Consider the following 288,358-nt stretch of genomic DNA (forward strand, 5'->3'; position numbering starts at 1 on the left):
ACCTCGATTGTACGCGTTTATTTTTCGTGATTTGCGTTCCTTTATCTATACATTCCGATTGTTTGTTGTCTGTGTGTATCGTTTGCTGCTGTAACTTTCTGGCCCGCCCCCTGCTGGACATCTGTGGGGAGGAAAAGAGCTTAATAGCTCATCGGATTTCTTCAAGGAAAAAATAAAATATTACAATTTGGATTCCGAACTTGTGACCACCCGCTCCGTTCTCCCCTCCTCCTCCTCCCTCGGGGCCCACGCGACTCTTGACGTTTGTAAGCTCTGAACAACTCGGTGGCTATGAGATGTTAACTACCTCGCCTGGTATGCAGGAGGTCGTGGGTTCGATCCCGACGCTGACGCCCGCTGCATATTTCCAGTTTTCGTGTCTCTCTCTCTCTCTCATCATCATCACGGTGGCTATGAGATGTTAACTACCTCGCCTGGTATACAGGAGGACGTGGGTTCGATCCCGACGTTGATGCCTGCTGTATATTTCGAGTTTGCGTCTCTCTCTCTCATCATCATCACGGTGGCTAGGAGATGTTAACTACCTCGCCTGGTATGCAGGAGGTCGTGGGTTCGATCCCGACGCTGACGCCCGCTGCATATTTCCAGTTTTCGTGTCTCTCTCTCTCTCATCATCATCACGGTGGCTAGGAGATGTTAACTACCTCGCCTGGTATACAGGAGGTCGTGGGTTCGATCCCGACGCTGACGCCTTCTGCTGTATATTTGGAGTTTGCGTGTCTGTCTCTCTCTCTATCATCATCATCATCACGGTGGCTAGGAGATGTTAACTACCTCGCCAGGTATGCAGAAGGTTGTGGGTTTCCATCTCGACCCTGACACCCGCTGTATATTTCGAGTTTGCGTGTCTCTCTCTCTCATCATCATCACGTGGCTAGGAGATGTTAACTACCTCGCCTGGTATACAGAAGGTCGTGGGTTTCCATCCCGACCCTGACACCCGCTGTATATTTCGAGTTTGCGTGTCTCTCTCTCTCATCATCATCACGTGGCTAGGAGATGTTAACTACCTCGCCTGGTATACAGAAGGTCGTGGGTTTCCATCTCGACCCTGACGCCTGCTGTATATTTCGAGTTTGCGTGTCTCTCTCTCTCATCATCATCACGTGGCTAGGAGATGTTAACTACCTCGCCTGGTATACAGAAGGTCGTGGGTTTCCATCCCGACCCTGACACCCGCTGTATATTTCGAGTTTGCGTGTCTCTCTCTCTCATCATCATCACGTGGCTAGGAGATGTTAACTACCTCGCCTGGTATACAGAAGGTCGTGGGTTTCCATCTCGACCCTGACGCCTGCTGTATATTTCGAGTTTGCGTGTCTCTCTCTCTCATCATCATCACGTGGCTAGGAGATGTTAACTACCTCGCCTGGTATACAGAAGGTCGTGGGTTTCCATCCCGACCCTGACACCCGCTGTATATTTCGAGTTTGCGTGTCTCTCTCTCTCTCATCATCATCACGTGGTTAGGAGATGTTAACTACCTCGCCTGGTATACAGAAGGTCGTGGGTTTCCATCTCGACCCTGACGCCTGCTGTATATTTCGAGTTTGCGTGTCTCTCTCTCTCATCATCATCACGTGGCTAGGAGATGTTAACTACCTCGCCTGGTATACAGAAGGTCGTGGGTTTCCATCCCGACCCTGACACCCGCTGTATATTTCGAGTTTGCGTGTCTCTCTCTCTCATCATCATCACGTGGCTAGGAGATGTTAACTACCTCGCCTGGTATACAGAAGGTCGTGGGTTTCCATCCCGACCCTGACACCCGCTGTATATTTCGAGTTTGCGTGTCTCTCTCTCTCTCATCATCATCACGTGGTTAGGAGATGTTAACTACCTCGCCTGGTATACAGAAGGTCGTGGGTTTCCATCTCGACCCTGACGCCTGCTGTATATTTCGAGTTTGCGTGTCTCTCTCTCTCATCATCATCACGTGGCTAGGAGATGTTAACTACCTCGCCTGGTATACAGAAGGTCGTGGGTTTCCATCCCGACCCTGACACCCGCTGTATATTTCGAGTTTGCGTGTCTCTCTCTCTCATCATCATCACGTGGCTAGGAGATGTTAACTACCTCGCCTGGTATACAGAAGGTCGTGGGTTTCCATCTCGACCCTGACACCCGCTGTATATTTCGAGTTTGCGTGTCTCTCTCTCTCTCATCATCATCACGTGGTTAGGAGATGTTAACTACCTCGCCTGGTATACAGAAGGTCGTGGGTTTCCATCTCGACCCTGACACCCGCTGTATATTTCGAGTTTGCGTGTCTCTCTCTCTCTCAACATCATCACGTGGTTAGGAGATGTTAACTACCTCGCCTGGTATACAGAAGGTCGTGGGTTTCCATCCCGACCCTGACGCCCGCTGTATATTTCGAGTTTGCGTGTCTCTCTCTCTCCCCCCGTAGTCGCGTCGATTTTTCTCCGGGCAACTTCCGAGTTGTGTGAGTGACAAAGCGTGCGGCAAAGGTCGAGGCGGTGGCGGTGGCTTCGGTTGAATTGTGCAGAGGTCAAACCGCGATGCTATAATTCACCATCATCGTTCACTCGCTCCCTCGTCGTCGCTCGTTTAGCGATGCTGCTCCATCTATCGTCGACCCTCCAAAAACATTTGAAACGCCTCGATGCCTCTCACGTTAATTGTCAAGCGCTAATCCTATCCGATTGACTGGCTCCTCTGTGCGGGGGGGGGGGCGGTGGAATGATCAATCTCCTCCATCCCGTTATTCGTCAGATGCTCACGATTCAGGTTCAATATTGAATCCGGGCACCAATTGTTTGTTTTATAACGCCGACTGCCGTGTATGGTCGCGCAAACCACCCCCCCCACCCCCCTCCCAGTGTCCGCAGAAGTTGAGCGAACTCATTAGGCAGCAGCAAGGTTTGGCCAGAATGACAAACGTCTTCGACTGCCGCGCTCACATCGCGAGTTCCCCACTACGGCTCCAGTATCAATCACGGGATCAATCGGATCACTCCCAGCCCCCCCTCACTTCTCCCTCCGCCCAGTGGCCGCACATCCACGCTGTGTTTGGCCACCCCATGGTCCAAACGCCCTCCCTTCGAGACCCCTTAAAATGAGTATTTTATTATATTATTATGTTTAATTTTTATTATTTTATTATTTCCCTTCTACGTGACTTTACCGAAAGAACCAATAAGATGAATCCCTGCAGTCACGAAAGCTTTAAATCGAAATTTAATGAGTATTTTATTGATATTTAGGCTAACAGAGAAAACACACTGAACGCTTTTATTTCATTTTTTTTGTATTATTATAATGTAGGACCCTATTTAACGAGCTTGACGTTTTGCAACTGCCGGTTGGAAAGTTTTATGATTCCCTAATGCAATTTGAACTTATAGACCTTGTTTTTGTTATTTAAGGGGTGCCACAGTGGAGTGATGTTATCTTCTTCGCCTGATTTGCAGGAGATCGTGAGTTCTATCCCGACCCTGACGCCTGCTGTATGTTTGGAGTTTGCGTGTCTCTCTCTCCCCGTGGTCGCGTGGATTTTTTCTCTCCGGGTCCTCCGGTTTTTCCCTCCACATTTAAAATCATTTCCCTGCAATGGATTTCGCACTTGACAAGCCACTTCGTTGAGCTATAATTTGTGGCCAGGTCGCTTCTTCAAAATCAGCTAATAGCTCGGTGAGCTTTACCTGTTGTGATTTTGTTGTCAAATAGTTTCCTTTTATTTGCATATTTTTGACAGCGATTCATTTATGGCCGACTCCTCCCACCCCGGACACTCCCTGTTCCAGCTTCTCCCCTCCGGCAAGAAGTCTGCGGTCCATCAGGACCAAAACCTCACGCCACAAACACAGTTTCTTCCCATCCGCTACTGGCCTCTTCAACAAGGCCAGGGGCTCAAACTGACTTTGACACTCAAACTGACTTTAACACAATATCTGCACAATGACACCCTGCCATATTTGCACTATGTTACCCTATTTGCATTTTTGTAATTTTATATTGCACATTATAGCTATTGTATATTTTAATATTTTAAAATTCAATTATTACATACTTTAGCTCCTTAGTATTAGTTAGACTTTGTACCTTTAGTATAGTGAGACTTGTACACCACTTATTTAAGATTTATGATTCCTATATGTTGAATTATGCACCTTCCTGCCAGAGTAAATTCCTTGTCTGTGCGAACTTTCATGGCGAATAAAACCCTTTCTGATTCTGATTTCGATTTAATTTTCATATACTGTGCACTCCTATCGTTTTTTTTCTGCATTGTTTGTCATTGCGACGTTCTAACCTTTCCCTACTGGACATCTGTGAAAAAAGGGAGCTTTGCAGCTCATCGGATTTCTCCAGCACATTAGCGCGCTCCACCGTGGGGGGCTCTTACCGCGTCACCGTGCCCCCCGCCCCCGTCCCCAGGCAGCACGGGGAGAAGAGAGAAAAACCCGGAGCTCTGTCAAGAATTTCCAGAAAGATTCGCAGAATGGCTTTTGTCCAGGCAACAGGGGCTTGTTCCACAGGCCGTAATTGTTTGCAGACGTTAAGCATTTCCTACCCCCCCCCCGCCCCACCTCTTCGCCAATGTGATTTTTTTTGATATTTTTTAAACATCGTTCCACGTAGATTTGTATAACAGGATTGTTGCTGACTTATGTTTTTGCTGTTACCGCCGCCGCTGCTGCTCCCGCTGTTGTTGTGTACACGGAGCAGCCTTACATGGCTGTACATCCAGCACATGCGAGGGGTGCCTTGGGTTTGTTTAGGTCGCTCGGTGCAGAGCTGTTTGCAGCTATTAGCCTGGCATGTGCAGACTTTAAGATACATCATCCCAGGCTAACGTGAACAACATGTGCGCTTGCACGGCTGACTGCGACTGTGGCACTGCGGTGGTGGTGTGGTGGTGTGTGTGGTGGTGTGTGTGGTGGTGTGTGTGGTGGTGTGTGTGGTGGTGTGTGTGGTGGTGTGTGTGGTGGTGTGTGTGGTGGTGTGTGTGGTGGTGTGTGTGGTGGTGTGTGTGGTGGTGTGTGTGGTGGTGTGTGTGGTGGTGTGTGTGGTGGTGTGTGTGGTGGTGTGTGTGGTGGTGTGTGTGGTGGTGTGTGTGGTGGTGTGTGTGGTGGTGTGTGTGGTGGTGTGTGTGGTGGTGTGTGTGGTGGTGTGTGTGGTGGTGTGTGTGGTGGTGTGTGTGGTGGTGTGTGTGGTGGTGTGTGTGGTGGTGTGTGTGGTGGTGTGTGTGGTGTGTGTGGCGGCGGTGGCGGCGGTGGCGGCGGTGGCGGCGGTGGCGGCGGTGGCGGCGGCGGTGGTGACGGTTAGCGCGCTGCGCTACGAACTTGGCGACTCGGGTTCGATTCCCGCTCACGGCAAAAACCAGTGACGATTATTTGAACAGGGTCTGGGCTTCCCCTAGGTCGACTCAGCCTCAAATGAGTACCTGGTGCGGTGGGTAAATATCGCCACCGGGGAGACAAAGGCGGCCGGGCGTTATCTCCGCCGCCCCTCCTATGAAGGTTTCCCGGTTTGTGTGAGAAGCAGCGATTGTTGGGACTTCACTAATGTTGTGCTCACTCTTATTTTTATTGTTGTTCGCGTGCCTCTTGTTGTGGTGCATCTGTGAAAAAGGAGCTTCATGGATCATCGGATTTGTCCAGGATAAATATTGTGATTCTGAGTTGCGAGTGATTTCCGAACCAGTTCTGTTCAAATCAGCTGCTATAAATATGATTTGGCCCTTTTCTATAATTAGTGGACATCGTTGTCGGATGCAGTTAGCATAAACGACGCTCTATAAAAACAGCTGATGCGGTGTGCCGACATCGGTACTGTGTGCAGGATAAAGGCGGCCTTGTACGGCATCCCGCGCGCCGCGCCAGCCTTAATAGGTGCTCACAAACATAAACTTCCCCCGGTCAGCCCCCATGTCTTCGTGGCCACTCAGGAGAACGTAATTCCGTCAAGCGAATGGTAAACATCGTTCACGAGGTCTGCTCCCCGAGGTCTCCTCCCGAGGTAACTCCCTGCACAATGCTGTCTTCTCGTTAATGAGCCGCGTTTTGTTGAACCAAATCAACCCTAAATTAAGGCATTCAATCAAAGTGCGGGCACGGATAGGGCCAACTCGGAAAACAAGCGGGCGCGCACCGGTTAACAGCAACAACAATAAGTAATCTTCTTGGTTCTTTCGGTCAAGTCACGTAGAAGGGAAGTAATAAAATAATAAAAATAAAACATAATAAAATAATTCTCACGACGTTTTCGGCCACAACGCCAGAGGACGGCTGCTTGCGTTGTGGCCGAAACGTCGTGAGAATTATTTTATTATGTTTTATTTTTATCATTTTATTATTTCCCTTCTACGTGACTTTACCGAAAGAACCAAGAAGATGAATCCCTGCAGTCACGAAAGCTTTAAATCGAAAAATTGCCGCGGCAATTTGCTGCGATTTCGTGGCGCGTGTTCACCGCGTGGCATGAAGCAGAAACGGCGCCGGATAGGTTTAAGAGAGATATATATTTTATTGTAGGTGATCATAAAGGAAGGGGGTTAGATCACAAACGCACGGTGAACAATGATGGGTGATGAGCAAACGCGGGAGACGAAAACGCATTTGTGATGTTTCGGTGGAGAAATAACGCCTCTTGTGCTGGGAGAGGAAATGTCAGATTGCTTTCGTCAAGGCCTCATCTCTTAGGACTCGTTCACGTCCAGTTCGCATTGAGACGTTTAGGCTAGAGTAAATAAAAGCTTAACTTGTGAGCGAGGGAGCGAGGGAGTGAGCGCGTGGCTCTCCAGACAGAGACACTTCGAGCCGGTATCGCAGCTATCTCGGGTTTGAATCTGGGTTTCAGTCACTGCCTGGCATTCAAATGGGTTCTCAAGGGGTAGCGAGTCGATGGACTCAGCCTGATCACCCATGGCTTCCCCACAACAAAACTGGATCGTATTGTTTCACTTAATTCAGCATATCCCAACTCTGCCAATGTGTTTTAATTGGTTTCAGATGTGACACTCGCTTAGCAGAGTATAACACGGGTAATACCCCGAGGGTGACTAAAGCAGACTGTCAAAGTGATGTCTGAAGTAGCTCTGTAACGTCGCCTTCCACACCCCGTGGTGCACTGCTCACTGCGGGAGCTCAGAGTCGAAATCCCCTCGTCTCACGACAACAGAGATGAAAAACAAGCAACCGTTTTGTCGCACAGCCGACTTTGAAAAGTTCCAGTGGGGGGTTTCCCTGCCAGCTGCCTCTTCGATATAAACATTAATTCGGTGCTTATTAAATGTCTCACCATCTCAAATGTCTTACACCACAGCTCAATCACTCCAATGCCAAACTGGCCTGCAGCCAGGCATTCGTCTGCAAGCAGGGGGTGGGGAGGGCAACGATTGCTATGTGTAATCCCAATTGAGAAGTTTGCCGGAAATCTTTCAGATTTTGCCAAATGTGGACCATGACGCCAGCAACACAATGGCCTGCTCATTTTTAATGACGTCACGGGATCTTTAACGTCCACCGCGAAGCAGACGGTGCATATTTTATGGGCCAATACGTTGGCAGTATTGACCGGGACGGCCTTTCCTACTGTGAACCGCAAACCTCGGCAACAAGCGGCAAACACGCTGGAATGACTCTTTGGTTATTTTGGTAAAGTGACGTAAACAGATAAAATCATAAATGAAATACTAGCATACGACGTTTCGATTGCAACACAAGCACGCATCATCAGGTATAAATGAAATAGAAACACAAATCTAGTATACTTAGAAATGTAATGTAATACAACAGAGAGAGTCGGATAACATAACAGTCAACACCCTACGTGGTTGATTACGTTCTTCCTGAGAATGCTAAATTTGAGAGAGAGACAAACACAGAACCAGAGACATATAGACAGACATATAAGTAGAGACAGATATCACAGAGATTTGTTTTATCTCTCTCTCAAATTTAGCATTCTCAGGAAGAACGTAATCAACCAGGTAGGGTGTTGACTGTTATGTTATCCGACTCTCTGTTGTATTACATTACATTTCTAAGTATACTAGATTTGTATTTCTATTTCATTTATACCTGATGACGATTGCTTGTGTTGCAATCGAAACGTCGTATGCTAGTATTTAATTTATTATTTTATCTTTATACGTGACTTTACCGAAAGAACCAAAGAGTAATTCCTGCAGTCACGAAAGCTCCAAACTAAGTGTGAGGAATGATGTCACAGGAGGCTGCTGCTCCCATTGGTTCGGTGGCGAGATGTTAACTACCTCGCCTGGTATACAGGAGTACGTGGGTTCGAGCCCGAAACCCTGACCTTTGTATATTTTGAGTCTGCGCGTTCTATCTCCCCCGTCGTCGCGTGGATTTTTCCTCCGGGTCCTCCGGCTTTTCCCTCCACATTTGGAAACACGCCTTTAGAGTATTTGGCTGCTAGAAATGTCCACGTGGCAAGCCACTTTGTTGAGCTATCATTTGTGGCCAGGTCGCTTCTGAAAAAGAACGATGTAGCTCAGTGGGCCTTATCTGGTAAAACAAAAACACATGTTTAAAGTTTAGTTTATGATCTGCACCCTCGCTCTGGTCCCGACTCTTCCTATCCCAGTGCAAAAATGAGACGCAATTTCAATAGCGGATTTTTTTCCCCCCCAACACGATGAGACAACGTCACAGCAACTTGAAAATGGGACACTTATACCGAGTATTGGTAGAAAACATTTAAGTTACTCAGCACACGAGATACATCTGCCAAGTCACACCTGAGCAGTGATGAAACTACAATTGTTTGTTGTTGTTGTTATCTCTGCAGGCAAGCATGTCAACATACTGTATCGGTAACACACGTTTGAAATCAAGCGCATCCCAACAGAAGTCACGGGCGGTACGAAAATTGCTCGGGGGGGCTCCCCCCCTCTCTCTTCTTCGATTCGAACTTTAAAGCGCCACCCGTCGTTTTCCATTTCCCAAAAGGGCACGTGCGTAATCTGCCACGTGATTGCCACGCTTGACATGAATATGATTTATTGGCGGTGCATTGTGGGGGGTGCTTTGATTTTGGGTTGGGGGGGGGGGGCGCGGGGGGTGGGGGGGGGGCTCGCAAGCTGTTCAGGCATCTGTCGTGAAAACACGCAGACCCAGCCAAGTGGCAGGGGACACCAAGTAACATGCAGCCGGTGTCACGCAAACTACACTGAAATACAAATAACCCTTGTTTTTCACACGGTTAACATATTTGTTTTTTTTTATCAAGTTCAAATCATCCACAAACAAGCACTCCTCAACTCACGCGGCGTATATATATATGTTTTAAAGATTATAAGGATTTGTATTAATAATATATCGTCTGGATTATTTTCTCTAGCAATGTAGTAAAGTAAAAAAGAAACATGACCCATTACTGCTGGTTGTACCGTAAAGTGCGTAGTCATATAGCATTTCGATTAAAACATGCTTCATTCATAGAGTTTATTAACCAACTAGCAATAAACTAACAAGAGTAGATAACGCTATTCAACTAGCAGCTTTTTTGACGTTGTAACAACGTACCTACTACCTCTTAAAATGTAAATACGAGCTAGGTACCGAAGTGATAGCATGCATCCGAGCCAGTGGTTGCAAATTGTTTCGGGATAAATGGTACGCGGTTGATTCGTGGGACAGGAGAGGGATCTTGGGATGATTCGTTTTTGTTTTTTACACCTTTGAGAGAAATGAGCCCCCTTTTGTACAACTGCCAATTCAGATAAGACTCACAAATATTAAAGTTTGCAATGATATTGTGCATGTTGTTGTTCCTGCACGCAAGAGCTGGCAACAAAAAAAAGATATTCTCTGATATGGTAACATCGCATCAAGGCATAAACATATTTTCAAAGTCTCCCTCTGCCCTTCGGACTCCACCGACTACAGCAAACCAGCACCTCCTATGGAGTTCATCAAACAACCGACTCATTGTACCCAGAACCAGGAATGTTTTTTGCTGAGCGACGTTTCTCCGTAGCTGCACCGTTCATCTGGAACTCTCTCTCTCTGTCTCTCTCCCACTGCACATTCACAGCGGCATCCAAGCTCCACCATCCACCTCTAAGCAGCAGCTCAAGGCTCTCACCTGGTCTAGGCTCTCACCTGGTTCAGGCCCTCACCTGGTTCAGACTCTCACCTAGTTCAGGCTCTCACCTGGTTCAGCCTCTCACCTGGTTCAGGCTCTCACCTGGTTCAGGCTCTCACCTGGTTCAGGCTATCACCTGGTTCAGTCTCTCACCTGGTTCAGTCTCTCACCTGGTTCAGACTCCCACCTGGTCCAGGCTCTCACCAGGTTCAGGCTCTCACCTGGTTCAGGCTCTCACCAGGTTCAGGCTCTCACCTGGTTCAGGCACTCACCTGGTTCAGGCTCTCACCTGGTTCAGTCTCTCACCTGGTTCAGTCTCTCACCTGGTTCAGCCTCTCACCTGGTCCAGACTCTCACCAGGTTCAGGCTCTCACCTGGTTCAGACTCTCACCTGGTTCAGGCTCTCACCAGGTTCAGGCTCTCACCTGGTTCAGGCTCTCACCTGGTTCAGACTCTCACCTGGTCCAGACTCTCACCAGGTTCAGGCTCTCACCTGGTTCAGACTCTCACCTGGTTCAGGCTCTCACCTGGTTCAGCCTCTCACCTGGTTCAGACCCTCACCTGCTTCAGGCTCTCACCTGGTTCAGGCTCTCACCTGGTTCAGGCTCTCACCTGGTTCAGACTCTCACCTGGTTCAGTCTCTCACCTGGTTCAGACTCTCACCTGGTTCAGGCTCTCACCTGGTTCAGTCTCTCACCTGGTTCAGACTCTCACCTGGTTCAGGCTCTCACCTGGTTCAGTCTCTCACCTGGTTCAGCCTCTCACCTGGTTCAGTCTCTCACCTGGTTCAGACTCTCACCTGGTTACAAGTTGCGTACGAGGGATATTGAGCTCTGGCTACGCGCCTCCGAGCTCTCAATAGAATATTGCGCCCAATTCGTGAAATATTTGCACGTTATGAATTGCCTTTTTTATTATTACTCGTACATTTTACAAAACAGAATTCTTCAAACTTGAAGTAAAATTCACTTAGTACAGCGAGGGGCATAATAAACAACATCGCTGCGGACAAATTGGCCCGCTGGGGGCATGTGGGGGGGAAGGGGGGCTCTCCGCTGAATATATCGCTCTTGAAGCACAAAATATCTTGGCAGACACGTAACATAGATCTCAATGCGGTAACTCTTTGGCATTTACCAGCGCGTGTGTCCCCCGCGTGCTTGGACCTCCCAATGAAAAGCGATGCTCCCGCATGCACCTGCCTGTGTTTGCATTGAACGCCGAGTAAGCCAGCAGTGGGGTGCTTTGCCGCGGGGATATGGCTCAGCGACACCTTGCTGTACATCCATGCCGTCTAGTTAACGAGCTCAGAGCCCATAGGGAGTCTCACCTCCGGGGGGGGGGGGGAGTTGCAGCTACACAGGAATACGCTCCGGTATTTTATTTTCTTATCTTGCAGGTGACGCGTCTGAATGGAGCTGTCATTCTCGCGCGGACGTTATCCGACCGGCACGGGGAGATGAAAGCTGGGCGCGGTGTTAAATCTGACTCGGGGGTAAGCGAGGCGACCACTGAGCTACCCGGCCAACAATTAACAATTTAGAAACGTGCGTTTCAAGCATTTGGCTGCTAGAAATGTCCACGTGATAAGCCACTTCGCCGGGCTAGCATTTGTGATAGCCAGATCCGTTCTGAGCTATACAGCTCAGTGGGCCTTACCTGGTAAAATACAAGTTTTTGCGTCGTTTAACAGTTTCAATAATTCAAAGAATAAGAACAATAAGTGAAAACATTACGAGCCAAATGACCGCGACTAAATAAAATATACTCTTACTGTCAGTATTCGCGAGCAGCAGACGCGCAAGTGCGTAACAAATAAATAATACACACATACTGGTCGGTGTTAAGTTAGCATCTCAGTTACTCAATGGCCTTCTGTGTTAAGCCAGGCGGTGGCGGCTACGCACGCATGTCACCCGGAGACGTGAAGGGTTGGTGTGGATCGCACACACGTTGCGATGCTCCCTTCCCACAGGCCTCGGGACCACATTAATCCTGGCTTGCCAGGAGAAGGCGGTACAGCAAAATGGGGACGGAATATCATCTGTCGCTTCTGTATGGGATAGAGCGTTGTCCCCTCGCATTCACGGGCTTTCACCATGAAAGCATTTTGATATATAGAGGATGGCCGAGCTTGGGTAATTGTTGGTAGTGCCGGCTCACCATCTGGCTGCCGCCTTTAAGCTTTGCTTCTGGTTCCTCGGAGATCGTGAGATGCAATTTGCGTTAACGACGGCACTATACAAAACTAAACATCATTTTTAAATTATGATTAATTCATAGTTATTCCAGTGTGTGTTTCAAGATTGTCTCAGAACGATACACTGACGTTAACACTTAACCACGCTTCGCGTTAACAGCTGTGGGCTCACAACATCCCGTGCAAAAGAAAAAAAGTCCTTGCCCATTATAACCTCGTGGGCGTAAGCTGTACGAATAGAGTATAAACGAGTTTGAAACCGATGCTAGTTTGAAGTCCCCCCATGACAATTGCACGTTCGTAATTGGTTTGTTTTGGGTCGGACCGTGCAGGTACGATGTCAAATAGAGCTATGCATCCATCAGAGCCAAACAAATGAAGTTGTCACGTGGGCAAACGTGCCAGTCGATTTCACATATCGCCAACATTTTCTTGCTCTGCGATGTTAACCGCTTACAAAATCAACTTTGGTTAATGTTTGAACTTATTTATCCGCACCGAGCCACATGACATTTTTTTCAGGAGGGTCCTGCTCAAACATTGGGTTTCCTTATTTTAAAGATGGGGGCCAACACTCGCCCCGTACAGATGGAACCGCGCGGCGATTAGTCCGCCTGCTGTACCGCCTTCCGGAGAGAGCCAGGACACGTGATCCAGCGACCCTCATTCATTGGCACATCTGTCCAAGTGACAACTTGGTTTGTGTGACTCTGTTCGGTTTTGGGAGGGATGCAGCTGGAATTGACATGACACATAGGAGATCTAACCCAAAAGACACCAGTTATGAATCATAATACAGTAAAACCTTGCATTGCGAGTAACTTGGTATGCGAGTGTTTTGCAAGACGAGCAAAAATTTTAAGTAAATATTAATTCGATAAACGAGCTAGGTCTTGCAATACGAGTAGCACGTGTATACGCTTTGTTTGCCGAGCGTCATGTGATCATAACTGATATACGAGTGCTTTGATATACGGGTGCTTTGGATTATAAACACGTTTCCGGAACGAGTTATGCTCGCAATCCAAGGTTTTACTGTATTGGTCGTGAAAGTCTCCATATGAAATTCATTGTATGTTCATTTTGTAAATATATAGGATATTACAAAAACATCTTATTTCTACTGGCAGTTGTGTTGCATGTGTTATTTCCTGAATCTCTTGAGTTGCATTATTATCTTTTAAGTGCCGCGCCGTTCTGTGGACAATTATAATATTACCGTATTCTCCAGATTATAAAATGCTCCGGAACATCAGACGCACCTCAAACTTGTGCCCGGTCTAAAGAGAGTTACACAAATCCGGTTACGCAGAAGCACACGCACAGCTACCAGATTTACAAGACACAACCCCCAAACTGTTGCTTTAAAATCCAGGTAAAAAAAAAAGTTTGCGTCTTATAATCCAGAAAATACGGTATTACCAGATTTTTTGTTACACGCATATATATGTAACAAACAGTGCGTGAGCACAAATAACATTTCAATTGGTCGCTGTTTTCCGAGTCCTCGAACCACAGAGGCGCAACTACGAACATGCGACACGCGACAGTAGACCATGAGGCCGGAGCAGATGCCTCACCGAACGGCACCACACGAGGTGGCCCCCACTCTCATGCTTGCGATGTGTTTATGCGGCCAACAGACCGTGAACGACGCGATATCCGTTTGCAATGAGCGGGGTTGTCGTACAGTTCGCTCGTAGTAGTAGCCGTATAAATAAATCGGTACGAACTAAAGTTTTTCCGCGTCGGGTACCGATTTCTGCACCTGGCCCTCGGCACTGGCCACATTAATCCAACTCCGATCCGGTTTGCATAGGGAAAACCGCGAGGGCACGTTCACACTGACCACACCGGCCCACGGTCCATCAGGTCCCAATCGAAGTCGAGCTTCTCAAACCATCAACACCAACGCACCGGCTGTGCGGGGCTGATTTTGGTCAGATTTTAGTTGAGACAGTTACAAGCATTTCCGAGCGTTCGTTAGTGCAGCGGTCGTCAACCGATGGATTTTACCCCGCCACCACCACATCACCACCACGAAAACCACCACCCCACCTGCTCTCCCCAGGTAGGCAGCAGCATGGATATCGTGCAGGAGAAATATTGGAATGTGCACCAGGGAACGTCAGCGCGACGTTACGGCGACCGAACACGCCGACACGCAGGGTGAAACAAATACCTTACGAACACAAAGCACACCGGTACACGGCACGAAACAAATACCTTACGAACACACTGATACACGGCATGAAACACATGCCTTACCAACACCGCGTTCACTAGAGGCGTGGACATGTAATCTCTCCGCGTATTGGGGCCTTGGCAGTGCCGATTTGCACTGCAGGGAATTAAATGTTTAGCTTCGATTAACATTTGATTTACGTTTGCATATATTTCCGATCCATTCCTCGTTTGAGAGGTGTTTTTTTTTTGGTTGCTTCACTTAATTGCTGCCCTTTGCTTTTGCCATTTTGGTCACGATCCAGGTCACCCTGGCAAATGAGACTCTACCCTGGTCCCTTGAGTTCTCACCTGGTTCAACAAAATCATCTTGAAACTTGGGGTATGGGGAGGGGGGTCGTCGGGGGGTGGCGGGGTAGTGACGGAGGCTGGGGGGCGCAGGGACCGATGGCCATGGCTTTGGGGACCACTGCCACACACCACCGCAGGTTGATGACACTGGTCAACACACTTTTTCTGGCATAAGGTATTCCAACGGTTTAAATGTAATTTTGGGGTGCCGATTCCAAATCTGGCATCAGTTTTTGTCTATCACATCAGGTTTTTGAGATATCGAATATTGCATTTTCAATAAAAAACTGCAGAAGAAAAATATTAAATAAATGTGCATATCTACATTAAATTATATTAAAAACACACTATCCTAAAAATACAGCACCATATTTTAACACTAAAGCAGTCACTGACTCGCAACAACTTGCAATCATAAGTGACAGAGTTAATTTCTGGTAAAATCAATGAAAATGGGGTATGCCGATAGCATAAAAATGAGATGTGATAGAGCAAATCTGAGATCAGATTTGGGATCAGCACCCTGAAATTAGTCTAACACAGCTGCAAAAGTCCAGGCCAGAAACATTTTTTTTTGTTGACCAGTGTAATTAATCACTGCGTTCATGTGACTGTGAAATCTTACGTAAGAATTCCCGCCAGACATATGCGGTGGTGCCACACCGATGTCAAGAATGCACTCCAAACACCCCAACTTCACGATGGAGCCCCTTGCACTTAAGCAGTAGCGAAATGCGCTCTAATTATTTAATTATAAATCTAAAGACACACATGGCTCCTATTAGCTGTCAGACTCCCACTCAACTGGGCTTGCATACTCTCACGGGTTCAGCTCCGGTTCACTCTTCGTGTCACGCAGATCAATGTGGCTATGTCAGAAACTCAGTGCATTACCGGCGATTGATGCCGCCGTAGATATTATTTGTTCATCGTTAATGGGGCCCATCCCACAGAGAGCGCAAATGGACCACTTGAAATTGCTTCAATCTCCACTCGTGTCGAGACAACATTTGAACTCTTGACGGAGTAAACAGCCAACACTGACGCAAGGGGGATAAACATAGCGGTGATGTAGACGGCAGCGATCGCAACGCTAGCGAGCGCGTGTACATTGACAACATACATATGGCGTTGATATTGCTGTTCAATGTATTTGTATTCATGTCACGCTTATGTTGTACGTGTGTATGTTGAACTTCTCTCGCACCGTACGTAGTCAACCGTGCCAGTGGTAATGTTTGTTTTTCATGCCGCTGAGAGTAATGGCAGCGTGACGGTAACTGTTGTTTGTGGGTTGTTGTTATTTTTCCGTCATGCAATTTTGTGCATTTTTGACTGACAATTCCTCAATGCAATTTGTTTGCCGAGGCAAATCTCAATGAGTCTCAAGGCCCTTCATTCCGTTGGCCAGAACCAGAGGTCGCAACCGGGTACCCGATACCCGTACCCTACCCGATACCCGGCTACCCGTACCCGGCCAGGTACGGGTACGGGTACCCGTTTGCGACCCTGGTGCGGCCGGGTACGGGTACGGGTAGGCCGCGAGTCACTAGTGAGTAACCGTTTGTCACTCATTTCCCAACATCTTGTCTCTTCTCACAATTCAAGTTCCTAGAATCAACCCACCCGCGCCTGCAACATGGCTTCATCCCAGAGGTCGCAATCGGGTACCCGTACCCTGCCCGATACCCGGCCGGTTACGGGTAGCCGGGTATCGGGCAGGGTACGGGTACGGCTACCCGTTTGCGACCCTGGTGCGGCCGGGTACGGGTAAGGAATCAAAACCCGTTTGCGACCTCTGGCCACAACACATCGACGTAGTTCTGGCCAACGGGAGAAAGCCCGCTCCACACGAGGGGGGGATAACGCTCGGACGGACCAGTTCACGAACCCGCTCTCTCTGTCCTGCCACCTACTGACCACCTTGCAGCCCAGTGGGTTGTGGAGTTCCATGTCCCTGTGTGTGACCCACCATGCCTCGCCTCCAGAGTGCTACATCACAGGGGTGCGCCATGGTGCCAGTGCATATACCCAGCATTTTATTGACACGCTTGCGTGCTGAAGGTTAGCCAATATTGCACCGACGCTGATGGTAACGATGATCGGGCAGCCAAGTGATGATTATAAAGTTAATAGCAACGGGTGGCATGATGGAATTACGTCCATGGGAACTTTCACGTAGTATATTATGATGATGATGATTGTAAACATTACATTGGTACAACCAAGATGACGGTTTCGGAATGGTTCTGTTGAGAGCGTGCGGTTGACGATAGGATAAGTAGATTTGATATGTGTAACGGTGCATCGATTCATATCGATTCCTAAGCTGACGACACATGCAAATGGCGCGCTTAAGTATCAGTGCTTATATATTCATACGTCTTATGTAATGGGTTCATGGAACCCTGCAGCCACAAGCGGCTGCTACATTCACTGCAATGTTAAAGTACAATTTGTTTATTAATGTGATTTTTTGTTTTGTTTATTGCAGCCCTTAATCGCCCGGTGTGGGGGGGGGGATAGGTTGTTGGTTACACCTCTAACCGATAGCTCGGCGTCGGTGATTAACTCAGTTAATTCTAGATTTGAAGCTTTCGTGACTGCAAGGATTCATACTCTTAGGTCTTTCGGTAAAGTCACGTAGGTAAAAAATAAATAATGACTTGAGACAGTAAATTTAGCTGTGACAGTCCCACCTGATGACGGAGACTTGTGTTGCCTCCGAAACGTCGTGATTTATTATTTTATTTCTATTATTTTTTCAATTATATTGTTTATTATAAATTTTTGACCTACGTGACTTTACCGAAAAACCTAAGCGTATAACTCAGTTAAGTTGAAAGCTTAGTGTCGGTGACAAGCGTGGCTAGCGTGACAGCCTTGTGTCAACGATAGACATCGTTGTGTTATGTTGCTAGCATTGTGTCAGTGGCAGGCATGGCTACGTTGGCGATATTGTGTCGATTCACCATGTTATTGTTATTACCGAGTCTCAAGACCCTTTTGTAGGAGGGTCCTGCCAAGTTTTCCGCAGCACGGGGCAATGTTGCCACGTGTAATCCCAATGAAGTAGTTTGCGCTTAACGATTTCAGCATTGGGGAATGTTTAACCAGTACCAGTTACGTTCTGTGTGTGTGTGTGTTGAGCTAAGGGAGGAGGAAACCGGAAAACCCGAAGGAAAACCCATGCAGAACAGGGGGGAGAACATACGTAGAAACTCCACATACGTAGAAACTCCACATACGTAGAAACTCCACATACGTAGAAACTCCACATACGTAGAAACTCCACATACGTAGAAACTCCTCATATGTAGAAACTCCACATATGTAGAAACTCCACATACGTAGAAACTCCACATACGTAGAAACTCCACATACGTAGAAACTCCACATACGTAGAAACTCCTCATATGTAGAAACTCCACATATGTAGAAACTCCACATATGTAGAAACTCCACATACGTAGAAACTCCACATATGTAGAAACTCCACATACGTAGAAACTCCACATACGTAGAAACTCCACATACGTAGAAACTCCACATACATAGAAACTCCACATACGTAGAAACTCCACATATGTAGAAACTCCTAGTACGTAGACACTCCACACGGAAAGGCGACCGAGTCGAAAATCGAACCCGGTGCCCGCCTCGCCGCGACGGCACGAGCGTTACCGCCACGCCCCCCCACGCGCCGCGTTGATTGTATTTTGTTGCCGACGTGCATAGCTATGCCGATTATACCGTTGCGTCGATGCTAGGCTCGATGACGCGACTACCGCCGCCGCCGTCGCCGCCGCCCGCACCTTCCGCCGCTACAGCAGCGGCAGGTGCAGCTGCTTCTCCAGGGAGCCGCGCGCCACACCGAGCACGGCGCGCGCGAACTGCTGGTACAGCCGGTCCATGTAGCTGGTGGCGCGCGGCACCAGCCCCTCGAGGAACGCCAGGTGGCCGCCCCTCGCCGTCACCAGCAGGGCCACGTACGGGTTGGCGCGCACGCTCTCCAGCGGGAACGCTGCGTGCCAGACACACGACGGACACACGACGGACACATGACGGACACACGACGGACACACGACGGACACACGACGGACACACGACGGTGTTCGCGTTGGTACGATTGGCACGTTCAACGGATGGGGGAGGGGAGGGGGGGAGAGTTTCCCCTGCCAAGCGTGCAGAGAACTCAAACTAAACTATAAACTCTTTTTATTTTTTTTACTGTATAGCTCTTTTTCAGAAGTAACCTGGCCACGAATGATAACTCAACGAAGTGGCTCATCGCGTGGAAATTTATAGCAGCCAAATAGTATAAACGTATGTTTTAAATCTTCTTGGTTCTTTCGGTAAAGTCACGTAGAAGGGAAATAATTCAGACGCTGTCTTTCCGACAGACCTGTTCTTCACCTGAGGACGGCTGCTTGCGTTGTGGCCGAAACGTCGTGAGAATTATTTGATTATGTTGTATCATTATTTTATTATTTCCCTTCTACGTGACTTTACCGAAAGAACCAAGAAGATGAATCCCTGCAGTCACGAAAGCTTTAAATCGTACGTTTTAAAATTAAATTATTGTTGGCTGGGTGGCTTAGTGGTTGTGCCGCTTGCCTCCGAGTCAGATTTAACACCGTCCCGTGTTTCTGAACGTGGAGGGAAAAACCGAAGGACCCGATGAAAAATCCACACAACCACGGGGAGAGCACGCAAACTTCAAATATCGAGGCGTCGGTGTCAGTAAGGAACCCACGACCGCCTGCATACCAGGCGAGGTAGTTCACATCTCGCCACCGTGGCACCCAATCTTCCCAAGCGGCAGCATGGGCAAGTCCTGAAATGTCTAACTTCTTAAAATAGGGCCCGAGATGAATTACAAAGTAACAGTCAATGTATATTCTCTCGTACATATCAATTAAATGCTAGTTTTTGGAGTAGAAGAGAGGGTGGGGAGTGGTTTTCGCTAAAGCCCTCCCTCCGATTCCTCCCCCCACTGACCCCCTCGCTTACAGAACTTGCTCCAATGAACGTGTGTAGGCTACACGGGGGATCCTTTTGTCTTTTTTATCCTGAGCCGTTTTCACCCTTGCCTAGGGTTGTCTGTGTACGTTTGCTGTTCACGACCGGAGTGAGGACGCCATCTGGCGCCGGACTCGGTGTGCAGCGTGCTGGCTGCACCATGCCCCCCACGATTCCAGATCTCACACCGGGCAGACAGACAGCCCATGAACCAACACCGGAATCAACATTGGGGCAACGTCAACCAACAATACCCCAACGTTGCAAGTCTACCGGGATACAACGGTACCCTTTAAGCTGCCACGGATAACTTGCTGCCATGTATTTTTGTGATCGACGAATAGAATTCGACCCTTGGCGGTACCCATAAGGCAATTTGTGGCAAGTGGAGGGGGCGGATGCGTGAAAAATCCGTAAAACGCAACAAACCCCGTCGCAAAGCCAGCAGCGGCAGGTCCCACGGGAGCCCCTTTTAGCTGCGGTCAAATGATTTAAAGTGAATTGATGCGAAGAGCATAAATAATTCAATTAACTGCAATGGCTGCACTCTGTGTGTGTTGGGATTGTAAAAAAAAAAACTAAAATAGCCCTCGGGTTGGCATTCTTTCAGCAGGTTTTTCTTTTGCTGATTGTTGGCAAGGGGCAATGTTGGTTTTTGTGATCGTTCATTCTGCGTTTGAAGTGATGAAGTACTGAGAATTTATATGGAGGGGGGTGTGGGGAGGAAGAGTGGAGGGGGGGGGGAGATGTTTTCAGAAAGAGATGCAGAACAAAGACGTTTTATTTTGGGTGATATTTAACAATGGTGTGAATATATCTTTTATAAACCCGCATCAACCGCAAGATGTCATAAACGCGCCGAGTGCCTCCCAATTCCGTGGTCTATTCAGACTCACCTGCCCATAAAATCTCAAATAAAATTTAAAAAAATTAACCCGTAAAAACAAAGTTTTTCACTATAAATCCTTTATATACGTGGCGGCTAGAGTCCTCTCGTCCTCTGGCTTGAGATGGCTGCCACCTATGGGTCAGATGATTGTCTGCCAGCATTAAGCAATTGGTAATTAAATATTCAAAAAAAATTCCATAAACAGTGTAAAATTTAGGAATTTTTTTTTCCACGAAAATAAATTGTCACGCACAACGAGTCTGTGTGCAAAATGTCAGCTCGATTTGATCACGGGAAGTGGGTTAAAAAACGACCGAAAGATTTGCACGGTCGTAAGCGCGCAAGCAAGCATGCAAGCATGCAAGCAAGCAAGCAAGCGAACTTAATATAAAGGATTTAAAAATGTTGATTACTTGGTTATTTTATTTACTACTTAACTTTCTCATGCTGCTCGTTGCGTCCCGGTTGCACTTTACTTCGCGTCCCGGTTGCAATTTACTTTGCTCGGTCGTAAAGTGCTCTGATGGCTACATTATTGAGAGCGATATTGGCACGTAAAATAAAGAATGATTGATTGAACACAACGATGTACAACGAACGAGCCGCATCCTCAAGGTTCATTCCAGAGCCCCGTGATTTATCGCCTGTCCACATACCCATGATAACTTACGCAATGCCAGAAAAGCCTTTATCGTAGAGGCATTAAACGGAACTGTTTGCTTTTTATATATTTCTTTTCAGTTGCAATTAAGAACTGGTTAGTTTAACACGTCGTAGGCTTTCATCCATAACACAGGTTTTTTTTTTTGGGGTTAGATCGCGTAAATATATAAATGCGTCGTTAAACCCGCCATCACCCGATGTGTTAAAATGATTAATGGGCCAAAAACACATTGATATATAAAGGACCACAGAGCTTGGGGTGCCAGCTCACCGCGTGGCGACTGCCTTCCCATCTGCCTGCGGTCCCTCGCACCTCTTGAGTCGTTCCCTCTCCACGACAGCGAGCGAATGCCGTGCGACGGCGCTTCACTACAAGCTGTTACAATAATACTACACAGGGTACGCAACTCCCAGGGGCTAGGGGTCCTACTCTGAGTCCGGGTCCCTGCCGGCTAGCTCCGGTCTCTCTCTCTCTCGTGTCGGATCGTGGACTCTGCCGACTCCACCGAGCGGAGAGAGAAGCACCTCTACGGCTACCACCGGCTTCTCCCCAGACTCACCACTCGATCCCTCTCTCTACCCCTGGTTCCCTCTTCACCCTGCTTACTCTACCCGTTCCCACAGTGACCCCGCTTTCGTCACGGGGTCTCCCTTAAGTACCCTAGGAGACGTGACGTCATCGCACTGAACGGCACACCTGACGTCACGTCCCCATTTTACTCTACACAATTTTGATTTAAAGCTTTCGTGACTGCAGGGATTCATCTTCTTGGTTCTTTCGGTAAAGTCACGTATAAGGGAAATAATAAAATAATGGAAATATTAGTTTATTATTTCCCTTCTACGTGAATAAAATAATAAAAATATTATTTTATTATTTCCCTTCTACGTGACTTTACCGAAAGAACCAAGAAGTTGCGACAATTTTCATGGTTCTTTCGGTAAAGTCACGTAGAAGGGAAGTAATAAAATAATAAAAATAAAACATAATAAAATAATTCTCACGACGTTTTGGCCACAACGCAAGCAGCCGTCCATCAGGTGAAGAACAGGTCTGTCGATTATCATTACTACCACTACAGGTGTGTGCCACCACTGTCACCGGTTGATCACGACGGTGACGACGGCGGCGGTGCAACGAAGTTGACGGCGCGAGCACCGCTGTGAACATTACCGCTGGCCGGAGACAGGGGGTCGTCGGCGGCGTTGAGGCACAGCACGGGCACGCGCACGGCGGGCAGCTTGTGGCAGGGGCTCGCGTCGTGGTAGTAGCTGCGCACCGAGCTGTAGCCGAACATGATGGAGATGAGCCGCTCGTCGTACTCCCACAGCGAGCGAGACTGCACGCGAGAAGGACACGCGGCACCGTGAGACGGCAGGGGTTGTGCAATATAATCACTACGGCGTACATTTCAACACAAGAACAAGACCCATTTCATTTAATTATTATGTTTTATTTTTATTATTTTATTACTTCCCTTCTACGTGACTTTACCGAACGAACCAAGAAGATATAAAACTATTGAACTAAATTATTTTTTATTTCACCAGGTAAGGCCCAAAAAGCCATATAGATATTTTTTCAGATAGCTTAACGAAGTGGCTTATCATTCTTGATTTGAAGCTTTCGTGACTGCAGGAATCCATACTCTTTGGTTCTTTCGGTAAAGTCACGTAGGTAGGAAAATCATAATAGATCACAACGTTTCGATCGCCACACAAGCAGCCGTCTTCAGGTGGGAGTTATAAACAGGCTCCTGAAACAAGTCCTTATATATAGAGCCGAGAGGGGGGGAGGTTGCCGCATCGGGCGAGAGGGTGTGGGGTGGAGCTTAATAGCAGCCAAATACTCTAAATGCATGCTTCTAAACGTGGAGGGAAAAAACTAAGGACCCGATGAAAAATCCACGCGACCATGGGGAGAACATGCAAACTCCAAATGTACAAGCGTCAGGGTCGAGATCGAACCCACGATGTCCTGTATACCAGGCGAGGTAGTTAACATCTCGCCACCGCACAAAATCTCAAACCTGTAAACGATGGCCAATCACAACAGAAACATTGATGCCGGCTGGAAAAACAAATAAATTTAACAGCACACACAGGTGCTCATTGTAGACACAACAGCTTCAGACCACCAGACTAATTATCCAGACCAATTATCCAGACCAATTATCCAGACCAATTATCCAGAATAATTATCGTTGCCCTAGGAAAGTGTTAATGTGGTTTCCAAAATCTAAAGCTAAAGTCCTTTTCCATGTATGGGCTCCCAGAGGCATGTGGTGGCAGCAAACGTTGATGACTGTACTGTAACTGATGAGTCCTAGTGAGGACGAAACCCGTCTACAGTTGCGTCTTTGTTTCGCCGCTGCCCGTTGGGATAGCCGCGTTATCTCAGCTCTTTCAGTCGCTGGTTCTAACCGACCAAATGGCCACGCATTCAGGTCTCGGTAAGGCTGCAAGCTTCCGAACAGGCAATGCTGCAAACCTGCGTGTGTTGGTGAATCTATTTGCTCGCTAATTTTTCTGTTAACGGTCGGGTTTTCTTGACATTGACACAACCCCGACACAGTACCAAACAACACGTCACCCAACATTACGCAATGCAACCCCCACCATTACACGACAACGCATCATCATACGATGAAGTGCAAACACACCGTGTAACGAGGTGCAAATGTAGCCCAATGCGGTGCTATGCAACACATTGCACAAATGTGTTGCGCAATGTCAACCCCTTATCAGTGCCCTACCTTATTAAAGGCCAAGTCAGACCTTATTGGTCACCCCATGCCATTATAAATCTCAATGTTCACCCTACAGAGAAGTCCCATCACAAGGGAGAAACGCTAACAAATTGACAACAAAAAATTAACCCGTAAAAACAAAGTTTTTCACTATAAATCCTTTATATGCGTGGCATCGGTTTTATTTTATTATTCATTTCTGTTTTTCTTGAGTAAGAGTTTCATTTTTATCACATTGGTATTTTAAATTAAATATGAAAAAACATTTTTCCTAAAAAGTGGAAAATTTTGGATTTTTTTTTTTCACGAAAATAAATTGTCACGCACAACGAGTCTGTGTGCAAAATGTCAGCTCGATTGGAACACGTGAAGTGGGTTAAAAAACGACCAAAAGATTTGCACGGTCGTAAGCGCGCAGGCAAGCAAGCAAGTGAACTTAATACAAAGGATTTAAAAATAGCTTTTACTCAATTTCCCTGCACCAAGAATGGGTGCAACCCATCGCCGCACAACACGGCGGGTTTGCAACGCTCCGTGCGACGCAACGGAACGCGGCGCACGGCGATCGCACGGTGCCACTGCTTAACAGCAGAGCGATGCGCTCTGGACCGGGAGGCGCGGGAGAACGGATAGCGAAAGCAGCGCCGCCGTGTTAGTGGTCGGCTGTGGGAGGTCGGGGGGAGGTGGGATGTGGATGACGGGACCCCGAGCGAGAGTCGGGACGTCCGCACCTTCATGATGTGCTCCACGTCGTACCTCTTCTTCAGGACCTCACGGTGCCTGCGCGCAACGGCGAGGAAGACAGCGTTACGTTGATGGCGAGCGGAGGGTTAGACCTGGCGGGGGGGCGGGAGAGGGGGGGGCTTCGGCAGGAGGCGATGCTTGGCGGAGCGATGGGGCGCCGTGTCAGGATCAGAATCTTTTTTAGTACTGGAGGAATCTGATGAGCTACGTAGCTCTTTTCCGCAGATGTCCAGTAGAGGGGGGGGGATGGTCAGTTTCAACAACAAATAAAAACAGCGACACAAAGTGCAAAGTATAGGAAAGGTAAGCAGGTCACTAGTGGTGGGGGTGGTTGGTGGTTGGTAGGGGGGTGGTTGGTGTGGGGGGTAACCGGTGGTGGTGGTTGGTGGTGGGGGTGGTTGGTGATGGTGGTTGGTGCTGGGCATGGTCGGGGGTGGTTGGTGGTGGTGGTAGTTGGTGGTTGGTGGTTGGTGGTGGTCGGTGGTGGTGGTAGTTGTTGGTGGTGCTGGTGGTTGGTGGTGGTAGTTGGTGGTAGTGGTGGTAGTGGTTGGTGGTTGGTGGGGGATGGTTGGTGGTGGGGGTGGTCGGTGGTGGTGGTCGGTGGTGGTGTTAGTTAGTGGTTGGTGGTTGGTGATTGGTGGTGTGATGGGCGGGCACCTGTGCACTGCGCCGGTGAGCAGGTGCGTGAGCACGCGGTTGAAGAGCACGCTGTTGAGCGGCGTCTCGAGCGACGCGGTCGACGTGAAGGCGTCCCACGGCACGGAGACGGTGAGCGCCGCCTCCACGCCCGCGCGCCGCCCCATCGCCGCCAGGTAGTTCAGCAGCATCATCCTGGGGTCGGGGGTCAGGGGTCACGGTTGCGAGTCCAAAGGTAGGGAGGAAAGAGGACGGTCAAAATTTAGAAAAACATCGGAGAGAAATGTAATTCATTGGCAGGAGATAGTGGCGTCTGTAATAAAGGTTTTCTTTGGGTTAGATCGCATAAAAATGTAAGCGATCTAAATATTTACGACATCTAACCCAGAAAAAAACCCTCCATTATGGATATTGGTCGTGCAAAGCCTCAATGGTGGCAGTCTTGCAAAGGATTCTCGAATCTTTCAGAGTAATAATAATGTTTAGTTTTATATGGCATCGCCGCTCATGGAATTAGAATCATACAATCGCTGAGGAACCACAGACAACCTGCGTGCCGGCAACAACATCGATTGCCCACGTTTTGCAGTCCTCTATATATTAAGATGTCTTCAGCCAATTGATGAGTGCTCATACATGTGGGAGGAAACCGGAGCACTCGGGAGAAAACTCGCGCATGCGAGGGGGCAACACTCTATCCCCGTACAGTTGGAACAGATTATATTATTTCACACTTTGCTGTATACCGCCTTCTCCTGACGAGTAGGGGTATGGCACCTTAATGCCCATGGGAATAGAGATTCGCTGCATTTGTGCAATGACCCACCCACCCTCGCTGCGTCCACTGGGCTGGATTACATGCCACGTGCGTAACCTCCACTGCCTGGTTTGCTGTGCAGAGTTTTGGACACTGCCCCTGCGAATGTGTGCGTCTGAAATTATATTGCGATGGCCCTTATAGGAAGGCGATAACTGGGGAAGGCCAATAACACGGTGCTACCTCGTGCGTCATTCCACTTTCAATAGATTCCTTGCAGGCCGCGCGTAATGATCACGTTCAAACGATACGCTGGTGTTACATTTAGGCTAATTGGGGCAAACAAAACTGGACAAACCGTAAACAACTTCACGGTGAAAAACACTGAAAAAACGGGTGGTGCTGGCCATCCACCCCCTCGTGTACCATGCTGGCCTTCATAGGTGCTCGCTCACAGCACTTGCCCCAACGGTCTGTTTAGGCTCTCCGCCTAAACAGACGCTCTCATTTACACCATTGGAACCTCATTTGCCAGTAAAACATATGATAATTGTTTTTTTACCCTTCTATCTGGCAACAAAACTGACACCTTTTTTTACAAGGAGTCATGTTTGCATAGACCACAATACCTGCAGCCATAATGCAAACCAAAAACATAACTCTGATAATATATGCATTGTCCTTGAAGTTGATTGGTCCACACCCGAGACAGCTTTCCTTCGAGCCTAGAAAAAAAAGGTGTCAGTTTTGTTGCCAGATAGAAGGGTAAAAAAACAATTATCATATGTTTTACTGGCAAATGAGAATCCAATGGTGTAAATGCTTACCCCGAGCTCTCATACTCTGATGGTACATTGTCTTTGAGTTGTGCGCCTTTTGGCGTCATCTGGTCCAACACCATGTGAGACTAGGCTCTAAGGAAAGCTGTCTCGGGTGTGGATCAATCAACTTCAAGGACAGTGCATATATTATCAGAGTTATGTTTTTTGTTTGCATTATGGCTGCAGGTATTGTGGTCTATGCAAACATGACTCCTTGTAAAAAAAAGGTGTCAGTTTTGTTGCCAGATAGAAGGGTAAAAAAACAATTATCAGATGCCCTCATCTCCAAATCTGTGCGTCGCTGCGTCGCGGCGAGCCCTACCCTCCCATGGACATGCCGACGGCGAGCAGGGCGCTGTCCGGGTACAGGGCGCGGATGTGCAACACCACCAGCTCCAGGTCTTCGGTGTTGGCGGCGCTGTACATGCGCGGCGTCTGCGGGAGGCCACACGGAAGCCACGCGTTTAATGCCAGGTTATACCGTCGCTTCCTTCCTTCTGCCAGATCCCGTCGGCTGTTTGTACGTGTGGTTGGCACCTCCATGCGATCAGTGTGTGGATTTCAAACGGAGGTTTTCGTTGCCCATGCAATCATCCACGTCTGTTGTTGTTGGGTAAGGACACGTGGTGGTTTTTATGACAAAATCCTTGTCATTAACTCTCCACCACCTAAATTTATTTTTTTATTTATTTCTACCAGGTAAGGCCCACTGAGCGTGAGCTACATAGCTCCTTTTCAGCAGCAACCTGGCCACAAATGATTGCGCAACCAAGTGGCTTATCGCGTGGAAATTTATAGCAGCCAAATACTCTAAACGCACCTGTCACGTTTATAAAGATACTAGCTGTACTACCCGGCTTCGCCCGGGACTTGGATTCACCACACCCGGCCGCCTTTGTCTCCCCAGTGGCGATGTTCACACACCACACCAGTTACTCGTTTGAGGCTGAGTCGACCTAGGGGAGGCCCAGGACCGGTTCAAATAATCGTCACCGGTGGTGGCCGTGAGCGGGAATTGAACTCGGGTAGCCGGGTTCGTAGCGCGGCGTGGCGCTAACCGCTACACTACAATGCGTTACGCTTCCACATGCGCGGGTCACATGACAGATTTGACGTCACAGCTCACTTGCCGTGCAAAAAATATATGCATTATTGAGCTCCCCCCCCCCCAAAAAGGTGTACTTTTATAATGTTTGCATGGTGTACAGTCTGGAAAGTACCCACATGGCAAATTTCAAGTTTGTTGCATCTCTGGAAGTACGCCAAACATTTTGAACAGACACACATAATCACAACTTTGACTTTTATATATACGGAGATTATTTATACGTGGCTAAGATACTGATCACATAATTCTGACAGATAAAGCTCGTCCTCAATGGCTTAAGACTTTTCACGACTAAATTAAAACACGAACATGGGACCTTTCACGCAAACTGCTTTGAGCTTCAGCGGGTGGTGGTTGATATGTGCCTGGCATGTGGCTATTATCTGCGAGGTCTGCTCCTAGGAGTATTCACCATCTGGCTCAAAGTCTTCCTCTTGGCTGTTGAATTTCCAGAAGCCCCTGGTCTTTCAGTAGATGTGCAGCAATCACAATAAATAATGCCCTTTATAAATTTCCACGAAAGTTTCACTAAAGTCTCAAGGTACTTGTTCAGGAAGGACTTGCGCTACACTGATTGGCCAATTCCAGTAGCGAGTGGCATGTGGAAGATGCTGGGAATTTCACGGGAATATCGGGCAGACAACGTTGACTTGTTCTAACAAAGCAGGACTTAGAAGCGCCATTAAAAATTGCCGCCTCGGTAACCTACCCTCCGTGCAACCTGCTCAAGCGGTGACTCGCTCATCGTGACCTCCTTGTTCCGCTAAACTTTCTCTACAACATTAATTGCCATTCTAAACTTTCCGGTTGCTTACCCCATCTTGTCATGCAGTTCCTAACGTCGCCTGCATATACCGATGTTCAAAGGCTAATCGTGTCTTTTGAACCTTTGTTGAGACATATTTCAGTCTTGGGGTGCAGAGTATTTTCATATAAGTGCCAAAGCCATTTTTTGTTGTTTTACAGTGACAAAGTCACCCAACATGCCCCCCCCACCCCCAATTTTGTCTGACCTCAGAAGCTAAGCTGTTAGTACGTGGATGGTTGACCACCAGGACCCGTAAGCAGAGGTCGCAAACGGGTTTTGATTCCTTACCCGTACCCGGCCGCACCAGGGTCGCAACTGGGTACCCGAAACCCGTACCCTACCCGATACCCGGCTACCCGTACCCGGCCGGGTATCGGGTAGGGTACGGGTATGAGTACCCAATTGCGACCTCTGGGATGAAGCCATGTTGCAGGCGCGGGTGGGTTGATTCTAGGAACTTGAATTGTGAGAAGAGACAAGACGTTGGGAAATGAGTGACAAACGGTAACTCACCAGTGACTCACGGCCTACCCGTACCCGTACCCGGCCGCACCAGGTTCGCAAACGGGTACCGGTACCCGTACCCGGCCGGGTACGGGTAGCCGGGTATCAGGTAGGGTACGGGTTTCGGGTAGGGTACGGGTATCGGGTACCCGGTTGCGACCTCTGCTCGTAAGGGGTCGTGGTGCTGCGAGGCAGCCAGGAGATGGCAGTGCTGAGTGCCACCCCCTCGTAAGCGTGGTGGCTTTTCTGTCGGCTGCTCCGATTCCCATCGATAAGCGGGAGCCCCTCCTGAACCTGGCAGTAATGTCAGGCACTCACCAGTAATTCCTCCTCACCGCAGCCGCGGTAGTTGAACACCGCACACCTGCACGCGGTGGTGGGGGGGGAGAAAGGGGCAACGCAAGGTCAACTGTGCACTTGGGCACAAGCGTTCGCCGCTGGCGGAATGAGAGGTGATCGTAGCAGTTGGCACGGCTCGGAACGGAGTTGTTAAAGAAACAGCCGGTTGCGATTCATGCCTCTTGACTTCCAAGGCTAAAGGGGAATAATTCACGTGAAGGGAAATTATTGCGTTGGAATTGATTCAAGGCCACGTAGTGATGAGCGCGTGTGCGAGTGTGTGTGTGTTATGGGGAGCGGTAGTGCGCTGCGCTATGAACCCCGAGACACGGGTTCGATTCCCGCTCACGGCCAACACCAGTGACGATTATCTGAACCGGTCCTGGGCCTCCCCTAGGTCGACTCAGCCTGAAATGAGTACCTGGTGCAGTGTGTAAACATCGCCACTGGGGAGACAAAGGCGGTCGGGCGTGGTGCTGGCCACCCACCCCCTCGTGTACCGTTCCGGCCTTCATAGGTGCTTGCTAACAGCACTTGCCCCTACAGTATGTTAAGGCTATACGGGGGATCTTTATCTTTGTCTTTGTGTGTGTGTGTGTGCGCGCACGTCTGTACGTATGCAGGAGGGATGGCGTTGAGCACCTGGTGCGGTGTGTAAACATCACCACTGGGGAGACAAAGGGGGCCGGGCGTGGTGCTGGCCACCTTTCCCCCTTCACGTGACGTGCGAGCCTTCATAGATGCTCGCTAACAGCACCCGCCCCAACAGTCTGTTAAGGCTACGCGCAGGGATCTTTGTCTTTGGGATGGCGTTGTGGTTTGTGCACGCACTGCACTGGGAACCTCGTGACCTGGGTTCAATTCGAGACCGTGGATAACAGGGGTTGTAACCACACTTCCATTGAAATCGATAATCGCGATCGCAAGCGGGGGCAGAAGAGCGCGAGCATGCAGTCTCCGGCCTATTCTCACCGGTATCCCAGATCGGCGGTCTGCTGCACGAGATGCAGCACGTAGTTCTCGCGGCTGTTGCTGGTCAGGCCCGGCAGCAGCAGCACCGTGGGCCGGGACAGCTCGCCTCCCGCCGGCTGCCACCGCTGCCGCCGCTCGCCGCCGTCGTCGCCTTCGCCGTCACCGTCCTCGTCGACAAGCCACTCGAGGGAGAGCTGCCCTCCGTCGGGCGTCGCCAGCACCTCCCTGCGGGCACAGCGCCGACGCACGTTGACGGAGCCTGCACGTCGCTCAAGCTCTACCCCCCCCCCCACCCCCACACCAGAGATCGCAAACGCGTTTTGATTCTTAACCCGTACCCGTACCCGGCCGCACCAGGGTTGCAAACGGGTACCCGTACCCAACCCGTACCCGGCCGGGTATCGGGTAGGGTACGGGTATCGGGTACCCGATTGCGACCTCTGGGATGAAGCCATGTTGCCGGCGCGGGTGGGTTGATTCTAGGAACTTGAATTGTGAGAAGAGACAAGACGTTGGGAAATGAGTGACAAACAGTGACTCACCAGTGACTCACGGCCTACCCGTACCCATACCTGGCCGCACCAGGGTCGCAAAGGGGGACCCGTAAGGGTACGGGTACCCGTTTGCGACCCTGGTGCGGCCGAGTACGAGTACGGGTAGGCCGTGAGTCACTGGTGAGTAACAGTTGGAGGAGATGGCTGCAGCCGAGAGGATGACCAGCGTATTAAATCGGGTCCGTGCTCACTTCGGCTTGCACGTCAATCGATCCGAAAGTGTCAAATGTTGAGCCGACGTTTGAGTAGAGGCAGGGGACCCAGTAGCACTGATGGCAGGCGAATCTCAAATATGGTGGCAGCAGCAGCAGAGGACGAGCGAACTCACAATTAGCGGAGGTTGACAGAGGGTTTTGAGAGGCTTTTATGGAGGTGCTGGTGGCTATGGTAGTGGTGTTAATAATTGTCAAATCATATAAAACACCGCCTCCCTATCAATCATATCATCACCGTCCCTCCCCCCCCCCGCCTTACGATGAAAACTCGTCAGGATCCATTTACACCATTGGAACCTCATTTGCCAGTAAAAAATATGATAATTGTTTTTTTACCCTTTCATCTGGCAACAAAACTGACACATTTCTTTCCAATGGTGTAAATGCTTACCCAGAGCTCTCATACTCTGATGGTGCATTGTCTTTCAGTTGTGCGCCTTTTGGCGTCATCTGGTCCAACACCATGTAAGACTAGGCTCTAAGGAAAGCTGTCTCGGGTGTGGACCAATCAATTTCAAGGACAGTGCATACATTATCAGAGTTGTGTTTTTTGTTTGCATTATGACTGCAGGTATTGTGGTCTATGCAAACATGACTTCTTGTAAAAAAAAAGGTGTCAGTTTTGTTTGCCAGATGAAAGGGTAAAAAAACAATTATCGTCAGGATCCTTTGACAGAAAAACAAACTGGCGACGTTTCGGCCGGCCAGTGGCCTGTCTTCACATTTCCTCCAGACTCTCCCGGGTAAACACATTCTTGCGGAGGGAGCTGGTAGGAACGTTGGGTTGCTCGGTCAATGGCCAGGGTCAACGGCGGCGTGGTGTATTCCGCAAATATGGCCGACTGTGAGGGCGGGCACAAGCTGGCGTGAGTAGGTTAAACGTTGAGTTTTATAAGGGCACCACGGGGTGACCAGCTGCTCCCCACCCAGCCCCACCTCTCCCATTTTTGGCTGCACGACGGACGGACGGACGGACACAATAATCCCCGTGTGGGCTGGTGTAACCAGGAGGTTCCTACCAGTCACAAGCGTATATCAGTAGTAGTAGTAGTGCTAATGACAACAATACTAACGGTCAATGAGTACCGCATGCATGGGTGCATGTGCGCGTACGTACGTGCGGTAGCAGATGGGCGGGCGGGACTTGAGCAGGAAGCGCAACACGCTCTGGATGCGTCCGCTGCAGCACCACGCGGTGGGCAGGAAGGGCTCGCTTACAACCGGGCAGTGCGCCTCCAGGAACGCACGGAAACCAACGGAGGCCTCCAGCACCGGTTTCTGCACACACAAAGATAAAGATCCCCCGTATAGCCTTAACAGACTCTAGGGGCAAGTGCTGTTAGCGAGCACCTATGAAGACCAGAACAGTACACGAGAGGGTGGGTGGCCAGCGCCACGCCCGACCGCCTTTGTCTCCCCAGTGGCGATGTTTACACACCGCACCAGGTACTCATTTCAGGCTGAGTCGACCTAGGGGAGGCCCAGGACCGGTTCAGATAATCGTCACTGGTGTTGGCCGTGAGCGGGAATCGAACCCGGGTCGCCAGGTTCATAGCGCAGCGCGCTAACCGCTACACTACCGCACACACACACACACACCACCACCAAAGCCTGAACAGACCGTTGCTGTAAGCGAGTGGGACCTACGTAAGCCGTCTTTGTCTCCCCAGTGGCGATGTTTACACACCGCACCAGGTACTCATTTGAGGCCGAGTCGACCTAAGGGGGGCCCAGAACCGGTTCAGATAATCTTCACTGGTGGTTCTAGATTTGAAGCTTTCGTGACTGCAAGGATTCATACTCTTAGGTTGTTTCGGTAAAGTCACGTAGGTAAAAAAATAATAAAATCAAAATTAATAAAAGTTATTTTTATTATTACTTTTATTAATTTCACTAGTGGTGGCTGTGAGCGGTAATCGAACTCGGGTTACCGGGTTTGTAGCGCAGCGCACTAACCGCGACACTACCACTCCCCACACACACTACATCGCCATCGCAGCCATCATTACATCAACCCATTTCTTTAGAATTGCTTTTTGTGTTTAGTTTATTGTCCTTCCACCGCACCTCCGATTAGCACGGTTGGCTGCGTTGGCTGCGAAAGATGTTCAATGTACACACATCAAGTTCAAGTTCATTTATTAGGTATAGCCCTGTGAGCCATTCGGCTCTTGAATCGGGTGCAACCGCAACAAACAAAAAACAAAAACATGAACAAAAAACATCTTAAAGTGAATATGTGACTAAGTGCAAACAGAAAATCCAAGAAAAGACAGCAAAATATTGCAGAAAAAAATCACCGTACACCAACGCTGTGCGCACAAATCCCAGTGGGATGCAAGTCATCATCTTCACCACCGCACGAATGATCATCACCGCCGCCCAACATCATTCTGGACCTATTCGGGTTGTGCTGTGGCACACCATTACCCCCACCGCCCCCCCCCCCCCTAAGCCACACAGGCAACTTTGCACGCCATCAATAACGAGTTCCATAATTACACACACACACCATTGGTCAATAGCCATTAAATAGCAGGCCAATTACAGGCTGGGTAACCGCTAACAATAATATTTAGTTTTATACGGCGTCGTTCATGCGAATTGCATCTCACGGTCACGAGGAACCACAGACCGTCGGAGCTTTCCGGGGAGGGGAGGGTGGTGGTTTTGGCCACGGCTCACTGCTTGGCTGCCTTCTCCGCTCGTCTGTGGTTCATCCTCGCGCCTCTGACTCGTTCTCTCTCTTCGAGAGCGAGTGAATGCCGTGTGGCGCGTTGCAAGTTGAAATGATGATGATTATTATTGTGAAGGCGGAACAGGTGATGAGCTGGCACAAACATTTTCCTAAACTCCCTGGAGTCCTCTATCTATTAAGATGTTTTCATCCGATTGAGTGTTGTACACAAGTAGGAAAACCGCAGCACTCTGGGAAAACCCACTCGTGCGAGGGAGCAACACTCTATCCCATACGCAAGGGACAGACGATACGAGTCTGAACTTTCCTATACAATGTCCATGGGAAAGGAGTTTCGCGAGATTTGTGCGGTGCCTCCACAGTGCTGGATTACAGGCAGCCACGTGCAAAGCCACCACCGCCGCACTACGACGATAAACCAATCGTAGGATTACTGGCGTAGCAATCCTGCCTCATAAGCTGGCAGAGAAAATTAAAGCGTGAGGTACTCACTGGAGGCATTCGGCTACCTCACAGTTCTTCGCTGCTCATGAGTGAAGCTCCTAGCAGAGATAAAGATCCCCCTGTGTGGCATTAACAGACTGTAGGCGCAAGTGCTGTTAGCGAGTAGCAGCACCTATAAAGGCCAGTACGGCATGCGTGGGGGTGGGGAGGGCCAGCACCATGCCCGGCCGCCTTTGTCTCCCCAGTGGCTATGTTTACACATCGATCTAGCGTAGGTCCAGGACCGGTTCGGATAATCCTCACTGGTTTTGGAAGCCGTGAGTGGGAATCTGAGTCGGGTAGCCGGGTTTGTAGCGCAGCGCGCTAACCGCTAAGCTACCGCTCCCAAAAATCATCATCCCACCCCCACACCACCCCCCCCCCCCTAATCGAGCCTTTTGAATCTGCCTCCATCACAATCTCCTCGCGTCCCACGTTCCCCACAAACAAGCCACTGCCCTTGTTCTGAAAGCCTCAACCAAACACGGGCTCCATTCATCCAACGCCCCCCGCCACTTACCCCCTAAACCACCCCCACCACGCACACCCCCAGCTTTATTCGCCAGTTGACTCGCCACCCCCTCCGTCCTGACTGGGGGGGGCAGGCAGTGCAAGAGGCAGGCTGCGTGGAGACCACCCCGGGCGCTCACCACGTCCCGTGCGCATCGCTCCTCGTGGCTCGTGAAGCAGCGCGCTCGCGTAAATGCGCGACAGTCGGCTTGGCCGCGATGAGATTGTGCCCCTTAAGCGATTTGCAGCCAAATGGATTTACAATTACGCTTTGAAAGTGCTTAACGCGTACGTGTGTACAGCACAACGGCGTGGCCCGCGTTGCGTGCGTGGCCCAAACGCGCTACGAAACCCAGCAGAGATGCGAGTTCGATCCCCGCTCACGTCCCATAACAGTGGAGGATAGTTTGAACCGGTTCCGGCCCTCCCCGAGGTCGACGCAACCTCAAATGAGTACCCGGGTGCGTGGCGTAAACATCAGAACTGGGGAGGCAAAGGCGGCCGGGCATGGTGTTGACCACATGCGTGTGCCGTCTTGGCCTCTATAGGAAAATCTGTGGAGGGAGCTGAAGGTTCGAGTTGCCAAACGTCAGCCTCGAAACCTTAATGACTTGGAGAAGATCTGCAAAGAGGAGTGGGACAAAATCCCTCCTGAGATGTGTGCAAACCTGGTGGCCAACTACAAGAAACGTCTGACCTCTGTGATTGCCAACAAGGGTTTTGCCACCAAGTACTAAGTCATGTTTTGCAGAGGGGTCAAATACTTATTTCCCTCATTAAAATGCAAATCAATTTATAACATTTTTGACATGCGTTTTTCTGGATTTGTTTGTTGTTATTCTGTCTCTCACTGTTCAAATAAAACTACCATTAAAATTATAGACTGATCATTTCTTTGTCAGTGGATCAAATACTTTTTTCCCTCACTGTATACTGTACAAACAATACATCAGTGTCTAGAAGTCACCACGTACAGATGGCGGTGCACAGGGTTCTGCTCCATTATCAGTCCCTCACGTTTGGAATGCATTCAAAAATTCTAGATTTGAAGCTTTCGTGACTGCAAGGATTCATGCTTTTAGTTCTTTCGGTAAAGTCACGTAGGTAAAAAAAGAATGAAATTAAAATGAATAATATTGTTTTATTTGTATTAATTGTAATTTCATTTTTGTTTTACCTACGTGACTTTATCGAAAGAACTAAGAGTATGCATTCAAAAATGTTACAAATACTGATAATTCATTGCAACCCCAGTAAGTACTGTATCTGACATCACCCACTAGCAAACCTCACCTACCAAGACCATTCAAGACTCTCTCGATAAACCGCGATGTATCCTGAAGAAGACCCATGGAGCCAAAACATATTTTGTCTCGATGACACATATTAAAAACCTGTAATTATTCTAAGTGTGCCTGCGCTTTATCTGGGCGCGGCGGTACGCACCTCCTTTGGAGGCTGCTGTGAGGCGACCAGGAGAAGGCAGTACAGCAAGTGGGTTGTGGGCTCAATCTGTACCGATGTTTGCGCGTGTGTTTTCTCCGGGGTGCTGCACGTCAGCTTCCCTCCCACCACACGTGAATGACGCTCGATCAGTGGAACTCAGCAAACATCCCAACGCACGGACCCCGTGGAAAACGGCGAGACCCACGGCGGTCCTACTACGAATGGAATACTGGGATATTGGTGGAGGTCTATCGTTGCCAACAGCTGTACAGCAACACCAAGAGGTAATGGGATTGATTCCACCAGCCCCTTGCAATCTGGTGCCTTGGGGGCAAACCAGAGGTCGCAAACGGGTTTTGATTCCTTACCCGTACCCGGCCGCACCAAGGTCGCAAATGGGTACCCGTACCCGGCTGGGTACGGGTACCCGTTCCCTACCCGTACCCTACCCGAAATGAGTGACGAACGGTTACTCACCAGTGACTCACGGCCTACCCGTACCCAGCCGCACCAGGGTCGCAAACGGCTACCCGTACCCGGCCGGGTACGGGTAGCCGGGTATCGGGTAGGGTTACGGGTATCGGGTACCCAGTTGCGACCTCTGGGGCAAACTGGCAAGTAGGCATGCCTATGATCCGACGATGCTTGTTTATCGTACGATAGAAGACACACGGTAATCGTATCGTCTGTTTATTTATGATTATTATCGATGCTCATTTTATTTTGCTCAAAAACCTATTATCATATTTTGGTACTGGCAAAGGAGGTCCCATGATGTTTGCTCAGGTATTTTATTATCCCGACCAAAAATATGTATGAAATAACAAATTACATGAAATACAGTTGCCACTAAAAGGCTACAAGAGAACGTCTCTTATCCACGGAGTTGTGCGGGATCGATATTTTGAATCCCATTATCCGCGGGGTTACCCACAATTTTACTCCACTTAGCTGCAGGAAAAAATTACAGATAATCGTGGGTAATTTGAAGAATAGGGCTCCAGATGATAGGATTTTTTTGTGTGGACCATACAGCTTCCGTGGATAGTAGAATTTCTGGGTAATAGGTTTGCGTATAAGAAAAGTTGTCCTCTATAAATCATAAAATTAGTGTTTTTTCAGAATGGCTTTTGGAGTGATTGATGCCATCGTAAGTAGAACAAATCATCATAATCGTAGCTTTACGAATATTTGAAGTATGTATGTGCAGCGGGCAGCGGTGTGCATTATAAGCGTTAAAGATTGTCATGATTAGAAGGGCTTATGGCAGGCTTATGCTGAGTGAGCCACAGTTAAAGGACATCTTTGTAATCTGCATTCCTGCGTGAATACAATATAAATGTGAAGTCGGGCTAGCAATGATTCACATCTTCTTGGTTCTTTCGGTAAAGTCACGTAGAATGGAAATAATAAAATAATAAAAATACAACATAATAAAATAATAAGGTATTTCTTATGCTTTTTTAACTTATTTTATTATTTCCATTCTACATGACTTTACCGAAGGAACCAAGAAGATGAATCCCTGCAGTCACGAAAGCTTTAAATCGAATTATTCACAATTACGGTAGTTACTTTTGGTTTACAGTCCAGTTTACTGAAACACCAAATCAACTGGCATAATTGCCCACGTGATAACTTGATTGGCTCTGTCAGGTGGTGGAGGGTTTAGCTGAAAATGCACATTACACCCACGCGATCTAAGCCAAAAGTAACTAAAGGTAAAAATACAATTCCCAATGTACTGCGAAACTAATATCTCAATAATCGTCAAATCTCGATTTAAAGCTTTCGTGACTGCAGGGATTCATCTTCTTGGTTCTTTCGGTAAAGTCACGTAGAAGGGAAGTAATAAAATAATAAAAACAAAACGTAATAAAATAATATAATTCTCACGACGTTTCGGCTGCTTGCGTTGTGGCCGAAACGTCGTGATAATTATATTATTTTATTACGTTTTGTTTTTATTATTTTATTACTTCCCTTCTACGTGACTTTACCGAAAGAACCAAGAAGACGAATCGTCAAATCGTGCTGTTTTATATCCCTTCATAGTGAAACATTGCCAACATCCTCTCGCAAAGCATCTCCGATGTCCACGGTTGGCTAAAATACAGTGAGAAATAGGATCAACATACATACTTCATGCATCTCAAGCCTTTAATTCACCCTCCTATTAACCTCCCTTCCTATTCTTTCAGAATCAATCCACGGGCCTTGCTACTATCTGCGCTTACCGGCAGATAGGAAGAGCAAAAGCAGGAAATCGGGGGTCATCATCAATGAAAATAATGGAAATTCTCTCACAACCTCCAAATGGATGGGATTCGTTTGGCAATTCCAAAGATCGCCACGAGATGGCAGGATAATCCTTAGCATAGGGGGTGGGGGGCATCAAGATCAAGATGTCATCGCGGCCAAAACTGGCAATGTCACCACCACACCTCATTGCCAACACGTTCTACCCCCCTCCCAGCCACATCCCGCAGTCGCTGCACACTTGAGACACGGGAACTCCAAGATCTGCGCTGACAGTCTCGCACCATCTGCTCTTCTGTCTTCCCCTTGGTCGCCGGGGTCATGCAGACCACACCGATGATGGCCACGTGGGAATCGCCCGTAGGAAATGCGTGATTCGAGTGGGATCTTTAATTTAGACTGGAGGCATGCGATGAGTTACGAAGCTCTTTTTCACAGATGTCCACAAATGTCCGGTAGAGTATGGATCGTCCACTCTAGATTCGAATGTAACTCTGCACAATTTGTCCAGGGATGGTTTGAGCAAATCAGACTTATAAACGGTACGAGGAAAGTCACCTTGCTAGCATCACTACTGTGTAGCATTTTTGACGATTATCTTGCTTGACCAATGTTGCAAATTCCAGATGACGATGGCGGGGACAGTCTCTCCATAGAGATGACTGATTTAAGCCAGGAGTAGAAATTCCACATTATAATGGCAGAGTCTCTGGCTCAACACTGACATGTAAACAATGTGCACATACAGTACATTGCTGACATTGGCTTTGACCTCTGCTATGTACCTTTCCCGTTAATGCAGAAGGCTCATTTGATGTAAATGACAAATACAAACATACTTGAGCATGCATATATTGGACGCTGGACGATGCGGCTGCATTATTTCATGAAGATCGTTGAAAAAAAACAGAAGTGCAATAAATTACCCATCATGGAACCCAGGTGTTAGGACACTTTCGCAATGAATAATTCATTAAATGTATGAACTGCAGGTCATACAACAGCATGTACTCTAAGCAATTGTGCAATACATTCCATAAAGTGACACGGGTTGTCATCAAAACTGTTAATAGTTCAGCCCTTGCATTGTAACTCTATGTACAATATGTGAATTAAAAGAAAGAATACATATATTTAAGAATACGGTATATATGGATGTAGCCTTGGGTCTGTAGTGGCAATTCCACACGACTATGGCATGGACAGTCCTCTTTAAAGATGGCCTTGAGCCAGGAGTGGAAATTCCACATTACAATGGCGAGGAGTCTCTTCCTTAAGAGGGGAGTCTTTTCCTTTTCCAATAGTGGGCACTGTCCACCCTCACCTCTAAACGATCTCTAAAACTAAACTCAACTATTTTTTTTTACCAGGTAAGGCCCACTGCGCTTTTCGCTTTTTTTTCTTCCAGAAGCGACCTGGCCACCAATGATAGCTCAACGAAGAAGCCAAATACTCTAAGCGCATGTTTCCAAATGTGGAGGGAAAACCCGGAGGACCCGGGGAACAATCCACGTGACCACGAGGAGAGAGACATACACACTCCAAATATACAGGCGTCAGGGTCGGGATCAAACCCACGACCTCCTGAATACCAGAAAAGGAAGATAACATCTCCCTCACCGCACTAGGTCATCCCCAGCCTCCCCCCACCATAAGACTGTCAATGTGGGCTGAGAAGTGACCAGTACAGATAAGTGATTATTAAATCCATCTGTGTGAATTTTTTTAGTGTTTATTCTCTTGTGTGTGGAGTTTCTCTGGATATTATTCCGGTTTTCTTCCGTATGTAAAACACTCTTCAAGGAAATTGCCCAAACATCTTGCTACAATGTAGCAGGATCCTCCTTGAAAGGAATCTTGAGACTCAAGATAACCTTCCCTGGGAAAAGCGCATTATAATTATTCTTAATATAATATTACACGTACTGTATTCTACTCTGTTCACTATAGCTCAGTATTATACAGCAATATGCGGTAGGGTCTGTCACAAGGACAGACTGTCCCTGCATATTGTAATGTGGAATTTCCACTCCTGGCCCGAGGCAATCTCTACAGAGAAACTGTCCCTTGCCATTGTAACGTGGTTTTTACACTACTCGGGTGGCGATACTACACAACTTGTCAACAACACCGCCTTAATAGGTGCCGTGTTTGATCACCAACCCCCTCAAATCACAGGCAGCTATTCGGGGGTGGCTGGCTGGTGTTGAGCCACTCATGTAAACTCAGCTCAAATAGGCCGCTAAGACCAATGATGCGATCACACCTCGCTACAGTTTCCTTCCTACCTTCTGCCAGAATCTTGCAGCAGTAGCAAGGTCGACACCTGGACCTCACGATCCAGTGGTTCAATCTTGACTTAAAGCTTTCGTGACTGCAGGAATTCATATTCTTTGGGTCTTTCGGCAAAGTCACGGAGAACAAAACATTTTTACAAAAAACTACGACGTTTCGATCGCAACACAAGCAATCGTCATCAGAAGATGACGTTAATTTTTTGCTCTATGTGACTTTACCGAAAGACCCAAACAATATCCAGTGGTTCGCTCTTAGTTTCTCATCTTTACTCATGGAGCGGTACACTGGTGGTGTAAATATGCGCCCATCCCCTTTACATCATATTAGCTGGTGGCCCTATCGCGTGACCTTGTTTAAAATATGGGGGGGGAGGGGGCAAACAAAGACTCAGGAGTGGGGGGGGGGACAAAACAATCAACGTGACACCAACTTTACACAATCGCACAACACTGAATGTAATTTCGATGTGATCTGATTTTTTTAAAAATCTTTCGTGCATTCTGCTCTATCAGTGAAAAATAACCTTCATAGCTCATCGGATTCCTGCAGTACGAATACAGATTCTGCTCTTAGCCATCACCCCGTGTGTGCAGTGCGTACAAGGAGGACTGCGGTGCCCAGTCCTTAAATGTGCTCAATAATGTACGTTTCGACTTCGCAACGGTACAATATAATAATTTAGCGGGCACCCACGATACAATCACAGGCATTTACTGTTGTCCGAGGATATCCGTAGTGACCCATTAACGTTGGCACGCGATCACGAACGTTGACCCAACGCTCCATGTTTACTGTGAGATGCTGATGTTCTTACCTTGGCAACAGAGGCCAGGTAGTATCCGGTGTACGCAGCCAGGAGACCCATGACGATGATTAGTGGTGCCGACATAATTCCTGCCCTCCTTCCCTCCGTCTGTCGATGTCCGGCGCCGACGATGATCTTCTGTCGACTTCTGCCCTGCAGTCCTCGTCTGTGCGTGCCAGTGCGGACACAAAATACGCGTGCCACTTAGAATTTGCGTGCGTGCGTGCGAGAGAGAAACATGCAGCGTGGCTTACGCTACAGCGCACCGCAATACCAAGCCGACAATATTCCTTCCTGGTGGGCAGAGAAATTTACCCGAGCTTGCGGCCAACAGGAAATAATAACGCACAGAATAAATTATACGATTTACTGTTACTATTCCTTAGCAGCATCAGCAGCATCAGCGGCGGCGGCGGTGGATAGCATTACGGCACTTAATGCGGATTAATGATTAGCATTAACCAATAGCCTGACGGGCGCACAATGGCATAGCGACGATTCGGACTGCGCATTGCCCCTCTCTGCCTGGCTCGCGTGCTCGTGGCACCACATGAAGGCATGGATCGGGCAGCTGTAGACGCGCACAAGCCCAGGGGAGGGAGTGGTGCTTGAGAGGGACGCAGTGAGGGGCAGTCGGGGTGGGGGAGGCGAGGGATGTTAGAGGGATGGGATGTTAGAGGGAGGGATGGGATGGGTCGTTGCAGGGAGGGACATAGGAGGGAGGGAGGGATGAATTTGATGTTGCAGGGCGGGAGGGACGTTGAAAGAGGAGGAGGAGGAGGTTCTTGTCGAAGGAAGGGGTGTACAGTATGTTGAGCGAGGGATGTATGCAGAGGGATGGATGTTGGGAGGGAGAGATCGAGAGGATGAATGGGGAGGGCTGGGCAATGCGCATGGAGCGGCTTACGTGACGGGTCCTCGATGCAAGGGAGGGTGGCTGGGTCTGTAAGCGCATTGTCGTGCGTGCCGTGCTGAGTGGAGGGTCTTTGTGTCGTGTGTGCAGGGAGCGGTGGCGCAGCGGTTAGCACAGCCCTCCGTTGCAAATGCCAGTGACGACTATCTGGACCGGTCCTAGGCCTCCTCTAGATCGACTCAGCCTCAAATGAGCGACGTGGAAATATCGTTACTGGGGAGACAAAGGCGGCCAAGCGTGGTTTTGTCCGCACCCACCCACGCATGTGTCGTGATAGCCGTCAAAGGTGGTACTTGTTCACGGTACTTGCCCCTACAGCCCGTTAGAGGCTACACGAGGGAGCTTTGTCTTTGTGCAGTGGTTGCCGCCTTACTGCGTTACACCCGTGTGTGTGTGTATGCGCTACGATACAATGCGCATTTGTGTTGTGCATACTGTGTGAGGATATGCAAGGGTATGCGTGTCAATGTGCTCCATGAGTGATATCCGAGGTGCGTTGGGTGCGTATTGTTTTAAGCGTATACACGCAGCAGTATCAATATCAGTGTTGTGTAAAATTGTTCAGGGCTTAATTTGTCCGGAAAAAAAGATGTAATTTTTTTTTTTACAAAAATATTTTAAAAATAGTATTTCCCAGCCTGACTTCGGTACGCATTAGCGTGTTCTCCGGATTGCAAGAACCTCCAGAAAGAAATATAGCACCCACACTTATTCCGGATGCACAAGCGCAATTAACAAAAAAAATACATCAGCTCATTCGTCAAAAATAATAATAGTGGACGTAAAAGAAATATAAAACAGGCGACGTTTCGGGCAATGTCCCTTCGTCAAAGCACATAAATCCGGTCACAACGGCTCCACACCTGGTCACACACACGGGATTACATTACAAGACTCATCTTCACAACTTATAATCCGAAGAATAAATTATTATGTTTGGATATCACCACTCTGGATAGTCTAGAAGGACCCTGTACTCATCTTCTTGGTTCTTTCGGTAAAGGTGGAGAACAGGTCTGTCGAGAATACAGACCTGTTCTCCACCTGAGGACGGCTGCTTGCGTTGTGGCCGAAACGTCGTGAGAATTATTTTATTGTCTTCTCGACAGACCTGTTCTCCACCTGAGGACGGCTGCTTGCGTTGTGGCCGAAACGTCGTGAGAATGATTTAATTATGTTTTATTTTATTATTTCCATTCTACGTGACTTTACCGACCGAAAGAACCAAGAAGATTAATCCCTGCAGTCACGAAAGCTTTAAATCGAAATTTGACCCTGTACACGTTCACTGCAATATTGACGTTGTGTTATATTACTGCTGTGCTCACGCACCACGGATATCTCCCTTGTAAAATAGCCGGGACATCATCCGAGTAACACATCTAAATACAACTTTAAATTCTAGATTTGAAGCTTTCAGGACTGCAAGGATTCATACTCTTAGGTTTTTTCGGTAAAGTCACGTAGGTAAAAATAAATAATACAAATAATATAAATAAAATAATTATTTATATTATTATTAATAATAAAAATAATAGAAATAAAATAATTATTTCTATTATTTTCATTTATGGACGGCCCCCCATCCCGACAGTTGCTAATCCGCGGAATTAAGTTACAAACACATTCCTGCGGAGGGAGCTGGTAGGAACGTTGGGTTGCTCGGTCAATGGCCAGGGTCAACGGCAGCGTGGTGTATTCCGCAAATATGCCCGACTGTGAGGGCGGGCACAAGCCGGCGTGAGTAGGTTAAACGTTGAGTTTTATAAGGGCACCACGGGGTGACCAGCCCCTCCCCACCCAGCCCCACCCCTCCCACCCAGCCCCACCCTCCCCACCCAGCCCCTCCCCACCCTCCCCACCCAGCCCCACCCCTCCCACCCCCACTCAGCCCCACCCTCCCCACCCAGTGCCACCCCACCCACCCCCCACCCAGCCCCTCCCCACCCAACCCCGCCCAACCCACCCCCCACCCAGCCCCTCCCCACCCAGCCCCACCCCACCCTCCCCTCCCCACCCAGCCCCTCCCCACACAGCCCCACCCCAGCCCCTCCCCACCCTCCCCTCCCCACCCAGCCCCACCCTCCCCACCCAGCCCCTCCCTGCACGACGGACACAATAATCCCCTGTGGGCTGGTGTAACCAGGAGGTTCCTACCAGTACAATGTTAATGACTTGCCAAGGCGCGGACGTGATATGAATGTGATGGTGTAGCGCCACCCCTGGTAAGAGCCCGGTGACATTTTTTGCCAGGGCTCTCTTTAAACGGCCCGTGACAATTTCCTGTGCGGCTTTCGTTTTTGGACACGCGAAGGGACTGTTGCCGAACACAACAACAAGAAGAACAACATCATCTCTGGCGCCCGTGAGTAACGAATACACCGCTACACACGTGTGTACGTGTGTGTGTGTACACACGTGTGTGTCTCTGTGTCTCTCTGTGTGTCTCTTTCTCTGTGTCTCTGTGTGTCTCTCTCTCTGTGTGTGTCTCTCTCTCTGTGTCTCTGTGTGTGTCTCTCTCTCTCTGTGTGTCTCTCTCTCTCTGTGTCTCTCTCTCTCTGTGTCTCTCTCTCTCTCTGTGTCTCTCTGTGTGTCTCTCTGTGTGTCTGTCTCTGTGTCTCTCTCTGTGTCTCTCTGTGTGTGTCTCTCTCTGTATCTCTACACACAGTGGTGGCGAGGGAGCGGTGGCGCAGTGGTTAACGCACTCAACGCTGCGTTAAACCAACGGGGGGGGGGACTTTGACTCGCGTTGCATTTCCGGTCCCACGCGTCAATGGGCGAGTGATGTCCGAACCGGTCAGAACGCGGCCGCCCTGTAGGTCGAATCAGCCTTAAATTAGTACCGAATGCGATCCGATCTGGCACCGGCGAGGGAGGGGGTGGGGCCTGCGGGCCTCTTTGCAGGGCCCTCTCCGGCTCCCCTTGGATCAACTCGGCCTTAAACGAGTACTGCACTGTACAGCACTGTACTCGCTGCCTTGCTGCGAGCATCAGCGCTGGGAAGACAAAGGCGGCCAGGGGGCAGCGTTATTGGTTTGGTCATGTTTGTTTGTTGTAGTACAGAGTTAGACTGATGGCATTAATCTAAGTTGTCTTGTGGTTGTTGTTGTTGTTTGACTTGCACACAGCGTTTGTGTACGGTGTTTTTTTCTGCAATATTTTGCTGTCTTTTCTTGGATTTTCTGTTTGCACTTAGTCACATATTCACTTTAAGATGTTTTTTGTTCATGTTTTTGTTTGTTGCGGTTGCACCCGATTCAAGAGCCGAATGGCTCACAGGGCTCTACCTAATAAATGAGCTTGAACTTGAACCGGTATCATAACAACAAGAACCATGCTCAGTCCACCGCTGCATTAAAGCCTCTCCCACGCCGTGTCACTGTGTGATTCAAGTGGCGTGGCACTCATGCACACGAGCCGACTGCATCGCTCCGTCTCCCGGGTGCACGTGCTTAGTTAGCATTGACCTTGTGTGTGTTGTGTGTGTGGTCATCTCACGCACTCTCAAATTGCGGGCAAATAGAATGAAACAACCAAACTTGTGCCCCGTTACTAACCAGTACGCATCTGGTCACCTCAAGTTCATTTCAAGTTCATTTATTTATAGCCCTGTGAGCCATTCGGCTCTTGAATCGGGTGCAACCGCAACAAACAAAAAACATGAACAAGAAAACATCTTAAAGTGAATATGTGACTAAGTGCAAACAGAAAATCCAAGAAAAAACAGCAAAATATTGCAGAAAAAACACCGTACACCAACGCTGTGTGCAAAAATCCCAGTGGGATGCAAGTCAAACAACAACAACCACAAGACAACTTAGATTAAGGCCATCAGTCTAACTCCGTACTACAAGAGCTGAATGGCTCACAGGGCTATACCTAATAAATGAACTTGAACTTGAACAACAAACAAACATGGCCATACCAAAAAACTTTTCGAAATCACCAAAATTAAGCCATAAAAGCAATGTAACAGTGATCATAGATAGGAACGTTGACCGAATTTTCACAATAAACGACATTAACAACATGTACCACAAAAACCCTGCAGCCATAGATAGGCCTCGGAAAGGTAAGGTAAAAGTTAAAAGGTAAAAACAACGAGCCTACCTTTACCTTACCACAATACAATCACTCTACCCTACCTTTTACCCGTTAGCAGGTAAGGTTAAAGGTAATAGGTAAAAAGCAACGAGTCTACCTTTACCCTACCATTTACCCTTACCCCATACAAATTACCCGATTACGTGGTAATTACTAGGGAACTACACATGAACAAGGTTTATAACGGTAAATGCTATAAGGTAGAGCACTTTAATCATATAGAATACTCTCGATGATTTCAATTTTACACACTTGTTGTCGTTGTCATCGTTGTATCCTCAAATCTTGTAACTAAAATTTTACCCACTTCCTAATGTGGTATCGACTGCAAACTTGGTATACTTATGTCATACTGATGACAACACTATATGCTATCATTAAAAAGATATTTATTTTTAAACATTCTTTTGTAAATGTTATGTTTCGGCTTGGGTCTAATTGTCCACGCTCAACTGACGTTGGCTGTAAATCACCACGCTCACTTACGCTGTGGCAAGCTTCAGGGCCACTTCCTGGAGTCGTGGAGTTCTGCCATTACGAGTACATTTAATAAAAGCGTGTTTTTAATAAAGTTTGTTTTAATATTACTTATTAAATGGAGGCCACGGACTGCGCCACAGAGCTTCTAGCGGTAAACAAGGCACCGTGTTTACCGGGTAATACTTCGCGCTACCTTTACCCTACCGGGTAATTCTTCCGAGCTACCTTTACCCTGTACCCTTTACCTTACCCCTTGGCATGTCGACACCTTTACCTTTACCCTTTTACCCGGTAAAAAGGGTAAATTACCTTACCTTGCCGAGGCCTAGCCATAGGTGGCTGCACACACGCACCTACTGCAATATAAGACGCATTTACTGCAATATAAGACGCACCTACTGCAATATAAGACCCCCCCCCCCCCGCTCCACACTTTTACTTTAAAACACGGGGTGGTCATTGCGTCTTATAATCTGGGGAATACGACAACGCACACTTCGGCCATGGAGCAGCATAGATTTCATACGCGGTGGTCGAGAAATCCGTATACCTTTTAACATGTACGAGTTCAACTCATGATGTTAAGACTTGGGTCTAGGAACTTCTCGCCCGCCCACCCACCTCTGCACAACACAATTGAATGTGTGCGTGTGTTTGTGTTTCGTCAGTGTGGCTGGCTGGTTGCCTGCTTCGCCTGCCCTCCTTGCCCAGGTGTACACCCACTGCTGCTGCTGCTGCTACTGCCTCGATCTGCTGGAGATGTCTGCAGAGGGATCCCACCATGGGGACAGTGACGGGAAGAAGGAGGACGCAGCCGAGACGAGGAGAGACACAGAGCCCACGTGTTTGTTCTGCAAGATCGCCAATGGACAGCAGGAAGATTGCGAGCTCGTGTACCAGGTGTGTGTTGGTTGTACGTTAGGTGTGGTGTGCCACGGTGGCGAGATGTTCATCTGCCTCGCCTGGTGTGCAGGAGGTCCGATGGTTCGATCCCCGACCCTGACGCCTGTATATTTGGAGTGTGTGCGTCTCTCTCCTCATGGTCACGTGGATTTTTCTCCAGGTCCTCCGGCTTTTTCCCTCCACATTTAGAAACATTCGCTTAGAGTATTTGGCTTCTCCGTTGAGCTATCATTGGTGGCCAGGTCGCTTCTGAAAAAGCTATATAGCTCAGTGGCCCTTGCCTGGTAAAATAAACATTATTTAAAGTTTAGTTTAAGCAAGCGGTGGTGAGCGTACTGCGCTACGAACCCGGCGACCCGTCTTCAACTCCTACTCGCGGCCAACATCGGTGACGAATGTCTGAACTGGACTTAGGGCCCCCAATACTAGGTCGACTCAACCTTAAATGAGTACCTAGTGCAATGTGTAAACATCGGCACTGGCGAGACAAAGGTGGCCAGCTGGGTTGCGGTGTTGACCAACCACGCTCCGTTGTGCCATACCGGCCTTAGCCGGTGCTTGCTAAGAGCACTCGCTCTTGTGGCCTATTGGACTACACAACGGGGAGAGAGGGGCACAGTGTTTAGTGCTCTGCGCTGTGAACCCAGTCACCTGAGTAAAATTTCTAACCCCGACTAACATCAGTTAGCAAGTGATACGTGACACGGACTGACCAGCATGGTGAGGTTACGCAACCCTCGTAATGAACATGATGTGGAGAGGCCTTCATTGAGCAGTGGATTGTTACATAACTGAAGCATGTATTGTGATGACCCCCAAAGGGGGGTCATTAAAATCGAATATATCCCACAATCTGTGGGCTAAGTGCAACTAGGTGGATGAACGCAAGTCGGGCCTAGGAGAGTGCACACTGTCGCATCGTGGGAGGAAGGATGGTAAACGGGCAGGAGTGTGTTTTTTTTCCCATTAGCAACGGGGATAGCAAAGTGCATGACCAAATGTGCACAAGTGGATGAGCACATTATTTTAGCCAGACAACGATTTAGACGTTGCAATGTGTCAGGAGTGGAAGCATACGAATCCACCGAGACATCCGAGGAGGATATCAAAGAGCAGTTTAACAATAGTTGACAGGCCGTTTTGGGCATGATGCCCAAAACGTGATGTTCTCCTACGACTAGGGTACTATGAAGCCCATGTAAGTGCCCACTATGATGAGTGGTACGCGTACCATGTCATTCGGAACGTCTGCTCTACGCCAGTGTTCTTCATTGCCAGGCGGCCCTTGGTGGCCTTTAGTGCGGTCGCTGACATGCGACCCCCGACAATACACACGTGAAAGCAGGTGGTGAGGCGGTCCTCACACTGACGTCTTATCGGCGAAAGTGAACCTCCCACCTTTTGAAAATAATTGAAGAACACTGCTCTACGCAAACCAAGTTGCCATCGTGGCTCAGAGTAAACGCACTGCTGTGACAAACATCAGCAAATGGTTGCCCTCGGATCTTGCGAGCGTGTCCATGGCCTTAATGGAGCCCCGTGCGTCATTTCAGGATGAGCATCTATCGTCCTTCCGAGACATCCACCCCGGGGCGCCGCACCACTACCTGGTGGTTCCGCGCGACCACGTGGGGAACTGCAAGTCTCTACGGAGGCGCCACGTGGCGCTGGGTGAGTTCGCCGGCTGCGAAAGTGGCAGTTGGTTGGAGGCGGATCTAGAAACTCAAGCTTTTTTTTTTTAAATAGGGCCCTATGTTAATAAACAAAACTGTTATGGGTCATAATTTATTTTTGTTGGGTCAGACGACGCGAGTACAGTGCCAATGTGTGTCGTACTCCCTCCTCCACACGACGCAGTCGAATCAATAATGTTGTCACGTGAAGAAATGTGCCAATTTGTATTGCTTCAGCACACTGGTATGTCGAAGAGAGGTCCAAGTCATTTAACAATTTGACGAAAAATTTCGCTGGTAGTTAAAACCGACATTGTAGGGCGGTTGTCAGAATTGAACTCCTGTCGTGAAAATTGCCCTGCAATGCTGGGCTTTAAATCGGTAGCATGACACAAGCACACCCACACAGATGAGCAGGAAGTAATACCCGAGATGAATGTATCCACATACATTACACATACATTGCGTTAGATTACAATAAAGTATGTTAGATATTTTAACATGAAGGCACATGTAATTACGTGACGATTAAGGTTAGAATGATCGTAAGGATTCTGTGATGTTATCATGTTGTCTTAGTTATAATGGATGTAAATACAGTCGTGTTGCATACTTTATTGTAGTAAAATGCAATGTTTTTTAATTTGTGTGAAGTTATTTAGCAGGTATTAAATCCTGATACTACCTTCTCACTTGTGTGGGTGTGCCGACGATGCCACGCCACTAATTTGAGGCCTAGGAGTGTGGGACATTTTAACCACAGGAATTCAAGTGTGGCAATCGCCTGGTGATGCTGGTTGTAATCACCAGTGGAACGTCGCTAACTCAAATTGCAAATGCTGTGGGTTTACTCTCCAGTACACGGGTGTGCTGTGTCCGCTAGAGGTGGGCTCAACGACACGTTGATATTTACGCGATCTAACGCAAAAAAATTCATACCTGTTAAAATTGTATCTGTTTTCTCTGGTTAATATCAATACGGTACAATACCAATTGTTGGGGTCTCAAGGGGGTGGCGATTGCCTCCATCCCCCACTGGATCCTCCACCGGGGTTGTTTGCGTGGGGTAGGGATGTGGGCCTCACGCCAATTGGCATAGACATAGCCGGAGTACTTGTGACACTGGCTGCCTTCCACCTACGATCGTGTTCCCCCACCACTGCAGGTACTAACGTCCACGGGCCAGATAAGGCATTTTTCTATGTCTACCGGGAGCAGCAAAAACTGTAGTTACACTGGTTCACGTGGCTGACAAAATCGATGAGATAACATGTCAGTGATTCTGTGAATTTGTGTGCGATTTTGGGGGGGGGGGGGGGGGTGGCAGGGTGATTAGCGCACTGCACTGTGATCTATGAGTTCGAATCTCGGCCACCGCTCACTACGTGATTGACACTACGGCTGAACTCGGGTGTTTTAAATGGCAAGTAACATGTCGAATAAGGATTGAGGCTTGATTACGTTTTATGCTCGCTGTGATTAGAAACTGCTTCAATCTGTACATGTTTTTGCCTGCGATAAATCACCTGCAATGCACCTGATCTCTACATCTCTCAAGCCAAGCACGGTTGAGCCTGGACAGTGCTTGTTTGGGCAATATTCCTGCATGGCAAGTGCTGTAGGCTGCAGCAGGGCTAAGATGTGGACATTCGAGAGAAGTTGCAGCAAAATACATTGTTGTACCATACTTCTATGCACTCGCATCTGTGTTTCTCTGCATTCACAAACCCGCGGTGAGCAGCGCGGTGAAGCATAGTCAAAATACCCCCATTATCCACGGCATGGGATTCTACATAGCCAATCATCGTTCCCGACTGGCACACCAATGGCCATTTGCAGGCCAGCTACTGAGCCTCCTTGTGCCCGCGGGGAGAGCGGCCGCTGGGGGGGGGGGGTACCCTTCGAATGTTTCAGATGAGCTGTGAGATAAAACGGCACTCTGAAACGCCGCCCCCTGCCCCCCTCCGTGGATGTGTGTTCTTGTAAGGCAAATGTTCTGCCGCCATGGCTGACAGTGTCTCGCGCGTCTGACTTCCCGTTGCCAGTGAACGAGATGGTTCGTGTTGGAAAAGAGGTCCTTCAGCGACAGGGCGTGAGCGACCTCTCTGACATCAGGCAAGCGTGACGTGGCTTCCCGCTCTTGCGATCCAACACCGCAAACGTGATGCTGAGAACTGTGTTTGCTATGAAGAAAGGCCATTGCTCGAAATGTCACCCATTATGTATATTTTTTTTGTTCTATTTAGGGCCACAACATTATCGACGAATGTGTTGAGTTTTTGTTTTGTTATTTGTGCCGGTCGTGCACCACTGCCAACGCAGCAGCATCACCAAATAATATCTCTGACAGATTCGATTGCAGGAAAAGAATTAAGTGTTTCCTTTGTTATCCTTCGAACGTTGTTCATGAATAGAGTGTGGCGATAATCGGCGGCCCGCACAGTCAGAAATCCAACCCTAAGTGTTCCACCGCAGTTCCTACGGATTGGGTTTCCTCTCCAAAGGTTGTACGTGTCGTCTCATCAGAAGCGGACCCATAGTTGCCCTTCTCCAGAACAGGGAGACACAAATCCTCTGTGCACCAGTGCCGGATTAAGCTAGTGCGGGGCCTGTATGACATGTTATAAAGGGGCCCCAAATAAAAAAAACACAAATATTAAAACACAATTTTTTTACTTACATAGTAAAGTCATTGTATTTTTTCATTCGCTATTCAGCCACATAATACGACAAATCGCTAACCTTAAACACCCAGTCGTTCATAAAAGTTGAAAGCAGTATAGTACTTCAGTAATAGAGCAAGTGCAGAATCACTGAACCGGAATTGATAGCTTGAAAGCATTTAGCACGGGGCCTTGAAAGTACGGGGCCTATAGCATATGTAGCTACTTTTGCTACTCGGATAATCCGGCACTGCTGTGCACAGTATATACATCTGTATAGGCTGAGGCCACCAACTCGCTTTAATCATTATAATGACATCTATGGGGCTGTAGCATAAGCTATTACCAGGGCACCTGGAGTGGCTTGCAATCTTGATATCTTATTATCAAGGGTGAGATGATGACTGTGCGTTAAAAAAATACACTCATTCAGGTGACAAAATTAAGAAATATGTTATTGACAGAAGAAAATCCCCTAGGGGAGACATTAGAGCCAGGAGCGGACCCACACGGAGTGTGTCCCATGCTGCTGTTGTTACTCATGTTTTTGCTGTGGGGGACGACACACATGAGCGGACGTGTGTGCGTGCAAGGCAGGCTGGGATTCCACTGGCCGCCCTTCTCTTCCGTGACTCATCTGCACCTCCACGTGCTCGCACCGGCCAGCCAAATAGGCTTCTTGCGGCTCGCCTACAGGCTCAACACCTGGTGGTTTGTCACGGTGCGTCCGAGAGCTACCAAGTAGGGACCGAATCCAGATCAGAGGTCGCAAACAGGTTTTGATTCCTTACCCGTACCCGGCCGCACCAGGGTCGCAAACGGGTACCCGTACCCGTACCCGGCCGTACCCGTACCCTACCCGTACCCGGCCGGGTACGGGTAGGGTACGGGTATTAGGTACCTGATTGCGACCTCTGGGATGAAGCCATGTTGCAGGCGCGGGTGGGTTGATTCTAGGAACTTGAATTGTGAGAAGAGACAAGACGTTGGGAAATGAGTGACAAACAGTTACTCACCAGTGACTCACGGCCTACCCGTATCCGTACCCGGCTGCACCAGGGTCGCAAACGGGTACCCGTACCCGTACCTGGCCGGGTACGGGTAGCCGGGTATCGGGTAGGGTACGGGTGTCGGGTACCCTGGTCCCAGAGGTTGAGTTACTTTTGACAAGGGTATCATTAAAAAAGGAATTTCAAGTTAGAGGAGTAAGTGGCAGGTGACCGGGTGCCAGGGTGGCATTACAGGACCGTGAGGCATTGTAACGGGATGGGGAGGCCTTCAATCATCAGTGGGTACATAGTGATTCGAGGACGATAATGATAAAAGGTGTTGCACATGCATAAAGTTGCCACAATGGCCCACTCCTATGCTCATTAGACGGTGGCTGTAGGCGGCGCGTGGTTCAACTGGCCGACATGGAATAACGTTCCATGGCTGAATAAACACGATGACTTAGGCATGGGAACGTAAGGGGGAAGGGAGGACGGCTTCCACCCTCAACTCTTAAACCAAAGGAATTGCAATTGCTGAGCCCTCTCAAAAGCTTTCATGGGCCACCTTGGCTCCAAGTTATTCCCACGTGTCTGGGAACAACTGCTTTTTGTTCCAATATTGCGCTGAATGCAGCGGCTACCATGTGGCTCCTGGGGGCCGCTTGAACCCATTACGGGCAACACATACAGATAGTAAGTCAGTTCTTACTTGCGTGATTTTGATGCATAGATCGTCAGCTTAATGATTTATTTTAACCCATGGTTCTCCTTTTTTGTATAGAGGATCAGCTAAATAGTTGCCACTTTATTGATCATAGAAAGGCATAGGTTGTTTATGTAACCTTTATGTTACTCTTTAGTCTTTGTAACACAAGTTTACGTGTTCCTATATTCATGGGAAGCTGTGGGGTAACGATTCGCACACTGGACTCCAAGAGTTCGCCATTTCGTAGGGCATGTTTCTCAAATCCCACCCAGGCCACCGTCTCTGTCCATGGGGCAGTATAAATGGGCACACACCAGAGTTCGTCAATCGGCAGGTTTCGTGTGTGGTGGGGTAAAGTGTGGGGACTCCCACATCTTGCGTCGAAGACGTCGGGCCATCATGGAAGAGTCGGTCAAATACCGTCTTAGAGGCGCTCTCGTGAGTTACGTCTATTAGAGGACCCCCTCCATCAGTGAGTGGTGTGAGCACACAATTGCAGGGCTGCACCTATGGGCAGTTTTTTTTTAAATACTGGTAGGAACCTCCTGGTTACACCAGCCCACAGGGGATTATTGTGTCCGTCCGTCCGTTGTGCATCCAAAAATAGGAGGGGTGGGGCTGGGTGGAGAGGGGAGGGTGGGGAGGGGCTGGGTGGGGAGGGTGGGGCTGGGTGGGGAGGGGCTGGTCACCCCGTGGTGCCCTTATAAAACTCAACGTTTAACCTACTCACGCCGGCTTGTGCCTGCCCTCACAGTCGGCCATATTTGCGGAATGCATCACGCCGCCGTTGACCCTGGCCATTGACCGAGCAACCCAACGTTCCTACCAGCTCCCTCCGCAGGAATGTGTTTTAAAAAGCATCTTCAGACACTTGTGAACAAAGAGAGTGTCAATTTTAAAATACATATGGCTCTACGCACTTCACTGACCTCGCTGCGCGTGTGTATTCCTCAGTGTGATCAGTTGATCAAGATACTCGAAGCCTTTCCAGAGGAGTCGGCAGAGGAAGGAAGCAAGGCCCACTGAGCTCATCACTTGTGTACAATCCACGCGCGGTGATTACATACATTTAAAGCTAATTCGCTTGGATATATGGAGCTTGTTTCCACACTGCTGCTGGCTGAAGGACATGTGCTGATCATTAATTATTGCTGCTCTTTGGTGAATTCCCATTGTTTTCTGTCGATTGTAAACTCTCGCATTAAATGTAATATCGGCGATGTGCCTACCCAAGCGTTTGTCATTCCCAGGTGTTTAACAGAATTGAGGAAGTGGTTGCATGATATATATACATATTTAATTTATTATTTTCTCTTTATACGTGACTTTACCGAAAGAACCAAAGAGTAATTCCTGCAGTCACGAAAGCACCAAATTAAGTGTATACACAGGCGTCCCTCGCATTACGCGCGGCACGCATTCCTGAAAAACGGCGCATAATTCGAATCACGCTGTATGAAGCCTATTTCCCCAAAGACATGCATGTTATACAGGGGGGTACGGTACCGATTACAAAAGCGATTATCATTTCATTATTATAAGCCCTGGATTTACAAAATATGTATAAGTGTAATACTTAATAACTATATTAACATTACAAAGTTACTTAATACGGAGTTTAATAACAAATAATTAAGAGTAAATATATTAGTACTCAGAAAGATTACCCTTCTTGAATGCTTCCGTGGGCTGCTTGCAGCAGCAACACGCATGCAAAGGCAGATCTAAGATGTTACTCCCAGCCCGTGACGCTGGGTGCTGCCATAGCTGCTATAATTTTTATCATTTCAAATGTAGTTTAAAAAAAAACTTTACAATGTTTTAGTTTTTTTCCCTTCAACGTGTAACTGTGAAACGCATAGCGTAAGTGTGACGTATGTCCCTAGAATATGAATGAATTGTGTAACAGCGAATTCACACTTTGGGGGGGCGGGGGAGCGTTACGTAAGATGCCTTCACTGTATATGGAATGGATTTTGCACATATCTGGTGTTGTAAACTCTACATGCAATCGTGGAATTATGGTATGTAGTGTCGCTAGGCACGAGTAATCCTAAACACGCTTCGGGCTCCAAGCAGCTCACGGGGGCTGGGATTCCTTAAAAAATAGGGTTTAACTATTATCAGCTTTTATTCAAATCCTAATCAACCTAAACATCGACATAACATAAAACTCTCATTGAGTCTGCATCTCTCTACTGTCATCTAACTCCACTTTTATATCTTGTCGACAACCCTCATTTCACTGCATCTGTCTCATCTGTATTTAGCATCATCTTTCCTGTCATCTCTGTAGTTTATGAATCAAAAGGGGAGTTGGGGCGGCAGGGTCAAACATATTTTTGCTTAGGGCCCCCCCCAAATGTGCATCACCGCTGGTACCGCTGGTCATGGTGCAAAACTTCAGGCCGGTGGGTCCCAATATTTCTCGACCCGTGCGGACCGGCCGATGTTGGGAACCACTGCTCTAAGCTATGCCTGAAACAAAGTGATGTCTAATTCACGTTGACACTATTTCCCTTAATAACAAAGGTGCGAACTCGATACAGCAGGAGCGTCTCATCCGCAAAAGAGTGGAATCAAGTGCAGCAGATTCACATCTTGTTGAAGCGGACACAGCACATTGTTGGCGATGCAACAACACCAACCGCCATTCGCCACTAAGTGGCGGTGACGTCACCACGACGCTTGTGCCAGGCCAAGTGCACCTTGAGGCCACGTGAAGTGTCGAACGCCCGCTGGCAGGAGGTCACGGGGCAGACCCAGGTGCCACGGGGCAGACCCAGGTGCCACGGGTCGACTGAACGAGATGACCGAGATGACTGAGATGATGCACACACACACACAGGTGAATCTGTACCACCACGCGGCGGCTGCCCCCCACGCATATTAAGTACAGTCCGTATCCTTGGCCGGATTATTCGGGCTGTGGATTAACATTGGCCAATCCGCATCCATCGGTGGTTTCATTAATAGCTGCTCTTCCTCACTCAGTCGTCGTGGGTCAGTCACTCAGTGCCTACATGATCGGAAAGTAAACTAGTGAAATAAATATTCTTGGTTCTTTCGGTAAAGTCACGTAGAAGGGAAATAAAAAAATAACAAAAATATAAAAAAAATTCACGACGTTTCGACTGCAACACAAGCAATCATCATCAGGTGTGAAATCCACAGCAAGAAAATTTCCACAGCAAGAACATTTTCTTGCTGTGGATTTCACACCTGATGATGATTGCTTGTGTTGCAGTCGAAACGTGATAATTTTTATTGTTTTATATTTGTATTTTATTATTTCCCTTCTACGTGACTTTACTGAAAAAACCAAGAATATGAATCTCTGCAGTCACGAAAGCTTTAAATTAAAATTTGCTGAAATAAAGTTATATTTTTGCAAATGTCAATATGTTCAGGAGCTAAGAAAGAGTTGATGGATTTTCTGCTATCACCCCCCCCCCCCCCCATTTTATCCAGGCCCTTCCCTCTTCACCCCATTACTCTGGATGAACGAAAGTTGACTAATTTCACAATTTAATTAGTGTTGATTATAACCCAGTGCTGGAAATGCCACGTTCTTATGACAGGGCCCCGATAGGTCATGCTCTATTAACCGGGCAACCTGAACGACTAACATCGGTAGAGAGTAGTATCTGGAACAAGTTCAAGTTCATTGATTAGGTATAGCCCTGTGAGCCATTCGGCTCTTGAATCGGGTGCAACCGCAACAAACAAAAAAAATCTTAAAGTGAATATGTGACTAAGTGCAAACAGAAAATCCAAGAAAAGACAGCAAAATATTGCAGAAAAAAAACCCCGTACACCAGTCCTGGGCACACACACACACCACTCCCCCCCCGACCACCACTTAACCAACCAGGGTGGTGAAGTATGGTCAAACAACTCTCCTGGCTGACCAGGCGTGGCCGGGGAGGTCGTCATCCAGCAGTCGAATGACAAAACGAGCTGTCGACCTCTCGCACAATACACAAAGTAAGGGCTCTTGTTACATAGGAAACGCGTTGGTGTCACTGGCAACGCACACACAAAGGTAAAGATCCCCCGTGTAGCCTTAGCATACTGTCGGGGCAAGTGCTGTTAGCGATGACCTATGAAGGCCGGCACGGCACAGGAGAGGGGGGGGGTAGCCAGCAACCACGCCCGGCCGCCTTTGTCTCCCCGGCGGCGATGTTCACGCACCGCCTACCGGGTACTCATTTTTAGGCTGAGTCGACCTAGGGGAGGCCCAGAACCCATACATTCCCCCCCACACACACACCAACACTGACTGTTGGAGCGAGCTCGTTCAAGGGAACGCCTATTACATTTATATTAGTTTTTTTCGGTAAAGTCACGTAGGTAAAAAATTTAAATTAATGAAAGTAAAATAAAATAAAAATCACGACGTTTCGGAGGCAACACAAGCTTCCGTCTTCAGGTGGAACCGTCACAGCACGCTTGCTGTATCAAGTAAATGAGAAATTCGTGCTGTGACGGTTCCACCTGAAGACGGAAGCTTGTGTTGCCTCCGAAACGTCGTGATTTTTATTTTATTTTTATTTTATTTGTATTTTATTTTACTTTTATTAATTTAAAAATTTTACCTACGTGACTTTACCGAAACAACCTAAGAATATGAATCCTTGCAGTCACGAAAGCCTCAAATCTAGAATTAACGCCTATTAAAGTTGAGCAGAAAAAGCAGTAGAGTTGACAAAGTTTCCCAAACCACAGCTCCTCCACTAGAATCTTCAAAGAACACACAGGCAGATTGACAACCATACATACAACAACGATCCCCCGTGTAGCCTATAGGGGCAAGTGCTGTTAGCGAGCACCTATGGAGGCCAGAACGATACACGAGGGGGTGGGTGGCCAGCACCACGCCCGACCGCCTTTGTCTCCCTAGTGACGATGTTTACACATCGCACCAGGAACTCATTTGAGGCTGAGTCGACCTAGGGGAGGCCCGGTCACCCGGGTCACCACCGCTTCACCCACAGAGACACACAGAGACACCCACAGAGACACGCAGAGACACCCACAGAGACACTCACAGAGACACACACAGAGACACAGAGAGACACAGAGACACCCAGAGAGACACACACAGAGACACCCACAGAGACACGCAGAGGCAACAACAACAACCGCCATTCGCCACTAAGTGGCGGTGACGTCACCACGACGCTTGTGCCAGGCCATGTGCACCTTGAGGCCACGTGAAACGCAGAGACACCCACAGAGACACACACAGAGACTCACACAGAGACACCCACCCCGTGTATGTCGCTTGTAAAATGGACTTGTGTAGGTGACAAGTGCTGTTAGCGAGTAGCACCTATGAAGGCCGTGGCACGGCACACGAGGGGGTGGGTGGCCAAGCACCACGCCTGACCGCCTTTGTCTCCCCGGGTTACTCGTTTGAGGCCGAGTCGACCTAGGGGAGAGGCCCAGGGACAGGTTCCGTGAGCGGGAATCGAACCCCGGGGGACCTGCCGGGTTCGTCGTCGTCGTCGTCGTTCACTATCGCTCCCCATAGACGCACGAAACACGTGGACATTCACACACACACACGCTAGGAACACGTGTGTACACGCACATGTGTAGACTCACACACACACGCAAGGAACACGTGTATACACGCACATGTGTAGACTCACTCACACACACGCAAGGAACACGTGTGTACACGCACATGTGTAGACTCACACACACACACGCAAGGAACACGTGTGTACACGCACATGTGTAGACTCACACACACACAAAGCCAATGACAGTCAGTTCACGCACCTACCTCTCTCTGGGGGGGTGGGCAGTGAGTTGGGTGTTGGACTGACAGACACGCAGCGGCCGTGAGGAAGTCGCCTTTTGAAGAAGTAAAACGTCGGCGGTGTTTCGTCAACGTCCGGAGGATGGGGGGTGGGGAACAGCTGAGCGAGACCAATGCTAAGGGGGAGAGAACCTGAACTCCACCACTCAATGCAAGGGGGGGGGGGGAGAGAACCTGAACTCCCCCACTCAATGCAAGGGGGGAGAACCTGAACTCCCCCACTCAATGCAAGGGGGGAGAGAACCTGAACTCCACCACTCGATGCAAGGGGGGGAGGGAACCTGAACTCCACCACTCAATGCAAAGGGGAAGAGAACCTGAACTCCACCACTCAATGCAAGGGGGGAGGGGAGAGAGAACCTGAACTCACCACTCAATGCAAGGGGGGAGGGGAGAGAGAACCTGAACTCACCACTCAATGCAAGGGGGGGGGGAGAAAACCTGAACTCACCACTCAATGCAAGGGGGGGGAGAGAACCTGAACTCCCCCACTCAATGCAAGGGGGGGGGGAGAACCTGAACTCACCACTAAATGCAAGGGGGGGGGAGAGAACCTGAACTCACCACTCAATGCAAGGGGGGGGGGGAGAACCTGAACTCACCACTCAATGCAAGGGGGGGGGGGAGAGAACCTGAACTCACCACTCAATGCAAGGGGGGGGGGAGAACCTGAACTCACCACTCAATGCAAGGGGGGGGGGGAGAGAACCTGAACTCCACCACTCAATGCAAGGGGGGGGGGAGAACCTGAACTCACCACTCAATGCAAGGGGGGGGGAGAACCTGAACTCACCACTCAATGCAAGGGGGGGGGGGAGAACCTGAACTCACCACTCAATGCAAGGGGGGGGGGGGGAGAGGACCTGAACTCACCACTCAATGCACTTGGGCGTCTACGTTGCACAATGCACGTTGGTTGTGGAGGGGGGTGTGGGGTGACCAGCTCGCGAGCGGTGGTGCAGCGGTTGGCGCCACGCGCTCCTAACCAGCGCCGCCAGAGTTCCACTTCATCTCGAACCGGTCCCGGGGGGGGGGGGCTATTCTCCTCGCCCCCCTAGGTCGACTCAGCCTCAAATGAGTAATTATCCGGTGCGGGTGGTGTGTAGTCAACATCGCCACTAGAGGGGAGGGGGGGCACTTGCCCCATCGGTCTGTGAAGGCTACACGGGGGATCTTTGTCTTTGTGGAGGAGGGTGGGGGGCAATGGGAAATCCCAACCACGTGACGGGCCGCGTCACGTGCAGCGCGAGCGCCTCGTCACGTGACGCGCTCCCCTGCACCAAGCCCCTGTGTCACGTGACCCGCGGTTCGATTTCTAATTTCACCGCCTCGTGAAATATTGACGATCGATTTTAAGCAAAGACCGAGCGTTTGAAAGAAAGGCAACGTGTTTATTGCCGTAGCGTAGAGATCGCGAGACAAATCGACACGCCGCTGCAGGTTTGTCGGGGTGCGGGTTTTGGACGCCCGGGCCTCTAGAGCTCGGCCAGGGAGAGGTGAAGGTGAGCCGGCAGGCTTCGCTAGGCGAGGTCGAGGCTTCGGCCTACAGGCCTCCTCCGGATCTCGGGGAGGAGGGAGTCGAGGGCGACCATGGTGGACTTCCTCGCCGAGAATAACCTGTGCGGGCAGGCAATCCTACGGGTTGTGTCTCGCGGGAACGCCATCATCGCCGAGCTGCTGAGGCTCGCCGAGTTCGTGCCGCCCGTGTTCCGCCTGCGCGAACGGGCCGAGGTCGCCAAGTACGGGGAGCTCGTCAGCGACTTCTCCTACTTCAAGGTGCGGGTGGCGTGCAGGGGTTTCGGGATTACGGCTCGCCTGGGTCCGGTGTCTAACTCGTTAACCCACACGCCTGGGTCCGGTGTCTAACTCGTTATCCCACACGCCTGGGTCCGGTGTCTAACTCGTTACCCCACACGCCTGGGTCCGGTGTCTAACTCGTTATCCCACACGCCTGGGTCCGGTGTCTAACTCGTTACCCAGCTCACCTGGGTCCGGTGTTGAACTCGTTATCTCACACGCCTGGGTCAGGAGTTTAACTCGTTACCCACACACCTGGGTCCGGTGTTGAACTTGTTACCCAGCTCACCTGGGTCCGGAGTTTAACTCGTTACCCCACACGCCTGGGTCCGGAGTTTAACTCGTTACCCCACACGCCTGGGTCCGGAGTTTAACCACTCACTCATTAGGACGGCTGGAACTTGTGTTTAATCAACACACCTTAACCTGGAGTTTATTCAGGCTGCAGGACCACAAATGGTAATGGTGTGTAACCAGCACAACTGCCTTTGGTGTTCATAATGTACACCTGGCTTTGGTGTTTAACCAGTCATACATTCGCACACATAGTCTCCGGTTTTTCCCTCCACATTTAGAATCAACATGCGTTTGGAGTATTTGGCTGCTATAAATCTCCACGTGATAAGCCACTTCGTTGACCCATCATTTGTGATAGCCAGGTCGCTTATGAAAAATAGCTATTATAGCTCCGTGGGCCTTGTCTGATAAATAAAAAAAACTTTCTTTTTTTGAGTTTGTTTTTTAGTTTAAATGTTAGACTTGAGTTTGAGCACACTCCTGTTATATATTGGTACCCCTGGGCATCCTCTCATGAATGTCAGCACAGTGGTACAAGTGTTTTTTGTCATCTGTCAAATGTGGCACACTGGGTCTGGTCGCACACGTAACACAGTGGCACACTTATTTTACTCACATTTGTTACCCAGTGGCCAACGTAAAACAAATCTCACTTTTTGCATTCATTGACATGTTTATCTCGTTATGTCATTTACTGCCCCATCCGTGATGTGATTTACTATCAATCGCTTTGTTCCTCATACCACAGACCAGCGAGCTGTTGGATAGCCGAATAGATGCCAAACCTGAGCTGCAAGACCTGGACGAGGAGATACGAGAGAATTACATCGAAATCCTCACACGCTTCTACTTGGCCTTTGAGAGTGTGCACAAGTACATTGTGGATCTCAACAGGTACTCGCATTACGATGGCATGACCTAGTTAGCGGTAGCGCGTTCGTTGCTTGTTGCAGAGGTTTTTTGTATGAATTCAGCAGCAGCCCTGAATGACGCTGCGGGTGTATGTATGTTGAACCTATTTCGCACCGTATGGAGCCAACTGCTAATCGGGGGTAGGACAAGAAGAATAATTAACCTGTTGAATCATCAAAATACAGGTGGTCTACTTGACAGTGGACGTTAAAGATCCCGTGGTGTCAAAGTCCAAGTTTATTGAATTAGAAAGTTTTCCTGCAAATTACTCGGTTGAAATATATACATGTGTCCATCGATTTTAAGAACGTTCGGTTTATGAAATGTAGCATTTACGCAATTGCAAATTATTGGCACTTTTCGATTAATTAAATCGAATTTCCACGTGAGCGAAATTTCACACAGCACGCGCCATGAGATCAAATAAGAAGCACCCAGGAGGCTACGCCATCGGTCCGTGACGGTGTCACGGTATCCCAACATTGAATCAGTAATGCCTCTACAATACCTTACCAGTTATTTCGTCAAGCAGATCTTTTGGTGAGTTCACTGAAAAGCTTAATTATTTTGGTAAAAAAAAAATTCAATCGTTTAATATTAACTTTATTTACTATTATTTTTGTATTGTGAAAAGTGCTATCGGTGTATATGTGTGTTAGGAGTACAGTTGGAATGACTGTCCAAAAACATCCCTACGTTTTTGCATTAAATTAATGGGAAGAGCCATTACGATTTACGAAATTTCGTTTACGCATGTTTTTTTGAAGAATGCATTCCTTTCATAAATTGAGGGATACCTGTATGGTATGTATTACAATCATTGCCCCCTTCTGTGAAAACGTAGCAGAGTCATGAGACTCGGTGAGGTTTTCCTGGATAATAATTACCCATCATTTTTACACCACAACCAATAATATTGTGACCTTTAACCATTAGAGCACCGGCTCCAGGCCTTGTTTTCATCACAGTCCAGGTTTCCAGATCCACCAATCTTTTACCAAGCAAATTCAGCTGTGTACTGATGCCAACTTTATTGAGGGCGATATTAGCATGTAAAAAAAAGGTCGATTGATTGATTGAAATGTCTGTGTTTCATCAAAAATGTATCACGAACGAACATGTGAAAGTTTGCCGTTGGTGCTAATTTTACATTCCAGATACCTGGAGGATTTATCTGAAGGGGTGTACATTCAGCAAACCCTGGAGAGTGTTCTTCTCAATGAGGATGGAAAGCAACTCATGGTTTGTGTGTTTTACATCAGCATGCATGGCTTTTAGTACTCTGTTATCAGCTTGCCTTCCATGTTATGCACCTGACAGTACAATTGTGCAATGTAGTCACATGTGTAAATGATTCCACTGGTCACTAAAACTCCGTGATCCTAACTTCTATAGTTTACTGTTTTAGGCTCATGAACAATCAATTGTTCATCGATGATAATTGTTTTGTTACCCTTTTATCTGACAACAAAACTGACACCTTTTTTACAAGGAGTCATGTTTGCATTGACCACAATACCTGCGGTCGGAATGCAAACAAAAACACAACTCTGATAATGTATGCACTGTCCTTGAAATTGATTGGTCCACACCCGAGACAGCTTTTCTTAGAGCCTAGTCTCACATGGTGTTGGACCAGATGACGCCAAAAGGCGCATAATAGTTCATGGATCTGCAATATGTGGTCCCAACTTAAATGCACCGGGCTGCCTTGTATCACTGTGTTCCCTCCTAGTTAATCGGGCACAAAACAAGTACAGATAATAACATGCACAGACAGGGGAATGTTTCCTGCTATTAAAATAAAATTGCTATTTTCTGCAAAGCAGGGTTTAGAATCCTCCATTGTTTTGGCCTGAAACTCATTTCAACAGCATATGCTTAAGCAGGCAGCGCCTGTCTTTGTGTGTGGTCGGCAGTGTGAGGCACTCTACTTGTACGGAGTGATGTTGCTGGTGATTGATCAGCGGATCGAGGGTGAGGTACGGGAAAGAATGCTCGTCTCCTACTACAGATACAGGTAAATGCAGTAAAGCACACATGTCTCATATTGCATCTGCTCTTTTTATTACAGTTTTCTCTCAATTTAATTGCTTGGGGGCGGGGGATAAAAGCAAAATGCCGATTATCATTATTATACTCTATGTAACACAACTTTTGTTTCTGGGTAGTAAGTGTTATTTCGTTATTGCTTATGCTTAAAAAGTATAGAAAATGGCTATTTTCCGACCAGGATAGTGATAATTTGAAATGTACCTATTTTTAAGGGCGAATTTGTGTCTTTTCATTCACATAAAGTTAGAAAAAACAATATAATAATCAAAATTAACATGTATTTATACTAAAGTAATACAAAAATGACTACAAAAGATTTAAAAGTTATTTGTTTTTCTAGATGTATGATTATACTTTAAATCACTGTCACGAATCAGCCCCCAAATGTAGTCTCCCATCATGTTCTCGTTATACTATCCTTGGTAGCGCCGTTCAAAGTCCAGTATATCCTGGTGGAAGCGCTCGCCTTGCTCCTCCGAGTATGCTCCCATGTTCTCCTTGAATTTCTCAAGATGAGCATCTAGGATAGGGACTTTGAGGGACATCCTACAGCTCATTGTGCCATAGTTCTTCACCAGAGTCTCAACCAGCTCCACATAGTTTTCGACCTTGTGATTGCCCAGGAAGCCATGAACCACTGCGACAAAGCTGTTCCAAGCCGCTTTCTCCTTACTACTGAGCTTCTTGGGGAAATCATTGCACTCCAAAATGTTCTTTATCTGTGGTCCGTCGAAGACACCGGCTTTGACCTTTGCCTCAGACAGCTTAGGGAAGAAGTCTTGAAGGTACTGGAAGGCTGCCGACTCCTTATCTACAGCTCTGACAAATTGTTTCATAAGGCCCAATTTGATGTGCAGTGGTGACATCAGCACCTTCCGGGGGTCCACCAGTGGCTCCCACTTGACGTTGCTCCTCCTGACAGAGAACTCGGTCCACTGTGGCCAGTCCCACCTGTGGTAGTGCGCCTTGGTGTCCCTGCTGTCCCAAAGGCAAAGATAGCAGGGAAACTTGGTAAAACCGCCTTGGAGACCCATCAAGAATGCCACCATTTTGAAGTCTCCGATGACCTCCCAGCCATACTCCTCATACTTCAAGGCGTCCAACAAGGTCATGATGCTGTTGTAATTTTCTTTGAGGTGCACCGAGTGAGCCAGCGGAAAAGACAGGTACTTGTTACTATTATGGAGCAGCACGGCTTTGAGGTTCCTGGATGAGCTGTGAATGAAGAGGCGCCACTCATTCTGGTTACAGGAGATTCCGATTGCCTCGAACAGACTGGTCACATTGTGGCAGAAGCAGAGCACATCTTGATGGGTGAAGAAGCTGCAAAAATATTGGTGACGCTTCCTCCGATCTGCGACTTGCACACTTTCATCCAACAAGTTCCACTGCTTGAGCCTAGATGTCAAAAGCTCAGCATTGGACTTGGTGAGACCAAGATCTCTGATCAAGTTATTGAGGTCTTCTTTTTGGTTGGGGTAGTATGGGTTTCTCTTCGCAGCTCCACCTCTAAAATTGTCATCTGGGTCTACGACGTCTTCCTCGCTCTCTGACTTGCTGCTCTCTTCTAAAGACGGCCGCTCTCTCTCCGGAGTAGTGGGTGCGGGGAGCTCATGGCAGTGTGGCACCGGGGCGATGGATGAAGGAAGGTCCGGATACGTGATAGCAGGTGCCTTCTTGCCAGTCAGACGTTTTGAAGGGTCCACCATGCAGAAGTAGCAGTTGCCCGAGTGGTCAGTGGTTTCTTGCCAAATTTTTGGGATAACAAACTTCGTGGCTCTCTTTTCCCCTCTGTACCATCCTACACAAATACATTTATTTCACCCATGACTAATGTGTAAGAGATTTTTGCAACTTTTTTACATGTGATATATTTGAAGATTGATATATTTTTTCAATAACATTTTAAAATTAAAAACTTTTGCAATTTTAAAATTTTTACTTTTGAGGCTTTAAGCAATTAGGAAATAACACTTACTACCCAGGAACAAAAAAAAATTGTTACACAGTATTATATATTCATTGTGTTTTTTTACACCAAGGGGTTGCTCACGTCAGCCATTTGGGGCTATGAGTTCAGGAGTGACTTGCATAAACCGGCATGCATGAAAGGAAAACATTTAATTATTTATTCATGGGTCAATTTTTATTTAGAACAAATATGCTAGAACACAAATGTTTTCGGTTATATATGGTGTCACAAGGTCTCATGTTCGCTTTCCAGTAGACATTGCCTCATTGTAATGCCCTGTAGAATTGAAGCGTGTAATAATTCAACCCCCAGCATGTTGATGAATTGGCAGCATTCAGAGGGGGCGTGATTCAATAGTCCGTGTTATTGCACTTGTGGTTCATTCAGAATGTGCAGTGGCTGCAAGTTTGCCACAAACACACCGATTACATACAATTCCATATTCATCGTAAATATTTGTTTCTCACATGTGCGATATGTATCTTGAGCTGAAGTGTTTTTAATAATTGATTGCATGGTTACATGCCTTGCAGAAATTGTAAGGTGAGGATTCAAATTGTCAGAGATGCACATATTAAATTGTCCAACCACCCAACACACTCCAGTTTTCATTCAGTGTTGTTGGTTGTCTTGGAAACTTTTTGTAATTCTGAGTTAATGTCTGCAAATGGTCTGCCAATATGACATGCTAATGGTACAAACAAAAAGGGCCCATAGATGTAACTGATCAACCCATGCTTGCATTGCCTTTTTTTACACGCTTTTATTGAACTCACTTTGTCTGTTGTATCCTCAAAAAAGAAATCTTGTAACTCAATTTTTACACACTTCCCAGTGTGCTATCGACTGCAAACTTGGTATAGCTATGTCATACTGATGACAACACGATATTCTATCATACAAAATCCAAAACATATTTTAAAACTTTTTACACGCTTTTATTTAACATACCGTATGTGTCGTCGTATCCAAAAATCTTGTAACTCAATTTTAACCGTATTCCCAATGTCGTATCGACTGCAAACTTGGTATAGGTATGTCATACTGATGACAATACTATATTCTATCATTGAAAATGAAAAAAAAACATTTTAAACAATCTTTTTTACGGCTCTAATTGTCCACGCTCAACTCACGTTGGCTGTAAATCACCACGTGGTCCCTGACGTCACGGCAAGCCTCGGGGAGCCACTCCCAGGGGCGGGGGGTGTGGAAGGAGGGGAGGGGCGATGGGGGAAGGGGGCAGGGGGAAGGGCAGCTCGGACAGTACATTTCAATAAAGCGTGTTTTTTAAAAAACGTATTTTTTGATATTTTATTACTGTTCGCCTTTTGGCGTTCTCTGCTTTAACACTGGTGAGACTAGGCCATAAAGAAGGTTGTCTCTGGTGTAGGCCAATCAGTTTCAAAGACAATGCCATATATTATCAGAGCATGTTGGTTTGCATGTTTTTCCACAAGCACGTGTGGTCAATGCAGACTTGATGCCTTGCAATAGGAATCTGTTTGGTGTTTGAATATCTTAACTGTTTTATTGTCTGAAAGGGGTAAAGCCTATTCTTATTTTTTAAACATTTTGATACTGGCAAAAAAGGTCCCACAAATGAAACTGTCATAACGAGACTATTTGTGAAGTGTTGTGTTCAATTGTGCTCCGCGACTTGTATTACTCATACCCGTGCGAGGCACTATATATTTCAAGTCGTAAACTATTGCAAACCTGAGACTGCAAAGGAGGCGGCTTCGCTGCTGCCGAGCCATTGATCGCCGAGTCGTGCGTCGTTCACGACTCTAGCGGCGCTCGCTCCTCGGCCGACTCGAACATCGACGACGTCTGCAAGCTGCTGCGCAGCACGGGGTTTTCGTCGGCGCCCGGCTCGCGCCGCCCGGTCGGGTACCCCGAGAGCTACTTCCAGCGCGTGCCCGTGAGCGAGACGTTCATCAGCATGCTCATTGGACGCCTGCGCTCCGACGACATCTACAACCAGGCACGATCTGCACGCCCCACCCCCTTCGCCCACCCCCCCCCCGGGCTAAACCAGCCACATGATGCTGCCACCTGATCCATCGTCAGCGGCAATGTTTAATTCGCTGCCGGATGAAGGCCTCCCCGAACCGTCACCGCCCCTCGTGATCCTTCGATGTAATAATCCATCGAGTACCTGCATACAATGTGATTTCATCGCTCCATTTCCTCATCTGATGTCCTCTCGGATGTGTTCCATTCCTTGGCTGCCACTCCATTATTATTTTTCTTGACAGTTGTCCATCACCTCCGCTAGCAAAGTGTTCTGCCAGATCCACTATTTTAAATTAATGGTTTAAATTATGTTCATGAACCTGCATATGTTATCTCATCCATGTTTTCTTCTTTCCGCCTCGCAGTGTAGAAGTATAATAACACGCTTTCGTGGCTGGAACCGAGCGAGCAAAGTTCACTGCTGCAGTACTGATGTCTCTAATAGGCATGCAATGATGTATCCAAAACCCCCAATAATTGGATGAATGTTGCAATGTTGATCATTAATCCACTCGTGCCCGGCGTTTACCGGACCTCGCACCGCTGCGCGCAGGTGTCGGCGTATCCCTTGCCAGAGCACCGGAGCACAGCGCTTGCCACGCAGGCCGCCATGCTCTATGTGCTGCTGTACCTGCAGCCCTCGACGCTGCACACGCAACAGGCCAAGATGCGCGAGATCGTCGACAAGTACTTCCCTGACAACTGGGTGAGCACGGGGCAACACACGAGCATGAACGTGTAATAAGAGCCTATGTCAGATTCACGTGGTGATCGGCTTTGCCGGTCCCGCTTTACAGCCAATGGGGGGAGAGCCTGGGAGCATGGCCCCGGCGTGATCACGGGATGTCAGTTAGGTGATTGGTTTCGTTGGTCTTGGCCTCAGCCAATGGGAAGACAAGTCGGGGGCGTGGTCCCGGGAGTTGATGGGGGATCTGGAACATTCGGCGCAGGCTATTGAGGATTGGCTGGAGTGTACCACGTGACCCAGGCATTAAATAAGGGGAGAGAGGAGAGACACGGGGTCAGACACAGAACTAAGAGAGGGAGAGGCCACGCGCGAGTGGGGCTCCGGGTGCCACGTGGTGGTGGGTCTCTGGTGACTGTCTGCCCGCTTCCCGTTGCCTGCCAGCAACGGGGAGTGTTTGTGAACTGCAAAGGAAGTGAAATAAAAGGACCGATTCTACAAGCCGTCTCCAGCGTGTTATTGTAATGCGGGCGAAAGCGACCTTCCGGATGTGACGTCACGAGGAGGCGGAGCCAGGTGACGTGGGTGAAAGGTAGGGGGTCCTTAAGCGGGTAAACCGGAAGGAGAAGGCAGTCGGGGTGTGAATGGAAAGGTGTGGGGCCACGCGGGCGTACGAGCCGAGGGGGCACCGTCAGAAGCGGGAGCCAACCCTGGGAACAGTAGGGAGCTACTGGGAGGTGTAAAGCTGCAGATAGAGATAGGCAGTAAGGCTGTGTGTGAGAGGCAGCGGGGTGGCTGCCAAGAGTCGCAGGAGCGACGAGAAGGCGAGACAGCACGAGGCTGTCAGAGCTGCAGCAGGAACAGCCAAGGGAGCTGTGTGAGAGTACAGCAGCGGAGCTGCTGTGGGGCTGCAAGAGCGACAAGAACAGCAGCGGGGCTGCTGATGTGGACTGGAGTGACATCGGAACCAGCACAGAGAGAATAAGAGAGACAGCCGTGTGGGAACGCAGTACGGACCGAATAAAGGACACTGAGCCAGAGATCGTGGTCAAGTCTTTTATTACACTGGGGTCAGAAGTGAAACGGCATGTCTAAGCAAGTAAGGAAGAAAATTCCCCCGGCGCCAGCATCGGCTTCTTCGTCCGACGACGACGAATTCCCTCCGACCACGGATTCTGCTGGGGTGGTGGAGGAGAGCCCTGCTGAGGCGAGCACGGGGACGGGCGTGGAAGATGTCGGCGCGATGGCGGGTCCGTCAACAACATCGGACGCTGACCAAAGATGGCAACAGGTGGCAGAACAACTGGAAACACTCAAGGACGTCCTGGCGCATCTATGTCACCTCGTTACGCCAAGGACGACGATGGAACGAGAAGGTGCTCCACGGGCCGCCACGTTGCCTGCCCTGCCGCCGCCATTGGCCACGCGGCAAGAAGACGCCATCTTGCGCGCTCCGCGGCGCCAAACCGCCATCTTGGCCACGCCGCGGGCCGACGCCATTTTGAATTTGCCTCCAGAACAACCATCATTGGAAGACGGCGTAAAGAGGAGTCGGAGTCGCCACCTTACTACAGTTAAGGAATTCTCTATCGGGGGCGATTGGAGCGCTTTCGCCTGCCGATTTTTGGCGGCGGTTCGTTCAGCAAGACGGACCGATGCGGAGGCCTTGGAAGTGTTGCCGACTCTACTGGACGACGAATCTGTTCGATTTTTCCGTTCCATAACGGCCGATAAGAAGAAGACTTTATGTGGAGTTTTTGAGGAAATGGCCGACGCCTATGAGCCACCTGACGACGCGCATCGGCGATTCGCTCAACGACAACGAGCACCCGAAGAATCGCCCGTGGCGTTCAGGGGTGCGGTGTTGGAGCTGGCCATGGCAGCATATCCTGACACGCCACAGGATCTGCTCGAGCCTCTCATATTGGGAAAAATGCTGGAGCTGTCTCGGGATCTGGGGATCCCCATGCCTGTGTGTGGGCATGAGAAGCTCACGTCCCGAGCGGCAGCAAAGTGTCTGGATGCGCAGTTTAATCTCCGTCGCTGGAAGCAAGTGGCGGCATGGACGGGTGGGCCCGTCAAGGAAGGAGGCGCGATGGGGTGGGACCCCACAAGGGCGATCTATGTGCCGGATGAGCGGGGTCCACAGGAGCTGACGGCTGCCTCCTCTCCATGGTCGGGACGCGGAAGGCCGGGGCCGCACGCTACGCCATCGGGACGGGGCCGCCGGGATGCAAGACCTGCGCTTCGGCACAACGAGGCCGATTGCTTCCGCTGCGGCCGTAGGGGCCATTACGCCAAAGATTGCTGGGCCCGCTTCCCGGGTCCGCCGCAGCAGGAGCCCACAACACCGGACAAGCCGACCAAGGAACCTCCGAAACAGGCTTGTCGGCACGCACCAGACACTCGGCAAGGCTTTACACCTCACCCACCACCTTTGTTGCGCGATCCTATTGTTGTCGTTAAAGAAAGGCCATCGACGGGGCCTTGTCATTCAGTTACGCAGTGGCGCAAATTGGCACGGAGAGTTGTCGCGGCCGCTACGGGTTCGTCCACTGTACCGGGGTCCATACAAGGTGTGGACGTGCGCATTTTGGTCGACTCGGGAGCGTCTGCGACTATTATATCGGATGTCATTTTCCATCTGTTGGGCATTCCGCCGGGGGCTGTGCGTCCGGTTTATGGGTCTTGCGTCGCTGCGAACGGGGGTAGTATGGGTATCGTGGGCCAGGTGGATGCTAAGATATCTATAGGGGATGTGTCGGCTTCGGGCGTTGTGTTAATATCGAGATCTTTGGCGGTTCCTTGCTTACTAGGCACGGATTTTTTGGCTAAGATGCCCATTTTGATTAAAATCAATGAGAATTGTATTGAATTGCCGGGGGGCCGTCGAATCTCGTTTCTGCCGTCGCCCTGGGGGCGACCTGCTTCGGCCGTACAGGTGCAGGCGCTGTCCGTCGCATCTGTGGACATCCCACCTGGTTCACAGATGCTTATACCCTTGCGGTATCGGAAGCCCCTGCCCAATCGGCTAGGAGCATTAGGGGTCTTGTTGTCACCATCCGCCACGATAACAACGGGATTGGCGTTAGTTGGGGCACAGACCATCGTCCGGCCGGATCAATTACCGGTTTTACAGGTGCTTAATGCGGGGGTGGAAAACATCCGTGTTCCGGCCGGTACGGTTGTGGCACATGCCACTACGGCGTTTGCGACGCACGATTGTCCACATCGCCGGGGAGTGGTCGCTGGTGTTTCCGAGCCAAGGGGTTCGGATAATCGTTGGATCGCTACCTTATGTGACGAAAATTCTTCCCTGTCCGTGGGGCAACGTGATGCGCTGCGTAAATTGTTGCTGACGTATTCGGATGTGTTCAGCTCCGACGATTTGGATTTGGGACGCACATCGTTGCTTTCCCATCACATTGAGACGGGCGACGCTGCCCCTATTCGGTTAAATTCGCATCGGATGAGTCCAGCGGAGCGAGAACACGTTCGGGGGGCGGTGGAAGACATGTTGGCTGCGGACATTATATCGCCATCTAACAGCCCATGGGGCGCTCCTGTGGTCTTGGTTAAGAAAAAGGATGGCAACTTGCGATTTTGTGTCGATTTCCGGAAATTGAATAAGATATCGGTGGCAGATGCGTACCCCCTGCCGCGTATGGACGACTCCCTTGACGCATTGTCGGGGGCTAAGTTCTTTTCCACACTGGACCTCTCTTCGGGATTTTGGCAGCTTCCCCTTGACGAGTCCTCACGGGAGAAAACCGCATTCCGTACGCCGCAGGGGTTATTTCAATTCAACTGCCTCCCGATGGGATTGAATGCGGCCCCTGCTACATTTCAAAGATTGATGGAGCTCGTTTTGACGGGGTTGCAGTGGGAGACGTGTCTTATATATTTGGACGATATTATTGTGTTCAGCCGCACATTTGAGGAACATTTAACGCGGCTGGAGACAGTGTTCACGAGGATGCGCTCTGCCAATTTGAAATTCAAACCAAAGAAATGCCACCTACTGCAACGGTCCGTCCGTTATTTGGGGCACATTGTGAGTGCAGAAGGGGTGTCCACGGATCCGGAAAAGACGGCGTGTGTCCGGGATTGGCCGACTCCGGCCTCTGTGGGGGATGTTCGGCGGTTTTTGGGATTTGCCTCGTATTACCGAAGATTTGTGCCGGGGTTTGCGACGATTGCGAGGCCCTTGCATCTCCTTACGGGTAAAGGACGGAAATTTGTTTGGGGAGAGCCGGAAGAGGCGGCCTTTCGGAGTCTGCGTGATCTATTGGCTACGGCCCCGACATTGGATTATCCCGATTTTGATCGCCCTTTCATTCTTGATACGGACGCGAGTGACACAGGTATTGGGGCGGTATTATCACAGTCTAAAGGGGGCGTAGAGCGCGTCGTGGCGTATGGTAGCCGAGTCTTGTCGCCTGCGGAAACACGCTACTGTGTCACTCGTAGAGAACTTTTGGCGGTTGTTTTTTTCCTACGGCAATTTCGACCGTACCTTTACGGTCGTTCTTTTATTGTGCGTACGGATCATGCGGCCTTGCAATATGCACTTAAAATGGACCAGCCATCGGGACAGTGGGCACGTTGGTTGGACACGCTGCAGGAATTTTCCTTCCAAATTCAACATCGGAAGGGAGTGCGCCATGCGAACGCTGACGCACTTTCCAGATTACCAGGGCGCTCCCCTTGTAAATGTGCGTCGGGGACGCATAGGTGTTCGCCGATTCTGAACCCCCCTCAGCCGCTTTCGTTGGCCGTCGGGAAGTCGGATACTCCGATGGAACCGGGACCGACTGATGGGGTTTTGAATCTGCCGCGGTCTGTCTGGATTCGGGAACAGATGATGGACGAGTCGTTGTTGTCCATGCGGAAGCGGTCTATGAGGGACAATGGGAGTCCGAGTTCGGCTGTGGGGCCGCGAACCGCTCTCCGAGATGGTCTGCTTATGTGGCAAGAAAGGTTCCAGGAAAGCTGGCGTGTGGTGGTACCAACGTCCTTGCGATTTGAGTTGATTAGAACTCTCCATTGTGACACACTATTGCATTTAGGGGTGCAGAAGACCTTGTTGACGTTACAACGTCATTATTTTTGGCACGGCATGGCGACAGATGTCGTAGGGCACGTGCGCGCGTGCCCTGAATGCGCCCGGCGTAAGCCGCCTAAACATCCTTACGTGCCGCCTCTCCAGTCGATTCAGGTGTCTCGAGTCAATGAATTGGTGGCACTGGACATATTGGGACCCTTCCCACCATCGGCGAGGGGAAATAAATATTTGCTGGTAGGGGTTGAGTATCTCTCCCGTTGGCCGATGGCCTGGCCGTTGCCCGATCAGTCGGCCGCGGCCATCACCGACGCCTTTTTGTTTGGGTACATTATGGACAAGGGGGCGCCGGAGAGACTCCTCACGGACCAGGGCCGAAATTTCTCTTCTAAATTATTGGCTGAAGTGTGCGCAGGCCTTGGGACTAAGAAGATACGGACATCTCCATACCATCCGCAGACGGATGGTATGGTTGAGCGGCTGAACAGGACATTGTCTGCCATGCTTTGCCATACTGTGAGTGAACAGCAATCGGATTGGGATCTGCACATCCCCGGAGTGCTTTCGGCGTACAGGATGACGCCCCATGCGGCTACAGGGTATTCGCCGTTTTACCTTATGTATGGTCGGGAAAACGTGCCTCCGGTGGATGTGCAATTGGGTACTGGGGTGAAGGGACCTCGTAAACCACTCCCTGAATACATTCAGGACACGGTTCGCCGGGTTACGGAGGCGCGGGAAAACGCCCGCGTGGCTACGGCCAAAGCCCAGGCCCGGAACGAGCGGTATGCTCGGCGGTCTGAGGGGGAGTGCCCCTGGAAGGTGGGAGACCTGGCCTGGCTCCATTGCCCGCAGGTGCGGCCGGGGACCTCTCCTAAATTGCACAAACCTTGGCATGGTCCTGTGCGCCTCATTGAGGTTCCCAATCCACAGTCGGCGCGCGTTCAGTTTGGTTCTCGCCGTTGGTTTGTTCATACGGCGCGGTTGAAACCATATGTTGCTCCCCTACGTGATGCGTCATCTCCCAATGTTGCCTTGCCGGGGTCTGTTGCTGCTGACTCTGACTCTTCCCCGCCTGCGTCCATTGATCTTGCTAGAGCGCCTGTCGTACCTGTTCCAGACAGGCCGACCGTGACACCGCGGGGGAGGAGTGGGCCTGTTCGGAGGGCGCCTGCCAGGGCTGCGAGACTTTCAAGCCCGGCGACCCTTCCGACCCCGCTGCAGGCGCATTCGCGGAATACGACCAAGACTGATTCGTCAGGGACACGAGATGTCGGTGGACTTCCAATCGCAGCAGGGGAATTACCCCCTGTCATTTCTCGTGTTCCATCGCGTCCCCGTTCTACAAGTGGGCCGCCGACCGTCCGGGACGGGCCGGCGACCCGCACTCGTTCCAAATCGCTTACGTTTCGTTGATTGTATGTTGTTATTGTTCTTGTTCTTGCAGTCGTATTTATCGCATGCTTTCGTACGTTCGTCGATGTTACTTGTGTGTTGTTCTTGTTGTTATATTGCATGCTTAGTGTCCTTTAAGGGGGAAGGTCGGTTCACCGCATTACGCTTTGGTGTTGTTCAGCCGAGGTCGGCTGGGTTTTTTCTATGGGGGAGGGTGGTGTAATGCGGGCGAAAGCGACCTTCCGGATGTGACGTCACGAGGAGGCGGAGCCAGGTGACGTGGGTGAAAGGTAGGGGGTCCTTAAGCGGGTAAACCGGAAGGAGAAGGCAGTCGGGGTGTGAATGGAAAGGTGTGGGGCCACGCGGGCGTACGAGCCGAGGGGGCACCGTCAGAAGCGGGAGCCAACCCTGGGAACAGTAGGGAGCTACTGGGAGGTGTAAAGCTGCAGATAGAGATAGGCAGTAAGGCTGTGTGTGAGAGGCAGCGGGGTGGCTGCCAAGAGTCGCAGGAGCGACGAGAAGGCGAGACAGCACGAGGCTGTCAGAGCTGCAGCAGGAACAGCCAAGGGAGCTGTGTGAGAGTACAGCAGCGGAGCTGCTGTGGGGCTGCAAGAGCGACAAGAACAGCAGCGGGGCTGCTGATGTGGACTGGAGTGACATCGGAACCAGCACAGAGAGAATAAGAGAGACAGCCGTGTGGGAACGCAGTACGGACCGAATAAAGGACACTGAGCCAGAGATCGTGGTCAAGTCTTTTATTACATTATTATAAACGTAACCAACGCTGGAAATTCAGATACGCGCGCTTGTGCTCGCTTGGTCGATAAGTTTGTTTAGGTTATATGAGTGCACGGAAATGTGTGTAATAGTCAATTAAGTCGATTACTTGACAGAAGATTTTAGTCGGCTTTTTTTTTGTGTGAATCATTACCCGAGCCAACCTAAAAATGGTGGCTGCCCCCAAAATTCTACCTCTCGAAGGCAGGAAACCCCCTGCAAGCCACCCCCACTGTGTAGCCAGGTGCGTTCCTTTCAGCCTTATTGGGATGGCCACATTATTACTCTCTTCAAATTTGTGGCTTAAAAATACAGCTACACATTTAGCTCTTGCACTGGTGGTCTGGATAAGGCTGAGAGCATTGTACATGCAATGTGATGGTCACACCACATGCATGCAAGGCATGATGTGAGGTTGTGTGTTCCTGCTGTTTGTGAGTCCACCTTTCTGTGTTATTAAGATATGCAGGAGCATTTGCCCGCTTCCTGTTTATTTGCACACGTTTCTTTGATAATTCTCCAAAGCGGATGCTCCTTTATTTGACAGTCTTGCCAGCTTGTTTGTTTGGAAAGTAGCGAGTCACACTCCTGTCCTCCGCAGGTGATCAGCGTGTACATGGGCATGACTGTGAACCTCATGGAGGCCTGGGAGCCATACAAAGCAGCCAAGACTGCACTCAACAACACCCTGGAGCCGGGCAACATTCGCGAGCAGGTGTGTGCCTGGCCTCACCCACAGCCACTCCACTGTCGGTAATCAGTCGCGTGCGCTGTCCACTTGGTCATGCTTTATCGTTCAGCCGTGATGATTTGCACGCAACACTATCGTACGGGTAGTGCAGATAACAGGGATATGATACTGCTGTGTAATTTAGTTACACGCAACACTATCGTACGGGCTGTGCAGATAACAGGGATATGATACTGCTGTGATACTGCTGTGTAATTTAGTTACACGCAACACTATCGTACGGGTAGTGCAGATAACAGGGATATGATACTGCTGTGATACTGCTGTGTAATTTAGTTACACGCAACACTATCGTACGGGTAGTGCAGATAACAGGGATATGATACTGCTATGATACTGCTGTGTAATTTAGTTACACGCAACACTATCGTACGGGTAGTGCAGATAACAGGGATATGATACTGCTATGATACTGCTGTGTAATTTAGTTACACGTGAGTGTAATTGTAACCTCTGATTAGCATGGTTGGCTGTGTACGGTGCAAAAGAAATTCAACATGCATACATAACCTGCATTATTTGATTCAAATAGATGCTTACGCTCACGATACAGCCTGGCCCAAAAGTCAGTTTCCCGGGATAGAGACCCATGCGTTCAATTGTGCATGCAAGCATTGAGAAACAATACAAAACACGATGGCAAAATGTTTAAACAAACGAATCAAATCGATTCCAAATTGCGAAAATTGAATCACAGCGTGGGGGTAATATTACATGCTCGATATATATACACGAGTATATACACACACCCACGAGATTGCATTTAACCAGTACTACCTGTCAGTATCTAACGTGTTAATTCTCGTGTTGTGCCTGACCTCTCTTTCTCACTTATCTCTCTCCATCTCCTCTTCCTCCCCACCTCCTGATGTTGTGGAGTGACTCATGCAGCCAGCTATGGCTGCAGGGTTTTGGTAGTACATGTTGTTTATGCCATTTATTGTGAAAATTCCGTCACAGTTCCTATGATTGCTTTTTCATTGCTTTCATGGCTTTATTTTGGTGATTTCGAAAAGTGTATTGGTTTAGCCATGTTTGTTTGTTGTAGTACAGAGTTAGACTGATGGCCTTAATCTAAGTTGTCTTGTGGTTGTTGTTGTTTGACTTGCATCCCACTGGGATTTTTGCACACAGCGTTGGTGTACGGTGTTTTTTTCTGCAATATTTTGCTGTCTTTTCTTGGATTTTCTGTTTGCACTTAGTCACATATTCACTTTAAGATGTTTTTTGTTCATGTTTTTGTTTTTTGTTTGTTGCGGTTGCACCCGATTCAAGAGCCGAATAGCTCACAGGGCTATACCTAATAAATGAACTTGAACTTGATTGAATGAACTTGAACCTCACACACTCCCGACGTTCCCACCTGCACACCCTGGTCTGGCCACCCCCTCCCTCCCTGCCCCCCCATCTACCACCACTGCCCCCCCCCCCACTCACACCAGGCGTGCCGCCACGCTCGCAAGCTGGAGGGTGTGATGAAGGAGGTGAGGCAGTACCTGACGGAGGGCGTGCTCACGCAGGAGTTCGTCCTCGACTCCATCCCCAAGCTGCTGCACTGCCTGCGCGACTGCAACGTCAGCCTGCGCTGGGCCATGCTGCACGTCGCAGAGTCAGGTCGGAGAGTCGCGATCTTTCGTTTAGGCTGGAGGTGGAATCCGATGAGCCACGAAGCTCTTGTTCACACGTGGCACCCACCGTCGAGAAGCGTGCTCACGCGTCGTCGATTCGAAGGCAGAAGGCCGGTCGCCAGAAATGTCAACACGGTTTTTTTTCATTTTGATTGAACACTCATTTATTTAGAAATGTTTTTTGTGTTTAGGTTGTTGTCCTTCCCCCGCCACCTACGATTATCTTATTATGTTTTATTTTTATTATTTCCCTTCTACATGACTTTACCGAAAGAACCAAGAATATTCAACATACATATGGTGATGAAAAAATAATTGTTGCTATGCTTATTAACCTGTGCATCGTTGCAAAACTTTTTTGAAGTAACCTTACCATCACCCATTAAAACTGACTTGCCGGCAGCTGCAATTGTTTTAATTAATGAGAACCCACTTAATAAAAACACTGGTTCTTTCGGTAAAGTCAGGTAGTTAGAAATAAAATAAAATAAATCACGACATTTCGATCGCAACACAAGCGAAACGTCGTGATTTGTTTTATTTTATTTTATTTCTACCTAGGTGACTTTACCGAAAGAACCAAAGAGTATGGATTCCTGCAGTCACGAAAGCTTCAAACCACTTAATTATGTTACAATTTTGTTCACTTCATTTAATGAATGCATTAATTATTTGTAACTGATTGTCTATGTTATCATAAGGTACGAATTGAGAATTGGTACAGTGGTACATTTAAAAGGGTTGATTAAATAATTGCACGGTGCATTATTCTATTGAAATTATGCTTTGAGCCTGTTGCACAAAGTTCATGATACATCTGACAGTGTAAGTTGCTGCTATCTGGAAGTGTTGTGTTCCTTAAAAGACTTCGATAAGCGCAGTTGCTATCTGGTTTGAAAATTTTTTTAGTAAATGTTGTGGTTTCACTCTTCAACACACCGGTGGGATGAAGCAGTGAACGATTTGTCTTTTGTCAACGTGACACTTTTTTTGCTGATTGGCCGTGTCGGGTGGTGGAGGGTTACGACACATTTATAAATAACGCGATCTAACCTAAAAACGTTGATTATGAATAATATTGATCGCGAAAGCCTACACGTGTTAAACTGGTTTGAAAAAGTTTTACTTCTGCTAAAACTACAAAAACACGGAACCATTTAATGCCTCAAAATAAACACTTGTGGTCTCGCCCAAAAGCAAACTGAAAATAACATAATCTACAAATAAGAGTATTTATAAGTCACTTTCATGGCATACGAGCAGCAGACCATGCTTTCCCACCTGATGATGGACGCTTGTGTTGTGCCCGAAACGTCGTGATTTATTTTATTTTCTACCTACACGACTTTACCTTAAGAACCAAAGAGTATGGATTCCTGCAGTCACGAAGGCTTGAAATCAAAATAAAAACTTAGTTCCGGATTTTTTTTTACACATTTAACCAGTAATGCTTTAATCTAATGTTACTGAAGGTAGAGAGAGGTGCAAGCATGCAACTGATTGCTCACACCACTGCTGCTGGTGGAAATGCCGCCACTAGAGGGCACTATACAGAACCCCTCTAATCTTGATTTGATGCTTTCGTGACTGGTTCTTTCGGTAAAGTCACGTGGGTAGAAAATTTAATCAATCACGACGTTTCGGGCACAACACAAGCGTCCGTCATCATGTGGGAAAGCATGGTCTGCTGCTGAGGCAGACTGTTTTAAAAGGTTTGAAATGGGTGTAGCCCAAGGGTCATAAAGAAGTGGCCAGGGCTAGTGATGTTAATGTGAGAAATTAGCGTGTACCTGTAAGATAGAAGATCGGCCTCCTAAACGAGGGCACGGAAGTGGCTGTCTACTAGAAGGCATTTGGCCTATTCTTCCATGCTAGTCAGACATCTTGCAGTAGGTGAGATGAGCAATTCTAGATTTGAAGCTTTCGTGACTGCAAGGATTCATATTCTTAGGTTTTTCGGTAAAGTCGCGTAGGTAAAAAAAAAAAATAAATGCTTAATTTAAAAACTGCTGATGGCACCCTGTTATTTTTGACCCTTACATCCTCACCTTTTGTTGTCTCCTGTGTAGCTTACGACTCCAGCAATAAGAGGTCCCGGCAGGTGCGAGAGCAGGTGATGGCTGACTGCAAGTACCGACCGGACACCATGTTCCAGCTGCTGCTCAACACTGCTCAGCTGGAGTTTCAGCTCAAGGAGGTGCTGGCCGCCCAGACAATAAACATCCGCAAGCTATTATCAATTTGTCTTTGCGCACAGCGTCACGTGACCGTCGGATGTGATGATGCCGATCGTGTGCAGGTCTCTGACATGCTCAGTTGCACTGTACTGCCAGAGTCCACACCTCCGTTTAGCACGGTTGGCTACGTACGGTGCGACAGCAGTTCAATATATGTACACAGTCCCACACTGATTCATGATGGCAGTAAATTACATGATTCCTATAGCACAATTGAAAATAACAAAAAAATGGTGAACGTAAAAAAACCAAGTAATTAATGAGGTTACAATTGTGTTGTAACTGTGCTGTAAGCTGCGTGGTCACCATGCGCTACTGTGGTTTGTATGGTGTGGCGGTGGTGGCGGTTGCCCCAGATGTTCCGGCTGATGCTGGCGGAGAAACAGCTTAAGTGGGAGAGCTTCCGGAGCGAGGCAGCGGAGAGGATGATCGAGATGGCCGAGGTGTTCTCCGGCACCAAGCCTCTCACGCGCGTCGAGAAGAACGGTATCTCGTTCGTTGCCTCCACCGCCGCCAGTCGCTATCCAGGGTCTGACGGGTGTGGTCCTTCCTTCCATTTGAGCTCCCTTTTAGCTTGAAAAGTTGTTCTATTTATTGTAATGTTTATTTTTTCCCTCTGCCTTTCTTATTAACCTTTGCCCTCCAGGCCTCAATTTCTAGTCATTCCTAAGCGGTGACAACTCACGAATCCCAAAAATCGCTCCTGCAATCCACGAACAAAATACAAACAAATATACATCAAGTTTATTTTATCACCAAAACATTCATGAACATTAGCCCAAATGGTATGTTCATGTTTGGCTGAAGAACTTGAAGGTTATTTCATTTTAATGGTGAAGCAGATTTGTGACGTTATGGTGAATAACCCAAAATCTAACGACGTTACATACTATAAATGTGACAGTAATTTTTTTACTCAATCGCAAAATCTGAAAATCGGACCAAGCTACGAAATTTAGAATGATTCAAAAAGATTATTCTGAGTTGATCTGAAAGTGCGATGTCACAGGAAATGACATCACCTCTATTACCTCGCTTTCATGCTTTTCCCACCAAGAGTGGTGTCACATGGCATCAGGTGATATCACTTTTATTAGCACAAAGACATAATAAATCATTACATACTATGAATGACCCCCAACGTAGAGAATCCAGAAAAAAACTAATCCGAAAGTCCAAATCAGACAATTTATTAACTGAAACACATTAATATCAGATCGTTGTTTTTTTACAAACCAAACACACAACTGCTTTACGTGGAATAATTACCTACTTCTCTTGTCGCCTGCCCCTCTTCTCTCTCCTGCATCCTGAACTATCGCTTCAGAAAACCTCCAGGCGTGGTTCCGGGAGATGGCCAAGCAGATCTCGTCGCTGGGATCGGAGGATGCCACTGCGGCAGGGCGCAAGACTGTGCAGCTGATTCAGGCGCTGGAGGAGGTCCAGGTGTTCCACCAGCTGGACACCAACATGCAGGTCACTGGCACAGCCTGACCTCCACTGCCAGTTTAGTCGTTGTCATGTGCACTGATGCCTACTTTGTTGAGGGTGATATTGGCGTGTGAAATGAAGACCGATTGATTGATGGAATGGTTGTCCCCTTGCACCAGAGGTCGCAGACGGGTTTTGATTCCTTACCCGTACCCGTACCCGGCCGCACCAGGGTCGCAAACGGGTACCCGTACCCGGCCGTACCCGTACCCTACCCGTACCCGGCCGGGTACGGGTAGGGTACGGGTATCGGGTGCCTGATTGCGACCTCTGGGATGAAGCCATGTTGCAGGCGTGGGTGGGTTGATTCTAGGAACTTGAATTGTGAGGAGAGACAAGACGTTGGGAAATGAGTGGCAAACAGTTACTCACCAGTGACTCACGGCCTACCCGTACCCGGCCGCACCAGGGTCGCAAACGGGTACGGGTATCTGGTACCTGATTGCGACCTCTGGGATGAAGCCATGTTGCAGGCGCGGGTGGGTTGATTCTCGGAACTTGAATTGTGAGAAGAGACAAGACGTTGGGAAATGAGTGACAAACAGTTACTCATCAGTGACTCACGGTCTACCCGTACCCATATCCGGCCGCACCAGGGTCACAAACGGGTACCCGTACCCGGCCGGGTACGCGTAGCCGGCTATCGGGTAAGGTACGGGTATCGGGTACCCGATTGCGACCTCTGGTTGAGGGTGAAATTGGCGCGTGAGATGAAGACCGATTGATTGATTGAATGGTTATCCCCTTGCTCGTAAAATTACCGCTGCGGTGGAGATGGGGCAATGCGATCATAGTGGCCAGGGTATGTGGCAGGGTAGCATTGCAGTGGTAACACTTGTGCCTCGTAGCAAGAAGGGTCTGGGTTAATTCCCTAACTGGGGTGCCATTCTGTCTGGTGTTTGTAGGTTCTTCTCCCTCTGTGCTGGATGGGTTTTCTCTGGATTCCTCCCATCGCCAAAAATACCATGCAATGTTAACTGGTATTGGCCGAAACATTGCAGTGCTGAAAATTACATACACATTACTCATTTGGGATGGTAGATGATGATGACGATGGTGACAGAGCATTATGATGCATAAGCATCAGGAAGCATGGTTATTGTGCTGCACAGTGACAAAGCAAAGCATTGATTGAAGAGCACTCAGAAATAGCAGCCTCGACCGGGCTAAAAATACACCGAAGACAAGATATAATCTACAAGGATATGATTGTTCAGAAATGTGAGGAATCTAACCATGTGACCACAAGCGGCCAATCATGAGCCTGCTTCAGTTCGACGATTGAAGTCTGGATTCCAAACCCATTGATTCTTGAATTAAAAGGTTTTCACGATGAAAGTGTGGTTAAGAAATCAGAATGGAGTAAAGCACTATGCAGCAGGAAAAACATGGATTGTATTTCAATATATATGTTTTATGGGTCTGGCTTATAAAGAATGTCCCTTACATATACAGTGGAACCTCGGTATACAACCGCTTTGGAATAAGTCGAATTTGGTATACGTCGTGTTTTTTCGAGAAAAACTTTTTTTGGATACGACGTCTTGCTTGGGATACGACGCGTTTGCTAGAACTTGTATGGGTCGGGATGACTCACCGCGTACAGTACCCGCGTATGCCCCGTTCACGACTGAAACAAAGCTAGAGGGGCGGGGTGGCTTGGGGGAGAGGGGCGGGGTGGCGTGGGGGACGTGGGGGAGAGGGGCGGGGTGGCGTGGGGGAGAAGGGCGGGGGACGTGGGGGAGAGGGGCGGGGGGCGTGGGGCAGAGGTCGCAATCGGGTACCCGATACCCGTACCCTACCCGATATCCGGCTACCCGTACCCGACCCGTTGGCGACCCTGGTGCGGCCGGGTACGGGTAGGCCGTGAGTCACTGGCGAGTCACCGTTTGTCACTCATTTCCCAACGTCTTGTCTCTTCTCACAATTCAAGTTCCTAGAATCAACTCACCCGCGCCTGCAACATGGCTTCATCCCAGAGGTCGCAATTGGGTACCCGATACCCGTACCCTACCCGATACCCGTACCCGGCCGGGTATCGGGTACGGGCACCCGTTTGCGACCCTAGTGCGGCCGGGTACGGGTAAGGAATCAAAACCCGTTTGCGACCTCTGGCGTGGGGGAGAGGGGCGGGGGACGTGGGGGGGGAGGGGCATGGGGGGCTGCCCCCATGGAGGGTGGAGCCCCGGGTCGAGGCGAGCGCGACGTGGGGGGTTGAGGCACGCCACGTGACCAGCGCAGCTGGCAGCAGCGTGGTCACGTGGCTTCTGTATGCATTTTAGAAATTAGTGTCTAAATTATTTTATACAACCTCATTAATGTATAATATGCCGTATAAAATATCATTTGTTTTCCTCTGGAACGGATTATTTCCTTTCCCTTTATTTCTTATGGGAAAAATTCGTTTGGTATCTACGTCATTTTCGGTATAAGTCCTACCTTCTGGAACGAATTAACGACGTATACCGAGGTTCCACTGTATGACATTAAAATAGCACTTTCATGAGATTAGCTTGCATGAATTACAAAAGGCCACGATTGTATTTTTTTTGTGAGGCTCAAATGTTGGTGACACTTCAGTGACTCCTTTGGCTGCATTTTTTTTACCATCCGACAACAAATGTTTAAATTTTTAAAGTAATTATGATAATTGCGTACCAAGCAAAGTCTTACCGAGTCTCATGACTCTTTCAAGAGGGTTCTACATTGGGGTATAAGATCATTAGCATTAATGCATGATTTGCTGATGGGGGTTTACCAGGGTACCCAGAGAACACCCGCATGTATGAGGCAATAACACTCAGTACTGCCATCCACAATTCGTCACCAAATTCTGCAATACGGGCTATATTCAGGCATCCCATCCAAGTGTTTAACAAGCCGTAACTCTGCTTATCTTCTGAGATTGCGAGGATTTGAGTCGGTGTGGTTTTCGGAAATTGTGTGTGTCACATATCTCTTCAACAAGAGTTTTTCGCTACACGTTGGCCTTTGCCAAAGTTGGTAAACACTCCCGACGCTTTTTGTAGGTGTGCCAATTCCTGGCGGACACGCGTCGCTTCCTGCACCAGATGATTCGCACCATCAACATCAAGGAGGAGGTGCTTATCAGCATGCAGATCATCGGCGACCTCTCCTATGCCTGGGAAATCATTGACAGGTGCTCCATGGGGCACGCTGGCTCATTCGCCCACTCACCCATCTGCTTGCCATGGCCACCGCTGTCACCAGCCGCCCGGTCTACGCTCAGATGTCCACCGCAGTGTGGCCATCATCGATCCTTGATTTAAAATGCAGTGCTGTTAAATTTTGAATGAAGATCCTGACTTCGTTAATTGTTGATTGGAATTTGACCCTGGTTAATTATTAATTAAAAACCCTGCTAGCGCCCGTGTGCTTCTGGATATTTTTTTGTTTGTTTTCCCAACTCGCACAAAACGGTGCTCTCATTTAAAATGGGAAGATTGCTTTTGTGTTCAGTTATCTTTGGGCTTCTCGGTGTCGGTCACTCCGGCCAGTGAATGTTCAGCTCGCTGGTGCCTTCCATGCTGATTCTGACATGCCCATGGTTTTAAATTTTTCAAAGAGCTTCATTAGAACAATTTGTTTTAGATCTTATTAGTCAAGTAAATTAAATATTTGTTGACATGCATTTGACATCTTTCTGGCACAAACCTGCTACTCAAAGAGCCATCACAAATCATCCATGACTTAAAATTGACCAAAAATGCCACAATGAGGGGAAAAAATATTTATATTTACATACTATCTAGAGTTGTTTAAAATATAAAAAATGAAAGCAGGCTGTAGCTGTGAATTAATTGTTGTATGCCAGTGTAAAGAGATTTGCTGTTGAATTGTGACTTGAATGTAGCGATGGGGTTGAGTGTGTGGATTGCTTCGGGGAAGTTGTTCCAGAGGTGTGGTGCTGCAAATGCGAAAGATCTGTCCACCTCCATGGTTTTTATTACTGAGCCATCTTATGTTGCATCCAATCCCTTTGTGTGAGTGTGCAGCAAATTTGCACTCCAAAAACAAATGGATGCAACCTCTTAGACACTTGCCAAGACTGTACGAGCTGTCTAACGCTTTGTATTGTTGCAATAGTTAATAAAAAAAAAAACTCTATTATTGGAATTTATTTTCTATATTATTTTCAGCTTTCTCACATAACACTGATTGAAAGCTTTTGAATATGTTCTTAATCTCTTTGGGAACAGTCCACGCTTGACATCCAAAGAGTGGTAAATGTAACATCTCAGCGTCCTTTCAATGAAAGCTGCTTTTCAAAATCTCTACCTTATTCCGAATGTAATCTCTGTGTGTCCCCCACGGATGTGTTCTGCTGTAGCTACACTCGCATTATGCAGGAGGGCATCAAGAAGGACCCCTTTATGGTCACGAGGCTTCGAGCCACCTTCCTCAAGGTACTCACACACGCAGAGACCCATGCTGCTCCAAACACGAGGACACTGGCACGGCCTATAGCGGCAGCACTTTCCCCACTTGTTGCGGAGCTCTGCGCTTTACAGTATATTTTAAAGATCCCCAGACGGCTATCACATGACGGCCAGTGTTCAAGTATTTTTATTTTGCCAAACTCGAAAAAACTAACCGCAAATTTCGATTTAAAGCTTTCGTGACTGCAGGGATTCATCTTCTTGGTTCTTTCGGTAAAGTCACGTAGAAGGGAAATAATAAAATAATAAAAATAAAACATAATAAAATAATTCTCACGACGTTTCGGCCACAACGCAAGCAGCCGTCCTCAGGTGAAGACAGCGTCTGAAAAGTTCCGACAGACCTGTTCTTCACCTGAGGACGGCTGCTTGCGTTGTGGCCGAAACGTCGTGAGAATAATTTTATTATGTTTTATTATTATTATTTTATTATTTCCCGTCTACGTGACTTTACCGAAAGAACCAAGAAAAACTAACCGCAAATTGCTCAATTGGGATTATACAGAGCATTAATTCTAGATTTGAAGCTTTCGTGACTGCAATGATTCATATTCTTAGGTTTTTTCGGTAAAGTCACATAGGTAAAAACATTAAAAAGTAAAATAAAATAAAAATAAAAATAAAATAAAAAAAATCACGACGTTTCGGAGGCAACACAAGCTTCCGTCTTCTGGTGGTACCGTCACAGCCACGACAGCTGTATCAAGTATCACGTTGCCATACATAGCAGGCGTGACCAAAAAGATCTCCAAAATTCTAAACAAACATAAGATCCAAGTCCGATTCAGTACAGTGCATAAAATCCGTGATTTGATTCCATCTGTGAAGGATGTCGTTCCTGACTTACAGTATCCTGGAGTCTACAAATTGAGTTGCATTTGTGGTGATTGCTACATTGGAGAAACGAAACGTCATGTTTCTGATCGTGTCCGCGAGCACAAGTCAGATCTGAAACACGGCAGAACTGATTCTTCGGCCGTTGCCGATCATTGCCGATCATTGCTACAACTCGGTGGGCTCTCATGAAATTGTATTTTCCGAGACCAAGGTTCTCTACAAACCTCCTGGCTACCATCAAAGGTTTGTACACGAAGCCATACAAATATACAAACACAGACATAATTTCAACCGTGATGACGGTTACAAACTGAGTAATCATTGGAAAGATGTGATTAACCATGCAAAAAAGATTTAACTACACTTATTTGCCAATCTTATTTGACAGACAACCATTACTGTTTAACCATGTTTAGTGGTGGTCTTCTTGTTACAGGTTGAGTCACAAACCGCACCTCTCCATAACAAAGGCTCAGCCTTTGTTCTCAGCCTTTGTTATGCAGTCTATTCTTAGTCTCAAGCCTCACCTTACCATATTAATAATAAGTATGCGGCCCTTGCCCCACCACCTTCTCCAACCATTATATAAACGCAGTGGTAACTCCTGCAATCTCTCATTTACTTGATACAGCTGTCGTGGCTGTGACGGTACCACCTGAAGACGGAAGCTTGTGTTGCCTCCGAAACGTCGTGATTTTTATTTTTATTTTATTTTACTTTTTTATGTTTTTACCTACGTGACTTTACCGAAAAAACCTAAGAATATTATACAGAGCAATCATCGCCCCCTACTGGCAGACTAATACCTCAGGTCACTCTTGCAAATTAGACTCATCCTCGTCCCTTAAGTTCTTACCTGCTTAAACAAAGTAAACTAGGAGCATTATTATATTACCGTCTTTCTGCCATTAATGGTGTCAAGGTGATTACCATGATAAACAGTTTTAAATACAGGGACAAGTAATACAGTGGATATGACCATGGTGATTGTGATGTTTTGTTATGTGTTTATGCTAATTATTCTAAACACATCAACCAAAAAGTCACGTGGTTATTATGATTCCATTAAAATACAGTAGACTCAAGATATTGGTCACAGTATTGATCGTGTGAATTTAATTGGTGACGGGCTTGTGAAGACACCATTATGTTTGCACGACTTTTGCTGCTATTTCCATAGCTTGTCGAGAATGAAATTGCTGTTATAGTGAACTTATGCCTAAAATGTGATTGGTTTATCAAAATAATAAAGGAGTTTTTACTTGTCATTCGGAGCAAAGTAAGAACAGATCCATTCAGTCTGAACTTATTCCCCCAATCCTGGTGTGTAGAGAAATGAAGTCCACCCCTTGTTATACATTACTGCTGTCCACATTCTGCCCTGCCCTTCATTGCCATTCCCCCTTCGTTGCCCATGCCCATTTTCCCTGCCAGCTGGCATCTGCACTGGACCTGCCCCTGCTGAGGATCAACCAGGCCAACAGCCCAGACCTCATGAGTGTGTCCCAGTACTACTCGGGCGAGCTTGTCTCCTACGTTCGCAAGGTGCGTCCACGTTCAGCGTTAAGTTGATGCTGATGTCTTAAGCTGGGATGTTTCTGAGTTTTTTTGTCTTTTTGCCTGGACCTATATCAATTGTGCTATCAATGTAATATCATGAGACGAAATTTTCATTTTTTGCAGCTATTGCAGCCCAGTACCAACCCCCGTGTGTTAGAGAATAGCTCGCAAAATCATATTCTCACCAAGCTGCTTGTGAAGTCCCCTATAGTCCATAATTTAGCAAGTGTCCTTACCTGTCACCTGCTGCAGAGAAGTACAACTGAAATGTAGCCAAATAAAAAAAAAATTACATATTTTTTTCTAAAATAATTTTAGATATTTTGTTTTCATCATGCAGTCACTGGAGACCATCAACTAACTATGCTCGAGTACTTCATTTAATTCCTGGTGAACCTCCCAGATTCGAACCCCCATCCTTAACATCCCACTCGACACTTCACGAATCCAATTGTATTGCATCGAGTAAAATTATTGCAATGTTACGCGATTTGTCTTTTATAAATATCTACAGTACATTTAAACACTGACTACAATAGATGAATGCATAACGCTGCTCGTCCGAGCATTCGACACGGCTAAAACGGGGCATCCTTATCCATGTGTGTGTGTGTGGCTCTTCCAGGCGATAAGCACACTGTACTTGTATGCTCCTGTTTATTTTTATTCTACGTGCTTATTTGCAGGAACAGTCGTGTGGTGGTTTACGCGCTACGCTAGTTTTCTTATTTACGTTTTTTATAAGGTGCAGCAGAACCAACAAAGGGCTTCAGAGCTCTATGAAGCTTGCGACCTGAGTTCGATTGCTGCTCGTGCCCAGAATCAGAACGTGTAATTATCCTGGAGGAAGCTCAGATGTCCAGTAGGGGCAGGTCAGAACGTTACTACAAACAATACACAAACAAGATAGCGGTACAAAGTAGAGGAAATGTAAACAAATCACTTAAAAACATACAAATACAACTAAGCATTTGTTTCTATCTTACCAGGTTGAGCCCATTGAGCTATTCGCTTTTTTTAGAAGCGACCTGACCACAAATTATTATCTGAATCCACCCGTCTTGGTCTTTTCCTAGATGGATTTGGCCTTAAATGAGCACATGATGCAGTGTGTAAATATCGTCACAGGGGAGCAGAGGTCGCAAACGGGTTTTGATTCCTTACCCGTACCCGTACCCGGCCGCACCAGGGTCACAAATGGGTACCCGTACCCGTACCCGGCCGTACCCGTACCCTACCCATACCCGGCCGGGTACGGGTAGGGTACGGATAGGGTACGGGTATCGGGTACCTGATTGCAACCTCTGGGATGAAGCCATGTTGCAGGCGCGGGTGGGTTGATTCTAGGAACTTGAATTGTGAGAAGAGACAAGACGTTGGGAAATGAGTGACAAACAGTTACTCACCAGTGACTCACGGTCTACCCGTACCCGTACCCGGCCGCACCAGGGTTGCAAACGGGTACCCGTACCCGTACCCGGCCGGGTACGGGTAGCCGGTTATCGGGTAGGGTACGGGTATCGGGTACCCGGTTGCGACCTCTGCAGGGGAGACAAAAGTGAGCCGGGCGTGGGTCTGGTCACACCGCCCTCTTGTGGGACAGGCCACTCTCTTTCCCCAACAGCTTGTCTTGCTATCCGGGGGGGGGAACTTTGTGCGTCCCTACAGGTGTTGCAGATAATCCCGGAGACAATGTTTGGCCTCCTGGCTCAGGTGATCCAGCTGCAGACGCACAACATTTTGGAGGTTCCGACGCGTCTCGACAAGGACAAACTGCGCGAGTGCGCACAGCTGGAGGCGCGGTACCAGGTGCGCACGCCCCATGCGTCCGGAGGAATTGCATTCATGGCCCTTGAATCGTGACAGATTATCTTATGATGCTGCGTTGGCAGTGGTGCACAAACAACATTTTTAACACGCGCATCGATAACGCTGTGGCCCTGAATGGAAAAGTATATAACAGGCGATGTTTTGGAAAATGGCCCTTCACACCACAGCAATGTTTCGTGATGGTTCATCAGATCACAGGGGTTGGGTGAATAATTGCCTGCTAGCTCAACAATCGGAGACAACTGTGCTGCTAGATGATTTGAGAAAAAGAAAGACCACAGTTTAATAAATCTATATTCTTGGTTCTTTCGGTAAAGTCACGTAGAAGGGAAATAATGACGGCTGCTTGCGTTGTGGCCGAAACGTCCTGAGGATGGCTGCTTGCATTGTGGCCGAAACGTCGTGAGAATTTTATCTTATTATGTTTTATTTTTATTTTTTTATTATTTCCCTTCTACGTGACTTTACCGAAAGTACCAAGAATATGAATCCATGCAGTCACGAAAGCTTTAAATCGAAATTCTATCAAATCTATCACATATTTCTTACGGTAGTGCGTTTTCCGCTTGTTGCAGAGGTACGCGGGGCGTGAACCACGTCCGGCCATATTAATACTGCGGGGTGCATTAACCATAAACACTGCCGTCTGCTTGACAGTAGACATTAAAGATCCTATGACGTTTTTTTTAATGAATAGGGCCATGTGTGCTGGCCCCATGATCCAAATTTGCCACGTTTCAAATATAACCTACAGATAACTAAACCACTTGGCAGCATCGGAAACCCCCTTACTGTGCAATCTGTAGACTATAATCCGACGTGGAACACACTGCCATTTGTGATGGCCTGGTGCTCTAAGAATGGCACGAATTTCGATTTAAAGCTTTCGTGACTGCAGGGATTCATCTTCTTGGTTCTTTCGGTAAAGTCACGTAGAATTAAAATAATAAAATAATAAAAATAAAACATAATAAAATAATTCTCACGACGTTTCGGCCACAACGCAAGCAGCCGCCCTCAGGTGGAGAACAGAACCAAGAAGATGAATGGCACGAATACCAAAAGTATTCAAGATTTGATTCATTACATTACATCAGAGTAGGACATGAGAGCTGTTGACTTGGCCTCGTTGCTCACCCTCCTCCCACTCTCCACCTTGATTGTACTCCCGCTCCCCCCGCCAAACTTGAGATGCAGTTGCATTTATATGCTAAACAAGTTACCACTCGATTTAAAGCTTTCGTGACTGCAGGGATTCATCTTCTTAGTTCTTTCGGTAAAGTCACGTAGAAGGGAAGTAATAAAATAATAAAAATAAAACATAATAGTGAGAATTGTTTTATTATGTTTTATTTTTATTATTTTATTACTTCCCTTCTACGTGACTTTACCGAAAGAACCAAGAACAAGTTACCACTGTGAAGGGTCAGTGTACTTCCAAGGCAATTAGCAGCCTCAAAGAATAGGATTTGACACTGGGGTTATACTGGTAGGAACCACCTGGTTCTACCAGCCCACGGGAGATTATTGTGTCCATCCGTCGTGCATCCAAAAATGGGAGGGGTGGAGAGGGGAGGGTGGGGAGGGGCTGGGTGGGGAGGGTGGGGAGGGGCTGGGTGGGGAGGGGAGGGTGGAGAAGGGCTGGGTGGGGGGTGGGAGGGGTGGGGATGGGTGGGGAGGGGCTAGTAACCCCATGGTGCCCTTATAAAACTCAACGTTTAACCTACTCACGCCTGTTTGTGCCCGCCCTCACAGTTGGGCATATTTGCGGAATACACCACGCCGCCGTTGACCCTGGCCATTGACCGAGCAACCCAACGTTCCTACCAGCTCCCTCCGCAGGAATGTGTTTGGTATCAACACGATTTAGCGTACAATGAACAGTCTGCTTCCTCATGCCGTCCGTCCAGGTGGCCAAGTCGACTCATGCCATTTCCGTGTTCACCGAAGGCATGTTGATGATGAAAACCACATTGGTGGGCATCATAAAGGTAACTCCAGCCGTGTGGCTTCATGCAAGGATAACACTTGTTCCTCGCTAGAACTGTTTTCCACTATATAACATGACATTTGCTCGTAAGAGGTTCAACTCTGCGTGTTATTTTGTCGCACTAGATTATGTTTGATGCTTCTGACGTTTAATTAAGCGCGTGCTTCTAAGATGTGCGTTTGCATGTTTCTCTGTACATGTTTTTTTTTGACAAAGTGGAGGCTATCTTAATGTACTGACTTGCCAGCTTGATGCTAATTGGATCCAGATATTATTTAATTTGCGCTATCCAACATAAAATAACAAAATAACTCGACACAATTGTCAATAACGCTGTCGTAAAAGAAAAAACTGAATATTATAGGTGACATGTCATGCAGTGGCCCTTAGCACATCAAACCAAGATCTGTTTGGGAAATGTATAAAGATTATGATTCGGATGAAATGTAATTATGGCCCTTCACGCGGGAAAGTCTAATTGAGTCTCAAGACCATGTCAGGAGAGACCTGCATTAAACAAATCACAAAAAGTACCTTGGGCATGCGACTATTAGTGACAACTTGGAGAAATTGTTCATGCAAGAAGTAATTGAAAGGAAATGAGCTCGTGGCTGCCCTGAAACCAGAAGGCTGGATGATTGAGTAAAGAAGCTTACTGGGGAAAAAAAACCCTTGGAGCATTGAATAAGGAATGTATAGACCCGTGAGAACTGGAGACAATCTGCCAGAGGAATCAATGACGGTTGATACCGAATTCCAAACAATGAATTATCCTGCACTATGATGTTTATCCAAGCCGTGAGTGTTTGGCATGTGGGGGGAAACTGGAGTACTTGGATAAAACCCACGCATTTGAGCAATAGTATGCACAGACAGATAAAATACACAGATAGATATGTTGTTAATTTAATAACTTGTGGACTGAACCCGTTGCTGCGCTGCCAACGCCTGGCCAACTCACAGTTCCACACCATCCAACTTTAAAGTGAACATCTTTCGATGAACAATTGAGCCATTCCCCCAATAGGTATCCCTAGCAAGCAAACATCACAAACAATTAACTAATTTTTATTTTACCAGGTAAGGTCCATTGAGCCATATAGCTCTTTTTCAGAAGCGATACGGCTACAAATTGTAGCTCAACGAAGTGGCTGTTCACGTGGAAAATTATATCAGCCAAATACTCGTAAACGCATATTTATGAATTTGGAGAGAAAAACCGGAGGACCCGGAGAAAAATCCACACGACCATGGGGAGAACATGTAAACTACAAATATACAGGCGTCAGGGTCGGGATCGAACCCATGACCTCCTGTATGCCAGGCAAGGTAGTTAACATCTTGCCATCAACACATGGTATGTGCAGGTGGTGATCGCCCTCCCAAGTTCTAACCAGGCTTAGCACGACAAAGCTTTGGAGATCTGACGACGTCACGCAGATTCTAGACATCAATTTGTCATTGGCGTCCTTTTCACCGAGTGCCGTTTGCCCGGCTGTGCCTCGCACACCAGGTGGATCCCAAGCAGCTGCTGGAGGACGGTATCAGGAAGGAGATGGTGAAGCAGGTGGCGGCCGCACTGCACACGGGCCTCACGTTCAACCCCAAGGCCAAGGTGCGTCAATCCGGAACCTCCTGCCAAACGCGTCGTCGGTCGGGGTTATGTTCACAGATTATAGGTTTGCTCGTCTGGCTAAGGCCAGACACTATTTTCCGTGCAGAAATGTGGTGAGCTCTGGTAAGCTGCGGACATTGTGCCCAGTGTGTTATTTGCAAATAATAAAAATGGCTCCCAAATGCTGGTGGGGTGGTGACGTGGCCCAGCGATGTTGCAGAGGATCACAGTTCGAATCCAGCGGCCGCCCTGATTAATACTGCAGGTGTAATAACCACTGATTCTACGGGCCATCTGCTTTACATTGGATGTTATGATCCCCTGACCTCATTCCCAAGAGTAGGCCATTGTGTGCCAACTCACGATGGCCTACATCATGGTCCAAGGTGGCCAAATTCGAAAATAACCCTGCAAATTATTCAATTGTGGTTCTATATATAACAATCTTCACGCCTTACTGGTAGACTAATGTCTGTTTGTAAGCCAGATGCTGAGTCTCTCCTTGTGCCCACAGGGACAGCTGCCATTGGGGGTGCCCTTTCAAATGTTTAAGATGAGATGTAGAACGCTCTGAGACACTTCGAGGGCGCTATATCAAAAACATCTCCATTGATTGGATTAGCCGCTAATGCTGTTGAGTAATGATAATAATGTGCTTCTCTCTAATGGTCTGTGCTGTTTTGTGTTTCCGTTACCTCTGTCTTCCGTTGGCTCTGTCCATGGCTTTCTCTCACTCTGACCGACTCCCCGCATTGATCTGTTTGCCCCCTGCCTCCACCAGTCGAGCGAGCTGATGCCCAAACTGCACGACTTGGCCGCCCGCATGGATGGCTTTCGCCGCTCGTTCGAGTACATCCAGGATTACGTGAGCGTGTACGGCCTCAAGATCTGGCAGGAGGAGGTGTCGCGCATCATCAACTACAACGTGGAGCAGGAGTGCAACAGCTTCCTGCGCACCAAGGTCAGGGTTTTAAACGTTGGGAACGTTTACCCGAGGCAGCTCGATCGACTCGCAATCGAGAGGGCGTGAGTTGAATTCCGTGTCGGGATCGTGGAATGACCCGGCTCGAGTGATCGCGAGTACATTTTTTATTTACCAGGTCAGGCCCACTGAACTATATATTGCTCTTTTTCAGAAGCGACCTGGCCACAAATGATAGCTGTATTGCAGCCAAATTAAACGCATGTTTCTAAATGTAGAGGGGAAAAACCGGAGGACCCGGAGAAAAATCCACACGATCACGGGGAGAACATGCAAACTCTAAATATACAGGTGTTGAGGTTGGGATTGAACACACGACCTCCTGCATACCAGGCGAGGAAGTCAACATCTCGCCACTAATCCGGCGTTAATAGTGTGGAACTGCGAAGTGACCAGGATATAGCAGAGTAGCAGTGGGTTCATTCCACAGACGTCTGAGTGAATTGTACATGTGTCTGTGCTGCAGGTGCAGGATTGGCAGAGCATCTACCAGTCGACTCACATCCCCATCCCCAAGTTCCAGCCCACGGACGAATCGGCCACCTTCATCGGACGCCTGTGCCGTGAAATCCTTCGCATCACAGACCCCAAGCAAGTGTCGCACGGGAAAATTGCGCAAGCCTAGTGCACATGATGCACAGCACGACTTCTTTTACATAGCAGAAATACAAAGGTTGTTCTTTTTACCGATATTTTTTGAGCGTTTTATTATGCCCAGGAAAGCCTCGCTGAGTGTCGTAGTTTTTGAAGTAATTTCCAGTTGATTTTTAAAATTTGGCTAATTTGGACAATGACGCCGGCACACAAATGGTCCACTCTTGCGAATTGCGTCACGGGATCTGTAGCGTCCACTGTGAAGCAGGCGGCGTGTGTTTTCTTGTTCGACAATACTCTTGCAGCAATAACCAGGGCGGCCACTGCTTTCGAACCGTCAACCTCTGCAAGCGGCGAATGCGTTACCGCTTGGCCATGTCACCACCCAAGGTGTCTGGACGTTACAGAGAAGAATGGGCAAGGCGATGTATAACAAGTGTGAACAATACAAGCTTAATGGCTGGCTTGCATTGAATCATTACTCCGGAATTGTGACAATTCATTGAATTTCAGCAGAGGGAGAAATCAGTCCGTGTCATCGTGTTCAGTATTGTTTAGAGGATTGGCCTGATGTCATATTCCTGTGACTGTCCACTCCCAAACAGAACGACGTCCTACGTGGATCAGTTGAGCATCTGGTACGACGGTCGCACAAAGCAAGAGCTCACAAACAGCCGCCTCTTCTCCGAGGTCCAGAAGAGCCTGGGAACCTTCGGCCTCAATGGGCTCGATCGTCTGCTGAGCTTTATGATCGTTCGGGAGCTGCAGGTGATGTCAGATATTTCACTCTCACGCTTTTGTGGGGGTGGTGCCTTTTAGCGCCGCATCGCTACAGTTGAACAGCAGCGCATCACATGATTAATTCTAAGTTTAAGAATCAAAAGCCAGGTTGAAAAGATATAGATGTTAGAAGTTTTCGAAAGATCTTTTAAAGTTTCTCGGCACTCAGTTTGCTGAGAAGTGAGTTCCAATCCTTAAGCCCAACATACGAGAAGTCGTGCTACCCAAACTTCTTTTTTTACATGCGGGACGTCCTAGTCCAGGGGTCGGCAACCAAAATAACAAGAAGAGCCATTTCTTTCCAATTCGGTACAAAATTCAGTATTTCAAGAGCCGCAATGCATCTGAGTACATACTGTACATACTTACATATCGTCAAGAAGCAGCCCGTAAAGAGCCGCATGCGGCTCCGGAGCCGTAGGTTGCCGACCCCTGTCCTAGTCAGAGCTGTCTGCAGAGCGAAGATAAGGTCATGTACATTCACAGGCAGAGTAGCCATGTCGGAAGCTGTTGTCCTTTTGTCGCAATGGTTGAATGATGAGTAGTTTGCACTCTTCACTCTCACTTCACGATGGACAAACACAGTTGTGTACTCTGTGGTATCTGCTTTATGTCAGTTGCTTTGGAATTCGAGACAGGAAGTCAGGTGTTGGTCAGTGAATCTGTTCTCTTCGTTAACATATGTTGCCCGTTTCTGGTCAGGTCACGCCCTCGCAAGAAAATAAACTTGCATTTTAAAAGGTTTTTTGTTTATTCCGATGTTCGGTGTACTGCTCAGCCTTTTACTACGTTGTGGTTCTGGAGTTACAATCAGAATGAAGAAAAAACTATATTTTAATAAATGAAGAGAGTTAATACATGTATGTCCCACACCAGCTGTTCGTGGTGGGGAGATGGGGGGGGGAGCTTCACCAACATTGATAAAGGGCTGTAATTTATTATTTAAGTATTATAAAAATCTTTTTTATAAAGCGTGCATGCAAATTGCATTTCCTAATGCGCATCACACACAGGTGCAGTTATCTTCTTTAAATCGAAAGGTGCATTTATATTAAGACGTTTTCAGCCAATTACTGAATGTTTATTTTTGTTATTCTACTGGCTACAGTTTCATCAAATTCAAATACCATTTGAGGTCTGTTGGTCAATTGACTGAAATCTTTAAACTTAACAGTTTAAAGAGCATGAGGCTATTGATTTGCTTGGCACAGTGGCTTGCTGGCTTGAACTCAGGGTCTCAGAAATTCGAGACTGCTCACATGGATATGATTCACTGTGGCACCTGCTGGCTACACGCCTGAATCCCGACGAAGCCAGGTGTGTTCTCACAGTTGGCTATGTGCGGTGCGAAAGATGTTCAAAATACATGCATATAAACCAGGATAATGTATTTTATCCAACTGGAAACGTTGTTCCTGTGGCCAGACCATCGAGAGGGGAGGAGAGTGAAGGATATATTATATACGGACAAAATGGGAAAGGGAAGAGAGAAGATAAAGAATGGGAATTAATAGGAAAAATCTAGGAAAGGAACAGAAAATTGGACCCAAAAGGTGTCAGTTTTGTTGCCAGAAAAAAGGGTAAAAACCTATTATTATATTTTGCTACTGGCAAAGGAGGCCTCATGATGGACCCAAAGAGTCAGGAAAGATGATGAATGGGAGGAGAAGGCTACATCAGGGTCTTGACGCCACATGGAGTGGCGTCTGTTTTCACAGGGGGCAACGGGAAGAGGGGAGGGATTCAGAGTGGGGGTGGCCACACACAAGGTTTGAGCCGAGTGCCATACTGTACCCCAAGCCACCATCTGACGTTGTGTGCCACGTCGCAACGTACCGTGCCACCCTTTGCTAGCCCGCCCCGTGGTTATCCTGCGGCGCCGCCCCGTGCCACAGCGCGACGTGCTATGACCTGCCGCGTTGTACCAAGCTGGGTTTTGACGTGGCCGCTGCCTTCATTGCAGAATGCGGTCGAGTATCTGCAGAAGAATGTGCTGAAGGACAAGATGCTCATGGACTCGTTTACTGCGTTCATGAAGACTGCCAACCCCATCAAGGGCATACTTGGTGAGCGTCTACATCAAAACAAACCCTCTCATTCGTAGAGTTTCAAGTTTATTTTCTTTAACCTGGGGGGTGGGGGGGGAGAACTCAAGAGACCGGGATAAGTCTCATGTTCAAGAGTGATGACCTCGGTCAACAAATGAGTATATTCAATAAATTGCTTGAATTGGAGGGGATCCATTTGCAGATAAGCAACATCCATAAAATTTTTTAAATGTCACCAAAAAATAAATAGCCTTATTTTGTAGATGCACACTTTAAATATGGGCCCCAGGCTGCCCAGACATGAGTTTGAAACCTGGTTCATGAGATAGAACAGCATTTTAAGGGCCTGTCAGATGTACCATTTCGTCACTTGAGTGTTGTCACCATACTCTTAGTTCTTTCGGTCACGTAGGTAAAAAATGTAATTAAAATGAATAAAATAATAAAATCACTACGTTTCGGAGGCAACACAAGTCTCCGTCATCAGGTGGGGCCGTCACAGCCAGATTTGCTGCATCAAGTGACCATAATGACATCGCCGCTGTGCATTGTATCACAGTGTCCGTGCAGCGATGTCACTAGAGTGTTGAGAACAGTCTTTTAAAATCACACCCGGACCGATTACCGCTCCACGAATCACACAACCTCCACATAACACACCACACCCTCTCACAGCCTCGCTTCCCTCCCCTACAACACTCCTCAAAGCATCGCCTCTCCACTACGTCTCTTACATTTATAACGTTCACCGAATGTGTGGGACCCTAACTCGCTGGGTGAGGTTACTCCATGTGTTGTTCCCCCACCCAACTCCGTCTGAACGTACCCTGTACCTTCTCCTGGTTTGTTTTTTCCCCCTTTCAATAAAATAATTCTGGAAGGAAAAAAATAAATATCACACGAGGGCAACACAACTATAACATCTCCACGTCTTTCATGATTAGCATGGTTGTCTTCGTACGGTGCGAACAAAGTTCAACATACGATTTGGTTCTATCTCATTAACCCCCCTCTCTTACCTATATAGCCTCTTGTTACAGCAGCAATTTTGCCCACTTCAGCAATTGTTTCTTGCTGTGGCTGTCCCACCTGATGATGATTGCTTGTGTTGCGCCCGAAACGTCGTGATTTTATTAATTTTATTTTATACCTACGTGACTTTACCGAAAGAACCAAAGAGTATGAATCCTTGCAGTCACGAAAACGTCAAATCTAAAGTTCAACATACATATACAATGCATACATTACAAGGACGCACTCATTACGCACAGAGCGGCTTGCCAGAAATTGACCACAATACTTTGCTGATCTCATCAACGAGCATGAACCATCATGCAAACTCCAGTCATCCTCACACCGGCTTTTTGGCTAACCATTTAACAAAGACGGTCACTGCATCACACACTTTCTCAGATGCGCTTCTGCGGCCGTCTGGAAAGCTTTTCCTTCTGATATTAGGAAGCCACTGGAGCTAGGCGCTTTTAAATCTAGATTTCAAACGAATTTCTTTAACTGCTTTTTGAGTTTAATTTGTTGTCCTTTCCCCTGCACCTCCGATTAACAAGGTTTGCTCCATACGGTGCGAAAGAAGTTCAACATACAAATGCGATTTAGACACTTCACATTTTCCCCAGTGATGTTGTGTTGTGTGACAGAGTATAGAATTTGGTTGTGCACATAACACCAATTGCTGGCTTTTGCGGTGTTCTGTCTGTCTCCGTCGCCTGCAGCCAACGCAAGCAAAGTGTATTCATCCGCCACATCAAAGTCACAGAAAATCTGGCCTGGCTACATGGACATCATCCTCAAGGTGGCGTGTGGTTCTTTCTCTGCTGCTTACCCATTCATTGCATGAGCACAGAAGCTTGCCAAAATAAGTCCTTGAGGCTTAATTAGGCGTTGCTGGTCAAACAAAGACATCATTAGGATGATGACATAAAAGCAACTGTTAAGTTGAAACATTCCTGCTTGTATATGCTAATAATTAACTTTCAATATGAAATTGAGAAAATAACATAACAGTATTATGGGACCTCCTTTGTCAGTATCAAAATATGAGAATAGGTTTTCCTCTTTTTTTCTGGCAACAAACAGGTGTTAAGATGTTAAAACACCAAACTGAAACCTTTTACAAGGAATCATGTCTACATTAACCACAATACTTGTGGTCAGAATGCAAAAAAAAACATACTCTGATAGTATGATGCGTTGTCTTTGAAACTGATTGGTCCACACCAGAGACAGCTTTTCTTTCGAGGCGTACGCCTTTTCGCCTTTTGGCGTCCTCTGGTCTAACACCGTTTGAGACTAGGTTAAAAAGAAAGCTGTCTCTGGTGTGGACCAATCAGTTTCAAAGACAATGCATGTTCTATCAGAGTGTTTTTTTTTGCATTCTGACCACAAGCATTGTGGTTAATGCAGACATGATCCCTTGTAAAAGGTTTCAGTTTGGTGTTTTAACATCTTAACACCTGCTTTGCTGCCAGAAAAAATGGGAAAACCTATTCTCAACATAACAGCAGCTATCCTGGATGTAAAATGTATTGCAAGGATTATGACAAATTTTTATTAGCTGCTATTGCTTCTTAGAAATTACACAAAGTGTTTAGTTATGACACCTCGGCAATACCGTTTATAGGAAAACTGATGAGGGCAGTCTGATCTTGCCCCCTTAATATCAGGGTACCAATTGGTACTGATTTAAGAGGTCACATCTTGCTAATACAACTCGCTGAAGTCATAAATTGCCCAAGTTTTTGTAAATGATGCTTAAATGATTAAACATGATTAGGCAAATAAACAATCCCACACAATTAAGTTCCTGATTTCATTACCTCTTCCAAGATGTCTGGCCCAGCTTTGAAGAGTCAGCCAAAATGCCCTCCACTAGAGGGGCTTTCAAGACCTCTCTCTATTGGAGGTCCTTCTGCCAGCAGTGGCATGATTGAGCAGTTTGCAGGGCTGTATCTTGACCTACTTGGCTAACAATAATTGTCTTGGGCATCAAAGTTTTTGTCCGTTGGTAGATGGACCTGGAGAGAGTGGAACTTGGCGCCGAGGCCTGGCAATAGGGTGAGAATGGTTTGGGGATGGAGCTGAAGTTAAAACGACCAAGTCGTGCCCACTAGTGGCAAACGCTGACATCGCCTTGTTTTTAAAGTTGTGCTTTTTTTGCGCAGGTTGGGCAGCTTCAGCTGCTAAGGCGACAGATGGCTCATGAGCTCAGCTACTCCTGCAAACTCGACTCCAAGACTTTATTTGGAGCTCTTATGACACTTAACAAGTTAGTTTCCTTTTACGCTTAGTTTGAAAACTTATTTCTTTGGAATATTTTTGTGTGTGTGTGTGTGTGGTTTGTTGTCCTTCCTCTGCACCTCCCATTATCATGATTGGCTACGTACGGTGTTAAAGAAGTTCAACATACACACAAGTTGACTGCCGGTCGGTTCTCTGCTGTCACCCCCTCGGCGTGGAACTCTATCGCTGTGCACATCTGCAATATCAAATGCACTCTGCATCAGTGTGTCTCTCTCCCTGTCTCCCCTAATTTTTTTTGTCGTTTTTAAGCTCAGGCTCCATGCCACTCATTGACATGCTAATTTCTCTAACCCCCACCTTTCTCTCCGCCCCCCCTCTCTCTATTTAAGGCCTCGACACAGAGGCGTGGTTTCTCTGTGTGCCTATGTATGTGTCTCTCTATGTATCTCTGTGATATCTCTCTGGTTATATGTCTGTCTATATGTCTCCGGTTCTGTGTTTTATCTCTCTCTCAAATTTAGCATTTTCAGGAAGAACGTAATCAACCAGGTAGGGTGTTGACTGTTATGTTAGCCGACTCTCTGTGTTGTATTACATTACATTTCTAAGTATACTAGGTTTGTTTTCTATTTCATTTATACCTGATGATTGCTTGTGTTGCAATCGAAACGTCGTATGCTAGTATTTAATTTATTATTTTCTCTTTATACGTGGCTTTACCGAAAGAACCAAAGAGTAATTCCTGCAGTCACGAAAGCTCCAAACATCTAAAGGCCTATCTGTTTGGTCAGGCTTTCGCGCAGCCCTGAGCTTGGCTCCGCGCCTTGGAGTTGTCGACTTGTCTACAAAATCTGGCACGTTATAAATACATTTATTTTTATTAATCTTCCACCGCGGGCTCTGCTGCTAGGGCCCTGCTGGCAGACGTGCAGGCCCACTACGCCGAGCCGAGCCGCCCGTACCCACGAGAGGACAACCCTCTGCTCTTCGAGCTCACCTCTTACCTGGAGGCGGCGGGGATAAACAACCCTCTGAACAAGGTAAGCGTGCGCAGGGCCGCTCAAGGTAGGCCTTAGCCATTCAGCGATGCATCGATTCTAAACTAAAACTTATCATCTAATTTTTGTTTACCAGGTAAGGCCCCCACTGGGCTCTATATAGCCCTTTAACAGAAGCGACCTGGCCACAAGTGATCACTCAACGAAGTGGCTTATCGTGTGGAAATTTATAGCGGCCAAATACTCTAAACGCATGTTGATTCTAAATGTGGAGAGAAAAACCGAGGATCCAGAGAGCATGGGGAGAACAAGCAAACTCCAAATGTACAGGCGTCAGTCAGGATTGAACCGACGACCTCCTGCATACCAAGCGAGGTAGTTAACATCTTACCACCTTGGCCATTTGTCGATTGATAAGCGCTCTCGCGCTCGAAGAATGTGCGATGAGTCATGCACGTGAGAAACGGTTGTGCTCACACATTTGTGAAAATGGGTGCAAATGTTTAATTTAGGTGAGCTTCGCCAACACAACTGTGTAAGCGGGACGAATTCATTTGAAACGGGACATTTTTTAAAATTCATTTTAAATGGTCAAAATGAGACGTAATCTATTCTTCAGTCACTTCACGAACCTGGGTCGTGATGTTTGAATCTTTCATGAAGGTGAATAATCGTTAAATGTCCAGTAAACCCAAAACGCGTTTGTTTGCTTCTCCGGACAGGTCTGGGTAAAGATGGGGGGAGCACAATGAGAAAGCTGATGCAATGTTCCCTATGTTTGTATAATAATATTTGTTCAAACTGTTTTATATAGATAAATTATAGTTTTGCAATGATATGTCATGAAAGGTTCTGTATGCATCTTTAGTTTGTAGTTATTCCATAGGTCAATTATCCATCTGAATCTTCTCCATAAAAGTTTTTTTTGCACGCTTTCTTTTAACTCACTGTTGTCGTTTTAACCCACTTCCCAATGTGGTATCGACTGCAAACTCGGTATACTTATGTCATACTGATGACAATACTATATTATATAATAAAAATAAAAATAAATATTTTTAAACGTTCTTTTTTATATGTTATGTTTCGGCTTGGTTCTAATTGTCCACGGTCAACTGACGTTGGCTGTAATTGGCCACGGACCCTTACATTATGGCAAGCTTCGGGGCCACTTCCTGGAGTCGTGGAGTTCTGCCATTACTAGTATATTTTTAAAAAAGCGTGTTTTTTTAAATATAACTTATTGGGCTTAGATCGCGTTGATATAAATGTGTCATTAAAGACGCCACCACCCGACAGCCAATTAGTAAGGTTTGTCACGCCAACACACCGGTGTGTTGGAGAGTAAACTCAAAACGCTTACAATCCGAGGACAACATATTTCGCCGGTAATTACAACCAGACTCATCAGGCGACAGCCAGAATTGCGATATAACCCAAAAAAAATATTGTTTGCGAAAGCCTTCATTTTCATCTAGATCTTGTACTCCTCAACAAATGACCGTCAACACATTTGAACGTGTTCATTTATCGAGACCAGTTCCTTGTGAGAGCTTTGTTTTACTCATTTTCCACCCCTCCCCCCTCTTGTGGTGCAGATTTACATCACAACCAAGCGGCTGCCGCATTTCCCACTCATTAACTTCCTGTGCGTCATTGCGCATCTACCCAAGCTACAGTACAGCAAGGCAGTGGGTGGGTTTCTCTCTTGTGCGCACACGTTTTTTGTGCCATGCATTGTTTCATTTCCCCCCCCCTTTCTTCTCCGCTGAAAAAACCACCCTATTAAATAACTTATTGGAGCGAATCCACTCATAACATGAAAATAAAATGCCCGAAAGTAATTGTTTGGTCACAAACCGTAAAGGAACAAATCGCTATCGAGAGCCAATGTGCTTTTTAAATGTTGGCCAATTTTAGCCGAAAGCTTCAGTTCACGTGGATTTATGCTATATTAGACAATGGAAATGCATATTCTGTTGTTAGAAAGAAAGGCAGTTAATTTACTATTGACAGACCGAACCGTAACCAATTTTATAGGTGATTGATGACATGTGGGGCAACTGAGAATATTAATACTATGCAAGTTTAACGAACACAAGCTTCTGTTATCACTATGGGTGTAGTTAAACTATTAAACTAAAATGTCTTTTTTATTTTATAAGGTAAGGCCCACTGAACTATTATTAGCTCGTTTTCAGAAGCGGCCTGGCCTCAAATTATAGCTTAGCGAAGTGGCTTATGTGGAAATATATAGCAGCCAAATACTCTAAATGCATGTTGATTCTAAAATGTGGAGAGAAAAACCCCAGGGCCTGGAGAAAAATACACGTGATCACGAGGAGAACATGCAAACTCCAAATATACAGGCGCCAGGGTCGGAATCGAACCCACGACCTTCTGCATACCAGGCGAGGGAGTTAACATCTCGCTACCGTGGCGCTCATTGCTGTAATAATACTACGCGCTATCAGCTTCACACTTATTGTCGTGATTACAGTTTTTTTATGTCTAGGAGAGTCATAGGACTTATTTTCAGGAGGGTGCTGCATTGTTTTTTTTTAGATTTTTCAGCCAACTGATGATGAGTGTTTATACGAGCGGGAGAAAACCGGAGCACCCGGATAAAATGTAATCGTGTGAGAGGGCAACACTATCCCCATACAGATGGAAACAGATGGCGATTAGTCCACCAGCTGTTTTGTATTCTGCTGGCAAGGCAGAGTATGGCACCTTCGCGACACCCACTGGACAGGAGTTTCACAACATTTATGTGATCCATCAACCCTGGGGCATGCGCCACCACTGCCCCGCTACATAGGCAGGACCAAGTGAAAATCCAACAATGCTTGTTCTCCCTGACCCTCAACACCAACGTCTGCTGTATATAGGCATGGTGAGCAGGCGGGCGGGTGATGGGCTGGACTGGCCACCCATGGTGGTGGGGCTGCTCACATTGCTCAAGCAGTTCCACTCGCGCAACACCGAGCAGTTCCTGGCACTGCTGGGCCAGTTAGTGCGCTCCTTACTGGAGCAGTGCACGACCAGGTAATGATAACGGCGATAATAATAATGATGACCCCCTAATTAATCCAGCACACTGCACAGGCTGCACGCACGGTTTACGCCTGGTCACACGTGTTCATGCACATTCATCTCTCTCTTGCTCGCACACCACGTACAGCACACTCGAGCGCGCGCCAGGGGTCACGGGCAGCTTTACAAGCAGTATCTGTCCACACGTATACCTGCGCTGTAGAAAACCTGATGTTAGAATAGCTCTTAAATACCTGGGTTATAGCCAGATAAGAGCATGGTCCATGTACCTGAATTACTGGCAGGTAAGAGTATAGTTTGCTGTCTTAAGATTCATAATAATTCACTTGCAGATTTTTGCCAAACCATTGCCGCTTGAAGGCACCTGGCACCTCTGGTTGTTTTGTCATTCGCCATTAAAATAGTTGGTGAAAGTTTGTTAAAAGTGTTAGCTGCGGCTAGGATTTAATGAGCAACATCTTTAATGGTACGGATGCTGCTGTGGTGTAATAGTTGGCACGCCGTATTTGCAATCCTGAGTTCACCAAGCAGTATAATTTGGTGTACCCACGCGTGGTGAGGTAAAGTGTGGGTACTTCTCACCTCTTCCAATACATTATTTCGCCGGTGTTGAAGAGTAGGCCATACGCCCTATAGAGGGGCTATCTAGAGCTACCACTTGTGAGGTCCTTCCAGCAGTAACGTGGTCAAGAAATTGTCGGGCTGCACCTTTGTAGCACGGCTGGCTACGTATGGCGTGTAAGAAGTTCAACATACAACTATGAATTGTATCTATATTTTTCTCATTGTCTAGAATGTCCTATTTTTATGTTGAGTATTAATGTGATGGTGCTTTGAGTAGTAGATTTGTGCCAGAAAGGTGCCACATTTGTCCAAAAAAAACATTGACTTGACTTTTATCTTCTAATCGGTGTGAATTGTTTTTCGCAGCCAAAAATCTCCAGAGATGCCTTCGGATGTGGTTGGAACCCTCGTGTTCCTAGAAGATTTTGTGCACTACACACAGCTCACGAGACAGGTGTGTGCTTGGGAAATGCGTTTGCACTGCACCCATCCTTACACAAACCATCATCCCGGATCCTTGAGCTATCAGATTATGGGCACTTGCTCTAAGCTTGTCAATTATTTTTCTAATCAAAAGCACAATGCTTTTTGTGATCCATTCCCACCGTATGTGCTGGGGCTTCACAACACAATAATGTGGTTTCAGGAACCAAAGCTTCCAGGAATCAATGAGGAACCCTTAAAATCCCAATGGCCCATAAGAAAGGCAGGCTGGGGATTAGCATTTGCAAATTACAGATTGGAATTTCGTGAAAGACTGCCCGCTGTGCCCGAAAACAGTGGTCTACGCATCACAGCAGTTGCACATGGAACTTGAGGCAAGGTTTTGAATTAAACAGATTGTGTGTTAATTGAGAATAGTGGCGATGTTTGTTCCTTGTTTTGCAGGTGATCGAAGCCCACGTCCCGAGCTACATCCTGGATGAGTTCAGGCATGTTGCCCAGTAGCGGTCGTGCCACTCAAGCGAGACGTTATGCCAAGATGTCACGTATACATGACGGCGGATTATTTGGCGAGCAGTCAAAACGTACGGTCTTCATTACCTGTGCTGTTATCAAGACGGCTGATTGAATTTACGTCTTTGGAAATATGTTTTTGTTTATATTTTTGATTGGGCGTGTCACTCATGCGTACGTGTCATTGTGGGAACTTGGACGTGGGCATGATCCAGAGTGATGACCTCTATTAAGAGTTTTTGCCACTTGCGTACACTAATGTATTTTGTCTTGCTATTTCTGGTCAAGACCAGATACATATGAAGTTATATGTGTCTTAGATAACTGTGTACCTCATGCACAAAATAATTTGGGGGAGGACTCGCACTGTATTTCAATTGTGCGGGGTGTCTTCTTTGGTACCAAATCTTCAAATCGATAGGTGAAGCCCTGTATTTATGAAGTAGAACCAATTGGAATTCATCAAAACAATTTCTACAATGCGAGAGGGTGTATCATAATGTATGTTATCTGTCAGTCACACGATGCTAGAATTCACATTTTTGTAAATTGAGTTATAATTCGATTTACAATTTTGTGTGGGGTGGAAGGAACACTGAGTGTAAATGAGAACAGGGCAAACAGCACTTGCATGAAATGCCACAGTGCCACTAAGCACAGCTTGACACACCCAATTTATCTTCAATTTTGCTGCACATATTAAACCATGGATAAAATGTACAGGGGTGTTGCCCATCTAGTGAGTAACTGTGCATTGATTGGCCAAAAATAGCATCTGATGTCACCTTTGATGTCGATTACATAGAGACTGGAACAGCAGACCCGTGGCTGATGAGACGTCTGGTTAAGAATAGCCGCCCCACCCCTGGGTGGCAAGAGTTCAAATAAATAATCCGGCACCGACTGAGATCCTGAGTTGAATTTGGGTCTGCCGTTCACGTTTAAACAAGGTTCTCAAGTTGATTGAGATAATGCTTTCAGCCCAGTCACTAATCTTCCATTATGGCATGGGGTTGTCTGCTTGGATTTTCTCTCTCCATGTTACCCTCTGTATCCATCTCCTCCCGCCCTGCTCCAGAACCTTCTGCCTTGACACTTTCCTCCGTTTGTCTTTGCGCATAATTTCTCAGTTGCTTCCACCTCTGTATTTTTTCATATTGTTCTGTTATACTTCGCCTCCATCTGGCATTAATGTTTCCTTTCTCCTTGAATATATCTCATCTTCAGACCTGTTGAAATTCTCTCCATTTAGTTGTCAGATTTTAAAATTTCGATTTAAAGCTTTCGTGACTGCAGGGATTCATCTTCTTGGTTCTTTTGGTAAAGTCACGTAGAAGGGAAATAATAAAATAAAAACAATTAAACATTATAAAATACAATTGTATTTTATAATAATAAAATAATAAAAATAAAACATAATAAAATACAATTGTATAAAATAATAAAACATAATAAAATACAATTGTATTTTATTATGTTTTATTTTTTTATTTCCCTTCTACGTGACTTTACCGAAAGAACCAAGAAGATGTCAGATTTTTATTTTCTTTTTCCTTTCTGAATTTCATTTTCATCTATTACAGAGGAGGTAGTATAATTTACGGGATCTCAGCATTAGTTCTGTAACCTTTGCTTCTGCCGGGCATTCTCTAAAATGGGTGGGGATGCACTGCCTGGGAGTATTCCAAATGGATTACTATAATGACATGAAACTCAAAGCATAATTGATACTTGTATATCTTTATTGATATTAAAAAAGAATAGCCCCACCCACAGTTCAAGGAACTGGCAGCTGAAATGATGCAGCAAGTGAGGTCATGTGTATGAGTGTCCAGTTGGTCATGATGGTGCGTCAGTACAAATTGTCTCACATTACAATACAGTTGAATGACTTCACTGTAACGACCCACTCCACGCTGAGCGGCCGCAAATAATTTATAATCGAATTATCCTAATGGTAAATACGAATTACTGTCAGCATGTATTTAAACTAGGTGGGATATGAATTGTGAACATATACATGACAAACATAAAGTGAACATTGCCCGATAACGCACCGAAAGCAGCTTGCCATCGTAACCAGCCTCTCGCACCATTTATAATTTCAACTAAAGTCCCCTTTTACGTCCACATCTACACTGTGCTGACACTGACTCTTCAAATCCAGCTTTTACTCGGGTAGAAAATCTTTGAAGCGTTAATTGCCTTAAGGAGGTTTATCCAAGAGCTGACAAGTCACTCATTTACATTGGACTTTCTGTTTCATCAGCTTAAGGGTTGTGGCAGATGTCACTGATACCACAAGCACTGCTCCTATTGTCTGTTTGGAGCAATATTTTCACTTTTAATTTTTTTCTGTTGAGCAATTGTCTGTAAATACAGTATATTACAAGTTAATTTTATTACTAATTTCCTGTTGATTATTGCCTGAATACTTTTGTGAATTAGATGTCATCTTAAAAATAATCAGATACGTATGTTGTCCATGAAAGCTAATGCTTTTAACATATTTGATGAGTAGTATATAATTTCGAAGTTTTATATGTCTAAGCCTACACACAAAATAAAATTACATCTTTTCAAGTAAATGCAGTCCGTTCAATATAATTGATATTCCAAAAGTTGGTCTCAAAAATAACAATCAGCCACTGCCACTAAGTACGGTACAATAATTTCATTTGCATAGAAGAATTCAGTCTCAAGATTATTTTCAGGAAGATCCTGCAACGAGATGTTTGTAAGTGTCATGTGGGAGGAATCTCATATAAGAGGATTACACTCAAAAGATTTGAACAGATAGATTCAATCCACTAAGTGGACCAAATCTGTGGACAATACCCATTTCTGTACTACCATCTGACACCGCAGCGCTTGCAGACCCAGGCCTACCACACCTGGTATGCGCTGATCATCGGCCAACAAAATTATTAATCCAGCTCAACCTTTCATAGGTTTGAAGATCCGACACGATTAGGTGCATTCAAGGCAATTAGCTCGGAGACAATCTTGCTCTATTGAAGCGTTACGGGACTTGAATAGTCGGATATTTGGAACAATTCGATGTTAGTGTTTTGAATTCACCAGTGTTGAGTAATGTGACGGTGAAGTTGTAGTAGGAAAAGAAAAGTCAAGCACTGTGATGTGCTATTGGCTTGTGCCACGTGTTTGGAATGATTTCCAACGTTTTGGACATCATGCCTAGGTTGAAAGATGCAAATATCTTACCTCAATTATGCTGCCCGTGATGAATAAGGTCGCAATTATTCGCAAGACTCCAGGTCCAAATTTGCCAAGAAGATATAGTCCAAAATTACTGGTATTAAGACATCTTGCAAAGCGGTTCTCAGCAAATAACCAGACATGTATTTCGTTTGTCTGTCCCTCCGCATTCATATAAAAATTACATTTTTAGACTTTCCGTTATCTATTCTTGGATTGAGCATTGGAAATTGTTAACATCCCTGTCAACCCCTTATGAGTGCCTGCATTATTACAGACCAATTCAGACCTCAATGTTCATCCTAAAAAGTCCCATCACAAGGGGGATACACACATATAGTCATATACTCACCACTAGTACACTAACCACGACATACCTGTCAACCCATTATCAGTACCTACCTTATTACAGACCAATTCAGACCTTGGTCACCCCGTGCCCCTTATCATTCTCAAAGTTCATCTTACGAAGTCCCATCGCAAGGGAGAAACAAATATACAAACATTTATGGACACCTTTTTTTCACGTGGCAAACCTAATTGCCCGTGGGTTATCCCAGACTGGTCGTAGGATAACCGGCGACGTTTCAATAGCCCTTGTTCATGGCATTAAGGGCCATTGCCCGAAACGTTGTCTGTTTCTCCTTTGATAAGCTTTATATACGTAACGTGTTAAGTTGTCTTGTTGAGATTTTGGCAGTGAAGCAACGTGGCAATGTATGCAATGGTTTTCACTTTCATTTGGAATACTCTGCATTGAAGAGCCACGGCTACTTATTCGCATGGTAACCGCATACATGTCAACCCCTTATCAGGGGCAACTTATTACAGCCCGATTCAGACCTTATTGGTAACCCCGTGCCCTTATAAATCTCAAAGTTCATCCTACAAAGCCCCATCACAAGGAAGAAACGGCTGTACGCCGTATGGACCTGAAAACTCAATATCCCTGTACAAGAATACTGGGTAAACCGTGATGGGTTGACACGCAATGTAACTGTGTACTGGTTTTAATGTTTTATTTGGGGTATCATCAGTCTGCAACAGTCGCCACCAGAGCCGGTTAATTGCCATTTCCAAGCCTAGTGCAGTCGTTCAAAGGTCAGCCAGCGATTCCCAAATCCAGTGTTGACGACGTCATCACGTCAAGTAAAAGTTCGCGGATTCTCATCACGCAAAGGACGCGGTGACGTCATCACGCACTCTTAAGCGATGTCGTCACCGCAATAACCGCCGCTCGACAGGAACTCCAAACCAAACCCGTGCGCGGTGACGTCACCCCGCCAGATTCCACTCCGCCGATTGACGTCGGCGCCCGACGCGAGACGCCCGCGCCAACGTGTTGACGTCACGCCGACCAGATCGCCTTTCTATTGGACACCCGATCCCATCCCGCCGCGCGTGACGTCACCGCGTAAGGTCTGTGCCGGTGACGTCACGCCCTAACGGCTCGAGCGCGCGGCCGCGGCGCCAAATCACCCGGCCATTCCGGCTGCCCCTCAACGACGTCACCGCGCAACCGGTACGCGGTGACGTCATCGAACCAAAACAGCCAATCGGGACATCGTCGCTACGCGGTTACGTCATCACGCACGCCGACGTGATTACGTCACGTCGCGCGAACGCGTTCCCCCTCCCCCCCCACCACCATCACGACGAGCGGCGGCGTTTCCCGGGGTCGGAGAAGCGGACTCGCTTCCCCATTTTATCCGTCCGCTCGCGGGCCACGCCGTGAGGAGGGAAAGGCGGCAAAGTCGGGGAGAGGATTTTCCTCAGGGGGCTGTGCGTGCGCGCCCGCCCGTGACTGTCGAGCAAAACGCTAGGGCAGCGGGAGAACGAGCACGACGGCCGACCCCAGCTCACCCCCGCGTCCTCCCCGCGAAGGCGTCATGTATCAAGAGCCCGAAGGTTCGATTCGCTTGGCCCTTACATCGCCTATAATGCTACGTCGGTTGTTCGCGTTACGAACGTGTTTGTGATGAGAGCGATTGTAGGTTTGTGAGGGGAAGTTGTTGTGTTTGTCGTTGTGCGCGGTGCGCTGGGCCCGGTTTCCTCGACTAGACTTTAACCGGGTCTCGCTTAATTTAATTGTCTCCTTATTTTTATATAAAAAGATATACGTATGTATATTGACGTGGTGAATAACAAAACTAAATAAAGCCGCCAAAGGTGGTGGATTAATCACCGTGGCCGGTTAAAGTACACGGAGATTCGCTCCCGTAGCGTGAGGAGGAGACTTAGCGGGGAAAGCCTGCGCTAGGCCCTCACTGCCTGGCACGGCCATCGCGGTCACAATGTTAAATAATCTTAAATGGGTTTTAATTTCATCTTTATGGCTGCTAATACCCCGTTCTTGTGTACTGCTCGACTAATAAACACGTTCTCGTTGTAATCTGATACACCGCCACCAGTTTTTATTGTTGTGGCTTGTGGCCCCCCCACTCCTCGTGTGCTCATGATGCTCGTAATTGTTCCTTGGTGTCCTTTATTTAACGAGGTCAGAGCCCTTCGAGATCATTATCATTCTTTTTAAACTCGCTCTTTCCTCAACAATTCTTAAAATTGAAATGATTAAACGTCCGCACGGTTAGCATCCGCGATTTAGCGTGTACACAGTTTCGGAGATTTTTGGGATAATATTGTGTATGTTGATTTACAGTCTTGGATTCTTTGAATTTGGTATGTGCCCATGTGATGGGATAAACATTATTTTCTTTCTTGCAAGCATAATTCTTTGATCATACACGTGTCCTGATAAGATATATTGGTACAATGTAATTTGTTAAATGTTAGCCCACAGTGATGCAGTTTTGGTTCACAGTTCAAATACATGCGGAGGTGTTTTCCTTTTACCATACAGCTTGTAGTAGTTTCTATATTTTGCTTTAGACCGGTCAGCTGGCATTCCGAGAGTTAAATAACTTAAGATGCAGTGCGTAATGCCACCAGCAACATGTATCCTCAAAATATGTTAATTGGCAGTTATAAAATACATGCTGGGTCCCTCGTGTTTTTGTTTACCTATTTACAAATAATGAACACTAATTCTTATATATATAATTATATATTTTAGGATGCCACCGAAAATAAGTTAAATTACCTGCTTATGGATCTCCCTTGCTGTTCTCCTTGTACTGCCAACTTATCCTTTACCGTATACGCTGCTGTGATGGACATTTGAGTAGGTAGGTTGCGTTAAACATCGGTGTCGCCGAAAACTCCTACAATAGATCGTGACTGACGGTAATTGATGTGGCATTCTTGAAAATGCGAATGCAGGACTGGTACTCGGTGGACAGGTATAGGTAAAGATCGGCTTCTGTTCTGCCAGGATTCAAATGAACTTGACTTGAGCGGCCAATATGGTTCTTTAAGAAGCAAATGAGCTCCACGGTGGTTCCAAGACTTTGTGTGAAGCACATTATGAGGCTTTCACAAGGCAAACAACAGGATTTGCCCCCTCTGCCAATGAAGCTATTTGGTTGTGAACTAAAATAGATAGTCTCTACAGCACATCTCTCAAGCAGTTCTTTGTGAGTACAGGTTTGTCAAAGGCTGGTTTAAGCCTTGCTAAGGCCAGCGAATGCTTCCTGTGGCGTCTGATTTAGAGATAACAGGTATTTTAGGAATGCATTGCCCCAGTTTTAATTTACTCAAAGAATCCACTTCTCTATTGTGTTGGAAAACGAAATGGGAACTTTGCGACTGTAATTTAAGTGAAAAAATGTCCACTCCATTTACATGACACGTGCAAATATATGCTAATACGATTTTCCTTCATCATTTTGGAAAATTCAGATACAGTACTGCCAGTGGGGGAACTAAATATTTCATGGTTCTCAGAGCAAAGTAGTTTGTTTTACTTAAGTCTGCATTGAAAAGTATTCCACGTGTGGTCTTTGTGGTTTTAACCAGTGAGGTTGTTGGTGTCCGGAAGGGATTATGTACCTTCACAAGTTGTTGCTAATATTCAGGACAAGACTTTAATTGCACTATCTATGTATTGGTTTCCATGTCCACAATCAACGTGACAGCTTAAGTGACTTGGATGATTAACTCTAAAGGCTTAATGCATCGCATTTCATTATTTTGATACATTTCAAAATAACCTAATGTGACATTTACTTTTGTAAACAAAGTAAATTTACATTTGTAGTTGTGTAGTTACATTATTTCCTGGGGGTTTCTTCCACTCAAGATCAAACACTGTTTAAAGAGTAATCAGTTTCAGTAATGTATTGATAGTTTAAAGACGGATCCTTTAAGTGGAAGATTGTTGGGGAGGGGGTCACGTGATAACGTTTTAAATCACAAGATGACACACATTTTCAATAGTTGCTGTAGATGCTCAGACATGAGCAGCAATTTGCATCCTTGGGCAAAAAATAAACTTAAGAATTATTCTTTGGCAGATGTTTAGAAGCCCTTTTGAAAATTGATATTCTTGTTTGTGGCTACCTGCCGTGGAAACACGAGGGTTGGGATGTCATCAGAAACCCCGTTTAGCATATGTTGTCAAATACATTTAAGTTACTTTCTAAGAGTATGCTCTTTAGAAATAATTGGTAAGTCAATAAATGCAATTTGCACAATGTTATGTAACAGGGATCTTCGAGGTTGGTGTGTATTTTTTAGCCAACGATGAATTTCAACGGGGAGTATTCATTCAACACAAGTCGTTATGTGGGCAGTGTAACATCTATGGATGCCTACAGTTGGCATGATACGGCAGATATTAGACGTGGGCGCACAGGTAAGAATAGGAATTGACCAATGTTGCGTGATGAGTTATGTAACAAGCACTTGTGTAAATCCTAGATATTTTATGGATGGTGAGGAAGTAATAAAAATGGCACGAAGGAAGTGAGATAACAAAAAAGCCACCCTTGGTCAATCCACTGCTGAATGAAGTCTTCATGGGGGGTCAAGGAAATTGTTCTCGTCATATTTCACCACATTGGACAGTATGGTTTGGTCTAGACTGTCCGAAAGACTGCTTCAGATATCATCACTCTTATTAGCCATGTTGTAGTGCACAAATTATTGCACCACCTCACCCCCAAGGCCTGATAATGATGAAGTTAGAATTACATGAAATTTACAACCCTTTGTCGATCCACTGTTGGTTGACCGCTTCCCTATGCCAAATTAGTAATTGGGGTTGATTGACCATGCTTCACCCTGCTGGTCAGTGCAGGTTGGTGATGTTAACTGTGGCCAGGAATCAAATTCGGGTTTCCGAGTTCATAGTGCATTCAGATCAACATCGTGCCACTACACCAGCACGTATATGCTGTAAGTACGCTTAAAGCTGCATGTCATATTCTAAAACCATGTATTGTGTATGGTTATTGATCATATTGGCTAACAAAAGTGTGAGGAGGTAAGCTTCCTATTTGGTACCCTCAGATATGAAAGAGTCGCGTGATAATTAGTATTTATTTTATTGACTTGACTCTTGATGCTTTCTGCATGGAATGAAAGTTATGTCAGTGCTTTTTGAGAAAAAAATCTTGAGTGGTTTTTAAGTTCACCTATTGTCAGGCCTTTAAGCTCAAATTGGGCAGATATGTATCCCCTTATTTAGGATCCATATCTGGTGTTTACAGTTGCCTGTATTGCGTCCATTATAATCTCAAAGGTGACTCACACGAACTGGCTTCATCGGTTGACCTACATTCACAGTTGGTTTTGAAGCTAAATAAAGGAACCGTAAATTTCCCACACATGGCGATTTTGCAGAGTGGTTCTTGTTTTTTTTACGCTGACCTTTAAATGATAAATAACAACAACTTAAAGAGGAAAAGTTATTTTGAATTTATCCTTTTAGGCTAAGGTAAATCTCTCCCTCACATGGAAAAAAACCCAACCCTTGTAGTTATCATGATTGATGGATTGCTTATCACAATGGTTGCCAATCGTTTGAATTGGTGTTTCGTTGCTGAGCTTTTTTGGAAAGTAACATGCATGTTAGGTGTCATTTTCACTGTCTGAAACTAGTCTGCTAGCCCTAACTATAACCCTTATTGAATGTTGTGGACACTGTAGTTCTATGTAAGGCCTTCAAGTGGACTCAGCGATTTGTCTGACCACGAAGACTTAGTTTTACTCTGAGGGAGAGTACAATTGACTAACATTTTCGTACATGCATGTTTGAATTTGTGAGCACGAAAAAATAATTGTCTATCCCCTCGTTATTCACGAACTTGCTATCCGTGATTTTGGCTATCCGCGAATCGCATGTGTAACGACTGCAGAGAGAGGAAAACTGATGAGATGAAGTTATGAGAGAGAAATGTGAGAAAGTGATGAGATATTATGATGCTATGCATCATAATAATTTAAGGTAAGTTCATTTATAAACTATTCGTTAATACTTTCATATTTGTTTTTATTGGAGCCAATATTTTTTGTGCTATGATAATTATCATGCATTTAATATCTTATTAACGTATTTATTTAAAGTAATATTATCTGCGAAATTTGCTATATACGAGTGTTTCGGGAACGTAGCCCTCACGAATAACCAGGGAATACTATAATGAAACGTTGCTGGATTATTAAAAATAAAGCTTTTTGGGTGGGCTGAATGACAGCTTTTATGTTTTTAATAAACCTACCCTGCAGCTAGCTGTTGGCATACATGTACAATGAAATTAATAAACATAATATCAGAGACAGCATTCGCACTGTAATTAGAGCAGGTGCTTGAAATCTCAATTGACCACTCTGTCGAGAAACAGTCAACCATTTAAAAGGCCATTATTGAGCTTTCTTTACATTCTGATGCAGGACCTATAAAAAATCTCCCATTTGCAAAAGTCTTATTTCAACGATGCTTAATGATTACACACTGCCAACAAGTGTTGATAACAAATCAACACAGCGCAGGAAAGCAAAGGTGCCTTATATTGCAATCAGAAAATAGGGTAAAGCACGACAGTAGCTCCTGCTTGCCCTGGAAAGCAGCCATCCCAGAGTCCCCGGATGCAATTTTTTTTTGGCATGACATCGACCGTGGCAGGCAATGGTTGACACGTCTGATTACATCGGCACATACCCAACGTGCCTGTAGTACACTCTGCTGTTTATAGATGCCCTCTTACAACCCAGCACTGGCTTGCAGATTGTTCTCAACATTTGGCTGGGAAAAACCACTTGGCTGTCTGTGAAAAGGGGGGGGGGGCTTTGTGTAGCATTGTGTTTATCATATTAGTTTATGTGCCATCCATGGCGGAGCCGTGCAGCCTTGCGCGGACGCATCCATAGAGCGCCAACACGAAGGGTTCTAAGGACCACAATGCATGGTGAAGAAAGCGGCGCCTAACAAAAGACAAACGCGCCGGGCACAATCCGCGATTTTACGGTTAGGTTTTTTCGCGTGCATTTCGTCCATCGGCCCATCGATGTTTATGTTTTGTGTGTGTGTTTGCGGAGGGCATCTCAAGAGACCTCATCCTTAAATTATCCCCCTCGTAAATTATCCCATGTGCCGTAGAACCCACGCGACAAACGTTTAGGCGCGAAGCATTCCTTCGCCTTAATTTGGATTTGGCTGGATACACTGATGTGAGGCACCTCTGGAAAGCTGTACATTGCTTGAGATTTTTGCGTTCATATTTGTATTTTGTGTGACCCTTGCTTTCAGTGTATTTATTGCGTGGTATGTTTTACGAGTCGGGCAGTATATAATGGTCTGGCTGGCGTGTGCTACTCAAATGTATTTCCCATTTATTTGTTTGGTTTTTGTGTCGGCGGCAAGGAGACATTTGTGGTCAGCTTTGTTTATGAAGGGTAATGAAATCGTTCAATGTTTGCTTAATAATAAGCTTACAACGACGTATAGATTTAAAATGTGTTATTGCACTCATGATACATTGATCCAATAATGCATGCAAGAATCGATTCTTTTTTATTTGAATATGGCAAAGGTAATGGCTTCACATGGCCCCTGCAGCCAGGGAAAGTGCTACATTTCCTATATTAGTAAAAAAAATATTTAATCAAATCATGAGGAAGAACATGTGTTTCAGTTCCACTAAATATATCATTTTAAATCGGTGATACAAATACATCTAAATTGGTGTTATATTTACCCACTTTCTCACTGGTTTGCAGAATGTTCCATCTTTGTCAATGTGCATTGTTTGTAAATTTTTATTATTGATGTAAATGTGCTAACTGCTGTTATTGCGTGCTACCAGCAGCCCCGGCGATGCCACCCACAACGCCACCGGTGTTTCAGGCCCCCCTGAGGCCGGGCTTTGGCACTGTGGGCAAGCCCATCCAACTCAGGGCCAACTACTTCGAGGTGGACATCCCGAAGATGGACCTGCTCCACTACGACATCGATATCAAGCCTGAGAAGTGTCCACGCAGGGTCAACCGGTGAGCGTCACCCACCAGTGCAGTGACTCGCAAGGGGAAATTATGAGTTGTTCTTCGATAAAGTCTGCAGGGCAGACACTATCTCACCTTAAACCACTTACGGTACTAGGTCAATCGATCAGCTGTGGGGAAAGGTCCCTGTTTAATAAGGAGCGGTTAAGGGTGGTAAACTAAACATTGTTTAACGTTCATAAAAATACAATGCGATCTTTGTAGATGTTGCTGCACCTCTCCTCAGGTGTTTAAATTTTCACGTGAAAATGAAATTTTTATATTGGTCCTTTGGCATCCATGCTGATTACTAGGAAATAATGTCACGTCTTTTGTTAAATCATAAAATCAAGACGTGCATGCTGCTTTCCAGGAATGAGTAATTGTTTTTCTGAGAATTGTGGCAGTCAATTTTTAGTTCACATGTGCTGTGCTCAAATATTTTTACGTTAGATTATGCTGGAAGCAGCCAAATAATCTTAACGTAAATTGCATGGGAAAATCATAAAATGAAGTGGTGCTTTGCTTTATCATGCTGCTGGGTAGTTGGGAGAGGATTTCTAATTTAATTGTGAAGCACTGCTTTAATTTTAAATAAGTGCTATTTTTATGTAGCTGCTGCACTATTATACATGCAGTTCCGTGTCACTGCTCGCTTTCAGGCAGCTTGTTTGACGTGCTGGTCAAAGAATTCCTATGTGGAATTCGCATTGTATGTGCTTAGTTGCAATAATGAATTATGTACAGTTCTTTATCAATCTACTTGTCGATTAAGGTATCCCCGTGGGTTGTTTTGATCATACTTTTGTAGTGTCAGTGATTCGGAGACGAGGTTTGTAGGAGGCACCTTTATTAACAACACATTCACGGTCTCGTCTACACACCCTCTACCGCCGCTTAGCCGAGCCTGTACACAACACTAGCCGTCTAACACTGACGGTGCTGACTGAGACGGCCAGCAACTATCCTGCAGCGCAATATCTAGCGAAGACGGCAGCGATGACGAGACGAGTCTAAACTCAGAACCGGCAGCCTCGAGCTCCCGATCTCGGCTCCTTTTATCTTACCAGCGCGGCCTGGCCCCGCCCAGGCCGTGCCCTGGCCGCGCCTCCCTTCTCGAACCCACGAGCAGGTTCCAGGGGCCTCCATGACCCTTTCCCTAGTTCCTCCGCCCTGCCCACACCCGCTCACCTGCGTGTGTACTGTCCGTCCACCACAGTTGCCGCTGCTGTCCACCAGCCGGCACTATTACACGACATTCGTCATGTTAGTCTGCATATTGGTCAAGGGAAGGCCCAAGACCGGTTCAAATAACAATCATCACCAGGTTTCTAAATCTCAGGTCGCCTGGCTTTTGGAGCACTGGCTGACTACAGCAATGTCCACCTCCACTGCACTCTGATTTGTGACTTTTAGCAATGTTTTTGGGGGATTTTTTTTTATCTACAACAATGGTCTTCTGTAGGGTGCTCGACACCGTATTTATATTAACAGGCATGTAAATGATTACAAATGTTTAAGTCTAACACAAACCACCTGAATTTGATTGCAATGCCGAGCAGCAGGATTGTTTAGACAGTGCCAATTCAATGACCATAGATATAATATCGCATATATTGAGTTCCTCACTTGATTACCAAAGGCCATGGAGGGTTCTTTGATGTGTTCATATCAACAAAGGTGACATGACAACACACCATTTAAGTTTATTCTCTATTTGAAGCACTCGCTGATTGAACTGCGAGTGTTGTGATTGACATTAATTCACTGGAGCACAGCTGAGTGTGCTCAGATGGAGCCCCCCTCCCCTATACCAGTGATCCTTATCCAAGGATCACTGGTATAGAGCCCATTCAACATTGGCAAGTGCCTTTTCCTTTTAGAGGTATATTATGAATGTTAAAGATCCTGCAGTACTCTTCACTAATGAGAGCGCGCTGCTGGGATAATGAGCAGGAGTCATTATTTGTCTTTTAATTTTGAACGGACATTTAAATCGATGGAAAGCAAGAAAATATCTAAACATTTCACGGTTGTAAACATTTTTACTACTGCGTTTTGTTGTAGTCATTCTGGAGTTTAATGTATTTGTTGTGAACCGTATTGTTTGAGTTGCATTATGGAGTGGAAGAATTTCGTAACAGGCAGTCAACGGTCATTATTCATGTGGGAGTGTTGAGGGCATGTTGACTGTGTGTCTTGTGCTCTAGGAATAGTAAACTATTCCGAGGCAAACAGCTGGTAGCACTTGAAATGCCAGCAATAGTTATATTATTGAAATGGGCATTTTTTTCCCCCTTTTTTTTCTTAGAAAGAAGGTCTGGTACTGCGTATAGCCTGGAAAAACAAGAGCTGCTACCAAGTACCGTTGGAAATAGAGTCACGTGTATTTCGAGGGATATATGTGCGAGTTGTGAGTGCTGGCGTGCTTCATGTATGCACCTTCCTAGCTGCTTAGCCTCCCATTTACTTGGATTCCTCTCCTGGCATGCCTGTGGTTTTGGCAGTTGGCAATATGTACCAGTTGCAGGTTTCCCATAGGCCCTCTGAAAATGCACACCCGGTTACTGTGTCTCAATAGCAGTGGTTGGGAGGGGAGTTGGCTGAACACGGTGCTTGCTTCATGACAGCATCTAGTGCCGTGCAGAGCTTTCATCACTCATAGCCCTTTGTCAGTCCATTGCTGGATCAGGGCCTTCCCACACTGTTGGTTACGGAGGTTGCCCGTGCTTTACACTGGCCAGTGCAGATTGGTGAAGGGCGGGATGGGAGTGCCCAAGAGAGGTTCAGATGCACACCACTGCACTCGCCACCATCGTTAGCCGTGGCCCAGAAATTAGATTGCATGTCACCATGTTCATTCTGCAATTTGCAAACCGCTGCCCACCACGGGTATCATTTTATGCCGCTGGGTATAATAGAACATCGGCTCATATTTCATGAATTACCCTCAACGTTGCTTTAACAGTACGGTTGAACAGTTTTTGTTTGGTGGAGTTTCAAATTTTCACCACTTTGTCTATATAAAAAATAAAACCCCATTATGTGGAACCATCTGAAGCCCAGTCGCCAATATCCACAACACTGTCTGAAAACCACGTAGGGAATCAGGGCGAACGCCACCGTCTTTTGACCGGTCCTTGCGCAGCGGTGTGATGAGCATCGTGCTTGCCATGTTCACCTGCAGGGAGGTGGTGGAGCACATGGTGCAGCACTTCAAACACAAGATATTCGGCGATCGGAAGCCCGTGTTTGATGGAAGGAAGAACCTCTACACGGTCACGCCCTTGCCAATTGGAAGAGACCGGGTAAGCGATTTCCATCCACACATTTGCATGAGCACCATTCCGCATGTGATGACTAATCATATTCATCCTTCAGAATTCAATGCCACATTCATAAAAATGCACTGAACCTTACGTGCAAGAATCAATGTAAATCTATATTCAGAAGTTGCGTTTGTCTCCCAGAGTCCAGGGCATGTAGAGTCTTTAGGATATCGCAACGCAGATTAGTAGTCTTTTCATGTTTTTTGTTCCATGGTTACATTGTGTATGTATATATAGATTGCATGCACAAGCACCCACGTTGTATACCAAGTAAGGGATGAATGCATGAAACGCTATACATAATGCCATTTATACCTGAAAGCCTTTAATGAGTCTTAAGACTTTCAGGAGTGTCCTGCATTGGGGAGTTTGGTTGATTTTTTTGAGGAGTGTTTTATATACAATGTTACGTAATGATTCTTAATGTTCATTGTTCGAGGCCAGGCTAAGACGCAGAATTTTTCGGGTTTGGTGGTACATTTCAATGCTTGCAGACAGTTTTGAGAGGGACATCGCCACAAGGAACCACCTTGTTATGCAAGTAGAATAATGTGGTAATGTTTAATTATGGCTGATGGGTTGAACGAAACTGCATTGCGAAGCATCACAAATAAGATGTAAATATGAGAATCAGTTCGCTAATCAAATATTTACACCAGCTCGTGACATTTCATCAACTAGCTTTGAGGGGTGTAATTGTAGTGGGAGCACTGTCGACAGCAATGATTCTGATGGATGATGATGATGGTCAATGCAGGTGGAGCTGGAGGTAACGTTGCCTGGGGAGGGCAAGGAGCGCGTCTTCAAGGTGACCATCAAATGGATGGCCAACGTGAGCCTGCAGCTGCTGCATGAGGCTCTGAGCGGCCGTCTTGCACAGATCCCATACGAGTCCATCCAGGGCCTGGACGTGGTCATGAGGCATCTTCCTTCCATGCGGTGAGAAGTCATGTGAGGTGTAGATTTACCGCGCGAGTTTTGTGAGTAGGCCAAACTACATTGCCTCATTGTAATACATTTGAAGAAAAAAATATAGAGCCTTAATTTTGGCATGAATAACCTATTAACAGGAATTTCAAACCATTTTTTGAGGATTCTAGATTTGAAGTTTTTCGTGACTGCAAGGATCCATACTCTTTGTTTTTTTCGGTCAAGTCACGTAGGTAGAAAAATAAAATTAATTAAAATGAAAACAAATAATTTAATAATAATAATAATAAACAAAGTACTTTTTTAAGGATCCACATGGTTTCCCAGTTATGTATTGTAGCAAATAACTTTTACCACTGGGTATCACGCAATGGTCAAATACAGTTTAATACATTAAGTTGATTATAGTGATAATAACCTACCATGTGTGAAAAGGAACCCTGGTTCATGTCTAAAATAAGAAGTAAGTTCTTGACAAATTTTGCGGCATTTTAACTAATTTTGTGTTAATATTTTGTGAACAATCTACAATAATGATAATCCGTTTTCTTTATGAAAGATTTTCAGGAATCAGTGTCCATGGTGAGGACCTCACTGTTGCAAATCTGAAGGTTACGAATCATTCCGTTACATATTTTTAAAATAAAACTATTCATGACTAAAATTACATATACGTATGTATGTTGAACTTTTATCGCAACGTTCACTTCACATATAAAGTTAAATACAAGGGCAGCGAGATAGAGAGAGAGGTGTTGAGGTTTCACGAATGAGCAGTGGAATGAGCGCGTCCTGTGACGTGGAGCGTGGTGGAGAGCGAGCGAGCGACTGGCCCCGCCCCCATTTGTCGCGTTGCAGCATTCCTTGCGACCGAGCGCGACATGTCCGTGAACCGCTCGGATGCCTGTGGTCGGCACCGGCAAGGCGAGAGGCATGCAAGCAATGGCGCCAAAACCTAATAAAACCACAGCGAGCGTACATGTCAACATTTACACTTGACGCTTCTCAGAATGTTGAAGCCATACTTAAAAAAAAGTATTCTAACCGTTCGATTGATGAAGGTTGTGAACAGTAGCGATTAAGTGAAATTTCATGTAGAAGTTTAGTGAATTGAAAGTATTTCATGCATATTCTTAGGTTTTTTTTCGGTAAAATCACGTAGGTAAAAAATGTAAATTAATAAAAGTAAAATAAAAATCACGACGTTTCGGAGGCAACACAAGCCTCCGTCTTCAGGTGGAACCGTCACAGCACGATAGCTGTATCAAGTAAGAGAAATTCCAAGAAAACAGTCCTTGTATGGTTGAGGGTGGGAGGAGCCAAGGTAGGCCCTGGATATTAATATTTCATGCAGTTGGTCAAACCAGTGTGAAAAATATTTGTTGTATGCGTATACCTCATCCCCTTTAACTGACTTGTTAATGTTGAATGAGTGAAGTCTTTCTTTTATTAAAATCTATTAAATGAGCACAGCAAAATATATAATTTCTTGCCAAATGTAGAACCATCACAAGCCAGCCATGTCTCAGAGCACAGTAAACATTTTAGCCGTTCACTTTACAATGTTTCGTTTGTATTAATGGTAACGCACGGTTAATATTTTATTTAAAATGGTTGGTATGTCCATTCACTGGCTAAAATTGTAGTGCCCAGTGCTACATGTGCAGTTAACATCCATCTTTGATCATGTTTGACTTGTATATAGTTTGCATAATTGGCCACACCCTGAACCATACAAGCTGATAATTATTTCAAATTCAAGCACTTTTCTGCACAGACAAATTTGGCATTTAGCTTTAAACTCAAAAGCAGTATGATCTTGGACATATGTGATAGCCAAAAATAAGAACAAAACAATAACCACTACAATCTTGATTTGAAACTTTTGTGACTGCAGGAATCCATACTCTTTGGTTCTTTCGGGAAAGTCACTTTGATAGAAAATTAATAGATCACGACGTTTCGATCGCAAGACAAACAACCGTCATCAGGTGAGACAAACACAGCAGGAGAACTGCTGCCGCAGTGACTTTACTGAAAGAACCAAAGAGTGATAACCACTACAATTAATTTACAAGCCGAACAATTTTATTACTTGGACGACAATGAAAATGTTAACAGGTTTTTCCATGTTACGTCATTTATTGATGGCAGAACCAAGTATTTATGATTAAAAAATATATATTACAACGACATTATCATCTTCTTTTTGTCATGAAGTCATTGTCTACTTACTTTGTTTTTCCCTTATGTAAGTTATTTATGGATTGGCCCTAACTAAATGAAAGTCCTATCGACAGAGACCCTGAATCGTACATTTCCCCGTGTTATCACCGCATGGGCTCACTCACAATTGTTGCATTCGCCAGCCTCTAGACTCTCAACCCCCCCTCACCGTTAAATAGTCCTCACGGGAATGCTGCTGTGGAACCCACTCCCAGAGGTAGTACATCACCAAGAGAGACCTCGCCCACAGAGGTAGTGCTGAATACTAAGACTGGATTATCATTGGGGCAGGCAGTAGGGGGAGGACTCCCGACACATCTGCTGGGTAGATGAAGACCAGGCTTGGCATAAAAGCTTGCTTGAGCTGTGGGCCATCCACCTGGTGCCTCTGGGATATTTAGAGCAGGCACAAAGGGAAGAGAGTAAGGAGGGTCCACTGACAAAGTCATGGCCATGGTTATGACAACGAGAGACGCTGCCTCGGGCACCCAAATTTGATGTGGGAGAGAGGGAGCGTCTTCAGTGGCTCAAAGAACAGTTCAACGCATTCCTGAATCAAGTCCAGGAATCCCCCTACTTGTGGCATACAAGGCTGACTTGGATGACGGTGGTCACATTTATAATACACTCCTGCCCTTGCACACTGGCATCAGCAGAGGCATCTTGGGAGGGCAGTTCTATCGCTCGTCATGAAGTGAAGCTGTATCTTGCCTCTCCTCAGGTGAGAGCTGTGAGAAGGCTCGCTTGTTGAATTGGTGGAGGTGGCATTGACAGTGCTGTGGAAAAGTGTTGTTTATATAAATAAATAAACGGATTTCCCACGTTTTACTGTCACCCTCGCATTCTTTCCTCCTCCCCTATAGAGATTGGATTGATAATATCTTAGCTGTGGTGTTTGCAAGAATCTACTTGTTGGAGGCGGGAACTGCAAGGGCTATTCCTGGCTAACCCAGATCCTGTTGGTGAGGGTTAAGGCAGTTCCGGATGGTATCATCCTCTGCACGTAATGGTTTGGTGGGATTCTGGAGTTTGAGGACTGCACTGATCATGGACACACTGGACTCGCATGGTATATTCCACCATGAGGCTGCACTCCAGTTGAGGTGCCTCATATGGATAATTCGTTTTTGCGAGGTCTGGCTGGTAATGCATCCAAATAATGTTATTGTTAAACTGGCAAGGATGGTGTTAACTTCGTGTTTAGATAATTTATACAAGCTAACATGTATTATAAAATCCTGACCTTTGACCAAATGTCTTTTTACTCGACTATTCACTTAAAAAAAAAAGTTTACATTTGCACAAACCAAGACTGCTCACTTGTGTTAGAAGACAGATAATTGCACACACCTATATTGGGATAATTATGGGCACAGTCAGCGCTGGAGCGGGGAAGCAGAGAGCCGCGAGCATGTACCCCTACCAGAGCCTACGCAGATCGTTAAAGGTCCCATTACGCCGTTGTTGTAAGCATGCACCCATCTGTTGTCTTGCAGGTACACGCCCGTGGGCCGCTCATTCTTCACACCTCCGGAGGGCTACAGTCAGCCCCTGGGTGGTGGACGCGAGGTCTGGTTCGGCTTCCACCAATCTGTGCGGCCCTGCATGTGGAAGATGATGCTCAACATCGATGGTGCGTGATGCTGCCCAGGAGAATATTTTTTGTCCTACTTTAGCACTTGTCGTTTGGTAAACAGATGCGATTAGCCCCCGTTCACCCATCTCCATGATTAGCCTTTTGTCTCAATTTATTAGCTTAAGCCATTTCTTGTAATCTCTTTCCAACGGGCATTTTCAGCACTTCCGATTAGCACGGTTGGCTCCGTGCGGCGCGAAAGAAGTTTAGTATACGTAAGTTTTCCGCGTGCCTCTCGTACCCGGTGCTTCGAGCGTCTTATGTGTTCTCTGCCATCTGCGGTGCCTGCAGTGTCGGCCACGGCGTTCTACAAGGCACAGCCGGTGATCGAGTTCATGTGCGAGGTGCTGGACCTACGCACTGTGGAGGAGCAGCCACGACCGCTCAGCGATTCGCAGCGTGTCAAGTTCACCAAGGAAATTAAAGGTCTGCTGGCGAATAATCCTGAATAACATCGACCACAGCAAATAGTGCTCACATTTTGAAAAAATGAGAATAGGTTTTACCCCTTTCTGGCAATAAAATTTTTATTTTTATTATTTTATTACTTCCCTTCTACATGACTTTACCGAAAGAACCAAGAAGATGAATCCCTGCAGTCACGAAAGCTTTAAATCGAAATAAAACAGATGTTAAGATGTTCAAACACCAAATAGAAACCTTTTCCAAGGAATTATACTTTGATACTGGCAAAAAGGTCCCATTTAGTGCTCACATTGTTGTCAGTTTGCCATGTATATGGAGGCGATGTCAGCAGCTAATTACTGATGTGATCCCAAAGAAGGGTGGTGAAAAGTAGTATTTTTGTGTGTCTCAAGGAGTAAGTTTTCAATAAGTGCACATTGCACTTACATGATTTGTGGATCAGAAAGATGGCCACTGACAAATACAATGGAACAAAACTTTAAAAGTGCACTAAGAAGCTTGTGGGTGGTGCATCGGTTAATTTACACGGAGATTCAGAAAGCGCAGTTACAGGGACGATTGAACGAACACACATCAGACAAAATTGACCTTTAAAACATAAGATGGCTTGGGCAAGACACTGCTGGAAGGACAAGGCTGGTTTCGGAATGGAATGTGAATCAGAAAAGGTGCTCCACTTGAATGATAACCACAGAAAGGGAAGAATTATATCAGACCATGAGCGGGAGTGAGCTGGAATGTGGCATCGCAGGATCATGAAGGGACAGCAATGGGGCAGACGATGGCTAATGTTGATGGTGATGTACAGTACATACGTAATTGAAGAAACAAACATGTATGCTGTACATTGTTTCTAAAGCATACAACAACCTTGTGCCATTTGTCTTATAACCAGAGCCTTGTGTAGATATTTGCAACACAAATGAGATAAGCTTATCGTTAGCCTAACAGGAAACTGTGGCAAACTGAACGTAAGAGGATGTAAACTAAACGGGTGGATTTTAGAGTGTGGCCTCATAAGAGGTCCTGAGCTTTACTTGCAAGGCTCGCAACGCTTTGTGTAAATGTGTTTTTATCTGTCGACATTGTCACATTTTTTCGGCGGTGTTAGCATTGAGGCTTTAGCTTCTTAAATATGTGCATGTCAAACTCTATATGCCAAAAATCCCCACTAAAGTGTAAAACATGTTCTTGAAATTATTACAGCATATTTAATGCATTCCTACTCTTGGATAGTTTGTCTCCAATGTACATGATGCTTTATAGCAAAACAGATCTTTGTTCTAAGTATAAAGTATGGTCCCACAAAGGAGGACTTATTTTTAAACACTGCAGATTTTCACAGACAACACGATGGTTAACTTAAATAATGTTATAGATTTTAAGTTTTCGTGACTGCAAGGATCCATAGTCTTTAGTTCTTATGGTAAAGTCACGTAGGTGAAAATACAAAAATAATAATAAAAATAAAGAATAATAGTCTTTATTTTTATTCTTATTTAAAAAAAATAATCTTATCAAATAATTTATTTTCAAGCAGTGTCTCGCCAAAGGCAAATTGCGAAACGTTAAATTTTATTTTTAAAAATCTCATTAGAGCCTGGGGGTAACACTTTACAAAGGTTTGTCTGCCTTTAATGCGCACAACACTGCCAGAGGCCACTAAGTAACATTGTTTATGGACCATGTTTTTAACCCCACGTGTATTGAAAGTAAGATAGGGTCACATTCGCCAGCGAGCGTTAATATTTTTACGTATTATTTACTTATGTCTTTATATGTTCCGCATCATTAATTTAAAACTGTTTTTGAAAGTGTTGTATTAACAATAGAGGCTTTTGAAAAAGCAATGATAGGTGATTTAACATGATAGCTTGAGAGTTCATGCTTGGCATTTTCATACTGAAAAATGTTCCGTCCGTGGGAATTCCCCTTGCAAATGCGTTCAAGTCTGCCCTGCTAATTGAGACCACGCATGGCCAAACGGATGCTTTTGAGGACTATCGTAAGTACATCTGTGCGCGTGCACGCTTGTGCTCATGGCTGCGTGTTTTATTGCAGGGCTGAAAGTGGAGATAACCCACTGTGGGCAGATGAAGAGGAAATACCGCGTGTGCAACGTTACCCGAAGGCCTGCCGCACAACAGACGTAAGTGATGGAGCCCTCCAGCCCACCACTGCACAGTGCCCGAGTTGGGCTCCTGCAGCAGGTGGAGCGGTACATTCGTTGTTTTCTGTTTTGTGTTGAATACGTACGTACGTACGCTCGCGTGTTGAACTTCTTTCGTTACCGTACGAAGCCATCCGTGCTCATCGGAGGTGCGGGGGAAGGACAACACAATAAACACGAGAAGCAGTTCTGAAGAAATAAGTTTTCAATAACAAAAAATAGTTTTCAGCTTAGAAAATTTGTTTCAGTGCAGGCAAGACAAGTTAAACAAGACCACTAACAAATATGTAAGCATTTAAACATAATATTTGAGTTCGTATGAAAAGTCTGGACCTTGAGTGGGGCATGGTAGGTGTTTGTTATGTTAACACCGTCATTGAGAAGTGCAGTTCTAAGTTCACAATTGATATGAGTATCACTTTAGCACTCAATTGCCAAGCTATCATACATTTTAAACCCACGTGTGTATTTGCGGCGCACGCACGTGTGGGGAAACTGAGTGGCCTGAGTGTCGAAACACGTGCGAAAGTGATTAATTTCATTTTCCAGTGTTATGCCTTTTTCATAAGCACAAGATTCAATTAGCAAATTAAAAAGTATTCTGACATTCTGCAATTACTTTTAAGACTAAGGTGAGTTATGAGTGGGCTAGTTTAAGTGTTATGATTGTGGTTTGCTTTTGAAAGGGGTGTCAATGCATTGTAAGACTTTCATATTATGCTGTTTTGTCTTCATTAAGTTATGGTGATGAAGTTGTGACAAGACTGGTGGTGTAATGGCAACCAAAGGATATAAATTGTATTTGAGAAGACAGTGACTTGAGAGATGGAGCGATGAAATCGATTGATGTGCAGGCTTGAGATACCTTTTAGCATCACAAGACCACGAAGGATTACGACGACATGGTGGTGCTTTCGTCCCCATCAGTGGATAGACCGTGGCTCACCATGATGTCGATTTTGCTGCTCTCTCGACGTGCCCTCTGCAGGTTCCCTCTGCAGCTGGAGAGCGGGCAGACGGTAGAGTGCACGGTAGCACAGTACTTCAGGGACAAGTACAAGCTTCACCTGAAGTACGCGCACCTACCCTGCCTCCAGGTGGGGCAGGAAGAGAAGCACACCTACCTGCCGCTTGAGGTGAGCAAACTGAACACTGGAGAGGGGTGAAGGACTTGGTGGTGCCGTCCATGTTAGCAGAGCAGCAAGGAGCAGTGGTTTTTTAATTCGCTCCGTGCAATAAATGACATGCAGAGGTGGTTGGAAATTTACATGGCTTATGTCGTGCAGCCATGAGAGATTCGGCTGTCAGCGATTGAGCCGTTCAGTTGCTTTGAGAGTTGTTTAATTGGATATATGCAGCTTTCAAATGTATATTTTGAGCGGTGCGAAGTTACATGCTCCATGGTTTGGAGTTTGTCGTCAGTCATATACAAGAAGGGAGTGTGTGATTTTCCACTTGTGCAATATGTATCCTTATTGCTGTTTGGGATGGATCATGATTTGTGCCACCTGCCTTTTATTAAAATGCTAGAAAAAATTTACATTTGGAAGGCACTGACCACTTTGTGTGAGTACACGTGACTTAATGTGAGCTATATTCGAATGTGCATCCGTGCGAATCCTTTGAAAACATGCATTTAAATGGTCCTTAGAGTGGTGGAACACATGTTCGTGAATTGGTCTTTTTTTAATGGGCCTTGAGCCGGCCCGCCCACGTTTGCACTTAGCCGTGTCACTGCCACATGAATAGATGTGCTCTGTCACATGCTCAAAAAGCTATGTGGGTTACCATAAAACCACGTAATTTTTGTTTTACTTTCAAATGTTTGCAGTTTTACCTGAAGAATGCATCTAAATTAATATTCAATTTACTAGGGACGAACAAAATTAATTGACGGCATATGCGCACTCAGCAATTCATTGACTTCAGAATTAAAATTGTGATGGGAAATAATACACAGGTAATTGTTCAAGCAGGTGCGATTGCAGTCATGATTACTCTTTTGTATTATAATTCCAGTATTATTGTTTCAGTTGCGTTCTATTGCGATGCTAATTATTATTGCAGTGAACTAACTCGTTACTCTAGTTAATACATTTTATAAGTGAAACTAGTCAGTAATTGTAAAATTGGATATTTATAATCTTACAGTCCTTCCAATAATTATAATTGAGGAAAAACGTTAAACTGTGGGTCGCCAAAAGTCACCTTAGTCACACAACGCATCGAATTTAGGATTCTTCATATTTAGTGTAGATGCCAAAAGCTACCAACAGCCAAATTAAATCTGCATATTGCATATCTGAAGAGCAGCAGGATAGATGTACCTAGGCCATCCCACAAGACTGCTTTGTTATTTGGATATACCCAGCACTGAGGATAAAAATAACAAGATGCCTCTGACTAAGAACAGCTGCACCAGTGCTAACTAGAGGGCAGGCTTAATACACTCATTGAATAAATGATGGGGGGAGGGAACTCACTGGTGGCCTTGCTGTATTTGCTACCCATCAGGTGGCTTTGTCATTCTGCCTTTGATGGTTTCGGTTTTCAGTGTGACCGTCACTCCCATCACAGGCGTTCAGTTGGTAACAGATGAAATGACTGTGCCGAAATTCCTGCCTCGTTGTAGGTTTGCAATATTGTGGCCGGACAGCGCTGTATAAAGAAACTTACAGACAACCAGACATCCACAATGATCAAAGCCACAGCACGCTCAGCTCCGGACCGGCAGGAAGAAATCAGTCGTTTGGTAAGAAACTGAGGGCTTGTGTATATCAGCTAATGCTGATCGTTTTTCTCTTCCGATCGGGACCTCTTTGTGAATGTGCTATGTGTAGTCCCATGCGGCATTGCCTTGCCTAACCATGTTTAGCTTTCAGTTCCCCCGAGTAATGAGACTTGTCTCAATGGGTTCTCATCTTATTATCTAACGATGTAAAAATGAACTGAACCACAAAGTTGGAACCTAAGCAATTTAATGTTGATAATATTTTATAGTAATTGTATATTTCCAATGCGTTAGATGATGCATTACTTTAGAGTGCCATATTAATTGTTAAAGTTTTCAGATTTTATGAAATTTTCTGTGCCATCTTACCAGGACCCCCCCCCCCCCTTGGAAATGAGATGTGCATGTCAAGGTTTTAACCTGTTTAAATAAAACACATTGTAATTGCTAATTCTCTAAGCCAAGTTGTCCTTTCCCACGCAGACACTCTGTTCCTTCCGTCCGCTTTACAATGAGCATCCCCCTACTTTGTGTCCCTGTACTGCGGCGGGCGTGACGTCTTTATTTCGTGCGTTTTTTTATTTCGCCCCCTCGCTCAGATGAAGAGCGCGAGCTTCAACTCGGACCCGTACGTGCGCGAGTTTGGCATCATGGTGAAGGACGATATGGCGGACGTGCAAGGCAGAGTGCTGAACCCGCCCATGCTGCAGTACGGCGGCAGGGTGAGTACCAGCTCCGCACACGCCCAGGTAACTAGCTGCCGCCAGCTGCAATCCACCGCACGTCGCCACTTTGCATTTGTTTGTCATTATTACTGTATGATTTGACATGCGCTTGCCCATTGTCTGCCATGTTTTTTGTTGGAGCTTAACTAACCGTGGGGTTGGTAGATTTTACCGTGGTGGTTTTCACACTTGCCGTGCTAGAATAATCACCCCTGCTTTTTTTGTGCCAGCTCGTCCGATGCATTTGAGAGATTGAATGAGACTGCATTTTCATGCTGCAATAATAATTGAGTGTTTACTTTAATAATTGGTCTTTTCTTTTGCAGCTGCCATCCCATTCAGCTTTATACCTTGGCTCTACAGTTCACTTGCTATTCATTATATTGGCCATTTTGTCATCAGTGCGTTATTCAATTATGTAATTGGCCATAACTACTTTTATTTAGTTTTTTCTCTGGCCTTGAAATATAACCTCTTCAATCTTGATTTGAAGCTTTTGTGACTGCAGGAATCCGTTCTCTTTGGTTCTTTCGGTAAAGTCACATAGGTAGAAAGATAATGGATCACGACGTTTAGATCGCAACACAAGCAATCGTCATCAGGTGAGACAACCACGGCAAGAAAAAACTGCTGAAGTAGTGGTTGTCCCACCTGATGACGATTGCTTGTGTTGCGATCGAAACGTCGTGATCTATTATTTTTCTACCTACGTGACTTTACCGAAATAACCAAAGAGTGTCTAACTTCTTCAGTCTAAACTAAATTGCACATTTTACCCCCTAGAGGGCACTAGCAGTTTGAAAATCACCGGTTTAACGTATGAATGATGAGTAGAGGTTGAACGTAAAAGCATAATGTCAAGTGTTTTGTGTTGAAGGTAATTTGCAGTGGTGGTTTTGGGGTGTATGATCCGTATTCCTAATTTTAATTGGGTAGGAATCTTGACTTAAAGCTTTCGTGACTGCAGGAATTCAAATTATTTGGGTTTTTCGGTAAAGTCACGTAGATAGGGTCAAAGAAAATAACAAAAAATAACAAATAACTATGACGTTTTGATTGCAAACGCAAGCGTTCGTCATCAGTAAGAGGGGGTTAGCTACGCTCATTTCAAACCTTTATCAACAGTTTACCTTTAGAAGCTAACCCCCTCTTCATGATGACGGACGCTTGTGTAGCGATCGAAACGTGGTAGTTTTTTGTTATTTTTTGTAATTATCTTTTAACCTTTCTATGTGACTTTACCGAAAGACCCAAAGAATATGGGTAATAATATATTGAGGTATTATCCTGGAAATGGGATACTGTTTATTGACCTGGTTTAGGAATGAAGTCCTTGGGGTTATAGTTAGATTGAAACAGAATATTGAACCTGATGTTTTGAATGATAACACTGGGGGGAAGTCCATTCGTGTTGAAATGGCCTTGCATTAAAACAATTTTAATTATGATGTGACCTAAGCAAGTGCTTTGAGTAATTTTAAATGGTAAAGTTTTCTTGTGAATGTCTTGTTTTAGCTTTTCTCATTCTTGCCATTTTCACAAGCGTGCAAATAGCATCCCCTAATTGTCTCCTTAAAATCAGAAAGGACAAGCTAGTTGTGAGCAGTGATTACAGTCTTAATCTGTGTTAACATATATATGCAATGTATAATCGGAGTACTTCCTGCCTATCGATGTTTAATATGTACGCATGTGAAAATGTTGCTCTCATTCCCCCCTGGTGATATGAAGCAGTGTTTGTCCATTCCGCTTTGTGAGTGATTCACCGCAGCATGATGCGCACCTTTCACGTTTGCTCTGTCTCGCCCTGGTCTTGCTTGTTTTAATTACGTTCTGAATGAAACGTGTGTGATGCTGTCGTCCAGGCCGAGGGGACGTGACCTTTTAATGCCCGTGTGTGCTCTGCGTGCGTGCGTTTTTTTCTTTCCCTCGTGTGTGCGTGCCTGAAGACTCGGGCTGTGGCGACACCCAACCAGGGAGTCTGGGACATGCGGGGGAAGCAGTTCTTCACGGGAATTGAAATTAAAGTGTGGGCAATCGCTTGCTTCGCACCACAGAGGCAGTGTCGGGAGGAAGTCCTGAAGTAAGCAGCAGTTGAACCTCGTGTTGGCCCACCTTAACCTCCAGCATGCCGATTGAGCGGCAAATGTTTTTTTGCTTGTTAAATTATTCTTATTACCGTTTTCTTCGGATTATAAGACGCACCAAAAAGAAAGACACGCTACAAAGGTGATTCTGGATGTCAAGTTGTACAAATCTGGAAGCGCGCCCATGTCGTATTATTCGACGCACCCCGGACTCTTGTTCTAAAATACTGGCGGGGAAAAGTGTCTTATCTGCAGAATATGGTAGTAGGTCCTAAGCTGACTGTGAGACTGATGGTAATGCCAGTAAATTGCTTTAGAATTTTAACCGTGATTACCACACATGAATGTTTGTGGATTCCTGTATAGTTAGTGTTAACACGCAATGTCTGGTCTTCACAACGGTCTTCTTGTTAGATAACCTTCAGAGCATTGACAGGGGAACTGGTATAGGTATTTGCACCAGCAACATTTCACCTGAAAAGGCAAGTCACCTAAATTACAAACCTAATATAATCCACAGATTTGAAAATGTTGATATCTTGGAGTGCCTAACAGTCCTGGTTTTATATAAACAGAAATTGACTTACACCATTGGTACCTCATTTGCCAGTAAAAAATATGATAATTGGTTTTTTACCCTTTTATCTGGCAACAAAACTGACACCTTTTTTTGCGCCTTTTGGCGTCATCTGGTCCAACCCATGTGAGACTAGGCTCTAAGGAAAGCTGTCTCGGGTGTGGACCAATCAACTTCAAGGACAGTGCATACATTATCAGAGTTATGTTTTTTGTTTGCATTATGACTGCAGGTATTGTGGTCTATGCAAACATGACTCCTCGTAAAAAAGGTGTCAGTTTTGTTGCCTGATAAAAGCGTAAAAAATCAATTATCAGAAATTGACTTGAAAGTGGATGAAACAAGCTTCACCTTAAACGCTTAGCTGAGGCCCAACTGCCTGTGACCTGTACGTTGAGTTTTTACAGCATTTAATTTCTTTTCACGTGCCTCACCGACAGGAACTTCACGGACCAGTTGAGAAAGATCTCGAAGGACGCTGGCATGCCCATCCAGGGTCAGCCATGCTTCTGCAAGTACGCACAAGGAGCTGAGAATGTGGAGCCCATGTTTCGGCACCTCAAGAATGCCTACATGGGCCTGCAGCTCATTGTGGTCATCCTGCCTGGCAAGACCCCCGTCTACGGTGAGGAACGCCGCTGCTGCTCGTGTGTTGCTTGTACAACGTGTGCTTTGTAGTCGTTTTTGCCCATGGAGACCGCACTTGCCCGACGTCGCGTGCCGTGTGATGTCATCTTCAGCGAGTTTGAAACGTTCCATTATTATCGCTAGTTAGACGCCCAAAGACAAACGCACGTTGTAAAACGTTACAGAAGAGATGCATGTGTGTGGTTTTTCTCGTTACTGTTGGTGCTTGATGTAGTGATGGGGTACAGAGTTGGCGCTGGGGGTATTGTGACCATTAAGAGTCCATGCTCTTGATTGCCTCCATTGACGGGGTGTCAAGCAATAGCTCCCAAGACAGTATTGAAGAGGAGTACATTCTGGTGTGTTTAAATGCATGCGCCACGGTTAGCGTCATGCACTTGGAGTAACCCAGCTTCAATCCCTACCCATGTACGTTTGGCCACGTGTGCCTAGCAACGAGCCTCTCGTCAGTTTGAGTTCATGGGAAAGCCTAGCCAGGCTTGGTAATGGCCTCACAAGTCACTCGTTTCCCCGACAGTTGCTGCCAACTTTAGCCATGCTCACAAGGCTCTTGTGTGCGTGCGTGCGTGTTATGCGTGCAGCGGAGGTGAAGCGAGTCGGCGACACGCTGCTGGGGATGGCCACGCAGTGCGTGCAGGTGAAGAACGTCCTCAAGACCTCGCCTCAAACCCTCTCAAACCTTTGCCTCAAGATCAACGTCAAGCTTGGGGGGGTCAACAACATCTTGGTGCCTCACATACGGTAAGTGGAGTGGCCACTAGCAATACATACAAATACTGGGTGGTCTCCCTTGGTTGTGCCACTCTTGATTATGGTGATATGAGTTTCAGAGAATAGCGTTGAGCTATGTGAATCATGAGGGTACCTTCCTCTGACTCTCTTTGCATGATTGCATCGGTGGGTGCGTGTATGCAGTCTAATGTACACACTGCTCATGTTTGCATATTTTTTTTATGTATGCAAATGAAATGTAATAATATCTGCTGGACATTTGCTTTACCACAGTTTTGATGTCACCACAGCTCTTGTACCATTTACTTTCTGGTGTTGCTCAACTTATTTGCAAATGTTATGCTTCGGCCGAGCTACGATGGAATGCGCGTTGATCGATGTGCGTTGGTGTGTGTGTTCGTCTGGCAGGCCTGCAGTGTTTCAGCAGCCTGTGATATTCCTGGGTGCCGATGTGACACATCCTCCAGCGGGAGACGGAAAGAAGCCTTCGATAGCAGCGGTTCGTCCCCTCGCCTCTAATATTTTGTGCTTGCTTGTTCCGTTAACGTTAAGTTGTTCCAGGCGAACCTTTATATGTAGTGATTTTAGTGTCGGCATTGGCATTTCCATGTTTTTTACATATTATAAAAGAGCCTTGTAGTTTCGTATTGAGTTTCATATTTGAATGTCATAATTATTTAATATTCTTCTTTATTTACTTTTTTGATTTTTAGTAATTTTTTTTACCAAAAACAATCTTCCTTTTCCTGTCCTTCTGAATCTTTGTACATCAGGGCTTAAAGCCCAGTATATTCCCTTGTGATTTTTGTTAAACCCTTGTGGCTCTTTTCTCTAGAGTCTAGAATACTTGAATATGTTGTACTGTCTGTGAATTCCTTATCTTTACCCACTTATTGTGTAACCCAGTCTCAGTGTGAAGTATATCCATTCGTGTGGACATTTTCATGTTTGATGGGCAATTGTTCTGAGAGACCATGTGACTCCAAAGGCTTTTAATGGAGTAGGCCTTACAGGATTGACCGTGGAGCCTGAGCTTCTCTGCGTGTCCGATATTATGAAAAATACAAAGATTGTGGCGTTAGTTTTAATGGTGACGGTTTGAATGGTAGTCGTGGTCCTGGTTGTAATGGGAGTGCTAGAATAATTTTGAAGTTTGGTGGCAAGAAGCCATAAGGCCCACGTTGTTGTGAAACAAGCGAGTGCCAGCCGTCCTAATAAGATGATTATCTTTCCAAGCTACAATCCTTAATAATGAAGCTGCGTTGCTTGAGTGACCTGAAGCCACATTAGGCCTTCACCATCCATGACTGTTACTTTTTACCTCGTAAAAGTTACTCAATGAATGAAAGCTTTATTTTATATATGTTGTCTTAAGTTCCTTGTCTTGGTCCACCCCCAGGTGGTTGTTGATGATGTGATTTTCAGTCGGATCACGGTTGTTTTTGTTATCCAGCTCAAAGGTCCATTGGTTATTTCTGGTAAAACCGAGCCCCTACTTGACTGTATGATGAACATTACTTTTAAAGTGCCGTGCCTGACAGATACATGTTTATTATCCAAGTGTCGCTCGATTTATGAATGTTCGGTTTACGAAATGTCACATGAACGCAATTGACAAGTTATGGACACTTTTCGGTCAACGAAATCGAATTTCCGTGTAAACGAAATTTCACTACGGCACGCACCATGAGATCAAACGAGATCCACCTGGGGAGGCTGCGTCATCCATCCGCGACAGTGTCACAATATCGCTTGAGTGCAACAGTAATGCCTCCACATCACCTTTCTAGTCATTCCAACATGCAGCTGATCTCTTGGCGAGTTTCCTAAAAAGGTGAATAATTGTTGTTTAAAATTAATTGTTATGCACTCAATTTAATACTTATGCTCTTTTGTATTTTGAAAAAATGGAGGTGTATATTTTTAGGTTAGGAGTAGAGTTGGAATGACTGTCCAAAACACACCCCTGATTTTTGTTGTATTAAATTAATCGGAGAAGCCATTCCCATTTTTTTTCTAGATTTGAAGCTTTCGTGACTGCAAGGATTCATACTCTTAGGTTTTTTCTGTAAAGTCACGTAGGGAATAAATAATACATAAGAGAAAATTTTTAGTAATTAAATAATAAATCACGACAGTCAACCGCTAAATTCAGCTGTTGACTGTCCCACCTGATGACGGAGACTTGTGTTGCCTCCGAAACGTCGTGATTTACTATTTAATTTCTATTATTTTTTGCTCTTATTTTTTATTATTTATTTTTACCTACGTGACTTTACCGAAAAAACCTAAGAGTATACATTACCATTTTACCAAATTTCGTCGTACGCTCGTTTTTTTTAGAACACTTCCTTTATTTTTTTAAATCTCGGGTTGTACCCGTGCACATAGGGCTAGCCAGTTCTTTCTTGAAGAGAGGTATTCAAGGCGTCGGTGTGCGCGTTTGCAGGTGGTGGGTAGCATGGATGCCCACCCGAGCCGCTACTGCGCCACGGTGCGCGTGCAGCAACACCGGCAGGAGATCATCCACGATCTCTCGTCCATGGTGCGCGAGCTGCTTATCCAGTTCTACAAGTCGACGCGCTTCAAGCCCACGCGCATCATCTTCTACCGGGACGGCGTCTCCGAGGGCCAGTTCCAGCAGGTGCCCGCTACGATCGCGTGTCGCGCCGCGTGTGCTTTGCATTGTCCTGTACTCGATAAACCACGAGACCCCAAAACAACAACCGGCCTGGTTTTTGTACAGATTCAGACCTAAGCTGTGCCTTGGCCTGTCTGACATACAGTTTCATGCTTTGCAAAGATGAAAAATAAGTTAAGTGGCTGTTTTGATGATTTCTCTTTCAGGGATGTTTTGCATTAAAACTATTTCATTTGGGGGGGGGGGGGGGGGTTGGAGAAAAAAACTAAACTGATGAGCAAAATGTTTAACTTATTAATAAAAAAATACAAATGAGGTAAATTAGGTTGTGGCGCATTTGCCACGCATGAGCCGTTTCAACCACCACACCAGCTGTGTTGGTGGCAGTTGTTGCCACATTGATAAAAATCTAGAGAATTTATTTTTGGGAAGAAACAGGTTTGCTCGAAGTTCAACAAATCCATCCCCATCTCGCAGCTCGGCGAGTTTCCGCAAATCGATCTGAGTAACGAAGAAAAAAAAATCACGAGTTTTTGTTGTTTTTCATGCAGCCTCTATTGACGTCGGTTATGTTGCGTGTGTCCCCTTTTCCACGCCCCAGGTTCTATACCACGAGCTGCTCGCCATCCGTGAGGCGTGCATCAGGCTAGAGAAGGAGTATCGGCCAGGAATCACCTTCATCGTTGTACAGAAACGCCACCACACTCGCCTCTTCTGCGCCGACCGCAATGAGAGGGTTAGTGATGCTCTTTGGGCAAACAAACATTTTATATTATGAGACCTCCTTTACCAGTGGCAAAATATAGTAATAGGGTTTTACCCTTTCAACTGGTACAAAAACTGACACCTTTATACAAGGGATCATGTTTGCAATAACCACAACACAAGCAGTCAAAATGTGTGGACCAATCAACTTCAAGGACAGTGCATATCATTATCAGAGTTGTTTCTTTTTGTTTGCATTTTGACTGCTTGTGTTGTGGTTATTGCTAACATGTTCCCTTGTATAAAGGTGTCAGTTTTTGTACCAGTTGAAAGGGTAAAACCTATTACTAAAATATTTTATAATCTCATATAGTTTTGGGATTGTTCATGAAGACTGTTATTGAGTTGCCACTTTTAGTATGAACTAGTTTACAGTGAGGTTCAATTTCTGTCTGATTATAATCTTAGGCTAGCTTGAAGGTGCTTTCCAAATATTGTTAGAAAATGTGTCATTAAGTGGGATGTTACAATTTTATTTTGGTAAGTCATTCCTTTATGTGATTTACTAGGTAGTGATGTTCACCAAAAATGACTAACTGCTGTTCTTATCTTATATTTATATAATGCTTTTATCCAAGGCGCTTCACAAGGGTTATGAGTGGTACAATTAGGGTAACTAAAAGTGATACGGTGAATAGGGATAGGGTATGGGGAGTGCGGTTAGTGGGTACTGGAATTACGGGGGTGCCTAAGGATGGAGGGAAAAGAGGTGGGTCTTGAGGGAGGGTGCTTTTCGCTTCATGTGGAGGGGAAGTTTGTTCCAGTGCAAGGGGGCAAGTAGGGAAAAGTAGCAGAAACAGGATGGTGCGCAAGGATAGGGGTGGGGGGAAAGTGTGGAGTAGGAGAGCTTGATAAGCGGGCGGGAGGAGACGTGAAACGAGAAGCGAGGCCATGAAGAGATTTAAATACCAGCGTGTAAGGAGCTTGAATAGACACTGGCAGTAGAGGAGGAGCCAGTGCATTTCTGTAAGATGGGCGGAGGTGCGGGAGCAGTGTGGTAGTTTGTAAATTAAACGTGCAGATGTATTTTGGATCTGTTGAAGTGGATTGAATGCATATGCTGGGAGATCGAGTAGGAGAGAGTGACAGTAAAATGTAAATTTTACATTTTAGGTACTGGCACCGACAGTCTGGCTTTTTCAAGTTTTGTGACTTAAAATTTTTTTATTTACAAGAAAAACTAACTGCCTACTTACTAAAGACACCAGCGGGGGGGTGGGGGGGGGATGATTGCTTCCAAGACTGCTTGACTGGAAATGTGGATAGTTGGTTTGTAATTTTTTCCCCCTCTTCTTCGTCCGTCATCAGATCGGGAAGAGTGGCAACATCCCCGCGGGCACAACAGTCGACACGAAGATCACGCACCCAACGGAGTTCGACTTCTACCTCTGCAGCCACGCGGGCATCCAGGTGACGACTGGCACCGCACCACGCCGCGTGCTTTCAGATGGGCTTCTGTGGCCGTCTGGAACGCTCTTCCTTTACGATATTAGGAAGGCACTGGAGCGATGCACTTTTAAATTGTCGAAATTGAAAACTAATATCTTCAGCACTGCTTTTTGTGTTTAGTTTTGTTGTCCTTCCGCACCTCCGATTAGCACGGTTGGCTATGTACGGTACGAAAGAAGTTCAACATACATACTTTTGAAGGATTCGTTTGCCAGTGAGTCTTATAAAGGGTTTGAGAGGCGCGGGGCCTTAAGCGGTAGTCGTAGCAGCTTTTATTTATCGAGGAGATGAAAGACATGCCTATTCTCGTTGCTTCTCTTGCAAGGGGTACCTGGCATTACAGCAAGTAAATTAGGATACAATAATATAAAAAGCTAATACAAAAATGGACTATCTTCTTGGTTCTTTCGGTAAAGTCACGTAGAAGGGAAGTAATAAAATAATAAAAATAAAACATAATAAAACAATTTTCACGACGTTTCGGCCACAACGCAAGCAGCCGTCCTCAGGTGAAAACCAGGTCTGTTGAGGCGACAGCGTCTGAATGACGCGTCTGAATGACGCTGTCGCCTCCGCAGACCTGGTTTTCACCTGAGGACGGCTGCTTGCGTTGTGGCCGAAACGTCGTGAAAATTGTTTTATTATGTTTTATTTTTATTATTTTATTACTTCCCTTCTACGTGACTTTACCGAAAGAACCAAGAAGATGAATCCCTGCAGTCACGAAAGCTTTAAATCGAAAAAAAGAAATAGACTAGATTTGACGATACATTTTTTCATGTAATAGACCTTGATAATGAAGGTGAATTGCAGTCAAAAAAGACGGTACACGTCAAAGCTCCTTTTCGACAGACCCATTAATACATTTGACTTTCCTGTGTGCTGGGGCCCATAGTGCTACCCACCAGAGGATGTATGCATGCGTGTTGAACTTCTTCCGCACCGTATGTAGTCAGCCGTGCTAATCGGAGGATGCTCCTGCTGCTCAATAGAATTGGTCACGGTTGTTTGGATTTATATTCGAGTCTTTTTGGATGATAGTGCCAATTTTCAAGATTCATCACTAGATGGCACACGTTTCAAATAAAATGCTACCAGTTCCGTGAGTTCCAACGATCCTACAATCATGTAATAGAATAAATATTTGACTTTAAGAACTAATACATCGTTCTATGTTGGGATTATTGGAACGTTGCTCCATACCAATCAGCCTCTTAAATTTATTCCAGTTTTCCTTCAACAGAGAAGGCAGCTCTTCTACAGCTGAAAGGTGGCTAACATCTACAAGTGAACAATAGTTTACTTATCAAGATAAAATTTTAACGTTAAGAAATACGGTTAAAAATATTACCCGGTTGTCAATGCTAATGGATTTGCTGTCAAACCTACGATGCGTTCGCAGGGCACAAGTCGGCCATCGCACTACCACGTGCTCTGGGACGACAATCACTTCTCGGCAGACGAGCTGCAGGTGCTCACCTACCAGCTGTGCCACACGTACGTGCGATGCACGCGATCCGTGTCCATCCCCGCGCCCGCCTACTACGCCCACCTGGTTGCCTTCCGAGCGCGGTACCACCTGGTCGACAAGGAGTATGACAGGTGAGCATGGGCACCAACCAGCGGCCGCGATGTCTCGAGCGTTTCCATTGGAGCTTGCGCGTGTGTGGCGACGCTTGTCCGGCACCCGTTTGTAGAAATCAAATAATTTGCATCTGTTTGAGAAGTTAACTGCAGTACATTGACGCAGTTCAAATCGAATGTGGTGGCGCGAGTGATTTTTCGGTAGAAAAGGGTTGATGGATTGTGTAAATTTCTGACACTCCAAAATCTGCTTTGCTACGAAGTTATCAATGGCAGTATAGAAAGTTCGTTCCTAACCCATTCTGGGCAGAGCCCTTTAAATCTTACTCCTTCCAGCGAATGGTGGATTTTCTCTGGATGCTTCAGTTTCCTCCCTGTATCAAAACACTTAAATTTGGCCAAATATTCTCATGTTGGACCCTTTTTTAAGTCCTGAGCTCCACTAAAGATTTCTGGGATACATGAATACCGTGGTTGTTTTTTCACAGGCCGTATGTGGGAATCTAATCGGATGTCTGTGTGCCCATGCACTCGTGCGCCAACTGCCGTCTCAACGGCTTGCTTGCGCGCACCTGTGTGTGTGTGTGTCTGCACGCACGTGCGTGTGTGTGTGTGTGTGAAGCAGTGCGGAGGGCAGCCACGCCTCGGGTCAGGGCAACGGACGCGACCCCCAGGCACTGGCCAAGGCGGTTCAGGTCCACCAGGACACGCTGCGCACCATGTACTTCGCCTGAGTTCGCCGGACAGATGCACGGCCGGCCGGACAGACAGATTGACGGCCCCAGCGCAGGCAGGGAGGAGAGAAAAGGGGATGAGAACTCCCATCCCCATTGCCTTTTGCTGCAATTGCTGCCCACCGGAAATAAGGTTTAGGGGGGCCAGGGTGTGTGATATTACCTCCTGTTGGCTTTAAGAATAAAATCTTTACGGTAAACCATAAAGAAAATAATGGTAATAAGAAACACACACACACATCCTTTACCTTAATCCATTGCCTTGAGCTGCGGTCGAATGAACAGGGATTGGGTTGCTGGCACGGGGAGGGGGGGGCAGCGCAAGCTGAGATTCGGTGTTCGGCTCTGGGGCGGTGATGAGTGGAGTCCTCTGCTCGCACCTGACCTCCTTTACCTGCAGAATGGAAGATGGGGGTACCTCATCTCCCATTGTCCCACTTCCACAAAGCAAGCCATAGGCAGGGGGAGGGGGCCAGGTGACAACCACACGGCACCACCGCCCCTACGCGATTTAGGCTTTGACAGAGCCTAGAGCATTGTATTTAATAAACTTAACGAGCCAAATGCCCCCCCCCCCCCCTTTTAACCTACACTCTGGCCAGACTATTCCCCATTCGAACACTGTGTATGGTAGAACATAATTTTAATATATATATTTTATTTTTTATCTTATTTTAAGAAAAAATACACAATGCAACTTGAACGAGTGGCACACGCTCCGGTGCCCTTAGTTTGCGAGTAGCATCAATATTGAGCGCATGGAGAAAATAAATCGTTTTGAAAGGGGGGGGAATGTGCTCCGTTACAAATGAGGTTGTTTTACCACTTAAAGCCTCCGCCCCACCCCCTCGCTTCCCTAAACCTCCGCACGGGCAGGGTACTGTGATTCATCAGGGTCTTCACCGGCTTGGCTTTTTTGCTGTACAGAGAAAAAAAAGAGTTGGAGAAAGATGTAAAAATGCATTGTGCTTGTAACTTCCTCATTTTGCTACTCTTTGCCGCGGTGTGCAGTGTGGCCTTGCCATGAACGCATGCTCTTAGTTTACAGCCCGCTTCAGGTGGGGTTTGGCTAGAAGTTAAATTTAATGAAATATAAAACCGTTAACAAAAATATGACACTGTACAACGACGTGACACATGTTGCGTGAAAAAAGAAAAAGCACACTTTTGCTTAATTCTCCAAAACTTGCACTTGATCTCGCTTTTAGCTAGTCAACTTCAGAATCTGGTGGTAAAAGATGGGTCATGTTTTTGTGTTTGTGGTTATAGCTTAGGTACCAGTTATTGTAAACCATTGTGAAGTACATGCAAGTGGTGTTTATCGGGCAAGAAAATGAGGCTATTTCAAACGAGCGTGGCCGGTTATCACCGTTCGTACTTTGACGGATCTTGTTTACCCATTGACCTTTCACTGGTCACGTGCCGAGTGCGCGTGCGGAGTGCGCGCAGGGCAAAAATAACGAAGTGGGGGGGTGCATTGATGAATTTGGATGAGGCTGAATTGGTACTGGAGGTAGAGTAGTTTTCACTTTGAGATGCAAGTGATGATTATGCTGGTGCTTGAGAGAGAATTAAGGATGTGCTTATTGAATGGACCGAGGTATCGGTGATGCAGAATTGCTAGTTTGTAAAAGAAAGAATTAAACGAGAATAACAAAAAAATATTTCTATAATGAGTTGCATGTTAAAGCTTATTCCATTTAGTGCATATGTCCAGCGTATTGTCTTCTTAATGACAGTTTCTAAGTCCTTTCTGAATACTGAGCACCAAATCATTCCTTGAGCCTTGTTCCCACCAGCAGTATACTAATGATAACTAAAGAAATCATCAAAACCCATACTGGAAATCGAGTTTATCTAGAAATCTTCAATTTCTGACAGCTGAAGGTGTTTGTACTGCACAGCAATTACACCACAAGGTGAATGGAACGCTCGGGAAGTTGCGCAACCGAGGAACTGTGGAGGGAGAGGCAAATTGGGGGGGGGGGGGGTGGGGGGTGTTTAGAGCTCATGTTGAGCATGGTGTTACAGCCCTGTACCTTAGAAAAACTTAGCAATATCTTGAAGGAGTTAACGGGTACTCTTCATTGTTTTTGGCGCGTCGCAATAATTACGACTGAGGTGCACACACCGTAACTAGGAAGGATTCATTGCGTAGCGGCTGAAATGACAGCAAGGTGGCAGATGTACAGAGATTGAGAGCGGGCAGCAGGGAAAAAAACGGAGAGTCCTGCAAATTGACGAAATTGGCTTATGTGATTTGAGCGTAAATATTCATTGCACTCCTGTTAAAACGAAAAAAAACCAATGGTATGTATCATGGACTTAGATCTTTTTTGCACTGTCTAACGGTGGAAGCAGGAGTTTTTTTCCAATAATCAACAGATGAACATTGACAATGATATCCTTTCCTATATTGAAGTAAATCTTGTGGCTTGTCCTGATGCCCTTTCAAATTTGGCATCTTGCTCTGATACATCTACTTCCTTGTTTCCATTTGTTAACCCTATTAACTTTTAATTTCAGGCTGTATATTATTTTCTATCATTAAATGCACTAACTATCAATATTATTGAACAACCATATAACCAGCCTTAATTAAACTGCTTTCAAAATGGTAAAGGAACAGTTTGTTCGTGTCCATACCATAATGAATTCACTCGATTATCCAAACGCTTCCTTACTGGCTTAGAGAGTTAAGGCTTCCACTCCAGAGACCATGCATCATGCAATTCGATTCAAATCTAAACTCAAATTCTAAATGCAATACAAGCAGGAGTGTTCTTTTTCAAGCGTTTGATTGTTTGTACTGCCTACAAAGAGATTAGTTTACAAAAATAAAAGTTGTTGGACGTCAATAAATCATGCATGAGGTCGTGGGTTCGATCCTGACCCTGTGACGCATGTATATTTCGAGTTTGCATGTCCTCCCCATGGTCACATGGATTTTTCTCCAGGTCCTTCGGCTATTCCTTCCACGTGATAAGCCAATTTTTTGAGCTATCATTTGTGGCCTGGTCACTTTTGGAAAAGAGCTCTCGCTCACAATGGGCCTTGGTAAAATAAAACAATGAAATTTTAGTTGACTGCAAGTTTGTCTTGAGAACAAGCAGACATCACCACAGATCCACGTGCTAGAACATTTCATCACACGGCAATATGCCAGTACATTTTTGACAAACGAAGGTCTGCTGTGATTAGCCTTGCTAACATCTCACTGCTGTGGCCCAAATGGTTAACCTTAAAGCATAACGTACCGTGTGGGTGAGATGGTGCAAATCCAATCCATGGAGATGCAGTCTTATGGCGGATTAGTTCCCTGTTGATACAGTTGGGAAAACTCGGATCTAAACGCATTTGGAAATCTTAATTAAGAGTAATTATCCAGTCCAAATACACATACTCATCGAGAGTCGTCTGCCTGGGGTGCTTTTGTTCATCCAAAATAAATTAGAAGATCATGAAGTTCAATCCAGCGAGGGTGTGTGCTAGAGCGGCATGCAGTATTAAAGGGTCTTGCTTGGAACAAGGAAAGCACGTACAATCTACTTTGCGAGACCCAAACCAACCCACTGCTTTATCGTGCACTACCAACTTAAAAAGTAGGCACCAAAAAAGGTGGTAGCAGTACCATTGAAAAGAGTGTAAATGTTTCCATTTGTGTTATTGCCATAATTTATTTTTCCGTTTCCAAAAGACGACAGATCAACCAAACTGCGATACATTTTTCAGCGACTTTCTCAAGTTTCAACTTTACTACAACTTTCAATCACAATAGCGAATATAAACAAGAAAAGTGGCGAAATACAATATTTCTCGTGTCGAGCTACCTCATTGAATTACGTTTATTTTGAATCGTGCATTGCGGGATGCCAAGAAAGTAACAAGTGCTGTTTACACGCAAGAAATCAATTCCTTTTATGATTGTGAGCAATTATGCTAGCTGTCTTTGGTACAGGGCTGTACACTGGGTGACACTGCAAGTGGTGTTTGCAGTGTGCGTTATCATTTTATAAAACGGGGCTCCATACGATGGCGAGGCATGGGCAGAAGCGAAGGGTTTCTACGCGCAGCATATTGAGCGCGCAAAGTCTGTTCATTTGCGGCACTCCATTGAGAATTGGGGGGGTGCGGTGAAATCTGGTGCTGTGGTACGGGCAAGTTGAGGCTCATTGTCTTGCTTCCTTGCACCCGTTCGGTAAGAACCTATACTACTGAAGGTTTTGGAAAGGTGTGCAGGGCAGATTTTGTTTAGAGCTCGTCGTATAGTGTTTTCTATACATGCCTTAAACCTGGGTCAAAAGCAACTGATTTAAAAAAAAAAATGCCTCTCCGTGTGTATCGATGTAACACTATGTACAGTCGGTGTGTGACGTACGCTTTTCTGTAATGCTGCACTTTTGTACTTCTCAAAATTGCAAACCTATTTATTTTTAATTGTATCTCGTGAGCCAAGCCGCGTGTGGCCCTGATGTCAAGCCCTGAATGCTGCACAAAATACTGGCCAAGTGTATCGCATGAATCTGTAGCGTAACGAGGTGTATGTTTGGCTCGTGCGCGTGTGCGCGTGCGTGGAAATGTCGTTCGTTTGCTCGCTGCCGTGCGCGCGTGTGCACCCGTTCCCAGTGGCTGTGGGGAGCACCGTCGGCTTTCCGGTCGGCAAGAGGAGCGCTCTCACAGTAATGCAAGGCTGGACAAGCACACGGACGAGTTTGCGCTATACTGGCGAACCTTTATTGTGAGAGCAAAGTTTTTACGAATGGGGGGGGGGGGGGGGTGGGGGGGCGGGGTGGGTGGGTGGGAAAGAAAAAAAACAGCATCGATCTTCATCTCCGTTATCCGTTCGTCGTATTCTGTTTGCAGGGATACCTTCCTCAACCAATCACGTAATAGCACACTTGTTCGGTGCAACATTTCCTGATGGACTGCGTTGTTTTAAAAGTCATCCCCAGAACTAAGTTCCGTGTAAACACAAATGCAAACCTTGTTCCTGTTACCTCTCTCCCAATTGCCACTTGCTTACCAACTGCCAGGTCGGGTCCTTGATGAATTTGACAGCCCCTAGGTATCTTGTTTTGGGGATAAAAATTGTCCTCTTAAAGTCCTGCAAGTGGTCATCGCTGCCTGCAGTTCGAGGATATCGGCTCAAATGCACGTTTCCTCGTATGATTGTGACCTAGAACAATGGCTATGTGGTTATGCAAATTGTCTAAAAATCAAGGGCTAATTGGTCTTCGGTATAGTATTCGTAGGCAAGGATGATTTTATTTTTTAAGTTCAAGGTAACCTGGTTTTGCTGCTTTTCAAGTGAAAAGTGTTCATACTCGGATTGTGTACGCACACTCACTTTGACTCCAATGAAGATTCGCCATTATGTGAATGTAATATCTTATTTATACACGACGTACATTGAGAATGAGTGTACAACCAGGCAGCTGGCAGAGGAAATAACTACCGGTATATTGTATTCCATATTGAAGGGTGCAGGATGTGCTACTATTTACGTGGTACTAAACTAAAAAATTGTATTTTATATTGGCGTAGGTCACACACAACAAGCGTTCAGCGAAATATCTTTTGTAACGAATTAAACATGCTTTCAATTAACGCTGTGATTTGCTATGCTGAACAGAGGAAAGAAAAAACAGAACATCTAAGCAGTTAAGCTGGGTGTTTCGTAACATTGCATTCATTCAGAACAAATTGCGTAAATGCAAACATTTTCCTAAATGTTAGGTTTGCAATTTGTGATTCCCCGCCCCTCTGGTATTGTGCGGCGACGATTATTTTTTTTGTTCTGTTATCTCATCGCATTTCTTTCTTTTCAGTAAGTTGACACAAAAACAGCAGAGAGCCAATGAAGTCAGTATTTTTGTTGGAGTTTTGTTTTTTTATTTCATTACCGAGTTGTCGAATTTTATTCGATGCACGACGGCGGAACCGGTGCCGTTGGGGGTGGGGGGGTTTCTTTCTCTGCTCGCCCCAAAATGTAAAACCTTGTCAAAGTGCCTTTTTGTCAATACTTTGACTAATTCCGTTGACAGACCGTTCTTGCTACACAACGAGGTTCCCCAAGCGTTTCTTCATCGGAGCTTGCAGCCATTGTCGGGGATGGAGAGTCGTGTTGTAGCAAGCAGGGTGCGTTTGGAGAAATGAGAGAGAAATGATACGTGATGGGTTCAGCCAGATTGGGACGGTGGGAAGACAAAAATGGTGCCATATTGTGTTTACCAACAGAAGCAGAAAATAATTTGTAATATGCAATAGATGATTTAAGAAATAAAAAAACAAAAAAGCAAACAAAAAGAAACTTTGAATAAGTAAAGTTAAATAAATACTTTAAAGCCAGCTTTGTTTTAACGTATTGTATTCGCAGGTAGCTGCTGATGCTGCTGGTGTGTATGTCGTGGGTCCGATCTAAAACAGGCACGGCGAGGCTGGGGCTGCTTTCACGCAGCAGCGGGGACAGTTTTTCGTCTTGTGATATTTCACTGAATGTGCAATAACTCCGAAGCGACTATTTTTGCAAAACAAAAGTTTAGGGGAAAAGAAGAAAAAAAGAAAAAAAAGTTACATAAAGTACCTCTAGAATCGACCAAGAACACAACTTCCATTACTATTATCGCAGTGGTGTCGCTGCACACTTGATTCGGGGGGGCTGACGCAGCATGTTGCATTCATTTCACGTTGACCATTGCTTCTCCGTCTCGTTATATTAAACAAACAAACAAAAATATACCTTTTAAGCGGCGATGGTTTTTTTTATTTGCTCACTCATGGCACAATGTAAAAATGCATCCACCTTTCGGCTATTGCTTGCCCTGATATCTTGACAACGTGTGTGCACTTAAGTTGACGACAAACAATTTCAACTGAAGTCTACGATATCAACAGCTGTTAAAAAGTATTCCTTGTGTATCAAACAAAAAAAGCCTATACACTATGCCAACGACAAGTCGCGCATTATTTCGCTCAGTTTTTAATTGCATGTTATAGACTTACTTGACACTTTAACAGGTCAGCTGACGTATACATTACTGTAGCGATGCACTTAGTACTGTGTTAAGATGTATGAGGTGTGTTTCTATATATGGTTACATTCCTATGCCGACTATAATGCACTATATGGACAAGTACTGTACAAGCAATAGGAAAATATACAGCCTGAGACGGGTTAAAACAAAAGGCATGGATTGCAAAGCTTGTCTGTGGCCGTTCCAGATTGGACTGTTGCTTTTTTTTTGCCAGGGTTTGCCAGGTGGTGTGCGTGGTGTTTACCGCCGAGGGTACACTCAATAAGGCCAATTCACATTTTACTGCAATGCCATTTGGTTTCGCTATTACAGACTCGTGTAAAAAGCCACTGCTCACAGCCGATCTCAAAAGCTCCCGGTCATTCACGGTCGTCCAGGCTCTTCGCTATTTAAGTCTAACATCGGCAGGTCCCATTCACTCGTGTACTCGCCCGGATGGCAGTTGATTTGTTAATTGCAATAATATTACATAATATTAACACAATTAATAATATTACGTTGTTCTCGGTCTGGTAGTTGCTGGACAGTAACAAAAAAAAACTGGACCACGTCTTTTTTTGGGTCGGGGTGGCATAAATACTGGAGTTGAGAACTTATCGCAATATTAATTCCTGGCATGTGTATGGGCTTGTATTTGCAGGTAACAAATCATGACATGTTACTTAATGGTTTCCTCAAGAAGCAATGGTGTCAAAAAAAGAGTAAATTAAAATCAATCAACATTTTGGCAGATAGTGCTTTTTTGGTAATTTCCAAATGCCAGTCATTGGGATTGAATCTAGTCCAGCTTACCAAGCAAATCCAGCAGCTGGCAATGTCGTTCGTGCATTCTTTCTGAGCAACCAAGCTTGGCTACTGGACAAGACGTATACCAAAGACTATCTCATCAGCCGAGCCTATCTACTAAAATGTTTGTTAATGCAGACAAGCAACTCCAGGCCTTATACGCTGGACAAAGGTCCACCTTTTGTATGCGATTCACTGTCCTCCATTCACTTGTGAATTCGATACATTCAGCGAATTGGTTGATTCGGAAAGGCAGACTTTTGGCCTGCGACGCTTGGAATTGTCCACACACCTGTGATGCAATTTTTTCAAATTCATAATTTCCTTACATATGTTACTTATAAAGGTGCCATTGTTTTTCATTATATACCATATAAATGTGTGTGTGTGTATTTATATAAACGTGACAATGGCCTGCATATCAAACTGTCCCCTTCTCGCGCGCGCGCGCGCGTGTGTGTGTGGGGACACCACAGCCACTCTCAGCATGTCATTGGGCTCGTTACACCAACACTTTCGTTTGAGGCCAACGCACAAACTTGACGTGAAAGGCGTGGGTACTTGATTTCGCTACCAAAACACCACTGCAATCGGTTGTCTTTTTGGTCTTTCAAATTTGGGACTTTTTGGTGCATTTGTCGCTTTACTTTTATTACATCAATGCGCTTTGGCTCGATGCGATTCACTGTCGGTGGCTTGCACAACCTACTAGTTTTAAGCTGGCGAGTAAAAAAAAACCCTACAAGATTCCTTCCCCTATATTGGCAGCAATGTAGGAATGGGGGTGCGGGGGTTGAGTAAAACAAATAAAAACGGGAGAGAGGTGTGAAAGCGGCAGGTCATTGAATGCCGCAGCAAGGAAAACAAGTGTATGGACTTTTCGCCACGGTGAACTCAGATGCTCAGCGTTCCACGTCTTGATTTGTTTGCAGGCCCGATAACATCGATTCCTTTATCCGTCGTAACTTGTGTGGGAAGGCTTTGTGACAGCCCCGTGTACTTTTATTAACAAATGCATGGTGTGACGTCCGCCTGCGTCCACCGCTACCCCAGAGGTGGTACAAGATGAATCCGTTTTAGACTTTGCACAATGTCATCAGGTTATTCTCTACAAATAATATACAGCATATCTTGACATTTTAGTGTATATCGGAGCTGTTTGTAATAAGATTTAAGAAACACAACATAGAACATGCCATTATTTACTGAAAAGCTTCATGTTTTTTTGGGTAGATTTACGTACTATAATTGTTTCTTTCATTTACTATAATTATTGTAGTGCCTAGAGGTGCTTTTTTTTATTTCCTCGGGTGTGCAAGGAAGCCTGCGTGCGTGGTAATGATCACTGCTAGGGAACAATTGGCGGGAGAGACTTGGTTGTACACAGTTGTGATAACGCTGCTGCTCAACATTTCGCCAGTTTCGGAGAAAGGGGGGGGGGGTGTTCATTGGGTAGGGGAATTTCTGACCATTGTCTCCCTGGGGTGGGTGGGTGGGGGGCTATGTTGTTTTCTGTGTGTTATTCTAGAGCGGGTGTTGTATAAAAATGCACCGCCTCACACTGTGTTTTTACATGTGACCAAGCTCTCTATCTTACTGGTGCTGTTTACTGCCAGTTTGCTTAATATACGTCTGTCAGTGAAAAGAAAAAAACAACTTTTATTATGATTAATTTTTTTTTGTTGAATTCCCAAAACATTTTTATGAACTGGACCATCATTGTGCTGAGCAAAAATGAAACTAAACCCGTACTTTTTTTGTTAGCTGACGCTAATCAATATTCTTTTTTTTTACCTTTATTTTTTGGTTTCTGTTAAATATTTTTGCCTTTTTTTTGTTGGCTCGCTCCCACTTTCTGCTAAATGTGTCCTTTTAAGCTGTATTGATATATTATAAATATATTTAAAGTTGTTTGCTTTACCATTGTTTCAGTATGATGATGATGCTGCCATTGTATAGGGCATTATGGGCTACGTTGGAGTGTTGAACTGCGAACCGGCCCCTGACGCCGGGCTTGCAAACAACTGCGCGTTCACGCTCTAATAAATGTGACCCCGTTTCCGTTCATTATTATTTTGTTTTACTTCCCCCCCCCGCCCCCCCCTTATGTTCCTTAATACATTTGCAGTGCATCCCTAACCCATGCCTCCCCGTGTCTGAATGTTTGTTTCCGGTGTGGTCAGGCTTGCATGTGAAATTGGCGTGTTTTTCCACAAGGGGTAGTTGTGCGTGTGTGTGAGCGGTAGTGTAGCGATTTGCACGCTGCGCTATGAACCCGTCGACCCGAGTTCCAATTCCCGCTCCCTCGTGTGCCGTTCCGGCCTTCATAGGTCCTCGCTAACAGCATTTGCCAGAACAGTCTGTTAAGGCTGTATGGGGAATCTTTTTAATGAACAGTAGGGGTGGGGGGCAGAGCTGGTTCATCTGTCAGTCATCACAGTCAACCCATGGCACCTGGGTCTGTGCCGGGAACGGTCAGCGAGGCTTCGAAACTTCACGTGGTCTCTGCACCTGGCCTGGCACAGGCGCCGTGGTGACATCGTCACTTAATGACGAATGGCTGGTAGTGGTTTTTTTAAAGCAAGTTTGTTGTTGAAGGGGCATCCACGTAGATAATTGTACTGCGCACTCCTGCGTTTAATACCTAAAGCAATGTGTCGCTATATTAAGAAACAATACACACATTGTTGAATGAGACTTTTGCGAAGTCTCTTCATAATATATTGCTTATAACAAATGAGAGTCTGTTAAGACTGCAAGTAATTTGTTATTCTACAAGGAGAATCCGTGTGGACACGTTGAAGGAGTGCTCGTGACTGCAGGAATTCATATTCTTTGGGTCTTTCGGTTAAGTCACGTAGATAGGTTAAAATTAATAAAAATTAAATAAACAAACTACGACGTTTTGATTTAAAGCTTTCGTGACTGCAGGGATTCATATTCTTGGTTCTTTCAGTAAAGTCACGTAGAAGGGAAACAATAAAGTAATAAAAATATAAAACAATACAATTCTCACGACGTTTCGATTGCAACACAAGCAATCATCAGGTGTGAAAACCACAGCAAGAAAATTTGAGAACCGCCACTTTTTTCAAAATTTATTGCTGTGGCTTTCACACCTGATGACGATTGCTTGTGTTGCAATCGAAACGTCGTGAGAATTTTATTGTTTTATATTATTTTATTGTTTCCCTTCTACGTGACTTTACCGAAAGAACCAAGGATCTAAACTACGACGTTTCGTTCACAACGCAAGCGATCGTCATCAGGAGGAAAAAAGATGACGATCGCTTGTGTTGTGATCGAAACGTAGTTTTTTTGTTTATTTTATTTTTATTCATTTTAACCTATATACGTGACTTTACCGACAGACCAAAATAATAATCATTGCTCCTCTTTGTGGCGTTTTTGCAGGCACTTGAGCGGCTTTCCACATGAAGCACTGAACTCCACATTGGATGCGTGGTCAGACTCGGGATGATTTCCAGCAGGAGTCTTAACGCGTGCCACAACTTGTGGGTTTTATCAATCATCCGTATGCGATCCACCCTGCCGACCATCGCATTCATCGTTAACACTGCTTAAAAAAAACGTAAGAGGTTGACGTTTCAGGCAGTTACCTTTTTTCAGAGGAGCCATGCAAATTGGGCCTTTCCTCTATGGCCATTGGTCACTGTTGTAAGGCAATGTTAATGACATAAATAATATATTATTTTATAATATTTTTTTATTATGTTTTATTTTATGTTTATTATTTTTTTTATTTTTTATTTCCATTCTACGTGACTTTACCGAAAGAACCAAGAAGATGAATCCCTGCAGTCACGAAAGCTTTAAATCGAAATCTGCCAACGTTCCCTTTAATTTGTTGGATGCACTTCTGCGTGATAGGGCTTGGCTGTGTTTTTTAAGGTCAAGGTCTGAGGCACGTGTCATCATCTGTTCACGTCACAAAACGGTTCGACCACTCGTCGTGCATGATGTGCATTCATGTGCACGTCGCGGTGCAGCCGTGAGCCCACGGCTTGTGGGTTCTCCCACCTGTGCAGGTACGCCGCGCCAGCATGTCGCGTCGGACCGTTGCATACCTGTGCTACATTTACCTCGACGCCACCATCCACGCAGCAGAAGCCAGATTGAACTTCGCATTTTTGGTGAGTCGTGCCCCCGTGGAATGGCAGTTGAAATTCTGGGCCCGCATTTGTTAGGAATGTGAAATGCCATATTCATCGTCATCGCCTGTCCAAGGCAGGTACAAAAAAAAGAGCACCACCTAGTTTTAAAGAACTGTATCGGTTCCCATTTCGATACAATGATCCTGCCGCGTGAACGTGGAATTTCCACCATCGGCTCAGTAGAGATAAGCAGAGGTACAACACCTGAGAAAAAAAATATCCTGTTTCCCAATTGCTAAAGTATTAGTTAATATTTGCTCTGAGTGCCAAAGTTATTAATAGTGGTATCAGACCTCAATAGATAGTTGTTTCGTTGGTGACTTTCCATTGGTTCAACGTTTTGAAATTAGTTAAGTCAATGTCACATATTAAACCATAGGCACAACTATCTGAACATTAAAATGTTTCAATTTAGAAGTCGGAGGTATGACTCCACTTAAACCTTATTATCTTCTATTGTTTATTCAAAAGTAAATAGGGACACGTTTATTCAGTCCAGTCCTCGCTCCCTGGTCTAAAGTGGGGGAAATTATGACGCTACAAATCTGTCAAATGAAATTTCAAAACCTTTATTTGAATAACCAACTTATCCGCTTAAAAACATTTCTACGACTTTATTACCCTCAATATGCCTGTTCTTTGAAGTGGTGGTGGGTGGGTGGGGGTGGTGTTGGGGGTGGTGGGGGTGGGTGGTGGTGGTGGGGGGGGGTGGTTTTGGGGGGTGGTGGTGGGTGGTGTTGGAGGGGGTGGTGGAGGGTGGTGGAGGGTGGGTGGTGGTTGTGGTTGGCGGGGTGGGGGGTGGTGGTTATATTTTTTTTACCAGAGCTTAGCCGAGCAAAAGCTCCGGGCGGGGACAAGGAATCCCCTCCCTGTGACCGGAGCGACAACAGACGCCCGCCCGCCAGTGCCACGAGTGGGTGCAGGTCGGGCTGGATCGCTCCGCCTCGCTACACAAAAGCAGCAGCAGAAGGAGGGGGAAGGCGGCCGTCATCATCATCATCACCACCAGCAGCAGCAGCAGCATCACCGGTGTCGTGTTGTCGTCAGCTTCCCGTGCGGAGACAGAGAAACGCTTCGCAAAAGCATTGCGGCGGCAGCAGCGTTGTTTTTTTAAATGTTGGAATTCGTCATCGGAACACAGACGTGATGGGGACTGCGTGAGATGCCATACAGCGGCGTTGTCTTACACAGTGAGGCCCGCGGTTGAATTTGCTGCTGCTGCTGCTGTTGTTTATCTACGGGGAGGTGAGTGATTTTTTTCCTTTCATCATTGTCGTGTGAATGCAGCACAAGCGCGCCTGTTAAATAGCACGCACTTAGCACACGCGTGTGTACAGGATACAACGTGTGCCTGCTGTGGTGTCTTGTCGATTGTAACAGGCGGTGTGGTACAATTATGAAGGGCGTGTACAGATGACAGAGGGAGAGCGTTGCGCATTCTGTCTACTGCCCATTCCGTTTTGCATTTCCCTTTTACAATTGACGATTTTCATCGACGCGTTTACAGACAACGTACCGAATGAGCCTTTGCTACGTGTGGTCGCAAATGCAATCGCAATCCCACGGCGGTCCTCCACGTATGACGTCCAGTAGTTGCGTTGAATACAATTCCATCGGCCCATTTATTCATTGGCTTACCGGACCCGAGATTTTACGAGAGGGACATTTGTTTTGAGCGGGCCAAAACACATCTGGATCGGTTTCGACGATACGGGTCTCACATCAGCAGAGTCCAGCCCCTTAATTAACAAAAAAAACCCGCTGCTGCTGCTGCTGCGGCTGCTGTTACCAGATGTAATATTGGCACGAAATAATCCATTGCTTGTGGGCTTAGATTCTTAACGCCACGTCCGACTGCTGTGGCGCCATCACGGGCAGCAGGCAAGCGGCGGTGTGCGATGGGAAATCGGGAGATTTCTACAGCCCACGACATGAGCTATAGGGTGTGAACGAAAAACGCAACGAATTGCATTCTGTGGCATGCTTAAACAAACCCAAAAAAAAAAATCGACGTGCGTTCTAAAGCTTATTGTTATTTTGCATTCCGCCCACCAACGTGTGTTCTGTACGCATTACGCTTCGTACCAGTTGTGTGCGCCGGGTGTATCGTTCTTGTATCCTACACATGTAATCGATATGTTAGAAATAAATGTATGGGGAGATAGATACACGCGACTCAAATGCACCAAATGGCCACCCATTTAAATGGAACGTAGCGATGTTGCGCGCCGTAGCGCGGTCATCTGTCGCAGTGAGTGGTGAGGGCGCGCTCATTCCGTTCATTGAACGATGCTAACGGAGGACTTCTAGATTTGAAGCTTTCGTGACTGCGAGGAGTCATATTCTTAGGTTTTTTTCGGTAAAGTCACGAAGGTAAAACATTTTAAATTAATAAAAGTAAAATAAAAATAAAATAAAAATCACGACGTTTCGGAGGCAACACAAGCTTCCGTCTTCAGGTGGAACCGTCACAGCACGATAGCTGTATCAAGCGAGAGAACGGAGGACCTTTATTTAACCGGCCGAGGAGGTCCTTTCAATATTCATTATCCCGTTTAACAAAAGAATATCCTGGAATATAGTTCAGTCTACTGTTATGATAATTACCAGTTTTTATTATTTATCCATGAAAGCGTCGGTGAGAGGCGTCGTATTGGTGCTGGAGTGGGATTGTTTTTGGCTAGGACCTCTTAAGTGGCTCGTCAACATTCAAATTGAACCCTCAAAATCCGCCGCCGCCAATACCAAATCGAGCGTTGAGCAGTGATCGCCGATCTGATGGTCGCCTTGAGTCAGTGGTGGAAATTCGTTGTTGCTCTGACAGGTCGAGGCGATCCACATAACTTAAAGCTTTCGTGACTGCAGGAATTCATATTCTTTGGGTCTTTCGGTAAAGTCACGTAGATGGGTTCAAAGAGAATAACAAAAAAGAACAAACAAACTACGACGTTTTGATCGCTTGTGTTGCGATCCAAACGTCGTAGTTTTGTTATTTTTTGTTATTTTCTTTAAACCTATCTACGTGACTTTGTATCCACATAACTACAACAGCAACCCCTTGTTGGCCTTAAATCAAGTAGCAAATAACACATTCGTCAATACCACTGCCTTGAAATAGGAAAATATAATGAACAGGATGGCCCAAAGTTCGGACACAGGGTAATTTTATTAATTTTAACACTGGAAATAAATAAACCTTTTAGTACCGTATTCAATAAGTTAATATTGTATCTATCATCGTTATTAATATCTACATTTCTTCTTTCCGTGGGGGGTCATTTCAAATAAGTTATTTACAAAGCTCGACCAAAAATCCTGAATGAATTGAATTAATTAACTTTAAAAAGATTACTAAAGTAATCTTTAAAATAAAGTCCTGATTTTATTTCAAAAGAAAATTAAATGAAATAACCCTATGTGATTTGTTGAAATAAATATAATAAGCCTCGTAAGTCAAATGTTCAAACTTTTTTCACACCGTACGTAGGCAACCGTGCTAATCAGAGGTGCGGGGTAAGGGCAACGATGTATGTGTCCAGACTTTTGGCCCACCCTGTCGAGAGAGAGTGGATAATAAGAGATAGAGTTTGCACTACGTGATAATTAGGATCCTGATGAGAAAATAACATTTTGGAAAAATGTTTTCTGATGACCGGTTCAAAACTAAGAAACAAGTAGACACAGCCTTACAAAGTGGTACCAGTTTTATCGACCCCCCCCCTCAGGGATGATGGGTTGCGTTAGCCCTGGCTGAACTCAAGTGGCAGTAATTGCGAGACGTCAGCTTGCCCCAGCAAATATTTAATGACAGGTCTAACCGTGTGTGATATTCAATGTTTTAAACAAGTCACGATTATAGTTTAACAACACCGAATGTGTAACAATGCAAAACAAACAATGGTCGATCATTCCAACCAAGACCATCCTGAAAATTACTTGGCTGATTTAGGTTTTCTGGAAAAAAATAAAATAAAGGACATTAATCTAGGATTGACGCTTTCGTGACTGCAGGACTTACCATAATCATTGGTTCTTTCGGAAAAGTAATTTTATTTTTTATTTTATTTCTACATACGTGACTTTATCGAAATAACCAATGCGTCGAGTAAAGGACGTTGTAAAAAACACCGGTGCTTATTTATTATTTAGATCAATAACAGTTCCAGCGTTTCCTGCAATTGATTCCCATTGGACGTGATAATGACTCTAGTCTGCACATTACTTTCGCCACACTCGTATAAAGAAAGCCGGCCGATGTTGGGGCTCAGAATAAATACGAATGTCGTGCAAACGAGTGCGTGCATAATTGGGGAAACGGTATACATCGGAGTGGATGTAACTGCCAAGCATAGTAGAAATATTTATAACAAGAACTGTTCCAAGTAAATATGGAACAATTGGGCCAACGTCAGTTCAACAGTTCCAAAAACGTGGGTTATTGAAGGTGGGACCAGAAGCTACATTTTTAAAATAAAGTGGAGGATGACAGCAGCCGGGGGGGTTCCGAGTGATTTTTTTGAATGCCGATCCAGAGTCCTAGACAATGAATAGGATCGCAGCAATTTCCATAAGTAACATTTTCATTTTTCGATTTAAAGCTTTCGTGACTGCAGGGATTCATATTCTTGGTTCTTTCGGTAAAGTCACGTAGAATGGAAATAATAAAATAATAAAAATAAAACATTATTTTATTATGATTTATAACATTTTAATATCCGTACATATTACCTGCAGTGATATGTGCATCAGAAACGTGGCCGCTTGCAAATAAGATAGAACAAAAGCTGCAAAGGGGCGCAAAGTAGCGTTGCAGAGGCGCACACTTAAAATGACATTGAAATGAACAAGTCGATGAGAAAACACACGCAGGTAAAAGGCATCGATGTGGCTGTTAAGAAAAGAAAGCGGAGATTGGGCACGACCCGCCCCTAGACGGGACGATGAGCGGTGGTCGAGACTAACGAGCGAGTTGCGGGGAGGGGGACGCGCCTACGAGGATGTCCGACAAGGAGATGGAGCGATGGGAGTCGAGCCCGTGTTGGTGGATTGTTACATAGCTTGACAATGAGAGGCCTTCGTCCAGCAGCGCATTGGTCATGGTGGTTAGATATTACTGGTAGGAACCTCCTGGTTACACCAGCCCACAGGGGATTATTGTGTCCGTCGTGCAGGGAGGGGCTGGGTGGGGAGGAGAGGGTGGGGAGGGGCTGGGTGGAGAGGGTGGGGAGGGGCTGGGGGGTGGGGCTGGGTGTAGAGGGGCTGGTCACCCCGTGGTGCCCTTATAAAACTCAACGTTTAACCTACTCACGCCGGCTTGTGCCCGCCCTCACAGTCGGGCATATTTGCGGAATACACCACGCCGCCGTTGACCCTGGCCATTGACCGAGCAACCCAACGTTCCTACCAGCTCCCTCCGCAGGAATGTGTTTACGACCTCGCCTGGCATACAGGAGGTCGTGGATTCGTTCCCGACCCCAAAGCCTGTATATTTTAGTTTGAATGTTCTCCCCGTGCTCACGTAAATTTTTTTTTCTCTGGATTCTCTGGTTTTTCCCTGCACAATTATAAACATGCGTTAAATGTATGTGGCTGCTATACATTTCGATATGATGAGCCACTTCGTTGAGATATCATTTGTGACCAGGTCGCTTCTAAATATCGAGCTAGAAAGCTCAGTGGGCCTTACCTGGTTAAATGTGTTTTTGTTTAAATAGTTTATAATAAAAGATAACGCTAAAAACAGAACGAATAAACATGCCCTTTAGTTGAGTGAGGGAGGGAGGGCCTCTAAATGAAATGGCTGGAGAGTAATCAGTCAAAAGAATACAGTTTAAACTCCTTTTAACTTACAAAGTAGTGAACCATCTTTCGTCAGCCTACATCATTGGCATGCTGCACCCACGTGTCCCCTCAAGGTCCCTAAGATCCGGGGATGCAGATCTTCTCTGCATTCCCAGATGGAGGCTTCTGTTTATGGGTGACCGAGATTTTTCTCGTGTAGCCCCCAGGCAATGGAACCCTCTTCCACGAGGTATCAGAGATCTCTGGGTCTGTGGACATTTTTCGTCAATGCGCCTTAAAACCTATTTATACGCATCCGCTTATTAGACGTTTAGTTCATTTCGTAAAATGGATTCTTACAATGTATTCGCGAGAAAATAATTTTTAACGCGCTCTGAGATCCTTTATGAAGATTGCGATATAAATTAAATTCTAATTCTTACATGCCGCACACATGCGCAGCAGCAGCAGCCAACAGACGGGAGAGGGGAGAAGCCCACGCCTGCCTTCCCCACCATGGAGCCAACCAAGCAGCGAAGCAAGAAGGACTGGAGAATTGGCTACTTCAGCAACGCAAAGGCGAGGTGTGTGAGCCATCATGTCTCCCCAGCGCGGAGGGGGGGGGACTGCGTTTTGTGAATGTCCACTGATGAATACTCCCCCTATTTTCTTGCCTTGCCCTCTCTTTCAGCAGTTCTTGTCCGGTAGTTTGTCCCCAAATCATTTGGTTCGTCTCTTCGTGTATGTATGTACAGGGACTCGAACGAGTTAGGTTCCAGACATGGGTTCGTAAGTCGATTTGTTCGTAAGTCCAACTTTACTCCTATCGATTCCAAACACGTTGTACGGAGTTACAAGTTCTATAATCTCCTGTAGATGCCATTGGTTCTCCATGTTCTGTAGATGCCACTGGTTCTTCATTCAGCAGATGTAGATGCCACTGGTTCTTCACGTTCTGCAGATGTAGACGCCACCACCGCCATCTATTGCGCGCGGCGATTGAACTTACGACTTTTAGTCCGAACAGGCAACTGGACATACGGACAGGTTTGTTCGTATGTCTCAAAGTTCGTAAGTCGAATGTTCGTAAGTAGATGAGTCCCTGTATGTTGCATTTTTTTCGCACCATGCATAGCCAAGTCTCTTTGCTTTTCATCTGTTGTATTTATTTTTATTCACGACTTGCCTTTCTTATGCTATTCGTTGCGCACGGTTGCACTTTATTTTGCTCGGTCGGTGTTAGCCGCTGAGGGCGTGACGGGGTTCTGTTTTCATTCCTGTTGCTCTGTGAATCTCGGTACCGTTCCCATTCCGTTGTAATGCACATTGATGGCCACTTTGTTGAGGGCGAAATTGGCATGTAAAATAAAGATCGATTGATTGGTTTCATCTCGCTGCTGCTGCTGCTGCCACCGGCTCATCGACTCTCTTCCTCCGCTTCTCTCGGTCTCCACACTGGAGTTGATTCTGTCTCTCATCTCTCGCCAGTTCATCTGACGATGCTTGCTGCCCAGTATCACTTCATTTCCTTTGCTTTAACAACAGCACCAGGAGATCCCAGTTGTGGTCCCTGTTTCTCAGTTCCTCAACCTATGCATTCGATTTACTCCGAATATACTCCTTTCCAAAGTTTTTGTTTGGCAAAGAACTATGGGAAAGGGGCTGTCCATAAATGACGTCACGCACCTGGGGGGGGGGGGGTCAAACATTTGTGATGGGGGGGGGTGAGAAATGTGACGTCACATCAAAATGCGCAACTTTAAATAAATATAGACAACACGTTCTACTTAATTAAATAGACTTTTTAATAAATGTTTTCTCCTACAACATCAGAGTGCAGCGCCACATTAAATACGCACTACAATGGCAATAGTTTAAAGCGATTTGAAGCATGTTTTTTTTGGGGGGGGGGGGCAGAGCTTTGTGACGTCATATTTGAGTGGGGTCTGACTTTTTGTGACGCCGTGTGACTGGGGGGGGGGGTAAAAAAATGGTCCAAAATCGCGTGACGTCATTTGTGGACGGCCCCAAAGGGAGTTAACGGCACTATTTAGGTGGAAAAACCTCACTGAGTTGTCACTTTCCTGCCGATTCACTCCAAGGCCCATAACTGCTCCAGCCATCAGCATTGTTATTTAATTTTCTAGTAAATTCGCGTGCAGATGAAATGGTGGCCGTTCCTGGCTATGGATTCTTATTCCGTTACCCAAAAATATTTCACATTTGTGCCTCCCTGCGCATAGCCCCGCCTGGTCCTGATGTGCATACTGGTATCATGCGTCGTCTTGACAGTGAGCAGCCACCCTCTAAAACAAAGCTTGCCAAATGTTGCTTTGTAACCAGACAGGCCGGTTTACCGAGCAGCTGGCCTTCCAGACTGTCCATACCAAGATGAGTGTCGTTATACAAATATGATGTTCAGTAACCGTGGCTCTGAACCCTCCGGTAATGTGCTGTTTGTACACAGAAGGCATGTTCCTAGGCATGTAATGATTCGCAGCAGTAACACCCCCCTCCGTACCCATCCCAAGCCCCACCTCCAACGATTCAATGATTTGTCTCAATCCAGGGGTCAGGATGGGAAACTCTCTCGTTTTTTACCCATCTCCTTTGTGTTGTTTCTTGTTTCATTTCTCTCTCACTTGTACCTTTTTGCTCATTCCCTTTGCCATAACTGGAACATTAGCATACAATTCGCACACAGTCTGCAGACGTTATAAATAAGCGGTTTTTTCCCCCCAACACGCGATTCGGCGCGTGCATCGCGAACCCTGACGATGCATTGTGACGCGCCTAAACTATCGCTACCCTGGTTCCCCCCCCCCACCACCAACTTCCCCCCCACTATCAAAAACTAATTCCGGCCACCCATAGAACCTAAAAGCGCGTCCAAGGGAGGCACGGCAGCGCCGCGAAAGCCGACCCCTGCGACACCTCCGAGCGAGCGTGCGTTTGTGCACAGCCACGCGGCCTGTCGCAGCGGGAATCGTTCGTTGAGCCGCCACGGAATGCGTCATGTGCTCCGTGTCGGCTGTAGGCAATGGTGCCAATCTGATATACATATGGACACATTTGGCTGCGTAGAGTGTGCTCCGGATAGCCGGCAGCGAACGTGGGAAATCCGTGTGGGCCGTGACGAGCGATTGTGCCTGCGGGTGACCCTGGAATGCGGTGAGGTCGGCAGCCTCAAAAATCTGAAAATCTGGACCGGCCATAGCCGACGCACATCGTCATTCCGTTGTTGTGGACAATAAAACAAATGTAGTTGGCCGCACCTGGAAAAAATCTGATCGCCGCTCGCTTGCGGGCAACTGGGATGGCAACTTCCATGAGGATGACGGACAGTGGTCAAGTGGTCACACGACTCCCGAAGGTTGTGTGCTCTGTAAACCGATCGTTGCCAGTCGAAAACAATATTCAACGAAACCCTGTTTTCATTGATCTAGACAAAACTCGTATCTCTTCGTCCGATTGCCATGCAAAGTTTTCATCGTTGCCCATAAGCAGGCCCCAACTCCAGCTCCAGCTCTGATTGGGGGGGGGGGGGCAGTAGTTGAGTAGTTATGTGGGGGGGCCACCATGACCGTGATTCACCGCTAGCGAGATCGAACTTGGGTGGGGCTCAAGGGACATTTGGTGGGGGTGGAGGGGGGCAGAGGGATCCTCTCATTGCCCCCTAAGCGGCGCCGGTCCTGGTCATAAGCATCACACGGTGGGAAATCAGAATATTGATACTGGAGGAATCCGATGACCTACAAAGCTCATCTTCTTGGTTCTTTCGGTAAAGTCACGTAGAAGGGAAGTAATAAAATAATAAAAATTAAACATAATAAAATAATTCTCACGACGTTTCGGCCACAACGCTAGCAGCCGTCCTCAGGTGAAGAACAGGTCCGTCGGGCCGAAACGTCGTGAGAATTATTTTATTGTGTTTAATTTGTATTATTTTATTATTTCCCTTCCACGTGACTTTACCGAAAGAACCAAGAAGATGAATCCCTGCAGTCACGAAAGCTTTAAATCGAGACCTGCAAAGCTCTTTTATTTCACAGATGTCAAAATGATTTGGCGACGCTTCCATGGGTGAACAGAGCCCCCTCCCTGCCCCCGCCCGCCCCCCAGCGAGCTTCTTGGCGCGCTGGTCTAACTCCTCGTGAACATGCGTGTGCCTTGAGACCTGTGGTTTCAAGGAGTCGAGCCGGCTCACCTGGTATTCGTTCCCTGCGCGTGCGTCCGTGTGTGCGCGCGTGCGCGTGTTTTTGACACGCGCCGGTTTGCCGCTGGCTGGCGTTTGCGGACGCAGGCAGTGCGTTCCAGTTGAACGGACCGGCGTGCATGATGCCTTCAACCAGTCTCCTCCGCTGTACCGTGTTTATACCATCATATTGACAGTGGAAAAGTTTTCCATTCTCCGCGTACCTGCGAGCACACACGCGCGCGTGCGCACGCGCGTGTGTGTGCTCGCCATGCGTGCGTGCGCGCGTGACGTTAATTTCACTCAGGCGCTAGGGATGCACGCTGGTTACTGCTGCGACAGAGGGGGGGAGGTTGAGGGAAAGGGTTTGGCAATCGGTCAACAAGTGAAATAAATGAAAATAGAATGCCGGTGGAATGATGGCTTGTATGCCAAAGCGCTCATGAATGTAATTGACCCCAAACATCCCATTGCAGAGGGACCTGTTGTGAAGTTGCCTGGTGAAGCTTTCTTTGGTAAATAAATAACATAAAGATAATATTACAAAGGGATGTGGTACAGCGCTGTCTTCACTGCTGAAGCTCCTCTCCGCCCCATGTACTGTGCGCCACGGGGGTTGTTTGACCATACTTCACCACGCTGGTGACCGTGCGTTAGTGCAGGAGGGGACGCAGAACCAGTTCAGATATCACTCGACACTGATATTGGACGCGGTCCGGAATCGAACTCGGGTTCCCGCGTTCGTAGTGGAGTGTGCCCAACCACTGTTTCCACTCAACCCTCGAGATAAAATGATCGCATCATTCGCAGCATCATATTGCATTATGCATCATTATCGATTTTCGTACAAAGTCAAATTTGTTCCGGACTCAAACAAGCACGGTTCATTCCTCGTCTCTCTCACTTACAGCCCCGAGCCAGTTGTACAAATTCTACATTAGTGTGGCAGGGCCAAGTACATCCACAGGAAGAACACTTTTGGCGTCTTATTAACCGGTGCTAGTTATATTTTCCGGGCACCTTGTGCTGTCCGTGCAAAATGGTTTCTGTGTTTTGCAATTTATCCTCCTCCGCATTGGGCAATTACTTCCGGTCCACGCAGAAACAAACAAAAAAACACGTGGCTTGCTCGCTGGGCCGCATGCGTGTGCTGCATTCATTCGCAAGCGCTGGTCGTCGGCGAGAAAAATGCATCACGCTCTGTCTGGGTGATCGGTGTCGATTTTGCGCGAATTCGTACATTCCAATGGGTGACGCATCCTAAGTTCTGTCAAGTTCCTGTGTATAGCTATTTTCTGGATGCAGTTTTATCACGATGTACATCGCACGGCCGCTCGTCAATTTGCCGCCGTGTCAGTTATGGGATTTCTTCTGGTAACATACCTCACCGTGCTGGTCGGTGCAGGTTGGTAGAGAGATAGGGAAGGGCAGGATCGGGTAAGTTAGAGTATTTGTCCGCTATACATTTACACGTGATAAGCCACTTCATTGGGCTATCATTTGTGGCCAGGTCACTTTTGAAAAATAGCTGTATAGCTCAGTGGGCTTTATCTGGTAAAATAAAAATAGTTTATAGTTTATATCACTCACTGTTAGCTATGGCCAGAAATTTAAATTGGACCGCCAGGCAAATTACACAGCGCGTAAACCACTGTTCGTCCATCTCGTGTATATACAGGGACTCCTTTACTTATGAACGAGGTAGGTTCCAGAGGTCTGTTCGTAAGTCGATTTGTTCGTAAGTCCAACTTCACTCCTGTCGATTTCAAACATGTTGTACGGCATGTACACTGAACACGGGAAATGGCTTAAAAGTTGTATAATCTCCTGTAGATGCCACTGGGTCCTCAAGTTCTGCAGATCTAGATGCCACCACCGCCGTCTATTGCACGGCAGTTGAACTTACGACTCTCGGTCTGAACAGCTGCAACTCGACATACTAACAGGTTTGTTCGTATCTCTGAAAATTCGTAAGTCGCGTGTTCGTAAGTCGATGAGTCTGTGTACACAAATAATAAATAATGTAATCATTCGTAGGCCATCGTCTACCAAAGTTGTCGTGCAACTGTGGTGACCCAGAACAGACCGTGGGACACTTACCGACTTTGGTCCGATTCACGAAGGAGAGCTCACAGCGCGATGATCTTTCCAGCTCCTATTGCAGGAGCATCACGACCACTACTCTGTGCAGTTTTCCGCATTAGGTGGTAACGCTGCTTATCGTGAGAGCTCGGAGTGGACATGAATTTTTTTTCTCGTCACGTATCGGCACAATTGTTGTTGTATGGAAGAGTGGGGGGTGGGCGGGCGGGAAGCAAAAGTGGAAATTGAATTTAAAATAAAAGAAATTCGGAGTAATGAGGAAATGGGGCCACTGTGCCGATTGTGTGCGTATGTATGTTGAACTTTTTTCTCACCGTACGTAGCCAACCGTGCCAATCGGAGTCAATTTGGTGGGTACAGTAGAAACCGGACACGAACAACCCTGGGGGAGCAAGTTGATTGACAGTGCACATTATCAGAGTAATGTTCTTTTGTTTGTATTATGACTGCAGGTATTGCGGTCTATGCAAACATGACTCCTTGTAAAAAAAGGGGTCAGTTTTGTTGCCAGATAGAAGGGTAAAGAACCAATTATCATATTTTTACTGGCAAATGAGGTTCCCATAGTGTATAAGTTCAAGTTCATGTATTCGGTAGAGCCCTGTGAGCCATTCGGCTCTTGAATCGGGTGCAACCGCAACAAACAAAAAAACAAAAACATGAATAAAAAACATCTTAAAGTGAATATGTGACTGAGTGCAAACAGAAAATCCAAGAAAAGACAGCAAAATATTGCAGAAAAAACACCGTACACCAACGCTGTGTGCAAAAATCCCAGTGGGATGCAAGTGAAACAACAACAACAACAACCACAAAACTTCCCTCACCAGCATTGTAAGGCTATACCACTTCTCCCAGGCTTGTGCTTACAGAAGGTCTCTTTATAATAGTCGTCTCCAGTGTTATTATTATGCATCATGACTCCGCACGCATCCTGGTGTTGTGCATTAGCAAAACACAGTCATGTCCGGTACGCGTGCTGAATTTCCTTCGCACCGTGCGTAGCCAACCGCGCTAATCGGAGGTGCGGGGGAAGGACAACAAACTAAACACGACAACAAGAAGCAGTTCCAGAGAACTGAGTTTGATCGTAGAGCTTGGGGACTCGTCGTGTGACGATTGATAACACTGGTCAACAAAAAAATTTTTTTTCTGACCTGGACTTTTGCAGCTGTTTTAGACTAATTTCAGGGTGCTGATTCCAAATCTGATCTCAGATTTGCTCTATCACATCTCATTTTTATGCTATCGGCATACTCCATTTTCATTGATTTTACCCGAAATTAACTCCGTCCCTTATGATTGCAAGTTGTTGCGAGTCAGTGACTGCTTTAGTGTTAAAATATGGTGCTGTATTTTTAGGATAGTGTGTTTATAATATCATTTTATGTAGATATCCACATCTATTTAATATTTTTCTTCTGCAGATTTTATTGAAAATGCAATATTTGATATCTCAAAAACCTGATGTGATAGACAAAAACTGATGCCAGATTTGGAATCGGCACCCCAAAATTACCTTCCAACCGTTGGAATACCTTATGCCAGAAAAAGTGTGACCAGTGTAATCGATGGTGACAAGAGCACAACCGCCCCCCTGCCGAGGGAGGGTCTGTTTGTGATAACTTGACGATGCCTATTTTGATTTGCTTTAAATGGCATGTTTCATTCAGTATCATTAACACGAGTCGAACGAACAAAAATCAAGTTTCTCTCCGCTGCTCATTGGAACACTGGGGCAGTGCTCATCCTCCGCAGCTTACCCTAAGGCAGCCGTAGAAATTCCACTTTCCCGTGGCAGTAGCTCGTCTCTGCATAGATCGATCACTGCATTATAACGGTTAGATTTGATGGGTTTATGGTAACACAGTCCTGCCATAATGCCGTTATATTTTATGCAGGAATACCTGGACTCTGGTCACGGCCGCCGCCCTCCGTTGATTTGTTTGCCCAATTACATTAGCGGAGTGCCTGGCTTGGGCTTGTGGGAGGAAATCTGAGCACAGTGTACCCGGAGAAACGAAGACAAAGATCCCCCGTATAGCCTTTGACAGACCGCTGGGGGAAGTGCTGTTAGCGAGCACATTGTGAAGGCACGCGAGGGGGTGGGTGGCCAACACCACGCCCGGCCGCCTTTGTCTCCCGAAAGTGGCGATGTTTTCGCACCGCACCGGGTACCCATTTGAGGCTGAGTCGACCTATGGGGGGAGGCCCAGGACCGGTTCGAATAATCGTCACTGGTGATGGCCGTGAGCGGGAATCGGAATTCGGGGCGTCGGATTCATAGGGCAGTGCGCTAACCGCTGCGCCACCGCTCCCCACCCGGATACACCCACACATACCGGGCAGCTGCCTCGCAACCAGTACAGGGACTCGTCGATTTACGAACGAGCTGGGTTCCTGAGGTCTGTTCGTAAGTAGAGGAGTCTCGAAATACCCAGGCGTGTGAGTCTTCCATCCGTGTGTACGAATCAAACTCAACACATGCTCAGCGACCGAGAGCCGGCGAGGTCGGACCCACTCAGGGGGGGGTAATTTGGTGGGATTGGGACGGTACAGACACGCATCGAGGTTACTTAGATTTGATTTGAAGCTTTCGTGAATGCAGGAATCCATACTCTTTGGTTCTTTCGGTAAAGTCACGTGGTAGGTAGAAAAATAAAATAAATCACGACGTTTCGATCGCAACACAAGCGACCGTCATCAGGTGGAACAGATACAGCAGGAGAACTACTGACATCATGTCCAGGAGAACAGCTGACATCGTTCTTCTGCTGAATCTGTTCCACCTTTTCCACCTGATAACGGACGCTTGTGTTGCGATCGAAACGTCGTGATTTATTTTATTTTCCTACCGACGTGACTTTACCAAAAGATCCAAAGAGTATGTTATTTAGATGATTATGCTGCTGTGGATTTCCACATGATGAGCGCACTTGTCGTTGTGGCTATCATTTGTGGCCAGGTCGCTTCTGAAAAAGAAGCTCATGGTTCAGAGGGCCCTTGCCAAGTAAGATGAAAAAACTGTTTAGTTTTACAGTACTGTTTGATTTAAAGCTTTCGTGACTGCAGGGATTCATATTCTTGGTTCTTTCGGTAAAGTCACGTCGAAGGGAAATAATAAAATAATAAAAATATAAAACAATAAAAATTCTCACGACGTTTCGACTGCAACACAAGCAATCATCATCAGGTGTGAAATCCACAGTACTTGTATATCTTTTTTGAGTGATTTGTTTACCGTGTCCGTGATTCACACTCCTATCGTGTTTTTTGTTGTTTTATTATTTGTTGTTGTGACATCGCCCTACTGGACATCTGTAAGAGCTTTATAGCACATCGGATTCCTCCAGTATGAATACAGATTCTGATTCGTGCTCGGTTTGTTGTAGCTACTGATGCAGCCCCAACGAGAGTGGAGGGGGGGCGTCGTGCAATCTCCACTTGCCGTTTCAGAGGATCACAGCTTTAATCCCAGAAGCCACCCCTGGCTGACGCTGCGATTTGTGTGATAACCACGGTAATGCTTCAGCTTCATTCACTCCCAGCGGATGTCAAAGATCCCCCCTCCCCCCCCCCCACCATGAGGTCATTCCCACAGACTGGGTCAATGTGCTGCGCACTGAAAGTTTCACGGATCTAAATTAGAAAAATGACACGGCAAAGTGACTCCTTTTAATGTCCAGCTCACGGCAATCGTTGCTGCCCCAAAGCCCGAAGGCTTCACAGGACTCTCCCGAAAAATGAGTCGCGATTGGCTCGGTGAGGCTTTGCTGAGTAATACTCTTAGGTTTTTTCGGTAAAGTCACGTAGGTCAAAAATTTAAATTAATAAAAGTAAAATAAAAATGTAATAAAAATCACGACGTTTCGGAGGCAACACAAGCTTCCGTCTTCAGGTGGAACCGTCACAGCACGATTGCTGTATCAAGTGAGAGAAATTCCAAGAAAACAGTATTTGTATATATACTGGTTGAGGGTGGGAGGAGCCAAGGTAGGCCCTGGATATTATTTTTATGAGGTTCGAGGTTCGGTGGAATTTCTCTCACTTGATACAGCTGTCGTGCTATGACGGTTCCACCTGAAGACAGAAGCTTGTGTTGCCTCCGAAACGTCGTGATTTTTATTTTATTTTTATTTTACTTTTATTAATTAAATGTTTTTACCTACGTGACTTTACCGAAAAAACCTAAGAATATTAATCCTTGCAGTCACGAAAGCTTCAAATGTAGAATTTGCTGAGTAAATCGACGCAATCGACGCGTCGGCCTCATTCCCTGCAGGGGCGCGGCTGAATTGGTCGGAGTGGGGGGTGGGGTGGTGGTGGAGGCTAAGCACTTGCCGTTGAGTGCTTCTGCCTGGCATCATTAATCATTCATTGGGAAGAGCTTCGCCAAGAATTAGCTTCTAATTTTTTAACACCGCCTAGGATCCAGCGTGAATAAGCGATGCAGGATTGCGCAATGTGTTGCGTAATGATTTAGCTCGGCGCGGTCGTCAATGCCGCCGCCTTAAAAAATTAACCCGTAAAAACAAATATTTTCACTATAAATCCTTTATATGCGTGGCATCGGTTTTATTTTATTATTCATTTCTGTTTTTCTTAAGAGTTTCATTTTCATCACATTGGTATTTTAAATAAAATATTTAATAAAAAAATTCCTAAAAAGTGGAAAATTTTGGAAAAAAATTTTCACGAAAATAAATTGTCATGCACAACGAGTCTGTGCAAAATGTCAGCTCGATTGGATCACGGGAAGTGGGTTAAAAAACGACCGAAAGATTTGCACGGTCGTAAGCGCGCAAGCAAGCAAGCAAGCGAACTTAATATAAAGGATTTAAAAAAGGGAAAAATATCCGCAACACGTGACGTTTTGGGCAATGATCCTTCTTCATAGCACATCGACAAACCCAGAACGATTGCGTGGCCTTATAGCTTGTGACTGCACCGTACAACGTGAGGCCCTGATCTAGAAATATGACCGCACTTTAGCTATACATCGCTTTGTGTGTGCGTTTATAACAAACCTATTGTAGTCCACATGCAATGTATTATTGATGGACTCTTAATGATAATAATCATTTTCAATTATTTGTCTGGCCACTGCTCACTCAAGGTCTTCTCACACTTTATGGGTTAATAGGGGCTGTTTGACCATACTTCACCACTTTGGTCGGTGCGGGTTTTACATTCATCTCCGATACGTTTCCGAAACGCTTTTGGAAATTCCGCTTTCCCATGATGCGAGAGCAGCCACTGTGTCAATGTTATGGTCGTAGCGGTGCGTCCCAATTTATTTGATTCATATCCAAGGGAAAACGACGTTTTTGATTCCTATAGGTATTAGTCACGGGGTTCGCCTGACCCAGAGGTCGGCAACCTGCGGACTCTGGGGTCTTCAAGGGCTGTTTCATGACGTTAATTATTGAGGACCACCACCTCGTATTCACCGCCACAGTGCGTTGCTGCTCTTGAAATAGTGAGTTGTATCTTTTTTTCTCGCCGAATTAGAAAAAATAATGGCTCCCCTTGTTGTTTCGGTTGCCGACCCCTGGCCTAGCCCCAGCAGCCACGAGAGGTAAACGACCATTCGACCGCTATTTGACAAGAAATGTATTCTTCGCATCGAAACGCGACCCTGAGTCGCGACAATTCACCGAATCGTTGGGTGGCAAACAATTACAGCTCGCGTGCAAAAGCAGCGCAGCCTTGCGCAGGCCACCAACTCAATAGAACTGAATGTGGTCTGGAGAAGGCCAAGAGCTTTTTTTGTACTGTGCATTCAATGCTGCGCATCTTTGTGTGTGTTGGCAAATCTATTCCATTTCTGTTGCGTCATTTTTACAAATGAGAATTGCGGTAAGCGACAGCGAGCCGGAGCGGTGATCAGTGTCTGCTGCCAAGAATAATCGTAATTCTAGATTTGAAGCTTTCGTGACTGCAAGGATTCATATTCTTAGGTTTTTTTCGGAAAAGTCACGTGGGTAAAAAAATTAATAAAAATAAAATAAAAATCACGACGTTTCGGAGGCAACACAAGTCTCCGTCATCAGGTGGGACGGTCACAGCCAGATTTGCTGTACTTGATACATGTATACTTGATACTTGATACATGTACTTGATACATGTATACATGTATCATGTACATGTATGCATGTATGATACATGTGTACATGTATCATGTACATGTATGCATGTATCAAGTACATGTATCACAGCTAGATTTGCTGTACTTGATACATGTATACATGTATCATGTACATGTATGCATGTATCAAGTACATGTATCACAGCTAGATTTGCTGTACTTGATACATGTATACTTGATACATGTATACTTGATACTTGATACATGTACTTGATACATGTATACATGTATCAAGTACAGCAAATCTGGCTGTGACGGTCCCACCTGATGACGGAGACTTGTGTTGCCTCCGAAACGTCGTGATTTTTATTTTATTTTTTATTTTACTTTTATTAAAAAAAAATTACCTACGTGACTTTACCGAAAAAACCTAAGAATAATAATCGTAATGCCATGTGCGTCACGCGAGATCGTATTGGCAGCACCCTGGAGCTCTGTGCAAGGGTCTCAAGATGCAGAGTTTTTTTGTTAATTCAAGATTTCCCCCATTCCCCCCATTCCCCCACGCTCCCTCCTCCTGCAACAGCAGCGCTGCTGAAAAACTGATCTCGAAAATTCTCTTTCAGCGGTGAGCGAGGCAGCGGCGGGGAGGGAAGGGTAATTGTGGGGTGGGAGACGGTGGTGGGGGGGGTAGGCGGAGTACGGGGTGGGAGACCACAGGGGCAGCATTCACAAGTCGCGAGTGTTGGGGGGGGGGTGCACATCCTGAATTTTGAGCCGAGTCGACGGAAAATAAAGGCGGAGTTCTCGCGTAGGGCCGGCGGGCAGGAAGGCGATGAGTGGCCGTGTCGATGCACCGCGTCCGCATTTCGGTGCAACCCATCTGATTGAGCAAAGTGAGAAGGCTCTGCAGATTTTGCAGGGCGGTGAAGTCGCCCTCGCTCATTCTCTGCCTTGTTCGTTGGGTGCCCCCCCCCTACCGCCCACAATTTAGACCATCCACCCTCTCCAGCAACAGCCCCAAAAACGCAACGATGGTTACCGAGGCCACAATCCAAGGAGGTCACATGGTCGCGCTTCTCGTCATCGTGTGTCGTTCGTAAGCCATTTCCACGAAGTTGTTGTTGTTGTTGACGCCTGTGTTGTGCGTCGGTAATTCATTTGGGTAAAGTCACGTAGATAGGTTCAAAGAAAATAACCAAAAACTACGACGTTTCGATCGCAACACGTGCGGTCGTCATCAGGAAAAGCCGTTGTCTTCGTCTTTGACCATTTGATTCGTGTTCGTGTTTTCTCGCCGCAAAGTGGCGCTGACGTTCCCCATCCACATCCGCATGGTGGTGGTGGGGCAGTGGGGGTGGAGGGGCAGTGGGGGTGGTGGGGCAGTGAGGGTGGTGGGGCAGTGGGGGTGGTGGGGCAGTGGGGGTGGTGGGGCAGTGAGGGTGGTGGGGCAGTGGGGGTGGTGGGGCAGTAGGGGTGGTGGGGCAGTGAGGGTGGTGGGGCAGTGGGGGTGGTGGGGCAGTGGGGGTGGTGGGGCAGTGAGGGTGGTGGGGCAGTGGGGGTGGTGGGGCAGTGGGGGTGGTGGGGCAGTGAGGGTGGTGGGGCAGTGGGGGTGGTGGGGCAGTGGGGGTGGTGGGGCAGTGAGGGTGGTGGGGCAGTGGGGGTGGTGGGGCAGTGGGGGTGGTGGGGCAGTGAGGGTGGTGGGGCAGTGGGGGTGGTGGGGCAGTGGAGGTGGTGGGGCAGTGGGGGTGGTGGGGCAGTGAGGGTGGTGGGGCAGTGAGGGTGGTGGGGCAGTGAGGGTGGTGGGGCAGTGGGGGTGGTGGGGCAGTGAGGGTGGTGGGGCAGTGAGGGTGGTGGGGCAGTGAGGGTGGTGGGGCAGTGAGGGTGGTGGGGCAGTGAGGGTGGTGGGGCAGTGAGGGTGGTGGGGCAGTGGGGGTGGTGGGGCAGTGGGGGTGGTGGGGCAGTGAGGGTGGTGGGGCAGTGAGGGTGGTGGGGCAGTGGGGGTGGTGGGGCAGTGAGGGTGGTGGGGCAGTGAGGGTGGTGGGGCAGTGAGGGTGGTGGGGCAGTGGGGGTGGTGGGGCAGTGGGGGTGGTGGGGCAGTGGGGGTGGTGGGGCAGTGGGGGTGGTGGGGCAGTGGGGGTGGTGGGGCAGTGGGGGTGGTGGAGGTGGTGGGGCAGTGGGGGTGGTGGGGCAGTGGGGGTGGTGGGGCAGTGGGGGTGGTGGGGCAGTGGGGGTGGTGGGGCAGTGGGGGTGGTGGGGCAGTGGGGGTGGTGGGGGTGGTGGGGCAGTGAGGGTGGTGGGGCAGTGGGGGTGGTGGGGCAGTGGGGGTGGTGGGGCAGTGGGGGTGGTGGGGCAGTGGGGGTGGTGGGGGTGGTGGGGCAGTGGGGGTGGTGGGGCAGTGGGGGTGGTGGGGCAGTGGGGGTGGTGGGGCAGTGGGGGTGGTGGGGCAGTGGGGCGTGGTGGGGCATGGGGGGGTGGGGTGGTGGGGCAGTGGGGGTGGTGGGCAGTGGGGTGGTGGGGCAGTGGGGTGGTGGGGCAGTGGGGGTGGTGGGGCAGTGGGGGTGGTGAGGGTGGTGGGCAGTGGGGGTGGTGGGCAGTGGGGTGGGGGCAGTGGGGGGTGGTGGGGCAGTGGGGGTGGGGTGGGGTGGTGGGCATGGGTGGTGGGGCAGTGGGTGTCGGGGGCTGTGGGTGTGGGGGGTGGGCAGGGGTGGGTGGGGGTGGTGGGGCAGTGGGGGTGGTGGGCAGTGGGGGTGGTGGGGCAGTGGGGGGTGGTGGGGCAGTGGGGTGGTGGGGGTGGTGGGGCAGTGGGGTGGTGGTGGGGCAGTGGGGGTGGTGGGGCAGTGGGGGTGGTGGGGCAGTGGGGGTGGTGGGGTGGTGGGCAGTGAGGGTGGTGGGGCAGTGGGGGTGGTGGGGCAGTGGGGTGGTGGGGCAGTGGGTGGTGGGGCAGTGGGGGTGGGCAGTGGGGCAGTGGGGTGGTGGGGCAGTGGGGGTGGTGGGGCAGTGGGGGTGGTGGGGTGGTGGGGCAGTGAGGGTGGTGGGCAGTGGGGTGGTGGGGCAGTGGGGGTGGTGGGGCAGTGAGGGTGGTGGCAGTGGGGGTGGTGGGCAGTGGGGTGGTGGGGCAGTGGGGGTGGTGGGGCAGTGGGGGTGGTGGGGCAGTGGGGGTGGTGGGGCAGTGGGGGTGGTGGGGCAGTGGGGTGGTGGGGCTGGCAGTGGGGGTGGTGGGGCAGTGGGGGTGGTGGGGGCAGTGAGGGTGGTGGGCAGTGGGGGTGGTGGGGGCAGTGGGGGTGGTGGGGCAGTGGGGGTGGTGGGGCAGTGGGGGTGGTGGGGCAGTGGGGTGGTGGGGCAGTGGGGGTGGTGGGGCAGTGGGGGTGGTGGGGCAGTGAGGGTGGTGGGGCAGTGGGGGTGGTGGGCAGTGGGGGTGGTGGGGCAGTGGGGTGGTGGGGCAGTGGGGGTTGGGGCAGTGGGGGTGGTGGGGCAGTGGTGGGGCTGGTGGGGGTGGTGGGGCAGTGGGGGTGGTGGGGCAGTGAGGGTGGTGGGGCAGTGGGGGTGGTGGGGCAGTGAGGGTTGGTGGGGCAGTGGGGGTGGTGGGGCAGTGGGGGTGGTGGGGCAGTGGGGTGGTGGGGCAGTGGGGTGGTGGGGCAGTGGGGGTGGTGGGGCAGTGAGGGTGGTGGGGCAGTGGGGGGTGGTGGGGCAGTGAGGGTGGTGGGGCAGTGGGGTGGTGGGGCAGTGGGGGTGGTGGGGCAGTGGGGGTGGTGGGGCAGTGGGGGTGGTGGGGCAGTGGGGTGGTGGGGGGTGGTGGGGCAGTGAGGGGTGGTGGGGCAGTGGGGTGGTGGGGCAGTGGGGGTGGTGGGGCAGTGGGGGTGGTGGGGCAGTGGGGGTGGTGGGGGTGGTGGGCAGTGAGGGTGGTGGGGCAGTGGGGGTGGTGGGGCAGTGGGGTGGTGGGGCAGTGGGGGTGGTGGGGCAGTGGGGGTGGGTGGGCAGTGGGGGCAGTGGGGGTGGTGGGGCAGTGGGGGTGGTGGGGCAGTGGGGGGTGGTGGGGGTGGTGGGGCAGTGAGGGTGGTGGGCAGTGGGGGTGGTGGGGCAGTGGGGGTGGTGGGGCAGTGAGGGTGGTGGGGCAGTGGGGTGGTGGGGCAGTGGGGGTGGTGGGGCAGTGGGGGTGGTGGGGCAGTGGGGGTGGTGGGGCAGTGGGGGTGGTGGGGCAGTGGGGGTGGTGGGGCAGTGGGGGTGGTGGGGCAGTGGGGGGTGGTGGGGCAGTGGGGGTGGTGGGGCAGTGGGGGTGGTGGGGCAGTGAGGGTGGTGGGGCAGTGGGGGTGGTGGGGCAGTGGGGGTGGTGGGGCAGTGGGGGTGGTGGGGCAGTGGGGGTGGTGGGGCAGTGGGGTGGTGGGGCAGTGGGGGTGGTGGGGCAGTGGGGGTGGTGGGGCAGTGGGGGTGGTGGGGCAGTGGGGGTGGTGGGGCAGTGGGTGGGTGGTGGGGCAGTGGGGGTGGTGGGGCAGTGAGGGTGGTGGGGCAGTGGGGTGGTGGGGCAGTGAGGGTGGTGGGGCAGTGGGGGTGGTGGGGCAGTGGGGGTGGTGGGGCAGTGGGGGTGGTGGGGCAGTGGGGGTGGTGGGGCAGTGGGGGTGGTGGGGCAGTGAGGGTGGTGGGGCAGTGGGGGTGGTGGGGCAGTGAGGGTGGTGGGGCAGTGGGGGTGGTGGGGCCAGTGGGGGTGGTGGGGCAGTGGGGGTGGTGGGGCAGTGGGGGTTGGGGGGCAGTGAGGGTGGTGGGGCAGTGGGGGTGGTGGGGCAGTGGGGGTGGTGGGGCAGTGGGGGTGGTGGGGCAGTGGGGGTGGTGGGGCAGTGGGGGTGGTGGGGCAGTGGGGTGGTGGGGCAGTGGGGGTGGTGGGGCAGTGGGGGTGGTGGGGCAGTGGGGGTGGTGGGGCAGTGGGGGTGGTGGGGCAGTGAGGGTGTGGGGCAGTGGGGTGGTGGGGCAGTGGGGGGTGGTGGGGCAGTGGGGTGGTGGGGCAGTGGGGGTGGTGGGGCAGTGGGGGTGGTGGGGCAGTGGGGGTGGTGGGGCAGTGGGGGTGGTGGGGCAGTGAGGGGTGGTGGGGCAGTGGGGTGGTGGGGCAGTGGGGGTGGTGGGGCAGTGGGGGTGGTGGGCAGTGGGGGTGGTGGGGCAGTGAGGGTGGTGGGGCAGTGGGGGTGGTGGGGCAGTGGGGTGGTGGGGGCAGTGAGGGTGGTGGGGCAGTGAGGGGTGGTGGGGCAGTGAGGGGTGGTGGGGCAGTGGGGGTGGTGGGGCAGTGGGGGTGGTGGGGCAGTGAGGGTGGTGGGGCAGTGGGGTGGTGGGGCAGTGGGGTGGTGGGGCAGTGGGGGTGGTGGGGCAGTGGGGTGGTGGGGCAGTGGGGGTGGTGGGGCAGTGGGGTGGTGGGGCAGTGGGGGTGGTGGGGCAGTGAGGGGTGGTGGGCAGTGCGAGGGTGGTGGGCAGTGGGGGTGGTGGGGCAGTGGGGGTGGTGGGGCAGTGGGGGTGGTGGGGCAGTGGGGGTGGTGGGGGCAGTGAGGGGTGGGTGTGTGGCAGTGGGGGTGGTGGGGCAGTGAGGGTGGTGGGGCAGTGAGGGTGGTGGGCAGTGGGGTGGTGGGGCAGTGGGGTGGTGGGGCAGTGGGGGTGGGTGGGGCAGTGGGGGTGGTGGGGCAGTGAGGGTGGTGGGGCAGTGGGGGTGGTGGGGCAGTGGGGGTGGTGGGGCAGTGAGGGTGGTGGGGCAGTGAGGGTGGTGGGGCAGTGGGGGTGGTGGGGCAGTGGGGGTGGTGGGGCAGTGGGGGGGTGGTGGGGCAGTGGGGGTGGTGGGGCAGTGGGGGTGGTGGGGCCAGTGGGGGGTGGTGGGGCAGTGAGGGTGGTGGGGCAGTGGGGGTGGTGGGGCAGTGAGGTGGTGGGGCAGTGAGGGTGGTGGGGGCAGTGGGGTGGTGGGGCAGTGGGGGTGGTGGGGCAGTGGGGTGGTGGGCAGTGGGCGGTGGGGGCAGTGGGGCAGGTGGGTGGTGGGCAGTGGGGGTGGTGGGGCAGTGGGGGTGGTGGGGCAGTGGGGGTGGTGGGGCAGTGGGGGTGGTGGGGCAGTGAGGGTGGTGGGGCAGTGGGGCGGTGGTGGGGCAGTGGGGGTGGTGGGGCGTGAGGGTGGTGGGGCAGTGAGGGTGGTGGGGCAGTGGGGGTGGTGGGGCAGTGAGGGTGGTGGGGCAGTGGGGGTGGTGGGGGCAGTGTGGGGTGGTGGGGCAGTGGGGGTGGTGGGGCAGTGGGGGTGGTGGGGCAGTGGGGGTGGTGGGGCAGTGGGGGTGGTGGGGCAGTGGGGGTGGTGGGCAGTGAGGGTGGTGGGGCAGTGAGGGTGGTGGGCAGTGGGGGTGGTGGGGCAGTGGGGGTGGTGGGGCAGTGGGGGTGGTGGGCGGCAGTGGGGGTGGTGGGGCAGTGGGGGTGGTGGGGCAGTGAGGGGTGGTGGGGCAGTGAGGGTGGTGGGGCAGTGGGGGTGTTGGGGCAGTGAGGGTGGTGGGGCAGTGGGGTGGTGGGCAGTGGGGTGGTGGTGGGCAGTGGGGGTGGTGGGGCAGTGGGGGTGGTGGGGCAGTGAGGGTGGTGGGGCAGTGGGGGTGGTGGGCAGTGAGGGTGGTGGGGCAGTGGGGGTGGTGGGGCAGTGGGGGTGGTGGGGCAGTGGGGGGGGTGGGCAGTGGGGGTGGTGGGGCAGTGGGGGTGGTGGGCAGTGGGGGTGGTGGGGCAGTGGGGTGGTGGGGCAGTGGGGGTGGTGGGGCAGTGGGGGTGGTGGGGCAGTGAGGGTGGTGGGGCAGTGGGGTGGTGGGGCAGTGGGGGTGGTGGGGCAGTGGGGGTGGTGGGGCAGTGAGGGTGGTGGGGCAGTGGGGGTGGTGGGGCAGTGGGGGTGGTGGGGCAGTGAGGGTGGTGGGCAGTGAGGGTGGTGGGGCAGTGGGGGTGGTGGGGCAGTGGGGGTGGTGGGGCAGTGAGGGTGGTGGGGCAGTGGGGGTGGTGGGGCAGTGGGGGTGGTGGGGCAGTGAGGGTGGTGGGGCAGTGGGGTGGTGGCAGTGGGGGTGGTGGGGCAGTGAGGGTGGTGGGGCAGTGAGGGTGGTGGGGCAGTGGGGGTAGTGGGGCAGTGAGGGTGGTGGGGCAGTGAGGGTGGTGGGCAGTGGGGGTGGTGGGGCAGTGGGGTGGTGGGGCAGTGAGGGTGGTGGGGCAGTGGGGGTGGTGGGGCAGTGGGGGTGGTGGGGCAGTGGGGGTGGTGGGGCAGTGGGGTGGTGGGGCAGTGAGGGTGGTGGGGCAGTGGGGGTGGTGGGGCAGTGGGGTGGTGGGGCAGTGAGGGTGGTGGGGCAGTGGGGGTGGTGGGGCAGTGGGGGTGGTGGGGCAGTGGGGTGGGTGGGGCAGTGGGGGTGGTGGGGCAGTGGGGGTGGTGGGCAGTGGGGGTGGTGGGGCAGTGAGGGGTGGTGGGGCAGTGGGGGTGGTGGGGCAGTGAGGGTGGTGGGGCAGTGGGGGTGGTGGGGCAGGGGGGTGGTGGGGCAGTGGGGTGGTGGGGCAGTGGGGGTGTGGGGCAGTGGGGTGGTGGGGCAGTGGGGGTGGTGGGGCAGTGGGGTGGTGGGGCAGTGGGGGTGGTGGGGCAGTGAGGGAGGTGGGGCAGTGAGGGGGGTGGGCAGTGGGGCGGTGGGGCAGTGAGGGCGGTGGGGCAGTGGGGGTGGTGGGGCAGTGGGGGTGGTGGGGCAGTGAGGGTGGTGGGGCAGTGGGGGTGGTGGGGCAGTGAGGGTGGTGGGGCAGTGAGGGTGGTGGGGCAGTGGGGGTGGTGGGGCAGTGGGGGTGGTGGGGCAGTGGGGGTGGTGGGGCAGTGGGGGTGGTGGGGCAGTGGGGGTGGTGGGGCAGTGGGGGTGGTGGGGCAGTGAGGGTGGTGGGGCAGTGAGGGTGGTGGGGCAGTGGGGGTGGTGGGCAGTGAGGGTGGTGGGGCAGTGAGGGTGGTGGGGCAGTGGGGGTGGTGGGGCAGTGGGGGTGGTGGGGCAGTGGGGGTGGTGGGGCAGTGGGGGTGGTGGGGCAGTGGGGGTGGTGGGGCAGTGGGGGTGGTGGGGCAGTGAGGGTGGTGGGGCAGTGGGGGTGGTGGGGCAGTGGGGGTGGTGGTGCAGTGAGGGTGGTGGGGCAGTGAGGGGTGGTGGGGCAGTGAGGGTGGTGGGGCAGTGGGGGTGGTGGGGCAGTGAGGGTGGTGGGGCAGTGGGGGTGGTGGGGCAGTGGGGGTGGTGGGGCAGTGGGGGTGGTGGGGCAGTGGGGGTGGTGGGGCAGTGGGGGTGGTGGGGCAGTGGGGGTGGTGGGGCAGTGAGGGTGGTGGGGCAGTGAGGGTGGTGGGGCAGTGGGGGTGGTGGGGCAGTGGGGGTGGTGGGGCGGTGGGGCAGTGGGGGTGGTGGGGCAGTGGGGGTGGTGGGGCAGTGAGGGTGGTGGGGCAGTGAGGGTGGTGGGGCAGTGGGGGTGGTGGGGCAGTGGGGGTGGTGGGGCAGTGAGGGTGGTGGGGCAGTGGGGGTGGTGGGGCAGTGGGGGTGGTGGGGCAGTGAGGGTGGTGGGGCAGTGGGGGTGGTGGGGCAGTGGGGGTGGTGGGGCAGTGAGGGTGGTGGGGCAGTGAGGGTGGTGGGGCAGTGGGGGTGGTGGGGCAGTGAGGGTGGTGGGGCAGTGAGGGTGGTGGGGCAGTGGGGGTGGTGGGGCAGTGAGGGTGGTGGGGCAGTGAGGGTGGTGGGGCAGTGGGGGTGGTGGGGCAGTGGGGGTGGTGGGGCAGTGGGGGTGGTGGGGCAGTGGGGGTGGTGGGGCAGTGAGGGTGGTGGGGCAGTGGGGGTGGTGGGGCAGTGGGGGTGGTGGGGCAGTGAGGGTGGTGGGGCAGTGAGGGTGGTGGGGCAGTGGGGGTGGTGGGGCAGTGGGGGCTGGTGGGGCAGTGGGGGTGGTGGGGCAGTGGGGGTGGTGGGGCAGTGGGGGTGGTGGGGCAGTGGGGGTGGTGGGGCAGTGGGGGTGGTGGGGCAGTGGGGGTGGTGGGGCAGTGGGGGTGGTGGGGCAGTGGGGGTGGTGGGGCAGTGGGGGTGGTGGGGCAGTGGGGGTGGTGGGGCAGTGGGGGGGTTGGGGCAGTGGGGGTGGTGGGGCAGTGGGGGTGGTGGGGCAGTGAGGGTGGTGGGGCAGTGAGGGTGGTGGGGCAGTGGGGGTGGTGGGGCAGTGAGGGTGGTGGGGCAGTGGGGGTGGTGGGGCAGTGAGGGTGGTGGGGCAGTGGGGGTGGTGGGGCAGTGGGGGTGGTGGGCAGTGGGGGTGGTGGGGCAGTGGGGGTGGTGGGGCAGTGGGGGTGGTGGGGCAGTGGGGGTGGTGGGGCAGTGGGGGTGTTGGGGCAGTGGGGGTGGTGGGGCAGTGGGGGTGGTGGGGCAGTGGGGGTGGTGGGGCAGTGAGGGTGGTGGGGCAGTGGGGGTGGTGGGGCAGTGGGGGTGGTGGGGCAGTGAGGGTGGTGGGGCAGTGGGGGTGGTGGGGCAGTGAGGGTGGTGGGGCAGTGGGGGTGGTGGGGCAGTGGGGGTGGTGGGGCAGTGGGGGTGGTGGGGCAGTGAGGGTGGTGGGGCAGTGGGGGTGGTGGGGCAGTGGGGTGTTCGCTCAATTCGCTTTGGCAGTGTAGCCCGCTACGAGCTCACCTGTGAGATAACCACGCGTGCATCATCGTGCACACTCTGTAGGAGCGTATGGGAACCTAACAAAAAACCCCACATGTTTGCACAGCTACAGATAGGCAGGTGCGTGTTTTAAAATCATCATCATCATTATTATTGAAGAGAAGGCGATAGTGATCAGAGATTGAACCCAGGGCTAGCCGCGTGCAGGGTAGAGTACAAAGCACGTACCAAAATGTAGATTTGGGCTTTCTTCGGACCGGCTCCACCAGCCTCCTCGGAAGACGATGTTTGCCTTCGGCCGTGACCGGTAATTTAATATGTTTAATAAGCAGCAGCATTTCTGTTAAATGTAACAGCTGTGCAATTTTTTTTAATTTGACCCGCTGGTAAATATTTGAGTTTAGACCGGAGTTTGGCATTTTAAGCAGCTGCCGTTTCCCCCGGGCCTGTGTGTATATGTTGACTTCGCAGCGTGTATAGTATTTCACAATGCCAGAGTTGTACGGTGCTTCGCGGCGAGTGTCATTTACAGGGGCAGGTGCATGCCAAATCCTCGGCTTAAAGAAATATTAATTATGTATAAGAAGTACAGCCAGTGCTTCGTTTGAGCCTGGGGAGTCAGGGGCACTGCTGCAGAAATGATCGTGGAACGGTCACATCCATCTCGCATTTGTTTGTCTTAATGATACTTATTTTCTCTTTCGAGGATTGTACAATGCAAGGTATTGTATTACAACAAAAATAACAGCCAAAGGTTAAGGTGCAGCCCTGCTCCCTCTCACGCCACTACTTGCAGAAGGGCCTCCACTTCAGATAGTGTTTTTTTTCTATTGCAGTTTTCCACATTGGCCGTATGTATTGAAAACTCATTTCTTGAGAACTACTTTTTTGTGTTGAGTTTGTTGTTCTTACCTTGCACCTCCAGTGAGCGCGATTGGTGACGTGCCAGGCAAAAGAAGTTCAACATACAGGGACTCCTCTACTTACGAGCATTCGACTTACGAACTTTCAGAGATAGGTAGTCCTCTACTAACGATGGAGATGCGTTACGACGACCCCATCGTAAGTCCAAAATATTGTAAGTCGAAGATGGCCTAGCCTACCCAGGAGTCTTAAAGAACGGTGATAATTTAGCAAAACAGAGTAATTTACAGTACCGTACTGTATAAACTCTATGTATTTATTCATTACAATACTGTATTGCACAGTAAAATGTAAAGTAAAAAAACAAGGTAAATTCTTAGCCTACCTATATGAACTGCAATTTAATAGAAAGTTTTTTTCAGGAAACAATCCTATCTGCTATAAAAAAAAACTTTTAACATGCATTGAACGTATCGTATCGTGCTAACCCTAAAATGAAATCGCTAAAGCTACGTATCATACGTGCATTGAACGTATCTTAACGTATCATATTGTACTCTACTCACCAAGATCGTACCTCGTACGCTGCTGCGTTGGCCTGCCGCGGGAAATTTAAAATATTTTACAATTTTGTCGTATCGCTATCGCCATCGTAAGATCGAAATATCGTAAGTCGGACCATCGTAATTCGGGGACTACCTGTATTTGTTATTTTCTTTGAACCTATGGACGTGACTTTACTGAACAAACCTGTCTGTATGTCCAGTTGCCTGTCGTAAGTTCAACCGCCGCGCAATAGATGGCTGTGGTGGCATCTACATCTTCAGAATTAATAATTTAGGTTTTTTGGTCGGATCGCGTTATTTATAAATGTATCGTAACTCTCCACCACCCGACAAGGGCAAAAAGTAAAAAATGTGTCACGTTTTTCAAAGGACAAAATAATTAACTTCTTTAGCCCACCGGTGTGATGAAGAGAGAATCAACAGCATTTTAAAATTTGAGTAGTACGACGTTTCGCTGATAATTACAATCAGCTTCATCGGGCAAGAATGGTGAAGCTCGATTTAAAGCTTTCGTGACTGCAGGGATTCATCTTCTTGGTTCTTTTGGTAAAGTCACGTAGAAGGGAAGTAATAAAATAATAAAAATAAAACATAATAAAATTTCGATTAAAAGCTTTCGTGACTGCAGGGATTCATCTTCTTGATCTGTCGGTAAAGTCACGTAGAAGGGAAATAATAAAATAATAAAAATAAAACATAATAAAATTTCGATTAAAAGCTTTCGTGACTGCAGGGATTCATCTTCTTGATCTTTCGGTAAAGTCACGTAGAATGGAAATAATAAAATAAGAAATAATAAAACATTATATGTTTTTTTAAATTTCCATTCTACGTGACTTTACCGAAAGAACCAAGAAGACAAATGGTGAAGCTCTCCTGTTGCTCCCGGTCTTAGAGCAGCATCAGGGTGACGTCATCATTTAATTCAATCTGGTGCAGTGATTCGAGCCAAACAGGGGGGGAGGGTATTGTAATTATATAGATTGGTAATCATTCAATTGTTATTCATTGGTATTTGTTTCCCTTATAAGGAATTGTAATTGTATTTATTTAATAATACGCTTCCAGGCCGCAATAAGCCTGTAGCTGTCAAAGCGATTGAAATTATTTCTGTTCAGAATGTCATGAACCAGCGGCATCTACATCTACAGGAGATTATACAACTTTTAAAGCCATTCCCTTTGTTTAGTGTCCATGCCGTGCAACACGTTTGGAATCGACAGCAGTAAAGTTGGACTTAGGAACAACAAACCAAACACAACAAAATATCGGATGGTTGTGGATAGACGGCGCACATTGTAGTGATAATAGTAACACATTCTAGATTTGAAGCTTTCGTGACTGCAAGGATTCATATTCTTAGGTTTTTTCGGTATCACTAGATACAGCTATCGTGCTGTGACGGTTCCACCTGAAGACGGAAGCTTGTGTTGCCTCCGAAACGTCGTGATTTTTATTTTATTTTTTATTTTACTTTTATTAATTTTAATTTTTTTACCTACGTGACTTTACCGAAAGAACCCTAAGAATAGTAACAAAACTCGTTTTTTTTTTATGTCGCGCGAAACTTTTAGCGGTGGTGCCTTGAAGCCACAGGTCCTACCTGCACGTGCGAACTTCTTGGGTGTGGTGGCACGAGTCTGTCAACCGACGCTATGGGGGACAAGGCTTTGGTGGATCACGGGAACAATGAATAAGTGAAATGCCTCGTTTCGTCAAGCGTGCCAAGTGGCCACGAGGTGGCAGCAAAGGAAATGTTTTTGTGATACCCCGAAGTGGGGACGGCTGGCTACAACTGCATTGGGGCCGTCCATAAATGACGTCACACACCTAGGGGGGGGAGAGGGGGGTCAGACATTTGTGACGATGTGTGACGAGGGGGGGGGGCGGGTTTGAGAAATGTGACGTCACATCAAAATGCGCAACTTTAAATAAATATAGACAATACGTTCTACTTAATTAAATAGACTTTTTAATAAATGTTTTCTCCTACAACATCAGCGGCACATTAAATACGCACTACAATGACAATTGTTTAAAGCGATTTGAAGCATGTTTTATTTTTGTCATATTTTTGACGTCATATTTGAGGGGGGGGGGGGTCTGACTTTTTTGACGCCGTCTGACGAGGGGGGGGGGATAAAAAATCGTCCAAAATCGCGTGACGTCATTTATGGACGGCCCCATTTGCAAAATGTGATGATGCGACTTTAATCCGTAACCATTTCTCAATCGCTCAGTTTAAACGTCCAATGGGTGATCGAGGGACTGTATGTCGTCTGGGACTGCTCTTGCCGTTCTTTTGCTGCCTTGCCCACGCTTGGAAACCGGTGTACTAATATGCAATTTGAACATTTATATCATGGGACCTCCTTTGCCAGTACCAAAATATGATATTAGGTAGCTGCTCACCCCGAGCTCTCATTACTCTGATAGTGTGTTGTCTTTGTGCTGTACGCCTTTTGGCGTCCGATGGTCTAACACCGTTTGAGACGAGGTACCCGTTTGCGACCCTGGTGCGGCCGGGTAGGCCGTGAGTCACTGGTGAGTCACCGTTTGTCACTAATTTTCCAACGTCTTGTCTTTTCTCACAATTCAAGTTCCTAGAATCAACCCACCCGCGCCTGCAACATGGCTTCATCCCAGAGGTCGCAATCAGGTACCCGATACCCGTACCCGGCCGAGTACGGGTAGGGTACGGGTACGGCCGGGTACGGGTACCCGTTTGCGACCCTGGTGCGGCCGGGTACGGGTGAGGAATCAAAACCCGTTTGCGACCTCTGCCCACCGGGCAGCCCCGATCCTACGACGGCAAGCGCTGCGAATGTCGCTTCCCAGGATGAAGCGCAAGTCGCACTCCGCCGACCCCGTGCTGGGACTCAAGGTGACACTGCCGCCCAACAAGTCCTCGCCGGATCTGCACGCCCAGGAGGACGGGCTGCCGGCGGAGGGGTCAGGCGACTCGGGCGGGGTCAGCCCCGCGACCGCCCCGCTGCTCGCCAACGACGGTGCCGCTCAGGAAGCCTCTCCCGCCTCCCCCCCTTGCAGCGGTGAGGCTCGGCGCAGCGGAAAACAAAAATGAACACAAAAATTTGCGGCATTTCTCCAGCCGAGGTTGAAAGGGTAAAATGCGCCGCGGCTCGCCCCGTTCGTCCGTCTGTTTGTTTGTCCATCCGCCGGGCCGCGTGTGCGTCTTGTGTGCAACATGAGGTCATGGTAATTATTCGCGTGAATGATAACGCTGTGGAACAAATTTGTTTTGTTCCTGGGTAGTAAGTATTATTTCCTAATTGCTTATGCCTCAAAAGCACAGAAAATGGCGATTATTCCCCATAAACTTTGCTTTTGTGGCCAGGACATTGATATTTAGAAATGTACTTATTTTCAATGAGAAAACGAGCAAATTTGTGTCATTCCTTGACATAAAGTCAGAAAAAAATAACATATTAATCAAAATTGACATGTATTTATACTAAAGTAATACAAAAATGACTACAAAATATTTAGACACCAAGGCGCGCTACCGCAGGCGGGACTGGCCACAGCGGACCGAGTTCTCTCTGGGGAGGAACAATCTCGAAAAACGACTCGCTTCTAAATCTTTTGTAGTCATTTTTGTATTTCTTTAGTATAAATACATTCTAATTTTGATTCTACTTAGTTTTATTCTGACTTTACATGAAGGAATGACACAAATGCACGCGTTTTCTCATTGAAAATAGGTACATTTCAAAATATCACTGTCCAGGTCACAAAAACAAAGTTTGTGGGGGAAAACAGCCATTTTCTGTACTTTTTAGGCATAAGCAATTACGAAATAACACTTACTACCCAGGAACAAAAAATGTGTTCCATAGTGTTATCTGAATCGGTCTTGGGCCTCCCCTAGGTCGACTCAGCCTCAAATGAGTGCCTGGTGCAATGTGTAAACATCGCCACTGGGGAGACAAAGGCGGTCGGGCGTGGTGCCGGGCACCCACCGCCTCGTGTGCTGTGCCGGCTTTCGTCGGTGTTCGCCAACAGTCTGTTAAGACTATACCGGGAGACCTTTGTATTTTGTGGTTTTTCCCGGGAACTGTATTCCGATTCCTTTCTGCTTAATGGGAATTGGGCTAACCTTGCCGACACACAGCACCTTCCTGTCCGCTGAAACGTTCTCGAGACTCAATTGAGGCATTTCCAGGTAAGCGATTGGCATTGCAGCCTTGCAACGATTACCAACCAAAAGACAAATCGCTCCCCGTCTCTCCTCATCAACTGCGGGCACAAGTGCTGTTTAGCGAGCACCTCAGGCTTGGCATGGCGCTTACCCTATGGTCAGCACCACCACACCCTGCTGGTCTCCTCCCCCACTGCTTGTTGACGACACTGCTTGTTACTCTTAGGTTTTTTTCGGTAAAGTCACGTAGGTAAAAAGATAATAATAAAATTAAATAATAATAAATTAAAATAACTCAATTAAATCGACGTTTTTCGGAGGCAACACAAGTCTCCGTCTTCAGGTGGGACCGTCACAGCTAAATTTACTGTATCAGGTCCCACCTGAAGACTTGTGTTGCCTCTGAAATGTCGTGATTTAATTGAGTTATTTTCATTTATTATTATTTTATTTTATTATTCTTTTTTTACCCACGTGACTTTACCGAAACAATCCTAAGAGTCTGAATCCTTGCAGTCACGAAAAGCTTCAAATCTACAACACTGCTTGTGGACAACACTGCGTGTGCATGCACACAGACAAAGCCCCGCCCCCGCCGAGATAACCTTGACAAGACTGTTGGGGCAAGTGGTTGTTAGCGATTGCCTCCGCAGACCGGTACGGCCTGCGTACGGGGAAAGACGGCCATGGGGGTGGGTTTGCTCCACTCCACAGGGACGTAGCGGGGCTCGCTCTCATGCCCTATCGGTGCAGGTTGGCGAGGCATGAACTTGTTTGAGGGTGCACCAACCACAACAGGTGCATTCCCTCGATTTGCGAAAGTGATACGTTCTTCGGAAAACGCGTGCGAAATGAAATGTCGTCATTCGGAACGGCTTTCCCCTTTGATTTAATAAAAAAAAAATTGGGGCGTGTTTCAGACAGTCATTACAACCCTCCTGCTAATCTTTCCACAATGCGAAAATAATAGAGAACGTGATTTTTAAATCTTGACTTAAAGCTTTCGTGACTGCGGGAATTCATATTCTTTGGGTCTTTCGGTAAAGTCACGTAGATAGAAATAAAAATATCACAACGCAAGCAATCGTCATCGCCTGATGACGATTGCTTGCGTTGCGACTGAAACGTCGTGATATTTTTATTTCTTTACCGAAAGACCCAATGAACGTGAATTTTAGAGTGATGTAATAATACCATTTTAAAACGAATAATGAACCTTTCCAGGGGAACTCACCAAGAGACGTGCTGCATGTGGGAATGACTGGCAAGGCGATGTGGAGGCGTTGCTGTTGCACTGCAGGGTCACCGTGACGCTGTCGCGGATGGATGACGCAGCCTCCTTTCCGGGTGCTTCTCGTTTGACGGACTCATGGCGTGTGGCGTCGTGAAATTTCTCCAACCCGGAAATTCGAATGCGTTCATCGGAAAGTGCCCGTCATTTGTCAACCGCGTTAACGTGACATTTCGTAAAAGCGAAGGTTTCGTAAATCGAGGGATACCTGCATTCTTGAGTGAGTGAGCGTGCATGGCACACCGTGTGTGTGTGTGTGGCAGAAATATCCGCCAAATCGGCCAATTAACATTTTGGGTCTGGCCCGTCACCTCCAATCAGCGAGCCTTCGACACTTTCACGTGGCCCCGTAGTGCACCTAGCCTGGCACAGGCGCTGTGGCGGTGTCACCGACACTCGGTGGCAAAAGGCGGCTGTATTTGTTCGCAGAATATGCACAAGCATGTACATACGTGTGTGTGTGCGCCTTTGTGGATGGTGAATAAAGAAAGAGCTTTTGATTTAACCGTGTAATCGGAGCTGCAAGGTGGCGAGGAGACTGCAAAGTTGAGTGTTCTATTTTCCGATGCAGGGGTTTTCTCCTAATACTTCAGATTCTCCCTCTCACGTCATTTATAATTACAATCTTTGAATGGACTTGGCCAAACATGCCAATGCAGGACTCTCCTGACAAAGGAGTCTTCGTTTCAAGTTTCACTTATTTGGTATAGCCCTGTGAGCCATGCGGCTCTTGAGTCGGGTGCAACCGCAACAAACAAAATATGAACACAGAACATCTTAAAGCGACGACGCACAACAGAAACATCCTGGATAAACCAGCAAATCTTGAAAAAAAAAAACCGCTGTGTGCAAAAATCCCGTACTCAGTGAGGCTCTTCTGAGTAAATACGTGGAATAATGAATCCGGCCTAACAATAGCATGGCACACGCGGCGAGCATCACGCCTAGCCGCCTTTGTCTGACATTGCATAAACATACGCTGTGTGTGTTCTAAATGTCAACAATTTTTGTACGCTTGCCATCATGCGTGTGCTATGACTCTTGACACCCTTGCAAAATGAGGCGTTCCAAATAAGAGGCCGTGGTGGCGAGATGTTAACTACCTCGCCTGGTATACAGGAGGTCGTGAGTTTGATCCCGACCCTGATGCCTGCTGTATATTACAGGTAGAAATAACCGTTCCACACTGCCCACCAGGGATTTTTGTCTGTCTGTCGTGCATAGCCACGTCCTCGATTTGTATTTCATAGAGCACCACGTGACGCGCCGCCCCACGCAGCTTGCGCCGCGTGACACGGATCTCACGAATTCGCTGTCCAACCAAGTTCCTACCTGCCCACTCCGAAGGAATGTATTTAGAGTTTGCATGTTCTGCCCGTGGTCGCGTGGATGTCTTTACGGGTCCTCCGCTTCTCCCCTCCACATTTAGAATCGTGCATTTAGAGTATTTGGCTGATATCAATTTCCGCGAGCCACTTTGTTGAGCTATCATTTGTGGCCAGGTAAAATAAAAAAAAATTGTTCAGTTCAGTTTTATGGGGCTATCGACGGGAAACACTCGAATGAATGAAAATAGTATACCATACCAGATACTCCGATACAGGAGGCCCACACAGTGTGAATTGGTATCGTGATGTTCAGATACCAATTGGCACTGCAGTAGTTGTGTGGGTGCCATTGAGTTTAAACCATACTTGCACTCGTGAGCGTGCCGACCGATTTAGCCATCACTCCGACTTGGCAGTCCGTACAGGAAGACACATCTGACAAAAACAAATAGGACTCCTCTTGTAAATATGTGCAGAGTGTGTGTGCCTCTGTGGATAGTACGACAGTAGGTTGATGGAAGCTTTTGTTAATGAGAAAAAAAATACTTCACAAAGTTATCCCCAAGTGAATCATTAACACCCCATTAAGATTACGCCTTCAGTACATTTCAATGCAATGCCAATTGCAGTGAGCACATTCGAGTTCTTGCTTGTCGTTTTTGGTGTTACACTAACAAAGATTCAAACGCATATAGGAATCCCTGTAGTAGTTTAACCTTTTTAAAGGCGGCGGTGGTGATGAGGAGGAGGAGGGGGCATGACAGAGTCAATGTTAAACAATCTTTAAAATACGTAACGTGAAACGCCAATGAACAGAATGTGTAAAGATGCAATCGGCTTATGTCCGTTGTGAATTTCTACTCTGGCTCTCTCACGCCCTGCGTTGCATGAGGGATGCCCGTTGTTTGTATTAATCTATGAACGTACCACAGTTTTGTGACATTTTATTTGGAACGATTATGCAGAGTGGAAAGAGGGTTGGGGAGGGGCTGAAAAATCTCGCCCCCCCCCCCTCCGTTCCCCTCTGCGTCTAAGACACCAGCGTTTAGTACAAATCTGCAACAGTTTGTTTATTTGTTACATATTCATGGGCAAAGCAGGATAATTTAAAACGCGTGACTTGAGGCAAAAGAGGTAAATAATCACCGTTAACGCGATTCCAGGAATTGACCGGCTACACTTTCCCCTCGCCCTGTGTCGGTCAACATTTAAACATTAGCGAATATTTCTTTACATATTATACCAAGCGGCAGCTTGTCAAACTTTAAAATGTCAAACGGCTCGGTAAAGTGTCAACTTTGCTCTTGTACAACTTGGGCTGGGATAGTGCGGAATCCCATGAGCAGTGAATGCACATTCTAGATTTGAAGCTTTCGTGACTGCAAGGATTCATACTCTTAGGTTTTTTCGGTGAAGTCACGTAGGTAAAAAAATTATAATTAATAAAAGTAATAATAGAAATAAAATAAAATAATAAATCACGCCTCACTTGATACATTAAATCTAGCTGTGACGGTCCTACCTGACGACGGAGACTTGTGTTGCCTCCGAAACGTCGTGATTTTATTATTTCATTTTATTTCTATTATTACTTTTATTTATTTTAATTTGTTTTTACCTACGTGACTTTACCGAAAAAACCTAAGAGCAGTGAATGCACACAATAACCTGGCCGATCATACCAGATGCAAATATGACAGACCTTGGTCAATCCACTGCTGATTTAAGGCCACGACCTCACCGTGTGAGTTGTATGTGCCGTATGACCATACTTCACCACGCTGGTTAGTGGGGGGGGGGGGGGTGATGTAGTGGGAGGGCCCAGAACTGGTTAAAGATGTCACTTGCAATTGATGTTAGCCATGGCTGGAAATCTAACCCAGGTGATCGGGTTAATTTACCCGGTGTACAAAACAAAAGACAAAGATGTCCCCGTATAGCCTTAACAGACTGTTGGGGCAAGTGCTGTTAGCGAGCACCTATGAAGGCTGGAATGGTACACGAGGTGGTGGGTGGCCAGCACCACCCCGGCCGCCTTTGTCTCCCTCATGGTGAGGTTTTTACACATCGCATCAGGTACTCATTTGAGGCTGAGTCGACCTAGGGGAGGCCCATGACTGGTTCAGATAGTTGTCACTGGTGTTGACTGTGGGCGGAAATCGAACTCGGGTCACCGGTTTAAGACGTAGGCTTTTACAACCAGTATCCAAAGTACAGGTGTTTTGTGTTAGATCGCGTAAGGGGCCGCATTAAATACGCACTACAATGACAGCAGTTTAAAGCGATTTGAAGCATGTTTTTTTTGACGTCCTATTTGAGGGGGGGTCTGACTTTATGTGACGCTGTGTGTCGAGCGGGGGGGGGGGGCTGGGTGGGGAGGGTGGGGAGGGGAGGGTGGGGAGGGGCTGGTCACCCCGTTGTGCCCTTATAAAACTCAACGTTTAACCTACTCACGCCGGCTTGTGCCCGCCCTCACAGTCGGCCATATTTGCGGAATACACCACGCCGCCGTTGACCCTGGCCATTGACCGAGCAACCCAACGTTCCTACCAGCTCCCTCCGCAGGAATGTGTTTTCTTAACCGGACTTGGTCCGCTCCTCCACCGACTGTTCTCCCACTGACCAGCGTGGTGAAGTACTACGCATGGCCAAACAAACCCTCCCCGAGTGCCATGGCATGGGGAGAGGACCTTCAGCTAACAATGATTTGACAAACACCGTGCGTTATTACTTTTGACATCTTATGCATTTTCCTTCCCACTATATTACCGTGTTAATTTATAAAAAAAAAAAGCTGTTAATTACTAACCTTTATGTAGTGATTATTTTACTGTTTAACCCGATCTAAAAAAGGCAATTATTTGCACGCTACAGATGTGCTTGTGAACGAGTGGCCGGCCATCTCTGACTCGTGTCGCGTTGTTGTTGTTGCTACTGTGGAGGTTCAGAGGTATTAGACAAAGCCGACCCCTGAGCTTGCTTAAGTGAAACAGCGACTCAGCACACGTGTCCAGTGATTAAATACGCACACACACGTCCGGTGTGACAGCGCAGAGCGGTTGCAGAGGTTTGTGCGTTTCGAATTCCAGAAACCCCTTCCCCCAGATATTGCGGTGTGGCACTGCATTCAACCACGACATGATGTCACGACACATCCATCGCCGTGCTAACCACGTGTCGTCCGTTTCAGATCCCGTAAAGTCATTTGCAAGGGGGGTAAATTGTCACGTTGTGGCGGTTCAAATTCGTGGAATGTCAAGAAAAGTTAAGCCGCGAAGTTGCGAACAGCGCACACACTCGGACACACAAGAATTGTCCGGACAGAAAGCTCATTCGCACAATGCGTTCCGAACACAAGAGACCCGCTCGCCAAACGCGTGGAAACCGATGGGACTTGTGCGTAGAGAAGAAACACACGGGAGAGAGTGAAACACTCACTCGTGCCAACACTTGCGGCCCACATGTAACAAACATAGGAAGAGACTTTTTTTTTTGCAGACTCATCCAAACACAGTGACTCATTTGCGCACGCATGATTTGGCGCTCACAAACAGTTCATGCGAAACGTTGAATCGCACACGTTAGGGGACTTGTACACTACGACTCGTACAAACACGGAGGGGGTGGGGAGTTACTCGCTCGTAAAAAAAACACAAGGCACACAAGAAACATCGGCTCAAACGCCGCGGTGGATTTGATAGGCAACAACATAGCCACGTGGAGTGAACGAACCCCGCCTCCTGGACGCGATCACTCCTTCTCGGATTTAGCGTCATCTTCCAAAAGAAGGCACTGGCTGCTGCTGCTGCTAACTACAGCGAGGCTTGTTGGGGTGGTGGCTCAAAGCGACCGGTTTGCGGAGCGTGGTCGTGACTCTGTCAGCCTGGGCTGTGTGTGGGTAGGTGGTTGGGTGGGTGGGTAGGTGGTTGGATGGGTGGGTAGGATGTCTGGCTGGATGGGTGTCTGTATCGCTGATTGTCTGGTCGTAGATGTGTGCGTATGGGTTTAGTGGTTGGGTAGAGATGTATGTGTTGTTTGTCTGTCTGTGTGTAGGTATCTGCCTGGGTTAGGCGTCTGTCTGTTGGGCAGACTTCATATCTGTGTCTCTCTCTTCACTATAGCTGGGTAGGAGTCTGTTTTAGTATATGCTTGTCTGTCTAGTTAAGTGCCTGACTGTTATTCTGTCTGCCTGGTTAGGTGTGCGTCTCGGTTGATCTGTTATGGTGTCTGTCTCTGTGTCTCTATCTGTCTCGATGTCTGACAAAGTGTCCCTCTGTGGAGGCGTTTGCCCGTCCAAGGAATCTCTGTCTTTAAAGGTGTCTGCCTATCTGTGTAGGTATCTGTCTGTTTAGTTGTCTCCTTCCATCTACGTGTCTGTGGACGTGTCCGTGAAGGTGTCTGTCCGCGTGCCTGTCGAGTTGCGTGTCCATGCGTCTGTCTGCCCAGGCGTCTGTCCAGGTGTTTACCTGCCTGGGCATTAATCGCTTTGTCTTTGGCGGCGTCTGCCCAGTCCCACCCACCGGAGCCGCATTGGGGTGTGGGAGAGGTGGGTGGGTGAGGGGAGGTCCTAGAGAGCGGTGGCGCAGCGGTTAGCGCGCTGCGCCACGAACCCCGGGCGAACGCGCCCCGGGTTTCGATTGCCGCTCACGGTACCCAACACCCAGCGACGATTACCCGAACCGGTCCTGTGCCTCCCCTAGGTCGACTCGGCCTCAAAACGAGTGCCCCAGTGTGAGCATCGTCGGGCGCGTTGTTGTCCCAGCGTTGTGCCGGCGGCCTTGGTGCTGCCTAACTCGCATAGCCAGCCACTTGCCCCAACACTACTGAGGCTACACCGGGGGGGGAGGATCTTTGTCTCGCTGACACAGCAGCAGCAACAGCAGCAACAACAACAGCAGCAGCATCATCAGCAGCAACAACAACAGCAGCATCATCATCATCAACAGCAGCAGCAACAGCAGCAACAACAGCAGCAACAACAACAACAGCAGCCCCCCCCCCCCCCCCATTGTTGATCCACGTCGAGACATCGACCATGAAGAACGCGGCGGAGTGGAGCGTCCGCTTACACCGCGGGGTGCCCGAGGGGGGTTGCGGCCCCTGTGGATCTGGGCCCACCACAGCCACCACCGCCGTCACCACCGCCGTCGTCACCGCCGTCGCCACTGCGGAGGGAGGCGATGGATCTCCGCAGTTCCACTGCTGCCGCTGCGGCGAGGAGAGCCCCGCGCCCGTGTGGACGAGGCGGAGGAGCGTCGGGACGAGCGCCCCCGTCGCTCTCATCGGTTCGCTCGCGTCGCGCGGAACTCACCCCCCACCCCACACCGGCAACGCCACCGGCTCTGGTTGCTTGCTGTTGTTGATGATGATGATTACGATGTTCTACAGTGAGATCCATCTTGCTGCTGTTGTTTGTTGCTGTTGTTGTTGTTGCTTTCATTGAGATCCATCTTGCTGCTGTTGTTTGCTGCTGCTGATGTTGTTTGCTGTTGTTGTTTGTTGCTGTTGTTTGTTGTTGTTGTTGCTTTCATTGAGATTCATCTCGCTGCTGTTGTTGCTGACGATGTTCTCAATAAGATTCATCTCGCTGCTGCTGTTGTTTGCTGCTGCTGCTGTTGTTTGCTGTTGTTGTTTGTTGCTGTTGTTTGTTGTTGTTGTTGCTTTCATTGAGATGAATCTCGCTGCTGCTGTTGTTTGCTATTTGCTGCTGTTGTTGCTTTCATTGAGATCCATCTCGCTGCTGTTGTTGTTGTTGCTTTCATTGAGATGAATCTCGCTGCTGCTGTTGTTTGCTATTTGCTGTTGTTGCTTTCATTGACATTCATCTCGCTGCTGTTGTTGTTTGCTGTTGTTGTGGCTTTCATTGAGATTAATCTCGCTGCTGTTTGCTGCTGTTGTTGCTGACGATGTTCTCAATAAGATTCATCTCGCTGCTGTTGTTGTTGCTTTCATTGAGATTCATCTCGCTGCTGCTGTTTGTTGCTGTTGTTGTTGTTGCTCCCAGCGAGATCCATCTCGCTGCAGCTGCTGCTGCTGTAATTGTGGTTGCAATTAGCGCGTGGCTGTCATTGTTGTCGCTGTGTGTGTCGTGTACCTGTTGTGTGTGTGTGCCGTACGTTTAAACCTCTTTCGCGCTCCTACGTAAGGCAGACGTGCTAATCGACAGGAAGGACAACAAACTAAAACACAACAACAGCAACAACAGTGGTTGTAGTCGTGGTTGCTGTGGTCGCTATTGTAGTAACGCAATTGTTATTGTAATTGCTGTACAATGCTGGTTGCAGTTGCTGCTGCTGCTCTGGTAATCGCTGTCATTCCCTTGCGGTTGTAATTGTCGCTGCTGTTGTTGCAACAACATTTAATTGTTGTTGCAACAACAATTAATTGTTGTGGCAACACTTAACAACTGCAACAAATGTCGTCGCAATTGCTGGAGGGCTTCATAGATGCTCGCCAACAGCACTTGCCCCAGCAGTCTGTTAAGGCTACACGGGGGATCTTTGTCTTTAGGGAATTGCAGGTATTTTTTGATTGTTTTGTTTAACTTCATTGACACCAGGAGCGGTTTTTTTGAATTCGTCTGATTTATTTTTGACTTGTTCGCGAACTTTTAACATTTGTGAGTGCGAGTTTATTAACACGCTGTGTCTGTGTGTGTGTCTCTGCACGTCGTTACTATAACGCGCAGTTCTATATAATACAAAAGTATTGCGTACTGTAGTCGACTAGTTTAAAACCTAAAACAAAGCTTACGAATATATTTGGTTGGTCGTAGCATCGACATAGACGCACTGTAAACAACAACAACAACAACAATAATGATTTAATACTGTTTTGCCTACGGGAGTCCTGTTTGCGCTTTTAAGTTATCACAATACTTAAGTTTCCGTTCCAACACAATCAATCTACTCGTGTGCTGTATTGCTATTAAACCCCCTTGTATAGTGTGTGTGTGTGCATGAACACATCAACTCCGTACTTACATTGCGTAGTAAGTAATGAACCCGTGTTCTGTCTACTTTGCTGTACGAAAGTCAACTTTAAAAGTAGCGAAGCACTTTGACCCGGCATTGCCTTGTCAGTGACAATCTGTGCCCCCCCCCTACATCTTTGATGAGTGCAACAATGATACCAAGATGCAACACGATTTTTGTTCCTGGGTAGTAAGTGTTAGTTTTTTAATTTCTTATGCCTAAAAAAAGGTATAGAAAATTGCTATTATTCCCCGTAAACTTTGCTTTTTTTTGACCAGGACTTTACGTGAAGGAATGACACAAACGCACACGTTTTCTCATTGAAAATGGGTGAATTTCTAAATATCCCTGTCCTGGTCACAAAAGAAAAGCTTGTGGGTAACAATATCCATTTTCTGTACTTTTGAGGCATAAGCAATTAAGAAATAACACTTACTACCCAGAAAAAAATTGTTATTTGTTACACAGTGTAAAAATCGTGGATGTTATTTACACGTTACGATGCACTTTGAATGGTCATAGTATATAGAGACCCTCTTTGCCAGGTAACTGCTGCCTACGCGATTCACAACCGCGGCAACGCAAATGAATCGCACTTTAATTCCGTCCTTGAATTTCGTACAACGAACGAAGTTCATAGTTTTGCGTTGTTAGCGGTGAACCGATGAACCCTGACGATGGCAGGGGGGGAGGGCCCGTGCGGAGTGAATCTTGCAAAGTTTGGTGTCTTTTATCAGCCGAGGCTGTGTGCCCCCATGATTGTTGTCAGCGGCAGAGATGGACTTTGGTCTCACTTGACAGCGGTGCGATGCTTCGGTTGAGAGTCTTGTTTTTTCTCGGCTGTGAAGCGCGTGTGTGTGTGTGGGACGTGTTTCTCTTTTTTTATTGTGTCTGCTGACTTTGTGTAACAACTCAACTTTTGTGGAGTCTCGCTTGTCGTTTGGAAAGTGTCGTCTTCAATAAATACAACAACCGATTTGTGGTGCCCCACGGTGGCTAGGAGATGTTAACTACCTCGCCTGGTATGCAGGAGATCGTGGATTCGATCCTGACCCTGACGCTTGTTGTGTATTTGGAGTTTGCGTGTCTCTCTCTCTCATCATCATCACGGTGGCTAGGAGATGTTAACTACCTCGCCTGGTATACCGGAGATCGTGGGTTCGATCCCGACCTTGACGCCTGTTGTGTATTTGGATTTTGCGTGTCTCTCTCTCTCATCATCATCACGGTGGCTAGGAGATGTTAACTACCTCGCCTGGTATGCAGGAGATCGTGGGTTCGATCCTGACCCTGACGCCTGTTGTGTATTTGGATTTTGCGTGTCTCTCTCTCTCATCATCATCACGGTGGCTAGGAGATGTTAACTACCTCGCCTGGTATGCAGGAGATCGTGGGTTCGACCCCTGACGCCTGCTGTGTATTTGGAGTTTGCGTGTCTCTCTCTCTCTCTCTCATCATCACAGTGGCTAGGAGATGTTAACTACCTCGCCTGGTATGCAGGAGATCGCGGGTTCGATCCTGACCCTGACGCTTGCTGTATATTTTGAGTTTTTTCGTGTCTCTCTCCCCGTGGTCGGGTGGATTTTTCTCCGGGTCCTCCGGTTTCCCCCTCCACATTTAGAATCCACGTGCCTTTATAAGAGTATTTGTCTGCGATACATTTCCACGTGATAAGCAACTTTGTTGGGCTATCATTTGTGGCGAGGTCGCGTCTGAAAAAGGGCAATGTAGCTTCGTGTGCCTTACCTGGTTAAATAAAAACATGTTAATCAGTTTAGTTTTGACCCAAGGCTATTCGGGGACCATAATTGAATGCGCTGTCTGACCCGTAGACCTGCAGAAACCTGTATAACTACTCCTTCCGAATGCTGAAGTATTGATGGATCTGCACGAGTACCAAGGCTTGTTTTTCCACAGCCTTGGTGTGCACACCTGTGTACGCGTTCGTAGATGCTCTCTAACAGCACTTGCCCTAAAAAATGTTTAGGGTGATGCAGAGGATCTTTGTCTTTGTGTTGTAATCACTATGCTGTACATTTTTTTTTCGTCACCGACCTATTCTCAATCCAATGCCGAATGAATTCCTCCCCCCCCCCCCCCCAAACATTTTGGTCATGGGGGTTGTGTGACCATACTTCACCGAGCTGGTCAATACGGGCTGTTAAAGGGTGTCCAGGACTGGTTTTAGATATTGCTCGCCACTGATGTGAGATTAGAACTTGGGTCACTGGGTTTATAGTACAGTGTGCTAACACCCCTTGTACACATTGTGTTATTTAATAATTATAATTACTGCTAACATAGCAGCTTTCATCAAATCACAAGGCACTTGACATGAATGACAATGGGGGGGGGGGGTGGTAAGAATTGGCTAAGTTAAAATAGGAAATGCTTTCTAAAAGGAATGTTTTTAGGCGGAATTTCTTGGTCCCAAACGAACCGGACTTCCTCTGGACGGAGAGTTTTGCAGTTTAGGTGGCACGGGAGACGAGATCCTATCGCCCATAGACTTGAGCTTTATTCTGGGAAATGCAGAGTACATCTAAAGCTGCCAACCTCAAGAGTTTTTGTTGTAATGTAATGTCTCCCTTGCGGTGCTCAAAGGGCTCTTACTTGGCTATCAAGGGCATCTTTCATCAATGCGTCAAGCATATGCAGCAGAGATCGCAAACGGGTTTTGATTCCTTACCCGTACCCGTCCGCACCAGGGTCGCAAACGGGTACCCGTGTGGGTTGATTCTAGGAACTTGAATTGTGAGAAGAGACAAGACGTTGGGAAATGAGTGACAAACAGTTACTCACCAGTGACTCACGGTCTACCCGTACCCGTACCCGGCCGCACCAGGGTCGCAAACGGGTACCCGTACCCGTACCCGGCCGGGTACGGGTAGCTGGGTATCGGGTAGGGTACAGGTATCGGGTATCCGGTTGCGACCTCTGATATGCAGTCTAAATACACTGCATCGATGCCTTGCGCAATGCTTTACCAGTGGTCTGACTGTTTTAACGTCACATTCCGAGGAAGGTCACTTGGCTCACCAAAGATGGGCATTGTATATTTGAAAGTGTTTATTACGAGACTTGGCGAAGTTAAGGACTTTCAGATGGTACTGCCGAATGAGTGAAACAAACCAACTTCAATTGTGGTCCAGGAGAGTGTTTGGGGCAGTGAGACGGGGGGTGGTGGGTGTCTGAGATTTCTCAGCCCAGGTGTAGAGTGCATTCCTGATGAGTTTTGGATTTACATTTTTTTCACATTCATATTAATGCCAAATGAAATATTGATCATCTAAAATGTCATATCTAGTCCTGATTTTTTTCAAAGGTCGGGTTCACATCCGGAGTGCATATGTATTATATACGTGTGGTGTGTGTGCGATGTGTTTGTAACGGTGATTCGATCGCTCTCTTTGTCTTCCCACACAGGAGCTGAGAACGGTGACGGTGTGCTTGTGCCCCCGGAGCAGGAGGTGCCAACCTCGCCGCTAGATGGCGGCATCGAGCTCAAGTCTCCGGAGAAGAAGGGCAGGAAGGTCTCCTTCCAGAAGCCCCTGGGAATGGTGGAATACACGGTGAGGGCTCCTTGGGCTGATGCCCACTTAGTGCTGTCTTGTGTTGACATTAAGGCAGAGGTCGCAACCGGGTACCCGATACCCGTACCCTACCCGATACCCGGCTACCCGTACCCGGCCGGGTACGGGTACCCGTTTGCGACCCTGGTGCGGCCGGGTACGGGTACGGGTAGGCCGTGTGTCACCGGTGAGTAACCGTTTGTCACTCATTTCGGGTAGGGTACGGGTAGGGAATGGGTACGGGTACCCGTTTGCGACCCTGGTGCGGCCGGGTACGGGTACGGGTAGGCCGTGAGTCACTGGTGAGTAACCGTTTGTCACTCATTTCCCAACGTCTTGTCTCTTCTCACAATTCAAGTTCCTAGAATCAACCCACCCGCGCCGGCAACATGGCTTCATCCCAGAGGTCGCAATCGGGTACCCGATACCTGTATCCTACCTGTACCTGGCCGGGTACGGGTAGGGTACGGGTACGGCCAGGTACGGGTACGGGTACCCGTTTGCGACCCTGGTGCGGCTGGGTACGGGTAAGGAATCAAAACCCGTTTGCGACCTCTGCATTAAGGGCAATGGTCAACGTGTTTCCGTGCCCCAATGATTATTTGAGGGGGGTCGTACGCTGGAACGTCCTTCCTGTTAAGTGTTGCAGTCGAGGCAGCCATTATGATGTGATTTTCCAAATGCGTGATGCTAGATTTTACAAAATCAGCAAATTTTCGCCAGCCAGCCAGCAAAACTTTTTTTTTAGCGTAGCATGACGCCTGCCTCAAACGGTACATTGCTGCAACAAGGGACGAAGTGCTTCCGCTCGGCCATGATACAGCGCCATGATCTTTCTACTTGGGAATAATGTGGATTAATAGGAAGACTGTCTTTTTTTCTTTGTTCTTTCGGTAAAGTCACGTAGAAGGAAAACAATAAAATAATAAAAATAAAACATAATTAAATAATTCTCACGACGTTTCGGCCACAACGCAAGCAGCCGTCTTCAGGTGGAGAACAGGTCTGTCGAGAAGGCAGAGTCTGAATGGCACGCCCCAGGCTTGGAGCGACTATTTATGCTGGGATGGAGGGGCGAAGAGCGTCTTGACAAAATAATTTGCATATCAAGAGGAATTTAGCATATTTATGGGATATGCAGATATGCGATTAGTACTACTTGTGAAATGCATAGGAGGTTTGGCGAGGGGTTTAAAGTCATTATGCCCATGCATTATGCAGGATTAGCAGTATCAAAGGGAGGGAGTAAGGTTATAATTAATAAAGGGAAGGAATGTTAATAATATGGCGCCACAGCAACTTATTGTTTTCCTTCTACGTGACTTGACCGAAAGAACCAAGAAGATGAATCCCTGCAGTCACGAAAGCTTTAAATCGAAATTTAAGACTGTGTCTGTGGATAACAGTAGAATTTGCAGGTGAACTTGAGGCTGTGGCCAATGGAAGTTATGGTTAATGGGGTGTTTCACTGTGTATGTGATACGCACATGTGTTCATGAAGATCAGGTTAGAGTGAAACAGTCAAAAGTTGGGCCACCTGTGTTGGTCCGCCCTTACTGGGTAGTGTTGCCCAGACCGTAATCCCACGGCACCGGCCTGACTTGTTTTGTTAGAGCGCCGGGTTCTACATTATTTCAGCTCCGTTGACCGAATTGTCGCCTGCAGGTGGAAGAAAAAGATACGCTCAACAGCATTGCCTTGAGGTTTAACACGACTCCCAACGAATTGCTGCACAACAACCGACTCTTCTCCCACACGATTGTCACCGGGCAGGTGAGGCACCGTGGCCCCCACGGATTTCTCCTGCCTGCCGTCCACACGCGACTTTAGACGTACGTGGCCAACCGATCAGCGCGGTTTTGCTACGTACGGTGCGAGAGAAGTTCGACGTACGGGGGGGGGGGGGGGGGCTCCTCTACTTATGAGTTAGGTTCCAAAGCTCTGTTCCTAAGTCGATTTGTTCGTAAGTCCAACTTTACTCCCGTCGATTTACAAACACGTTGTACGGCATGCTCACTGAACACGTGCAATGGCTTTACAAGTTGTATAATCTCCTGCAGATGTAGATGCCACTGGTTGTTCACGTTCTGCAGATGTAGATGCCACTGGTTCTTCACGTTCTGCAGATGTAGATGCCACTGGTTCTTCATTTTCTGTAGAAGCCACTGGTTCTTCATGTTCAGCAGATGTAGAAGTCACTGGTTCTTCATGTTCAGCAGATGTAGATGCCACTGGTTCTTCATTTTCTGTAGAAGCCACTGGTTCTTCATGTTCAGCAGATGTAGAAGTCACTGGTTCTTCATGTTCAGCAGATGTAGATGCCACTGGTTCTTCATTTTCTGTAGAAGCCACTGGTTCTTCATGTTCAGCAGATGTAGAAGTCACTGGTTCTTCATGTTCTACAGATGTAGATGCCACTGGTTCTCCATGTTCTGTAGACGCCACTGGTTATTCATGTTCTACAGATGGAGATGCCACTGGTTGTTCACGTTCTGCAGATGTAGATGCCACTGGTTGTTCACGTTCTGCAGATGTAGATGCCACTGGTTGTTCACGTTCTGCAGATGTAGATGCCACTGGTTGTTCACGTTCTGCAGATGTAGATGCCACTGGTTGTTCACGTTCTGCAGATGTAGATGCCACTGGTTGTTCACGTTCTGCAGATGTAGATGCCACTGGTTGTTCACGTTCTGCAGATGTAGATGCCACTGGTTGTTCACGTTCTGCAGATGTAGATGCCACTGGTTGTTCACGTTCTGCAGATGTAGATGCCACTGGTTCTTCGTGTTCTGCAGATGTAGATGCCACTGGTTCTTCACGCTCAGTAGCTGTAGATGACACTGGTTCTTCACGTTCTGCAGATGTAGATGCCACTGGTTCTTCATGTTCTGTAGATGTAGATGCCACTGGTTCTTCATGCTCAGTAGATGTAGATGCCACTGGTTCTTCATGTTCTGTAGATGTAGATGCCACTGGTTCTTCATGCTCAGTAGATGTAGATGCCACCACCGCCATCTATTGTGCGGCGGTTGAACTTACGACTCTCGGTCCGAACAGGCAACTGGACATACGGACAGGTTGGTTCGTAAGTTTGTAAGTCGAATGTTTCGTAAGTAGAGGAGTTCCTATATCCACACAAATAACGACACAGACACAACCACCATCTCTGTTCCCTCCACCGTTGTGCCACCCTCGTGCGGTTATACCTCCCTGCCCGGCCCCGCAGTGCTTGTACGTGCCTGACCCCGACGGCGCGGCAAGCGAGCGTGGCTCGCCGCCCATGAGCCCCTGCAGCCCGTCGTCGCTGCACCCCCTTCAGCGGGGCCCGCCGGGGGCGGCCGGGGCCCGGGACCAGCCGCTTGCGAGCAGCTCGCCCCGGTCGCACCGCGTGCTCCGTGACCAGGCCTCCCTCTCCGAGGAGGAGGAACCCATGACCAAGAAGTTCCTCAAGATCAGCTGCAAGTACATCACCAATGGCAAGGTGCGTGTAATGCACCGTCCCCGCTGCTCCCCCGCGCTGCTCCGGGAGTGACTTGCAGTGATCTGCGTCGACCTAGTTGGTAACAATCGCAGGTGTATCCACCGTCCTTGCGGCAATGGAGGCGAGAGGAACGGCAAACGATGGAGGAGACGCGAACGGTTTCTCGAAATGAAAATGTTTCTATTCTGACCGAGAGGTTGATGATCAGCGTTCGGTTGCGATTTGGACGACGGTTGTTGTAGTTTACCACGTGACGGGGTGAGCTGCCAGTTGGCTGTCACCTTCCTCCCCATTCCCACAGTGATTAGCCGTAGGTCTGCAACAGTACGTCGATTGATTAGATTTTTAAGCTCGGGGCAACGTAATTAACTGTGAGTGTAGCAGGTTATGTAACAGATGATATGCGCATGATACATTTAGCATGATGGAGCAAATGAAGCTGTGAAAACAAGAGGGAATAAACAAGAAACAATAGTTTCTAGTTGGTAAAGAACAGACTGAGAGTGAGTGCTTGTCCTTGTACGTACATGTTTATCACGTGTCGGTGTTAGTGGAGCGGTGGTGTAGTGGTTAGCACACTGCTCTATGAACCCAGTGGACGATTCCCGATCACAGCCAACATCAGTGATAAACATATCCGAACTGGTCCTGGGCCTCCCTTAGGTTGACTTGGTGTGCAAAAACATCGCCACTAGGGAGACAAAGGCGTGGTGCTGGCCCCCACCACCCCCTCGTATGCTGTTCTGGCCTTAACCAAAGCGCTTTCAAACAGTGCTTAAGATTGGGAACCTCATTTGCCAGTAAAAATGTGATAATTGGTTTTTTACCCTTCTATCTGGCAACAAAACTGACACCTTTTTACAAGGAGTCATGTTTGCATAGACCGCAATACCTGCAGTCATAATACAAACAAAAGACATAACTCTGATAATGTGCACTGTCCTTGAAGTTGAGTGCGCCTTTTGGCGTCATCTGGTCCAACCCATGTGAGACTAGGCTCTAAGGAAAGCTGTCTCGGGTGTGGACCAATCAACATCAAGGACAGTGCACATTATCAGAGTTATGTTTTTTGTTTGTATTATGACTGCAGGTATTGCGGTCTATGCAAACATGTCTCTTTGTAAAAAGGTGTCAGTTTTGTTGCCAGATAGAAGGGTAAAAAACCAATTATCAGTGCTTAAGATTGTTAAGGCTATTACGGGCGGACCGTTGCCTTTGGCTGTTGTCAGTGCCTGCGCACCCATACGTTGATGTCCACTCCCCAGGGTGTGGTGGGAGGGGTGCTCCTCGTCACCCCCAACAGCCTCATGTTCGACCCGCACAAGTCCGACCCGCTGGTGCTCGAGCACGGCTGCCGTGCGTACGGCCTGCTGTGCCCCATGGAGGAGGTGATCTCCGCCGCCGTGTACCGCGACACGGCGCACATGAGCATCCGCGACACCCTCCCGGCGTGAGTCCGCCGCCTCCTCGCGCGTCCCGCAGTGCGATTGATCCCAAGTCACGCTGCAGTCGCAACATTGTTTTTGGTTCTAATACATTTGTGAATTGTCTTGTTTTCAAGTAACTCGCGCTTTGGATTTTTTGTTACCGAATTTCGTGTGTATTTGTTTTACGTGGTTTCACAATTTAATTTTGGATTCGTTTCTCCCCTCCCTTTTTGTTTGTGTTATTCTTACTATTAACTTCCTTTCCACCTCTACGACACGACATCCTCTCCACCCGCTGACCTTTCTCCCGTTCAATGGCCCATAACCCAACTCCATCCCCGACCCTCTCCCCTCCCTCCCCGCCCCGCCCCGGCACTTCCCGCTGGTCCTTCTAACGCAACCTCCTCCACCGCCGCGCACGTGCAACTGGGGGAGTGTGTTGCGTCTGCACGCCTCTAGAAACTTCTCCGAGTGTTTCTGTTCCCCGAGCAGGCCCGAGGACGTGGGGGCCTTCGCGCCGGAGCACGAGCTCAGCCCCTTCACGCGTCTGGAGCGCGAGCGAGCGCGCTCGGCCCTCGCCTCCGAGCCGTCGCCGGAGCCCGTCCCCGATCGATCCCCCGACGGCTCCGCCCGTCCGCCCGCCGGCCCGCCCGACGGCCCGGGGTGCCGCTCCTGCGGACGCCCCGCGGCCGACGACGGCGACGGGGCGAGCGACGACGCGCCCGCCGCCGCCGCCTCCGCCGCCGACGACGGGGACGACGCGGACGACGACGAGACGCCATCGGACAGGGCGTCGTGGAGCCTGGCCTCGGCCGCAACGCAGGCCAACGGCTCCTCGTCCGCGTGCGAGAACGGCGACGGCGACTCGGGCGCCAGGGAGAAGGAGGAGGCGCCTTGGGCGGAAGACGTTCCCGCCGGGGAGGAGCAGGGTGGTGCGCGCGCGCCTTTAGAAAGCACGAAGATCCAGGGGGATGGCAGTCCTCCACTGTGCGAGCGTCGTGAAACCGACGGCCTAACTACTTCGTCGGTGGCGTCCGATCTCAGCTCCGTGGATGCAACAGCAAAGGGGAACGGTGGCGAGCCTGAAACAACTGGGCCGGATTTGACGATGCCAAACGGTGAGACGGCGGAAGGGGAGAGCGAGCGTCCAGAAGTCGCACTCGATCCGGTAACCGGGGACGGTGACGTCCGGGGCGCGACAATCACGGCGGAGGTGCCGGCGGCGCCGTCAGGAGAGGAGGAGGACCCTGCGAAGGGTGCGGAGAGTTCGGGGATCTCGGTGGAGGAGCACCCCGGGAGGGACTCGAGTGACGCCCGCGCGGGGGACGTCGCCACCGCCTCCGCGAGCCGCGCGCACGAACACCGCGATGCCGCGGCACAGAATGAAAATGAGCTTTCGGCTGCGATGATGAATGCATCGACCACTTCGGTGTCGACACCGGCCAACGCCAGCGATAAAACGGACACGGAGACTTCGGCGGCCGACGAGGCGGAGCCGTCGGCCGCGCGGACGGAGACGCGCAACGAGCAGAGCTCCGGCATCTCGATGGGCTCGTCCACGGTAGGCCGGAGCACCGTGTGGTACGTGGAAGAGGAGGAACTGGAGGCGGTCGTGGCCGACCGGACCGGCGATCGAGACGACAAGGAGGACGCGGCGGCCGCGGCGGACGTCTCCTCCGAGGGCCAGGACGAGCATCCCGGCCCGGACGTCGCCCGCGCTCCCCTCGTCCGGGAGGCCGAGCGCTCGGGCAGAAAGTGGAGGAGCCTGGCCGACCTCCCCCGTAGGGTGGTGATGAAAGGGCCTCCCAAGGAGGGCAGCGGAAGTGCCCAGAACGAGGCGGGTGGCGGCGGTTCCCAGAAAGGGGGCGGCAACGCTCGTCAGAAGCGGGGCAGCGGCGCCCGCCAGAAGCGGGGCGGCAGCAGCGGCAGCGGCGCCTTTCAAAAAGGGGGCGGCGGTGTCCCCCAGAGGAAGGGTGGCAGCGCGAAACAGGAAGAGGGGAGCGGCGCGAAACACGACGAGGGCGACGCCGCGACACGGAAGGGCGGCGGTGGTGCGACGCGGGAAGAGGCTGCGAGCGTGCCGCAGGAGGAGGCCGCCGTTGTGCAACACGAGGCGAGCGATGACGTCACGGAGGAAGGGGGCGGCGGCCTCGCGCAGGAAGAGGGCGTCGGGGTGCGGCAGGAAGGGATGGGCAGGGACGCTTGCGAGGTGGATGGCGCGACTGGGACGAAGCTGGCGGGCTCGGCGAAGGGCAAGAAGAGGAAGGGAGATGGCGGCGAGGGAGTTTCTCGGCCGCGTTGGGAGAGGACGAAAATTTCTTCGGAGGCGCAGAAGGAACCTCTGCACCGTTTGCTGAAGACGATGGAAGAGCCAATCGAAGGTGAGCAGAAGCTGCCGTAGTATATTTTAATGTTTTCGAAATGCTCGACGATTTTTAGTTATTCAATTGTTCTTTTCATATGTGCGTGCAATCATATATTTTAAGCGTTCACGTAGGTGGTTCACGCTGTGTATGAGAAAAATGGTGGCTTGTTTCGATTTAAAGCTTTCGTGACTGCAGGGATTCATATTCTTGGATCTTACGGTAAAGTCACGTAGAAGGGAAATAATAAAATAATTAACTAATAAAACATAATAAAATTCTCACGACGTTTCGGCCACAATACAAGCAGCCGTCCTCAGGTGAAGAACAGAGTTGTCGGAAAGACCGCTATGTTGTGGCCGAAACATGATAATTTAATTATGTTTTATTTTGATTATTTTATTATTTTCATTCTACGTGACTTTATCGAAAGATCCAAGAGTATGGTGGCTTGTGTCAAGCACCAACGGAGGGGAGTCTTACAGAGACAGTTTTAATCATTATTATTACTATTATTGAAATTGAAAAAATCCAATATAATTTACGATCCGATACCAAACACCGTTACAAGAGCAATAATTTATAGCCGTTTGTCAATCCATTTCTGGATGAAGACCTCACCACGTTTTGCAGTAATGGGCGTTGTTTGACCATACTTCACCATGCTGGATCGTGGAGGTGTTAAACGTATATTTCTGCAAAAGATTCAACAATACTTTTGCATTAATTTTGTATATGACAAATTCATTATTCAAACTGCACAGAATTGCACATTTTGCAGGACTGGTAGATTTTAACCACATCTGTTAGAAATGTATTTTTTCCTTTTTGTTTCCCTTTTCGAATTGTGCGTTATGGTTTTTATTTATTAAAAGTGTCACAGAGAATATAAATGTGCCGTTAAACCCACCACCACTCGACACAGACAATTAGAAGGTTTGTCACGTAAACAAAACTTGCCAATTCGTTACTAGTACAGCACACCGGTGTGTTGGAGAGTAGATCCACAACATTTAGAATTCGAGTACGACATTTCGCTAGTAATTACAACGATCCTCATCAGGCGACAGCCCGATTTGTGGAATAATCCTCCTGTTCCGTTGTTAAATAGAGGGATAAACGTCATGTCGTCACTCGTTAGCCAATCGGGTGCGAAATCCAGAGGGCAGGTTTACTCTCCCACACACCGGTGTGCTGTACTAGTAACGAATTGGCATGTTTTGTTTACGTGAAAAACCTTACTAATTGGCTGTGTTGGGTGGTGGCGGATTTAACGACACATTTATATTTTTCTTCTTGGTTCTTTCGGTAAAGTCACGTAGAAGGGAAGTAATAAAATAATAAAAATATAACATAATCAAATAATTCTCGCGACGTTTCGGCCACAACGCAAGCAGCCGGCCTCAGGTGAAGACCAGGTCTGTCGGGGAGACAGCTTTCATTCAGACGCTGTCTCCCCGACAGACGCTGTCGCCTCGACAGACCTGGTTTCACCTGAGGACGGCTGTTTGAGTTGTGGCCGAAACGTCGTGAGAATTATTTTATTATGTTTTATTTTTATTATTTTATTACTTCCCTTCTACGTGACTTTACCGAAAGAACCAAGAAGATGAATCCCTGCAATCACGAAAGCTTTAAATCGAAACATTTATATTTACGCGATCTAACCCAAAAAAAACCTCGATTATGGATAATATTGGTCGTGAAATCCTCCTGCTACGTGTTAAACTGTCACAGAGAACCTTGTTGTCGGTTAAAGGACCTGAAAATCGTTGCTTCAGAACCAATATTTGTCGCTACTGTACAGTGAGAGGCCCCTCTCGCAGCATTCAGGGCACATTTTTATCACGGGTAAAGGCACAGCTCTGCAATTGCTCGCTCAAGCCACTGCTGCTGGAAGGGCCTCCACGAGAGGGACCTCTGGAGAGCTGCTCGAGGGAGTATTTGGCCTACTCTTCCTCGCCAAACCTCTAGTATCCGTTGCAAAGTGGGATTCTTTCACACGTTGATCCATTTTTTAAAATAAAAAAGTGGAATAAAAGGTTTTAACCTTTCTGGCAATAATATAGATGTTAGAAATGTATTTTAGAGCTGAAAAAAAAACTCGATGTTTTTGGTGCGGTTAATGATCACCATGCTAAGGTCGCTACTAATTTACACGTCAGAGGTCATGGGGTGGCTGAAGCCCGATTTCAAACCCCGGTGTCCCAGTGGTGCCGGTCCAGCCGTGCGGTACGATGCGCCCCCCCCCCCAGGTCCACCCGCCCAGCTCCTAACAAACACAGCTGTGTGTGTAATCGAAACGTCGTGAGAATTGTATTGTTTTATATTTTTATTATTTTATTATTTCCCTTCTACGTGATTTTCCCGAAAGAACCAAGAATATGAATCCCTGCAGTCACGAAAGCTTTAAATTTAATTCTAGATTTGAAGCTTTCGTGACTGCAAGGATTCATACAATTAGGTTTTTTCGGTAAAGTCACGTAGGTAAAAAATGACAATAAATAATACAAATTTAAGAAATAATAATAGAAATAAAATAATAAATCACGACGTTTCGGAGGCAACACAAGTCTCCGTCATCAGGTGGGACCATCACAGCTAAATTTACTTTAAATTGAAACCTGTGTGTGTGTGCGCGCGTGTCCGTTCTCTCTCTGGGGAGCGGTAGTGCAGCGGTTAGCGCGCTGCGCTATAAACCCGGCGACACGAGTTCGATTCCCGCTCACGGCCAACACCAGTGACGATTATCTGAACCGGTCCCGGGCCTCCCCTAGGTCGACTCAGCCTCAAATGAGTACCTGGTGCGGTGTGTAAACATCGTCGCTAGGGAGACAAAGGCGGTCGGGCGTGGTGCTGGCCACCCACCCCCTCGTGTGCCGTTCCGGCCTTCATAGGTGCTCGCTAACAGCACTTGCCCCTACAGTCTGTTAAGGCTATATGGGGGATCTTTATCTTTGTCTCTCTGCACCCCCCCCCCGACCCCCAACTCTCCAGCCCTGCTTCCTGCCCGCGAGCCGGAGAGCGACTCTCCGCCGATGTTCCTGTGCCTTCGCGTGGGCAAGCCCATGCGCTGCTCCTTCGAGCCGGCGCGCTCGCCGGTCGTGCAGCACTACGCCTGCCGTGGAGCCCAGCCCGAGTACTGGTTCGCCGTGCCCAAAGACAGGCACGTCCCCCGATTGTTTGCGCCGGTGCAGTTGCCAATTGTTTGTTGGAAGTCCGTGGCTCGAAGAGGGGGGGGGGGGCGGGCAGCCACTGTCACTAGCGGTGGAGCGATTACTCCTGCTGAAACATGTCCGTTTGTTATTGGTGTTTATTTATTTTGTTTTAAATCTCGGTTGCTGAGCGCGGGCCCAAAGTGAGCGTAAACTTCAAGGCCGAAGTGCTGCGTCCATGGAATGCAGACCACCAGTGGTGATGGGTGGAAGTCTTCTGAGAGTCCGCTACTGCCACTGTTGTGTGCGTGCAGGGTCGACCAGCTCTACACGTTCTTCGCTCAGTGGACACCGGAGGTGTGCGGATGCGGCGGTGGTGCTGGCGGTGGCGGCGGCGGCGGCGGTGGGGGCGGCGGTGGTGACGGCTCGGGGGAGCTGGGCTTCGTGGTTCTGGAGCGGCACGACGCGGAGGCCCTGGAGGCCATCGAGGACTTTTACTCGGATTCCTCTATGGACTGGGAGGTGCGGCACGAACGATGCTCGTATTGCAATGCGAAGTACACCCCCAAAGTAATGCCTCCTTCATAATCAACGATTTTTGGGTTTAGATCGCGTTATTTATAAATGTGTCGTAACCCTCCACCACCCGACACGGCCAATCAGTAAAAAAGTGTCACGTTGACAAAAGACAAATAGTTCACTGCTTTAGCCCACCGGTGTGTTGAAGCGTGAAACCACAACATTTACAATTTGAGTAGTACGACGTTTCGCTGGTAATTGCATCCAGCATCATCGGGCAATTTGCCAGAATGGTGAGGCTCTGCTGTGTCTCCCGTTCTTATATAGAGCAGCAGCAGGGTGACGTCATCATTAACTCATTAACTCAAAAATCGTTGATTATGAACAATATTGGTCGCGAAAGCCTACGTGTTAAACTGTAATGCCTCCTTACGTGCTTTTTTTCTCTCTCCAGTATTTCTTTATAGAAAGTTTCCGCCCATGACATAGGGCCAAAGAGCTCACTGGGCCCTTCCTGTGAAAATAAAATCTAAATATCTGAATAGGTATTAATGGCTTTTATTTAAGCAGGGGAGAGCCCCCAGTTGAATCTTTGGATATGTCTGACCAATTCCATGAATGGGTGATTTAGAATGAGAGAAAAACAGTACCTGGAGACAACTCGTGCATTTGTTTAGGCAAAGAACACTCGAGACGGATTCAGATACTATCTGTTGCATACTCTGCGGTACAAAGCCTACAACACCTGGAATTCACAAGCAGCCTTTCATCCAAGTACTAACCAGGCTCAGCCAGCTTGGCTTCTAGAAATCTGACAAGAATGAATGCATTCAGGGTGGTTTAGTCTGATGACAAAATTGTTAGGCAGTCATTAGCCGAAATGTCATGACACAAATGAGGTGGTAGTGCTGGGTTCACAACTGGGCTTTCTTCACCCTTGATACTGGTAGGAACCTCCTGGTTACACCAGCCCACAGGGGATTATTGTGTCTGTCTGTCCGTCGTGCAGGGAGGGGCTGGGTGGGGAGGGAGGGGCTGGGTGGGGAGGGGAGGTTGGGGAGGGGCTGGGTGGGGAGGGTGGGGAGGGGCTGGGTGGGGAGGGTGGGGAGGGGCTGGGTGGGGAGGTTGGGGAGGGTGGGGAGGGGCTGTGGGGTGGGAGGGGTGGGGCTGGGTGGGGAGGGGCTGGTCACCCCGTGGTGCCCTTATAAAACTCAACGTTTAACCTACTCACGCCAGCTTGTGCCCGCCCTCACAGTCGGGCATATTTGTGGAATACACCACGCCGCCATTGACCCTGGCCATTGACCGAGCAACCCAACGTTCCTACCAGCTCCCTCCGCAGGAATGTGTTACTGGGTTCTCAAGTGCAGCACGTTGATGCCCCTGAGTTCAGTTACCAGTGACTACGTAAAATTCACATTAAATTAGGTTTTGCACTTCGTTTGGTTGAATTCCATCTTTTCAGAATCAAATATGCAAGTTTGAATTCCATGAGACAACCAACAATTGATCGATTTCATTTGTTCATGCGGGAGTAAGAAACATTCAGCCCTTAATCCGTTTTTACAAGAAAGACCTGCGGAGGATCTTTGTGTGAAAAAAAAGGAAGCTAGAGCAGTGAATAAATCATCACATTGCAGACACTTAGTGGCAGACACGATCGAGGAAAACAAAATCCAGGTCACGCACCATTCTGAAACCATACTATGCATTTTTTTTATTTTACCAGGTAAGGCCCACTTAGCCATATAGCTCTCTTTCAGAAGCAACCTGGCCACAAATGATAGCCCAACGAAGTGGCTTATCAGGTGGAAATTCATAGCAGACAAATACTCTAAAAACCGGAGGACCCGGAGAAAACCCCACGCGGCCATGGGTAGAACATGCAAACTCCAAATATACAGCAGCAGGCGTCAGGGTAGGGATCGAAGCCACGACCTCCTGTATACCAAGCGAGGTAGTTATCATCTCTCAAGTAGCACCGGCGGGTAAGACAAGAATATGACGCCAACTCGCACGATGTTAGCTAACCACGTGTGCAAGAAAAGGGAGATGTTAAATCAAGGAAGGAATTCTCAAAGGCCAGGGGGAGGGATTTAAGCAGAAACCTCAAAGCAAGGATAAGAGGTCACCAATGGGGTGTTTGTTGAATTCCTTATTGTAGTTTATATTGGAGTTGTTCATTTCCTCATTGATGGAATTCGTGACCGTGTGTGTGTCTGTGGTGCGCGTGTGTACTCGTGAGGAGCGGTAGTGTAGCGATTAAAGCGCTGCGCTACGACCCTGGCGACTCGGGTTCGATTCCCGCTGATGGCTAACTCCAGTGACGATTATCTGAACCGGCCCTGGGCCTCCCCTAGGTCGACTCGGCATCAAATGAGTACCTGGTGGGTTGCGTGAACATCGCCACACGGGAGACAAAGGCGGCTGAACGTGGTGCTGGCCACCTTCTTCATAGTTGCTACTCGCTAACAGCACTTGCTCCTAAAGTCTGTTGAGGCTATACGGGGGATCTTTGTCTTTGTACTCCTGCTACCCAGATCGTGACCCTGGAGGAGGCTCTGAGGAGGCAGAGTCTCCACACGCTCACCGACAGCGAACCGGAGCCCATGTGGCCAACGTTGAACGTTGAGAGCAACTTGCTGCAGCACCACCACATTGAAAAGGTACGCACATGGACAAATATAAAAATCCCCCGTATAGCATTAACAGACTGTAGGGACAAGTGCTGTTAGCGAGCACCTATGAAGGCCGGAACGGTACACGAGGGGGTGGGTGGCCAGCACCACGCCCGACCGCCTTTGTCTGCCCAGTGGCGATGTTTACACACCGCACCAGGTACTCATTTGAGGCTGAGTCGACCTAGGGGAGGCCCAGGACCGGTTCAGATAACCGTCACTGGGTGTTGGCCGTGAGCGGGAATCGAACCCGGGTCGCCAGGTTATTAGCACATGGGCACACACACACACACGCGCTCGACACTCTAAAAATACACACATCTCTTTTGTCGTCCAAGTTAATGGGACTCGAATAGATAACAGACAGGAAGTGTGTTTCGAATATATAACGAAGATAAAAAGTAACGTTTTCTACGTAAGTTATATTTTCTGTCAAGCCACCTGCAGGCTTTTTAGGCCAATTTTTTCCGGCAACATTTGACCGGGCAAGCTGTGGACTTTTATGATCTTCAAAGTCAGCAGTAGCTGCAGGGTTGCCAGATGTTACAGCTAAAGAGCACTCCAAGAACACCGTTTAGGCAATTCTGTGTAAAAATAGCAAAATCGTATAAAACCTTCGTGCCCTGCAGTAGACGATCATGGGCAAGAATTTCTACGCGTCTAAATCCCGGTGTCTGCATACACGTGGGGAGCTATTCCAAGGTGGTCGCGCGTGGTATTGGCCACCCACCCCCTCGTGTACTGTGCCGGCCTTCGTAGGTGCTCGCAAAACAGCACATTCTGTTGAGGCTATAGGGGTCTTTGTCTGGCACATATGGAGTGGGGAGCGGTAGTGTAGCGGTTAGCGTGCTGCGCTGCGAACACGATGACTCGAGTTCGATTCCCACTCACTGTCAACACCAGTGACAAATATCTGAACCGGTTCTGGGACTCGTCTAGGTCAACTCGGACTTGAACATTTTCCCCGGTGTGGTGCGTAAAAACAATCAGCACTGGGGAGATGAAGGTGGCCAAGCGTAGCGCTGACCACCCTCCCCCTCACATCCGTAATGGACTCCCTGTCCGATCGCTACAAATCCAACAACGTGCGTTCCGCGTATAAACGTGTCGCTGTGGATGCACGCAAAACCCTGCTGCGTTCCCCACCACCACCACCTCTCTGAACCACGTGCCGCCACCGTCCGCCGCTCTTGCCCGCAGCTGGTGCCAGAGCTGCCCCCGCGCACGGTGGGCTACACGTGGAGCCTGCTGTACGGCACGGCGCAGCACGGCACGAGCCTGGGCACGCTGTACCGGGCCGCCCTGCTCTCCGACTCGCCCATGCTGCTCGTCGTGTGCGACACCGACGGGCAGGTGGGCGGCCCACACCCCCTCCTCCTACTCGCCTACTCCCGCCCCCCACCCTCCACCCCCACCTCACCACCCTGCACCCCCACCTCACCACCCCCCACCCTCCACCCTCACCTCACCACCCTCCACCCCCACCTCACCACCCCCCACCCTCCACCCTCACCTCACCACCCTCCACCCCCACCTCACCACCCCCCACCCTCCACCCTCACCTCACCACCCTCCACCCCCACCTCACCACCCTCCACCCCCACCTCACCACCCCCCACCCTCCACCCTCACCTCACCACCCTCCACCCCCACCTCACCACCCTCCACCCCCACCTCACCACCCCCCACCCTCCACCCTCACCTCACCACCCTCCACCCCCACCTCACCCCCCCACCCTCCACCCTCACCACCCCCCACCCTCCACCCCCACCTCACCCCCCCACCCGCCACCACCCCCACCTCACCCCCCCACCCTCCACCCTCACCACCCCCCACCCTCCACCCCCACCTCAACACCCCCCACCCTCCACCCTCACCTCACCACCCTCCACCCCCACCTCACCCCCCCACCCGCCACCACCCCCACCTCACCCCCCCACCCTCCACCCTCACCACCCCCCACCCTCCACCCCCACCTCAACACCCCCCACCCTCCACCCTCACCTCACCACCCTCCACCCCCACCTCACCCCCCCACCCGCCACCACCCCCACCTCACCCCCCCACCCTCCACCCTCACCACCCCCCACCCTCCACCCCCACCTCAACACCCCCCACCCTCCACCCTCACCTCACCACCCTCCACCCCCACCTCACCCCCCCACCCTCCACCCTCACCACCCCCCACCCTCCACCCCCACCTCAACACCCCCCACCCTCCACCCTCACCTCACCACCCTCCACCCCCACCTCACCCCCCCACCCGCCACCACCCCCACCTCACCCCCCCACCCTCCACCCTCACCACCCTCCACCCCCACCCCACCCTCCCACCCTCCACCCTCACCACCCTCCACCCCCACCTCACCACCCCCCACCCTCCACCTTCACCTCACCACACCCCCCCCCACCCGCCACCACCCCCACCTCACCCCCCCCACCCCCACCAACCAACACCGCCACAACCTCTCCTTAAAATTCATCACCACATTAACAATGCCATGTTAAATCTTGATTTGACATGTTAAGCTAGTATTTATTACCCTTTGGTTCTTTCGGTAAAGTCACGTAGGTAGAAAAATAATAGATCGCGACGTTTCCATCGCAACACAAGCGACCGTCCTCAGGTGGAACAGATAAAGCTGGAGAATTGCTGACGTAGGAGAAAGAGCTGCTGCAGTTTTGGTCGCACGATTAGGATATAAAACTTAAGACGGGATCACAGGCCGAGTACGGAATGCTTACATTGAGTAGATGTATTTTTTTTATGGAGTTTGGGGTTCAAAAACTGAGTCGGAGGTTCTTGGAGTTCGTAGGGCAGTGGGTTCCTCAACTAAATATGGAGCTCCTCAACGATCTGAAGCAATCGGCTCTTGTATCTCAATTGGCTCTCATGTGGAATATTAAATAAAGATCATATACATGTAGCAGCCTCTGGCAAAACGGATTTGATAATTACTTTTGGGTGTGGCTGCGAATGTGACTTCATCGCCATCTGTTGCTTAATTCACCCTTCTTTCACCCGGTCTCCGTAGACCACAGAGGCAATTGGCGAAGTGCATATCTGTCGACCCATGCGGTTTCCCCGTATTCTTGTACAGGGAAATTGAGTAACAACATTTTTTGGCGTATTTTTTTTGTTTTTCTCGCTTGTGATGGGACTTCTTTGCCGGATGAACCTTCATATTTATAAGGGCACGGGGTGACCAATACGGTCTGAATTGGTCTGTAATGAGATAGGGCTCTGATAAGGGGTTTGACGGGTGTGGAATTGGGAGTGTGAATGTCACCGGGGAGTAGTAGAGCCTTGAGGCTCGCAGATTGCGACTCTGTACCAACCGCGCTCGCTGCAGAACAGGCGGCTTGCTCAGCAGCGGCAGCAAACACGCAGCAATGGCAACAGCAGCCGCCATTCGCCACTAAGTGGCGGTGATGTTACCACGGCGCTTGTGCCAGGCTATGTGCACGTTGAGGCCGCGCGTCGTGTCGAACGCCCGCTGGCAGGAGGTCACGAGACAGACCCCCAGGTGCCATGAGTTGCCTAACTGAGATCACTGGCTGATGCACCACCTGTGCCTAGGTTTGCCTGGTATGCCTCGGGCAGTAACAACAAGATTACAAACAGCAACAGCAGCAGTCTGGTACAATGAAGCCTTATCTCAAGTCAGGTTTGCCTGGTACCCCTCGGGCATCTTGAGGCCTTAGTGGGGGCTTGGTGATGAGTGGAAACCTAAAATCCCAGCCTCACTCTCCTGCCCTTGCGGACAGTACAGGTAGTCCCCGACTTACGACGGAGATGCGTTACGACGACCCCATCGTAAGTCGAAAATATCGTGTCTAAAATGGCCTATAGCCTACCCAGGAGTCTTAAAGAACGGTGATAATTTAGCAAAACAGAGCAATTTACAGTAGCGTACTGTATAAACTATATACTGTATGTATTTATTAATTACAATACTGTATTGCACAGTAAAATTTAAAGTAAAAAATTAGGTAAATTCTTAGCTTACTTATATGAACTGCAATTTCATAGAAAGTTTTTTCAGGAAACAATCCTATCTGCTATAAAAACTTTTAACATGCATTGAACGTATCGTATCGTGGTAACCCTAAAATGAAATCGCTAAAGCTACGTATCATACATGCATTGAATGTATCGTAACGTATCATATTGTACTGTACTCACCAAGATTCTGAATCACAAAAACACAGAAAAAAATACACGCGCTAACACCATGACAACTTAACTCCGTCGACCGCTGGTGAGAGTGAGGCATCATCACACAAGGCGAGAGATGCGTACAGTACATCCCGGCAGCGTCCCAACGTACAGTATCGTACCTCGTACGCTGCTGCATTTGCCTGCCGCGTGAAATGTAAAATATGTAACAATTTTGTCATATCGATATCGCCATCGTAAGATCGAAATATCGTAAGTCGGACCATCGTAAGTCGCGGACTACCTGTACTGTGTTGCCGGATGATGTGTGTTTGTCTCTCACTGACTGCCCTTCTCTGAGCGATTCACCAACCTCCATCTCCATGTCGCATTCCGGCGACATCAGTGTCGCAGGCTTGCGTCATTGATGTCAGCGGCATCCAGCGATTCTCATCGATTGTAGAAAATATGGGCGTGCTCGTGATCGCGTGCTATGAAAGTCTAGTCTTTCACCCACACGGAACTCGGCTACGTGGCATCTCGTTGTCCCAAGCCCAAGAGGTTTTTAGAACCTTTCGGAACAGACAGGCGCCGCTCGCCGTGGAGGTGCAAGGCGCGTGTTGCGTGACGGCCTGGATGAAACAAGCAGAGACTGGCCCGAGCACGAGCCCACCAACTCAACTGGACATGTTGACCTCTCTCTCCCTACCCACGCGATCTTCGGCAGCTTACCGGCTTGCTGCCCTTTGCCGAGATCATTTGTTTCCTCCGCCGTCCGTTAAACTGCACGGCATTTGCCGACTCGAGCGCGTTTGCGGCGTTGCATAGCGGAGGGGTCGTCTGGGTGCTCGGCGGTCGAGTAAAGGAAAATTCCATTAGTCGGAAGTACTGTGATGCAATGTGAGATGAATGTGTCGTGGGCCTCGTGTGGGTGTTTTGAGTGAGTGTGTGTGTGCGCGCGCGTCTGCATACACGTGAGGAGCTATACCAAGGCGGTCGGGCGTGGTGTTGGCCACCCACCCCCTCGCGTACTGTGCCGTCCTTCGTAGGTGCTCGCAAACAGCACGTTCTGTTGAGGCTGTAGGGGTCTTTGTTTTGCACATATGGATATATATGGAGTGGGGAGCGGTAGTGTAGCGGTTAGCGTGCTGCGCTACGAACCCGTTGACTCGAGTTCGATTCCCACTCACTGTCAACACCAGTGACAAATATCTGAACCGGTTCTGGGACTCCTCTAGGTCAATTCGGACTTGAAGTTGTTTCCCGGTGTGGTGCGTAAAAAAAATCAGCACTGGGGAGATGAAGGTGGCCAAGCGTAGCGCTGTCCACCCTCCCCCTCATGCGCCATGCCGGTTCTTTGATGGCCGCTCACATAACTTACCCCAATGGTATGTTAAAGGATATATATGGGTACTAGCTTTACTACCCGGCTTCACCCGGGGCTTGGATTATTGTCTTGGATTAATACACGGCCTACGCTCATTTGCCTTGCAAAATATATCCATTATTCTGCCCGCCCCCACCCCCCAAAATACAAAAGTCTATTTTTATACTTTTTGCATTGTGTACAGTCTGGAAGCTACCCACAAATACCAAATTTTAAGTTTGTTGCATGTCAGGAAGTATGCAAAACATTTAGAACAGACACACACATTCACACATTTCCCTTTTTAAATCCTTTATATTAAGTTCGCTTGCTTGCTTAGGACCGTGCAAATCTTTCGGTCGTTTTTTAACCCACTTCCCGTGATCCAATCGAGCTGACATTTTGCACACACACTCGTTGTGCGTGACAATGCATTTTCGTGAAAAATTTTTTCCAAAATTTGACACTGTTTAGGGAATTTTTTAAAAATATTTAATTACCAATTGTTTAATGCTGCCAGACAATCATCTGACCCATAGGTGGCAGCCATCTCAAGCCAGAGGACGAGAGGACTCTAGCCGCCCCGATGCCACGCATATAAAGGATTTATAGTGAAAAACTTTGTTTTTACGGGTTTACTTGTTAACATGTAAATTTGTGGTTTGTATGTCTGTGAATTGTTAGGGGGAGCAGTTGTCTCGTGGTTAGTGCACTGCATTACAAAACCTGGTGACCTGAGTTTGATTAATATCTTGAGCGATATAATCACCTCTCTGGGGTCATCTCAACCTTAGATTAGTACCCGGCGTTGTGACCAACACCACCCCCCCCTTACTAGGCACTTGGCAACAGCACTTTCCCCCCCAAACAGTCTAATAACGAATGTACGCGTGATCTTTCGTCTTCCTGCGTGTTCCGACTTGCTTATGTGTGTGCCCATGCACTTGCAGATATTCGGGGCTTTCGTATCTTCGGCGATCCGATGCAACGACCACTACTACGGCACTGGAGAAACATTCCTGTTCACCTTCAATCCGGACTTTAAGGTAGCCTTTCCGTAACAGACGACTGTTCGTGAAATGTGAAACGGCTGTTCTCACACGTTCTTAGATTTTTTTGCTGCTTTTATATCATTGTGGGGGATGCTGTCGTATTGTTGTGGTCCGCACAATGGAATTGCTGGCCAGAGGTCGGGGGGGTTCGATTCATTATCCCAGGCCTGGTCAGTTGAAACAACGGTGCAAGTTTATAAAATCGCTCTGTTTTTGTCCACCTGGCGTCGTAAATGGTTTTGCTAAATTTAGTTGATCGGCAGGTTTGCGTATGGTGAGTGTGGTTAGGGCACCACGGTGGCGAGATGTTAACTCCCTTGCCTGGTGTACAGGAGGTCGTGGGTTCGATCCCGACCCTGACGCCCGCTGTATATTTGGAGTTTGCGTGTTCTCCCCGTGGTCGCGTGGATTTTTCTCCAGGTCCTCTGGTTTTTCCCTCCACATTTAGAAACATGCGCTTGATTTTAATTGAACGATTGCTGCTTATTTTATCTAGAGCGCTCCCTTAAAAAGGAGACTTTCATCCACCTACTTAGAAAGAATACGATTATTATATTATCCACGAGTGCAGGCCATTGAAGTTTTGCACATGTGTTTTTGTGTTGCTATTAACCCGTTTAAGTGTATTGTTTTATTTGCTTACAGATTTTCAGGTGGACGGGAGAAAATTCTTTCTTTGTCAGCGGCGATAAGGATTCCTTGGTCATTGGTGGTGGAGAGTGAGTCTCAATCGTTTCATCCACCATTCAGCGACACATGTTAATACCCGAGTTAATGAGTACTTAGCACGGTATCACTCTTTCAGCTGTTTGCGTTCTATGAAAATGAAACACGTGAAACGGTTGTTTAATCTGAACACAAGTCTGTGGACGAAGGTGCCTGTTTTTCCAATTTTCCTTACATCGGCTCAACGCATTTTTTTACTTTGATGCGTTCTCATCCCTGCACGATTTCTCTCCACCCCCCCCCACCCGTTGCGCCCCCCCCCCTCCTCAGCGGCGTGTTTGGCTTGTGGCTGGGAGGCGACCTGTACCACGGGTCGAGCCGGCGCTGCCACACGTTCAAAAACGAGCCGCTGGCCACCCGCGACGACTTCTGCGTGCGGGCACTTGAAGTCTGGGCCTTCGAGTGAGGAGCCCCCGGTGTCTCCCGGCCGAGTGGCCCCCATCGAGGGTCCCCCCCCCTACCCCACCCCACGACACCACCCATGCCCCACGCCCAGCGGCGAAGGTGACGATGATGAAAGAGCGCGAGACACGCCAGGGTGACCCTCGCTCACGGGCTCCACGGACGCGTACCAGATGTTCCCTTCCAGGTCCGGGCGTAACCAAAGGGTCCGCCAGCCCCGCCACAACTTTGGCGCAGGTTGTGGCGAGAATTCCTCGCGGCGTGCTGAATGGGCCCCGGGGGGGAAATATTTACGGAGATCGCTCCGACCGCAGTCCGGCTCGGCGACAAAAGGCGGAGTGAGCTTTTGCGGAGCGCGCGGCCGTACGCGAGTTGTACGACGCACTCGTTGTTGCGTGTGCGTACGTGGGTTTGATTTTTGTCGGGGTCGTTGAGGTCGGCGGGGGGGGGGGGGGGTGATCGGTGAGCGTCGCTACCGTTTGGTTTGTTGCCCGCTGCCGGCTCTGGGGACTCCACCTTTCCCATGGCCCTCGCCGCGCCGGTCGGTTAGCGGGTGACGGGCTGTGTTCATCTGTGCGAGAAGGTTCTCTTGCCCACTTAATTACGCCGCCCTACGAATGACGCGCTTTTATTTGCTCTCTTTACAAGCGGCACAATCGCCCGGGGATTGCCAGCAATCCCCAGCGTAGCAGCCTGGAGCATGTGAAAGGGACTGGGAGCCTCATTAGTGACGAGAATGGCTTTAGTTCTCTGCCGATAGTATTGTGATGCGATGCTTATCTCTGGCCGTGAAATGCTTTAATTGTCCGCGTTTGGGCTTTTGTGATCGCTATCGGCGATTGTTCTGGTCTTGTCCAGCAAAGCGTTCACAATTTGAGTCAAACGTGATCTGAAACCAACGTGGTGCGGTATGGTGTGTGCAGGATTTCCAAACAAAGCTTTGGGTTTGGGTTGATTTTAAACGAGCCGTTAGATCGTGGAAACGAACAAAAATAATGCAGGAATTGGTGCAGGAAAAAGTCTCATGAGGTGCTAATAAAAAAATAAAAATTGTAGCATCTTAATTGGTTCTTCTGGTATAAGCCATGGCCTTGTACAATGCGCCTGAATCTCTCTCTCTCTCTCTGATAGGTCCCAGAGCTCGCTGTTAATAGTGAAGCAAGCCCGGGTGGTCACATTGCACGTGTTGTCGCTCCCATGCTGTGTTTTAATTTCCTAATCGGGATGAGTGACCACTCATGCACCACCTGCACCATGCCTGGCCTTTCAATTGGGGCAGATAAAACATCTCGTGGTACAAGGTCTGATGAAATGTTCCTTTGACCTAATGTTAGACCTCGTTCTGAGCCACATTTTTACACTTTAAATAATGATACTTGGTATATTAACTTGGGAAAAATCTGCAAGTTTCATGCTTTTAACGTCCTAGCCTCAAAGCCTTTCAACAACACATCATATTTAAAACGGATCTCTTCGTGAACACACCAGGGGTTATCCGCATGTGAAATACAAATCACAAGTATGCTCTTCTGCACAAAAACAGACACTCAAAGCGTGGACAACCTCTGAATTGATCTTCACGGAACACTCTTTGATGCAGCGCCAGTGACGTATTATTTTTAGACGAAACTTGATGGTGGATTCCGTCCTGTACAATTTTCTTTCCGACTGCAGTATATCCGAGGCTGCGATCGTCATTCTACGTTGTTATAGACTTCGCAGTAGTCTTTGAGCCATGTTATATTCCACTTAAATAATACAACTCTAAAAGCTGAAACGACCACCAGGAACGTAATTCGAAGCTTCTTGAGAATCTTAACAGTTTGGTGTTCTTGCAGGGGTTGTGTTTGTACAATCCGCATGTAAATTCCTTGCTAATTTTTTGTACATGATTCCCAAAAAGTAATTGTTGCGGAAGCTTTGTATTTGTTTTCGTATGGCAGGATGGAAAAAAGCAACGGTCTTGAAACGTGCTCTAGTTGTTGTGCTACGTTTTTTCTTAAAACCAATCCAAGCAGGCAGTCAACGACGTATAGCACTTCCAATTAGCACGGCTGGCGACGTACGGTGCGAAAGAAGTTCAGCATCCATTGCGCTCGTTTTTTTCTTCAACACACAAGGGAAATCGCCCATGGTTGGCAGAACTTAATTAAAGTTTGCTGTGGCCACCTTCATTAGAACGATCGCTCGTTGCCGTATACTGAGCGCATGTGTTTTTGGGAGTAGTTGCTGCATTCGAAGGCAGCGGTAGGTCAGGCAATGTGGAGATGCATGGACCTGTGTTTTGGCAGGGCTTGTTTCACGCGCGTTTGACCGAATTAACCACCTCATTGAAATGAACGCTAGTTGCCGGAAGCTGAGTGCATGTGCTTTCGGGAGTAGTTGCTGCATTCGAAGGCAGCGGTAGGCCAGGCGTTGTGGGTGTCCGAGGCCTGGGTTGTTTTAACTGAATCGTGATTGAATCATTCTGTTGTTGTGGTCCAGTAACAACTACACGAAGAACGGTGCTGTTCCTTGGTTTGGTAAATGTCATGTCGGGTTATTATGATTGCACCTTTGCTGCCATTAGCGATGTGAAGCTCGCGAATGTGATAGACGCATTGCAGGAACTTTAACGAGTTTGAATTCGACGTTTGTTTCTTCATTATATGGAGATTTGCTTGAAATGCACGGCTCTACGTTACTGTATTTCTTTTATTATTAACGTAATTTTTTTATTATATTTTAATACAATACTTGAAATGTGTTTTCTAAACGGTTGGTGCTTGGCCCCCCCGAGTGCGATGAATTATATTGCATCTTGGAAAACTGAAACTTGCATTATAACACTTTTAAGAATATTAATCTTTTTAACGATATCCACATATTACCTTTGCTCCGGACACTTTTCCTCCAGTAATTGGTCGCTTAAATGAAATAATGTAACGGAATATTCACATGCTGTGCACGTTCGTGCGGTTACGACTTTGGTTAACCGTGAGTAAAATAATTGAATAATGTACAGCCCTTTGTCACTTGACTGCTGGATTGAAGGCTTCCCATTGACGTGTCAGTGGTGTGGGTTATATGACCATACTTCACCATCCTGATCAGCGTGGGCTGGTGCATTGAAGGCCACAGAACCGGTTGTGGATATCGCTCGCCGCTGATGATGCCCGTTATCAGGAATCGAACTCGGGTCACAGCGCAGGGTTCATGGCACGGTGAGGTCACCAATGTGCCATCGCTAAACCATTGTTACGTACTCCATCCCCCTTACACAGTATTCCGATGTTTTTCCAAGATGCTATATTTTTACCACTTTCTGCAAACGAAGGTTTTTTTTTTAGTATTTGACCACGCGGATGTGTTATTGATGAAATAATTTAGCTGGTTGCTCGTAAAAAAGAAAAGTATTGCATATCTGTCGCTCCGTAGTGTGCACTTTGTTTCAAGCTTATAAGAGCAATGTAATGGAACGTAACGACATAATCTAGTGACCGCTTGTGTTGAGCACATTGAAAAACTTGGTCACAATTCCACTTGGGTGAGAAAAAAAGGTCCCTTGTTACCGTGACCATTAACAGTTATTTAGGTTCCTTTAGGGAAAAAGAAGACATTAACTGAAGTTTAAAACTGAAATTAGTTACTTGAAATGTAATGAATTTACAAAAAAAAAACCCTAAGAACTTGATGCCTTGCAGGTGCATGCAGTCCATCCCCATACGCCAATCTTCCCCACTAACTCGCTAATTTCAGAGAGGTTTTAAAAACAATACACACGATTGCGTTTTCCTGTGTTTGGTTGTAGAAAGATGGAATATGCGACTAGTCATCTGTATTTGGCAGTCGCCTTGTACACAGCAGGGTGCCATGAGTGGCTTCAGTGTGTGGCAGGAGGCAGACGCTGTCTTTTCTTTTTGCAGTCTCAACAGATGCACTTGGTAAAATGTAACATTTGGAACGCAACACGATGCCTTTTTGTCAGAGTTTCTTCCTCTACCGGATGGGCGAGCGTTTGAAATCTCCTGCAGTTTCGCGTGAGCAGCAGTGCGGCGAGGATGGGCAGGGGGGACCAGAGCACTGGGTCAAAGCACTGAGCTTGCAATGTTGGCATCCTGGGTTGAAGTCCGGCTTTCAATCACCCGTGATGAAGCCACCTTCCTCAAGTGCGTAGAGCAGTGGTGGGCCTCGGCCTGACCGCGAGCCAGTGACTAAAATGAATCGTTCAGTTTCGTCGTTGGCATAATTTGCTTTGTTCAAGCCCTTGAGAACGAAGTCTTCTTCAGTTTGACACGTGACAAGTGCTTTCTGCAGGGCATATGAAGATCTGCCCCGAGTGTGGATAAATCGGCACGTTCGTGCTACTTAAGACGTGATGTCTTCTGGTGCGGTTCTCCAAAAACACGATGTGGCACGCCGCTTTCGGCGAGCGTTCCGGATGGAGCCGAGTTTTTGTTGCCTCGTGACGCCGATAATGCAGTTGGGATATAAAGGAGGGGATACGAAAGCAAAAAAGAAAGGTCTTGGCGAGGAAATTCGTTTTTTTTTTTTAGACGGGTGATGCTTTCAACTCGAGCAGCTGTTAACGGGGGTAACATATTTCACCACTCCACTTCTGGAAAACCGCGTGCGCTTGTGAACTTAAACTGCAAAACTCAAAGGGGCATTTGACATCGCCACTGCGCCCGGCCCGCATTGAGAATAATTTTTGCGTTTTTGGCAGATCGTGACGTGCTCATTGCTGCAGAATTAGAAAGAGCACTTGCGGCAATTCCAGGGTGTACTGCAGTGCTCCGACAAAGGTGGTAGCATTAAGATCCGCTCCAGTAAAGTTGACCGATTCCAAAATGTATAGTTTTCCACTCGGTGGTAATTCGACGTGAGACGATGGCTTTCTTTGTTGCGTTCGTGCCGTTCGTGTGTAGCCAACTTATACGAATGAGTTCTGTGAGGGTGGGCAGTTTCTGGTCATGGTGGGGAGAGAGAGGGGGGGGGTGGGTGGGAGACGTGCTGCACCCGTGTCGACCTGTGGGTAAACTGTGCATAGACATCGTTGTCTGGAATGTTCAGTAAATGGTGGGGTAAAGTGTGGGTATTACAGCCACCCTTTTCGGCAAGTTTTCGTGGCGTAGGCGCTGCGTGTGGCCCGTATTAATTTAGCGCTGGAGGTAGTTCACGTCAGGATTTAAGGGGTCAAGAGTCCATTCAGGCAACTCTTGCTCTTGCTAACGTTTCCGTGGATGGTGGCGCCTCTTCGTGGCTTGCAGCGGCGGTGTGACATGAACCCATTAGTTGCGATGTATACAAAAGAAACAAAAAAAAAACATCGATTCTTCCATATGATTCAACGCTTGTATCGTGAGATTAAGAATCTGTATTAATCGACAAATCGGTGCATCGTTTCACCTCCTAATCAATGATGTCACGTCGGCGAATTTCTAACGGTTGCACGCAGTGGAACAATTTGTGAACGGGTCCTGCCTGTCTGGTGCAATGATGCTGCAGCAAGTCTTGTAGCTGTTGTGTAAGCATAACCCAAATGAATTTGAGCATTGTGTTATTGAAGCGTCTGTGCATCCAACTCAAGATCAGCGGTGGTTGCATGCCGTGCACAAAACTCTGCGGACTGGTAAGACGTTACATCGGTAGGCTCTTGTGTGGCCTTAAAGATTAAAGCCATTGCTGTATACGGGACATCTCATCGGTGGACTGCAATGCCATTGTAGCTTCATAACAAATCCACTGTAGCGGAGAGGTATGGATGACGTGCGATGTGGGGCTCTTGCCAATTAAAACTTTCGCCGTTTATTTTTTTTTAAAGCTTTATTCAGGGAGGGGGCTCCTCCTTGGGGTTTTTAGTGCCCAGAGAAAACGACGCCCTGGGGAGGGGGAGTGCTTGGGGCTGATTCAGCGGAGGGGGGGGGCAGAACCCTGTTATGTCAGCTATGTCATAACAAATCCCCATTTATCTTCCACGACCAAAACAACTTCACCAATTTACAACTTGTTAGGTGAATTATATTTGTTTTCAACTTCATGCAAATCAAAAAAAACACATGAATATAATGCTATGGTAGTTACAGTACTAGACTGGGACTGTCTGGAATTTGTACGTTTCTGTGCGGCGTGGAGACGCGGTGAACAACAAATCAGCATGGCTTTGCGGTATACTCTTTGGTTTTTTCGGTAAAGTCACGTAGGTAAAACATTAAACTAAATTAAATCACGACGTTTCGGGCGCAACACAAGCGTCCCTCTGTTGCGCCCGAAACGTCGTGTTTTAATTTATTTACAATTGTTCTACCTACGTGACTTTACCGAAAAAACCAGAGCGTATGAATCCTTGCAGTCACGAAAACTTCAAATCTAGAATGGCTTTGCAGTGTTTATTTTTTGCCATTCGGGAGTGCAATTTTATATTTCTGTCGCTCAACTTTCACGAGTTCGTCAGCCGCCCCTTCCTATGACACACAGCAGCGGTCCCCAACCTTGTTGGCACCAGGGACCAGTTTCGTGGAAGACAATTTTTTCACGGACCTGGGGGTGGGAGCGGTCATCATTGGGTCTTTCCCCCTTTTCAAGGAAGCTCTCCAGCGACGTTTGTTTGTTACTCATTGTGGCTACTAGGGGCTAGAGCTTGTGGGCTCACCAGCACTGTGACTGAGACGAGTGCGTAGTGCGGGGAAGAGGCGCGGATGGAAGTGGTCAATAATAAAACAATGGGGGCGGGTTTCACGCGCGGACTCACCGCTCTCACCTCCTGCTGCTGCTGTGCGGCCCGGTTCCTAACAGACCACGTGACCGGTAGCGGCCCGAACCCCTGATATACAGGACACAGAATACCCACTCACGCTCTGTTGAGGACACGCAGGAGATCAATGGTGGCCAATCCACCTAGCACAGTGATGATCCATTCTGGTGGATGCCACCAGCTGAAGACCAACAACGACCCTGCAATATATTTCAGTGTTTTTTTTTCACTAATTTGCAAAGGAGGGCCCACTTTTGCCGATAAGACATCGTCAGCGTGAGGGCCTCAACACGTTTGAAACCATTGGGGTTTGGCAGCACGATGATGGTGGGGTGTTTTCACCCGTTGTGTATCGTGCCGGGGGCCCCACTAGTGTCCCGCGGGCCTTGCACTGAAGAACATCGATCGACACACACAAAGTATTAGCGCCCTCTATTGGTAGGCATTGTTTTTAAAGCATTGATTATTGGGATAATTTAGTAGTTGATTTGCCATCACCCGAAACGAAAAATGTTTGTTCACTTATGTTCGTGTTCTGATGTGTCCTCGGAGCAAGACAATAGTGTTACTATCCACCGCCAAATGGCGCTCCACGTATTGACCGCCATTGCTGGAGAGTAACGAACAACTACACTCGACAAAAAACTAAAAATTCAGAAACATTTTGAAAAAACACCGTTTATTTTTCTGGGGTTCATGGTCAAAATTAGTTAATTTTTTATTTTCGTAAACCCAACCTCGGCATGAGTAAGGAGGATTGTGGCATCGTAGGACTGGCCGACCGTGGTCATTGCTGGGTTGAAGGGAGCACATTTTGTGTCGTCTCTTGCCTGGTACCAGACTTTGCCTCGGTGCCCCTGCCCACCAAAGGTCATTCGGTGTTTAATAATCTCCAGATTATTATTTTTTCCCACCACGTCAAGGAAATGTCCTCTTGCAGAATGAAACAATCTGCTGCTGGATAAACGAACGCCTCTCCACGCCGTCTCTGTCATACACTCCGATTAGCCGATTCGTGTAGCGGTTGGGCGTGAAGTGATTCCACTGTGATTTAAATTGGCATAGTAACCAGGAGGCTACACACTTACGTGCTTTATTGATTTTTCCGAGAAAGGAAGGAACCCATGAGCCTTGACCTCTTTGCCTGCTGTCCCCTGCTGTGCATGCGCTTGCCAGTTCCTGTACTCCACTTAAATTGGGGGCGCCACGGTGGCGAGATGTTAATTACCTCGCCGGGTATACAGGAGGTCGTGGGATCCCTACCCTGCTGTATATTTGGAGTTTGCATGTTCTCCCTGTGGTCGCGTGGATTTCTCTCCGGGTCCTCCGGTTTCTTCCCTCCGCATTTAGAATCGACATCACGCGTCTCGAGTATAAATTTGCACGCGACAAAGCCACTTCGTTGATTCTAGATTTGAAGCTTTCGTGACTGCAAGGATTCATACTCTTAGGTTTTTTTCGGTAAAGTCACGTAGGTAAAAATTTAAAATTAATAAAAGTAAAATAAAATAAAAATGAGGCAACACAAGCTTCCGTCTTCAGGTGGAACCGTCACAGCACGATAGCTGTATCAAGTGAGAGAAATTCCAAGAACACAGTATTTGTATATATACTGGTTGAGGGTGGGAGGAGCCAAGGTAGGCCCTGAATATTATTATTGTGAGGTTCGGTGCGGCTGAAGCACGCTGTTAGGAATGAGCCTTTGTTGTGTAAACTCGGTGCGGATGATGTAGAGGTGGTTGGTTTCTCATTTATGGCCAGTTCAGCCCTTGCAGGCTTGCACGCCACCAATGTCGACATCCCCCACCCGCCACCACTGCCCCCTGCACTCGTGGTTTTCTCTGGGCACTCTGATTTCCTCCCACGTACCAAACACTCAATAATCGAATTCGTCAAACATTCCCATGTCCCGATTCCTCCTGGATGAAAAAAAGAAATACAGTAAAACCTTGGATTGCGAGTAACTTGGTCTGCGAGTGTTTTGCAAGACGAGCAAATTTTTTAAAATAAATATTAATTTGATAAACGAGCGAGGTCTTGCAATACGAGTAGTACGTGTGTACGCTTTGTCTGCCGAGCGTCACGTGATCACAACTGATATACGAGTGCTTTGGATTGGAAACACGTTTCCGGAACGAATTATGCTCGCAATCCAAGGTTTTACTGTATTGGCGATGCCTTCCTCGGTAAAGAATCAACTTTTTGATCGGTTTCACTCGGAGGACAGGGTCGGCCTAAGGTTATTAAACTGTTTCGAGTCGTGTGCTAAACGCTTAAGAAAATATAAATGCCCCCATAGTCGGTTCACCCAAGTCATACCTAATGCTGAAGATACAGCTAAAAACAATGTGGGTAATTCCATTGAAGCCACGATAAAACATTGCAACAGTTGTTAAATTAAATTTCAGTATATAATTGGGAAAAAAAACCGTAGTAACACCGCACCTACTTGGAAATTTATTTACAGGCCGGGTGCTGCGTACTTCTTATATCGTGCAGGAACGGCTGTCGCTAGGCTTGCCCTAGGCTCTACTGCAGCAAGGGCATCGATATGCGATGTCAGGCGCTTTGGGTTGCTAAGGCATTGCCTAGAAATGGAAATCCTCGGACGTAGCCTAGTACCGGATACTCGTACAATGAATACACGATGAAATAATAATGATGTATAATGACTGCTACAGTGGAAATGAATGTATACAGAATGGGTGGCCTTTTGTGGCCTTACAAGTTATATAAAAAAAATCGGTGGCATATGCCCGTTTACACTGAAATCTACATTCCGTCCCGGTTGTATTTAATAAAGGACTTGCACAAGGTTGAACACGAGGGCTGGCACGTGTGCCTGCCAAAAGAGGGGTCACCCTCTCTACCTGCTCGTGCACCACACACACACACAGTTGCATCCCCCCCTTGCCTTGATGATGTACATGCTGCATTTACAAATAAAACGTGTATACCTGTGCCGTGACCCATCTCTGTTCAAACTTTTTACACGCTTTTTATTAACTCACTCTGTCTGTTGTTGTTGTATCCTCAAATCTTGTAACTCAATTTTAACCCACTTCCCAATGTGGTATCGACTTCAAACTTGGTATGCTTATGTCATACTGATGACAATACTATATTCTATCATAAAAATATACATTTTAAAACATTCCTTTTATATTTTATGTTTCGGCTTGGGTCTAATTGTCCACACTCAACTGACGTTGGCTATAATTGACCACAGTCTCTTACGTTATGGCAAGCTTCGGGGCCACTTCCTGGAGTCGTTGAGTTCTGCCATTACTAGTACATTTCATAAAAGCGTGTTTAAACAAAAAGGTTTTTGAAACACATTCCTGTGGAGGGAGCTGGTAGGAACGTTGGGTTGCTCGGTCAATGGCCAGGGTCAACTGCGGCGTGGTGTATTCCGCAAATATGGCCGACTGTGAGGGCGGGCACAAGCTGGCGTGAGTAGGTTAAACGTTGAGTTTTATAAGGGCACCACGGGGTGACCAGCCCCTCCCCACCCAGCCCCACCCCTCCAACACCCCACCCAGCCCCACCCCACCCTCCCCACCCAGCCCCTCCCCACCCAGACCCTCCCCACCCTCCCCGCCCAGCACCTCCCCACCCAGCCCCTCCCCACGCTCCCCACCCAGCCCCTCCCCACCCTCCCCACCCAGCCCCTCCCCACCCTCCCCACCCAGCCCCTCCCCACCCAGCCCCACCCCACGCTCCCCACCCAGCCCCTCCCCACCCAGCCCCTCCCCACCCAGCCCCTCCCTGTATGACGGACACAATAATCCCCTGTGGGCTGGTGTAACCAGGAGGTTCCTACCAGTATCACGTGGTAACCCAGTAATCATCCATGGTGCAATTCCACCAGCAGATGGCAATGCTGTCCAGCGATGTAACTTGTCGTGGGGGACGGTCACAGTCTCTTTCGTACACGTGGATCGGGCGTGACAACGTAAAACGTGACACAATTGCCCCGATCCACCGATACACTTCGTTGCTCACAGAGGTCGCACACGGGTTTTGATTCCTTACCCGTACCCGGCCGCACCAGGGTCGCAAACGGGTAAGGTCGCAAACAGGTACCCGTACCCGGCCGTACCCGTACCCGGCAATACGGGTAGGGTACGGGTATCGGGTACCTGATTGCGACCTCTGGGATAAAGCCATGTTGCAGGCGCGGGTGGGTTGATTCTAGGAACTTGAATTGTGAGAAGAGACAAGACGTTGGGAAATGAGTGACAAACAGTTACTCACCAGTGACTCACGGCCTACCCGTACCCGGCTGCACCAGGGTCGCAAACGGGTACCCGTACCCGGCCGGGTACGGGTAGCCGGGTATCGGGTAGGGTACGGGTATCGGGTACAAGGTTGCGACCTCTGGTTGCTCAGGATATACCTGGGCGTGACCAGCTGCATGTGAACCTGTGTGCCGTTGTTCTGCAACTACAGCTGCAGGAGGCGTACGGGACTAGGAGAAGAACAAGACGGGGCAGTGGCAACTTCGTTTCAGAATGTTTGAGCAAGCCGAAGGTAGTGAAGGGTAATCGGCCCCAACGTGGAGTGTTGGCGAATGTTGTTGTTCACAATTATGGACGTATGAAGTCAAAAAGTCGAAGTGATATCCGCCTCAATTGAGCATTCAGGGAGTGTATTCTTGGTTCTTTCGGTAAAGTCACGTGGAAGGGAAATAATAAAATAATACAAATAAAACATAATAAGATAAAATTCTCACGTTTCGGCCACAACGCAAGCAGCCGTCCTCGGGTGAAGAACAACCCCGAGCCAGTGGTGGAAATTCCACGTTGCAGTGGCGGGGGTGAGTCTATCCACAACAACAACCACTGGTGACTTTCCTCCGTCAATGATACTCACTTTAGCGACCCCGTAAAAATGATGGGCTGAATGAAACTCCCTCCCAAGAGAGGATTTGAACTCGCAAACTTTGTGGTTGTGTGCCGCTCGCTCCGCCTCTGAGCCGCCTGGCCCACGTGTCCAGGAGAGCTGGAAACCATTCAAATCGATTCTTGTTTTGACCTTCGCGTGAATGGGTTGCACTCCTAGTGGCTGCATGGGACACAATGACCCATTGCATGCAGCAGCGGATGTGAATAACAAAAAAGAAACGATTTTTTATACTGTATACGTAATTTGATGCATGTAGCCAGAGCTTAAGAATTGACAATGATTACACTGGTCAACACACTTTTTCTGGCATAAGGTGTTCCAACGGTTTTTTGGGTAATTTTGGGGTGCTGATTCCAAATCTGGCATCAGTTTTTGTCTATCACATCAGGTTTTTGAGATATCAAATATTGCATTTTCAATAAAAACTGCAGAAGAAAAATATTAAATAAATGTGGATATCTACATAGAATTATATTATAAACACACTATCCTAAAAATACAGCACCATATTTTAACACTAAAGCAGTCACTGACTCGCAACAACTTGCAATCATAAGTGACAGAGTTAATTTCGGGTAAAATCAATGAAAATGGGGTATGCCGATAGCATAAAAATGAGATATGATAGAGCAAATCTGAGATCAGATTTGGAATCAGCACCCTGAAATTAGTCTAAAACAGCTGCAAAAGTCCAGGCCAGAAAAAATGTTTTTTGTTGTTGTTGACCAGTGTTATCAATCGGTCAATGCAGGATTCACTCGCTTACTGCGGGCTCGGTTTGTGCGATTTCACTTACATGCGGCTCACCTATTTCTACCCAAAATTCTCTCTGTGCGGGTTGAAGTCACTCAGATGCGGTTATGTGGTGTGACGTGGGACAACGTTGTGTGTGTACTGCGCGTGTACTGTGTCTAATGAACGGTGTGTGTCATGTGTGTGTACTGTGTGTGTAATGTGTATTTTAAACGGTGTGTGTGTACTCTGTGTGTACGGTGTCTAATTAACTGTGTGTGTGTACTGCGTGTGTACTGTGTCTAATGAACGGTGTATGTGTGTACTGTGTGTATGTACTGGGTGTGTACTGTGCATGTAATGTGTCTTTTAAACGGTCTGTGTACTGTGCGTACTCTGTCTAATGAACAGTCTAATTAACTGTGTGTGTGTATTGTGTGTGTACTGTGACTAATGATCTGTGTGTGTACTGTGTCTAATGTACTGTGTGTGTACTGTGACTAATGATCTGTGTGTGTACTGTGTGTGTACTGTGTCTAATGTACTGTGTGTGTACTGAACAGTGTTATTTGCTCGCAGATTCACTCAATCGGGATAACATCTTGCACGACTCAGTCGCTACCGCAGGCCGTGCCCGTGGAAAGGACCCCGCCTTTGTGAACGTCAGGATGACGTGAACGCCACACACCACGTGTGCTCACACGATGTGCAACGTACTCACGTCAGCGGACACAATATCTGATTGCAAATAAACCGTGACGCTTGGATTGTGAGCTCAATGTGAGCTTTATTTCTACATTGATACACCGTTATTTTTTTTTACAGAACTGGAAACGTTGCATTATGCATTTAAAAATTCGTTAACAAGACTTGTTAACACATTTGAGCATTCTAAAGATATACACTGAGATGCACATTCAATGTGTAATGTATAATATAATTTTATGTTTTTATATACAATTTGTATACATAAACGAGTATTGCTTGTAATACACTGTACCTAATGCAAGGAATATGTTCACAATGGTTATACAAGGCAATGGTTCTCTAACTCCAGCCCACTGGTTCCATGTTTTCAATCAACTTATTAATGAGCCGTGATCCGTGTTTGCCATATATACTGTTAGGTTTTTTCGGTAAAGTCACGTAGGTAATTTTTTTTTAAAGTTAATAAAAGTAATAATGGAAATACAATAAAATAATAAATCACGACGTTTCGGAGGCAACACAAGTCTCCGTCATCAGGTGGGACCGTCACAGCTAAAATGATTAACTTTACATTTTTTTTACCTACGTGACTTTACCGAAAAAACCTAACAGTATGAATCCTTGCAGTCACGAAAGCTTCAAATCTAGAATTTGCCATATATACTGAGTGGAACAGATGGCAATTGTACAAATCTGGTCAGGATCGGTGGCTCTGGGGACTGGGGTATGTGAGGCAATAATAAAGCATCATCATAATCTTTGTATTTAATTTATCTGACCAAAAATTACACGTTTGTTCCAAAGTTCGTGAATATCTATTAAGACACTGAATTTCAGTCGACTATGGTGATGCTTATCATTTGTAAGTTATAATAGGATGGAACGGGCACTTATAAAGTGAGGGAAAAAATATTTTTTTTATCCCAGGGATTCAACCAAACTTTGAATTTGACAGTTTTACTCCTAGCCCCAAAAAAAAAAATGCAGGTGTCTGAACTGTAAATTCACTCAACACTCAACACTGACACTCGTTGAACGGGAATAAATTCCGTCGTCAGCAACGGTCGGTTATGACAATCAATGAGAGGCTTGACATTGTGCCTCTGTCGCGTTCGCCTGCACGCGGGGATGCTGTCATCACCTGGAGATGAAACATCGCGAGCTCGGGAGAAACTCTGCAATGCACACGCGCAAACCTCAACGCGTGGAACAACACGGACGCTCAAATGAAGTTGACGGTGACATGCTTAGGATGTTGAAGGTATCACAATAGTGAATTAAAAGTTTCGTTTAACCAAGTGATTTTAATAGCTTAGGTATTGGAAGTTTAACACTTGTACTGCAACACCGCGCGCGCGCATTCTTTTCAATGTCAGGCGCTAAAAGGTAATACGTGTGCAATAACAACCACATATTGTAATTGCAATTTTAGAAAAAACTATCGAGCCGAGTGCTACAATAATAGTAATAATAAGTTATCAGCACCGTACGGCGAGCCAGGCAAATTACATCCGCAGCTGTCTCCATTCCCATTTGGTCAAAACGAACAGCTCAATCAACAGCTCCCAACTCTTTCGGGTCCACGAAATTTTGACACCGCGACGAACGCTGAAGGTGTGGGGCTACGCTCGTTGCGCGCAGTCCTCGTGGAATCGTTGCCTTCCGCATGGGGCGACGTTCCAGTGCCAAGGCAAACGCAGACTCTTCCGTGAGACCTGATGAACACATTCGCGCCCGCCGCGGAGAGACAATTTGCAGGATCGACTACTTAACCGCCCGCAGCGCTCGAGGTGATTTCCTTCCAGCGTAGTTGGGTCAAGCAATCATAAATTAGGATTTAAATGAAAAAAACTAACTAACTAAACCCATCACCTTTGGCACTGACTATAACATTAACAGTGGGAAGTAACATTCTGTAAACCGCTTTAATATATATACGGACACACACACACGTATGCATGTTAACAAGCGGAAATGGAGTCCAGTCAAAAGTTCTTAAAAAAACGATGCCAACAATATGCAGACCCACGACATTACCGATATAATATATATTTTAAATGCCGTAGGTCTACCATCAGAGTATTGATTAAGTACGAAGTGCAGGTTTGTTATACCTTTCAACATAATTCTGTGGATTGTGTTCGCGTGACTGGCATTTGGCTGGTCCTCATTTCTCATCGCAAGTTAGTGAAGTACACGTCCTGGACTGCATAAGATCTTAAACGTATTTCATTCAGCTGTCTGCTCTTACAGTATACACACCACTCCATCCGAGTCGTCCTGCCGCTACGAAGATTGATCTTGATCACTAGAATTATGTTTCGCTAAAGGAATATGGTTATTTGTTTGTCTTTTGCCCATCTGTAGTTAGTTAGTCCGCTTAGGAGTTTCTGTTTTTTTGCATGCGTGGTTTTCTTGCATGTGCGTTTTTAAAAACATTTTCACCACAGTTTGTCAATGCACTTTTTAAACAGAAGAACAATGACGCTTATTACGAAATACAAAAGACGTTGATTGACTCTTGTAGACATTATTACATGTAGATTGTTGACATCGATACATTTTTTCCAAGGTTCACATTCAAACGAACAGCTGCCTCTTGCGGAAGACCCGTGCGCTATCCGGTAATAACCCAAAAAGATTTTTGTTACTTCAAATTGTAAAAAAAGAACCCACATTATACCTGCCATTCATTATCTCTTTGATTTCCCATACATGCATTGGTTGCACACGTACACAACTGTCATCGATAGAAACGTAAGCCTTTCGTCTATTGCACAGCTACAACGGCCTGTGCCAATTCGCACGCGGCTGCGATGTTTACGGCATCAGCGGGACGTTTCGGCGACAGAGCCCGGTGCAACTTGAAGCCTCCAGGTCTCCCTTGCAAAACAGAACTCTGTTTCTCCGCATTATAAGATTCTCCGGAAAGTAAGACGCACCAACAAAAACTTGTGCCCGGTGCCAATAAACGTTATACAAATCTGGCCACGCACGTACGCACACGCAACTCCTGTACCGGATTAGAAGACGCACCCCTCAACTTTTGCTTTAGAACACTCTCCTGCACGGGGAGGGACTTAAAGCGCGTCTCGTCATACGGAGAATTGGGTGGCATCAACGGGCTCTTGCCAAGTTCCAGATTGAGTTGCCGGCGGCGGCCGCATCGATGATGTTGCGCGATGATTCGGTACCGGTTGCCCGAGGCGATCGAAGGATTGAGGAGGTCTTCATTTTCTGCTCTGCGGCGGATTTTTTAAATAGCCGCGTTGAATTAGCGAGCAGGCGGGGTTGGTCCGACATTACGTTAGGATGTTTCCCGAAATGTACGCATGGTGTTGAACTTCTTTCGCACCATACGTAGCCAACCGTGCTTATCGGAGGTGCGGTGTTCACGTTGCCTTTTGTGTTTCGTTTCTTGTCCTTCCCTCGCACCTCTGATATTAGCACAGTTGACTATGTATGGTGCGAAAGAAGTTCAGCATACATATACGTTAACGTACAAATCCAACAGTGTCTGTGTGTGTGTGTGTACAGTATTAATAACAAAGACTTTGCAGCTGCCTCCATCACCGGGCAAGTTACATGCGTACGTACGTACGTGCGTACGTGAGTGCGTATGTACGTGAGTGCGTACGTGAGTGCGTATGTACGTGAGTGCGTATGTACGTGAGTGCGTACGTGAGTGCGTATGTACGTGAGTGCGTATGTACGTGAGTGCGTATGTACGTGAGTGCGTACGTGAGTGCGTATGTACGTGAGTGCGTACGTGAGTGCGTATGTACGTGAGTGCGTATGTACGTGAGTGCGTATGTGAGTGCGTATGTACGTGAGTGCGTATGTACGTGAGTGCGTACGTGAGTGCGTATGTACGTGAGTGCGTATGTACGTGAGTGCATATGTGCGTGCGTGCGTACGTGCGTGAGTGCGTACGTGCGTACGTGCGTACGTGCGTACGTGCGTACGTACGTGCGTACGTGCATACGTGAGTGCGTACGTGCGTACGTGAGTGCTTACGTACGTGCGTGCGTGCGACGGGAACTTGCCATCTAGTAACGAGCAGATCACCGCTGTCGGCTGTGGGTGCCGCCCTAGTTTCGTCGGCAGCGGGGCCGCTCATCTCTCTCCGGAGCATTGGAAAAATGAGCCGGTCCCTTAGTGGCTATTGAAGTGATGTGTTTAGGTTTTGCACCGCGTGCATCGCGCACGGTCACACTCGAGAGTGACGGAAACAAGTTGCCAGTTACGCACGTTTAAAACCAAAAACCCTAAAATCTCACGCCCCAAAAGACGCACGGCCTCGCGCACCGAGGTTCAAGCCAAGGGTGAGCTGCGTTGTCACCGATCAATTCGGAACGAGCAGCGGAATGAGCCTAACAACAGCGTTCTACCCCCCTCCCCTCCAGTTTGAGCCCACTCTTATGCTAATTAACAACAATTAATAAATACGGCTTTCGAAAAACAAAACAACAAAAAACAATAACAACAACAACAGTGCGGACAATTACCAGCTCGTCGGAAAAGTTGCTTTTTTTTGTTGTTGCTGGAATTGCCGAAAGTATTCAGAGCAGCAATTAACGCTGATGAAAGTCTTCAAGTCTGCACGCCGGACGTCTTCACAATCGGCTTTTGTCTCTCTCTCGCGTCGATCTGCCATCAACAGCGAGCTTCAAGGGCAAGTGGAGGTGCAACGACCACTGCCGGCCCGCTGTAAGACAACGAGCCCAGGCTTGCTCCCCCCTCTCTCTCCTCTCTCTCTCCTCTCTCTCTCTCTCTCGCAAACAACAAACGTTCCACTTATTCCTACTGCCTTCTTGGCTGGTCTTAAGTGCAAGGAACATTAGAACGGGAAATAAAATCACAACAAAAATCGACAATCCAAACGCTCCCACGTTCAGGTCCAGCTCGCTTGAACTGAGATCTGACTGCTAATGTCGCTTTGGTCCGTCTAACGAATTATGCTCCAGCTTCCGACACGTTACTTTGATTAATCTGCTTAGATATTCATTAAAAGGAAAGTACATTTTTTTCTTCCTCCTCCTCCTCCGTAGCCGATCCGTAAAAACACCGCATCGCCGTCGGCTCGAACGACGTGGACGGAGGTCACATGGTGCCGAGGGGGGGGGGCGGGGTCGAGTCACCAACAACCCCCACGACTGCAGAAGGTTTTCACGTCGGCGTCGGCCAAAAAGTCATCGAACCGCCGACCTCGGCGAACACGAACCGCAACTCCCTCGAGCCTTCATCCTCCCCCCCGCCCACCTCCCGCTAACCGGGCGGTTAGGAGGGCCCACCGATGGGAAAGGGAATCAAGATTTTCCTCTTGCAAGCCGAAAGGAACGCTCGGCGCGGATCCGCGGCCAGGTCACAGGAAGGCGGAGCCGTTGGGAGGGGCGTAGGAGAATCCGGCGAAGGCGTCCCTCGCCTCCTGGAAGCTGGCGCTCACCGCAAACTCTCCCGGGGAGCGGCACAACGAGCCGGGCACCGGCTCTGAGATGAACTCCGGGTCAAAGTGGCGCAGGTCGGACGGTCCGTTCTGCACGCGGGGGGAGGGGGAGGAGGGCGAACGATTGATTATGAGCCCATGTTTGTCTCGGTCGTAAAAAAACGGCGGTCTCACTCCAGCCTGGAGCAGGGCGATGGGAGAAAATGTTGAGTTCGTAAAGCGCACGATGTGCATGTTGATGTTGTTTGAGAAAGTGCACTGGAGGGTTCAATGCCTGGCCCATTGGCTTTGCTTCCCGACGGCCACCTTTCTCTGATACCCGAGGCCAATGTGACCGAAACTTTCGAGACGACACCAGATGTCAGACGGCAGGGCAGTGCCCAGCAACGTCTGTCGGAGAGCTTTACCTTCAGTCAAGTGCCGTTAAGGGCAATGACATTCAATTAACTCCCGGAATAAACGCTGTTCCGGGCCGTTAGCCATGTTGCCCTTTCCCCATACCTCCGATTAGCACAGTTGGCTACGTGCGTTGCGAGAGTAATTAAACGTAAATAAATAAGCCAAGACGACGATCTGGGTCTCCTCCGTGACATTAGTACTGTCACGCACATGCCCCAAATCAGGCTTTTAAATGCAATCGTCGTTGTTGTTGTTGCTTGCCAGCTGCTTGATCATTGAGCACCGATGATGCGTGTGCTGAGCTCGCTAGGACCGCTGCCCTAGCCCTGGTCTTTGTGATCACAATCTCTGATGAGCCCGTTCATTGTGGCCGTCCTGGATAACCGAGGGACTCTTGCACCAGGGTCACTGGGGGGGGGGGGGGGGGTCACTGGGGGGGGTCACTGGGGGGGGTTAACTGGGGGGTCACTGGGGGGGTCACGGGGGGGTCACTGGGGGAGGGGGTCACTGGGGGGGGTCACTGGGGGGGGGTCACTGGGGGGGAGGTCATTGGGGGGGTCACTGGGGGGTCACTGGGGGGGTTACTGGGGGGGGTCACTGGGGGAGGGTCACTGGGGGGTCACTGGGGGAGGGGGTCACTGGGGGGGGTCACTGGGGGGGGGGTCACTGGGGGGGTCACTGGGGGGGGTCACTGGGGGAGGGTCACTGGGGGGGTCACTGGGGGGGGTCACTGGAGGGGGGTCACTGGGGGAGGGTCACTGGAGCGTGGCGTCGCTTCTGGTGGTTGGACGTGAGGCTCACCACGTTGGGGTTGAACGGCGGCACGATCTTCTTTGAGAGGAGATCTTCCCAGTTGATGGGGGAGAAGAAGACGTGACCTTTGATCTCCGTCTGGTGGGGGCGAGGGCGAAGGGGTGTGTGCGAAATGAACAAAGTTAGATTGAGACCTTGTTTCTTTCGAGCTGCTGGTTGGCTACGTACGGCTCGAAAAAATTTCGACGCACACACATACAGGCATGCGAAGGAGTGATCGGCCCAACCCGCTCGCTCGCGTGTCGACATCCCTCCAGTTGGAGGAAGATGGAGAGAGCCTAAAATGTAAATATCTATGAAATGGGCTAAAGGCGTGAATATCCTCACTGATAAGGCGACACTCCTGCGAAGACAATGGGGAAGCGCCAATACTTAATATTCAACACCTGAGCGGCAGCACATTCTAATGAAATAATGGATAAAAAATCGTTCAGGTGGAGAAAATAACATGGCTCTTTTTGAATTAGCAGTAAAGTTAAAAATAGCGGAATGTCCATGCATTGCAATACGGCGGTGGGTGTGGAGGGGGAGGGAGGTGGGCGGGGGAAACAAACGATGAACATTAAGAATCCTCGAGTGAAGCGGCGATACACACGCCAGGGGGTTCACTCCGCGGGGGCAGCTCACTAGAGGGGGAAACGGGACGGAGCGTGCGCCGAACAACATTCCGTGCGAGCGCTTGGCGGTGGCGTCTCTTACGAAGTCCCCGCTAGCGCCGAGCCTCTGGGTGCGGTCCTTGTGGAGCAGACCCTCCAGCAGATCCCGCGCCGAGTTGGAGATGTTCGGCTTGAGCGCCAGCGGCTTCTTCAGGATGTTGTCGTACATCTCGGCCGTATTGCGGCTGTAGAACGGCGGCTGAAACCGGGGCGGGGGAAAAGAAGCGAGGGCCGTTTGGGTTTTGACCGAGGCGGGGGTCTGTCGACCGCGGGACGACGGTGGCTACCGCACCGACGCGTCTCATTTGTCGGGCAGAGACCGGCGGCGACGATGGCGACGACTCGCCCGCCCGCCCGCCCGCAAACGTGCGCCGTCGCGAGAATGCGCGAACCGCGATGTGCGACCGTCGCTTGAGCGCTCACCAGGCCGTAGAGCATCTCGTACAGCACGGCTCCCAGGCACCACCAGTCCACGGTGCGATCGTACGCCTGCTTCTTGAGGACCTCGGGTGCCAGGTACTGTAGGGGGGGGGGGGGGAGCGGGTGGGGGGAAACGATTTGATCGAAATAACGTTTGGTCGGGCAAGTGCGCAAATAGACGATGTATGAACAAAAATCTAAACAATCCGGCATGAGGCCGTCTTACGGAAAGGGTGATTTTTTTTTGCTTCCTGTCTAAATTATAATCGATAATAAAACTGCATTGCATGAGGCCTCAGGCAAGGTCCCTCCAACATTAACTTTTAACTTTCGGTGCAATGCCGCACTTTGTCCGCTAGGGGATGCCCCGCTCATTGCGACGAGCATGGTGAAACATTTTCATCAAGGCTTTTGTTTGGTTGCCCTGGGTCAAAAGGTGTTACGTCATAGATAAATACACACAGTACGTCGCTAATCGTAAAAATAATAATACATAGTTCCCTGGCTGGTTCCTTCCGGTCAAAATGAGCCCCCTACTCAAGCGCCGTGACTGGTAGAACGACGGTACAAATAACTCTAGATTTGAAGCTTTCGTGACTGCAAGGATTCATATTCTTAGGTTTTTTCGGTAAAGTCACGTAGGTAAAAAATTTCAATTAATAAAAGTAAAATAAAAATAAAAATCACGACGTTTCGGATGCAAGTAACTTGAAACAGCAATCGTGCTGTGACGGTTCCACCTGAAGACGGAAGCTTGTGTTGTATCCGAAACGTCGTGATTTTATTTTAATTTTAATTTTATTTTTATTAATTTAAATTAAATATTTTTACCTACGTGACTTTACCGAAAAAACCTAAGAGACAAATAACATTTCTGAGACAGAAGGGCGGTGAGTGGTGGCTTGGCTCGCACGCCACGTGCAACGAAGATCCACCCACGCGTTCGGCTCAAGCGTTGGCTACGGTTTTTTTCCGGTTTGCAAAACAAATTTCGTATCCGAAAAAAACAAACAAACAAACACCAGAAGCAATCGCTCACCTCTGGAGTGCCGCAGAAAGTGGAGGTGGTGTCGTTGGTCTGAATTCCCTCCTTGCAGAGGCCAAAATCTGTGAGGATGATGTGGCCCTGTCGAAGCGAACAAAAAATACGAGCGTCAAAACCTTGCGCTGCTGTCTGAAGGACGTGCACACAATTTCACAACGCGAGCATCTGTGTGTGCACGTGCACGGGCGGGCGTGTGTGTGTGTGCATCAGAGGTCGCAATCGGGTACCCGATACCCGTACCCGGCCGGGTAGCCGTTTGCGACCCTGGTGCGGCCGGGTACGGGTAGGCCGTGAGTCACTGGTGAGTAACCGTTTGTCACTCATTTCGGGTAGGGTACGGGTACGGGTACCCATTTGCGACCCTGGTGCGGCCGGGTACGGGTACGGGTAAGGAATCAAAACTCGTTTGCGACCTCTGGTGTGCACGCGCTTGTGTCTCGCGGGTATAAAAATATAATTAAGAGATTCCCGCTTACGGCCAACACCAGTGACGATTATTTGAGCCGGTCTCGGGTCTCCCCCAGGTCGACTCAGCCTCAAATAATTGCGTGTAAAATATCGCCACTAGGGAGACAAAGGCGGCCGGGCGTGGTGCTGGCCACCCACGCGCTCGTGTGCCGTGCCGGCCTTCATAGGTGCTACTCGCTAACAGCACACAGCATGTTACACACAAGTGCATGCACTTGTGTGTATTGTGGGTATAAATAAAATGCTAGAATTACCTCGAAGTCGAGAAGAATGTTTTCGGGCTTTAGGTCTCTGATGGGGGAAAGTAAAACAGAAGCGTCGCATTTAGTCACACAGGGGTTCACCAAACAGATTGAGATCGTTTAAACCAGAAACCGCATCGCATGTGATGCAATCTGCTTCAGTCGAAGTGATTCCATGCTCAAACGAGCACTGGTAGCAGTTCGTCATCTCCTGCTTACAGCCCTGAACCATTCGTGTGAATTCCACATTTCTATTGTAGGGAGCAAATCTATCCATGGGAACCACTGTTGACTTCCTCACAAAACGGTACTTGTGTTATAGACACGGACAGAACGATGGGCTGAGTCAACCCCAAACCAGGATTTGAACTTGCAACCTTCCGATTGCGAGCTGCTCGCTCTACCGCCTATCCAACTGGGTGGCAATTGGGTGTAGCAAATGACACGGGTCTGGTTGGTGTGGATAGACATGTTTTTACTGGCACAGGGACCAAACGCTGGCATTTGCAAAGCCACTCAACACAAACCCTGCACTCAATACACATTCAAGAAACTGCAATTGCCACCCCTTACCATACACTCAAAATGGAATGATCCCATCACCTGCGCGCGGAGCATCGTGGGATATTCCAACGTGAACTTGGGTGATCTCACCTGTAGACAATGTTGAGCGAGTGCAGGTAGCCAATGGCGCTTGCGATCTCGGCCGCGTAGAAGCGGGCCCGTGGCTCCAGGAACACGTGCTCACGCTGCAAGTGGAAGAACAGCTGGGACGGAAGACAAATGAAGAACCGTGTGAATAACCGGCACCACAGCCATCGCAGAAACATCACAGCCATCACCATCATGGGACGTCTTTTGCCAGTACCAAAATATACTAATAGGGGTTTTTCCCCTTTTTTCTGGCAACAAAACAGATACGTTTTGCAAGGAATCATGTTTACATTAACCACAATACTTGCAGTCAAATGCAAACAAAAAACAATACTCTGGTAATGTATGCATTGTCTTTGAAACTGATTGGTCCACACCAGAGACAACTTTCTTTGGAGCCTCGTCTCATTTGGTGTTCGACCAGATGACGCCTTTTGGCGTTTTTTGTTTGCATTTGACTGCAAGTATTGTGGTTAATGTAAGCATGATTCCTTGCAAAAGGTATCAGTTTTGTTGCCAGAAAAAAAAGGGGAAAAACCCTATTAGTATCACAGCCATCGTCAACTTAGGTTTCGCCCCAACGCAATTTGGGCAGTCGTCAACGCGGTTTCGATCACCTGGCATTTTGTGATCTTCAACCAAATCGCCCTGACTGCACCCGATCACATCTGATCCTGGAAGCCACGCAGCTTTTGAGCCTAGCTAGTACTTGCCTGGCTATACCAGGTATCGTAGGGTTGAGCTGTGATGTGGCCAGAAAATAGCAGAGCTTCTAAGTGTTACTACCCTCGAATGTGTGGCATTTCTCTGGGATCTGCGGGTTTTCCCCACATACCAAACATTCATCGAATTGGCCAAAACATCCCATTTATTGCAGGATCCTCATGAAAATGAGCATTGAGGCTCAGGATGTCCCTGGCATAATTGCCATTCACAAGCATTGTGCCATGAATTAACAACAGCACCAGAAGAAAACTATACATTTTTTTATTTTATTTTTACCAGGTAAGGCCCACTGAACTATAAAGCTCTTTTTCACAAGCAACCTGGCCACAAATAATAGCTCAACGAAGTGGCCTACCCGAGTGGAAATTTATAGCAGCCAAATACTCTAAAAGCATGTTTCTAAATGTGAAGGGAGAAACCGGAGGATCCGGAGAAAAATCCAAGCGACCACAGTGAGAGAGACAGACACGCAAACTCCAATGATAGAGGCGTCAAGGTCGTGATCGAACCCACGACCTCCTGTATACCAGGCAAGGCGGTTAACATCTCGCCACCGTGGCCAACAGGAGAAGGGGATTCTGTAGCCCGTGTGCGCAACACCTGCGCACGGCAGAGCGTGGGCCGACTTCATTCAATCAAGGGAAAACGTGCGCACGCGGTGGCAGCGAGAGAAAAAACGCCCACGCCACCACACTGTGCCAATGATTCATAGCGGCATCGAGGCCGCTTCGACGCCGCGATGAGTAACTCCGTCGCTCTAGGAGATCCTGAGCTCGTGCGTGGTAAAATGTTCCTTTGCGTAATATTCGTGGAAAAGTGGCGCGGTGTCTCCGTGACCGAAAATAGGACAGATCTTCGAGGGGATGCGTGTGTGGGCTGTTGTCGCGTAGAATTTTAAATCTTTTTCACGGCTGCCTTTGGAATCCCTTGTACGTATGTGTGTATGGTGAACAACTTTCACACCGTGCGTAGCCAACCGTGATCATTTGAGGTGCGGGGGCAGGGCAAAAAAACTAAGCACTAAAAGCAGTTATAAAGAAATTAGTTTTTCGATATCGATTTTAAAGTGCATCGCTCCCAGCGGCTTCCGAATGTCGAAAGGAAGAGCATTCCAGACGGCCGCTTTCTGCATGTCTTTTGAGATGTTCCTCTCCGTGAGACTTTGCGTTGCAATCTTAACCTGGTTGTGGTAGCATCGCCGGGCATTGCGCGAGTGTGGATGATGCGTACTGTATTCCAAAAATAGGGCGCGGGGGGGGGGTTATGCGTTACGTGCGTGAGTCGACGGAAGAGTGGTTGGATCTTGACTTAAAGCTTTCGTGACTGCAGGAATTAATATTTTTTGGGTATTTCGGTAAAGTCATGTAGATAGGTTCAAAGAAAATAACAAAAAACTACTACTAAATAACAAAAAAACTACTAGTTTTCTGTCCTTTTCTTTGAACCTATCTACGTGACTTTACCGAAAGACCCAAAGAATATGAATAGAAGAGTGGTTGGTTGTGGGTTCATGCCTAGGGAAGTGTGTGGTGCCAAGAGGATATTTGTTCGGCACGAGAACACCTAATCTGGTTCACAAAATGCAATGAATTTAGCTCATCCATGGGCTCCTGGAGTAGAACATTGAGCGAATGTGTCCATCATCACCAAGGTCGCAAGTTCAATGGAATAACAGCCTATTTATTATCAGCAGCATCTGGGTGTAAATGTGCACATGTGGGTGTTGCAATTTCTTGCCGAGTATTCACGCGTTTGTGCAATGAATGAATGAATGAGGATTCAAAATCGACGTGAAAATATTTTGGCCGAGTGTGCTCCGTGATGTGATGCTGCTCCCAGAGCCAATGGTTACGGGGACTGCAAATCAAGGTCCCCGTGTGTGAGAGTCACACACAGCACGGTGAACTGACGCAAGCCGTGATCCTGGCTCTCAGCCATTTGAGAATCTATCATCCAAAACGATATCCAAATCTGCCCCCATGACCTCGTGCCGTCGAGCCTTCGCTGTGCGCTGACGTCAATCCGCATTACTTGCTAAATAAATATCAGCTGGGTGTACAGTACCTGTTGTGTGTATACACAACGTAACAGGTGTGCACGTTGGGAGGGCAGCTTTTGAACTTAACAATGACGGTAAACCTGTAAGAGACAGCTGCAGCATCTGCACGCCATTCAACCCCTTATCAGTACCCTACCTTATGACGGACCAATTCAGACCTTATTGGTCACCCCGTGCCCTTATAAATCTCAACGTTCATCCTATAAAGTCCCATCACAAGGGAGAAACACAAACAAATAGACACATTTTCTTGCCCGTATTGAAACGGCTGTACGCCGTACGGACCGCAAAACTCAAAGTCCCCGAACAAGAATATGTGGTGAACCGTATGGGTTGACACGGTATGCATGTGCTCCTGCCAAGCCGCGGTATGTTGACCCAGCGCTGCCCCCCCCGCCCCACCCCGACTAAGAGGCCCGGTTCACGATGAAGAACGCAACTCTTTCACCAACTGCGCGTCTGTAATTGTTGTCAGATTCGTTTGGCAAGAGCGGAGAGTTAAAATCGGCGAGACCCGGGCCCGGCGTCCTCCTGCCTCTCTCGCGTCCTTCCTCACGCCACGGCGCTATCCTGAGATAGCACGCGCCGGTGGGGGGGGAGGGGGGATGGGTGGGGGGGGTGGCGGTGGGGGGGGGAAAGGCGCAGGAAAGAGGGGCGGCCGCGCCAGCACGCAACCGTGGGCGGACAAACAATGGCAGGAAGAGGACGCCGCTGGAATGCAGCCGCCATTCTGTCTCGCGAGCCCCGCCGCTTATCCTCTCCACTCCGTCGTCTTCCCTCTCCCTCCGTCCGTCTCTGCCTCTCCCTCTCTGGCAGAGAGCCCCCCCCCTCCGTCACCCCCACCCACTGTCTAGCCCCCCGAACCTTTCCCTCCCGTGCTTCTCTCCTTTCCTGCCTTCGACAGCTAACCCGGACGAGGTCACGCTAGCCTGGGTGTAATGATTGCAGAGACTCGTCGATTTTGAAATCGATTGTCGCACTCACGGTGACATGCCACGAGAATCGGTCTTCTTTTCCGAGTTTTAAACAATTAATGTGACCCCCGCAGCTCTGATTATCACGGGCTGCTACGTACGGTGCAAAAGAAGTTCAATATTCAACTATCTCGCGGTAGCAAAATGTTAACTACCTCACTTGGTACACACGAGGTCGTGAGTTCGATCCCGACCTTGACGCCTGCTGGAGATTTGAGGTATCCTTTCCATTTGTGATGCACTACAATGCACGGTGCACAGGTAGACGTTCTCACCTCTCCGCCGTTGATGTAGTCAAGCACAAAGTAGAGCTTGTCGGCCGTCTGGAAGGAGTAGTGCAGGCCCACGAGAAAGGGATGCTTCACATTCTTGAGGAGTACATTCCTCTCCGCCATGATGTGCTTTTGCTGGACAAGGCAAGCGAGAGAACGAAAGAGAGAGAGAGACGATGCTGTTATGGTAAAACGTGCGAATACTAATGACCCAGCGACATCATTAGTATTATTCGGAAGCCACTGGAGCTGTGCATTTTGAAATAAAAATTTAAAACTAATTTCCTTAGAACTGCTTTTTCTGTATCGTTTGTTGTCTTTCCTGCGCACCTCCAATTAGCACGGTTGGCTACGTATGGTGCGATAGAAGTTCAACATTCATGTATACACCATCATCGACGACAACGACGACAACGCATCCAGTGGGATTGTCATGGCGGTCGTTGTAGCCGCTCGCAATCCAAGCGCGAGGCGCTGCGGGGTGAGGCCATGAGTCGGGCGCATTTCTGATCTGGCGTGAGGTGGGCCTGACCGAGAAGTCGCCACTTGGGTTACGGGGTGGGGGGGGGGTGTTGGGGCAGAGGCCGTTGCCCTGCCGGCGAGCCCATCGCCCAAAGAGGCACCACTCCACACTTGGTGTTTTCAGAGACCCTGTGTTGGTGTTGGACAGGCGCCGGCTTTGCCTGAGCGAGCCGCGCTGGCAATGGCTTTTTGCCAGAGGCCGATGGTGTCAATGTCGAGATGGGCTGGACGGCAAGTTTACCACAAGAGTTCTCTTGTGGTCAACTGTGTTGAGGAGAGATGCACAATGGCTGAGCAATTCTAATGATGACCTTCCATTATCCATGAGAGTCTCAAGTGTTTGGCTTGTGGGTCGGAAACCGGTGAAGACTGAAAAAACCGGCCACATACGAGGGAGTTGCACACTGCAAGCTCTGCCATTTCCCGGCCTACTTGTAGCCCAAGCCTAGAACGCCTGCTATTTCAAAAGTATCCTCCCCAATTACGGCGACAATCAGGCTCGATCCGATGCTTGACAAAATCGGGTATATTCATGGCGATGTTGTCATATGCTATAATGCTCGGTAGCCGCTTTGACATTTGACATGATAGGCATTCTGCTATGGCGGTGAGTTCAAGCTAATTACCTCTTTCTTTTTGAGAATGGCTTTCTTCTGGAGCACCTTGACAGCGTAAAACTTTTCATCAGTCTTGAGCTTGGCTAACAGCACCTGGTGGAGAACACAGAGCGGAACATAAACCCCATGAGATGCACAAACGCAGCCGCGCGTGCCCTCCGCGCGAAAAGATGTTGCTCAGAATATGCCAACGGTTGCCGTGTGGAGCTGGCCGTGCACTTCTCTTGCACGCGACTTTGTTGGGCAACATCGCATGTTTGACAGTGCAACTTTGTTGCTTCTGTTTTGCAACATAGTTGCATCGTAATTAGCCGTTAAGCTCAGTAAATAGACAATGGGAGGCCCAGTTCCTGTCCCCCCACTCCCATTCACCTCTTGCCCGAGCCCAGGCAAGACAGGCAGTTGACTAGGCAAGAAAAGGTGCCTGTTGGGCCTATGAACAAAAACATCTATGCGGGTATTTTAGACAAGAAAATAAGGCAAATATGTGAAGTTATAAGCAAAATAACTCCTGAGTGCACGTTAATCACATTCACAACGACAGATTAATGCAACTTATTTATCACGAGTCAGCCACGTGTCATTACCACGTGATCCCCATCCAGCCAATTCGCAACAATAAAACACAGTCCAGAGAAGTGAGCAACTTGGTTCTGCGTTGAAGGCCCCGACTGTAACTTTATTTACTCATTGTTGCTGCGCGCCACGTTGAACGGCGAGCGCACACATGGACAACACCACACTGCTCATCGGATTCCTCCTGTACAAATCAACATTCTGATTCTGACCATTGTCGCTTGCAACGATTGTTGCAGCGAGACTGTTGCACCGATCGACTTCAATTTTCAGCTGGTCTGTGCAGGCTTACTTACTTTCCCAAAGCTTCCCTTGCCAATAATTTTCAGGAAGTCGAAGTCTGTGGGTTTTGCCCTGCGGGGGGAGGGAGGGGGGGAGGAAAAGAGAGGGAGCGAAGAAAGAGGGATGCATTTTTTAAAATTAAGTTGCCGTTGGAATTTACCGTAATTCTTAAACTCAACAAAGCAGCTGACGGGGCGTAATTTTTTGCAAGCCAAGGCCAAGTCATGCAATTTATTTATTAAATCCAGGAAAGTGCACTCTTGAGTCTTAGGAATCCCGTTTCAGGAGGGTCCTTCATTGCTGTTTTTATTTTTTAAGATGCGGTTCATCCATTTAATGAGCGTTTATACATTTCGGGTGAGTGTAACCTTAAGTGAATAAATTTGACGTAAAAAAAATTGTTATTCTTTAACGTGTATCAGCATATGATTGGCACAGCATGCAATATTCTGTACCCTCTGTTATTAATCCGTGTACTCACGGTATGTACCGTGACAGCCGTATGCAAAGCATATTTTGTTTAATGTTACGTAGCGAAGGCATTTCTAGACGTTGTGCAATACAGCATTACGAAAATAAAGATTACACTGCAAATATGGATACCTAAAAACACGTGAGAGTTTTTACAAATCCTACACCAATAAGAGAAAAGTCTTGGTTTTTTTTACGATGGGAGAGGGTTTTAAGTACAATCAATAAAGGAAGGGAAACTTAGACCATATGCACAGAAAAAGAGAGACAGAGAGTGACATCCCATCACACAGAGGATGGGGAGACAGTGCTGTTTGCTGCAAGAAATGTAGATATGAGATTGGAGACATGAGCCAGGTTGCAGGCTGTGCAGATTGCTTATACAATAGCTGGCATGCACTTGTATGACGATGCCGTGTGTGTGCAAGTGCATGTGTGTGTTTCTTACTGTGGGTTGTGTGATGGACCGAGGTTGATATCTCTTGTTGAAATTTCCTGAAATAACAAAGAAAAATTCGCTGGGGTTGAATGGAGGTCACGAGACTGGAAATAGAATCAAATGAGACCACAGAAATGGAATGTTTATTTTCCTCTTCTTTTAAAACGAGGCTGTTTTAAAGAAACGTGTAAGCTTCTCATTAAAATAAATAGTTTGCACGAGTGGATAGTCTGAAGCTAATTAAATAGAACAGGTCGAAACGCTACGGACACTCACAGGCCAATGCATTCCATTCCTATGTTGGTCACGGACTAATTTTAGAATGTGGCATTTAACACAGCGTGGAAATAATTATGTGCAGCCATTGCTGGGAATCGAACTCCTAGTTTTTTATGGTACAGTGCACGTGATTCACCGCACCACACAGCGATGGAGAGGCCTTCATCCGTGTCATCATAATCGCCATAATCATCATCGCCACGGTGTGCGTACATTGAAACGAAATAACATTTCAGTCGACGTACATCAGGCTTTTCGATGTAGTTTTCGATGCATTTCGTCCTCGGTTCGCCAGAATCCAGGAACACTTGCACGTCCGTGCTGATGACAACAACAACAAACAACAACAACGACCAACACACACAAAGTTCAATAACAAATCGGAAGGAAAATCCCAACAGCGATTTGAACAACAACAAAAAAAATTCACCCAAAGACCTTTCCCAGCTCGCAGCAAACGTGGCAACGTCTCTGCGCGCCTGCACTGATGACTACGGTATCTGGCACAACACCCCCACACCACTCCCGCCACGTCGTTCCATTGCCAAGCTGTCTTCGCGCACAGACTGCAATTGCTGCCTCTGCAGCCAAGAATGTCTGGCGGCTGGCATGGGTGGCCGGCCGCAGCCGTTGTGGGCACCAGTCCCTTGCAGAGGTCGCAACCGGGTACCCGATACCCGTACCCTACCCGATACCTGGCTACCCGTACCCTGCCGGGTACGTACCCGGCCGGGTACGGGTAGCCGTTTGCGACCCTGGTGCGGCCGGATACGGGTACGGGTAGGCCGTGTGTCACCGGTGAGTAACCGTTTGTCACTCATTTCGGGTAGGGTACGGGTACGGGTAGGGAACGGGTACGGGTACCCGTTTGCGACCCTGGTGCGGCCGGGTACGGGTAAAGAATCAAAACCCGTTTGCGACCTCTGGTCCCTTGGCAAGGCCCGTTCGCACGAGGGCTCCCTGATACTTTATCCCCCCCCACCATCACCACCGGGCCTATTACGACGACCCGATAGAGCCTCTGTAGTAGATCTGGAGGGGTCTCCCCCCCCACCAAATCTCAAGGGATGAGCAGCGTGGGGAGTGCGAATCACAGTTCTCTCCCCTCGCAGCGATTGAATGCGCGAAGGGCAGCGGCTAAAGAGTTTTCCACAGAGGCAGCGGAAAAAACTAAAAAAAAAGTTTAAAAAATTCAGATATGTCCGTAGGGGCTGTCTCGCTGCCTGGTAACTCCGGTTATTTGTGACTACCGCAAACTTTGAGAACGGGGACGTTTACGTGACTCATAGTTACATTTGAGCGGCACGGCTCAAATGTCTGTACAATTGCCTCCTTATGCAAAACTTGTTCCGCAATAGATCTGGAAGTGTATTTCATACACAGAGGATTCCACGCTGTGTCGTATGGAGTACAGTGTAAGCATGCTTAAATGATAAGTGGCGCTGCTGGTCATGCTGATGATAATTGATGAGTGCGCAGTGGACAAATGTGAATATACTAACAAATTAGCTAAGTATTTAAATGACCCAAATCTATATGCTTGTTTTTGCACAAACAGGGCCCTGTTATGTGCAGGGAATGCACTCACTAACAATACGTGGGAAACTATAAGTTTGTGTTTCGCAAGCCTAACTGCTGATGAGAAACAGAATTTCGAAACGGGCCCAGAGTTTGCAATCCTCAATAAACATTGCGAGTTAACGTCAGCTTGATGGCCAATAGGCAGACAGAGTGACCTTTTTCTTTGAAAAAAATATGTGGAGATACAGAACAGAAACTAGCTTCACAACACTACATTTCGATTTAAAGCTTTCGTGACCGCAGGGATTCATATTCTTGGTTCTGTCGGAAAAGTCACGTAGAAGGGAAATAATAAAATAATATAAAACAATAACAATTCTCACGACGTTTCGACTGCAACACAAGCAATCATCATCAGGTGCGAAATCCACAGCAATAAAATTTAAAAAAAAGTGTTTCTTGCTGTGGATTTCACACCTGATGACGATTGCTTGTGTTGCAGTCGAAACGTCGTGAGCATTTTTATTGCTTTATATTATTTTATTATTTCCCTTCTATGTAACTTTACCGAAAGAACCAAGAATGACACTACATCTACTTAACGAATTTTATTTTTCACTGTTGCTAACCCTAAGCCATAGAATGTAGGCCAAGACTCTGGAAGGGACTGCCCATGAGGAAACATTTATTTCATTTATCAGGCCCCACAGTGTCACGTGCAGTCTCCCTCGCTGTGTGCTATGGAGAAGGCCCATTGCCTGAAACGTCACTTGTCATTACACTCTTCTCCCGTTGAAGCTACACACTTTTATCCACGAAACGTTGTTGGGGTTGGCTTTTTGAGGGACAACTTGTGTGTGTTTGTGTGTGGTGGCTGATAAGACTCGCGTCATTCGAGCATTTGCGTGGAGAGAGATAGCGAGAGACCAATTGGAAATTGATGTTAACGGCGTCGCTCTATCTCACTGTCCCGTCGCCCTCCCGATGCCATTCTGTGAACGCGGTTTTTTTTCTCACCGCAGGGGTGAGGGTGGTAAAAGAAACCCATCGCGCTTTTGCGCTGTTCCCGCCAAAAATTAACCGAAGTCCCAAGTTTGAACTCGACAGCAACGAACCAAAAAACGGCGCAATCAGAAAAAGTCTAAACCAAAAATGCCGCTTAGGAAGTCGACGCTTATATTGATCCAAGCCGGCGCTTACGTAAACTCTGGAATCTTCGCAACTCTAAATGTTGAGGGGCCGCGGGCGATGTTAGCCGGCACTTTAGTCACGGACGCGTTACACTTCACAAGTCGCCTTCTCCGTCGCAAAGCCGTGAGCATGAGCCATGGGACCGATGCACCCAACTGTCACTTCGCGGTGAATATTCATCTCGCTGTATAGCGGTTATTAGATGTACTGAATCACGTGCGAATTAATCTGCGTGGTCTTTTTTGTTCTTCCCATTCACGAGGTGTTAGCTGTATGCAAGTGGGTTGATGGGAGCCCCATGCGCTACCATTCACAATTTAACAAAAAAAAAAGGAATTGAGTACCGAATTAACTCGCGACATTTGAATCGTGGCATTGCATCGCACTGCTCGCCGGCTGTGGCTGTGGCTGGGGGGGAAAGCTGGCAGAGGGCTGCGGGTAACTTCACCCCGAATTGACACACAGCTCCAAAATGTTTACTGCTGGGTGCACGTCAGAGTTTGGACTCAACAAATGTTCTTTGCACGTGAAGCACCACGGGTGCAAACGTTTGCATTTTAATCTGCACTTAATAAACCCAGCGCCACGGGTGTGGCCGTGCCAGTGTGGCAAGCTTCTACGGCAGTCAATCAATTCAAACTTTATCAAGGGGGGGGGGGGTGGGGGGGCGCAAACGCTGTATCACTTGCGCACACACGATCACCCGATCGCCAGGCCGTGCCAAATGTGGGTTCGTTATCTCAACTGCAACTGCTTTTCCTGCTCTCTCTCTTGAGAGAGAGATTGTGAATCAGCTTCCCGCGTAGCGCACGCAGCGACACCGAGGGTCTGTTGGCGAATCCAACGGCTACGTACTCTTTGGTTCTTTCGGTAAAGTCACGAAGGTAGAAAATAAAAATAAAAAATAATATATCGCGACGTTTTGATCGCAAAAGTCGTGATTTTTTTTCTTTCACATACTTGACTTTACCGAAAGAACCAAAGAGTATGGATTCCTGCAGTCACGAAAGCTTCAAGTCCAGATCCAATGTCTACGGTATCACCCTCGCTACGGTACCGAATGCTGGCGAGGGCATTAGGTGCACCTGATGGTCGAGTTTTGGGCGCCACGGTGGTGAGATGTAAACCACCTCGCCTGGCACACAGGAGGTCGTGGGTTCGATCCCGACCCTGACGCTGCTGCTGTATATTTGGAGTTTGCGTGTTCTCCCCACTGTGATCGTGTGGGTTTTTCTTCGGTTCCTTTGGGTTTTCCCATCCACATTTAGCATCAACATGTGTTTCAAGTGTTTGGCTGCTATAAATGTACACATGATGAGTCAATTCGTTAAGCTATCATTTGTGGCCAGGTCGCTTTTGAAAAAGAGCTACATAGCTCTGTGGGCCTTACCTGGTGAAAATAAAAAAAAGGTTTAGTTTTAGAGTTGTTATGTGACTCAGAATTACTGGGTAATAATGCCTGCTTGCCCGCCCCCTAACAGCTAAGTGGCATGAGCAACCAGAGTTTGACTTTGGGTATTCGGTTCATCTGCTGAGCTCCATCCATCTCTCTGCCACGTATCACGTGTCACTTGATGGTTTGAAATATAAAACCGGAGCTGCAAACAGCCACAAAACCGATTATAAGTTCTGTGTGCAAATAATTAATTCGATGATTATCCAATTTCCTACATTGGCAGTAGTGATACGTGCGCCGCCGTACATGCTACACGCACGGCATAAATCGCGCGTGAATCTCAATGTTTGTTGTGCACTTGAATAGTTGCTAACCACCACCCAGTGAACACTGCACACGAATTAGCGAGCAGTTGCAGCTGTAATGGAAAAATAAACAAGACTAGTAGTGATCCAACTTCAAAAATTCAAATACTAACCTTTACATTTAATCCTCACCACATCTCACCACATTCAGTCTCAACTCTAACATTTACCCTTGCCCTGCCCCAAACACGAGCCCTCACCGTAGCCTTTAGCACAGCCTACGGCTAAATCACCCGAAATGCCATGCCCATTCTCATAGGATCTCAGAACCCAAGGTGGCCTTGCGCGTCTTTAACATTTGGACCATGTGGCCACCCCCGCTGCTCGCCACGTGTTGTAGGCGTGGAGCTGCAGGGTGTGGCCGTGGCAAAAAGGTCAAACGGTGCGTGTGCAGGAGGACCAGCGTCCGTGAGACTCACGGATCACACATTGGACTTGAGGGCGCCACCTTCTGTACGAGATCGTTTATTCCACTTCTCCGCTGCTTAACAAAGGCTGTGGGATGAGAGAAAACAGAGAGGGGGGAGTAAGTTACTATTATTATTTTAAGGTTTGATTTTAAAAGACCTAGGTCAATGGGAAATTACTTGATTAGATCACGGGACATTCACAGGCACCAAGTTAGTACATTTTAGGTGAAGCCAACCCTCACAAACAGACGTACGCATTTAGGGAATGCATCGGTGCACTGCGGATGAGATGATGTACGTGATATAACAAATGTATGACAGTCCATCACAGTCACAACCAGCGCGTATTACATTTAGGTAAGTCGAGCAATACAATTCAAATGCAACGTGGATGTATAGAGCATGGTAGATTAGTACCGCGCAGTGAAATGGTAAACGCGCAGCCATGCAACTGCTTGCCCACACCACTGCTAGCGAATGTGGCTCCACGAGTGACCTCTAGAGAGACCCTCTGAAGGATAGTTGGCCTACTTTTCCACGCTGACCACCACACGTGACCTACAGGTCGACTTTTTTCGACAGTACACAGAACCACTGATTCACGAAGTGACACGTACATGTCCTGTGTTGAACTACAAAGACAAAGATCCCGCATTTAGCCTTCAAAGACTGTTTCGGGCAAGTGCTGTTAATGAGCACCTACTAAGGACGGCACGGCACACGAGGGGGTGGGTGGCCAGCACCACGCTACGAGTGGCGATGTTTACACATCACCATACCAGGTACTCATTTGAGGCTGAGTTGACCTGCGGAGGCACCGGGACCCAGTCAGATAACCATCCCTCTCAACCCCTTATCAGTGCCCTACCTTACTACAGACCAATTCAGACCCTATTGGTCACCCCGTGCCCCTTACATCTCAACGTTCATCCTACAAAGTTCCATCACAAGGGAGAGAAACACAAACAAATAGACACATTTTTCTTCGCCCCTATTGAAACGGCTGTACGCCGTGTGGACCTGAAAACTCAAAGTCCCTGTAACAAGCATACGGGGGCTATAAACCGTACGGGGGTTGACAGCTGTGGATGATCGTCACACAGGCGGCGTTGGCCGGAATCGAACTCAACTCGGCGGATTTCGTAGCAGCAGCAGCAGCGCTTAACCGCCGCTCCGTTTGTGACAGGCACAGATGACAACGTGCTCACCTTAGCTCCCGAGACGAGCTCTATGTCTGCACGGATAACCCGACGCCTGCCGGTCATAGTCGTGCCCAACTCTTATTCTCTTCGCGTTCCTCTCAGCCGAGGGATGATGAAACGGGGTTTGGAGAGCTCGCAAACGAAAGTAAATAAATACATGTCCACCACCCACCACCTCCTCCTCTAGACACGGAGGGACAAGGCAGGCAGCGCAGCGGATGAACTGGACGGTGCTCGCGTTCGATTCCGTGGCGCGGTCTACGGAGCTATCATTCATTGATTTGACTCTCTCACACACTCCACCCACCCCTTACAATCATTTTGCACGACTATCTCCCTTCATCTCCTCCATACGACACCACCAACCAACCACCATACGATCACCCTGCCGAGTTGGCAATGTGACGCTCACTCCATTGCACAATGTTGAAAATGTGCCGGCCGGCTGATCGCCTTGACCGTATTCCATGTAAGAGCTGTTACCCCAGCAGCCGCAGTCATGCTACGCTAAACCAAGTGTGTAATGCTTCTGTGGCACGTGATACAGAATGTACAACGTGGCACATTCAAGGCATTCGTATATGACGCCACTGTATGTGTCGGTAGCATACTCGTGGGGCACGTGAATGCATACGATACACGTGTGCGCGTGTGTATATGACACTTACAATATACACACGCGTGTGTACACACACGGGCGTGTTTATATTGTATGCGTTACACAATCTCTTGACGGAGCTGCTAATTGCTAATCACCAATTACAATTAAGCGACAAAAGCATTCGTGTTATTATGCGTAGGCATACTGACCATATGTAACAATTCAGATAGAGAGAGAGAGAACGCGATATTTTTTTAAACATTTGTCTGATGTGCGCATGGGCTACGCGCTTCAACGACGACAACCCCCAGGCTTGGATCGCAGGTGGCCACGACTCACATCGGTGGCGAACAGATGATAACCCCCCGGGTAGATCGTGAACCCAGCGTGGTGAAGTCTGCTCGGCATCTGGCAAAGTGCAGCGGTGAGCGCGCTCTGCGCTACGATGACTCCCGAGTTCGATTCCCGCTCACGGTGAGCAAGACCACCAGTGCGTAATCCTGCACCTCCCCCATAAGGTGCGGTGTTGTAAACATCGCTACTGTGGGAGACAAAGGCGGCCGGGCGTGGTGCTAGCCATCTCCCACCTCCCCCCCCCCACTCACAGGCGCTTGCGAATCGCGAACAGAACTTGCCCCGAAAGTCTGTTACAGGCGACACGGTCGGGGTGGGGATGGGCGCGCGATGTTTTATCTTTGGACACCTGTGATGATGAGAGATGATGAGAGAGAGAGATGATGAGAGAGATGATGATGAGAGAGATGATGATAGAGAGAGAGATGATGAGCGAGAGATGATGAGAGAGATGATGAGAGAGAGATGATAAGAGAGAGAGATGATGATGAGAGAGATGATGAGAGAGAGAGATGATGAGAGAGATGATGAGAGAGAGAGAGATGATGAGAGAGATGATGAGAGATGATGAGAGATGATGAGAGAGAGAGATGATGAGAGAGAGATGACCAACACTGACCTGTCATAACGGTAAAGAGTCCTCGCATCTTGGAGTAGCTAAGCCCTTCTCCGCTCTCCTTTTCGATCGTCATCGTCTTCGTGGCGAGCAGCTCTGCGAGGTCTTTTCGGTGTTCTGCGTGTCGGCTTTTTTTATTGTAGCGTAGGATGTTCAGTCGTCAATCGCTGTCAACTCTGCTTAGGTAAACTGGCTAGGCAGTCGGCGTGGGTTCCAAGCTCTCAAATTTCGCAGGCAAGCGCTGTATAGTCTATGAAAAATATCCGATGATGGGCACGAATGACATTAACGACGCAACTTCTGAGTCGCGCGAAGGTGTATTTCTAGCGGAGGGGGATGTATTTATATCTGCGCTGCAGTAAGTTTAAAAATAAAAATTAAGAAGCAAGCCGCTTTGCTATGCGAGTCGGTGGCGTGGTTCCCCCTGTTGGTGTCTTGCGCGTCTGATGTAGGAGGAGGAGCGAGTCAAGCAGCAGCAGCAGCGCAGACGTCGTGGCAAGACGCGATCCGTCAATGAATGAGCCGAGGGGAGACTGCGCGGCTACAACATGAGCACGGAGAGAGAGGGGGGAGGAGAGAGAGAAGGAGGAGGATGGGTGGGTGGGTGGTGGTGCTTTCCACTCGAGCTGACGTCAAGCCGGTCGAGAGGGGGTGGGGTCGATGGAGTGTTCCGACGACGACACGCAACCTCTCCCAGCTCTCCCTCTCGCTCGCTCGCTCGCACATTGCCTCCCTCAGTCCCCTCCCACTCTCGCCGCTCTCTCTCTCTCCTCCGTTCCCTCCCGCATTAAAAGCCTCCCCTCCCTCCCCTCTCCTCCCTCGCCTCTCCTCCCTCCCCTCCCTCCAAATCCTCCCTCCCATCCCTCCCTCCCATCCCTCCCTCCCTCTCCTCCCTCCCTCCCCTCCCTCCGTCTCCTCCCTCCCCTCCCAATCCTCCCATCCCTCCCTCGTATTACCATTTAACAGAATGTTGGGGCAAATGCTGTTAGCGAGCACCTATGAAGGCCTGAACGGTACACGAGCGGGATTGGGTTGGCCAGCACCTCGCCCGGCCGCCTTTGTCTCCCCAGTAGTCACGATGCTTACACACCGCACCAGGTACTCGTTTGAAGGCTGAGTCGACCTAAGAGGGTGCCCAGGGCCCGGTTCACATAATCGCCCGCTGGTGTTGTTGGCCGAGAGCGGGAATCGAACTCGGTCCGTCGGGTTCAATAGGCGCAATGGGGAGGAGGGGGGTGGGGTTGGCTGCGCTAACCACTACAACTGCCGCTCCTCCATCGCACGCAGTCCTTTTCCATCCCCTCCCCGCCCTGGACCCAACCACCCGCCCACTCGCTCCCGTCCGCAGCCTTCAGCGTGAGCAGAAACACACGTGGCGCAGTGAACGGCTCCTTTTCCGCGTGCCACGTTGACCACGATAAGCCTCCTGAATCACCGGCCCCGTTGTTCCCGTTCAATAACTAACGTCGTGCACCACAGGCCCTCTTCTGTGATGCACGCACCCGTCACACCCCCCAAGCCCCCCGATAAATCCGGCTTCGCGAGCGATCGGAAGTACAAACGCTTGCTGCCCAAACCCGTGGTTGCCACCATGGTCGTTCGCACACTTGCGCTCGCAATACAACGCAGTGCGGAGGAGAGCAGGTTCCATTACGTCTATGGGGCCGTCCATAAATGACGTCACGCACCTAGGGGGGGGGGGGTCAGACATTTGTAATACATGTTTTTTTTTCAAAATGGAAATATGGTTTGGGGGGGGGGCAGAGCTCTGTGACGTCATATTTGAGGGGGGGTCTGACTTTTTGTGACGCCGTGTGACGAGGAGGGGGCGGGGGGGGGTCAAAAATCGTCTAAAATCGCGTGACGTCATTTAGGGACGGCCCCTATCTCCCGGCTCGGAAGTTGAAGCGACGGTTGCCGATCGCTTCCGTCTCTCCGTCTCTTTCTCCCACCCGCCACCGCTTCCACTGTCCACGCATTTGGAACAAAACAAAAAGAAAGGTGGCGTGCGTGGTGGGGTATAGCGTGGGTACTCCCACTTCTTCCAAGACGTCTGGCCAGCGTGGAAGAGTAGGCCGAACACCCTCGAGAGAGAGAGAGAGGGGGGGGAGGTGATCTCCAGAGCTCCCTTCTAACGGAGGCTCTTCCGTGAACAAGTAATTGCAGGGCCGCACCTTTATCCTTTGGTCGAGTGTTGACGCACACACACAAATACCTGAACCACATTCGTCATGAGCGCTGCCTTACAACAGACAAATTAATATATAATGACGCATATTGGCTGACGTTTCGGGTAACGGCCCTTCATCAGAGCATCGAGCGAGAGCAGGGAGATTGCCTTGCTGTTGGAGACCGAATGCTATACTGGGGTTTGTTCCACGGTTCACCAATGAACACTTGTAGATAGAGTGTCAATCTTTTCAGTGGACGCGAGTCTACGCATTGACTAAGAACGATGATTGTGATTCCCAGCCGTCTGTAAAATCCACTGCGAGATGAACAACGCCCCCGCGCCCCAAGTTCAGGTGTGAGGGTAGTTTGACCATACTTCACCATTCTGGTCAGTGTGGATCGGCGAAGGAGAGCCTTTTAGGACTGGTTCAGAAACGACTCACCACTGGTGTTAGCACGTGGTTTGGGAATAGAACGCAAGTTCAAGTTCATTAATTAGGTATAGCCCTGTGAGCCATTCGGCTCTTGAATCGGGTGCAACCGCAACAAACAAAAAACAAAAACATGAACAAGAAAACATCTTAAAGTGAATATGTGACTAAGTGAAAACAGAAAATCCAAGAAAAGACAGCAAAATATTGCAGAAACAAACACCGCACACCAACGCTGTGTGCAAAAATCGCCATGGGATGCAAGTCAAACAACAACAACAACAACCACAAGACAACAACAAGACAACAACTCACACTGCTAGTGCCCTCATCCACGATGCCACTGCCACAATGATAGTTCACAGAAGTTCTTCTTGGTTCTTTCGGTAAAGTCACGTAGAATGGAAATAATAAAATAATAAAACATATAAATAAAAACGTAATAAAATAATTCTCACGACGTTTCGTCCACAATGCAAGCAGCCGTCCTCAGGTGGAGAACAGGTCTGTCGAGAAGACAGAGTCTGAATGCCGTCCTCAGGTGGAGAACAGGTCTGTCGAGAAGACAGAGCCTGAATGAGGACGGCTGCTTGCGTTGTGGCCGAAACGTCGTGAGAATTATTTTATTACGTTTTTATTTTTATGCATTATTATTTTATTATTTCCATTCTACGTGACTTTACCGAAAGAACCAAGAAGATGAATCCCTGCAGTCACGAACGCTTTAAATCGAAATTCTTCATTGCAAGGCCCGCGGGTCACTGGCAGCCCCTGGTGCCCCCCCCCCCGACAAGACACAACACGTGACACCCCCCCCCCCATCATCATCGTAGGCTGTCAAACTCGAATGGTTTCACATGTGTGGCAGCCCACACACTCATGATGTCTTATTGGCGAAAATGCCCCCCCACCGTCCCCATGAAAATGAGTGAAGAACACTGCTTTACATCGAGTAAAATAATTATCAATTGTTCCTGAGTTAAATTATATAAATTGTTCCTGAGTTAAATTATATCAATTGTTCCTGATTTAAATGATCAATTGTTCCTGAGTTAAATTAAATCAATTGTTCCTGATGAACTGCATCATCAAAGGAATGATCACCCTCATGCCGTAGGCCCTTGTGATACCACAGGAGTTGTTTGCCGTGTTAATAATCCATGCCTACTGTTGCCATTTCAAAAGCTGTGACCGAGTCTGTCTCAACGACAGCAGTTACACAAAGCCCTCCACATGCACACCACGTACAAGAGGTTACATTAATTAAGAAAATATCAAGCAAAATCGTATTTTTACCATTTCCTGGCTAATTTGACCGAGAAAGTAAATGTATTATTCCGACTGCGGGACTCCAATTGAGTACATCATACTAAAAGAATAAATGGTGTTCCCCTACTCAATACAGTAGTCCATAGGTCTGTGTTCTTAGGTGAAGATAAGATTATCGTTTAGCCTTCTTGGTTAAACACATCCCGTCAAATTGATAACATTTTATTTTTCGTGCTCTTAACTTTACTGGCAACTGCCAATCAATGGAAACCATCCGCTAACGTTTAACTTTTGAGCATAATTTTTGTTATATGGCGTCAAACATATATTCCTCATGTACGTGTTATGTGCACGAGAGCTTAACCGGGTTAGGGGCCGTCCATAAATGACGTCACGCGATTTTGGACGATTTTTGACCCCCCCCTCTCCTCGTCACACGGCGTCACAAAAAGTCAGACCCCCCCCTCAAATATGACGTCACAAAGCTCTGCCCCCCCCCCCCAAATAAAATAAAACATGCTTCAAATCGCTTTAAACTATTGTCATTGTAGTGCGCATTTAATGTGGCGCTGCACTCTGATGTTGTAGGAGAAAACATTTATTAAAAAGTCTATTTAATTAAGTAGAACGTGTTGTCTATATTTATTTAAAGTTGCGCAATTTGATGTGACGTCACATTTCTCAACCCCCCCCCCCCTCGTCACACATCGGCCCCTTAACAGTTGTCTAATGCGATGGTCACGTAACTGACCCATTGACTCATTGTTAAATATACAAGTTCCGGGATTGCGTGAAGGAAAAAACAACAGTTTGCCCAACAACTTTTCGTTGTTGATTGTATTTGTGAATTCATGACCAAGGCCTCCCACACCACCCCCCCAAGGCGCCCACAACAATGACAGTCGGTGTGCTAATCCCTGTTTGTACATCGCCTGTGATGTCACCAAAGACGTGCTAATGTCTATTTCAAAACCGTGACCTCTCTCTTTCTCTCGCTGACGGCTGCGTGTGCGCATTTCCGTTTGACAGGTGTAGAATCTTAGGAATTAAAAGGCTGAAGTGAACTTAAGCCGTAGGCCTCAATGACCCCCCACCCCCTTCAATTGTTTGACATTTGTAGGGGCAAAAAAGGTCACAGCAGGCTGTAAGTAGATTTTGTAGAGCATTAGTCTTTTGGCCTCATCTGAGTCAACTTAGCTTATTTTAGGCCGAGTCCAGGTCATACTCAAGGGCCCATATCAAGTTTCAAGTTGATTTTGTTTAACCAGGTGAGAACTCACGAGATCAGGATGAGTCTCGTTTGCACGAGTGACTTGGGGGCACGAGTCTGCCAGTAAGAGGGGTTGATGAATGCTGCCGTTGTGTGTTACACTGCCAATTGAGTCATTAGCGGGCAATTTTCTAATTTGGCCAATTTGGACCCTGACCACCTCCAGAACACAATGGCCTACTCGAGCGAATGACGTGGGCGAGTCTTTACCGTCCACTGTAAAGCAGACGCCGCGTATTATTACGGCTATTTCACTCGAGGTAATAACCATAATAATGGCTCTGCCTGGGTGGTCGGTTGGAGCTTTTGACTCAGAATTGAAAAAAATGTGTCGAAGACAAGCCCACGTTCGCGGGTCGAGTCGTGAACGCTGCTTGTGGGGGAAGTCGGCAGAGGTTGCCTTATGGAAGAGACTTCTCACCGCCACGGAAAAGTGGACTCGCCACCACTGACCGGTTCAGGGCCGCCAACGTAGATGCTTGCAGAAGGAAGGCACATTCATTTTTTTTTTACACTTAAACGATCACGGAATTGACCAAAGGTGGACTCTCCACCACTGACGGTTCAGGGCCGCCAACACAGATGCTTGCAGGAGGAAGGCACATTCATTTTTTTTTTACACTTAAACGATCCCGGAATTGACCAAAGGTGGACTCTCCACCACTGACGGTTCAGGGCCGCCAACACAGATGCTTGCAGGAGGAAGGCACATTCATTTTTTTTTTACACTTAAACGATCCCGGAATTGACCAAAGGTGAACTCTCCACCACTGACCGGTTCAGGGCCGCCAACACAGATGCTTGCAGAAGGAAGGCACATTCATTTTTTTAAAAATACTTAAACGATCACGGAATTGACCAAACATCCCCGATGCAGGGCCCTCTTGAGGGCGAAAGAGTCTTGAGACTCGGTAAGGGTTATCTAGATAAAGGGCATTATTATAGCGTGTATTATTATTATGATTTACTTTTTATGGAAGGGGATTTCACATGGGCGGTAGATGTTGGTTAAGATCACAGAGTCTGTGGCTCTGCACGCTCATCTGCACACACACTCATTCTATGTACGCACGTAAGCACTCGCTCTCCAGCTCGCTGCCTCCCTCCCTCCCACGCGATCATACCGGAACATTCCACAAACAAACCCCACTGCGTGTTTGACAAACATGTGTTGCGTTTTGAACAAACACTCGTCGCTAAACAATGATTTTCCCTTTTTGCAGGAGAGAAGATGCCGCAAATTAATAACACGTATGAGTAAAATATAATCACCATGCCAGGCATGTATGCTTGGAAATTCACTGACAGATACAAACCCCCACTCACCACACCCATCATTAACAGCGCTTCGTAGCAGAAGATCTATAATAGGCTGACATTTCGGGCAATGATCCTACTTCAGCACAAAATAAATAAGCAGAAGATTCGCCTTCCATCACGTGTCTGTCCAATCCACGCAAACATGTGACTTTACCGAAAAAACCTAAGAATATGAATCCTTGCAGTCACGAAAGCTTCAAATCTAGAATAAATGTGTGTGTGTGTTTTTAATACATCCCATCAGCCACACACACACGGCCTTCTGGGAGCGCGTGATTTCAGCAGCGTTGGTTTATTCAACACAAACAAAAACTCTGGGCCGGTTTACGCATTTCGTGTCTCATCAGCAGAGCCACGCGTCATAGGCGGAGTTCCACTTCTATATTTGGGGGGGAGGGGGGGGGGCAGCGGTTCGCTTTGTCCCTCACATTAGAAATCGCGGGTGCATGTAATTAATAATTATTTACATCTTAATTGTAAACTCCTGAAAATAAATTTATAAATAGGTTCAGTTTCGGGGGGGGGGGGGGGGGCATTGCCCACCCCGTGCCCCCCCCCCACGCCAACTCCGCCCATGGGCATCCTTGTTTGAACCAATACTGGTGATCTGCTTCTTCCATACTGCAAGGCGACATTTTGCAATGCTATGTCTGTGTGGATATCGAGGATATTAAGCCATTCGATTGCCTCTGTGGGGACTCAGTGGTCGCCGGGGATATTGCCCGCTCATCGGCGGTGCAGGGGGCAGTGTGGGATCATGTGGGTGCCACGATGGCGAGATGTTAACTACCTCGCCTGGTATACAGAAGGTCCTGGGTTCAATCCCGACCTGACGCCTGCTGTGTATTTGGAGTTTGCGTTTCTCCCTCGCCGTGGTCGCGTGGATTTGTCTCCGGGTTCTTTTCTAGGGGTTTCCTCCACATTTAGAATCAACGTCACGCGTTTCGAGTATTTGGCCGCTATACATTTTGACATGATCAGCCGCTTCGCTGCATTGTCATATGTGGCCAGGTCGCTTTAATGGGCTTTACCTGGTAAAATAAAATAGTAAAATAAAAATAGTTTATTAAATTTTTTTATGTCACCGATCGATCAATCCAAGATTTGTAACGCGCCATATTCCGCCCAAAGCTGAGATGGAAGTACGGATGGCAATCGAGAAAATGTTGAACTAAATGTAAACTCAACAGAAGAGAAAATACATGTTTTCAGTCCGGTCTTAAAAACACAGATTGTCACAGTTGAGCGGACTTCATTTGGAAGGGGCTGTTCCAGACCACGTGGGTTGCAGATGAACACCACCGTTCTGCTGTCCTAAGGGGCCGTCCATAAATGACGTCACGCGATTTAGGACGATTTTTTACCCCCCCTCCCCTCGTCACACGGCGTCACAAAAAGTCAGACCCCCCCTCAGATATGACGTCACAAAGCTCTGCCCCCCCCCCCCCAAAATAAAACATGCTTCAAATCGCTTTAAATTATTGTCATTGTAGTGCGTATTTAATGTGCCGCTGCACTCTGATGTTGTAGGAGAAAACATTTATTAAAACGTCTATTTAATTAAGTACAACGTGTTGTCTATATTTATTTAAAGTTGCGCATTTTGATGTGACGTCACATTTCTCAACCACCCCCCCCCCCTCGTCACAAATTGTCACAAATGTCTGCCCCCCTCCCCCCCTAGGTGCGTGACGTCATTTATGGACGGCCCCTAAGCTGAGTGGCTCTCACACGCAGCAGGTCCACGGCAGATGAGCGTAGGTGTCGTGATGGTACAGATAGGTGGATGGCGTCGCTCAGGTTAGGTGACCGGTTGTCTTTGCTATGAAAGTGAGTCCTGCACTGCGACCTTGAACTGGACTCTGTCATGCACACGTGGCCAGTGCAGCTCACCAGACGTTGGGGCCAGGCACACGACTCTGGCGAGGGTGTTGTGGGGATGATCTGGCTCTGGTGACCGCCGTCACATTGCTGTGAACTGCCAGATGTGTAGAGGCAAGGGCCCTCTCTGTTGGAATTACAAGTTGGAGCGAGGGCAGAGAGATGGGCTGACTTGCAGCTGAGACATTTCACTTTACATTGGGGCCTCTGGGGAAGGTTTATGAATGGACCGTCTTAAGGATTGAATTTACATGTGAGCAGTTATATTGAATAAACTTTCATTAATAAACCCATAACAAAAATACATACACGTATTCACTCATATACATTACAAGTAAAACTCTATTGCGTTCTGATTAATATGTATGAATATAACCAGTGGAAGCGCGAGGCATGAGCGAACTAATCACAAGCCTAGGGCCCCAAGAAATTCAAGCGACCTCAGATTCATAAAAAAATAGAGGCGAGCCAAATATCAGCTCGAATTCAGGTCCTAATGATCATAACAAGCTAATTAGCGTGCGGAAGGCAATCCATCTTTCTCATCTATATCGTTCCACGATCTCTCGTTCAACTAACTTAATCTGTCTACACCTATCTCATTTCACTGCGTCTCCATCGTAGTCTGTATCTCTCCACTCTCATCTCGCTGCACCTCTATCGCTTGCCTACATCTCTTCTGTTTTCTCACGAGGAGTTTGTAATCGATAGGAAGGGGTGAGGGGAATAGCGTGGTGGGATGTGGTGGGATGGGAGTGGGGCGAGGGGGCGTAAGAGGTTTGGGTGGCCCAAATGAATTCCTGTTTAGGACCTCAAAGCCAGCATCAGCAATGATTGCACCACAAGGGAAACCTCACTGAGCCGAGATATTCATTTTCAAGGTTATTTGTTGCCAACGAAAATGTCTGTGTATAGTCTTTGAGATAATTGGAATAATTACCTGGAGAAAACCCACGCAAATCTGAGCACGTCTTAGAATGCTGTCTCAAAATTGTAAACATTCTTCACGTAATGCATTCATGAGTAAGCAGTCGTGCTTATTTTCAGCCGGAGCAGTCCAGAAGGAATGCTGTTCTGGGAATAATTTATTTGGCAACCAGCCACATCCATCGCAGCTAATCATGACGACAGTTATCGTGTCCTCACATGCATTGTATGAATACTGGGTTACAATGCCATATGATTGTTATGGATAAGCCATACCTCGTAAAATATTTTTTTACTGGTAGGAACCTCCTGGTTACACCAGCCCACAGGGGATTATTGTGTCCGTCATACAGATAGGGGCTGGGTGGGGAGGGAGGGGCTGGGTGGGGAGGGGAGGGTCGGGAGGGGCTGGGTGGGGAGGGTGGGGCTGGGTGGGGAGGGGCTGGGTGGGGAGGGTGGGGCTGGGTGGGGGGTGGGAGGGGTGGGGCTGGTCACCCCGTGGTGCCCTTATACAACTCAACGTTTAACCTACTCACGCCAGCTTGTGCCCGCCCTCACAGTCGGGCATATTTGCGGAATACACCACGCCGCCGTTGACCCTGGCCATTGACCGAGCAACCCAACGTTCCTACCAGCTCCCTCCGCAGGAATGTGTTTTACGGCAAAGCCTGGCGCCGACAATATCGAGTTGAGAAATCAAGTCCTGGGTGTGATATAACGCGAGAGCCTGCCCTTTCCACACGTGTTGCCTCTCAGCACTCGACGCGACTTAACGGGTGCTAATGAATGATTGAACCCCGACGCTATTAAAATTTCAACACAGTGGCACAACCTCCGTATTGCGACGTGGAAAACAGCTTTGGTTAAATTCCACTCCTCCTCTGATGCAACGGGTTATAATCCATGCTCGCGTGTACCGTTTGCCGATGCGAATGTTTTAAATAAAGCTTACTTTAAAAAAACGTGACGTTTTAGAAAATTAAATGGGGGTCACGAGACATCTTGAACACTCAGTAAAACACGTTTGTTTTTCTCTCTTTCTATATATATTTCGAAACTAATTTCTTCACAACTGCTTTTTGTGTTTAGTTTGCCGTCCTTTGCCGTCCTTCCCCCACACCTCCGATTAGCGTACGGTGTGAAAGAGTTTCACCATGCAAACTTAATTAACGGCACAGAGGGCTCTGGTGAGAACTGGACAGGTCTGTCATTCACTTTACGTTTCGTGGCGAGGCTCAGTTGTTGCACTGGGCTTGTCCAGCTGTCTGGTGTTTTGTAAAAATTTCTCATATCCAATTGTAAAGGTCATATATGCTTCAATACATCTCAAATATTGGTTTCTAATAATTGGGACCCACACTGTTTTGGAATAGCTAACGCAAAATCTGAAAATTGACCCAAGGTGGTTTTTGTACGGCTTAGGGTTCACACGAAGCCTGCGATAATTCCAATGCTGATATTGGGACTTTGGATCAGGAAGCGTGTTAACAAGAAGCCGTGAACGTGAAGCCATCGCTTTGTTGTCGAAGAAGCAATGAGCAGGCCGCCTGCTTTCACAAGCAATACCCTCTGGGTTTCCCCTGTAGTGTAGGGCATTCTTCGCGAGTTCTAGCTCAGTCTTCTTGGTTCTTTCGGTAAAGTCACGTAGAAGGGAAGTAATAAAATAATAAAAATAAAACATAATAAAAATAAAACATAATAAAATATTATTTTATTACTTCCCTTCTACGTGACTTTACCGAAAGGACCAAGAAGATGAATCCCTGCAGTCACGAAAGCTTTAAATCGAAATTCTAGCTCAGTGTTGAGTGGTACATTGCATTGCCCTTGATTGCCCAGGAAAGCTTCGCTTGGTGTCATGGAACTCTTTCAGGTGGGCCCTGCCTATTGTTTTTAAACAAGAAATGGGGCGATGATTGCTATGGATAATCCCGATTTTGTATTTTTTTTTACAATAACCCTCCACCACTCGACAGAGCCAATCAAATCAAGTAGACAGGTGGGGGCAAATGTGCCGACTGATTAGTTTTTTTTTGTCTCTTCAGCAGAAACGGAGGAAGATGGATGATGAGAGTTGAGAAGCAAGCACAACTTTTAGACAATTTTATTCTACGACGTTTCGCTGTGGATTAGCTATTAACAAGAGCTCAGCTCTCGTGTGAATTTGTCGGCAGCGTTAATTTGCAGAGCAAAAAAAACATTTCCCATCGGTTCATGTTTTCAGCAACTGCAGCTTCGAACGCACAGATTTTTTTTCTTAATTTACAAACACGGCTAAAGCTTCAGCATTGTACGCAGTTCAATAAGCTTCTAAAAACCACCGCTGCCGATATGCGTTCACCGTTGTGACGTACAGCTCTCCAATGGCGCGTGTCCGCGTTGGTAGTGACGTCCGACGTTTCGCTGCACGGTGCCGGGCGCTTCTCCAGGAGCCGGACCTTACTCAGCAACTGAAGCTCCCGGCACGTGAAGTGGAACGTCGGACTTCGTGCCGAACAACGACGGAAACGCGTCGGAGAGGCGAGAGCACCGGCAAGTGTAACGGGGCATACTCTCTTCAATTGAAATACAAATGCGGCGTGGCCTCATGCCTCGTCGGAACACGCTGTGCAGAAACAATGGGCCGCGTTCACTCGACAGCGAGTCGTCGGCAGAGGGGAGAGGACAGGTCTTACGTCTCTTCTTCTTGGTTCTTTCGGTAAAGTCAATTAGAAGGGAAGTAATAAAATAATAAAAATAAAATAATTCTCACGACGTTTCGGCTACAACGCAAGCAGCCGTCTTCAGGTGTAGCCGAAACGTCGTGAGAATTATTTTATTTAATTTTTATTATTTTATTACTTCCCTTCTACGTGACTTTACCGAAAGAACCAAGAAGATGAATCCCTGCAGTCACGAAAGCTTTAAATCGAAAGTCTTACGTCTCGTTCGTCCGAAGGTCACCTTGATCCACACGGCAGTTACATCGTGTGTGCTGTCAGCACAGGTGAAGAGGTGAAGCGGCGAGGGGGGGGGGAGGAGGGGGGGAGGAGCGGGGGGGGTGTCGGGGTCAGGACCAGTCCAGATGTCACTGGCCACTTTGACCAACGACGGTGGAGTCGAACTCGGCCCAGCGGCTTACCCAGCGGCGTGCGCTAACCACGACAGCAGGCCGACCGCTGCCTCCACCGCAGTACAAACAACGACGAACAGCGACGTCGGGTCCGTGTCGTCGTTTCCACCGGGGCGGTTGAAGCCACGGGGCGAACCTCTCAGTCGCGGTATGGGTGAGCTGGTGGCGTGGGTGGTGGTGGTGGGTGGTGGTGGTGTCGTTGGGTGAGGTGGGGGGGTGGTGGTGGTGTTTGGGTGAGGTGGGGTGGTGGGTGGTGGTGGCGTTGGGTGAGGTGGGGGGGGGGTGGTGGGTGGTGGTGGTGTCGTTGGGTGAGGTGGGTGGTGGTGGTGTCGTTGGGTGAGGTGGGTGGTGGTGGGTGGTGGTGGTGGCGTTGGGTGAGGTGGGGGGGTGGTGGGTGGTGGTGTCGTTGGGTGAGGTGGGGGGGTGGTGGGTGGTGCTGGTGTCGTTGGGTGAGGTGGGGGGGTGGTGGTGGGTGGTGCTGGTGTCGTTGGGTGAAGTGATGGGGGGTGGGTGGTGGGTGGTGGTGGTGTCGTTGGGTGAGGTGGGTGGTGGTGGTGTCGTTGGGTGAGGTGGGTGGTGGTGGGTGGTGGTGGTGGCGTTGGGTGAGGTGGGGGGGTGGTGGGTGGTAGTGTCGTTGGGTGAGTTGGCGGCGTGGGGGGATGGTGAGGTGTCGTTGCGTGAGCGAGCTCGGGGTACCTACATGGGCTGAGCGCTCGAGGTGCCGCGTCCGCCTGCATCGGGACGGTGCCGACGTCTCCGTCGCCGTCTCTGCCGCGTGCCGAGTGAAGGCTCCGTGCGTTCGAGCCGCGCCGCCGTCAAGAGTTGCGGGGCGCACGCGCGGGCGCGAGCGATGAACCGTGGCACGGCGTTAACCGCGGGGTCATACAACGCGCCACGGTCAGAGCCGCGTTGCCTATTAACCCGCAAGCTTCGCGAGAAGATTTGAGAGGCAGGGAGTGTGTGCCCGTTGGCAACGCGTTACGCGAAAAATAGTGCGATCGCAGCCATGTGACCACCCCCCCACCACCAAACTGTGGTGAAGCCGCAGGGGCACTTGGGAGATGCACAGAGATGCGTTAGAGACAAGCCACAGTTGTGATATTGTGGCCATGCATCTCGCGAATATTTACCAAATTGTAAACCACTGTACGCCTCTGTTCATTCGACAGAGGAACAGCAAACCTGCACAAACTCCTCTCTCCTGAAGCCCTTTCAGGGCAGAGCAGACCTCGTACGTTGACATTTAGTGCCTGAACCTATTGCTGTCTTGCGCAAGACTATCCGAGTGTAATACGCAAAGTTTTGTAGGCGTATAATTCCCTTAACTTTGTACCCATTACACAAAAAAAATGAACTCGCTCGTAACTTTGGGCATGCTATAAATTGGCTCATTTTCAGCCCAACAAACCAGGCCGGTTGGGGAGACAGGCAGGCAGAGGGCAAAGCTAATGACTCGGGGAGGCTTCTCGTCAATTGTTTGGGTTTGTGGTTGTTTCGATTTTAATAATTGATTTTGCTGTTGGAGTCTGACCACAAGCTGGCTCCGTCCTGTTTGCTGCAGGCGCCCGAGGGGGGAAGCAGAGAGGAGTGGGGGGTGACGCCTTTCAGCGTCTGGGGGATTTACGCCCACATCCCGTGAGACGGGAGACGCAGACGAAGCAGCAGCCCCCTCGCAGCATTGTTTGTCTATATATACACACGCGCAGTGCAGTCACTTCTTAGAACAATGGGCTGGAGCGGTGGGGCATTGGTTAGCACACTGCACTGTGGAGCACCCTCCCCCCACCTTGCTCGTCTTTCACCCGCTCCCTCGACACTTGAACAACCCAACTTAATTATCAATCAGCCAAGGTGAAGTATGGCGAAGGAAAAAACCCACGGGTCCAAGAACACATTCCTGCGGAGGGAGCTGGTAGGAACGTTGGGTTGCTCGGTCAATGGCCAGGGTCAACGGCCAGGGCGTGGTGTATTCCACAAATATGCCCGACTGTGAGGGCGGGCACAAGCCGGCGTGAGTAGGTTAAACGTTGAGTTTTATCAGGGCACCACGGGGTGACCAGCCCCTCCCCACCCAGCCCTACCCCTCCCATCCCCCACTCAGCCCCACCCTCCCCACCCAGCCCCTCCCCACCCAGCCCCTCCCCACCCAGCCCCACCCCTCCCATCCCCCACCCAGCCCACCGTCCCCACCCAGCTCCTCCCCATCCAGCCCCTCCCCACCCAGTCCCACCCAGCCTCACCGTCCCCACCTAGACCCATCCCCCTCTCCCCACCCAGCCCCTCCCTACCCTCCCCACCCAGCCCATCCCTCCCCACCCAGCCCCTCGTGCACGACGGACGGACACAATAATCCGCTGTGGGCTGGTGTAACCAGGAGGTTCCTACCAGGTCATCTTGGTCTACACAACCGCTGTAAAGTTTGGCCGTCAATTATTATGATGATTATTATTAGTAGACAATGGGGGGTTGACTCAGCCCATCATCCTTCCGGGGTTGATAAAATATATACCGAATTGTGGAAAAGTCAACAGTAGTTATACCTATGGATAAAATAGATGCTTAAAAAGAGTAGTTTTACTGAAAGATTTGAGAACATTCCATGATGGAGTGGTGGCTTGTTGGTTAACGTAATGCGCCAGGAACCCTGCAAACCTGAGTTGGATGCCCGAGCACGGCTAATATCGATGGCAATTTGATATCGAAACCGGTCCTGCCCCCACCCCACCCCGCCACTCCAACCTGCACTCACCAGAATGGTGAAGTATGGTCAAACAATCCCCATAACCAACACGTAGGGCACAGGGAGGGTCTTCATCTAGCAGTGGATGGACAAAGAGCTGTTCGGTTAGTAATCCACAATGACCGATAACGAACGTTCATTTTGTACAGACAACAACACTTTTTGACCTCACGTGTACACTAGTACTGTGATAGTGACGTCACGTGTACACGAGTACTGTGATAGTGACGTCACGTGTTCACTAGTACTGTGATAGTGACGTCACGTGTTCACTAGTACTGTGATAGTGACGTCACGTGTTCACTAGTACTGTTATAATGACGTCACGTGTTTATTAGTACTGTGATAGTGACGTCACGTGTTCACTAGTACTGTGATAGTGACGTCACGTGCTCACTAGCACCGCTATAGAGACGTCACGTGCTAGGCACGAGGTGCACGATTCCATCGTCGGATCGTCAGAGATGCTGGTGACTTGGCGAGAAAGAGTCCGTCGTCCATCAGTGGAAAGACCATGGCCGATGATGACAACGAGCAAGAGTGGTTTAAACGTCCCAGGGAGTCATCAGAAACGATGTAGTTGGGTCATCCCCCCCCCCACCACCACCACCTCCCATCTTTAGACACAGACCACTTCCCCCCTCCATCGCAGCTTAAATAGTCGCTCCAAGCCTGGAGTGTGTCATTCAGACTCTGTCTCCCCGACAGACCTGCTCTCCACCTGAGGACGGCTGCTTGCGTTGTGGCCGAAACGTCGTGAGAATTATTTTATTATGTTTTATTTTTATTATTTTATGTTTTATTTTTATTATTTTATTATTTCCATTCTACGTGACTTTACCGAAAGAACCAAGAAGACAGACCACTACTTTACATTCGCGGCACCGTCGTTGCAAGCGCGTCGCTCATTCATCGCGCGCTCATTTTTCTTTATCCCTTCCAGCCGTTCGCGGCTGCCCTCTTTGCGCTCGGGTGCCCTCGTGAATAGTTTGGGGACGTTATCTTCGTCGGGCGGAGCGTCCACCAAGATCCTCAGAATAATCTCCACCCCCCCCCAACTCCCCTCCGTGTTGAAATAATATTTCGACATATGAGTTTATGAGTTCGCAAGAGCGTACGCGCTGTTTCCAAGAAACTGATGTTATCTTGGACGTCCCAAGCAGCCACCCTTCATCATCATCATCATCACAAGCACATTCACCATCCTTATCAATGTCATGGCCCAGCTACCGTGGCCCGCGTGCCTCACGTGCAAAGCGCGCGCAGGCCGCGTGCCACTCGCTCTGTCCCTTCATTCTGAACGGCCTGGCCGTCGTCCCATTCACAAAAAAAAATGAAATAAAGAAACGGAGCCCCGAGCCAAAATTCGGGGCCGCGTTACAAATCCTGCCTCTCACCCTCCCCCGCCCCTCCCCCCGCCAAGTTTGAACGATGGGATGTTGCGCAATGGTGCTGGTGTGACGCGTTTCCCGGGAGCCGAGCTTCTTCCGACGGTGGCGTGAGAACGTCGTGGCGAGAGCCGGCGTGCTGATGGTGGGACCCTTGGTGTCAATGATCAGAATCATCAGAATACGTGGGGAGCGGTGGCGCGGCGGTTAGCGAGCCCGGCGCGCTACGGAACCCCAGAAACCCGAGTTCGAGACCCGGCCGCGGGTATCATCAATGGAGAGTGATAGCGCGGTCCTGGGGCATTCCCTAGGTCGACTCGGCCTTCAATGAGTGTCTGGCGCAAGTACGTAGACATCGGCACGGTGGATGCAAAAATACGGTCGGAGCGTGGTGCTGAGCATGTTGCTGTTTCGTGCGCCGTGTCGGCCTTGATGGGCACTCGCCCCCACGATCGCTTGGAGGCTGTAAGGGGGGTAAACTGTAGGCGTCAATGGGAGGATGAGAGTCGGGGGGGGGGGGCGGGAGGCTAAATGACATCCTCAACTTGTCGGACGTGGGAGCGGAACAATGAAATAAATAAATAAATGCTGTGCCGTACAAATGGCCCGGCGGCTCCAGGATCAGAGTGCTGAGCTGGTACCACTCAGGCCGAGTCTGGGTTTCAGCCGACTATGATTGAGCCACCCATGTTGATGCGAATAAATGAGACTCGCGTGATGTCAGTCCTTCTGTGTCGCGCCGAGACGTGAACTCTCCTGCTCTATATAAGAACGGGAGACACAGCAGAGCCTCACCATTCTGGCGAATTGCCCGATGATGCTGGATGCAATTACCAGCGAAACGTCGTACTCAAATTGTAAATATTGTGGCTTCAACACACCGGTGGGCTAAAGCAGTGAACTATTTGTCTTTTGTCAACGTGACACATTTTTACTGATTGGCCGTGTCGGGTGGTGGAGGGTTACGACACATTTATAAATAACGCGATCTAAACCCAAAAACGTTTATTATGAATAACATTGGTCGCGAAAGCCTACGTGTTAAACTAACTCTCCTGCAGACGGACTCAATCATTCATAGATAGCGGAGCTCGCTAATGTCTCTCACAAGAACAAATGTAACCATGCGAAATCCATTCATGAAGTTGTCACTGAGAACAAGCGTGCCAGGTCACGTGACAACTTTGTTAAACACATTTTTGTATTTTATTTAAGCAGGTAAGGACCATTGAGTTCGATGGTGTGGCTCTTTTTCGCAAGCGACCTGGCCACAGATGATAGCTCAACGAAGTGGCTTATCGCGTGGACATTAATAGCGGCCAAATACCTTAAACGCATGTTTCTAAATGAGGAGGGAAAAATCCACACGACCACGTGGAGAAGATCCAAATATACAGGCGACGTGATCGCGGTAGTTAACATTTCACCACGACACACATTTTACTCATCCCACTTGACCTAAAATTGATATTGGTCGCAAAAGCCTATGTGTTAAATTTTAACCCTAAGTTGGTGATATAAATCTAAGCTGTAACCCTAATAATAAGAACACTTCTTTGCACTATCTCAATCCACTGCTGGATGAAAGCCTCCCCTAATAAGTGTCAGCTACGTGAGTTTTTTTGTTCTTGTTACCGTGTTTCAAACCACTCTCAGTGCGGGTTGCTGATGGGTATCCCCAGGACTGACGATGATGTCACGAGCCACACTCATGTTAGCCGTGGCTAGTAATCGAACGCTGGATTCATAGAGCAGTGCCCTAGCCATTGCATCAACGCTTCCCAATCGTATGCAGACGTAAATGTGGCAGCATGCCCGCATAGATACTCCAACTGGGAAAAATGTGTTTGAAATGCATTTCAGTTGCACAATTAATTCCCGTAAGTGTTTGGGCTATTCCTCAGTCCGCATTTAGTGCTGCGTGTATTTATTTATTTATTATATATACAGAAGAGTACAGCTCGGAAAAAATATTAAAATCATCCCAGGCTTCCCGTTGAATGTAAAGTGGATTGCTAAAGCCACGCTTAAATAACAATCGCACGGACAATTATACGTGACATTAAGCCCGCCTGCTCGATGCCACGTGACCTGCAATTTAATTCCACGCGGCTGCTGATGAGCAAGCCACGTGGAATAAACTCCAGCACGAGCACGATGACTTGGGACCCTCGCCATAAGTCACGTATAGCCCATTGTCCACCTCACTGCCACATGAGGCTCACGCCAATGCCACGCCAAGCATGTCGGGTTTGACCATAAATCAGAGGTCGCAACCGGGTACCCGATACCCGTACCCTACCCGATACCCGGCTACCCGTACGGGTAGCCGTTTGCGACCCTGGTGCGGCCGGGTACGGGTAGGCCGTGAGTCACTGGTGAGTAGCCGTTTGTCACTCATTTCGGGTAGGGTACGGGTACGGGTAGGGAACGGCTACCCGTACCCGGCCGGGTACCCGGCCGGGTACGGGTACCCATTTGCGATCCTGGTGCGGCCTGGTACGGGGACGGGTAAGGAATCAAAACCCGTTTGCGACCTCTGCCGTAAATTCATCACAGTGTTCAGTGCACATTGGTGATATGGGGATGCGGAGTTGTGTGTTGGGGGGGGGGGAGTGGTATTGGCAGAACTGAGTTCAGATACCAGTCGCCACTGATGTTGGCAGTGAATGAGAATGAAACTCGGATCACCCGGTTCACAGCGCAGTGTGTTAGCTACTGCGCTCACTGCTCCACCACCTCCTCATCATCATCATCACCACAATTCACGATGATCATCCTGATTCAAACATCATTTGACTGTAAGTGTGTTACCCCATGAATAGTTAAGGGTCTCAAGATATTTTGTTTTGCGTGTGTATTGTTTGCACGTGTGCAATGTACTGGGTTTCTGGGGGGAAAAAATCAACTGCAATAGAAGGGAACGCAGTGTAAATTCTGGACACGGGTCAGAAATATTCTTCATGTACCGCCTTATCATCAACACCAGCATACTACACCATTGGAACCTCATTTGCCAGTAGCAAAATATGATAATTGTTGTTTTACCCTTTTATCTGGCAACAAAACTGACACTTTTTTTTTACAAGGAGTCATGTTTGCATTGACCACAATACCTGCAGTCGAAATGTAAACAAAAAACATAACTCTGATAATGTATGCACTGTCCTTGAAATTGATTGGTCCACACCCGAGACAACTTTCCTTAGAGCCTATTCTCAGATGGTGTTGGACAAGATGACGCCAAAAGCCGCACAACTCAAGGACAATGCACCACCAGAGTATGAGAGCTCGGGGCAAGCATTTACACCATTGGAACCTCTTTGCCAGTAGCAAAATATAATAATAGTTTTTTTACCCTTTTATCTGGCAACAAAACGGACACCTGCATACTACTCTTGATTTGTCTAAACGTGTACGTCATTCTTGATTGAACTCCAGAACCGAACGTAAAACACGAGCAATTGAAGGAAAATATAAAGATAATACGAATACAACCACTTTCCAAAACAGCACGAACCTTTTGGAGAGGCTCTGGCCTGACCTTGAGAGCTCCAGAACGGCGTGCCGCACGGACAGAACGGTCAGTTCGCTGGCCACCACCTCACTGCCATCTGCGAGTCACAGAGCAAATAGCCGTTGAGCATGTACCAGAGAGTTTGTAGGGGATTGCATTCCGTTCGTCCGTCGCGGCGAAAGGACAATAACTGCTGACACATGGCCGCGGTAGAAACCGTTGCCAAAAATTCCGCCCTCCCTCCTCCCAAAAAAATACCCAACCCCGGTATGAAACATTTACAACCGCGTGGGAGCGCCTCTTCGTCCAATATTTAACCGAGTGAGACAGAAGCGGCTACAAATCGCGAGTTCGCGGCTTCTTCCAACAACTCAGTACGGCATGACCCAGATTTCCACATTGCAGTTTCACGGACGTATGCCACGTGAACAATCCGACTTGCATGCTAACAGGTGTTTTGCGCAAAGCAGTGGAAAGCTGGGCGGTGGGGGCTTTCAGGGCGGATGAGGAGGGGTGAGATACACGGGGGGCTACATGGGGGGGGAGGCATGAGTTTCAGAAGTTTGGAAACTGCCGACAGAGAGAAAGCATTCCATCTGGCAGCCAGCGGTCAGCGAGCAGCTGATTGCAGAATGTCAAAACCATAACCCGGCTGTGTCCTATGTCCTCTTGGTGGATGTCCAGCTGACCGGCAATACACTCTGCTCCACGTGCCAATTGATAATGCATTACATGTCCCGGTTTGCATCATCATCATGATAGTCATCTTCAATTAAATGAACAATGCTGTGCCGTGCAGATGGTCCGTTGGCTCCGGGGTCAGAGTGCTGAGCTGGCACAACTCAGGTCGAATCTGGGTTTTTAGCCAGCGATGATGAAGCCACCCAATGCGAAAAAACGAGACTCGCGTGGTGCCAGTCCTTCTATATGACGCCGAGACGCAGACTCTTCTGCAGTCAGACTAAATCATCATTTATATCTTGATTTGAAGCTTTCGTGACTGCAAGGATTCATATTCTTAGGTTTTTTTGGTAAAGTCACGTAGGTAATTTTTTTTTTTTAATTAAAATTAATAAAAGTAAAATAAAAAATATCTTGATTTGAAGCTTTCGTGACTGCAAGGATTCATATTCTTAGGTTTTTTCGTTAAAGTCACGTAAGTAATTTTTTTAATTAAAATAAAAATTAATAAAAGTTAAATAAAATATCTTTATTTGAAGCTTTCGTGACTGCAGGAATCCACACTCTTTGGTTCACGTAGGTATAAAATAAAATAAATCATGACGTTTCGGGCGCAACACAAGCGTCCGTCATCGATGTGTTTTATTATAAATCATTTAAAATAAAACACATTTTTGGGTTACACATTCGTCGTTAAACCCGCCATGTTTGTGAATAAAAGAAAAGGTCAGTCGATAGGATCTCAGAAGTAGCCCTGTGATGTCGCCTTCTGCGGGCCGTTCTCTAAGGGAGGGCGGGAGTTGCTTGTGGACACTCCATCTAAATTGGAATAAAATGTTGAGAAAGACAATGATCCTGTGTGTCACTCACTGGCCACAATCACAGCGTCTCACGCCGAGTTTTACGCACCAGTACCGTGAAGGTTAAGGACGTCTGGTGCCTCTAAAGTTACAGCAATGCGGAGTGCACCCGTGTGACCATGCAGTAGGACATTGCCCTTGCTTCAACGTGGTATGTATGAATAGCCAGCAATCAAGCACTTCAACATTATCGCTGTGGCACCGTAGCAATGTGTGCTTGACCCCAGCCCTTACAACGTTGCCCTCACGGCACGGCGTGTACCGACTCACGGCATTCGTCGATTGCAACCCGCACCGACGATTGGCAATGTACGGTGCAAAAGAAGTTCGAAGTACATACGTACATAATCAACGTTTTTGGGTTTAGATCGCGTTATTTATAAATGTGTCGTAACCCTCCACCACCCGACACGGCCAATCAGTAAAAAAGTGTCACGTTGACAAAAGACAAATAGTTCACTGCTTTAGCCCACCGGTGTGTTGAAGCGTGAAACCACAACATTTACAATTTGAGTAGTACGACGTTTCGCTGGTAATTGCATCCAGCATCATCGGGCAATTCGCCAGAATACATACGTACAACCGATTCTTACGCCCACGATAGCAACAAAGCAACGGATCGGATTGGTGTCAACGTTTGCCAATCGGTGCTACGTGTGTGTACCCCGCAGTGGATTTTAAACTCACAACGGCAAAACGTAGCAGCAACAAAATATGAATTTATTCTTGAATCATGGAATTGCAACAGCCGACTGCATTTTCATGGCAACTGTTGCCCCACATGCGCTGCCACTGTTAACGACACAGTAGTAATTTAAACACCGAGCCTCCACCAAACCTATAACGAGCCCTGGTTACGTGGCGTGAGCAGTGCAAAGTCCCCCACCCACTCCCCACCACCCCCGGGTATAATGTAGGTGGCCTTTGTTTTTAATTGTAGCGGAGTGCGCAGCCCTTTATTGCTTTTCCGCTGCGGAAATGGCAAGAGCGATGGAGGGGAGGTCTGCACCTACACAGAAACTACCTGTGCTAAGTGCTGTTGCTCCGGGCCATGCATTTCAGAAGACCACTTAACCATGAATAAGGGGACCGAGAAAGGATGTCTTTTTTTCTTTTTCTTCTTTACGGTCACGGGGGAAGAAGTGGAGCGTTTCATTTTTATGTCTGCCCACTTGTGGTCTTGACCGGCTTCGTATTTATGAGAAGTGCATTGGGGGAGACGGCGTGTGTGTGTGTGCGTTCTATGTTTGTGGGGCACACATACACAACTAATTACACACACACACACAATCAGATTGTGGGAAGCAGTAGAGTAGTGGTTAGTGCGTCCCGCTATGAACCCTGTGACCCGAGTTCCGATTCCCGCTCACGGCCAACAACACCGGTGTTGATTATCTGAACCGGCCCTGGGCCTCCCCTAGGTCGACTCAACCTAATAATGATTCCCTGCTGCGATGTGTAAAAATCAGCACTGGTGCTTGCCAATAGCACCTGCCCCAATAGTCTGTTGAAGGCTATACAGGAGTGGAGAGCACTGCTGATGCATCTTGCCAGTCACTTCACTTAACCTATAGCACCTGGGTCTGTCCCGTGACCTCCTGTCAGCGAGCCTTCCACACTTCACGTGGCCTCAAAGTGCACCTAGCATGGCACAAGCGCTGTGGTGACGCCACCGCCGCTTAATGGTGAATGCTGCTAGAGTTTTGGGTTTGGTGTGTGAGTGAGTACTCAACGAAACGAACATTAATTGTAATTCCCCACCCCCATCCTTCTCGCATGTAGGACACAGGCTGGTGCACTGCTCACTGTGACGTTTCATGATATGATGACGCCAATATCACTGCAATTTTTTTTTTGTGGGGAAAAAAAACATGGCAAAAGATTCATTCAGCGAAAGGCTAAAGCCTTCCATCACCTTCATCCAGTGGCAGAGGTCGCAAACGGGTTTTGATTCTTTACCCGTACCCGGCCGCACCAGGGTCGCAAACGGGTACCCGTACCCGGCCGTACCCGTACCCTACCCTTACCCGGTCGGGTACGGGTAGGGTACGGGTATCGGGTACCTGATTGCGACCTCTGGGATGAAGCCATGTTGCAGGCGCGGGTGGGTTGATTCTAGGAACTTGAATTGTGAGAAGAGACAAGACGTTGGGAAATGAGTGGCAAACAGTTACTCACCAGTGACTCACGGTCTACCCGTACTCGTACCCGGCCGCACCAGGGTCGCAAACGGGTACCCGTACCCGTACCTGGCCGGGTACGGGTAGCCGGGTATCGGGTAGGGTATGGGTATCGGGTATCCGGTTGCGACCTCTGTCCAGTGGCATTCTTTAATTCACTCGTGCATGATCTTATGCAGTGACAGCGTGTGCGTGAAATTTTTTCAATGTGGTGTGGTGGGGGCAGGGAAGGGGTGGGGGGGGTTAGCGTGATTGGGTCACACTTTGCTGCCACACCTGATCCAGCTGGTCTGCTCGCCTGCCTCGAGCGAGCTGACGTTAAGACCGCTTGACAGAAGGATGACCCCTCTTCTTGGTTCTTTCGGTAAAGTCACGTAGGATGGAAATAATAAAATAATAAAAATAAAACATAATAAAATAATTCTCACGACGTTTTGGCCGCAACGCAAGCAGCCGTCCTCAGGTGGAAAACAGGTCTGTCGGGAAGACAGAGTCTGGATGACCCTTCGGGGCACTGCGAATGTGGGTACGTTGTGCCGGAATGACCTTGCAACCACCAGCAAGGACACGCTCTTTAAAAAAAATAAAAATAAACAGTCCTAATAGTGGCCATCATCTGATCCATCACTAATCTTTCACCGCGTATTTATTATTATTATAACGCTTGCCAAGGG

The 288,358-nt window shown here is 48.1% G+C and overlaps 6 protein-coding genes across 21 annotated transcripts; 4 read left to right on the top strand and 2 right to left on the bottom strand.

The window, feature by feature from the left end:
- Positions 1–6,493: 6,493 nt before the first annotated feature.
- On the bottom strand, positions 6,494–60,419 carry LOC144938492 (phospholipase ABHD3-like). 8 transcript variants are annotated; one of them, XR_013637851.1, is made up of 11 exons: positions 42,433–42,857; positions 42,127–42,283; positions 32,736–32,896; positions 30,850–31,074; positions 29,857–29,902; positions 27,441–27,553; positions 25,562–25,735; positions 24,892–24,940; positions 22,585–22,750; positions 10,187–18,860; positions 6,494–10,101 (listed from the first exon to the last, which is right to left on the bottom strand). XR_013637851.1 is itself a non-coding variant. In XM_078866357.1 (10 exons), exons 2-10 carry the CDS (start codon positions 42,199–42,201, stop codon positions 18,661–18,663), a joined length of 1,209 nt encoding a protein of 402 aa, XP_078722483.1. In that variant the 5' UTR covers positions 42,202–42,283; positions 60,346–60,419; the 3' UTR covers positions 6,494–18,660. The 8 variants fall into 8 exon arrangements, 7 of the variants coding, with proteins under 7 accessions (XP_078722483.1, XP_078722484.1, XP_078722482.1 ...); XM_078866357.1 differs by lacking the exon at positions 42,433–42,857 and adding an exon at positions 60,346–60,419 and having other exon boundaries at positions 6,494–18,860; XM_078866358.1 differs by lacking the exon at positions 42,433–42,857 and adding an exon at positions 60,342–60,411 and having other exon boundaries at positions 6,494–18,860.
- HINT3 (histidine triad nucleotide binding protein 3) lies at positions 42,923–55,769 on the top strand. Of its 4 annotated transcripts, none has more exons than XM_078866360.1 (7): positions 42,923–43,062; positions 45,284–45,395; positions 48,326–48,514; positions 50,071–50,188; positions 52,236–52,305; positions 53,451–53,574; positions 55,506–55,769. In XM_078866360.1, exons 1-7 carry the CDS (start codon positions 42,941–42,943, stop codon positions 55,575–55,577), a joined length of 807 nt encoding a protein of 268 aa, XP_078722486.1. In that variant the 5' UTR covers positions 42,923–42,940; the 3' UTR covers positions 55,578–55,769. The 4 variants fall into 4 exon arrangements, with proteins under 4 accessions (XP_078722486.1, XP_078722488.1, XP_078722489.1 ...); XM_078866362.1 differs by having other exon boundaries at positions 45,345–45,395; positions 48,283–48,514; XM_078866363.1 differs by having other exon boundaries at positions 42,931–43,062; positions 45,345–45,395.
- Positions 60,420–61,632: 1,213 nt separating the features above from the next.
- WASHC5 (WASH complex subunit 5) lies at positions 61,633–110,217 on the top strand. Its single transcript, XM_078866342.1, has 28 exons — positions 61,633–62,157; positions 63,224–63,369; positions 64,545–64,629; positions 65,307–65,407; positions 69,209–69,401; positions 69,987–70,139; positions 77,954–78,067; positions 79,546–79,717; positions 81,801–81,928; positions 82,325–82,454; positions 83,296–83,444; positions 86,489–86,619; positions 87,811–87,886; positions 90,191–90,301; positions 91,985–92,125; positions 94,057–94,137; positions 95,650–95,751; positions 96,533–96,712; positions 97,200–97,324; positions 97,933–98,095; positions 100,071–100,173; positions 101,886–101,965; positions 103,335–103,438; positions 104,324–104,453; positions 106,010–106,106; positions 107,303–107,459; positions 108,399–108,486; positions 108,921–110,217. The coding sequence occupies exons 1-28, from the start codon at positions 61,972–61,974 to the stop codon at positions 108,978–108,980; spliced, it is 3,486 nt and encodes a 1,161-aa protein (XP_078722468.1). The 5' UTR covers positions 61,633–61,971; the 3' UTR covers positions 108,981–110,217.
- A 3,634-nt stretch (positions 110,218–113,851) lies between these two features.
- LOC144938489 (protein argonaute-2) lies at positions 113,852–150,732 on the top strand. 4 transcript variants are annotated; one of them, XM_078866343.1, is made up of 19 exons: positions 113,852–114,116; positions 120,413–120,596; positions 123,775–123,895; positions 124,674–124,855; positions 128,569–128,705; positions 129,000–129,134; positions 131,196–131,283; positions 132,293–132,440; positions 133,937–134,056; positions 134,635–134,784; positions 136,710–136,843; positions 137,865–138,049; positions 138,654–138,813; positions 139,213–139,303; positions 141,254–141,448; positions 142,047–142,181; positions 143,519–143,620; positions 145,062–145,261; positions 145,866–150,732. In XM_078866343.1, the coding sequence occupies exons 1-19, from the start codon at positions 114,098–114,100 to the stop codon at positions 145,975–145,977; spliced, it is 2,598 nt and encodes an 865-aa protein (XP_078722469.1). In that variant the 5' UTR covers positions 113,852–114,097; the 3' UTR covers positions 145,978–150,732. The 4 variants fall into 4 exon arrangements, with proteins under 4 accessions (XP_078722469.1, XP_078722470.1, XP_078722471.1 ...); XM_078866344.1 differs by having other exon boundaries at positions 145,869–150,732; XM_078866345.1 differs by having other exon boundaries at positions 134,635–134,757.
- Positions 150,733–158,802: 8,070 nt separating this feature from the next.
- LOC144938490 (oxidation resistance protein 1-like) lies at positions 158,803–229,243 on the top strand. Of its 3 annotated transcripts, none has more exons than XM_078866349.1 (15): positions 158,803–159,217; positions 164,216–164,337; positions 190,025–190,236; positions 204,365–204,510; positions 206,176–206,283; positions 207,737–207,991; positions 209,257–209,441; positions 209,878–211,799; positions 214,779–214,947; positions 215,251–215,458; positions 217,996–218,121; positions 219,334–219,486; positions 224,610–224,705; positions 225,357–225,430; positions 225,708–229,243. In XM_078866349.1, exons 2-15 carry the CDS (start codon positions 164,270–164,272, stop codon positions 225,841–225,843), a joined length of 3,858 nt encoding a protein of 1,285 aa, XP_078722475.1. In that variant the 5' UTR covers positions 158,803–159,217; positions 164,216–164,269; the 3' UTR covers positions 225,844–229,243. The 3 variants fall into 3 exon arrangements, with proteins under 3 accessions (XP_078722475.1, XP_078722477.1, XP_078722476.1); XM_078866351.1 differs by having other exon boundaries at positions 209,911–211,799; XM_078866350.1 differs by having other exon boundaries at positions 158,857–158,885; positions 164,219–164,337.
- A 9,754-nt stretch (positions 229,244–238,997) lies between these two features.
- Positions 238,998–264,507, bottom strand: LOC144938491 (serine/threonine-protein kinase Sgk1-like). Its single transcript, XM_078866352.1, has 14 exons — positions 263,940–264,507; positions 261,173–261,248; positions 256,526–256,601; positions 256,011–256,057; positions 255,106–255,163; positions 254,243–254,326; positions 253,098–253,229; positions 249,064–249,176; positions 248,422–248,458; positions 247,694–247,780; positions 246,658–246,753; positions 246,278–246,433; positions 245,567–245,656; positions 238,998–244,456 (listed from the first exon to the last, which is right to left on the bottom strand). The coding sequence occupies exons 1-14, from the start codon at positions 264,010–264,012 to the stop codon at positions 244,286–244,288; spliced, it is 1,296 nt and encodes a 431-aa protein (XP_078722478.1). The 5' UTR covers positions 264,013–264,507; the 3' UTR covers positions 238,998–244,285.
- Positions 264,508–288,358: the final 23,851 nt, after the last annotated feature.

This window comes from Lampetra fluviatilis, chromosome 22 (assembly GCF_964198595.1).
Source record: "Lampetra fluviatilis chromosome 22, kcLamFluv1.1, whole genome shotgun sequence".
Lineage (NCBI taxonomy): Eukaryota > Metazoa > Chordata > Hyperoartia > Petromyzontiformes > Petromyzontidae > Lampetra > Lampetra fluviatilis.

What these genes read in the sequence shown, in the direction of transcription:
- LOC144938492 (XM_078866353.1), bottom strand. Translation starts at nt 42,518, where the DNA reads ATGCTGCTGATGCTGCTAAGGAATAGTAACAGTAAATCGTATAATTTA. An exon ending in CTCACCGGCGCAGTGCACAG is followed by an intron (nt 24,941 to 25,561) that starts GTGCCCGCCCAT and finishes CGTTGCGCGCAG; the next exon opens with GCACCGTGAGGTCCTGAAGA. An exon ending in CCCCCTGTCTCCGGCCAGCG is followed by an intron (nt 18,861 to 22,584) that starts GTAATGTTCACA and finishes TCTGGCACGCAG; the next exon opens with CGTTCCCGCTGGAGAGCGTG.
- HINT3 (XM_078866360.1), top strand. Translation starts at nt 42,941, where the DNA reads ATGTATGCAGAGGGATGGATGTTGGGAGGGAGAGATCGAGAGGATGAA. An exon ending in AAGGGAGGGTGGCTGGGTCT is followed by an intron (nt 43,063 to 45,283) that starts GTAAGCGCATTG and finishes ATTTTTTGCCAG; the next exon opens with GGCTCTCTTTAAACGGCCCG. An exon ending in CAACATCATCTCTGGCGCCC is followed by an intron (nt 45,396 to 48,325) that starts GTGAGTAACGAA and finishes CTCCTTGCCCAG; the next exon opens with GTGTACACCCACTGCTGCTG.
- WASHC5 (XM_078866342.1), top strand. Translation starts at nt 61,972, where the DNA reads ATGGTGGACTTCCTCGCCGAGAATAACCTGTGCGGGCAGGCAATCCTA. An exon ending in AGTACTTCCCTGACAACTGG is followed by an intron (nt 70,140 to 77,953) that starts GTGAGCACGGGG and finishes TGTCCTCCGCAG; the next exon opens with GTGATCAGCGTGTACATGGG. An exon ending in CCCCATCAAGGGCATACTTG is followed by an intron (nt 100,174 to 101,885) that starts GTGAGCGTCTAC and finishes CGTCGCCTGCAG; the next exon opens with CCAACGCAAGCAAAGTGTAT.
- LOC144938489 (XM_078866343.1), top strand. An exon ending in AGGAAGAAATCAGTCGTTTG is followed by an intron (nt 134,057 to 134,634) that starts GTAAGAAACTGA and finishes CCCCTCGCTCAG; the next exon opens with ATGAAGAGCGCGAGCTTCAA. An exon ending in GTCGACAAGGAGTATGACAG is followed by an intron (nt 145,262 to 145,865) that starts GTGAGCATGGGC and finishes GTGTGTGTGAAG; the next exon opens with CAGTGCGGAGGGCAGCCACG.
- LOC144938490 (XM_078866349.1), top strand. Translation starts at nt 164,270, where the DNA reads ATGGAGCCAACCAAGCAGCGAAGCAAGAAGGACTGGAGAATTGGCTAC. An exon ending in TTCAGCAACGCAAAGGCGAG is followed by an intron (nt 164,338 to 190,024) that starts GTGTGTGAGCCA and finishes GTCGCTTCCCAG; the next exon opens with GATGAAGCGCAAGTCGCACT. An exon ending in AGCACCACCACATTGAAAAG is followed by an intron (nt 218,122 to 219,333) that starts GTACGCACATGG and finishes TCTTGCCCGCAG; the next exon opens with CTGGTGCCAGAGCTGCCCCC.
- LOC144938491 (XM_078866352.1), bottom strand. Translation starts at nt 264,012, where the DNA reads ATGACGATCGAAAAGGAGAGCGGAGAAGGGCTTAGCTACTCCAAGATG. An exon ending in GGTCCATCACACAACCCACA is followed by an intron (nt 255,164 to 256,010) that starts GTAAGAAACACA and finishes CTCCCCCCGCAG; the next exon opens with GGCAAAACCCACAGACTTCG. An exon ending in ACATTCTTCTCGACTTCGAG is followed by an intron (nt 247,781 to 248,421) that starts GTAATTCTAGCA and finishes TCGCTTCGACAG; the next exon opens with GGCCACATCATCCTCACAGA.